The sequence below is a fragment of the Mustela erminea genome, chromosome 14 (assembly GCF_009829155.1).
Source record: "Mustela erminea isolate mMusErm1 chromosome 14, mMusErm1.Pri, whole genome shotgun sequence".
In the NCBI taxonomy this organism is placed as follows: Eukaryota; Metazoa; Chordata; class Mammalia; order Carnivora; family Mustelidae; genus Mustela; species Mustela erminea.
The window spans coordinates 53730485-54018842 of NC_045627.1; the positions used below are offsets into that span (position 1 = coordinate 53730485).

Here is a 288358-nt window from a genome sequence, read left to right on the forward strand (position 1 = left end):
TCACTTTGGTATGGGACTGAAATGTCCTCTCTTTTCTGGCCTTGATTTCCTTCTCTGTTAACAGGGTCTCAGACCTCTAATGTTTCCATGAGTTGTGGGATTGCAGGAGCCTGGGGAGCAGATGTCTGAACAAATGACCCAGGGCCACACAGGAGATACTCAGTTCAGACCTCTCCACCCCACACTCCCTACCTTTCATTATAGTGCCATGACGTTTAAGATCATGTGATAAGGGATAAAGAGGATTAAAAACAACAACTACAAACAACCATGAAGACTCATGAAGAATGGGCATTTGAGCTGAATGCGGGAGGTTACCTCCAGTCATGGCAGCCATGTAAAGCTAACGAGCTGACCATCCAGATAGGCTAACCCAGTGCAAAGCTCAACATGCTGGAAAGAAGCTTTGCTCTTGGCCCCCTGCTCTAAGCTGCCAGCAAACTTCTGGAGCCAGTGCACCTGTAGAGGAGGGTTGGGGGGCCACGCTGGGGAGACTCGAGCCCCAGCCCCAGCCCCAACATGCACCTGAGGAAGAATGGGGTCCTCCAAACCTTCTTCCATTGGACATAGGGATGAGTCCTTGGAGAGGTCTAGAGTGGGAGCTTGTGTTGGCCAAGGCCAGCTCTTGCCCTGCTTGCTTCCATGAACCCCCCTCCCCCACCCTTTGGTTACTGAGCACTTTCTTATGAGGATACAACTCCCTGGAAAGACACCATCTTTACTTAATTATTACTTGGAGGTGTTAGGGATGCTTGCTTCCTGGAGAACCAGGGGGACCCCCATTCCCTGGGGTTGGGATAGTTTCTGCTCCCTGTGAAGAAATCCTAATTTTCAGAGACCACACTGACCCTTGGTATTCTTGGTTTTGGGGTCCTGCTGAGCCATGTGGAGCCAGGGAGCCTGCTCGAGCCTATGAATTGGAAGCCCGAGCTGAGGAAGGCACTGGAGAAGTATGCACTACCTCATCCCAGTCCCTCTTCTGACAGGAGCCCTTCATATTTTTGTGTTGCCAAAGGGGAATCTCTCAGTAGGCCCTCCTGTCCCTGTGTCCACACTCTTCATGAGCTCCAGAAAGAGAAGGGGTGCCTGAGGCCCATGTGCCCTGTGTTCATGAACAGTCATGAGGAGCCATGGTTAGCTGAAGGGTCCCAGATACATCCCAGCCCCTGGCTCTTGGGGAGGTGCTGACACAGGGTGCAGGGCTGGGGTAATGGGGTGGGACATGTACTTAATAACCATATGTGGACACACAGAAGCAGAGAGTCTGCACTATAAGCTGTGGCCATCATGGCATGGATGGTAGGCAGGGCCAGGCCCAAAGAAATGCTCTCCCAGAGCTTCCCCTGCCATATCAGTCCCTGCCCCATGTGCCTGGTGCTCAAGGTAGGCCCCTGAGGGACACTGATGGACTTTCCCATGCTTGCTTTGCATGCGTACCAGGTTGGGCCCAGCTACATTCTCCCTGCTATCTATGGGCCCTTCTCCAGGCCTCAGGGATCCATCTCAGCCCATGGTGTGGGACGTCATGACAGCATGGGTCCTCTCTTCCTGCCCACTGAGGAAGCAGGGTCTTCCCTGATTTTTACAGAGTTTCTCATCATTGAGCCTTGTTTAGGACTGTTCTCTTGGCTGAGATTTCTACCCTCCTCTCATGTTTCAGCCCTGAGAGCGTACAGTTCCTTCAGGGGATGTGTCCCATGCTTCTTCCTACAGGAAGCCTTCTAGAAGCCTCCTAAGAATGGATGTCTTTCTTTGTTGGGCTCAGACAGTATTCCCCGGAGGCCTTAGTTTCTGGACTGATGCTGTTGAGACCTGCATTGCAGTGGACTGTAGGTGTGTCTTCCTTCATCAGGCTGGGATCCCCCTCTGGGTCTCTGAGCCTTTTCATGCCAGACCTGAAAAAGCCCCGAAGCTGCGAAAGGATGGGATGAAGCCCAGGGCAGAGTGGGAGAGCAGACCCAGAGTTTCAGCAACAAGAAAGGCTGAGGGAGAAGCAAGTGAAAGCTGGTGGGGTGGTGGGATGGACAGAGAGCGAGAGAGCGCGTGGGCTGGAGGGGTGGGAATGCGGTCTAGGAGTATCCTCAGGTGAGTAGTGCCGGATCGGTGGGGAATAGTGAGTCTAGCAAGGTTTCAGTGACACAATGAGAGGGTGATTGGGCTCCTTTGGGTCTTCAGCCACAGGACCCTGTGCTCCTCTCCACCTCTGCAAAGCTCAGGTCCTTCTGTGAACTCTGACCCCATATCTCTGCCTGGGCGGGTACCATGCTGTCCTTACACTGCCTGTGCCTTTAGGCCTTCCTTTTGGGAATCCTGCAAGGGCAGGGTTGCAGACTGTTAAAATAGGGCTCTGCCTATTGCTTGGCTGCTCTAGAGTACCCAGGGGTATCCTGGGTTCACAGTCATCATTCCCCATTTTTTACTGATGGACTGGCTGATTTCAGGACTGCCAGAAGCATATTAAAGTACATGCATCAAATATGTGCTGTGCACTGGTCTGGAGTCCTTCTCTGATTCTCAGGGGTCCCATGTCTTTGTTTTGTGATGCTGCTACCCCTTTGACCTCATCCTGTCCTTCAAAGCCAGTGAATTCCATCTGTATCCACCAAGGGACATGGTATTGTTTCCCACCCCTCACCCCCCGGTGATTAGCTATAAGATAGCTTCTTCTTTCTTTGTGGGGAGCCAGACATTGCCCTCATGCCTGGCCAGAGAGCACAGGCATGAGGTTTGCTGCTGTTTCTTCTCTATTCATTTCTGGCCCTGGGCTCCAACTGGACAAAACTCCTGCCCCTTGGCCCCCTCCACCTCCAAGGAGACCCTCTGGGCATCCAGGCAGCCACTCTGGGGCTGAGAATGGCTTTCCCTTCCCCATATCTGTGTGGGTTTGCCTCCCAGGGTTCAGAAATCTGAATTGCCATTGTCTCCCCAGCCTCTACTAGGCTCCCCGAGCTCTTTATACAAACAGGGCTAAGTGATATGCAAGGAGATCCATTCCTAGGAACCGGGGAGCTCAGTCCATTGTCTGGTATCCATACCCAAGATATAGATTGTTCGGGTAAGGCCACTTGGTGGGAATGGGATGCTTCCTCTTCTCCATCTCCCCATCCTCCTGTGAGGGCTCGGGCGGTCAACCCAGACTATGTATCCTCACATGAGGCAGAGGACATGGCGGTGGCTCAGGAGGCCAAAGGCCAGAGTCTGAGCAGCAGCTCTACCCTAATGGCCAAGCATTGCCTCACGGCGGCCTCAGCTTCCAAATACTACAAAAAGGAGAAGTCTGAATGGGAAGCTTTCTGATCTGCAGATCTGTTGATGTGTGATAAAGCACTTCAACATTTAGTAGCTTAAACCAACAACATCAAATTTGCTCATGAGTCTGCAGTTTGGGCCTGACTTAGTGAGTTCAGCTCATCTCTGCTCCACTTAGCATCATCTGGGGGGCGGTGCTCAAAAGCCTGGGGCAGCAGTTGTCAGAGGGTTCACTCCCTTGCACCCACATGTGGCTTTGCCATGTGGCTGCCTTGTGGTGGCTGGGTGTCAAGTGCCAGCATCTTGATGGCGAGTGAAAGAGGGAGAGGGAGGTAGAGAGAGAGAGACAGAGACAGAGAAGAAGAGGAAGAGAATGGAAGACTCATCGTGACATTTTACCATCTAGCCTTGTAAGGTGCTTCTGGTGTATTCTATTTGTTAGGAGCAAGTTACTAAGATTGGCTCATATTCCAGGAAGGGAGAGTAGATAAGAATTTTTTTTTTTTTAAGAGAGAGAGAGAGAGAGAGGTGGACCGAGTGGGGACTCAAGCAGACCTCACACCAGTGTAGATCCCCACACAGGGCTAGATCCCACTATCCTGAGATCATGACCTGAGCTGACACCAAGAGTTATACGCTCAACCAACTGAGACACCCAAGCCCCTGATTCTACTTTTTGACAGGAGGAGTGCCAAAGATTTTGTGTATTTCTGGACATACCACCCCACTTTCCACCTCTAAAGAGGCCATGGTTTGACACAGTGTGTGACAGCATTGTGAGGTCTGGGTTTCCCTGTACTGCCATACTCTGCCAGTCCTCCATCCAAATTTCACTCCTCCTCCCAACTGAATCTGCACAGTAGATGTAACAGGAGATCCAAGCTGTCTAGAGATGGCAGCATAGTCTAGTATCTCCTTTTTTGGGTAATTTTTGCATGAAACTAGTTCAGTGCATAAAGATCTGAACTAGGGAGTATCTGAAAGGTCCATTTCTGAAAATCTCCAGTTGGCTAAGTGCCGACTAGCCCACTTATTACTTTTCTTTGAAGACTCCCCAAAGTGGCTGTGGCCCAAATACAAGGTATTTCCCCCCAACTTGTACCCCAGCTGGTGTCTCCAGCTCAGCCAGCAGTCATCCTTGGCTGAGAACTCTTGCCTGGCCTGGGCCCTGAGACTAGACTCTCTATGTTGTTCATGTGTTTGTTTCTCTTCTCCTTTTTATCAGCTTCTCCATCAGGAAAGTTTCATTAGGAAACTAAGCCTCTCAAGTTCCCCCTTCTTAGGAAAAGTGCATTTCTAAAGATGGGTATTAGTCAACCATTGCACAGTTGTGATGGATGCCACCTGGGGAAGGGTTCTGGTGTCTGGGGGTTGGTGGCTGTCTGCCATGCCTGGACAGGGTCAGTTAAAGGGTCTAATAAGCCCATGCCGCTTGGGTGACAAGAACCACATTTTCTGTCCTTGGCATCTATCTTGGAAAGTCTCATTCCTATGCTTTTCCTGCCCCATGGCCTCCAGATGGCAGTAGCAGAGAACTAGAGGCTGGAGGGCAGGGAAGTAGAAACAAGAGGTGGTTGGTAGAACAAGAAGGTAAACAGCAGAGTCAACTTTGATTTCTGTCCCGGATGAGCTCATTTCTATTGTTAAGGAAGACACTCTCTTCTTCCCTTGACCCTGGGCTCTGTCATCCCCTGAGGTGGGAGAGCTCTAGTGCCATTTTCAGCCATTTCTTCACATCATCATAAACTCCCAATATGGCTGGCATGGACACCTCACAGAAGCCACTGTCTGCCCATAGCCAGTGTCTGTAGCCCTTTGTGTGATTTAGTGCCACTCAACTTTGAGGGGCATCTAGGGACCCAACCACATGGAACAACGTAAACAAGTTACATGGAAGAGCTTCTAAAGTGTGAATACAGGATTAGACATTAGGAGTCCTGGATGCAGATTTCACTCTACCCCATCAAGATGTGTGACAGATGACAGATCATTTCTCTTCTCTGGCCTTCAACTCCCCCATCTGCATGAGGATAATTTTGGACTAAGTCATTGCTAAACCACTTTCAGCTTGAGTGTTCTATCATCTTGGCTATGATGAAAGATGAAGAGTGCCCAATTAAAAACAAAGTGAATGAGACACTCTTTTGGTTGTGCTTCTGGAGTGTTGCTAAAGAGGAAACAGAGGGCCAGGTGGGTCCCACCAACCTGTGTAAGGTATCAGGGCTATTTACAAATAGAAATTAGAAAATAGTAGCAGGCAAAACCTAAGAAGACTGTGGGCCTGAACCTAGAGGAAAATTTTCTGTGGCCCTATAGCACTCCAACCCCCACTCCCATGGGGTTCACTTTTGAATCCATTTTATGCTCCCTTTTACCTGATACCCATCAACTTACTCTTCAAGACTCAGTTTACCCATCAGATCCTCCATGAAGATTTGACTGGAGTCCGTGTCTATGTCAGGTTCCCTTTTCTATATTTACTCTGGGCTTTGTGCTTATCACTGTGAGAATGCACATGTTTTGTTTTACGCACACACACATACACACACAGGTATGATGGTCACAGTGTTTAATTTTTTTTTAAGATTTTATTTATTTCTTTGGCAGAGACAGATCACAAGTAGGCAGAGGGGCAGGCAGAGAGAAGAGGAAGCAGGCTTCCTGCTGAGCAGAAAGCCTGATGCGGGGCTTGATCTCAGAACCCTGAGATCATGACCTGAGCCGAAGGCAGAGGCTTTAACCCACTGAGCCACCCAGGTGCCCCCACAGTGTTTAATTTTTATAGAATCGATTATAATCAGCTTTGGCCCACACTTGTGTTAGGGCTGGGGGAAAAATCCATTATCTCCACAACTGAGATTTGTTCCACCCACCCTGAAATTCTGTGAAGGCCTAGGGATCTTACTTCCAACAGGACATCTGAGAGAATTCTTATTCATCATCTGTACAGGCCATCTTTGATCCATTCATTCCTTGTCCCAAGTCCCTGTGAGCTCTCGCCTGACTCTCTGTGGGCAGAAGGTACTAGGTTTCAATCCCAGGGTTGGGTGTGCGGCTTTTTGTTGAGGCTGAAAATTATGGGGTTTGTGGCCAGTCTTCCCAAAGCTACCATACAGGCTCTGTCCTGTAAGAGTCTCCCTTCTCCCTAGAGTGCTCCGGGTGGGCTCATGCAGGTGTCTGTTCCTTATAAAATTCCACCTGATGTGCCCTTTCTAGTGTTGGGGAATCTCTTTCTCCCTTTTCTGTCCTTGCTACATCCCTTCTCTGTGCTCACCTTCCCTCCCTCTCCTCCTCCTCTGGGAGGAACCTTGCATTATTTTCAATGAACCACAAATTCATGGCTTATTAAATCACTTACCATATTAGATTGAAGAGCTGTGTTTGTATGTATGTTTTCCCAATTAACAACAAGCTTTGGGAGGGCAGGAGCTGTGTCCTATTAATCTTCACAATTCCAACAGCTGGAAAAGTGCCAGACGCTTCTGAGAACTCAAGACATTTTTATTGAATTAAATTGAATTGAATATCCCAGTGATGATACTTGGACTACCCAGGGTTGTCCAAGATGCATCTGAATCAGGATTATTCTTTCTTCTTGGGGTGGATCTGGTTATGTGAGTCAGAAAAATCAACAAGAATTTCTGTTTCATAGCATTCTGGAAACATGAGCTTGAATCTCTGAGAGCTGGCGAAACTCAAAGTCAGGTGAGTGATAACATCTTGAGTTGTCAGTAGCTGGGTGGTAAAGGAGTCAGGTTTCAGCCCTTGAAGAAAGGGAGGCCTGGATGGCCGGGAAAACTTGGGTCACAGCCAAATAGGAACTAGAATAAAAAATTAGAGACAGAGCAGAAACCCAGCCTTAGGGGTTGGACATATTCAGTAGTGACTGGGGACAAGGCAGTGGCTGGGTGTGGTAGGGGGGCAAGTATACAATGCTGAGACTTAGGGTAACATCTTATTCCCTGGTGGCGATGGTATTCTAGTACCTGCTATGCCTAGTTTTTTTCGACTCAGAACATAGTGGGCTCAGGCTGGGCTCAAGCTGGTCTCATTTTCAGTTATGGAAATTATGAAACTTAATGGTTCAGCTCCAAATGGAGAGCTGTCCGACCTCTGCCTGAAATCAGGCCAGCAGAAGGGCACAGGTGGATTCAAGATGGTTCTTGGGGAAAGAGCTTTGAATTTATTGATTTTTATTTTTATTTTTTTAAGATTTGATTTATTTATTTGACAGAGAGAGAGAGATCACAAGAGGCAGGCAGAGAGAAGGGGGGAAGCAGGTTCCCTGCTGAACAGAGAGCCTGATGAGGGGCTCAATCCCAGGACCCTGAGATCATGACCTGAGCCGAAGGCAGAGGCTTAATCCACTGAGCCACCCAGGTCCCCCAAGAACTTTGAATTTAACTCAAATGGCTAGAAAAACACTTGGTAGGGGATTAAGGCTTTAGATTCCACAAAGCACAGAAGGTATGATATCAACCCAGAATTTTAAACATTGGTTTCATCAGCTGGCCACCTTAGCCGTCCGTATTTCTAATTTTGTCTCTGCCTGAGATTGACAGGATATATGGATGACAAAATGTACCTTAATAGATGTAATGGAGTCCACTGATTCATTGAATACAGTGGTGTGGAATGCATGCCAAGAGCAACAGTGACCCTTCAACCAAGTTAATATTTTACTTTTCTTTCTAAGCATAATTAGCCCACAGGGTCATCTGTTTCTGAAGGTCACTCCTGGCTCACAGTAGTAAATCTTGTCATTAGCAGAAAGAGGTGGAAGGGGCTCGTTTTCCTGTTTGTTGGGCCACGTGGGCACACGTAGAGTTTGTTTAAGACCTGAATCAAGGTATTTAGACATAGTGAAAGCAAAGGGGCTATTATTAAATTTAGGTTTGAAAACCAAGGTATTGAGAGACCTTTCCTTCCCCGTTTCATTTTGGCAAATGTATTGCGGTAGAGGCTTTTAGCAAACATTTTCTGAATAATCAATCATCTTTCTTTTTTTTTTTTTTTTTTTAAGATTTTATTTATTTATTTGACAGAGAGAGAGAGCAATCACAAGTAGGTAGAGAGGCAAGTCGGGGGGGGGGGGGCAGGGGGGAAGCCTCCCTTCTGAGCAGAGAGCCTGATGTGGGGCTTGATCCCAGGACCCTGAGATCATGACTGGAGCTGAAGGCAGAGGCTTAACCCACTGAGTTACCCAGGCGCCCCAATCAATCATCTTTCTAATTGAGCTTTTTGGAGTTCAATTAGATTACTTCAGTGATCAATAATGAAATAATTATGTTTGAAGGCTCTTTCCTTCAGGCCTTAAGCAGGCAAAGAATTTTTTTAAGGAACAAATTATGTGAACCTTGGTAAAGAAGAGGGTAATTGGATGAAATGTGCAGTTTATTGAGATAGATGATGATAACCCAATATTGGTTCCATCTTTAGGATAAGGAGTAGATTCGTCCGAGTTAGCAATTTCTATTCAGGATAGACTCCGAGAAGTTTATGAAAGACAATTTGCAGTTGAAAGAATTGATGCAGTTTTCATGTATTCATTTATTCTTTTTTTTCTCTTTCCATTTGCCTATAAGATTATTTTTTTCCTTTTTTTAAAAATAAACTTTATTTTGAGATAATTATAGGTTCACATGAAGATGTAAGGAATAATATACTGTGTACACTTTGCTTAGTTTCCTCCAATAGCCAAACAAATTGTGGCACATCCATACCATGAAACTCCAGTATGGTATCACAATCAAGATATTGAGAGTGATACAGTTAGGGCACTGACCATTTCCATCCCCAACAGGATCCCTCATGTAATCCTTCAGTAGTCATGCCCACTCCCCTTTTGCACCCACCCCTCCATAATTTCCGGAAACCACTATTCTGTTCTCCATGTCTGAATTTTTTTTTTTTTCATTTTAAGAATATTATATAAATGGAATCATAAACTGTGTTGTCTTTGGCGACAGGCATTTTCACGCAGAATAATGCTCTGGAGCTCCATTCAGGATGTTGCCTGTATCAGTAGTTGCTTGTTATTGATGAGTAGTATTCCAAGGTATGGATCCACTTCCTTTATCCAGCCTGTTGAAGAACCTGGGTTGTTTCTAGTTTGTAATTGTTACAAATGAAGCTGCTGTAAATATTCATGAATAACTTTTTATGTGGCCATAAGGCTTCCTGGCTTCACATGTCAGTGCTTAATTAATTAATTCAACTCTGGGTTTCATGCCCATAGTTACTGGGTCCTATGGTGGTCTCATGTTTAGTTTTTTTAAGAAATTGCCAAATTGTTTTCCAGAATGGCTCTGTCGTTTTACATTTCCACCAGCAGATCATGCCGGTGAGGGATGATTTGAGGGAGCTACCATTTTTTGTTTTATCCATTCTGATGGGCATATAGTGATATCTCATTGTAGTTTTAGTTGGCATTTGCTTAAAGGCTAATGATGCTGAGTATCATTTTAGGCGCTTATTTGCCATAGTTATAACCTCTTTGTTAAAACTCCTCTTTGTGCCTTTTGGGCACTTCTTAATTCAGTCATTATTTTTGTTCTGACTATTGAGTTTTGAGTCTCCTTTATATATTCTAGGTATTAGCCCTGTGCTGTCCTATATAGTTTGCAAATATTTTCTCACATTTATGTAGCTTGTCTTATCACTCTATTTTTTTTTAAAGATTTTATTTATTTATTTGATAGACAGAGATGACAAGTAGGCAGAGAGGCAGGCAGAGAGACAGGCAGAGAGACAGGAGGAAGCAGGCTCTCCAAGGAGCAGAGAGCCTGATGCAGGGCTCGATCCCAGGACCCTGGGATCATGACCTGAGCCGAAGGCAGAGGCTTTAACCCACTGAGCCACCCAGGCGCCCCTATCTTATCACTCTATTAATAGAAGTTTTTAATTCTGATAAAATGATTCCTTCTCTTCTACTTTCTGGTAAAGATGTATAGAATTTGTGTTACTTTAAACATTTGGTAGAATTCGGCTGTGAAACGCTCTGAGCCTGAAGATTTCTATCTGGGGATTTTTAAATTATAAATTCAATTTTCTTAATAGGTATAGGCTATTCAAACTATATATTTATATTGGGTAAACTGTGGCTATTTGTCCTTTTCAAGGGATAGGTCCATTTAACTTGAGTTTTTGAAATTACATGTGTTGAGCTGTTTGTACTATTCCCTTATTTATCCTTTTAATGTGAAAGGTTTGTTGTTATATCTCCTCTCAGATTTCTGATTTTGGTAATTTTTGTCTTTTCTCTTTTTAATTTGTCCATCTTGCTAGAGGTTTGTCAGTTTCATCACCTTTCCAAAGCTCTTTGTCTCATTGATTTCCCCATTTATTTATTTTTTTCAGCTTCACCAATTTTTGCTCTTTATTGTTTCCAGGAACTTGCACTGGATTTATTTTTCTCTCCTTTTTCCAGATTCTTTTGTGGAGGGTGCTTAACTTATTGAGATTTTCCCTCTTCTAATGTGTGCATTTAATGCTCTAAGTTTCCCTCTCCACACTGTTTATCTTTGTGTCACACAAATTTTGATGTTATATTTTCATTTTAATTTAATTCAATGTAGTTTTGATTTCCACTGAGATGTCCTCTTTGACTCATGCATTATTTAGAAGTATGCTGTTTAGTTGCCAAATGTTTGGAGATTTTCCTGTTATCCATCTGTTATTGATTTCTAGTTTGATTTTATTGTGGTCAGAGAATACACTTTCTGTGATTTCAATTCTTTTAAATTTGTTGAGGCTAGTCTTGGAGCCCAAGATGTGGTCTACCTTGACATATATTTTGTGGGCACTTAAAAAGAGTGTGTATGATGTGGAGTGGAGTGCTCTATAAATGTTGGTAAGTTCTTGTTGACTGTAAGTTCTTGTTGACCGAAGGCATTCTTACCCATTTTCTGCTTAGTTATTTTATCAATCGTTAAGAGAGATTCTGACATTTCTAATGATAATTGCTGATTTGTTTACTTCTCATTTCAGTTCTATCACTTTTTGCTTTACATACTTTGCAGTGCTATAGTTCAATGCATACACATTTAGTATTACTGTGTCTTCACAGTAGACTGACCTTTGTTATTAATAATAGCTCCATCTCTATAATACTTTTTGCTCTGAAATTTACTTTGATATTAATGTAGTTTCCCCTACTTTCTTCAGTTAATGATTTCATGATATATCTTTCTTCTTTTACTTTCAATCTGCCTATCTTATTACACTTGAAATGAATTTCTTGGAGACAACATGTATTTGGGCCATGTTTTTACTTATTTTAATTTTTTTAAAGAATTTCTACACCCAATGTGGGGCTCAAACTCACAAGCGTGAGATTGAGAGTCACATGCTCTTTGGACTGAGCCAGCCAGATGCCCTAGGTCATATTTTTGAATGTTCCAGTCCTTGTCTTTTATTTGGTGTATTTAGTCCATTTAAAGAATTCAGTTAATTCTATTCTGAATTAAAGTGTTGAGAAAGTTCATCCAATTGGCAGAAACTAAATCACCCAAAATTTTAACTGCTATGGAGTTTAGGAAAGCTACTTTCAACATTCCAAACTCTGTTTTCCAGATAGACATATGAGAAATCAAAATAGAAGCTGAGGGATATATCTCCTTATTTCTCAGAGATGGTGCACCTTCTGCTGAGGGAACTCTGGATTGCATAGTTGTTGGAATGCTGTTCTCATTCTCTTGTGCTAATCACAACCTACCTCCTGAGAATCTGCCAGATGGGGGTGAATTCAAGATGAGCCTTTTTACTTAAAGATGGTTTTCCTTATTGGGGTCTCTTAATGGATTTGCTTCTGGCTGAACCATTGGCATTATTCCATTAAGTGTCCACAGACATGAATTGGTGGGCCTTCTTCAAGTTCTCAATTTGTTCAGGACATTTCTCCCTGAGACAAAGGAAAAGAAGCACAGGAAGCACCCATCAGGTCACATTTAATACAGCAAAGTTCTGAGAAAGTTTGTGCTAATGACAGGTTTAAAAGGAATTGATGTACATGGATGTGAAGGTCTGATCTCTGTTTCTGGAAGACAGCAGAGTTGACTATGAATATGTAGGGGCATCATTTGTCTTCACATGTGGGAAGACCTGGGCAAGATCCCTGAATCAGCGTGACATGGGACAGCCAGGAAAACCTTGGACAGGCTGGAGAGTTAGTTGGTAGAGTCCAAAGCCATGTCAAGTGGTCAGAATGAACTGGAAGGAACAGAGTTAGAATTTAGTTACCAAAGTGCAGTGACAACATCTGTTCCAGTCCAGGACATCGAAGTTCATAGGGACACCCCACACTCATCCAGGTAAAGCCAGTGGGACCTGAATTGAGAAATGAGACAGCCGTGGGTCTTTCTGCATTGGGCTGTTTGGTTCAAGGCTTTCATTCCAATCAAGAGGCCTGGAGTTCTGAGTCTTCAGCCTGGGGGAAGAAGGAGGGTGTGGAAAAGGGAGAAACTCAAGGGCTCTGGGCTTAAGGTACAGGGAACTGAAAAGAAAGAGAGAGGTAGTGTGTGCTGAAAGTACCCAAACTTTGGCCCATCCTGGAAATTGTTCCATCCCTGGGGTGAGGACACCTCTGTTTTGCTGCCCCAGCCTCAGTGACTTCCACACTAGGACCCATCCTAATCCCTTCATGCATCAATCTCCATGATCTCCTTTCTCATCTCCACTTTTTTATGTGCCATGTGTCAGAAACTGTCCCACTCTTCAAAGACCAATTTCAACACTCTCTTCTGTAAGATTTGTATGTTCCCCCATTGTCCTCAGAGAATATTGTTTGAACCTTTGCTAGCGTTCTTGTTTATTTCTTATTTAATGTAACATAATAAGAGAACATGTTATTATGAGGACAACAAAAGACTCAGGAATAGGGGAATGACCTGGAAACGAGAAAACCCTGAAAGGGAATGAAAAAAAAATTCAACAAAAACTCTTTTATATAAGTGAAACATTTGCATGTGCTGAAGGATACAGCAAGACCTGAATACACAGAGAAACAAATCATGTCTCTGAATGGGAAGGCTTAATACTGAAGACACCAATTTTCTTCATATCCGTACATGCTTCTTTGTCCCAATGGTAATCAATTCTTCTTTTGGTTTCTTCCTCCACACCATAATTTGTATTAAAATTTACTCAACTAATGGAGCTTTCATATGTTTATTAGCCATTGGAATCTTTTTCTATGAAAATCATATCTAGTTGCTTTCCCTTGCCTGACTTCAGCCTATTTATAAAGTGAGGGCCTTGAATTCACTCAGCTATTATTTCTCTTCCAGTTCATATATTCTTCCAACATGTGATTTAACAGATGGGCATGAGAACAAAGACCAGCTTTTAAAAACAAAATGAAATCTCATTGATTTATAATGTAAGAAAGTTTAATTGGTAGCTAGGTTACAATTGCCCTAACAAGATTTGAGAAGTCAAGGTATTTGCAGTTGGAGATGCTAAATCCCAGGGAGAGATCTTTGCTCTTTTTTTAAGGAAATTTTTAAAAAAATTATTTATTTATTTGAGAGAGAGAGGGAGAGAGTGCATGAGTGTGAGTGGAGGGAGGGTCAGAGTTAGAGGGAGTCTCAAGCAGACTCCCCGCTGACCGTGCAGCACAATGTGGGGCTCAATCCTATGACTCTGAGATCACGACCTGAGCTGAAACCAAGAGTCAGATGCTTAACTGACTGCACCACTTGGGCACCCTGCTTTTTGTGCTTCTTGAAGGCTCATGTACTAGAGAAATAGAATGATTGGAACAATTTTTTTTCTAAAATTCAGCTGAGCTAACTCAGCTAAAAATGGTACATAATTGCATGCTGTAAATGTCCATACCTAGTCTACCTCCCCTGAATTTCCCCTTGTTCAAGTCTCATATTGCATTAATGGACAATGTGGGAAGAGAAACTGGAGAGAATTTGATGGTCGTGCTAACAAAACATGAGATTTCCAGGGATGCAGCACTCCTTTTGCCTTCAATCCATGCCTTTCAAAAGTCAGCCATAATTCTTTGGCCAAACTATCTGAACAAGGATCCTAAGGGGTGTCAGACAAAATGAAGTAGATCAGAGAGTTATGGGGCCTCCATCCACTCAGGAGAAAGCTAAGGGGCCTCGTGGAAGACAGTGATGGATTCAAGCCATATGAAAAAGCATATATCAAATATCTCGACCTCGTCCCTATCTTTGGAGGATATATGTAATTTATAGAGTGTTTAAATTAGACAAATGGCCCAATCGATTTAGAATAAGGGACAGGAAACACATGTTTCTTTTGCTTTAAACTGGACTTCACCAGAGTAGAAATGCTTATGATCTCCTGAGTTATGGAGCTTGGGCTCTCCATCAAAGTGCCCCTAATTACAGGGATTGCGCTTTTCCACAAAGGTGATCCATTATAGAGCTTGTTGTCTCCATAAAGACCAAGAATACACTGAACAGCACAAGCTAAGTGGTAATTTATATCATTGTTTATAGGAAGAAAGAGCAAAGAGTGAGCAGGAGAGTGAGGGCAAGAGCCAGAGAACGAGAGATAGAGAAGGAAAGAAAGGATGTTTTAGTGAAGATGGAAAAGAACTGGAAAGGGATTGAAACAACCTATGGAAAATGATGTCAGCCTTCTGTTCTGAGAATTTGAGCTGGGAGGCGAGGAAAGAGAGGGACTGCTGAGAGTTGAGCAAGTTCAGTTTTCATTAAACTTTTTACTTATACTTGGGTAGGTGACCAGAGCGAATGTTCTGGAAGCCAAAAGTCTAGTAGACCTCTGCTGGGTCTTTTCCTGGGAGGCAGAACAATTCACTGAGAAGCAATTTGCCAGTGGCTAGTTCACTGGGAATCAAGTGACTGAATTCTAAATCACAGAATGACCTGACTATGTGAAGGGGTGACCTTCCCTTAAATGCGGGTTACTACCATATCGCCTTCGTGGATCTATATCCTGACCATGTATTTGAATTTCCTTGGCCTAGAATTCTGCCCCTGCTTTTGCTTCTGTCAGCAAAGCAGCTGCAAGAAGCTGCCAAGTTAAATGTATTCATCTGGTGGGCATTGTGAACTGGCTCTCGGCAGGTTGATTTTCTGTGATTTGACCTGTAGTCCTTCAGTAAGCTAGACTCTCTCCACATCTGGGCCATCAGTCTCTGCTATATTCCTCCATATTTTTCCCACCTGAGCCAGCTGGGAGACAGTGGGGAGGTGGAGGAATCATATCCAAAATGGCGTCAGCCTCACCAGTCACCCTCCCATGTATATCAATTACCAGTGGCTTTACATCTGGATTACACCCACAAATTACAAAGTAAATGCCAAAGCAACATGTCCTATTTCCCACACAAAGTCGGCATTTCCTTGTATACATTGGAGGTCCCGCATGCCTGGCATGAGTCTCCTTGTCCACCTTATTATTTTGGCTTCCTCAGACTTTGCCGTTCCCTGGAGCAAACTGTGCTCCTTGAAGTCATTGCCTGTGTCTGGAAGGCATCTGCCTTTCTTCACTGTTTGCCAAGCCTCTTTGTCTACCTAGACCAGTTTAGATGTCATCTTTCTGTGTGTCCTCCTCAAACCCTTCCAGGAAACTTCCAGTTTCCAGGAAACTTCCAAGTTTCCCCTTGCAGTCTCTGTCTTTCCATAGCTTCTCAGAGGTTCTTCTATTATACTGCATTCTTCTATTACGCCACCTTGCAGTGAACCTCCCAATGTGTGGTGAGGTCCATGAAGAAAGCAGCTGAATCTTATTTCCCTGGTGTGTCCATGAGCCAGCATGGGGTGTGGGCTAAGTCACTGTTCCATGTAGTACTTTAGAGATCAATGAACAGAACACCAAGCTGTGATGGGCTGGAGAGAAGAGGACCCCAGGCCAACAAAGAAAGATGTGTTGGCATACTGACTGTCAGTGTGCTGAGTGACAAGGAGCATGCCAGGGGAATCTCAAGAAAGGGTGGGAAGGAGGTGGAGGGACTCAGTGAGGAGTGCGTCTCTCCCAATGTAGTGTATCCAGAGTACAGAATGAATCTTCAGAGCCCAGAACCCTCAGCCTGTATCATTCAATCACTTATACTCTGTAACCTGCTAACAAGGTAGTAAAGCCCTTAGCGAACACAGGCAGGGATCTTCCAGTTTATCTGTCACTGGCAAATATTATGTGATTATTAGCACGTGCTCTAGACTAGCACTATCCAAACAAACATTCTGCAATGGCACAAATGCTCTCCATTCATTCTTTCCAATACGGTAGCCACTGGCCACACTGACCACTTGAAATACAACTAATGCAACTGAAAAACAAAACTTTTCATTAAAAAATTTTTAATTAAATTCAGCTACTGTGTTGGATAGTTGGATAGAAACGATATGGACTTCAAACCATTTGGCTCTGCCAAATGTATACTGGCTGTCTGCCGCTGTTCCATATTTATTATGTAAAGATAATAGTATACTTACTCCTTAATTTTTTTGCAGTTATTAGATCAGTTTTAATGTGTGCTGGTTATTTATGGCTGTAGAAAAAGTCACCGCAAATTTAAAGGCTGAAAAATGTCAACAATAGTTCACGATCTTTTTGGTCTCTGTTGGCCAGAAGCTTGGGCAAGACTTGGGTGTGCCATTCTTCCTGGTGTGTCTCATGAAGTTGTGATCATTACCCTGCAAATCATCCGAAGGTTTGACCCAGGGATCGTCTTTCACAGTGGCTTGTTTGCATGGTCAGCAAGTGGTTCAGGGGCCTCTCTGTGGGCTGCTTAAGTGTCCAGCAGAGCAGCTGCTTCCCAGAAGAGGGCAGCCCAAAAGAACGGGGGGAGGTTGTAATACCTTTTGTAATATGGCCTCAGAAACCACACACTGTCACACAGCCTGAGGGTTGGAAGGTGGGGGCAATGTGGGTGCAGCTGCTGTAATTTGTAAAGTACTCAGAAAGGTGCACGACCCATAGTAAATGTGGATATTAGTTCTTACCGATGCTTCCCAAGTGCAGCAAAACCTCACGGCTCTCAGCTTACATCCCCCAGGACTGGCAGCGTCTGCTCTAGGACAGACCAGGAGATCTGGGGCTGCACATACTCCCTCTGAAGACCTCACAGCCTGGCATTGATTTCTTTTGTTCTCTTCCTTCCCCTCCAGCCCCAGCAGACACCTTCCTGGGAACTCTTGCTGTGGGCCAAGTTAGTTCTTCTCAACTTAGGACATGACCTGACTGTGAATGTGGCAGGTGAAAGGGACTTAGAAGTAGAAGCTTGTGCTTAAGGTTAGGAAAAAAAAAACCTAGAGCCTCAGTGTATTTGTCCAAAAATAGGAATGCTATTTTGTCTTGTATGATGCTTACGTAGATCAGTCTGGTCAGCTGGTGTCCCGGGGACTGTGTCCTAGGCACTGTGCTGGTGAAGACCATGGGAAGCCTCTGTCTGGCAGAAAATGCTCAGTGGGAGCAACATCTGTAGACAACAGCTGCGTGCAAAGCGCAGACTGTGCTGAAGCTCGTGAGCACGGGCCTGGCCAGGTCTGACCACCCAGCCAAGGAGAGAGTGTGACTCACAAGAAAATCTGAACATTGGCCATATCAGCCGAAGCCCGATGAGCCGGGCCGGGAGCATCCCTGCAATGACACATGGGAGAGAGGTCTGTAAGCTTCTATTCTTTCTCTGGTCATACATAGCCTTACTGTTTTGCTGCCCTCCAGGCCCCCTTTTTACTTCGGCACCCTCTTCTTAATATTTTCAGGTGAGTAGTAACATCGGGTTCTGGGGGCAGTGAGACGGACTGAGGTTTTTGTTTTCTCTGCTTCCTCACAAAGCCTGGAGATGTCCTCCTTTTCCGAAGGTCTGTGGCTTAACACCATCATGTTGGGTCCCCCAGACAGGAGACATATCCCCCTTGCAGACCAGGGCAAGACTGTCTTACCATCTGTCCCCATAACAGAAATGTCTTAGGAGACAATGACATAGCATCTTGGCAAAGCTATTTGGCCATCTCTCTATTTCCAAAGATTACCTTGACCTTTCCTTCACAGCTCCTCTCCCTCAGCAGACATCCGGGAGCCGAAAGAGACCTGTGTTGCCTCCTCTGTGGAGCGATCGCTCTCCTCTGAGACAGGCCTGTCTGGCCCGGGGGCTCTGTGTGCCCATTAATAACAGAGCCAGGCTTTGGCCTCCTTGCAGCCCCTGCTGGGAGCCTCGTAGGGTCTCCACATGGGTCCCCTGCCTCCCCCTCCACTGTTCTCCAGGATCCACGAACAAAGCTTCTCGTCTGCCTAAGAGACTCCTCAGGCCTTCTGTGATTTTTGCACAGTGAGGAATGGTGATTTGGGATACGTTACAGAGCTGAGCATCCTTTGTCCCCCACGGCCCTCCTCCCCCAAGCTCTGAAACATGAGGCAGCCCTTCAGCTGCTCAGGGCAGCCATCCATTGGTTGGAGGCCTCTCTTGGCTGTGGAAGGTGGCAAGGGTCTCTGCCACAGGGACTTGTTTTATTTATCTAGCTGGACTCTATTTTTTAATATGCAGCTCACGGAGGAAGAGAATTCTGCAGCTGACGTGAGTCTGTCCCTCCTGTGGAGAGAGCGAGTGGAGAAAGAACAGATATTCACTGAGGTTCGAACTCCCCTTGGTGTTGTCTGCAAGGCTGTGCATAGTCAGAGACCACAGGCTCATAGCACAGAGGCCCCAGGGTCACGGCAGCCAGCCCTCTCTTCTTCCAGAGGGACTGTGGCCTTTGTTGGTCTGATTATGGAACCTGAGCTCTGATTTCCGTCCATCCTCTTTTTTTCACCCCAGAGACTGTCCTGACACTCAAATTCATAGGAGGGTGAATGATAATAGAACATAATCAAAACAAAATACAAACACAACTCAAGAACATTCAACCATCTATCGTAGCTGTTCTTTGTAAAGCACATAAAGCTATACATCTTTTTTAAAGATTTTATTTATTTATTTGACAGAGAGAGAGATCACAAGTAAGCAGAGAAGCAGGCAAAGGGGGAGGTGCGGGGGAAGCAGGCTCTCCGCTGGGAGAGCGCCCAATGTGGGTTTCAATCCCAGGACTCTGAGACCATGACCTGAGCGGAAGGCAGAGGCTTAAACCACTGAGCCACCCAGGCACCCCCAGAAACATCTTTATATCAATTATGTTTAACCATCGGTATACACTGTGAAACTATTGTTAAGATTCACACTAATATGCTAGTGTAAGCGACAGTGTACAAAAGTGTGAATAAGGCTGGTGGCCAAAAATTTATCACTGACTTACTGCTTTGGGAGACTCTACATTCAAATAGTGAAGGCCTCACCGTGGAAAACACTTTGATCACTTTTAAAGTCACATTGACTTCGTTCACCCTGAGGGTTCTCCCCTCCCTATGGCAACTGTTCTGAGTTCAGGGGGGGAACAGCATCAGGGAAGGGAGAAACCCATAGCCAGTTGGCCGTCCTAATGTGAACCTTGACACTTGAAAATGAAAACAGTTCCAGAGACAACTCGCATGTTGAAAACCCCCTTGACCCCGAAATATTTAAAACTGAAATGAAATCGAGTCCTCCCTCCCTCACTTAAAATGCATGCTGAAGAAGAATTTGCATACTCCAGCGAAGCTTTTCCAAAAATGATTCTGTGTAAAATCCCTCAAAAGTGTTTCCCATTCCTGCCCTAAAATCTACATGGGGCGGGGGGCACTTCTGCAACAAAGTTTACTTTGGATAAAGTTGTTTACTCTACTTTGATTATTTTGGATTCTTCTTTTTTTTTAAAGATTATATTTATTTATTTGACAGATAAAGATCCCAAGTAGGCAGAGAAGCAGAGAGAGAGAGAGAGAGAAGGAAGCAGGCTCCCTGCTGAGCAGAGAGCCCTATGTGGGGCTCGATCCCAGGACTCTGGGATCATGACGCAAGCCAAAGGCAGAGGCTTTAACCCACTAAGTCACCCAGGCACCCCTATTTTGGATTCTATTTAAACTGTGGTCAAAGCCCTAAACAATCAATCAGTGGTATTAAATGCATTAGCTATTTAATGTTCTGAATTACGAGGACAAAAATTAGTTGGTTCCGAACTGTATCAGCAACAGACTCCCTAGATTCCCTTCATGCAGTTTATTATCCAGGTGTGGTGTGGGGGTTTCTGCGGGGGAGCAGGGTCCCGAGCTGAAACATGGTTATAACAAAATCTCAATCACTTTACAGGGAGGAACCGTCCCATATTCCAGGGACTTGTGGATTGTTCTTTCTTTCTTTTTTTGTTGTTAAAAAGCATTAATTTGCATTTCAAAAGAAGAACAGTGATGGAAATGATCAGAAGTACCAAACATGTAGCTTTGAGAATTTAGACCTTAGCTAAAGATGAACTGTTTTCTGAACTCTCATATTTACAGAAAAAAAAAAAAAAGATTTATAGAAAGCCCTTAATTCCCTATTAATTTTGCAAATATAAATTTACTAATCTCTGTCTTTTCATGCTTTCTTGGAGATTTTTTGAAGCTTTGCCAACTTTTACCCGGACGTAAAATGATCCCAAAACACTATACTCTAAGCGAAATGAACACAAGACACGTTGAGAGAGTTTCCTTTATATTAGGTATTCTCAGTGTACTCTGGTCAACATTTATTTGGTAATAAAGCCTTAGAAACTTTGATCTCGTGACTAATAAGAGTGAAATACCACACTGAGTCACAACCATTCGAGTCTCAGAACTTGTAAACCTTTCTCCTGAAACTCTCAAATCGTGTCAACTAGAATTACACAGCTTTTAATGATGGAACTTGTGAAAATGCTGGGTTTTGAAGGTGGCTGATCAAATCATTTTGCAGAAGGCACGAAACACTATTATCACAGCTATTCCCCTATTCTAATGATTTTCAAGTAGTTTATGTGATGGAAAGCACTATGAAGAAGTGTGAACCAGCTGGAAGCTAAGGAAAAGAAACAACATTATAAACCACAGTAAATGTGTATATAAACACAGGCACACAAAACTAAAAATTACATCTATGCAGGCAATATCTGAATTCATACATCTTTGGCACTCAGAGATACTGGGTCAACCAAGCCAATGGTGAAAATATATTTTTTCATATCCTTTAGGAAATGTCTTGTCCCAATTTTAAAATGCTATGATCTCCAGGGGCTCCTGGGTGGCTCAGTGGCTTAAAGCCTCTGCCATCAGCTCAGGTCCTGGGATCAAGCCCCATATCAGGCTCTCTGCTCAGCAGGAAGCCTGCTTCCTCCTCTCTCTGCCTACTTGTGATCTCCGTCTGTCAAATAAAAAAATAAATAAGTCTAAAATAAATAAATAAATAAATAAAATGCTATGATCTCCATTCTAAAAATTCACGGAGATAGAGACAAACTGGAATCAGTTTAAAAAGTTACCCAAAAGCGTAATTAACAGAAGTATCTGTAAACAGGTGTGGAGTTAAGAATTTCATTAAAAATATAAAAATGGGTTGAGACCTTGTCGTTTAGAATTTTGGATTTCAAAACTTTTGAGCAGTGCATGATTTATATGGAATCCAACCTTAACTTGCATACAACTGTGTTAACAGCTACCTTTTCTCACAGTTTTCTACCACATCTCACAGTGGGAGGTACAAAATTAACCTATGACCCCAGTGCTACCATTTACCCCCAGAATACTCCACAGGTACACGTGCTTGCATAGACATATACAGAAAACACCTTTCTCCGTGGGCTTCTACTGTTGCTGGCCATTCTCCAAAGTTGCTTCTCTTGAAGGGGAGTAGTGACTCTGTGTGTGTTCTGGAAGATGGAGATGGTGAGTAAGCCCAATGGCTACGGGTCCCTGGGCCAGGGGTGGGCAAGTCAATTTCCATCCAACCTCTTCATCTGACTTCCCTCTCAGAGCCACTGTCAATAATTTAGAATGTTTTTGTAGACTTTTCAATGTTAACACTCACCCATTTTGCTGAGATGTTTTTTATATACATGTAAGATATACCACGATTGCAAAGGGACACAGTTTCATGCTTTATCATCAGTACATTCAGCAATACTTGCCATCAAATAAGAGGTCCACTTAGTAATAATCTCATTTGCTAAATGGGATGAGAAATGGAAGTTCAACAGATGAAGGGACTGCCCAGGTTGGTCAGTGATGGAACTGCAGATTCATTTGACCACACTTAGGTGGTTCTACTTGCTTCGTTGTAAAAGAATCATTTGGCAACAAAGAAGCTGGCACCAGGCCTGGGCAGCAGGGAGAGAGTATGAGCACTGGCAGGGGATGATACTGTGCTCCTTTGCTCTCCGTGCCTGGAGGATCCCCCAAGTTGGAACTGACACAGTCTCATCACGATGGTCTCCCTCTGGCTTTCTACTTGCCTTTCTTGTGCTGACTTTCCTGGTTGTGCTGATGGGCATTTACTGGACCCTGCTGCCTGCCAGCCAGAGACCCACATCCTGTAGGGCTGGTGGACATAAGGGAGAATGAGAGAGAAGCCAGACGCTGTTGCTTTTGCAAAGCACAGCCCCTGGAGAGGTCTTCCATGTGAATTCAGTGGGTTCTGCCCCTGCACATGGATGTGAGGACGTGAGTCTGGCTGGAAAGGAGAGTGTGCTGAGTCTGCCCAAGCAGCTTGAAATGGCTGTTTAGTGCCTGCTGTGGCATCATCATGGATCAGACCTTCTCTCCCACTCAGGCTTCAGGTATCAATAAAAGGGTACACGCAGTCACGAACCATTCTTTTTGCCTCTGGAAAATTGTGATTTATACAGTTTTAAATGAGCTATAAAGCAGTTAAAACAGTCTACATTTACATTTATGGTTTTGCTGCCTTTGGAAGGGGATAGATTCATTGAGCTTGTTCTTTTTCTTTTCTTTCTTGTTTCTTTTTAATTCACATAAAAGAAAAACTGGATATTCCAATAGAGGAGGGTTTTATTTGTTTGTTACCTGTCGGAGGCAGGCCCCTGGCCAGGGCGGCCTCCGCCATTAAAAGATGGCGCCTGGCTAGTTGCCAGGTTAGGATTGCTTCGTGAGACTCAGCGGAACGCCCAAAGAGGAAGTAAACAGCATTGGTTGCTAGCGAAGTTGTTTGTTTAGGTGCACAGCCTGATTTGCTCCCTCCTGTACCCTGCTCGCTGATTGGTCATGTAAGCCTATATAAGTGTGTAGACTTGCGGAAATAAAGAGAGAGAAGATGCATCCGAACCAGGGTTCTTGTCGTCCTTGCGGGGCGAGGGCGATAGTTACCCTTCCTCTTAATGATCCAAATCTGGACAATTTCCTCCTCTTTCCCCTGAGGACCTGGCCTCCTGGAGATGCAGGCTCTTGTCTTTGTCCATTCCTTAACATCTCTTTTCTCCTCATCTCAGTGGAGGGGACTGGATCTTCTCCCAGAACTTAGTGCTCTGCACAGGTGCTCCTTCCAGAAGGGGTTGGCAGGGGGCAGGATGTGTTAGAAGCTTACTCTGGGAATGGCTGTCACAGACTTGTGCCAGGGGAGGAGATCAGGCATGAAGAAATTCCTGGGGAAGTCTCAGAACCTGCCTCCTGCCCTCCAATCATCCTGCGGGGGGTGCAGGGTGAGACCCCCATGGCACGTCTTGCCGAGAAAAGAGAGAGAGAGAATGAAAGAGAGATTTCTGCCTCACCCTTACATCTCCTTGCCTCACGTGTCTAAGCATAACAGTTGTAGAGTTTGGCTCATTTATTTATTTTTAAATTTTCTTTTTCATTAACTTATAATGTAATATTTGCCCCAGGGGTACAGGTCTGTGAATCATCAGTCTTACACAAGTCACAGCACTCACCATAACACATACCCTCCCCACTGCCCATCACCCAGCCACCTATTCCTCCCTCCCACCTCCCAGCAACCCTCAGTTTGTTTCCTGAGATTGAAAGTCTCTTATGGTTTGTCTCCCTCCCCAGTCCCATCTTAGTGCATCTTCCCCTCCATTCCCCCAATAACCACCCCCCGAACTCTCAAATTCCTCATATCACAGAGATCATATAATTGTCTTTCTCTGATTGACTTATTTCAGTTAGTATAATACCCTCTAGTTCCATTCACATCGTTGCAAATGGCAAGATTTCAGTTTCTTTTTGATGGCTGCATGGTACTCTCTTGTATTGCTGGTATCCCAAAAAGTTTGAACAGTGTATTTTCATTTTCATTTGTTTCCATGAATTTAATTCTTCTTTAATTTCCCGGTTGACACATTCATTCTTTAGTAGGATGCTCTTTAGCCTCCATGTATTTGAGTTCTCTCCAACTTTCCTCTTGTGGTTGAGTTCTAGTTTCAAAACGTCATGGTTTGAAAATATGGAGGGAATGATCCCAATCTTTTGGTACCAGTTGAAACCTGATTTGTGATGTGATCTATTCTGGAGAATGTTCCATGTGCACTAGAGAAGAATGTGTATTCTGTTGCTTTGGGATGGAATGTTCTGGATAGATCTGTGATGTCCATCTGGTCCAGTGTGTTATTTAAAGCCTTTATTTCCTTGTTGATTTTTTGCTTGGATGATCTGTCCATTTCAGTAATCCCCTACTATTATTGTATTATTGTCAATGTGTTTCTTTGATTTTGTTATTAATTGGTTTATATAATTGGCTGCTCCTATTTTAAGGGCATAGATATTTAAAACTGTTAGATCTTCTTGTTGGATAGATGCTTTAAGTATGATATAGAGTCCTTCCTCATCTCTTATTATAGTCTTTGGCTTAAAATCTAATTTATCTGATATAAGGATTGCCACTCCAGCTTTCTTTTGATGTCCATTAGCATGGTAAATTTTTTCCATCCCCCTCACTCTATATCTGGAGGTGTCTTTGGATCTAAAATGAGTTTCTTGCGCACAGCATATTGATGGGTCTTGTTTTTTCATCCATTCTGATACCCTTTGTCTTTTGATTGGGCCTTTTAGCTCATTTGTATTCATGGTAACTATTGAAAGATATGAATTTAGTGCCATTGTTTTGTCTATAAAGTGACTGTTATTGTATATTGTCTCTGTTCCTTTCTGGTGTTACTTTTAGGATCTCTCTTTGCTTAGAGGACCCCTTTCAATATTTCCTGTAGGGTTGGTTTGGTGTTTGCAAATTCTTTTGGTTTTTGTTTGTCTTAGAAGCTTTTAATCTCTCCTATTTTCAATTACAGCCTAGCTGGATCTAATATTCTTGGCTGCATATTTTTCTTGTTTAGTGCTCTTAATATATCATGCCAGTTCTTTCTGACCAGCCAGGTCTCTGTGGATAAGTCTGTTGCCAATATAATATTTCTACCATTGAAGTTTACAGACCTCTTGTCCTGAGCTACTTTCAGGATTTTCTCTTTGTCACTGAGATTTGTAATTTTTACTATTAGTTGGTAGAGTGTTGACTTATTTTTATTGATTTTGAGGGGGATTCTCTCGGCCTCCTGGATTTTGATGCTTGTTCTCTTTGCCAAATTAGGGAAATTCTCTTCTATAATTTGCTCCAATATACCTTCTGATCCCAATTATTCTAATATTGTTTTGTCTTATGGTATCGCTTATCTCTTGAATTCTCTCCTTGTGGTCCACTAGTTGTTTATCTTGTTTTTCAGCTTCGTATTCTCCATCATTTCGTCTTTTGTATCATTAATTCTCTCTTTGCCTCATTTATCCTGGCAGTAAAAGCCTCCATTTTTTTGATTGAACCTCATTAATAGCTTTTTTTTATTTCAAGTTGGTTAGATTTTAGTTCTTTTATTTCTCCAGAAAGAGTTTTTATTTCTCCAGAGAAGAATTCTCTAGTATCTTCTACGCTTTTTTCAAGCCCAGCTAACATCTTGATAATTATCATTCTGAACTCTGGTTCTGACATCTTACTAATGTCCATATGGATTAGGTCCCTAGCTGTCAGTACTGCCCCTTGTTCCTTTTTTTTTTGGTGAGTCATTTTATCCAGATAAGAATAGGTGAATGAGAGAACTAAATACTAAGAGGGTAGCAATGACCCCAGAAATATATGCACTAACTCAGTCAGAAGAGACCCAAAACTGGGGGGAGAAGATAGAAGAAAGAAAAAAGAAAAAAAATATGATTTGAACAGAGCCACAGACTTGATTTTGGGTGTATTTTTGTTTGTTAGAAGAAACTGCTTCCCCAAATTTCAAAAAAAGAAAAAAATATATATATGGGTAAACATGATAAAGGGATGGAATATGACTGTAAAGATGAAAATTTAAAAAGATTCTAAAAAGGGAATTGGTAAGAAGTTGGTTGAAAAAAGAAAAAAGAGAGAATGTGATCAGTCAGGGGACTAGAAGAAAGCCATATGCTAGATTTAGGGTATATTTTGATCTGTACAAGAAACTGTATCCCAAATTTTTAAAGTAAGGAAAGCTTATATGTGTACCAAAAATAAGGTTAAATACAATGAAGGGATAGAATATGACTATATGAATATGAATATATTTAATATGAATATATGACTATATGAATATGAATATAATAATCTAAATTTTAAAAGATTCTTTAAAAAGGTATTAATAAGATAAGATAGTTTAAAAAGGTTAAAAAAGGAAAGAGGAAAAAATTTTAAAAATAGAATAAGAAAAAAATAAAATAAAATAAATTAATTTTGAAAGACTAAAGAATCATGGGGAGAAAGCCATGAATTTTATGTGCTGTTTTCCTGTAGTAAAGTTTTGAAGTTCTCAATGATTGGTGAACTTGGTCTTGGCTGGATGTTCTTGCTGATCTTCTTGAGGAGGGGTCTGTTGCAGTGATTCTCAAATGTCTTTGCCCCAGGTGGAATTGCACCACCCTTGCCAGGGGCCAAGCTAAGTAATCTGCTCGGGGTTCGCTCTGGGGAGCTTTTGTTCCCTGAACACTTTCCTTCGAGCTTTGGAGGACAGTAATGAAAATGGCGTCCTCCCAATCTCCTGCCTGGAGGAGCAGAGAGCTTGGGGTCCAATTCCTCAGTGCGACCTTGGAGAAAAGTGCTCAGTCACTCCCATCTCCCTGGTATCTGGCTGCTCTCCGAGCTCACCTGGCCTGTGTCCGAGTGTTTCTATCTCTGGAAACACAACCTTGAGATCATGAATGGAGCCTAAATCAAAAGTTGGATACTTAACTGATTGTGTCACCCAGGTGCCCCTGAGATTGTGGCATATGCCCCCCCTTTTCTAAAGATTTTTATTTGTATGTAATGTCTACATCAACATGGGACTTGAACATATAACTCAGAGATCAAGAGTTGCATGTTCTACGACTGAGCCAACCAGGCACCTATTCTTTCAATTTCTTAAATAAGTTTGTCCAAGTGCCACCCCATTTCTGACAATCAGAGCAAGGTAGATGCTTGTATATCTTCCCTGGGTTTTTAATCAACTGAGGGCAGAGCCGGATGCATGCCAGGAACAGTGATATCTTTGTTATGGAGAACTAGTCTCCTGTCTGAGGGTGGAGGGAATTCCCTTTTCCTTGAAATTCTTTGAACTGAGCAAACTTAATCTTATGCCTTGTTAACAGCTTTGTCTATCTTCTATTTAATTTTTATTGTGTGTGTATGTGTGTGTGTGTGTGTGTGTGTGTGTGAGAGAGAGAGAGAGAGAGGAAGATTTTGTAATAAGTAAATAGTTTATTTGATTTGACATAATTTGAGAGTTTTTGTCTTTCAAAAGGACGATTTAATAGGTTGTAAGCACACCTTGTGTTTTACAAATTTAAGGTCTGTGGCAGCCCTGCACCAAGCAAGTTCATTGGCACCATCTTCCCCACAGCATTTGCTCACTTTCTGTCTCTGTGTCACATCTTGGTAATGCTCACAATACTTCAAACTTTTTCATAATTATTATTATATTACAAATTAATTATTATATTTGTCATGGTGATCCATGATCAATGATCTTTGATGTTCCTACTGTAATTGTTTTGGGGTACCATGAACCACATCAACATAAGAAAGATGGTGGACACAACTGATACTGTTGGATAATGTTGTTTGTGTTCTGACTGTTCTCTCTCTCTCCTGAGGCCTCCCTCTTCTCTGAGACACAACAATACTGCAATTAGATCAATTAATAACTTTACAATGGCCGTAAGCATTCAAGTAAAAAGAAGAATGAATTGATGTGGCAAACTTTATTGTCTTATTTTAAGAAATTGTCACAGCCACCCAACTGTCAGCAAATACTACCTTGATCAGTAAGCAGCCATCAACATCAAGGCTAGACCCTCCATTAGCAAAAAGATTATGATTCCCTGAAAACTCAGATTATAGCATTTCTTATCAATAAAGTATTTTTTAATTAAAGTACATACATTATTTTTTTAGACATAATGCTATTGCACACTTAATAGAGTACAGTATGGTATAAACATAACTTTCATATGCACTGGGCTAGCAAAAAATTCATTTGACTGGCTTTATTGTGGCAGTCTGAAACCAAACCTGCATATCTCCAAGGTATATTTGTACATCGAGGGAGAAGTAGTTAAGAAATTAAGGGTATGGGCTCTGAGTTCAAATCCATTCTCTTAAAGTTACTGGAAGAGTAACCATGAGAAAACAACTTTCTCTTTTTGGATGTAGTTTGTCTTTACAAAAATTCGCAACTCACAGAACATAAACAGCATTTATCAGTTGTGTTCACCATCTTATGTTGATGTGGTACATGGTACCCCAAAACAATTACAGTAGGAACATCAAAGATCATTGATCACAGATCACCATGACAAATATAATAATTAATTTGTAATATAATAATAATTATGAAAAAGTTTGAAGTATTGTGAGCGTTACCCCGATGTGACAGAGAGACAGAAAGTGAACAAATGCTGTGGGGAAGATGGTGCCAATGAACTTCCTTGGTACAGGGCTGCCACAGAACTATAAAAAATTAATATTATAAAGTGTTTAAATAGTAACCGACACGGAGTAAATGCTCTATCAGCTACCATTGTTGTTTTACTCTGTGCTCAAATTGTGTAACAGTTCTTAAATTTTAGCTAGTTCTTTCTTTCAGAATGGTTTGGTTTGAAAGTTCTACTTTCCTTTTTTTTTTTTTAAGAGAGGGAGAGAGGGAGAGAGTGGGGATGGGGGGCAGAGGGCGAGGCAGAGAATCCCAAGAAGACTCCATGCCCAGCCTAGTGCGGGGCTCATTCCTGTGACACTAAGATCATGACCTGAGTCAAAACAGAGTTGGATGCTTAACTGACTGAACCACACCAAAGCCCCTGAAAGTTCTACTTTTTATTCAGGCTACCCATTTTTTAAATATTTATTTATTTACTTGAGAGAGAGAGAGAGAGAGCAAACACATGAATGTGGTAGGAGGGGTATTGGAGGGCAGGGGCAGAAGGAGAGAGAGAAACTCAAGCAGATTCCTTGCTGAGCACAGAGCCCACTCAATCTCATGACCTTGAGATCATGACCTGGCCTGAAACCAACAGTCAAACCCTTAATCTACTGAGCCACCCAGGTGCTCTATGCTTCCTTTTTAAATATAACTTTTTATATGAAGTATCCTGCAAATTTTCCTGTTAAAGAATAATTAGTCTCAAAACATTGAGATGTATGATATCAAGATGACTTGAATACTTCTGAAAGCAACAAAACCTAAGAGGGAAAGGGGAGAAAATGGGTAACTTACATGAAACAACAGATTGCCACAACTTCAAACCAGAAGTGATGGGGACCATCGACCAGAGACCCTGCCTCTGGGCCACCACGAGATGAGACTGTGCATGCCAAAAGGCTATGCACACCTCCAGAAACTACAGGCTGTACACAAAACCTCCCAATTGTTGTTACCACCCAGAAGTTGCCTTCCGTGGACCTTAGACTAGCCATGGTCTAACCTGTGGGTGGTTTAACTATGGCATCACTTGGCCACAGCTGGCCTGACTCATCTGCACAGGAACTTTGAAATATGCAGAATCCTGCGAGAGGTCAAGGTTACCTTGTGTGTGTTGCTGCTGGTGCCTTTGCTAGTAAAATCTAGTGCTCCATTTCACTGACTTCTTTTATGTGATGAAAGAAAATCCAACACATTGACTTTCTTTTTGATAGCTCACTGCCGCAGAACTCTCCCCGGCTGAGATGTGTTTGTAAGGGATCAATTTAATGCATTCTTTGCCTTTGTAGGAGAGGTTTTCTTGGTGCAGCTTTGCTAGGTGGAGTTTCTTCCTTCAGACTGTGGCTTGCTGTTCCAGAGCAGAGAAGATGTTATTATTTTCTGTGAAAGTGAATTGATGCTCCTCTGGGAGTCTGGATGCTATCAAGATGAAAAAGGTTCAGTGTTTCTTTCAGGATCAGTAAATCAGATCCTCTGTGATGTGTGCATTCAATCTCTCTTTCTTTCTTTGAGAAGTGGCCAAGCCCAAGTGAGTGATGCTTTTGTCTTAGCTACTTGGATGAAGGTGAGGAAGGGTGTCTGAGTCACCAAGACCCCTCCTCTGCACCCACAAGTCTGCAGGCTCCCATGTGGCTTCTAAGGGGCCACACAACAAGCACTGTCCGTCATTCACCTCCAGCATCTCTCACAGCCATTCACATGTCTCTGGAACACACTGGCTTCCTGTTGCCTCATCTCCACATTCCAATGCATCAAGCTCTTCTCTGTTCCACTTCACTCGGAGTAAGGGAGGCCTCATCTGCTGAGCTGGGCCATGCTGATGCTTTGCCTTCTTGTGTGTTCTCCCATCTCAGGCAACGTGCCTAGACCCACCCAGGCACTTTTCTTTAGGAGGGTCTTCCAAGGGCCTTGGGAGGCCCAGCAGCAGGAGTGAAATTGATGTTAACTGCTGAAATGAAATGAACAGTGACTAACATTTAATATTTTTCATCCAGAAGTTAGTGGTGTAAATATCAGTGAACATTTTGGAGTTTGGGGGGCTGGTAACTTCAGTGGGAGCCAGCATCACCATCCACTGCTAAGAAGGCCTTCTTGACCTACATTAATAATGGTCGAATGGAGGCAGTTCTGCTGTCCTCTGTGCTGGTTACTTTGTCTGGACTTCCTATTTTAACAAGCTTCTATAGAAAGGTTTCAAGAGACTTGAAAGTGAACATAGGAGATAGTGATTAACATCTTGGGGAACCCAGAAACTGTGCTGTATGGAGGTGAGTGGAAGAATTGTCTAATCCAAATGAGCTGCTTATGCGGGGGGAAGGAAGACTTGGGTGGAAAAAGATCACTGTCTCCAGATGTTTAAAGAAGTACAATGTAGTAGAGAAAACAAACGGATTCTGTGTAATCACCATAGGGTAGAACTTTGATCTGGAGGTGGAAGTTGCAGGGGACAGATTGCATTTCATTCTATTTTAACAACCTCAGGGCAGCTGCAGGGGCAAGTGGTCACCATGTCACCTGGCATGCCCACGCTAAGACTGGCACCCATTCTCTGGGGTCTGGGTGGATGGGCTCTGGGTCTCTTGCCTCTGAGCCCAAGTGCTTCTATGGCTGTTGGAGCAAGGGTAATAGCATCTTTCCTGTGGCTCATGAGGCACAGAGGAGAGCAGCAGGACCTTGTTCGGCTCACGGAGGGCGCCAGGCCTGACCGAAGGCTGCAGGGGATGTTTTCTCAGCTTTAAGTCTTGAGCTGATGAACCGGGCCTGGAGTTTCACCTGCCACTCCTTCTGTACTCCTACCATCTGAAAGGAAGGCTCCAACCCCGACTCAGACAATCCCATCTGCACGTAAAAGACAAGGCCGAGGGTGACCCAGGTTGGCCGGGGGATGAAAGGCAGAGACTGGAGCTCTGAGTCGAGGTTGGGCTGTAGACATGCTGTGTGGGGTGCTCTCTTTCCTGGTGTTCTTCCCTGTTTGTGAAATTCATTCTCATGAATGTTTCAGGTGCCGTCCTTCTCAGTAGGTTAAAAGTTAAGTTGACTCCATGGGAAGCAGCTCCAATGTGTAGCCAAGTCTGGGGAGCCATTTGCCCTGCCCCTGTCCAGTGGGATTGAGTTGGCACTTGCCCATTTTCACTGATGGGAAGTTCATCCATCAACTGGTAGACTATTTTGATGGCACTGAGCCATCAAAATGGAGCCATCAAAATGGAGGATGACATTCACACCACAACAGCTGAAGTACCCACAGCCTTTCCATGCAGACATGCAGAAATAAGAATCCTTCCCCATGCTTTAACCTGCAGATTCTACCTGCTATAGGATAGAGAAAAGCTGAAGGAAAGGAAAACACATGTTGAATTTACTAAGAAAATCAAGTTCCAAGGGCATCCTGAAGTTGATTCTCCTTCTTTCCAGTTAACCCACACCTTTATTTTGCTTACATTTTAAAACTTCTATTTTAATATAAGTTTATACTTAACAAAGAATGACAAAAAAAAACCTACCAGGAATTCTGTATACCTAAATTTCTCAGAAATATCTTATATAACCTGGGTACAATGATCACAATCAGGAGATTAATTTGATATGACACCGATCTAATCTACAGGTCGTACACAGATTTCATCAGTTGTCCTACGAATACCAGTTTTCTGCTGTGGGTTCCAAACCAGCTTTGTACATTGGATTCAGATGTCATGTCTTCTCAGTCTCCTTTAATCTGGAATGGTCTTACCTACCCTTATGGCAAATTTAATTCTAGAGGAGGAGAGTGTATCAGAGAAATACTGAGTGTCTTCTAGCTCTGTGCAAGGGATGAAGGGACACCACATGGAAAAGGAGAGATGAAATCTCTGCCATCTGAAGGCTCTCAGGCTAGCATTGAACATGGACAAGAACCAGCAGTTTCCATGCAGGACGCCAATTACTATAGGAAGGAATGAAGAAAGTATGCAGGTTGGGAGGGCAGACACCTAAACCAAATTGGGTAGATGTGGGAAAGGATTCCTGGAAGGGATGATGTTGGAGCTGAGGCCCATGGAATGAATAGGAGTTACTCAGGCTGGATGAAGGATGTCGTGGTGTGAGATCATACAGGCAGTGGTGATGGCACTGGTGAAATCCTGACGGCACAAGACATCTTCTCTGAGCACTGAATTGAAGTGCATTCTGGAGTCTGGACACAACATCTGAAGTGGGGAGAGGTGTGTGGCACTGGAGAGGTAGTGAGTGGCTGAGAAATTGTATCAAGGGCTTATTTTTGACCACAGAGCCAAGGTGAGACATTGCAAGATGTTATGTATAGGTGAGTAGTGATCATATTTGTTTTTTAAAAGACTGCCAGAGATGATGTTGGCCTGAACCAAGATGGAGCAGTGGGTGTACAGACAGATGAACAAACCCAAGATTTAGAGGAAGCAGGACTAATAAGGGGTAGCGATTTATTGGTTGGATGCAGAAGTTAAGGGAGAGAAAGTGGTCAAAGTGAAGCCCCGGTTTCCAGCTTTGACAATGAATAGAAGTTGGTGCCTTCTACCTTCTCTAAAGTGAAGACACAATGGGAGGAACAGTTTCAAGGGTGTTTTTATACTGGTGTTTGGGTAACTTGTGTGAAGCTAGAGTGTGAAGCTGAGGCTCTCCTGACCCCCAGTCCAGGACTGTTGACTTCATTGTGTGCCCCCTAAATATATTCAATCCAGCAAACCACTGGGTATGAAACATACATACAAGTGCTCCTGGCCTCTGTCCCTGGGGGGCCAACAACCAGCCCTGCCCCACCATTGAGAAGACAGTGCAGTAAAAGTGGTACAAGGAGACCCAAGACTGGGCAATGATTTCTACTGTGATCCTATTCAGCTGGGAGAGCAGGAGAGACTAGACATATTCAGTCCTACTGAGATGGGGTTAGGAGGGCACTGTAGATAAAGGCAGTTGTCCCAACACTGCAGGGTGGTTTGATGAAAACAGAGTAGCAGAAGACCAGGCCAGAACAGACAACTGGTTGGGATATCAGGACTCAGGAAGACGACAGGGAGAAGTGGAGGGGAATTCTTTCCTCCAGCCTGTTAGAGAAGGGCTGGGGTGACCAACAGAACCAGTCAGCATAGAGCTATTCCTACAGAGAAGCCACCATGGGAGTTTCTGTTCTGCCATTCACTGCTGAGGCAGGTAGAGCTCAGTGAGGTCAATGACCTGCCCAAGGTCACAGAGATAGTAAGTGTATAACCAAGCCTTTGACAAAACCCTAAGTATAACTCTTTCCTCTGCTCTATGCCTCCTGTTATCAAGTGGGAACTCAAGTCCAGTCTAAGTGATTGTCAAAACTGTCTAGGTGTGGGCAGGTGGGGGATGCCTGGACAGAAAGAACAAAAAGAATATTTACAGTTCTCATCCCAAAGTCATCATGGCACCATGCAAAACCCTGGACGTCATCAGGAAGGTCCTTCCTGAATAGGGGAAGGAGTGGAGAAAGACCAGTTCCTAGGAATGTGGTTGAGGGCACAGGAGAAAGGGTAGTCACACAGCATTTGGCCTCCAGCAAGAGAATCCATCAGAGGAAGTCATAAGTCAGGCTGGCTCAGTCTGGTGTAGACTCAGTGCTGATGCTTCCTCCTCATCCTTGATTTGGAATCTATTTTTGACTCACTGCAAGGCTAGTCTTGGGTAAAAGCTGATCTAGAAACAGCAATGCACCAGCTCTGGCCCCAGCTCCAGGAGGTTTTGTTGATGTTTATGGAAGCTGTCTTTTTCCTTTTGACCCGTATTCACCCTCGTTTTCAGACCTGCTCCATCCTGACAGGCAAGGCTGGAAGCACTTAAGAAGAAGAGGTCTCAGCTGGACTCTTCCTCTCTTTCCAGGGCTGGGAGAGAGGGAAGTCTGCTATCCCCAGCAGTCAGTTGGCCTCTTGGCGGCTCAGCTGGAGGGGGAAGTCTGGGGGTGGGGAGTATGAGAGGGCACAGTTTGGTTTAACTAAATCTTGTTGGGGGGGGTGTATACTACAAACAAGGCAGAAAATAGGACTGGACTATGAGAAATGGAAAGGGAATGACTTGCCTCTCCCAGTTTCTCAACTGCCCAGATTGTAATGGGAGAGTTGGATGCTATCAGGTGACATTAACTGACATCCAAGGTCCCTGCATCCCTTCTCCAAGCCTGGGAAAGCACCAAGTCTGTGCTCATCTGATTGCAGACCTGAGAGTCAGGGTTGTTGGCTAACCTGGAAAGTGACATTGTCCTGGCTGGGTGCAGGGTTTCTCCAGCTATCACAAAATCCTGGAACTCTACCTCCAAGGAGTTTTTAGCCCATGTAGAAAGAGCACACACAAACAGATACAACTTGAAATGTATTTATGGACCAACTTAGTCCACCATAAATGGCTGGGCAGCACCTCTAAAAATGAGTCAGGGGTCTCCCATGCAGAATCTGGGGGTGGAAGTGAGCAATGTGAATATTTTTTTGTGTGTGCTAAAATTTGCTTTATATCTTGGGAAAAAAACCTAAAGTTTCTTCGATCCCCTTCTATCATGCATCCTTGGCAGCTCTGGGAGATATTTTCCCTATTAAGCAAACCAACAGCTGCTGGTTTTGGCTACAGTTTGCTTTGCTCAGTTCTTGGGCGGAAAGAAGATGCTCAGCCGTCCTCAAGAGCTATCAGTGGAAATCAAAATAAAAAACACAAAACAGATGGGCCTAGAGAATAGAAACCCTGAAGGGTGCTGCAGGTTACCTTTCACAGTAGAAAGCTACAAATACCCAACAGTCTCAGGGTTCTCCTCCTGCCCAGGCTTGGCCTCATGCACTCAACTCCATACTGCAGGTATGCCTGGTGTTCCTCAGAACTCCTCCCATCTTACCTTTCAGGATAGAGAACATAGGGACGGGGGCAGATTTCTCTAAGGGGACAGTGAACAAGGCACTCAGAAATTTCCTAGATCAAAATATATCCATCACATCACCAATTTTACCATAAGTGTCAATTTCCTCCAGGTGTTAATTTCTCTACTCCTGCGTTCTGATATGAACCAACTCAAACAGCAGTTAACATTTGTATTATTATTTTCTATGATTCAGGCATTAGTGCCCACATTTGTAATTACATGAAAATTACATTGAAATTACAGATTACATGAAGAAGATGGAGGCAAAGTTTAGAGCATCAGGAAATTTAGAATAAGCATAATCAATGTTAACATATGAAATAATGTTGCAGAGATGGGTGAGAGTATTTATAAATTAAAACAAAAATTTTAGTGATCTGGAGAAAAAAAAGAAGAACAATGAAATTAAAAATGGACATTAAAGAGCAGAATCACATTAGCTAAAATCTGAATTTATAAGCTGGAGGATGGCCACAAAGCATTCTTCCAAAATGTAGCCCCCAAAGACAAAGAAACAGAATGTATTAACGTAGCATTAAGACATAATCGGTTTATCAAAGAGTTTCTAATCCTATCTAACTGAGGTTGCAAAGGGAAAGAAAAACAAAACAGAGGCCTGAAGGGAGGAAATAAATAACAGAAGACATTTTCAGAAAAGGAGACATGAGTCCTCAAATTGAAATAACCTACTGAGTGTTGGGTAGTATAAATGTAACAGGTATGATATAGCACTGTGGTGACATTTCAGAAAACCAACAATGACAAAAGTGTCCTAAAGGCCAACAAGCTAAATGAAAGAGAAAATAGTTTCTCTGTAAAGAAATGAACATCAGATGGGAATCTGATTTCTCAAAAGCAGGAGAGGATTTCTGAAAGCGATAGAAGTATTTTCAAAGCTGTTGGTATGTGATTTTTGAATTAGAATTCTACTCCAAGAAAAAAAATTAAATACAAATTTGAAAATAGTTTTTTCTAAAGCTCTTTAGGGACTAGAAAGTTTATCAAACAGAAGCTCTATCAAATTTCTGGAAACACGGCCACAGCAACTTCTTTCAAGATATGTCTCCAAAGGCAGAGGAAACAAAAGCGAAAATGAACTTCTGGGACTTCATCAAGATCAAAACCTTATGCACAGCAAAGGAAACAGTCAACAAAACAAAGAGGCAACCCACGGAATGGGAAAAGATATTCACAAATGACAGTACAGACAAAAGGCTGATATCCAAGATCTATAAAGAGCTCCTCAAACTCAATACACACAAAACAGATAATCACATCAAAAAATGGGCAGAAGACATGAACAGACAGTCTCCAAGGAAGACATACAAATGGCTAATAGATACATGGAAAAATGTTCATCATCACTAGCCATCAGGGAGAGTCAAATCAAAACCACATTGAGATACCACCTTACACCAGTTAGAATGGCCAAAATTAACAAGACAGTAAACAACAAGTGTTGGAGAAGATGTGGAGAAAGGGGAATCCTCTTGCACCGTTGGTGGGAATGCAAGTTGGTGTAGCCACTTTGGAGAACAGTGTGGGGATTCCTTAAGAAATTAAAAATAGAGTTTCCCTATGACCCTGCAATTGCACTACTGGGTATTTACCCCAAAGATATAGATGTCGTGAAAAGAAGGGCCATCTGTATCCCAATGTTCATAGCAGCAATGGCCACAGTTGCCAAACTGTGGAAAGAACCAAGATGCCCTTCAACGGATGAATGAATAAAGAAGATTTGGTCCATATATACTATGGAATATTATGCCCCCATCATAAAGGATGAATACCCAACTTTTGTATCAACATGGACAGGACTGGAAGAGATTATGCTGAGTGAAATAAGTCAAGCAGAGAGAGTCAATTATCATATGGTTTTGCTTATTTGTGGAGCATAAGGAATAGCACGGAGGACATGGGGAGATGGAGAGGAGAAGGGAGTTGGGGGAAATTGGAGGGGGAGATGAACCATGAGAGACTGCACTCTGAGAAACAAATTGAGGGTTTTGGAGGGGATAGGAGTGGGAGGTTGGATGAGCGTGCTGGTGGGTATTATGGAGGGCACGTATTGCATGGAACACTGGGTGTGGTAATAAACAATGAATTCTGGAACACAGAAAAGAAATAAAAAAATAAATAATTTCTGGAAAATATATTTCAGTAAAATAAATAAAAATATGGATAATTAGATTGAGGAAGACTTGGGATATGGAGAGTAATGCTTAGCCAAAGAAATACAGGAGTATTAAATATTAATATAACACTAGTCTTGATTTTTGACGTAATTAATGACAATAAAAATGCAAATCCATTCTCCCTATATGATCTCAGAATAGTTCACATCATGGAAGAAAAGAAAATTTTAATATGTTAGAACCTACAGCAGCAACAGTGTTTCCCCCAGCTTTTTGGAAGAGAGCACTCACTTTTTCATTTTTTCACTTGGAGCCACCTCTGTCACCCACACAGGAGACTGGAGATTTCTTTTGCTAAGAACCCAGAGCTGAAGGATGCCTGGGTGCCTCAGTTGGTTAAGCAGCTGCCTTTGGCTCAGGTCATGATCCCAGCGTCCTGGGATCGAGTCCCACATAGGGCTCCTTGCTCCGCAGGGAGCCTGCTTCTCCCTCTGACTCTGCCTGCCACTCTGTCTGCCTGTGCTCACTCTCGCTCCTCTCTCTCTCTCTCTCTCTCTGACAAATAAATAAAAATCTAAAAAAAAAAGAACCCAGAGCTGAAATCAAGGATTAGACACTTTACCAACTGAGGCACCCAGGCACTCCCAGAAATGAACTTTTGTATATCTTGTTTGTTTTGCACTGACTTCTTTTATCTAGTCTAATGCGTTACATTTTTTTTTTTTAACTTTAAAATGCCTTTACTCATTTGTATGGTAAATGACACTGAATAACAATGTTTGATTTTCAGTCTGTTGAGCTTAACTATGAAATTTACATCTCTTTTCTCTATTTCATGGACATTATTAACTAATTTCACATATATTCCAAAGCTTAGGATATGGGTGAGTTACCAATAAGCAGTAGACAACATGGGAAAGGGATGGGCAGATGAAATTCAGGCACTTGGTTTAAGACACAAGACACATTTCCACTGCTTTAGGCTAACAATCTTCTTTCTGTCAGTATTTACAGTAACCAATTTCGAATCTTCCTGTTCCTGGAGAAGAATGACATCTCTTTAAGTTTCTCCAACTTAGAGTTTTTCTAGCTGTGCTTCTCTTGCTGATTGTTCTTTCAAGGTTCAGTTGCTTTCAGGTCTTTGGTTCTTGAATTTTTCATCCTTCTCAGGTCTCCAGATGTGAATGGAGACACGCATTATTTTGGGGTGTGCTCTGTGGGTCAGGGAAGGTGCCAAATCTTGGTTCTTGTCATTTCTTGCTTCCTGCTTTGGAGTTTTCTTAGCTTCATATTGCCTTTGATTTTTAAGAGCTGCTTTTGACAATGGCTTATCATTTCCTGGTTGTGATCTCTAATTCAACAGTGGTGTCTCCTCCAAGAGCTTGAAAATGGTGATTGGTTTATTTTTTAAAGCCGAGAGTCCATCAATCGCTACAAATTTAGATTCTTTGTCGGGTACTTCACTTTTAACGGCTTAGTAAGCTATTGTTTTTGCTGGCAATAGCCTAGCCAAAAAAATGGCTGCCAGGATAGGGCTGGCCTAGTGCCAAAGCTTGTACCCATTATTAGCACCCGACCTGGGAGCGTGCGTAGCCGTTAAAATGTGCTTCCCATCTGGGCACCAAGCAAAATGTGTAGGATAAGAGGCTGCTGGCTTAGAAATAGGTTTGTATTTTTTAACATTCCATGATTGCATTTGTTCGCCAGGTTTTTCAACCCAGCTATCCTTTAATATATGGCCATGAGGACTAAATAAGTTAGACATTAGAGCACCAGCTCCGCGGTCAAACACAGGATCACATTTCAAGTTGAAAATCATTCCTTTGGCAGGCATAGAACCATAAATAGCATAAAACTCAGTAGAACTAGAATTCTAAATTTCACCATAAACGGGGTTATGTTTTGGTAATTGAGTCAATTCTAGCACTTTCTTCCTCTGAGGCAAGGTAATATAACAGTTGTTGTCTGTAGTAGGCAGTGCCTTGCTTGTAGAATCCATTCTAATTATTGCAACATAGCCTTACTTTTCCTTCCTCAGTATCCTAACCTTATCAGCCCCAGAGGAACTTACCCTGGGGCTTTGGAACATCTCCACCACCGGATCTGTACCCTCATCTGTCAAGAAGGACATAGTTGCTTCCATCTTCTCCTGGAAAAGTTATGTTCATTTTTCGATGCCCCTTCATGTCATAAATCATTCCACGGCTGCTGAGTCTAGTATCTGGCTAACATGGAAGAGATCAGTATGTGGTCCCTTCAGTGCTCTGAACACACCATGGCCTTTCCCCCTTTCTGCCTTTCCCTAGGCTGAAATGCTCATGCTGGCTCTTTATGCAACTTCTGCCTTGTGAACCTTCAAGTTTTAGTGGAATTACAATCCATTTCAGATTGGCCTCCCCCAGATAATGTCTACCTCCTGCCCCTTCATGGTCATTATTTCCTTCCTGGTCATTATCTTGCTTAGTTATGTGTTTGTTCACTCTCTGTCTTTCCCCAGCAAAATGCAGGCTCCGTAAGGGAAGGGAGCTTGCTGTTCTTACTCATCACTGATCTCCAGCCCCTGATACAGAGCCTGGCACATCGTAGGTGTTCCATATGTATTTGTGAAATGCATTCATTTTTGTCTCTACCCTAGCCCTTAGTGCCCAGCACACTCAGTAAATAGCTATTGAATGAAGAATAAATAAACAAATGAATGGAGAAATGCATATTTCTATTGTTCATCTTGCTATAAATGTCCTCTGAGTGTGTGTTGCACCCCCCGGGTAGGAGAACACCTTTTCCAGCTCTTTCTTCTTGATTCTGTTCATGTGGCAGCATTGTTTAGAAACAGATTTCCTTTGATCACTGCCAGGACAAGGATTAATCATTTGTAGGTAGTCAAGACATCATGACTATGGAATCCTGAAATATCTCTCAGTTTGATTTTTTTTTTTTAATGGAAAGAAAATGGGGGGCCCTGAATCTGGAGAGAAAGATCTAATTTTCCTTCTCTGTGGTTTAGAGCGAAACAAAAGAATGATCTGCTGAATTTCCAGAGCCCCTCCTATCCACCACTGGGCATCCCGCATTGCCCATGGAAGGAGCCATCTGGGCATACCAGGAAAGGTCAGGATTCATAATCCTGTGGCCAGGTGCTCTGTGCAATTAGTGAGACAAGTCTTCTCCATGGGAACCCTCTCTCCTCCAAGGGTCAGAGTCCTGGTTTGTGTCCTGAGGCTGATTCACACATTCATGCTTTTAGCTCCTTTGGTGTAACTCATTGCGGGTTAAAACTTGGCACATTCAATATCTCCATCTGAGTCACTCATTTGTTTTAAATTTGAAACCGTCTGAAAAATACAGTACGGCGTTAAAATGTGAATGTGTGTGTGTGTGTGTTTGTGCATATTTGAAAGAGCATATGGGAAAATCCCTTTTCCTTGGCTATTTATAACCCTTCCCAGGCACTAAAAGCACCATGGCCATAACTCTCACCCATCCGAAAAAGTGCCGAGTACAGCATTTTCTTATTTTATGCACCTCCCTGCTCTTAAGTGCTCACTGTTTGGATTTCTGATCTGATAACTTTATTTAAAAATTGGGTTTTACTGGAATTTTGTGCTTGTCAGAGCTTTTTTTTTCTGGCCAGGTGCTTCACCTCTGTGGCTATTCTTCCTGCTCCATAAGGGCAGACCAAGGTGGCTCCCGCTGTCCGTGGCACAACGAGCTCAGGTCAAGGACACTGACTGTCAAGGACACTGACAGAAGAAATGGGCCATGCAAAGTCTGGCACCTCCTGGCACCTGGCTGTTCCTCTCAACTCATCCCCTGTCACTGAGCAGAACCGTGGTACCCAGAAGGTGCTCTGCAAATATTATTGAATGAATGTTCCCACCTCTACCCCCTGCTCTTTCTGCTACCCCTGTCCTTAAGATTCTCTAGTTACATCAGAGTCTGGCATGGGTATGAGTTTTTTTCTTTTTTATATATTTTATGTATTTATTTTGAGAGAGAGAGAGAGAGAGACAGAGAGAATGAATCTCTATCAGACGCCACGCTGAGCCCTGACGTTATGACCTCAGTTGGTCACTTAACCCAGTGAGCCCCCCCAGGGGCAACCTGAGGGCATGAATCTTTGACTAAGCCCTTGGTCTTCCCATCTTGCTTTTTTTTTTTTTTTATTTGTCAGAGAGAGAGAGCGTGAACACAGGCAGACAGAATGGCAGGCAGAGGCAGAGGGAGAAGCAGGCTCCCTGCTGAGCAAGGAGCCTGATGTGGGACTTGATCCCAGGATGCTAGGATCATGACCTGAGCAGAAGGCAGCTGCTTAACCAATTGAGCCACCCAGGCGTCCCACCCCATCTTGCTTTAGAATGCATGTTTTCTAGTTTCACAAGGGTGAGCTAGGTCCATATGTTGACCTTTGCAGTGAAGAAATTGAGAAAAGTCTGCAAAGGGATTGAAGTATTGGAAATGGTGCCATAAATCATCCTGAAATACAAAGGCAGTTTTGGGTGATAGGAAGCCAATGGCATTGGAAAAAGTAATTTCCAATTTCCAGGATTCCACACTGGGAGGGAAGGTCCACCCAGTTTAGAGTGGTAGGGCTGGGAGTGTTGGGGGCCATGCAGAAAGCCAAGTTGGAATGGAGGACCTTGGGACCCCGCTAATAACCTGCTGAGCTTCCTTTGCCCAGGCCCAGGGGCAGAGGAGGAGGAAGATGTGCTCGCAGGCTCTGAGCCTGAGTGATCAGGACACGGGAACCTCTGCTGACTCTGGTCTATACCATAAACCAGGAAATACCAACCAATGACTCAGCCATGCAGTAAACTCGTAATATTCCTAGAGGTTGAGGCAGGATGAACTATGTCTGTATCTTTGCAATGTGAAGGATGGTTAAAATCTACTTGTAAGTGGAAAAAAATGAGTCAAAAATTATGTGTATATAGTGGGTATATGCACATGTGCATACACACACACACACACACTCTGTCTCTCTCTCTCTCTGAGGAATGATCACCCTCACTCTAATACAGGGTTTAGGCTTTTAAATGGGCATTTTCTTGCAGGTGTTATCTTATTCCTCATTCCATGTGACAGTCCAGTTCCTGGTTACTGAGGGGCTGGCTGATTCTAATTGCCTGGTGGTCCGTGTTCCAGAAAACCAAGCCCCAGTCTCCTGCCATGCGATCTGTTCCCCCATTTCCCTTCCAGAGAGGTTCCATTTCTGCTCCACAGCCCATCTGCTTGCTAGATTGACTATAGTTTCCTCAAACAAGCCGTATATTCTTTGTGAGATATTTGTCCTCCTTTGAACACGATTTGATATGAAAGCTTTTGATTGACAACTGACTTTTAAGTCCTGTATTGATTGTGTCAGTAGAGGCTGCTGGGGTTTTTTCACGTCTTAGGGACCGGCAGAAAGACAGGATTTTCTTTTCAGTTCAAAAGGGACCTGATCTTAGTTGTCAGGTGCCTGATCTCTTTCTCTTGCTCCTGAGCATAACCTCTGTACTGTACTGTTATAGGGACTGGGAAGGCAGTCCAACCTTTCTGGTTCTGGGCCATAAGGGATACCAGGGCCTGAGGACTCAGTCAGAGGTTCTAAGAATACCCTGGGGAAGCTGGCCTCCAGCCAGCTGGGACTGACTTGGCTACAGTCCCAGATTGCCTTCGAGGTATTTAGAAATTATAGTATGAATGTCTCTGACATGGCCTCCCATGTGGGAAAATAAAATGCCTCATTTCTCAGGGACAGTTCTGAGTGTCACTCAAGTGGCCTCAATATAAAGTATACTCGCCTGTCCCTAGAGCGTCTCCCACTCTTTAGTACCTTTAAGACAAATGACAGCTTCCTGGGAGCCTGAGGGGCATCAGGAAGTCTTGTCCAGAGGACACGGGGACAACCAGACAACTCTGGTTCTGTTTTCTTCTATAAAGAAAGTAAACACCACCAGAATTCACCCTACCTAAGATAATCATGATTAATATTCTAGAACCCACATTTGGTGCATATTTTTAAGCATATGTATATAGCTCTAGAGAAGAAAGAGAGACAGATGTAGGTCTGTCTATCATCCATCCATCTAGTTCTCCATACATGTATGTACAGATGTGTTCACATATATGTGTGTGTGCAAATATATACCCTATGATTTTATATAAATGGTTACAGTTCAACCTCAGAGCCACTCTGCAAAGTGTTCTTATCCTAATGGAAGCAAACAAAACAAATCAAATCTAAGAGAGCTTGAGTGACTTGTACCGGCCACAAAACTGCTAAGTGTCAGAGCTGGGCTTTGAAGCCAGGTAGAGCTTTCTAAATGCAACCACTCTTCCTTTAACACTGCACACAGCTCCCTTGTTTGTTTAGATGGATCATCAAGTTACTGGAGTCAAGAAAAACTGTGAGCATGGATGGAGACTAAGGACACACACTAGGCTCCATAGCTACGGCATTCAACACGACCGTGACTGATTTCACCTGTACTTATTATTCATAAGTTTTTGTTTAGTCTTTTATTTTTTTAAATTCCCAAATTATGCATGTCATGTGTTTATGAATTACTTTTTTCTTAATTTTATAAAACTATGGATTTGTCACATAAATAATGGGTGCAGCCAGGGTTGAACTTCAAACATTATAGATTAGCTAAAGTTGTTGTCAACTATTGGTTTCAACCTCAGCTGCCTCCACAGAGACAGTTGGGAGAGTTTTGTGGGTTCCCTTCCAGATTTTGTTTACATCAATACAGAATTTTATTCTCTGGTTGGTTCAGTTATTGTTAGTTTGCGTTTTAACACTATAAAAATATCCAAAACCAAGCAGTGTCTTTGAATATGATTTTAGGTGTAGAACACAGTTACTGATATGAAAGAGTTTCCTTTTCATCGCATTATAGGTAATCTAGCCTATATATAATTCCTCTTTAAGTTTTCAAATGGGTATTTTTATCATCCTTTGATAGTATTTGGTTTTACTGAATAATGATTTTTAAAACACTTGTATGCCCTCTGCTTCTGGAAATTCATTGAGTATTTATATTTTATTATATGTTTTGCTTTTATAAATATGAAAATATGGGATAAGAAAAAATAATTCCCTTAGGGCTGTAGCAAACACCTTTCTATATGTTCACAAAATCAAGCTCTCTGATTACGTTATTAAAATCTCCTGTATCTGGACTAAAAGAAATAAATTAAAAATCTTCTGCTCTAGGTGCGCCTGGGTGGCTCAGTGGGTTAAAGCCTCTGCCTTCGGCTCAGGTCATGATCCCAGGGTCCTGGGATCGAGCCCGGCATCGGGCTCTCTGCTCTGCAGGGAGCCTGCTTCCTCCCCTCTCTCTGCCTACTTGTGATCTCTGTCTGTCAAATAGATAAATAAAAATCTTTAAAAAAAAAAAATCTTCTGCTCTGATTGAGCTGCTTTTTAAAGGCTTTAAAAGTATTTCCATGAAGTTTTATTTTATTTCTTTATTTATTTTACTCCTGGGTTGTTTGGTATGAAAAGATTAATGATGGTTAGACATTAGGGAGCATATCTTTTTTTTTTTTTTTTTTAAGACTTTATTTATTTATTTGACAGAGAGAGACACAGTGAGAGAGGGAACACAAGCAGGGGGAGTGGGAGAGGGAAAGCAGGCTTCCTGCTGAGCAGAGAGCCCGATGTGGGCCTCGATCCCAGGATCCTGGGATCATGACCTGAGCTGAAGGTAGATGTCCAACAACTGAGTCACCCAGGTGCCTATGGAACATGTCTTTTATTATTGGTGATTTATCATTAACTGTCTCAACTTAAAGTTTTTGACCTTGAATTTCACTTTATCTAGTTTCAATATAGACCAACCTTACTTCTTTTGTGCTAAAGTTCACTTATTATTACCCATCCTTCATTTTCATCCCATCTCTATTGTGTTTTTTATTTTGTGTATTTTTTGACTTTTTATTTTGAAATTAATTATAAATTCACTGGAAGTTCCAAAGATAATACATTTAGGTTCTCTGAACCCTTCATCCAGTATCCCCTAATGGTCACATCTTACATAATCAAGATCAGGATATAGACCTTGGTACAACACGTGTGTGTGGTTCTATGCCATTTTGCCACATTGTAGATTCATGGAACCACCACATCATCATTAAAGAGACAGACCTAGTTCATCACGACAATATCATCTTCACACTAAACTTCTCTTGTCATCTACTCCCCCCTGCTGCACCATTTCTAACCTCTGGCAGCCACTGTTTTCCATTTCTATAATTTTGTTATTTCAATAATACTACGTAAATGGAATCATACAGCATTTGCATTTGGGGGGTTCATTTTGTTTCACAATGCTCTTGAGATCCATCTGCATTGTCTATGTATCATTAGTTCATTTTTTTTTTTCCTCTGGGTAGTGTTCCATGGAATGGGTGTTCCATAGTGTGTTTGACCCTGACTGGCTGAAAGACATTTGGGCTGTTTCCAGTTTTTAACTATTCCAAATAAAGCTGCTGTGAACCGTCATGTATAGTCTTTGTGTGGACATCAGTTTTCATTTCATTGGGATAAATGCCTGGGAGTAATAAAATGACTGTGTTATATGTTAAGAGTATGTTTAGTTTTTTAAATATGTTATCTGGAACTCTAAAAATTATTATTAATGTTGAGTTTTCAGAGTTCTTTATAAATTCTGGATATGAAACCTTTGCCAGATATGTGATTTGAAAATACTTTCTCCAGTCTGTTGCTTGTCTTTTCATCCTCTTTATAGGGTCTTTCTTTCACAGAGCAAAAATATTTGATTTTGATGAAGTCGAGTTTATTGTTTGTTTGTTTGTTTGTTTGTTTGTTTTTGTTTTTTGGATCATGCTTTCGATGTCAGGTCTGAGAAGTCTTCACTAAGATCTAGACAGTGATCTTTTTCCTAGGTTACCTTCTAAACATTTTATGGTTTTAGATTTCCATTTACATTTATGATGCATTTTGAGCTAAATTTTGTGTAAGGAGTGAGGTTATGTTGAGGTTCATATTTTTGCCTGTGGCTGTCCAATTACTCCAGAAGCATTTGTTGTAGACTTTCCTCCCTCCACTGAACTGTTTTTCAATTTTTGTCAAAAATCTGTTACCTGCGAGCCTGTCTTTTGGCTTTTTATCCTGTTCCACTGATCTTGTGAAAATACAACATAGTCTTGACAAGTAAAACTCTATCATATGTAAATTCTCCCTCTCTCTTCTTTGTTTTAAAAATTGTTTTAGTTATTTTAGCTCCTTTCCGTTTCCTGTACATTTTCAAATGTGTTTGTCTGTAGCTACAAAAAATTCTTGCTGGAGTTTTGATAGGAATTTCATTAACCTTGCTTGGCAATTTGGAGAGAATTGACATCTTTACTATGAGTCTCTCAATCCATGAACACAATGTGTCTCTCCGTTTATTTAGATCAGTTTTTATTTATTTCATTTGTGTCTAACAGTTTTCAGAATACAAGTCCTGCACATGTTTTGTTAGATTCATATCAAAGGGTCTCATTTTAAGGAGGGGCTATTGTAAAGTGAATTGTGTTTGGGATTTTGGTTTCTACATGTTCATTGCCAACATATAGAAATAGAGTTGATTTTCGTGTGTTAATTTTTTTTCTTTTAACCTTGCTGAACTCACTTATTCTAGGATTGATTGATTGATTGGTTGGTAGTGTATTTAGACCATTTGCATTTATAATCATTGTAAATATATGAGGGCTTAGGTCTGCCATTTTATTTTTTCTTTTCTGAAAGCTCTACGTTTTGTCTTTCTTTGTATTTACAAATCGCCTGAGTGTTATACACACATACCTTTTCAGTCTATGTGTTGAAATTTTAGTAGTTTGAGTGATGTTTAGAGACTTTTCTTCTCTTTATGGCCTTTACATACACTGAGAGCTGCATTGGATAGACATCATTACAAATTTTGCTTTGTCAATCATAATTTAATAAATTAAAAAGGAGAAGGAAAGTATATTTTGGTTATTAATATTTTTGCTTTTTCTGTTTTTTCTTTCTGATGTTCCCATATTCCTTCTTTTATCATTTCCTTTGTGTTTAGTGAAATTTATTGTCATTCTTTTATGAAAGGTCTGCTGGTGACATATACTCATGGTTTTCCTTTATCTGAGAATGTCTTGATTTCCCCTTCCTCCTGAAGGATATTTTCACATTTCACAGCTCAGAATTCACAGTTCTTTCCTTTCAGTCCTTGGAAAATGTGCCACTTCCTTCTGGCCTTGATGGTTTCTGATAAGAAACCCACTACTCATTTGCATTGCTTTTTCTTCTACCACTAACTGACCCTTTCTCTTTGGCTGCTCTTTTCCCTTGTTTTTGGTTTTCAGAAATTTCACTATGATATATATTGTTGTGGATTTCTTTGGTTTTATTCTGTTTGAGGTTTGCTCAGCTTCTTGAATATGTAACTTTATATGCTTTTCTCCAAATCTAGGAAATTTCCTGCCATTCTGGGGGGAATAATTTTTCAGCCCCACCCCTTTTCTCCTCTTTCTGGGACCCTAATGACAAAAATATTAGTTCTTTAGTTATAATTCCACATGTCCCTGAATCCCTTTCCACATTTTTAATGTATTTTCTTTCTGTTGTTCACAATGGATAATTTCTATTTTATTTTCATGTTCACTGATTTTTCTCCTCTATCTTTTACCTTTTGCTGTTTGTGACCATCTACTGCATTTTTATTTCTGTTTTTATATTTTCCAGTTGTAAAATTTCTACTTTGTTTTTTATATCTTTGGGTTTTTTTTTTTTCATTTGTTTCAAAGTTCTTTATGATTCCTATTTGAAGGATTTCTATGATGGCTTTTCTGAAATTCTTGTCAGACTATGCCAACTTCTGTGTCATTTTGATGTCAATGTTTATTGTCTTTTTTTGCTCAAGTTGAGGTCTTCTTAGATATGGATATATTGAATCCTGAGCACTTTAGCTACTATGTTATGAGACTCTAGATACTTGTTAAACTTGTGTTTTTGCGAGCCTCCTCTGATACTATCCCGGCCATGAGTGGGAAGGGTGCCTCAATACTGCTGGGTAGGGTTGAGGTTCAGGTTCCTGAGGGGTGTCCACTGACATTGGGAGTGGGGAGGGCTCATACTGCTCAGTAAAGATGAAATTCCAGGCTGTTCTACTTTGCCACCATCTTGGAGAGGCCTGGGGCGAATCTTCTTCTACCCCAGGGAGAGTGGAAGTGTAGGCTCTCTACTCAACCATTGCTGGTGGGGATGAGGAGGGTTTCTGTGGTGTTTGGCTGGAGTAGAATGGCTATTGTCACACTTTTCTGTCTTATTAGGCTGCCCCAATTCTGGTCCTCCGGCTACAGAAAACAGACTATTTTTGTCTGTACTTACTGACATTTCCAGGTTGCTACCTTCTCTAGCACCCAGACTGGGATATATGAGGCCAAAAGAAAACCCAAAGAGCTCACCACCATATCTTTGTTTGAGTTCTAGGGTCCCTAGACAGTCTTCCTTTTTCTCTTTACTTTTCAGTCTATGTTTGTTTAATGGTGTCTGGGTTTTCAGGCTGTACTCAGCAGGAAGAATAGGTATAAATGTATCTACTCCATCATTGTGGAAATAGCTTTTCGTCATTTTATTTATTTATTTGTGGGTTTTTTTTTTTGTCATTTTGTTTTTCATGTAATTCTCCTAGGCAGTTCACTACTCAATTTTCATCTCATCCCATGTCTTTACATTGAGATAAGGAAATTCAGCTCACTTACATTGATTTCAAATACTGATACAGAGCAATTAATTTCTTACATTTTGTTTACTATTTTGTATTCTGCAGTGATTTTTTTTCTTTAGTTTGTTGATTAAATTAGGTAAAATTTTGTTTCTCTTTCCTGCGCTGTAGTCCCTCTTACTTGACTATTCTATTATGCATCTCCGCTGAACTTAGAATGCCTTCTTATCTTAAGTGGTCCACAGCTAATAAGTGCAGAGTTCTACTGCTCTTCTGTGAATCTTCTGGGATCCTGGGGCAGTTTCATCTTGGGACACAGAAGTTGTGGCTTCTCAGTCAGGTTTTTGGAGGGGGTCCACATGCTATGCCTCTCTGAAGGAACATCAGAAAGCTAAGTTGTGGAGGGCAACAACGTGGGTGAATCATGTTAACTGTAAGGATGGCCAAAGGCAATGAGCTGTCTTCTCTGGGCATGATGTCAATCCCTGTAAGTTGGAACAATGACAGCACTCAAACCTCACACCATGGTCATCTAATTCTGTTCCCTATTAAATGAAAACTCTGGTCACAGCGCAGAGGGATCCGAGAGAGTCCCATTTGGGTAGGGAACTTAATTTCAAAGCAGACCCTTTGGCCTCAAGCTGGTTCTTCTTAAAAGGTGACACAAGGGCATGACCTAGAATCTCAAAGAATCTCAAGTGTCTGTCTTTTGAGGATAGGTTTCCCTTATCCATCATAATGGTTTGGTGGATGGAGATGGAGTGCCTGGCCCTGGAGCCACCAGGGCTGATAGGACATTGAGTTAATTATCTCCACCTGGTACTTATCTGTCATTCCTGATGTCTTCCAAAGGCCCCTTATATTTAGTTGGTGAAGAAAAACAAAGAATTGTGGCAATTTATTTATTTATTTATTCTTTATTATTATTTTTTAAATTTTTTAGTTGTGGCAATCTCTCTCTCTCTCTCTTTTCTGAAACAGCACCACATCTTGGAAGGCCATACCTCACAAATCCAAGAGTTCACTTGAGTTAGGCCCAGATGCAGGAGGTTGAATTAGCTGTGTGCATACTCCATCCGACTGAACATTTTCTGGATCTTTCTATGCTTCAGTGTCTCCCTGGAGGATTTGTTGTCAGTGATCCCTGATTAACTAAGAAATCACATGGAAATGTAGAAAATGTATCCCACCTTTGACAAGGGATCCATGAATCTGTCCTGTTGGTCTGACACAGTGATCTTTTTCCTGTTGGATGCTAACAGCAAAAGAGTACTACCAAAGTGTGTCTTGAATGCAGTGAATTTGCTTCATCTCCCTGGAGTCCTCCTTTCAAATAGAACTATCTTACTTATACATATAAAATCAAGTTCCTGAAGAATTTTAGACTTCTAATGTCTATGGTAGCGGAGTTCTAAGAAACTTGAGAGAGACCATCCTTCCTATTCCACAGTAGGAAAATCTCAGATCCCGTGTGGCCATGACTGGCCCAGGGTCTTCTGGCCCCCTTTCCAGAGCACTTTCCTCTAAACCCAGCAGGTAGCTGGCCTTTTGGTGCTAGCTGGATGCTCACAGAACTTTGATGGGAGATACTCACATTGGAGGGATGAGAACAAGGCAGATTCACACCAAGAAAAATGCCATTTTCCCTCTGCCTGGTCCTTCCCCTCTGAGCTCCGTCTCACACTGTGCTTTGTCCATGACCAGAACTTTATCCCTGGGACCATTGTATGGGTCCTCATTCAGTGACTTGTTGAATATATGCTCATTCTTCTCTCTTACTACCTTCCTTCCACATTTTTTTAAAGCTCCCATGGGCTAGAAATGCAACAATGAACAACATAGACCAAAATCCTTTCCTCATGAAGACTTGCTTTCTAATTTTGGAAGACATAGTATAAAGACATAAATGAGGAAAATATAATGTGTGTCAGGTGGTAGTGAGTTTTGGAGAGAAAAGCAATCAGGGAGAAGAGATAAAGAGAACTGGGGAACCGGGGAAGGTACTCACCGAGAATGTAGTGTTTGAGCAAAGAACAGAAGGTGAGACAGAAAGTCTGTTAGATAGTTGGGGGAAGAATATACAGGAGAAACAGCCAGCCCCAAGCCCTTGAGCTGGGAGCATTCTTGGGATGTCAGCAAGGAGACAATTGTGAGTGGGCCTAAGTAAGCAATGAGCAGAATGATAGGATAGAAGGGAGAGAGGTGATGAGATGGGGTTTGGGGACCAAGTGGCAAGGACCCGCTGGTCATGTAGACCTTACAAGAAATTGTAAGGATTTCAACTTTTTGTCCTGTGTCTAATGAAGAGCCATTGAATGAGGAGTGCCCTGTGGGGTTTTAACAAGTTTACTCTGGTTGCTGTGTGGGTGCCAGTTAGGAGGCTAGCAGAAATCCAGGAAAAGGTGGTGGTGTCTGGACCAGGGAGGAGGTGATGACAAGTGGTCAGGTGCTGGATGTATTTTGGAAATAGAAATGAGAGGCTGTGCTGATGGATTATGTGGAGGGGGAAACAGAGGAGTAAAAGATGATTCTGCGAGCTGTCTGAGCAAGCGGGAACTTCTGTTAGCAAGTAGTAAAATTCAGGGTACAACTGGCCACTGATACATCTTATTTTAAAAACTTGGACTTATGGCTTTTCTAGAACAACTTGAAGACTGACATCAATGGATCCAGATTCTTGCATGGCATAATTTGCTTAAGGTGATTGATGTTCTCTTGATGAAAGGGGCAAGTGCCTTCTAAATTGCCAGTGCCCCTCCTACCCCTTATTTTTATATCCACCTACTTCACTCATTAGATTTCTAAACTGCCTGCTTGATCCTTGTTGTTTAATTTTGTAGATCGTATGTCCCAGGTGCTGTATTAGACACTTCTACACGAACTTATACATATGCTTATTGTTGAGAACTCTGATTCTCACTTGTGTTTCTAGGGCTGCACCAGCAGGGGTGAAGTAAAGGTTCTGCCCCTCCCACTCTGCAGGAGCTCCAGTCCTGTCATCTCTTTCCCCATGATTCTGGGATACCCATGCATTTTCTGGATTACCGTGCAGTGTCTGCCTTTTCCTGTCTCTCTAGAACATAGTCCTCCAGAAGTGCCAAGGCTGAAATATGGAACAAGCACAGCACAGTCTGGAACTGAGATCCTGCTATAGGACCTTTTGTTCTGCAAATGGAACCAACGGAAATTAACAATGGAAAATAGCAAGTCCTTACAAGAGCTAATAGATTATAGTTAAACACTTTTAACCTCAGTATCTCAGTAAATGAACATTTTCCCACAGTGTTTATCGGGGGTCTAGTTCCATGATATTCCTGGAAAAGGTGCTCCTTCACCAAGTAATTATTACCTGCTACTTGGAGACCTAGGAAGCACTTCAGTATATGTGGAGTTCAGTGAGCCCTGCAGTAAAGATGTCAGTTATCCTGACTTCATCCAGCTTGTCCCTGAATTAGGGACTGCTTTCATCACTGCATACCTTAAGAACACATTTTGGAAACAAAGTTTTGTATATTCAGGACAACCCTGGAGAAAACACTTAGGCTTTGAGAGGTGAAGTTTTTTCTTTCCCAGGAGCCAGAATATGTGTGAAAGTGTGAAAAATATTCCCCATCTTCTAGCTCCAAACCTGGTTCTTTTGCCAGGATATCATATTATCAGTTCATTCTGAAAAGTTTCCGCTCCCTTAGCATATATATTCCCATCAATAACAACTCAATTCAGCAGTGGTTCTCAGGGGGCTGGAGGAATACTTTGAAAAGTCCCCTGATCCTCATCTAAGAATTGGCAAAACTATATTTACCGGTCTCAGTCACTTTACTATTATTACTTGTTATATGTGTTATATGTAGCATAAGTATTAATTACACTTGAGTCAATAACTTCTACTTGTTTTTTATTTTATTTTTCAGAATGATGTGTGCTTCATAAAAAGAAATTAGGAAAGAATTGAAAAAGAATGAAGAAAAAACTACTTCAACATAGAAATAACTGTGTTAATGTGGCAGTGGTAAGTGTGGACACGCATGTCCGTGTCCTTGTACGCATGCTATCGGGCTAATGCACTGTCTATATTTATTTCATGGCTTCCCTTTACTTTACCATGATGTTGTGTGGCTGTTCATCTCTCATTACACATTCTTTGAGAACATGCTTTTAACGGCTGCGTGATGCTCCCTCTTCTGAAGGTGCTGTGACTTGTGATTTGTGGCAGTCGTGCCATGGGTTCTCCGTGCCATTTCCTCCTCCTGGGCATGTGGGCAGTTTGTGTTTCCAGATCTCCTTTGCAGTATGATTGGACAAACAAGTTGAGTTCTGAACAATAGGATGTGGGCAGAAGTGAGAACACCACTTCTATGCCTGGCATAGCGCTCTAGTGGTGGCAGAGGGAAGTGGCAGATGGAAAGATCCTGGAACTGAGAGTCACTACTTGGGGGAAAACTGTCTGGAGATGTCCAGCCTACACTAGACTTTCAGAAGCAAGACTTCATTGTGTTTAGCCATTGAAATTTCAACATTTGCTTGTTATTGCCACGTAGTTTAACATACACAAATGCATCACCACATTTATGGCATAGTTGAGCTTATTTTCAATCTCTTATTTAAAAAAGGAATCTTCGGGCACCTGGGTGGCTCAGTGGGTTAAAGCCTCTGCCTTCGGCTCAGGTCATGATCCCAGTGTCCTGGGATCAAGCCCCATATTGGGGTCTCTGCTCAGCAGGGAGCCTGCTTCCTCCTCATTCTATGCCTGCCTCTGTGCCTACTTGTGCTCTCTGTCTGTCAAATAAATAAATAAAATCTTTATAAAAAAATGAATCTTCAATGATGATATTAAAGCATAATTTTTGTTTATATCTCTGACTACCATTGTTGAATATATTCTGATGTTTGGAAAATGTGTACCAATATACTCCCCCCAATACAAACAAACATGCAAAGTTGTGCATGAGAGTAACCATCAGAAATTGACCTTATCGGGGGAGGAGTCAAGATGGCGGAGAAGTAGCAGGCTGAGACTGCTTCAGCTAGCCGGAGATCAGCTAGATAGCTTATCTAAAGATTGCAAACACCTGAAAATCCATCGGCAGATCGAAGAGAAGAAGAACAGCAATTCTGGAAACAGAAAAACAACCACTTTCTGAAAGGTAGGACCGGCGGAGAAGTGAATCCAAAGCGACGGGAAGATAGACCCCGGGGGGAGGGGCCGGCTCCCGGCAAGCGGCGGAGCAACGGTGCACAAAATCAGGACTTTTAAAAGTCTGTTCCGCTGAGGGACATCGCTCCAGAGGCTAAACCGGGGCGAAGCCCACGCGGGTTCAGCGTGGCCTCAGGTCCCGCAGGGTCACAGAAGGATCTGGGGTGTCTGAGTGTCGCAGACCTTGCGGGTATTGGAACGGGAAAGCCGGCTACAGAGACAGAGCCGACAGTAAGCTCACAGCTCGGTGTTACCTTGAACTGGTCGCAGGCTCGGAGAGCTCGGAGCGCGGCCGGAGGTCAGGCAGACGGGAGAAACTGGGCGCTGTTCTCTGAGGGCGCACTGAGGAGTGCGGCCCTGGGCACTTGGCTCCTCCGGGCCGGAGACCAGGAGGCCGCCATTTGTATTCCCGTCCTCTGGAACTCTACGGAAAGCGCTCAGGGAACAAAAGCTCCTGAAAGCAAACCCGAGCGGATTACTCACCCCGGCCCCGGGTAAGGGCGGTGTAATTCCGCCTGGGGCAAAGACACTTGAGAATCACTACAACAGGCCCCTCCCCCAGAAGATCAACAAGAAATCCAGCCGAGACCAAGTTCACCTACCAAGGAGTGCGGTTTCAATACCAAGGAGAGCAGCAGAATTCCAGAGGAGGAGAAAGCCAAGCACGGAACTCATGGCTTTTTCCCTGTGATTTTTTTTTAGTCTTGCAGTTAAATTAATTTTTTTCTTTTTCATTTTTTTTTTTTTTTTTTCGCCTTCGGGTAAAATTTTTTTTTTTTAACTGTTACCTTTTTCTTTTTTAACGATTTTTTACTAGTTTATCTAATATATATATTTTTTCTTTTTTACATTTTTCTTAGGTGTTTTCCTTTTTTTTTTTTTTAATTCTTTTCTTTTCTTTTCTTTTTTTTTTTTCTTTTTTTTTCTTTCTTCCTTTTTGAACCTCTTTTTATCCCCTTTCTCCCCCCTCACGATTTTGGATCTCTTCTAATTTGGTTAAAGCATTTTTTCCTGGGGTTGTTGCCACCCTTTTAGTATTTTACTTGCCCCTTCATATACTCTTATCTGGACAAAATGACAAGACGGAAAAATTCAACACAAAAAAAAGAACAAGAGGCAGTACCGAAGGCTAGGCACCTAATCAATACAGACATTGGTAATATGTCAGATCTAGAGTTCAGAATGACAATTCTCAAGGTTCTAGCCGGGCTCGAAAAAGGCATGGAAGATATTAGAGAAACCCTCTCGAGAGATATAAAAGCCCTTTCTGGAGAAATAAAAGAACTAAAATCTAACCAAGTTGAAATCAAAAAAGCTATTAATGAAGTGCAATCAAAAATGGAGGCTCTCACTGCTAGGATCAATGAGGCAGAAGAAAGAATTAGTGATATAGAAGACCAAATGACAGAGAATAAAGAAGCTGAGCAAAAGAGGGACAAACAGCTACTGGACCACGAGGGGAGAATTTGAGAGATAAGTGACACCAAAAGACGAAACAACATTAGAATAATTGGGATTCCAGAAGAAGAAGAAAGAGAGAGGGGAGCAGAAGGTATACTGGAGAGAATTATTGGGGAGAATTTCCCCAATATGGCAAAGGGAACGAGCATCAAAATTCAGGAGGTTCAGAGAACGCCCCTCCAAATCAATAAGAATAGGCCCACACCCCGTCACCTAATAGTAAAATTTACAAGTCTCAGTGACAAAGAGAAAATCCTGAAAGCAGCCCGGGAAAAGAAGTCTGTAACATACAATGGTAAAGATATTCGATTGGCAGCTGACTTATCCACAGAGACCTGGCAGGCCAGAAAGAGCTGGCATGATATTTTCAGAGCACTAAACGAGAAAAACATGCAGCCAAGAATACTATATCCAGCTAGGCTATCATTGAAAATAGAAGGAGAGATTAAAAGCTTCCAGGACAAACAAAAACTGAAAGAATTTGCAAATACCAAACCAGCTCTACAGGAAATATTGAAAGGGGTCCTCTAAGCAAAGAGAGAGCCTACAAGTGGTAGATCAGAAAGGAACAGAGATCATATACAGTAACAGTCACCTTACAGGCAATACAATGGCACTAAATTCATATCTCTCAATAGTTACCCTGAATGTTAATGGGCTAAATGCCCCTGTCAAAAGACACAGGGTATCAGAATGGATAAAAAAACAAAACCCATCTATATGTTGCCTCCAAGAAACTCATTTTAAGCCCGAAGACACCTCCAGATTTAAAGTGAGGGGGTGGAAAAGAATTTACCATGCTAATGGACATCAGAAGAAAGCAGGAGTGGCAATCCTTATATCAGATCAATTCGATTTTAAGCCAAAGACTATAATAAGAGATGAGGAAGGACACTATATCATACTCAAAGGGTCTGTCCAACAAGAAGATTTAACAATTTTAAATATCTATGCCCCCAACGTGGGAGCAGCCAACTATATAAACCAATTAATAACAAAATCAAAGAAACACATCAACAATAATACAATAATAGTAGGGGACTTTAACACTCCCCTCACTGAAATGGACAGATCATCCAAGCAAAAGATCAGCAAGGAAATAAAGGCCTTAAACGACACACTGGACCAGATGGACATCACAGATATATTCAGAATATTTCATCCCAAAGCAACAGAATACACATTCTTCTCTAGTGCACATGGAACATTCTCCAGAATAGATCACATCCTCGGTCCTAAATCAGGACTCAACCGGTATCAAAAGATTGGGATCATTCCCTGCATATTTTCAGACCACAATGCTCTAAAGCTAGAACTCAACCACAAAAGGAAGTTTGCAAAGAACCCAAATACATGGAGACTAAACAGCATCCTTCTAAAGAATGAATGGGTCAACCGGGAAATTAAAGAAGAATTGAAAAAAATCATGGAAACAAATGATAATGAAAATACAACGGTTCAAAATCTGTGGGACACAACAAAGGCGGTCCTGAGAGGAAAATATATAGCGGTACAAGCCTTTCTCAAGAAACAAGAAAGGTCTCAGGTACACAACCTAACCCTACACCTAAAGGAGCTGGAGAAAGAACAAGAAAGAAACCCTAAGCCCAGCAGGAGAAGAGAAATCATAAAGATCAGAGCAGAAATCAATGAAATAGAAACCAAAAAAACAATAGAACAAATCAACGAAACTAGGAGCTGGTTCTTTGAAAGAATTAATAAAATTGATAAACCCCTGGCCCGACTTATCAAAAAGAAAAGGACCCAAATAAATAAATAAAATCATGAATGAAAGAGGAGAGATCACAACTAACACCAAAGAAATACAAACTATTATAAGAACATACTATGAGCAACTCTACGCCAATAAATTTGACAATCTGGAAGAAATGGATGCATTCCTAGAAACATATAAACTACCACAACTGAACCAGGAAGAAATAGAAAGCCTGAACAGACCCATAACCAGTAAGGAGATTGAAACAGTCATTAAAAATCTCCAAACAAACAAAAGCCCAGGGCCAGACGGCTTCCCGGGGGAATTCTACCAAACGTTTAAAGAAGAACTAATTCCTATTCTCCTGAAACTGTTCCAAAAAATAGAAATGGAAGGAAAACTTCCAAACTCATTTTATGAGGCCAGCATCACCTTGATCCTAAAACCAGACAAGGATCCCACCAAAAAAGAGAGCTATAGACCGATATCCTTGATGAACACAGATGCGAAAATACTCAACAAAATACTAGCCAATAGGATTCAACAGTACATTAAAAAGATTATTCACCACGACCAAGTGGGATTTATTCCAGGGCTGCAAGGTTGGTTCAACATCCGCAAATCAGTCAATGTGATACAACACATCAATAAAAGAAAGAACAAGAACCATATGATACTCTCAATAGATGCTGAAAAAGCATTTGACAAAGTACAGCATCCCTTCCTGATCAAAACTCTTCAAAGTGTAGGGATAGAGGGCACATACCTCAATATCATCAAAGCCATCTATGAAAAACCCACCGCAAATATCATTCTCAATGGAGAAAAACTGAAAGCTTTTCCGCTAAGGTCAAGAACACGGCAGGGATGTCCATTATCACCACTGCTATTCAACATAGTACTAGAGGTCCTAGCCTCAGCAATCAGACAACAAAAGGAAATTAAAGGCATCCAAATCGGCAAAGAAGAAGTCAAATTATCACTCTTCGCAGATGATATGATACTATATGTGGAAAACCCAAAAGACTCCACTCCAAAACTGCTAGAACTTATACAGGAATTCAGTAAAGTGTCAGGATATAAAATCAATGCACAGAAATCAGTTGCATTTCTCTACACCAACAGCAAGACAGAAGAAAGAGAAATTAAGGAGTCAATCCCATTTACAATTGCACCCAAAACCATAAGATACCTAGGAATAAACCTAACCAAAGAGACACAGAATCTATACTCAGAAAACTATAAAGTACTCATGAAAGAAATTGAGGAAGACACAAAGAAATGGAAAAATGTTCCATGCTCCTGGATTGGAAGAATAAATATTGTGAAAATGTCTATGCTACCTAAAGCAATCTACACATTTAATGCAATTCCTATCAAAGTACCATCCATCTTTTTCAAAGAAATGGAACAAATAATGCTAAAATTTATATGGAACCAGAAAAGACCTCGAATAGCCAAAGGGATATTGAAAAAGAAAGCCAATGTTGGTGGCATCACAATTCCGGACTTCAAGCTCTATTACAAAGCTGTCGTCATCAAGACAGCATGGTACTGGCACAAAAACAGACACATAGATCAATGGAACAGAATAGAGAGCCCAGAAATAGACCCTCAACTCTATGGTCAACTAATCTTCGACAAAGCAGGAAAGAATGTCCAATGGAAAAAAGACAGCCTCTTCAATAAATGGTGCTGGGAAAATTGGACAGCCACATGCAGAAAAATGAAATTGGACCATTTCCTTACACCACACACAAAAATAGACTCAAAATGGATGAAGGACCTCAATGTGCGAAAGGAATCCATCAAAATCCTTGAGGAGAACACAGGCAGCAACCTCTTCGACCTCTGCCGCGGCAACATCTTCCTAGGAACAACGCCAAAGGCAAGGGAAGCAAGGGCAAAAATGAACTATTGGGATTTCATCAAGATCAAAAGCTTTTGCACAGCAAAGGAAACAGTTAACAAAATCAAAAGACAACTGACAGAATGGGAGAAGATATTTGCAAATGACATATCAGATAAAGGACTAGTGTCCAGAATCTATAAAGAACTTAGCAAACTCAACACCCAAAGAACAAATAATCCAATCAAGAAATGGGCAGAGGACATGAACAGACATTTCTGCAAAGAAGACATCCAGATGGCCAACAGACACATGAAAAAGTGCTCCATATCACTCGGCATCAGGGAAATACAAATCAAAACCACAATGAGATATCACCTCACACCAGTCAGAATGGCTAAAATCAACAAGTCAGGAAATGACAGATGCTGGCGAGGATGCGGAGAAAGGGGAACCCTCCTACACTGTTGGTGGGAATGCAAGCTGGTGCAGCCACTCTGGAAAACAGCATGGAGGTTCCTCAAAATGTTGAAAATAGAACTGCCCTATGACCCAGCAATTGCACTATTGGGTATTTACCCTAAGGATACAAACGTAGTAATCCAAAGGGGCACATGCACCCGAATGTTTATAGCAGCAATGTCCACAATAGCCAAACTATGGAAAGAACCTAGATGTCCATCAACAGATGAATGGATCAAGAAGAGGTGGTATATATACACAATGGAATACTATGCAGCCATCAAAAGAAATGAAATCTTGCCATTTGTGACAACATGGATGGAACTAGAGCGTATCATGCTTAGCGAAATAAGTCAAGCAGAGAAAGACAACTATCATATGATCTCCCTGATATGAGGAAGTGGTGATGCAACATGGGGGCTTAAGTGGGTAGGAGAAGAATAAATGAAACAAGATGGGATTGGGAGGGAGACAAACCATAAGTGACTTTTAATCTCACAAAACAAACTGAGGGTTGCTGGGGGGAGGGGGTTTGGGAGAAGGGGGTGGGATTATGGACATTGGGGAGGGTATGTGCTTTGGTGAGTGCTGTGAAGTGTGTAAACCTGGTGATTCACAGACCTGTACCCCTGGGGATAGAGTATTATGCCTCCATCAGAAAGGATGAATACCCAACTTTTGTAGCAACATGGACGGGACTGGAAGAGATTATGCTGAGTGAAATAAGTCAAGCAGAGAGAGTCAATTATCATATGGTTTCACTTATTTGTGGAGCATAACAAATAGCATGGAGGACATGGGGACTTAGAGTGGAGAAGGGAGTTGGGGGAAATTGGAAGGGGAGGTGAACCATGAGAGACTATGGACTCTGAAAAACAATCTGAGGGTTTTGAAGGGACGGGGGGTGGGAGGTTGGGGTACCAGGTGGTGGGTATTATAGAGGGCACGGATTGCATGGAGCACGGGTGTGGTGCAAAAATAATGAATACTGTTATGCTGGAAATAAAAAAAAAAAAAACAAAACAAATTTGGGAGGGAGTTTGGAGACTCAGTTCTTCACCATGCTTTTTTAAATGAAGACATTGTTTACATACAGTGAAATGCAGCCATTTTAAGTGTGCAGTTTGCTGAATTTAGTAACTGCATACAGTCGTTTAGAAATCACAGTGATGTCTAGTGCTCTTGTGGGTGGTTTGCAACCAGATTCATGTCTCTTAAAGGGCTCAACGTTGGTTTCTGAAGTACAACTCTCTCTCACTGTACCCAGTAAGAAATTAAGGCACACAGCTTCATAAGGTTGAAAATAAAGCTTTCCTACAAAGAAAAAAAAAAAAAGAAATATTATAAGCAGAAGGAAAAAACTAATATTATTAACATTATTACCACACTTACAATAAAAAAAAAAAAACCTTCGTTAAAAGAGAAGCACAATGAAATGGAAGGATTTTGTAGCCAGAGAAGTCTAAATTCAAGTCTCAACTCTGGCATGTATCAAATGTATGATGTTAGAAAAACTACTTGATTTTTTAGAATTTTACTTGTAAGAAAATTGTAGTTAAAACAAGACATATCTTGGAATTATTGTGAAGATAACTGAGATAACTTAAACACTCTTGGTGCATAACAAATTCCCTAACTTCTCATGAGTTGTTTTTTGCTGTCTTATAGCTCTTTCATAGTTCATTGTTACTGTATTATTTTTCTTGTGTATTATTTTTATTCAGAGTAGGTAAACCTTTTATTCTACAACTTCATGCTTATTCCCCCTACTTTTTAAAAAAAGTTCCATTATCTCCTTTTCTTCTAAATAAATTTACCTCATGTATATAGTATCTTATAGATTTGGTAGCTAGAATTGATGTTTTCTTCCTCTGCAGCTAATACATTATAAAGATCTGCTCTATCTCAATTATGATGGAATATGTAACACTAAATATACAAGTTGGGTGGTGGTGGAGCTGGAGAATAAAATTAGTAGAAGACAAAAAAAAAAAAAAAAGAAATTGACCTTATCAAAATTGTTTATTACTTAAAAAAACTGTGGGTTTTATAGATCTAAAATTGCATCTCATTGTTTTAATGTTCACATTTATGGTTAGTTTGAAAGCATCCTTTCCTAAGACCTCTCTGGGAAGGAGGATGCGTTCTCCTGGATGGTTGAAGGCGTCAGGCATGAGCATCTCCTCGTTTCTCCAGTTTCCAGCATCTTCCATCTCCATGAATTGGGACTTCTTTGGTTGAACTCCACCTATGAATAAAGGTGCCTTTGAATCTGTCTTACAATTAATTGCCTTGTCAGTAGCCTGGATGAGACTTGCTGTGTCTAGATGGAAATAGAGATACTCATTCTTCCCATTTTACATCTTTTTGGGAGAAAGAGAAGCTCTCTTGGGTTTCTTGGTGATTCAGGAAAGGCATAACGGACCCCCACTGAAGACACAAGGATCTCTCGGTCTCTTGGGTGAGGTGGACAGATGCATATTTCACAACAGATCTTATGATGTGCCAGAAGAGAACCAACCAAAGGGGTGCAGGAGCACAGAGGAGGGAACCAGTTCTTCTCAGGGGGCTAGAACATTCAAACAGGATCTTAAAGGTGATGCTCAAGGTGACATCCGAGCTTGATCTCTGGTCTGCGTTCCAGGCTGGGCCTCCTCTTCCCCGACAATTCCCACAGCAGCCCTTCTAATGGAGTATACAAGCCAGGTTTTCCTGTGCTGAAAGGTGATCAAATCAGACAAATCATAAATCTACAGCTGTTGTTTTGTCAGCATGTATATTTTTATAGAAAGGAGCAAATCTCTGCTGAGCCAGCCAGATAATCATCTCTGCTTTTCCTTATGTGTTCAGAACTGTGAAAGAACGCCCTGGGCGGAGACCTGGTTTTAATCACCTTTGATTAACACAGAAGCTTTTGAAGGAGAAGGTGCTTTCTGTAAACTGTGGCAGGGTCCCAAGGCAGTAACATTTCAGACCTTTTCCCAGCATGTGAAATGTCTAGAGCAGGGCCAAAGTATCAAGTCTATGGAGACAATCCACTGCACGGGCAGTTACTTTAATGCCTCTGACTCATTCCTCCAAGAAGTTTTTTAGTCTTATTATTATTATTTTTTTCATTCTTGAAAAATTGCAGGCCATGCAAAGCTAGAGACTTCTGGGTCCAAGGAATGTTTCAGCTTGCTTTTATTTAGGACAAAAGGAAAGCTTTTAGGATAGATTTAGGGAAGCCAGAGAAAGTACTGGGAATGGTCCCAGAAATGATTAAGAGGCTGGAAAGATCAAGCCTAGAAAAAAACCAAGAGGGCTTGAGGGACTTCACTGTGGACAGTGGGGAAAGTCACTTACTACCCTCAAGAAAACTCAGAGTTAAAACACAAAGAGTGTTCCCCCTGTCCAGATATTTTGTTAGGAGTTGCCTGGTTGGTTGGGAGGTAGGAGCCTTGGGGCACGCAGGCAGGATATAAGGATGGTTCTTGCGGGGCTTTAAGCCAGGACTCAGAATCCATCCTTTGACCTGGCTTAAGTATTGACCATTTTAGAAAAAATGTAGGTAAACTGATACCTGACTTCTGGAGACAAGCCTTTGAGGAGTACAGGAGGGATGAGAAGGAACTGGCATATGCTTTGACACATTGCTTCCAGGAACTGTAACTTGGAGCATAAATCTCTGTTTGCAAAGACTTGAGTTAGCACTGAATGAAATAGGCTCTTGGAGCCTGGACTGGGTAAGAAAATCATGGTGAATATATGGTCTCCGTTCCTTCTTAAGGTCAGGCAACATTAGACGCATGTCCACTGAATGAGCTTTAAATGCTTCTCTCGTTTCAGAGGAAGGGGTTTCCCTCGGAAAATGCAGCCACAGCTAGAGCTTGTCTTTGGTATGGGCTTCCCAGAGCTCTCAAGCTTCTGATGCCTCTCCAACAGGGGGTCCTGATTAGGAATTTTGGCTCTCTGATTGGCCTTCCTCTCTCTAATTTTGCTGAGCTCAGGGGGTTCTGCAGCATCTAGCCCACTCAAGATTGTCCAGGAGAGCTCATTCACAACTTTCCCAACCCAACAGAGAGTTTCTCTTTAAAACAAAACATATCAGAGTCTTCCCGGCTGGTGAGAAGTAGGAGAAAATATTCAAAGACGGGAGTCCATGAACGTCACCAAGAACCTAAAACCATCTGTGTTCCATGTAGTGTATAGTCTTCTCAGGATCATTTGGTAACAAATGCCTCCCTTTCAGAAAGAGAGTTAAAAGGGGAAGCAGAACATCTGTTCTCTGCCGCTCCCATGGGCTGTCCCCCCCGGGTGTGGTTCTGAAGGCGGGAACAGCTCCTCTGGGTTTCTGTGACCTTCACACTGCTTCTTACTCAGTTGTATGTCTCTTCCCAAGATTCGGGAAGTCAAAGTCACCTGGATTGAGACAAGTAGCACCCACTTTCTAATATGTGATTCAGTGGCATTTGCAGGCCTGTTTCTGTGTTTGGTGGACGGCCCAGCAAGCAGATGTCTGGCCCGCAGCAATGTTGAGGGCAGGGCAAGTGTTCTGTGAGGTTACAGTTTGTGACGATAAGAACTTCGAGCCAATAGCAGGTGTCTCAAAGTTGGCCCATGGACACTTGGGGATTCTGGCCCACTGGGCATCCAGGTTCCTGATCTGCCTGTGGCCCCAGCAGCAACTGGCCGGGTATGTTTTCTCTCCTAGTTACTGCTGTTGGCCTCTGGCTCCTCGCATATGTCCAGACCCTGGGCCTGCGGGCTGCCTGTTTGTCCATTCAAGGTTGTGATCTCAATGGTAACATTTAAAAATCTATTTAATGTAACTTTTAAATTTTTTTAGAGGGAGGGGGCAATTTCAGAAAGAGAGAGAGAGAGAATTCTAAGCAGGTTGCATGCCCAGCGTGGAGCCCAACATGGGGCTCCATCTCCGGACCATGAGATCATGACCTGATCCGAAATCAAGAGTCGGATGCTTAAAGGACCGGGCCACCAAGGTGCCCTATTTTATGTACTTTTCTATGTAAAATAATGTGACCACATCATACAGTGTTTTGGAAAATAGAGGCAGGATTGATCTAATCACTCCAAATCTCAGTGCCACGTATAAACATCATCTTCACTTATTCTAGGAATTTTGCTTGTAATTGTCCTTACATGAAAGAATTATTTTTATGCCCTTGAGTTTATTTAATATTAGATTATGTTTTCTATGTTGCTCTATAGTTGTGTTGGCCACCACTTTTAATTATTTCATAATATTCCGTAGAACTCTATCATTATTTACTTAGCTTTTCTAGTGAATAATGAGAGATACGGCTATAATGAACAGCATATGTCTAGTTAATTTTTTTCCTATTAGGGTTATATATTAAGAGTGGTACAAATATTTGTATCCACTTTAGCAAATATTGGCAAATTGCTTTGCAACAAGATTGTACCAATTACAACACTATCAGGAAATATAAATATACAAAGCCCATAGCCAGCTCTGAGTTTGTTTATGAATTAATTTATTTACTAAGTGAGTTCAGGGAAGGAAAAATGGTGCATCCAGTGTCTGTAACATTTGAAAGCCCTTCCCAGCATGACATCTGGAAAGTATGAAGTGGAATCAGGCAGTAGACTTCATTAATATAGTCACTGTGCTAAGCCGCTTCTCTCATGGTGGGGGGAGTACCTGCCATTGACCAACCGCGCATTCCCCTCTGTGCCTATTCAGCTGTCCACCTACCATTCCCACCTACCTTCCTAGATCTGTCATACTTTGCAAAACAAATATATACAGCATAAGATATATATCTATCTATATTTATATATAGATATTATATATATATGTGTATATATATATATATATATAGCATAACAAAACAATGCACATTACACATAAGCGTGCTGATGAAATGGGAAAATAAAGATGGGAGGGTCAGGAGGAGTTAGCGCCTTCATGGTCTGCAGACCTCCAGAGATGAGTGCAGAGCTGGTGCCAAGTTCCTAGTGGCCAAAGAGAAGAGACAACCACAGCTGGATACAGCAGGTGCAGTGTCCATGACGCAAAGCGAAGCCTTCTGCTTAGGGAAAGTACAGTGATGCTCGGTACAAATCAGGAGAGGCTTTCTCTGTGGTGGCAGTGATGAGGCAGCCATGTTCCAAGCTAGGCCAGAACCATTGGCCCATGCAGAGCAGCTCCTGGAGATTGCTTCCTGTGAGGCCCTACTATATGCCCTAATGGCTCAACCCAATCTCAGTTCACTAACACAGTGCCTTTCAGGATCTTTTACAGAGGAGGACATAAAATGAGGACAGAACCAGGTGGGGGCTCTCAGCTGGTTTGGCTCAATCTAGGAATCTTTTTGAATATTGGAGAAATGGATAAATATGAGTCTCTAAATTCTCCATAAACTTTGCTTTTCCCAGCCACATTTTGATCGAGTTCAAGAGGTAGTGAGGTTATGACAGGGGGATTGTATAAGCCCATATTGGAGTAAGTCCCTATGATGGTCCTTGTAAGGAAGAAAGGTGCCTGTCTCTGTTCACAGGTGAATCAAGGGAGAAAGCATGGGTAGCATTAAGGTTCTCCTGAAAGGAAGTGAGAACAGATGGGGATAAGGACTTCGGTGAAAGCATTAGCTTGTCCAGGAGTGGTCCCCAGGCCAGCAGCATCAGGATCACTGGGAACTTGTTAGAAATGAAGATTCAGAGTCAGAAATCCTGCAAGTGAGCCCAACACTCTGTTTTACTAAGGCCTCCATGATTCTGGAGCCGGCTAAGTTTGCAAACCACCAGCCTTGGTACTGAGGAAGGACTGATTAACTTGGAATGTGGTGAGCTGGTGGAGGGAGCACATTGGAAATGACAGAACAGGGAACGTGGACACCTGCCCTCCATGTTCCATGCTCGCTCTGATGGGAATCCACGGTGTAACCTTGAGTGAGTTGATGCCACTGGCTCACGAAAATGGCGCCACCAACCGTTGCACTGTTACTGCATGTTGTGACGAGAAATGAGAAAAGCCTTTGAAGACTGTACAATATTATCTAGATATGATTTATGTTTAAAGTAAGTGTTTAAACCCATTTAGAATCAAGCTGACAGAAACACATTTCATTTCTTTTGGAAGGACTCTGTACTCAGAAACATTCAATAAATATTTACAAACAGAATGAGTGGATGAAGTGACTAAGTCAACAGAAGTGTGAGAAGCTGGATGCCACATCATGGCATGAGGTTCCCCCCGACGCTGCAGGTGGGTGACAGGTGTTGGTGACAGCTGAACCTGGAGAGGCAGCAAGGAAAGCATGTGGTGCGTGGAGGGCTGTGGCCTGCAGAAGCAGTGGGCCAGGCTGCCATTCCCTGAGAGACAGTGCTGGAAGATGAACAAAGCTGACGGGGAAGGGGATGTTGCCTTCAATCTTGGAAATGCTGGTTTGGGAGCTCCTAGGGGAAGCATCAGGACAGTGGTCAGATCTCCAAATCCAGAGCTGAGGGCAGGAGCCTGGATGGAGGTACACATCTGTGTGTCATATGACTGTGGGTGACACATGACACCATGTGGCTAGATGGCATCCCTCATGATAAGAAGAGGAAGCACAAGGAGCTGCCTTTGAGCAGGGCCACACTGACTCGGGGCAGAGGAGGCCGAGCAGGGACAACAGGAAGAAGACAGAGGATAGAGGGGAAGATGGAAGGCCAAGGCCATTTGGCAGTCTTTGAGGGCAACTGTGGTTTCAATATCATCCTTTCCAAGGTACCCGCCCTGATCACTCTGCTGACCATCACAAGCCACATGCTGCCGTCTGCGCTCCTGACCCCCTGACCCTGCTCTGCACCTTCTCTCTCTTGCTGCGCCTGCTACGCCCCCGGCTTGCTTTGGTACTACTCTGTTGTCGCTAGGATGCAAATTCCATGAGGTTGGAGGACTTTGTCTTTTTAAATCCATACATTCTAGAAGCGCTGGGGCACAGCAGGTGCCAGGTGAAGGAAAGAAGGTGAATGAGGCCACAGCCAAACTGGAATGGGTCTCGCAGTGGGTAGGGAATGAGGAGACAGAGACTGAGACAGGGAAAGGATAGATGCCCTGTGAGAGGTTCGACTGTGGGAACAGGAAAACTGAGAGAGGTAAATGGAGGGTTTGGGAGTGCTTGAAGGAGGGGTTCTGGTTGCAGTTTGTTTAGGGCTAGATGTGAGATTGTCCCAGAGTCAGTGAACTGGAAGGATCCAGTTGAGAGGAAGAAGTATGAGTTAGGAGAGAGAAAGAATAGTTGTCAAGGTATTGTTTCTGAGAAGATGTAGGGGAGGGGATTTGAAACTGGAGGGGAGGCCTGCGGAGGCAGAGGGTGAATCCACAGATGGGCACAGAGGCTGGAAAGCCCACGGTATAGACAAGGAAGGTAGTGTTTCCTTCCAGGGGCTTCTGTGTTCTTGCTGAGCAGGGGAAGATGGCTGCACTCCAGACCAAGGGTATTCAGAGGGCTGAGGCATCTGATCTGCACTGTCACTGAGAGGAAAGTAACCACCTGCTGGGTCAGGGCCCTGTGAGCTCAGGCTTTTCACAGAAGTGGCCTGTCCATAGGCACTGAAGACTCAGGATTTTGCAGAAGATAAAGAGGCAATAGTTTCGGGGCATGATCTTCACATGACAGAAAGATGTTCAGGGGACTGTAGTACACATGGGTCATGCATGATATACCATGATACCTCACAGCACACAGCCGTGTCGTCTCTCTCCCATACCGTGCTTCCTGGCTACCAGCCACATGCTTTCTGACCTAGCAGGGCCCTCCCTGGACATACCCCAAATCTGCCAAGCTTGGTGCCCATGGCTCCTTCCAATTTCCTTCCTCTTGCTCTCTGTGTCTGTGGCTTCGACCGACGGTGCTCCCCAAGGTCTTGCCCCTACCCCTCCCTCCTAGTCACGTGGAGTGTGAGCACCTGGACCGGTGACCAGACCCACCAGGCCTGCTTTGCCCCCAGTTGGTCTGGTAGGGAGTTACTTCGGTCCATGAAAGGTTAATTTTGAAAATTAAGAATTTTAATGAGCTATTTTGAAGAAACATAAGGGAGGTGGAAGCTGGGGAGGAAATAAGGATCTGGGATCTTGTGTGGGGTGATGAAGTGAGGCTCAGGAACAGTACAGGCCTTACCAGTGTGAAGGATGATATCTTAAGTAGGATTGTGTCTCCCCAAAAAGATGTGTTAGAGGCCTAACCCACCTCAGAATGTGACCTTATGTGGAAATAGAATTCTTACAGAAGTAATCTATTAAAATAAGGTCATGAGGGTGGGTCCTAATCCGAGAGGACTGGTATCTTTATAAGAAGAGGAGACCTGTAAGTAAGTAAGTAGGTAAGCTCAAGATCATGTGAAGACACAGAAAAAGACCACCCTCTACAAGAGACCTTTTCTTCACAGCCTCAGGAGAAACCCACCCTGCCCACATCTTGATTCTAGATGCTTAGCTTCCTGAAGTGTAAGAAAAAAAAAAAACCTTCTGTTGCTTAAGCCCCAGTCTGTGGTACTTCGTTACCATGATCCTAGCAAATATGGCTGCAGAGAGGGCCATCAGGGATGACCCCAGGACTATCAAAAATGCTGACTCCCCCTCTTTTCTCAGGGAATACCTTGACAGAGTTGAATCATATTAGCAGGATTCCAATATTGTGCTCTGTCCTGGACAACACTAATAGGACTCTCTTCTTTAGTTAGTTTGGAAATGAATCTTTCTGATCCCCAAATACAAGAGTTCAAACTGACAATGGTGGGCTGAGAGTGGACGGTAGGTTGGGGCTGAACTGACCACAATGATCAAGGTGCTGCGGTTTCTGGCCAGACAGGGCTAAGAGGGCCTGATGTGGCTCATGGCCCACGTGCCTGAGATGTGAGAAGGAAGTCTGCTCTGAAGTCAGAGAGCTGGTTCTTGGTTCTGCAGGATAGGACTCTGGAAGAGGAAACACCTCCAAGGATCTGGAAGGTTCAACATTATAAGGAATTACCTTGTCTGTGAGAAACCAGAGCAGTGCCAGTCCTGGTATTTAAAATGCCTTCTGTTGAGATCGAAGGTGAATAGATGGTCACGATGAACCTATGACAGCGAGAGCAGACAGCTCTGCTCAATACGGGCCAAAGGTCAGGTCCTGGCATATGTATCATCTCACTTAATACTTGTCAATGGCCCTCTGAGTTAAGGAAGTTGTCTTTGTATTAAAAGTTGGGCCAGAGGACCAGGGAATTGAGGTCTCACAGACACAACACAGTGCAGACATGTTTGGAACACAAGCTTCTCTGGCTCTAAACCTGCATTTGTAGGTCAGATGGACCCTGTCATTGGTGGAGGGAACCACACGTGGGAGAGCCACTGAGAGGAAGACACTGTGGCTAAGGTTTGCATCTGAGGCCAGGAGGCAAGAATGAGGGCTTCTCTGAGCAACAAGGGTCACTGTTATCATACACAAAGGATGGGTCCAGAGAAGAATGTGTGTGTGTGTGCCTGCATACTTGGGTGTGTGTGTGTGTGTGTGTGTGTGTGTGTGTGTGTGTGTGTTTGGGGGAGGTGTCAAGTAGGAAGGTAGAAGCAGGATCCTACACAAGAAAACTGGATGGCTGTAAGGCTGGATGCTAAGAGAAATATGAGAATGGCAGCTGGTTGAGAGGCATGGAGACGGTGCAATTGCAGAAGTCCAGATCCTTCCAGATCCTTGGAATGTTTCCTCTTCCAAAATCATGTCCTGCAGAACCAAGGACCAGCTCTCTGTCTTCAGAGCAGACTTCTGAGACTTCCTACGAGGAGAGGCTGTGAGGTGGGTGACCCTCTAGAATGGGGTGGGCAATATTGAACCTTTTGTAATCAGAGGCTCTAATCCATGTTAAGGATATCAAAACAACCTTTCCCTTTTTATTGTTCTTGACATGTTGCATAAGAATTTCAAGGAAAGTATAGGACTGTTGTTGGAGGTTAAGAGGGTGATTTCGCTGGATGAAGGACAGAAAGCAGAACTCCTCACCTTCTGTAATGCTCTTCCTTATTGTCAGGAGACATTAGACCAGAAAGAACTGGAGGGATTAAGCTGAAGTTCATGCTGGTGGATCTTTTGTTTGGGGGCCCAGTTCTGTCCTACTCGAAAGTTCATCACTGGGCCCAGGGGTCCTTGGAGTCCACTTGGAGTCCACGGTCACCCTGTTCCTGCTCTCCGGATGTGGAGGAAGGCAGTGTTCTCTGTCACCCTGTCCCAGACACCCCCAAGCTACATTACACGCTGGATCATGGGGCACTGGGGACATGGGGGCCTTTCACAAAGTACTGGATAACCAGTAATTACCACAAAGTACCGGCTTTTCTCTAAACAGCTCTTTTACTGTGAAAAGAACCAGGTGCCCAACGCTCTTTTGTACTGCACACAATTAGGCATTCCTAGAAGTCTCTTAATTTGACTAATTGATTTTTTCTGGAAGTATAGTGGACCTTTTCAGCCTTACCTGAATTCTCTCTTCAAACTTGTGGGCTTCTCATCAGCTCCTTGGGGAGACCAAGTCTTCCATTGGCTGACCTTACAGTAGACTGGTTGGATGCCCCCTCTCAGATACTCCTTACCTCACCCCACCCCCACCCCAGCTTCTGTAGTGCTAGAGGTTCACTCATTCATTCACTGATTCAATCACAAATGTTCATGGGGGAATTCACTGTGTTCTGGTGCTCCAGTATTTTGTGCTTGAAAACCCTACAGTAGAAGATGCAGTTCCTTTTTTAATCAAGGAAACTGAGTCTCTGTTTTGTGCTAACTAACTTCTTATGTAAGCCATCATTTATCTTCTCTAAATGATGGAATGGTGAGAAGCTTGTTCCAGGGTTATCATAAGAAAAATAAGTAAGAAGATGACTGGGTGGCTCAATCAGTTAAGCATCTGCCTTTGGCTCAGGTCTTGATCCCAGGATCCTGGGACTGAGTCCCGCATTGGGCTCCTTGCTCAGTGGAGAGCCTGCTTTTCCCTCTGCCTGCTGCTCCTCCTACTTGTGCTCTCTGTCTGTCTCTCTTCTGACAAATAAATAAATAAAATCTTTAAAAGAAAAAGAAGACAGACAAGAAAATTCATGGGGAATTTACAAAGATGAAATCAACTGTACAAATAGAGGTTTAAGCTACTAATGCAAATATATTTTTCAGGATAAAAAAATAATACTATGGAAGGAAACATGTCTGTTAAGAGCCCCAGAAAGTGGAGATGGGACAAGGATGAGCTCTTTTGCATGAACCAGGTTGAAGTTACGCATTGAGCCTGGACCAGATAGGGCAGGCTGCTGAAATCATGACGTGTCTTCACTTTCTACTGAACTTAAATCTGCTCCATGAGGTGAAATGATTGTTCTCTGATAATTTGAATGGAAAAAGAAAGATTATTTATTTGTAAAAATCAACTTGTGAAAGAAATATGAGGGGGAGCTCTTAAGATAAGCAGTTATTTACGTTGGCCTTCAGTTACTGGCTGGGGACTCCATAGCAACTCCCACCTAGGGAGTGAGACCCAGCATCAGAAATGTCACATTTACCAATTTCCCAATTTTCCTAAGGTCCTGGCTCCTGTGCGCACATTCTTTCTAATGCTCCCAGGCACCACATCAGGCTGGTTTCACAAGGACAGTTACAAATTTCACTCATCAAGGAGAGTTAGAGGCAGGCAAATTATTGTGCCCAATTCAAAGGTTGCGAAAGAATCTTTCAGATTTCGGTGACTTCCATCTCTTTTAAATAAGTTGAACATATCCTTTGGTTCTAAGGAAAGCAGCTTGTAAAATGTTTGGGAGCTCTGGGGACATCAAACAGCTCTTGGAGGAGTGCATTTTAATGGTTTACTTGTAAAAGAATCAGTAAAAGAAAAGCAAAACCACATGGTTTAAATTCCTCTCAATAATACGAGGTATTTTTGTAGGCGTCTTTTCTTTTTCCTGAGGGTTTCAACACATCTTTGAGTGCTTATCCCAAAAATCCTCAAAGTAACCCTCAGTGAGACTGACATAGCCAAAGAGATGGCTGAACTGTAACATTGTCTTTGTTTGGGCCTGGGGCTCGGGGCCCAGGACCTAGCAGACCCTGGGCTCATCAAGAAATGGGGTGGGGAGAAGGGACAGGAAAGTCTGTGGAGAAGTGAGCAATGAGGGTGCAGAGGCAGCTAATTTAGAGGTTCAAGGCTCACAAGCTTACAGATTCCAAGCAGGTGACATGAAGCCTTGAACTCAATCTTGAGACTTAAAAATGGAGGGTTGCATGGGGCGAGCAGCTTGAAGACTATAGAGCTCTTGTTCAACAGACATTCACGTTCAACCAAAACAACATGCTGGCAAGAGACAGCAGGTCTGTGGGCAGTTGCCGCCGCCAGCCGCCTACCTGCTTTGGACTCACTTCCTTGGCTGTGGATTAGAGCAAGACAGGGAGAGCGACTTCCCAAAAGGTAACAGGTGGAAAGTGCTTGTAACTCATACAACTCCTGGGTCCCTTGCCTCATGTTTCGTCTAAGTGCAGACTGGCAGGAGCCTGCAGAACACGGGTAAGGATAGACCTGGGTCAAGGTCACATGACATTGGACCAATGACATCACCTTATTTGTGTGAGATTTCTCAACTGTAATAAGGGGCATTAGGCACCACTTCAATGACTTATGAGGATGGACTATGAAGATGGCACAAATTGTGATTCTAACAATCGATTTTTGCTCTCAGACGTGACTTTCAGAAATGGTTATTGAGTGTCTACTGAGTGGCCTGCCCTGGGGATGTGGTGGTGAGTAAACGCAGACGCCGTTTCTTCCCTCCAAAACTTGGCACGAAGTCCAGTGGCAAGGACTGATGTTATTGGAGTGAATCCACAAGCAGGCATGGCCAGAGAGAGTGAGGCTGTGTGTGGAACATTCGGAGGCTTGGACTCATGGCGAATGCAGACAGGAAGGATGGGGGTGAGGTCACAGGGAAATAAGGATGTGATAGGAGTTGCACTAATTTCTGATCCCATGACTTTGACCCAGGGGCATCTGCAGGATGCTTGGAGCTGCCCTGCTTCTGTTCTTAGCTCCTTAATCTTGTTCTGCCCACCCACGCACTGCTCTGGTCACAGGGTCTCACCCCATTTCATAGCACTCCTGGAGACTCATGTCGGATCCCTCCCCTCTGGCTCTGCTGTGAGTCCTTGTCCACATTTCCCTCCCTGGCTGCACCTGCCACTGCGTAGTCCCAGCCTGTGCCTTGTCTGTCCCAGTCCTTGTGGCTAAGACCACATACCAGCATCTCCTGTGATTCTGTCCCCTCCCTTCTCCTCACCGGGAAATGATACCCAAAAGCGTTATACTAATTTAGGCAAGGACCTTGTTTGCATGCAACAGAAACTGACTTTGGCTGATCTTATCAAGGAAAGGGATTTGTTGGAAGGCTGTTGAGCAATTCAGAAGACCCCAGAAAGGCCATGGAACGGTATTTAGATAATGGTCAGGCACAAGAGAAGCTGAGCTATAGACAGGATGCCTGCCTAAATCATAGCCAGAGCTGGTCTAGGGTGACCCCTGGGGCCACCCCTGCCCTACCCAGAGGCCCCCCCCATGCCCTGCGGTTTCAGTAGCGCTGACCATGCTTCGAGCGGCCTAACTCTCTGCTGATGCCCCGCAGGCCTCAGGCTTTTGGCACCAGGTCAAGTCAGCATGGCTTGCTTGCCAAGCCCATGGGAAGGCATCAGAAGTTTCTACTTTCAGAATAGGAAGCAGATGCTGCAAGATTGACTGAATCATAACTCCAAAAGCATGGAGAAGAGACAACTCAGGCCAGATTCTGAGTTAATCTAGAGATTGACTAGGTGATGAAGAGTGAGCCTGAGGGGGAAGGAGAATGATGCCCAGCTTCCAGCTTGGATCATGGAGAGACGCTGGTAGCCCTTGCTGAGATGGACAGAAGGAGACCAGGATCAAGGTAGTTGTGGGCAAAATAGACATGAGATACTTGTGGGATAAGAAGATTGTGGAATTTACAGCACACTTGGCACATCATAGATGTTCAGTAAATACTTGCCAAATAAATATATTGACCCAGAGGCCATAGAGAAGATGGGGACTATAGCTAATGAATAGTCAGGGGCTTATTCAGGAGAGAGACAAAAGAGGTTTCCTCTCTGCCATTCCCACCTGCCTGCTCTCTCTCAGGCAACTTGTTCAACAGAGTTCATGCTAAGGTCTCCTACAATCCCCTTTGGAAGCCCTGGACTCCTCTCAAGAGCTCCCTGGGTCATGGCTTGGCTTTTAGCCCCAAGTGTTACAGTTCCTCTGTGGTTAACAAGGTCCTGGGGTCTCCATTCTTTCTCCTTCCCCTGTTGAAATTTTTGGTCACCACTTTCCTGCTACCCTGCCTGTTGCTGCTTGCCGAATTTTCCATGGGGTTCCACCAATGCCATAAAAGAGAAAGTTCATGTAGGCTTTTGGGAGAGAGCAGGTTGGGCACGCACTAAATTTCTTTGAAGTTTCAGCTCTATTTTAAAAAATCATGTGAATATGTTTTATATTCTACTCTGTAAAATATTTGTTTTAATATAAAAGGCCAAGATTTTAGTTTTTGTTTTTGTTTTTGTTTTTTAAACCACTGAAGAACATGGACATTCCTGAGTCATGTGTGTTCTGTGGCTTCAAACATGACGGTGTGGCTCCAGCCTTGGCTGCACCATGAGAGGAGGCAGCTTAACTTCCCTGTGCCCCACAGAGAGGACAGTTCCTAAGTCCCCTATATTCATCTTCTGTGATGCCTCTTGCCCAGGACGTGCTAAGTAGACCAATGTTTATGGGCCTGTTGCCTCTAGACCGGGCCGAAGAGGCAGAGCTATGTGGCCACAAACATCATGACTTGAAGGGATCTTAGTTGTTTCCTAACCTCAGGAATGGAAGACACATGCACCTTGGATCTCCTGTGCCTGAAGCAGATGAGCTCTGTCACTGTCACAGACCCACCTTCCAGCCTTCCATCTCTGAATGGGCACAGCATTCTGGGAAGTGAGGACCATGTGCACAGAATTGGCATGGAGATGAAAACCTACTTGTTAACCCCCAGATGGTCGAACCCTCACCATTTTACTAAAAGGTATACCGCGGCCAAGGGAAGCTGGGATTTCCACAGGCTTCTTGCAGCAGTGTCTGCACCAGAGCCTGGCCTCCTGATGTCCAATTTAGTCCAGTCTGAACTGTCCACATCAAGGGAGGGGCATGACTCGGAGCAGGGATCAGCCTTCCCTCCCTGTCACCCCTCTTAAATGACTCTAACATGGTCCTCTGTTTAGAATTCAAGGTGAAATTATTAAAGTTTCTTGCTGAAATGCCCAACACATGAAAGAAACAACCATAAATTGCCTAATGAACCAAAAGAAGAAAATTCTGTTCATTAAGGGAGATGAGATGGGACTTCATGCTACTTTATAATAACTGATAATGTTCATCGGGACCCTATCCTTCTTCATCACAAATGAAATCTAGAACAAGTTCCCATAGCTGAGACTCAGGGAGACAACAGGGAATAGTGGAAGGAACACTGGCTTTAGAGAAAGTCATATCCGGTTGCATCCCTGCTCCAGCACCGACAACTTGACCTTGGACAAGTTACGTAACCTCTCTAAACTCAGTATGTGATCATTAAATGAAATAGTATGTAAAATGCCTGGGATCATAAGGACATCTGACTAAGAAGAGCCTGTGGCTGTCTTATTTCTTTTTCAAGAGAATCAGTTTTTCTGGAACACTGAGGCTTGGGTCTAAACACACCTGTGCATTCTAGATCACTTAGAGGGCTCTCCTGGGCGCTCAGGAACTACAATAAAGAGTCTACACATGCTAGAGATGCTGGTATAAGACAAAATGAGCTGTTTATTGTTTAATTGAAATAAGTGAGTGAGAGGAAAATGATATGAAACAAATGAGCAAAGAATGTGGGAAGTGAAGAGGTCAGCTTGGAAAGAAAGGCAGAATGTAATGCCGCTGAGGGGACGGCTGGGCACTCACCATGGACTCCAGCAGTTGGCTCCCATCTCTGGGAAGCTCAGCAGCTGCTTCTTGCAGAGCCTACCCAGGGCTCCAGGCTCTGCTAAGGTGACTAGCCATCTCTCGATCTTTTGAATATCTACAGTGAGGGGCAACACGAAGGGGACAGGAAAGCAGCCTCAGGGACCAGATTATGCAGCCAAAGGTGAAATGATGGCTTGGACGGCACTTGGGGGCTACCTCCCCAGGCCAGAGAGCCACTTGCCAGGGTGTCAGAAATGAACAGGAGCATCTCTAGGGAAGCATGCTATTTTACACGGCCCATATTTTCTTTGCTCGGTTTAAAAAATTCACAGTGAAAATGCTAGTCCTGTCTGTGGAACGAAGCAAAAAGAGAAAGGCTCTGCTATCAAAAGCACAAAAAAGAAAAAAGAAAGCGGTGTCCCATTTTCAGTGGACAGAAGTGACGGGGTACAGGCAGGTTCCAAGGAGATGCAGGCAGGCAATTCCCGATAAGTGTCTTCAGCAAGACCTCTCTTTTTTCTGGAGCTCATCTTCCTTGACCGTTAGGGCCACGGAGTTCGGATTTTAAACAAGAGATGGTTCCCTTATAGTTTCTCTCCTGCATTTGCTCTGGCTATTTGTGTGTGTATATGCATTTAAATGTGCATGTGTTTCAGCTCATCATTTTTTTCTGTTGTTTTATCCAGAAGTATTCACCAGAGACTAGCCAAGGAGCCGTGGGCCAAGGTTTTGTCACTGTGATATCACGGTAGCAAAGTATCTGCAAACAAGTTACGCATTTAACATTAAGAAATTTTGCATGAATAATGGCCATCACATCGTTTTGATGAACTATTATGTATCAATTAAAAGAAGAAATTCAGGTACATATACCCATATGTGTATCTATATCCTCATCTCTACTTACATGTTCATTTATATTTATTTCCAATCCATCTAAATCTAAAAAAAAAAAACAGAAAATACACACCAGTGTTATCTCAATATTGGCACTATAGTGGTGATTTTTATTTTTGTATTTCTCAATTATTTTCCAAATTTTCAAAAATGAGTACATTCAAAATGAAAATAACTTATTTTTCTAACTCTACATGTAATAAATACTCTGAGGTCTCAAAGAGTTGAAACACTCAAAGTGAAATCACTTGCAATTTCAGGACATACGTTAGTAGGATTTTGTTCTCTTCCCGGTTTGCTTTCATCGTCCTTATATGTAGATGAATGAGATGTACTTATAAATGCAAACCCATGCAGATAACCTATATATGAGGAGTTCAGTATTTGCAGGATTTTTCAATTGCTTGTATCTCATTTGTTGAAGAATCACAGATATCATTCTTTTAATAAATGTTGATTGTACTCATTGTTGTAATGAGCTGGTTAGCATTGCTTCCTCTGCGATGCTTTCTTCACATGCATTTGCCCAAGCTTCTAGTTTCTTAGAAATAGAATAATATGTTAAAAGAAGTGGAGATTTTAAGGTCTTTTAATGGATTTTTCAGGTTACTTTCCAGAAAGATTATACTAACTTATACTCCCTCTATCAGGGTTTAGCGTTGTCTCAATATGCCTTCATTCTCATTTTTGTTAATTTAACCTTTGAAAATATTGTCTTTCTGGTCTTAATTGGCACTCACACGTAACTTTCAGTCCAAAGCCGGGCATGAAGGAACAGTGGAGGCTCTTCTGAAAAGGGAAAACGTTACTAATTCAAATGATAAGCATTTCAAGCTTTCATGTGTGTACACGATTCACTTCCAAATGTCAACCACAAAAAGTAGATTGCTGAAATACCTTAGCTTGAGAGTAGATAAGAAACAGATTTTCTGGTGTCATCCAATTCCAGTGGAGACTCATGCTTTATCTCCCATCTCCTTATTTATGGCAATTTTTTTTTCTTTTTGCCAGTTGGAAATGAACTACGAATATTCAATTAGAATAAATTTTGGCACTATTTTTGTCTTTTCCTTATGCATGCCCCAAGTATTTATTTCTGACTACAGACTTACTTTGTAAACATCTCTCTTATCTTTGTATCTACACATACCTGTTGATTTTGCAATTACAACTGGAAATAGTTTGGGTTTTTTTCCTTTTACAGAACTGCACAAAGAAAGTCAAACGTAATGGATGCCAAAGGGATAGATAGATAACTTGTGCCCCGGTGGTGTGTATGTGTCTGAGTGTATACTTGGGGTGGAGACGCAGGGAAGGGCAAGGACAAACAGGAAATCTGGGACATTTACCAAACCCTCTGAAATGGCTTCCCATTGTGGGCGCGTAGATTTGCAAGGTGCCTTTCGTAGCCCTGGGAGCTGACTGCTGCTTATAACATTCCTTGGGGGTTGGGAGAGTTATTCTTCTAAAGTTAGAGCTTGGGAGAGTCAGGGACCTGCACCCAAAGCCCTCAGTCAGAGGTGGGAGGGACCTGGATTGCCCCATCTTCTGACTTCCGGCCCCTTTTCTCGCCCTTCCAACCTGCTACCTTGCCCTTCACTGGTCCCAATTCCTCTTCCTCCCATGTTCCATACCTGAGACTAAGGAATTTGGAAGTACACACCAGGAAAGGTGGGTCTGGCCCTTTCCCATATCTCACTCTGGTGCCTCCCTATGATTTGTGCCTCTGGATCCGTGAAACTGTTGGACCATAGCCCTTCTGGTCATAATTCCCCTGCCTCTCTCACCTGCAAGGAGCCCACCAGAGCACAGAAGTTACTATGCATAGGTGTTCTGGGTAGGCAATATCTCTTCCCCGATGTTGAGCTTACCTGCCTATGTGCAGGATCTGGTTTTCTTTGTCTCCTTGCAGCAAGCCTCCCACCATGCTCCCCACTGTGGCAGATTAATGGGATCTTGTCATGGAAAGACTACTCAAAGGCCCAGGAACACCAGTCCCAGACAGGCTTGCAGACCCTACATATAATCTGCTCTTTGGAGACAGTTTTGGTGGAAGATGTCAGTCACGTAATCACCCTTTTTTGTGGTCCAGCTCAGTTGAGTAGTGTCTGTTCAAGGATTGTCCAGCTTTGCCTCTAGGCCAAAGAGCTCCTCGTTTTCATCTCAGCATCCCGGTTGGGCACCATAAGTAAGAAATCACTTGACTAAGCAGCAAAAGTTAGAATGTTCTCAGTGGCCTTGACTTCTACCCAGAAATCTTATCTCTGGTGAAATAGCTCCTCAGGTAAGCTCCAAATTCTTCTTTTGCTGGGGGAGTAATTAGTAGAGTGGCTTTTGTTTAACGGAAAACAGCACAGGCACACTTTGGTCTGTTTGCATTGGGCATGTCAAAGTATCCTCATCTCAGGAGACCTTAGAGAAGGTTGTTACTTCAGATCCTTCAGAGACTTGGACCCTGGAACAAACTTGTGCTGAAATCCAATCTTCCTGTTTTTCACCCTCGTTGCCTGTTTCTCTGCCTCAAACCTGTTCAAAGTTTCCTTTGCCTTGTGGGTCTTTTCAGTACACATCCTGTGCAGAACCTTATACCACATGGTCCCTTCTAAAGTTACCCAATATGCTCAAGATTCTCCTCAGGACACCCTATCTTCCTTCCTTCTTTTTGTGGCCCTCACTTTACCCACTGTCCACCAAGAGTGGCCTCTTTGGAGGTCCACCTAGGACCATCGAGGTCTAGGGCCATCTCTGTAAATAGATAGGTCTAGATAACATAAAGCTGTAGGGATATGAGTGAATCCCAACCATGCAAAAGCCATCTCTGTGTGTTCAGGTGTAACTAAAACAAAGGCACTGCAGTTGTTTATTTCAGAATGTAATTATCCCACTTTCCATTCTCATAAATTCCTTATGATACATCATTGGGTGATGTGGTAGACAGAATAATGCTCCCACAGATGCCCATGTCCTAATCCTTGGAAACTGAAACCATGTTAGCTTCATGGCAAAAAGGAACTTTGCAGATGTGATTAGGGATTGTGAGATGGGGAGATTATTTGGATTACCCAGGTGGGCCCAGTGTTATCAAAAGGGTTGTAAAATGGAGAATCTCCTGGCTGTGGTCACAGAAAGAGATGCGATGATGAGAGCAAGGTCAGGGGATCAGGGTCAAAGGTGAAATCTTACAGGCTTTGAAGATGGAGGAAGGAGCCATCAGCCAAAGACATCCTGTAGAAACTGGAAACTGGATCCAAGAAAGGAAGGAGATTTTTCCCTAGAGCCTCCAGAAGTAATGCAGCCCTATTGATACCTTGATTTTAGCCCAAGGAGACCCTTTTCAGGCTTCCAATCTGCAGAATAGAAGATAATAAATTTGTGGTGTTTGAAGCCACTGAGGCTGGTGATTGGTGACAGCGGCCAGGAAACCTCACATGGGTGAGATGAAACCAGGTATCATCCTGTAGGTTCAGGCTGGTGTCTCACGTGCTCTGTTTACTAAGGGTTTAGTACAAACTGTCTGTCTGCTTGCTGCAGAGTCAAGCTTCTTCTGATCTATTTCCTTTTTGGGTTTCAACATTCATGGCATGAAGTTATGTTTCAGTTTTCTTTCTCCCCGAGGCAGCTTGGTGGCTTTTTTGAAATGGGGCTTATCTCCAATGAAGAGGCACCCTTTCTTGCTTTTCTCAGCCAGTTAGGCAACAGCAAAATAATATGGGTTATATTAAAATTGCTTCTTAATAAAGTCTCTCCAGGATCTGAAAGCTCTTTTTATTTTGAAGAAACAGAACAAGAAAGGAATATAAATCCAGAATCATAAGCCAAGGAGCTAGTTAAGTTAGCATTGCACCAGAGATATATTAACAAATATTGAAAAAATTCACACTGCTATCAAACTTGTGCACCATTTTCTCTGGGACCTTAGTTTTTGCTGCCCTCAAGGCTGACTGGGCTTCTGGAAAAGCACCCAGAGTCCCTCAGAGTGAAAGTCAAATATACTACCTAACTTGTCATTGAGACACACTGTCTCACATATTGCCCCTCACAGGAGAAAATATGATTGTTTTCCTAAGGCATTATTTGTAATGGGTGGACAGAAAATTAGAAATTTTGTGTACACAGATTCCCTGCAGAGCCTCTCCAGAAGGGAAAGCTGCATTCCATGCATGGACGTAAATCAGCCTTCCAGAGGACATGGGTGTTAGGAAAATCTCTGGTTGCTAGATGTGATTTGTGCTATCTGACAGGGTTCTTATTTGAATATCCCCTATCCATTTTCAGTTCACAGGGACCTACTTTGTAGACAAAGTTGGTAGATTTCATTGCCGATGAAACCAATGACCAGCAAAGCATCCACGAACCCCTGTCACTGCGTAGGTATTTGTATTTGCTGACAGCAGGTGCCTGAGCACTCAAATCTCTGTCCCCATATACACCGAGCCGAGGGACCACACGGGCAGCAAGCTTAGAATTCCATGGCTCCATGAATGCAAAAGCCATCTGACTCATCCCCCGCACCATGTGTGAACTTGGAGCTAGCCTTTTCAGCTGTGTACTTGCCTACTGCTGGCCTGACACTGAGCACCCACCTGCATTGTAGTGCACGCCCTGAAGGAGGAGGGTGCAGCCCCAGGAGCATACACTGACATTGGGGTCCCACAGTGGCCGGCAAGCCTGGAGTTGGCTCTGGACCTTGTCACCTGCCCTGGCCAACACCACTGTGTGTATGTCTGTCATTGGCCCCTGTCACTACATGGGTACCTGCCGCCGGTCCCAACAGCCAAGTGTGTGCATGCCACTAGCCCCAGGCATCACCAGTGGCTGCCCTTGTCCCCAGCCACTGGGCCTGGAGGCACTGCTGAGAGTCACCCCGAGAGTCCTGCAGCCCCTGTGGAACCCTCTCCATGCTCACCAAGGTCCACATTTGTCAGTCAAAAGAAATCAAGGACACACGTTGATGACATCAATCCCTCTACCTTGGCAGGGGCAAAGCATAAGCATGACCATGACTGACATGTGTTCTGGGTGTTGGTTTGCCTCTTCTGCCTGCAGGGTCTGGGTCATCATCACTGTCTGAGGACTTAGTGTCTCATAGCCTCCCCAGCCTTACCTCAGACAAGCAAGCCGCTTCATGGCGCATGGAGCCCTTCACCTACCACACACCCCGGAAGCCCCCCGTATGAATGGCAGGGAAGGAACTGCTTACAAACATAGCTGAAACATCGTCTGGACACAACGCGTCATGAGGGGGGATGTGTTCCTCTAAAATGTAATATTGGCTGCAAATCAATGACCACGTTATGGTACCATGTCCCCAAGCGCAGAATATGACAGATGAGCACAGACATACTTCCTCTGAAAAAGGTATATAAGTAACTACTTTCCTTCTTGCCTATCATTATTTGTTGGCAAGACAAGGAATGTAAAACAATGTACAAGAATAAGACAAGTATATCAGAGAATAGGAAGTATGGGCATTTTCACATAAATGAGGGCAGTTAATACATGATAATGATATTTAAGATCAATGGAAAGAAATGGACTATCTAATATGACCGTGTGGGAACTTTAAGCTATAAACTTGGAAAAAACTAAAAGTTAGATCTCTACCTTACATGCCATTCATAAGAATAAGTTCCAGATGGGTTACAGAATCAAACAATTAAAAAAAAAAAAAGCTAAAAAAAATTAGAAGGGAGAATGTTTATGACTGAGAAGTAGGAAAGGCCTAAAATAAGAAATACATTCTAAACGTATAAAGATTGACAAATATGATGACATCAACATCCAAAACTATAAAATCAAAAACATTTTAAAAGGTTAAAAAAAGTAACAGATCTATTTTAAAAAGTTAAAAAATAGAAACAAGTTCGTATTGCTAACATACGTAATAGATGCAAGACCCAAATCCTGAATATATGAAGAGCTCCTTTGTTCAATAAAAGACAAACACTAACAGGAAAATGGTCAAAATAATGACAGAGGCTGCTCGCAGTCAAGAAAATACAAATTGACACTACTTTGTATTGATTGATAGTCCCTTTCTTATCTGGAAAAGTCCATTTAAAAATGGTAATGAAACTATTTTAAGCCATAGGCATGGTGAAATTTTCAGAGTTTGATGAAATTGGTGATAACAGGATGATAGGTTTGGTAAATTGATACAGCTGTTCTGAAGGGCAGTGCCACAGTAACTGTAATAACTAAAAATGGACATACGCTTTGATTTGGAAATTCCACTTCTTGGTAATCCTCCTAGAAAAGTAATTGCACAAGTTCATGAAGGGGCAGGTGTAGAGACATATGGGGATGTTAATTGGAACATTATTTTTAAGAGCAAATATAAAATAAAATCAAAATGAGGGGCACCTGGGTGGCTCAGTCAGTTGAGTGGCCAACTTGTGGTGTGGTGTCGACTCAGGTCATGACCTCAGGGTCATGGGATGGAGATCCGCATGGGGCACTATGCTCAGCCGGGAGTCTACTTCTCTGCCTCTCTCTCCCTCTGTCTTTCCCCCACTTGCATGGACTCTCTCTCCCAAGTAAATAAGTAAACATTTAAAAAAATAAAATAAAAATGAAAACAACCTAAACTCTACCAGTACAGAAATAGCAGGCACTCGAAGGACAGTGGAGATAAACACGCAGTAACATTAGATCTGTGAGACACATAATATAGTGACAAAAAGTTTACAACACAGTATGTGTAGTGTGGTAAACTGATATAAAACAAAAACAGGCACAAATATCAATCAATTGAGCACAGAGCCATGAATTTCTCTAGATTAGTGCTGCCCAGCAGGACTTTCTCTGATGAAAATGTCCTATAATCTTTGTTGCATAACATGGTTAGCCACATGTGGCTTTGAGTGTGCAAAATGTGGCAATTGTGACTAAGAAGCTGAATGTCAGATTTTATTTAATTTAAAACCCTCTAAGTTTAAAAAGCTGCACTTGGCCAGTGGCTCTTTAATGGACTACATAGCTGAAGATTCACAAATGCATGATAAATCATCCCCAGAGGACTGCATTCAGGTGTGGAGATGTTTTACATAAGTATATTCATGTATTACTTGTGTCACTGGACAAGTAACATTTAAAGAGGAAAATATAAGAAATTCTTCCTCAAAAATGTACAGAATCTGTCAAAAAAAAAAAAAAAGAGTAATTACTGGCCAAGTCATACTTTCTTGGTAATAGATGTCCCTAAAAACATGGGGGAGGGGCCAACTGGTCAACCCTTACCTAGAGAAAGGCATGGCCAAAGAAGGTTGGTGCTCTGCCGGCTGAGCTGGGGCCCTATCCTGGGTGGGTAGAGTGAAAGGGCAATGCCATCGAGAACTCAAGCCTGAACTGGAAAGACCTACATCAGCAGACAAACAGAAGAGTGTAGATAAGGTTGAAACAGAAGAGCAAGAAGAGTTAGATGGGCACAGGAGCGGAAAACAACTGGGCTTGCCTGTGTGAGCCACTGGGTAGCTGTATCAATAGCATCCTCTTGTCTCAGATGCCTAGGAATGTCTCCCTTTGTATTGGTGTATGCTGGTTGATGCATGCAGAGTCACGATGGACATTCCCACTATTGTACATATTTTAAAAAGTAGCATCCATTTGGCTCATCCTTTTCACCAACAGACCATGTCCCCTGTTAACGGCTTGTTGATGTGCTTGATGCGGATGGATTAAGCATAGAATTGGAGCAGAAGAGAAGTTCCCCTTCAGAGCCCCTCTTGTGGAGCCTGCAGACCTAGCCGGGGAATCAGGCAGTTTGATTTAATGATGGAGAAATGCCTCACTGCTTCCCAAGTACTGCAGAGTAAAAGAAGGATCGCCAATGGGCTGTTTTATAGAGACCAACCATCCAGCTCTAAGTAGGAACAGACTTGCCCTTGTTTATTCATTTCCAGCTTCTCAACATAATAAAGGGATCCAATTTAGTGGGGTAAACCTCATAGATAACAACATCCTGAATTCATCATTTTTCCCAAGAACAGGATCTGGCCTCAGGGAATAAGCTTAGAAGCTGAATATTCTTCATCAGAATATTCTGTACAGGGGCGCCTGGGTGGCTCAGTGGGTTAAGCCGCTGCCTTCGGCTCAGGTCATGATCTCAGGGTCCTGGGATCGAGTCCCGCATCGGGCTCTCTGCTCAGCAGGGAGCCTGCTTCCTTCTCTCTCTCTCTCTCTGCCTGCCTCTCAGTGTACTTGTAATTTCTCTCTGTCAAATAAATAAATAAAATCTTAAAAAAAAAAAGAATATTCTGTACCAGGTGCTAAGTAGTTATCACAGCACTGTGGCTCTATCAGTGAGTACAGAACAAAACATGGTAATGAGCAGAGAACTCTGATCAGAAACGACTGGGTGCTTCATGTGATAAGTGATAATGTCCACCAGTTCCTCAGCTCAGTTCAGCGACTTCTCCCCATGTCCCAAGCCCATACAACTCCCCGCACTGTGCTCGGAAGTATGGGAGAGATGAGGCCACAGTGGAAAATCGGGGACCATGAGCTGCAGAAGCCAAGGAGTTGCCCGAGGCAAGCTAGAGTCCAAGCGGGAATGTGCCCAAATCAGGCCGGGTCAGGCAGGCAGTGGGAGTGAGGCACAGGCCATCAGGAGCAAGACAGACGGCACAGAGCCTCAGGAGTGCAACACATGGAGGAGACTCAGACCAGCCAGATGGGGCTGGTGAGCGGCAGGGCCTGTCCAGGGAGCAAGCTGACCTGCATGAGATAGGCAAATGGGACCCAGCCAACGTGGTGGGCTCTAAGATCAAGGGCCTGGCATCCGGTAGTCATCCCAAATTGCTCACACTATCCATTAGTTTAGTAGGTCCTGCAAACTGAGTGGCTGAAACTACAGAAATGTATTGTCTCTCAGATCCAGAGGCCAGGACTCTAAAAATAAAACATCAGCGGGCTTGGCTTCTTCTGGAGGCTCTAAGCTAGAATTTTGTTTCAGGCTGCTATCCTTGGCTAAAGGATGGCCATTTTCATGTTCACGTGGTGTTTTCCCTAAGTGTCTCTGTTCAAATTTCCTTCCTCCCTTCCTTCCTCCCTCCCTCCCTTCCTTCCTTTCTTTCTCTCTCTCTCTTTCTTTCCTTCCTTCTTTCTTTCTTTCTCTTTATTTCAGATTTATTTATTTATCTAAGAGACAGAGAGAGAGAGCGCGAGCATGAGCAGGAGGGGCAGAGGGAGCCGGAGAGAGAAACTCAAGCAGACCCCACACCAAGCATGGAGCCTGACACAGAGCTCCCTCTCACAGCCCTGAGATCACAACCTGAGCCGAAAGCAAGAGTTGGATGCTCAGCTGACTGTGCCACCCAGGCGCTCCCCAAATTTTCTTTTTTAATAAAGATATTAGTTATAACTGATAGGGACCATCCTAAATGACCTCATTTTGATTGATTACTCTCAAAATATAAACACACAAAGTCTAGAAACTATCTGTGAAGTAGAAGGAGAGAGTAACTAAGAAAAGGAAAAACATTTATAAAGACAATATATTCAGAACTTTATTGTTATCCTAAAATGGAAAGGCTTGAGGTTCAACTGTACCATTTACCAGCCATCTGTTCTCAATAGGCGATAACCAGAAAGATTGCACCTGGCCACATGGGACAACTGTCCTCAATAGAGATGACACCAGCAACTGACGTCCACCCCTTGAGATCTTCAGATCCCACCTTTACAAGAGAATGGTTATAAAATCTGCCCTGAGCCACAAAGTCAACCTATAGGTTGGGACATACTGGGACAGGCCAGTGGAGCTAGGTCAGCTGCAACAAGGGTCTCCGGCTGTTGCCTTTGACCTGCTGCAATTCAATATGAAAGTGAGGAAATCACATGTGAACCAAACACTCTGGGAATTTTTAAATCCTGACGGCACGCAAACCCGTGAGAACACTTCACAACATTTTATATCAGTTCCCTGTGCTAAAGAGGTCCATATGGATTCAAATTGTCTTGACCTTTGTTCATCTACTCTTTCTCAAGCGGAGTTCTCGAAAAGCACGGTGCTGACCCTTCACATGAAATGTGCCCGGCAGCTCAGATTGCTCAACAAAAAACAAAGGCACTTAGGATTCAACCGTTCTCCAAACAACGGCTTTCCGAACTTCAATGTGTGCAGTTGCTGAGTCTGTTTCCAATTATCCTGGGAAGCTGTGACCATGGCCTCACCCTTTGTCCAGGACAGTGTTGGGCTACCATGAAGAGAAAGATGCAGAGAATGGTCACCAAGAAAGGGCCCTTCTGTTGGTGGGCCATCGGCACCTTCGTAAGTGGGCACATGTATGAGAAATGGGGCCGAAGGGAACCATATTCCTTCCACGTTTATTGAGCACTTAGATGTTTGGGGACCTATTCAAGGCATTGGAGAAAGAGAGATGCAACAAGACAAAGTTCTGACTTTGTGAAGCTTACATTCTAGTGGAGCAACCAAATGTCTCTATCTCTGCTTACACCTACACCTGTGTATCTCTGTCTATCGTTGTGTCTTCTACTGCACACGTGAGTGTAATCTAACTACACATAGCAATGTGTCTTCTGAGGTCAGATAAAGCAGGACTCATGGATGAGTGTACAGTTGAAGTGAGGCTATTTATTTTAAATAAGCGGTCCATGAATGGTCCTTCGAAGAAAGTGATGCATGCACAAGGATGCAAATGGAGTGAGCCAAGTACAGATTCAGAAAAACAAGTCTTCCAGAGGAAGGGACTGGCGAGGGTAAAATGAGTGTCAGTGAAGTGGTGTGAGCTAGGGGAGAGGAGTGTAGCAGAGGCTCAGTAGGGCCATTAGCCAAGGTTCTTGTGCAAACTGCAGGATAAGGTTGGATCACTCCACCCCCTCCCTTACCCCTAGCCTAACCTCTCCTTCCTTCCCTTGGAAAAGGTATTATTCCCTCAGGCACCCAGAAGACACACCTGGTCTCCTCTTACTGCTTTCTTCTTCCTCCCATCTTTCTCACTACCCCGTCACGGTAGCTAAATATTTAATTAATATATTCTTAAACATTTCATTGACGTATAATAAACATGTGGAAAAGAGCACAGAGCTATAGAGCTGGATGGATTTTCGTGGACTGCACATGGCTAGAAGGAGATACCCTCAAGACCGTGCCCCAGAAACCCTGAGGCCCTCTGCCCTGACGTCTCCCTAGGTAACGAATTAACATCATGAATTTGACCCAATTCTGTGTTTTAGATAAATGAACTCATAGAACATGGCATTTTCCTTTTTCACTTCCTTCTTGTACTTTAACGTGATACTTATCAGATTCACCTTTATCATTCCATGTAGCTGTACACCATTCATTCTCATTGCTTATGATGCTCCACTGTGGGAACATACTGCAATTTATAAATGTATTCTATTAGAAGTGGGCACCGAACAGTTTCCAGCATTGGGATATTATAAATAGCACTGCTATGAATGTTGTAGGATATGAAGTTTGGTGAACATATGTATGTATTTTTGTTGAACCTACGCCTAAGAGAGGAATTGCTCATACAATAGGTGCGTGTTGAGATGGCGTCAATCTTACTACAGGGTTTTTCAATATTGATTCATTTAAAAATAACATTTATTTTTAAGATAATAAAAGTAGCGCATATTATTGTTTGGAAAACAAAGTAAAATAAAACAAAATGAAACTACGTATTAGTTTTTATTTTTGCAGTTACAGAATTGGGATCATGCTATATACCCTTATGTTTTCATTTTACATTTGTAGCGTTTTCAATATAATTAAATGTTTTCCAAAAGCGAAAGTTTTCATGACAGCATCTGGATATGTCAAAATAAATTTAATTACTTAAATTTAAAAAGTATTTTATTATTGTAAACAGTGCTTCCATGAATATTACTACATGAATTTTATGCACATTTCTGATTATTGTCCCTGAATATATTTTGAGAAACAGTTTCTGAATCAAATGACTTACTGCAATTAAAGTTCTTGCTTTCTGCTGCTTAATTTTTCTCAGAGAATTGAAAACAGAACTCATTTACAGTTCCACCAGCGTTTGACTGATGAAGTCCATTGACAACATAAGTGTTTACTATTTTATCAATTAACATTACATGATAGCAATTAATATTAAAAGTTTATGTGTTAACTGGCCCTTTGCATCTTTGGTAACTACCCTGTCTTCTGCTCATTTTCTGTTCATTTTCAATCTTGTGCTCATTTTCTGGGGTAGTCAAGTTTTTCCATTGATTTGGTAGTACCTTCATATTTTCAAATTATGAACCGCATCTTTATTGCGTCTTCATCTTTTTACCTATATTTACAATTGCTCTTGCTCTGTGACAGAAGGCTCATGCCCCATAGACAGAGAAGGCCTGAGAGCTACAATTCACCTTCCTTGAAAGGAAAGTGCATATATGTTTTGGATTCACATCTGTACCACTTACTTCATCTCTATTTGTGGTGATCTGTTGATTGCAGATGATTTGTAACAGGAATGATAATTAGAAATGTGACCCTCTACATTGTTCTTAAGCCTGTATAAATCAAAGAACTAGAAGTGATCTAGGAGACTGCCTCATTCAGGGTTGTCATTATAAAGACAGGGAAACTGAGGCAAAGATCACATCAAAGATTTGCTAAAGGTCATAAACAGAGATCGGTGTCAGAGAATTAGAACTCAAGTTTCCTTTCATTGGTTGACTCTTTGGCTCTTGTAAAACAATCCTACCCTCTCTCTCTATGAATTTCTTTTGTGTGATGTGCACACAGACACACATATTGCATTTCTCCTTTTTCTTTGGGAATCACGTTCATTTGGTGTAGGACATGGGCAGCTAGAGGTCCCTGAACACCAGAACCTAAGAGGGCCCTGCTTAACATCTGGCTCTCTCTCCCTGGGCTCCAGGGCAGAGGTCTTGGCCTCAGTCTGACTTCCCAGATCACTGGGTAAACCACTATGGTGAACACACTCGTCCCTTTATACTTCCCCGAGGTCTCTTCTGTGACTGGTGCCTGAGGCTGGTTTCCTCCATGACTCCTTTCTGATGCTCAGATCCATATGCAGAGGTAGAGCCTAAATGAGCTCCTGGAGCCCTTCCAGGGCCTTGTGGGAAAGCTGGAGTATGACCAGTGCCAAATGGGCCTGTCTGCAAGTTGGACAGGATCCAAAGATGGAAAGATGTCTGAATTCCTCCGAGCGCATCCTTTCAGTGGACATTTCCCAAAGCAAGACTGGCCCCTAAGGATGACATTTCATTAGAGCCCAGTTTCTTGGCAGTGTTCTCTGTAAAGCTACAAGGACGTTTACTTCAAAACCAAAAATCTGGAATATATCTCAGATCGTAAAATCAGACTTGCAGAAAATTTCAAAGTGGCATGAGAAATGGAGGTCCAGGGCCCATACTGAGCCACACTTCATGGCTGGCTGTTCATTACAGTAAGATGGCTTCACCACTCTGGCCAGCTTGAAATCATCTGGCTTCAGGGTACAAATTAGGGACTGCAAGGTAATTCAAGAAGGAATCTTGCAGGAATGTCTGAATTGTAACACCTACATCACTCCAACCAAATTCACTTTAAACACTTCATACATTGACTGTTTTCGGATTGCAAAAGTAAACACGTGTAGCCCTCATTTTGCACAGGTTTACAAACATTCCAAGGTTGCAATGCACAATATATGACCAACATTCATTTTGCATGTCCTGCTTCAGGAAACTTAAAAGTGTAGATAAGCCAGAAAACCCTGGCTAATGTCTAGACTAAGACAATCTGTAAGTCACTAATTGTTTTTCCATTTATAATTCAGGTAAAACACAGGGTTTCTTTTTTTTTTTTTTTCACAGTAAGTTTCTTGGTTTTAGATTGTGTTATCTACTCATAGAATAATTTCAGAGCTACTTTAGGAATTATTCAGATCTCATGTCTTCTTACTTAATCAAAAGAACAAAGTTAAGCCAATATTTTCAAATGGAAAATAGCATTAATCAAAGGCAAAGTATGATTTAAACCAACTGCCACTGGAATTGAGCGATGAAAAAGAAAATGTTCTCATGTGTTCCCTGTTCCTCCTTAGGGTGAAAATAGCGCACGCTTTGTTTTCAGACTTTACCAAGGGAGATGCAGCAGAAAATAAATCACAGCCCGCGGATCTCTTCCTTCCAGCTGTCTGCATAGTCAGTATTGATCGCCGCTGAAATCTCTGTGGTTTATGCTGATTTATCCATGTAACACCCCATGAACAGGGGCAGCTCCCTGGATTCCCAGAGCTTTTCCGTGGGAACTTGGGAAAGGGGCTTACGCTGAACATACTGTGCTTTGTACCCTGCACAGTGCTTACTGACCAGAGACTGCTTACCATAGACGTCTGGATACCAGACTCATTAAAATGGGGGATGCTGAGGTCTCTGATTCTGTAAAAATATCTGAATGTGTTTGGAACAACGAGCGAGCAGCTAGAACAAGAATGAGGATTGTTTGGTGACTTCTCAGATGTTAGCAAACATGGAACTGTGCACGCTTTGGTGTTCACAGCTGATGGCGGGACCTTGTCCTTTCTGAAATTTGTGTGTTGTTTTTATTTTTTTTTCCACCAGCTTTATTGAGGTATGATTGGCAAAGAAAATTGTATATATTTAGGTTACACACTGGGATTTTTAAAGCAGGAGGAAGTAATCTTCATATACATTGTGAAGTAACTGTAACTATCAAGTTAACTCACATGTCTATCCGTTCACATAGTTACCTCTTTTGTAGTAAGAAGACTTGAGATGTACTCTCTTAACAAATGCTAAGTATACACTGCAATGTAGTCACCATGCCGTACATTAGATCTCCAGTACTTATTCATCTTTTTTTTTAAAGATTTTATTTATGTATTTGACAAACAGAGATCACAAGTAGGCAGAGGCAGGCAGAGAGAGAGGAGGAAGCAGGCTCCCCACTGAGCAGAGAGCCAGATGTGGGGCTCAATCCCAGGACTCTGGGTTAAAGGCAGAGGCTTTAACCCACTGAGCCACCCAGGTGCCCCACTTATTCATCTTATTACTGGAAATGTGTATCCTTTGAGTGAACCTCTCCTCATTCCCATCACCTCCCTGAATCCCTGGCCACCACTGTACTACTCTCTGGTTCTATGAGTTCGAGTGCTTTAGATCCCACATATAAATGAGATCCTATAGCAAGAGAGTGGACACTCTTGCCTTGTTCTTGATCTTAGAAGAAAAGCTTTCAACTTTTCATCATTCAGTATGATGTTAGCTGTGGACTTATCATATATGGCCTTTATTATATTGAGGGACATTCTTTTTATATCTAATTTGTTGAGATTTTTTTTTCTCTTGAAAAGATGTTGAATTTTATCAATTTTTTTTCTGCAACTGTTGAGATAATCATGTGATTTTCATCCTTTATTGCATTAATGTGGTGTATCCCATTTATTGATTTGTATTATGGTGAGTCATCCTGGCACCCCAGGGGTAGATTCCACTTGATCTTGGTGTATGATCCTTTTAACACACTGTTGATTTCGGTTTGCTAGTATCTGCTGAAAATTTTGGCATCCATGTACATCAGGGATATTGGTCTATTGGTCTATAATTTTCTTTCCTTGTAGTGTCCTTGCCTGGTTTTGGTATCAAATTGTAAATTGAGTTTGCGAGTGTTGTCTCGTTATTAAAGGAAGGATTTAGTGAGATTTCAGAGGACAGTTGACATTCACAGGCTGCAGAATGAGCATGGGATAAGCATGAGAACAGAATATCCCTTCTTTACTGGTCATTCGGGCAGTGGCATGTCACTGAAACCCTTTGAACCTCAGTAGCTATGTCAGTGAAACTGGAACCATGACACCTTACCTTGATATGAGAGACTAATGGAGATGATCAATGAGGACACACTCAGTGAAGTAGATCAATGGAACAGAATAGAGAAAGCAGAAATCGACCCACACCTATACACCCGACTGATTTCTGATTGAGGTGAAAAGGCATTTCAGTGGAGGAAAAATAGCATTTTCAATAAATGAATAAATGGTGCAAAGCAACTGAAAATCTATAGGCAAAAATATAAAATAAAAGTTACCTTGACTGAGGCCTCATATGTTTTGCAAAAATTAACTCAAAATGCATCACGGGTTTATATGTAAAGTGACTTAAGAAAGTTTTATTGATAGCCCTAAACTGAGAACAATCCAAATGTCCCTCATTGGTTGACTGGACAAAGGAATAGGTGAAGAATTCCTAGACTTGGTAACAAAAGCATGATCTATAAAAGGAAAATTTGATAACCTAGACCTCATCAAAACGGAAATTTTTTGCTCTTTGACTCTGTTAAGAGGATGAAAAACTGAGGCTCAAATTGGGAGAAAGTATTTGCAAACCACACATCCTATAGAGACTTAATCTAGAATTTATAAAGAACTCAAATCTTCGACAAAAGAAGAAAGAATGTCCAATGGAAAAAAGACAGTCTCTTCAACAAATGGTGTTGGAAAAACTGGACAGCAACATGCAAAAGAATGAAACTAGACCACTTTCTTACACCATACCCAAAAATAAATTCAAAATGGATGAGAGACCTAAATGTGAGACAGGAAACCATTAAAATCTTGGAGAAAAACTCAGGCAGTAAGTTTTTTACATCAGCCATAACATCATCTTACTAGATAGGTCTCCTGAGACAAGCGAAACAAAAGCAAAAATAAACTACTGGGACTTCATCGAAATAAAAACTTCAGCCCAGCGAAAGAAACAATTAACAGAACTAAAAGACAGCTTATGAAATGAGAGAACATATTTGCAAATAACGTATCTGATAATGGGCTAGTATCCAAAATATATAAGGATCTTATATAACTCAACACCCCAAAACCCAAATATCCACTTAAAAAATGGACAGAAGACATGAACAGATTATTTCTCCAGAGAAGATATACAAATGGTCAACAGACACATGGAAAGATAGATATATAGATATAGATATAGATATGCGCCATATAATAGAATATTATTTGGCCATAACAAAGAATGAAATCTTGCCATTTGCAGTGACATGGGCGGAGTTAGAGGGTATAATGCTAAGCAAAATATGTCTGTCTGAGAAAGACAAATACCATATGATTTCACTCATATGTGGAATTTAAGAAACAAAACAAATGAACATGGGGGAAGAAAAAGAGAGGCAGACCAAGAAAGAGACTCTTAACTGTAGAAAACAAACTGAAGGTTACTGGAGAGGAGGTCGATGGGGGAAGGGGTTAGATGAGTAACGGGGATTAAGAAATGCACGGTGGGGACACCCAGGTGGCTCAGTAGGTTAAGCTGCTGCCTTCAGCTCAGGTCATGATCCCAGGGTCCTGGGATCGAGTCCCACATCGGGTTCCTTGCTCAGCAGGGAGCCTGCTTCTCTCTCTGCCTCTGCCTGCCACAATGCCTGCTTCGCACGCTCTCTCTCTCTCTCTCTCTCTGACAAATGACAAAGAAATAAAATCTTAAAAAAAAAAAAAAAAGAAATGCACGGTGGTGACGAGCACCGGGTGTTGTACGTAAGTGATAGATCACTAAATTCTATACACGAAACTAATATTGTGCTGCATGTAAACTAGCTGGAACTTAAATAAAAACTTGGAAAGAAAAGAAAAACAAAACAAAACAAAAGAACACTAAAGCTCATGGTAACAATTAAAAACAGATCAAATTAGAAAATGGGCAAAAGACATAGACTGACATTTTACTGCAAAGAATATACAGATGGCAAATAAGCCCATGAAATGATGTTTTAGCATCATTAGCCACTAGGGAAATGTATATTGAAATCACAATCAGATATCACTACACACCTACCAGAATGGCTAAAATAGAAAGTGACAACGCCAAATGCTGGCAAGAATGTAGAGAAACCAGATCACTCATACGCTGCTGGTGGGAATATAAAATGATCTAGTCACCCTAGAGAAGAATATGGAAGTTTATAACAAAAGTAAAAAACGCTCTTACTGCATGACCTAGCAATTTCCTTTTAGGCATTTATCCCAAAATAATGGAAACATACAAAAACTTGTCCATGAGTATTCTGAGAAACTTTGCTAGTAATAGCCCAACCTGGAAATAATCCAAGTATCCTTCAATGGATGAATAGTTAAACTGTGGTACATCCATACTATGCAATAAAAAGTAAAAAAGAATGAACTACTGATACACATGACCTGGATGGGTATAAAGTGAAAACAGGCAATCACAGGTTATATACTAGGTGGTCTTATTTATATGGCATTTTTAAAATACTGCATTGTTTCTTGAAATACCATATTAAAAATTATAGTGATGGGGCACCTGGGTGGTTCATTTGGTTAAGTGTCTGCCTTTGGCTAGGGTCATGATCTTGGGGTCTAGGGATTGAACCCCACATCATGCTCCCTGCTCAATGGGGAGTCTGCTTGTCCTTTTCCCTCTGCCCTTCACCCCTGCTTGTGTTCTCTCTCTCTCTCTCTCACTCTGCTCTCTCTCTCTCAAATAAATAAATAAAATCTTTAAAAAATTATAGTGATAAAGAACAGATTAGTGGCTGTCAGGTGCTGAGTGGGAAGAGGAAAGAAGTTGTCTGTGTCTAAGGATAGTAATCACCAAAGATCTTTGTGACGGAGCTGTTCTTTATCTTTACTGTGGTTGTGGTCACATAATGAACATAGGCAGTAAAATTGCATGAAACTAGTACACATGCACACACACACACACACACACACACACACACACATACAAATACCTATCAAACTGGTGAAGTCTGTATAAGTTTGATAGATTCTATCAATGTCAATTTCCTGATTAGGATCTTGTACTATATATACAGTAAATTATGATTCGGAGAAACAAGGGAAAGTGGGCACAGAATCTCTTTGTACTGTTTCTGACGACTGCGTGTGAACCTACAACTATCTCAAAATAGAAAGTTTTTAAAAATGCAAAAAATTATAGAAGATAACTAAAATTCAAGACATATAGCAAAAGAGAGTAAAAGGTAACATGAGATAAGACGGATGAGTCTGAGAAACTGTCTGAGCCGTAGTCACATCGAGAGCCATAGAGAGGGCTGAGCCATAGTCACATAGAGAGCCATAGAGAGGGCTGAGCCATAGTCACATAGAGAGCCATAGAGAGGGCTGAGCCATAGTCACATAGAGAGCCATAGAGAGGGCTGAGCCATAGTCACATAGAGAGCCATAGAGAGGGCTGAGCCATAGTCACATAGAGAGCCATAGAGAGGGCTGAGCCATAGTCACATAGAGAGCCATAGAGAGGGCTGAGCCATAGTCACATAGAGAGCCATAGAGAGGGCTGAGCCATAGTCACATAGAGAGCCATAGAGAGGGCTGAGCCATAGTCACATAGAGAGCCATAGAGAGGGCTGAGCCATAGTCACATCGAGAGCCATAGAGAGGGCTGAGCCATAGTCACATAGAGAGCCATAGAGAGGGCTGAGCCATAGTCACATAGAGAGCCATAGAGAGGGCTGAGCCATAGTCACATAGAGAGCCATAGAGAGGGCTGAGCCATAGTCACATAGAGAGCCATAGAGAGGGCTGAGCCATAGTCACATAGAGAGCCATAGAGAGGGCTGAGCCATAGTCACATAGAGAGCCATAGAGAGGGCTGAGCCATAGTCACATAGAGAGCCATAGAGAGGGCTGAGCCATAGTCACATAGAGAGCCATAGAGAGGGCTGAGCCATAGTCACATAGAGAGCCATAGAGAGGGCTGAGCCATAGTCACATAGAGAGCCATAGAGAGGGCTGAGCCATAGTCACATCGAGAGCCATAGAGAGGGCTGAGCCATAGTCACATAGAGAGCCATAGAGAGGGCTGAGCCATAGTCACATAGAGAGCCATAGAGAGGGCTGAGCCATAGTCACATAGAGAGCCATAGAGAGGGCTGAGCCATAGTCACATAGAGAGCCATAGAGAGGGCTGAGCCATAGTCACATCGAGAGCCATAGAGAGGGCTGAGCCATAGTCACATCGAGAGCCATAGAGAGGGCTGAGCCATAGTCACATAGAGAGCCATAGAGAGGGCTGAGCCATAGTCACATCCAGAGAGGGCTGAGAAAATGCTTGGTGGCTGATGTTACTTGAGGACGTAATCCAGCAAAATAAATTGTTAGGTAAACAAACAATCACGAAGAAGAAACGGGATCCTGAAAACAGAGGCTGGAGGCCCAGAGGTGCAGTAAATGAAAAAGTGTCTTGGGATGAGACTCTGCAGCTTTCCAAGAGAACGACCCTAGGGATGAGAGCAGCAAACCAGAAAACTCCAGGAAAGGATTGCTCGGGGAGGAAAATAGAGTGTTTCAGGCTCTAGACATAGAATTGCGGACTTGGATGAACTTGAAGATATGGACAAGACACATCATTATTCTTAACAAAAGGAACAAGAAAGAAATGAGAAACTCCAAGGAAAACAGAAAACTCTGAAGCCTGGGGCCCAAATGTGAAAAAGTCAAATGTGCTGTATTTTAAGCAACTGATGCAGAGTAAGGAAACCGAATATATTTTATCTCAATGCTATGGAAATTCACAGCCTAGGGATCATACCATGAGACCACACAGAGTTATAATTCTTGCAGACCACTTCACCATGAAATGGACAATATTTTTAGTAATAACAATGTTAATACATTACTTAACTTTTAAACTTTTGAATTCAACCATAGACAAAGTATGGATGACAGAGTTATGGTTACAACATACTGAGACTGCTAAAAGTTTGACAATTTGAAAATAAAACTGGCATAAGGTAGAAAGTAGGCAAGAGAGAATGGGGGGGAGGGAGGGAAGTGAGAGACAGAGACAGAGACAGAGAGAGGGAGACTAATACTTTCATCTTTCATTAGCAAAACCCAGAACCAGTAATGGAAATACACATCTATCATTTAATTTAACAAACCAAAGAAAGGCCAATGAAAAGAGGCAATATGGGTGAGTCATTTTAAACCACATTCTGGTGCCAGCTACGGTTGGGTTCCAATCCCAACTCTGACTTGAGTTGTTCCATTACCTTGAACAAGTTAGTTCAACCCTTTGTACGTTTTCCCCCTCATCTGTAAAATATCCTTGGCAATAGGGTCTGCCTCAAGGTTGTTACAAATAGGGAATGAGTGAATATTTCTAAGGTACTCAGTGCCTGGCCTTAACAGGTTTACTATGTAAGTATTTGATAAATAAACCATGATGTTTTGGGAAAGGCTCACAAGGGTCAGGAGTTGTGTATGAAGTCATCACATTCATTGTGAAAGCTAGCCTAGCACTGAAAATAAAGAATGGACATATTTTCATGTTTTTAAATCTAGGAAGAGATGAACAAAAACCAGAAAAGCTGAAAGGAATAGCTTTAAGAACAAGGACTAGGCATAGAGAGGGATGAGGTGTGACCGGTCTCTTTTTTATTTAAAAAAATACACACATACACACACACACACACACACACACACACACACACACACACACAAGTCAAGCACAAGGCAAAGGCAAGGGCTAAGGCCTGACAGATTGAACTGGCAAAGGAACAATGAATCCTCTTTAGATAAAAACAGTTTATTGCTTATGTAAGCAGTAGAAGGAAGAGTGGCCAAAAGTGCCAGGTCCCTGTAGCTCTTACACAGGGAGACAGCCAAACCCAAATGGCCAGATGATTGCCATCTGGGGAACACCTTCTGCCTGGAGACCCAGTTCCAGCCTGTGGCTGAGGGTTTATCCAGCCTGCGGCTCTAACCCGGGTGCGGACACTGAAGCCTCCCTCCTGCATTAGAACCTGGCGGGAGAGGAGAAAGCCATCTGACAGACTCCCCAAGGGAGGCAGGGAGGCTAGAAGGGATGGCCTTGCAGCAGACTTAGGTCAGTGGCTCAAGACTTACTTTGTGCGTGGCCTATGTGGATACACACACGATTGCCACGACCAGGATGCACATGCCTACATACATGTATATATGTGTGTACATCTTGTTCAGTTCATGCTCATGGTCAAGTTTTCTTCCACATGTACATGTGAATGCATACAGTATACAGTGGTTTCATGTATAGAACACAGTATACGGCGTCCTAGTTCAGAGTGCATAGTGATGGAAGGATTCACCTCCAGGCCAGGTCTCCCGGGCATGCAGAACCAGGATGACATGACCCTCCGTGGGCAGGAAAAGGGTCCGGGGCTGACCAGTGTTCAAGAAGGAGGAACAGCTCCATCTTCACATCTTGCCCAACCAGGACATTGTCCTGGTAGCTGAAACTTACAGAGAAAGTTCAGGAAAAGTACAGGCGCTAGAATGGTTTGAGAATGAATAATGAAAATGGCTAAACTAATCTGAAAATGAAGAATGGAAATGAGTGAGCTAATGTGGTTCATTGAAAAACTTCACTTTCTTGTTCAAAAGGGTCATTGAAAATGGTAAGAGTGAGATTGGTGGGGCCAGACTCAGCGGGGGGCCATTAGCTGACTTAGTATTATTTCAAACCCTCAGGATAAAACTACTTCATGGAGAACAGAAGTTGGCAGTTGCCTCTGTTTCGCAGGAAGGGGTGAGGGAACATGAAAAAAAAAAACCCTCTGAGCCTGAGGTTTCCCATCTGTAGAACAAGGATTAAGATGTGTACCCTGCTTACGTCACAGGTGGAGAACAAATGAGCAAGCGAGAGGCTTCAATGTTGCCTTGTCCTGAGCACCTGCCGCATCCCGGACACAGGTCACCCCCTGGGTCCGAGTGGGAGAGGGGCTGAGGGTCCCGATCACCAGACAGGTCTTCTAAGAGCACTCGATGAATTACAGAGTACTGAGAAAATAGCCTGTGCTCTTCCAGGGATAGGGAGAACCATCAAAAGGAGTCTGACTCAAGGGTTTGGAAGCTTTGCTTCCCCTTGGATAATTCTTTTCAGTACAGAGATTATGGTCAGTGTTATCACTTCATAAAGAGCTGTGCTCAAAGGAAGCCAGGCTTTGACCCTCGTCAGCTGTGGACCTTACACTTGTGTTTTCCCTCCTTACATCTTAATTTCCTCAGATGTGAAACATGGCTGATGACACAGTCTTTGCCGAGTTGTGAGAATGAAATGAGATAACGTTTTTACATGCTTGGCAAGGTACTTAGTACTTGGCAAACAATAAAAGGAGCTGTGGCAAGTGCTTTTATTGTGAGAATTACTATTTTTATGTATATTGGCTCCGGTAAAAATGGAAACCGGGTAGCGGGAAATCACCATGGGCTGGATGGAGCAAACTGTTCTGATGCTACAAGTAATACCTGTGCACTAGTTTCTCTTTGCTGGAGGAAGTCCTCCCTCAGGATCTCCCATAGTCCCTCCTATCAGTGTGAGGCGGGTGTTACAGCTCCAATTTCCCTGATGCGGACAGCCTTGCAGGATCTCTATGATGTGCCCTTGGCCTGTGACCAGTAAAGAAACGGGAGATTCTGTGTCTCCGTCTTATGTCCGTCAGGCAACCCATGAATAAATACTGCCTTCTGATATTTCACTAAATCCCTCCCCCAAAACTTGCTTTCCTTAATTCTATGATGAAACAATTTGCTTCAAATTAATTTTTTTTTTTTTTTAATCCTAGAACATCAGGCCTGGGTAATAACTTGAAGACCAACCCTTCAAACCCCTAAACATATCAGGCTGGGAGCGGGTTTTCTCAAGAAGGGAAGACACTCCAAGTCCCAAAGCTAGTAAATATTGATAGCAGAATCCAGATGGTCTACGTCTTATGGAAATATCTTTTTAATGTGCCATGTGGTTTCTCAGACGGCCCCATTGATTTGTTTCCGTGTTTGTGTGTGAGAGTATGTTTTGCGCGCTGCAAGTATGAACCCGTCGCATGGCTCCACCTGTCTCCGCCTTCCGGGTGGATAAGGGCTTCCTTGCGAGACCGGTATTTGCCATGCAGGATAGCCCCCAATCACAGGCAAGCTCTTGTGATTAAATGTGCTCTCTAGCCAGAGTCGGTACAGCCGTTTCGACGTCATTCAAAAATGTGCAGCAAGAATTTCCTGCGGGATCCTGCTGCGTTGGACTGGAGGAGCTTGTCTAATGCAGACGCTCCAAAGCCTAGATGCTACTCCTCGGGGTAGCTGGAGAGTGTATTGGTAAAAGGAGAACTTGACTCCAATCATGTTAAGCAAATAGCGGCAACATCAGCCCATCCACAGAAGTCATCAGGCTTGCAAGACATGAAATATTGTCCAGTTCACCAACCTAAATAATCATGGCCACGGCTGGGCAGATTGTGTAAACAACAACTAAAACCTCCCTCCTCCATGAAATATAGTCACCTGTTGTCTGCTGCCAAAACCAATAAACTAGCTCCTTGGCTGAATCATCTAAACATTTTCTTGGACAGCAGCAGTTTTCAACTCGAACTGCAAAGCCAAGCCGCGTGACAAATATACCATCGGTCCTATCTTTGGATATGAATGATGTTTTCTATCAGCCCACTAAAAACATACCCTGCTGTTACGGATGGAGTGCCAATCGTTTTGGAAACACAGTGAAAAGAACAATGCATCATTTTTCCATGGCTCTGAGACCTGTGGATTTTGTTAAAAAGACTTAAATGGTTTTCGAAAGCCATGAAACACACCATTCTTCCTCCGCACACACAGTGCACGCCATCTCTTTCGCAAGCTGTGTGCTGGGGGTGGGCTTCAGCCCCACAGGACCTGTCCCACGGAGGACTTTGAGGCCTGCCTGATGCCCCTTTTATCCTGTAGCCCCTACACTACACTATAAGGTCTGTAATTTATAGACTGCAAGTTACCTGGAGTTCGTATGACATTTTCCAGATTGTATCAGCAACAGTTCCATATAAGTTTGACCGATTTTGTAATCTACCCTCTGTGGGTGTGGCACAGCCCCCTTTCAGCACAGTTACACTTCCTGTGTATCTGGATCGTGTGGAGTATAGAGGACAAACCCTCATAGCGTGTCTAGGGCTGGTTAATCGGGACACACTGGTAAAGCAGGAATTAGAAACTTTCCAGACATCAGTTGTAACTACTTGATTTCAATTTCAAAAAAGTGAATGGCGCCAAGTTGCATCTTACCGCCTTTCTTACAGAAGGCATAGCTATAGTTCTTTGCAGTTATTTAAAGTAGAACTTTTGCAAAGAAATGTGAGCGCAGAATTTTGCCAGATTTTTTCTAAAATGAAAAAATGCCAATACTTTACAATCGTTTCTTCCATTCCCAATTTGAGACCAGTATTTTAGTGTTTTATGGGGGTCTTCCAAAACACCCAGCTTAATTTTTTTATACTCAGCAGCTGTCTTTTCATACTGATACATGAGTTTCGTAATACTTGATTATAGTGTAATAGATATAAATGATATAAATTGTTTTAGAAAGTATAAATTTGTGTTTGGGCTTAAGAATAGCTTGCTAGTCTGAAGCTTTCTACACTGCCACGTATTTCTGTCAATGTGCTCAATTGATTAACTCAGCAAGTTAAGGAGGAATAAGGTAGCCTATGTTGTGATATTTCTCGTTACAAAAGATGATGGATGGGCTGGTCTTCCCTCTATCCACTTTGTATCAGTCTCGCTCCTTTAATCATGGACCCATTATTGGGAGACCCAACAGTACCTTTTATTATTTAAGCTTTTATTTTAAGATAATGGTAGATTTGCGTGCATTCGTTAGAAATAATACAAGGAGATCCCATGTACCTCTTTTTTTTTTTTTTTAAGGATTTTATTTATTTATTTGTCAGAGAGAGAGAGCACAGGCAGACAGAATGGCAGGCAGAGTCAGAGGGAGAAGCAGGCTCCCACGGAGCAAGGAGCCTGATGCGGGACTCGATCCCAGGACGCTGAGATCACGACCTGAGCCAAAAGCAGCTGCTTAACCAACTAAGCCACCCAGGCGTCCCTCCCATGTACCTTTTAAGGAATTTTCCCCAATGACAACCATCTGCAAAATTACAGTACAATGTAACGACCAGGTTATAGACGTTGATATAATACATTGACCTTATTCAATTTTCTTTAGCTTTCCTTGCACTCATTTGTGCATGTGTGTGTGGAAGTCCCCTCTTTGACCTTTACATCCACCCCCACCTGACTCCCCTTTCTCTCTACCCTCATCCACAGCACCTCGCAACCACTAATTTATTCTCCATTTCAGAATATTACATAAATGGAATCATATAGTATGTTAGATATTTTACAACAGCTTAATTGAAATATAATTTACAAATCACAAAATTTAACCTTCTATAATGTACAGTTCAGTGGTTTTTAGTACATTTACAGGTTGTGCAACCGTCACCACTAACTACAAATATTTAAATACCCCATATCCATTAGCAGTCATGTGTCACTCCCACTTTCCCTAGCCCTACTGAATGACTAATAAATGGTAACAATGTCGTAAGTAGGAGAGAGAAATTTGTAATGTTCTAAATCAACTGCACTACACTTTAGGCAGCATTGTGTGATTTGAAGGTAAACTTCGATTAGTTGAAACAATCTTAGAAACTCTATTACAATTATGAAAGTAAAGAATAGATGTATAATTTATATATCGAGTAAAGATAAAATGGAATCTAAAATGCTCAGTTAAAAACCAGAGAAGGTAGGACAAATGGGGAAAACCAAAAACAAATACAATCAATAGAAAACAATTATGCAATTTGTTGCTGTTAGTCCAAATATTTTAATAGTACCTTAAATATTAAAAAACAAAATTCATCCAATTAAACTTGAAGATGTAATTGACTTTATTAAATGACTTATGAGTTTGGCAATATCCCTTCTAGCAAGTCTCAGAGGTAAGCTCTGAGGACTTGTATAAAATGGAAGGATTTTATAGAAGGGTGGGGGTTAAGAAATTTATTAACAAAAGAAAAAGATTGTTCAGGCAAAGTGTTTCCCTTAAGGGGAAGAGCAGGGGTCTTATCATGCAGATTACCTCATCTTCCTTTGGGGGATGGGGAAGGCCTGGGTAGTAGATTACTTCAGTAAGGTCAGAGAATTCAGGGAGGTTGAAACTACAGTTAGATTAGGTATTAAGCCCTAGTTTGGGACCTCAGCCTAATTGAGGCCATTTTGGGCCAGTGGTTTTCTTTTTAACAACGTATAGAGTCCATAAGCACAAATTAAAAAACAAACAAACAAACAAAAAAAGAGTTTGTCAAAATAGATGAAAAAGAAGACCCAGATATATATTATCTACAAGAAATCCACTTTAAGTATGAAAAGACAGGTTAAGAACAAAGGGATGGAGAAAATTATACCGTGGTAACACTAAGCCAAGGGAATATGGAATATCTATATTAATTTCTGATAAAGCAGGCTTCAGAACAAGGCAAACGATAAAAAATAAAGAGAGGCATGACATAACAGCAGAGGGGCCGATTCTCTAGGGAGACCTAACAGTCCTTACTGTGTATGCCTCTATCAACACAATGTCAAAATATATGAGGCAAAACCCGACAGAATTGGAAAGAGAAAACAAACAAAAACCAAAGATCCATTTCTCTGTCTTCTTACAATGCTTGGCCCAGATTTATTCATGCCTTTTTCTGCAGCTCTAATCACCATGCCATATAGGCTGATAGAGGCAGAGAAAACCATAGTTGCCACCCAAGCGCTCCAGCTCTCCCACTATTTTCTTTGTCTATGCATGGCAGCCTGGATTTGCAGTGTACAGATTATAGAACTCAGCCTCCAGAAAGGACTCCTGGGGTTCAAAGCTGCATCTTCTCATCCTTCATTGTATATTTTAGGGCCAGTTTCTTAATTCCTTGCAGCATCAATATCCTCATATTTAAAATATGATTCTTAAAACTAACCTACTTCAGCTTTTTGTGGATTAAATGAGATGATCTACACAATGATTCTGACATAGAAAAGGGCTGAATAGATGGTTCTGGTCTTTACTCTTTTCATCAACCCAATGTACTTACCTCTAAATTAGGGAGAGTAATAAGACCTATGTCATCTACTGCTGTGTAACAAACACGCTCTAAACTTAGTAGCATAACATGAATACTACTTACTATGCTGTCAGGACATGTAGGTCTTGAATTCAGATAAAACACAGGAGCCAAGGTCTCAACTAGGAACTGGGAAAAGTCAGAAGGTTTCTTTGCTTATGAGACTGGCACCCACACTTGGATTACTGAAGGGTGGGCTCGGACACACCTATCTATTGAAGTGCTGGTTGTGGCCTCTCTATGTAGCTCTGGCTCCCCACTGAATGGGAGCTGGTTTCAAGAGCGGGTGGTCCTAAGGGAGTACTCAAAGAGAGCAAGACAGAAGTTGTAAATCTTCAGAGCCAGCCTCAGAAGACATATACTCTGCCGCAGTCGGTAGGTTACAATTAAGTCGCTAAGACCAGTTCATAGTGAAGACGAAGGTTAATTAGATCCCACTTCTTAATGGGATAGGGAAATACCACATGGCAAAAGTGCATGTAGGATGGGTGACAATATTGTGACTGTATTTGGAAAGAACAATATGCCACAGAAAATGCATATGATTCACTTAACACTGCAGGTACATGGTAAGAACTCAATAAAAGTAAGTTTTTATTATTGTTTTTATTATTATGCTGATCTTTATAAAACATACATTCCTACCCCTGAGGAGCTTATAACTTAGCGGACACAAATTACATAAAGCAACACATGCAATAGAGTGTTATAAGAGAATCCCATCATGCTTGCAAAGGAGTATCAGAGGAAGTGATTGTTAATTCTCTTTGTGAGTGTAAGGAGAGCCTCTGGAGTAGATGGCCCTTGAGTTGACTTTATCCAAAGTAGACAGAGGAAATTGCTTATGCAGTCTTGAGGGGCCAGAAATAAACTCAGAGCAATTCTTGTCCCAGTTGTTGAACCCCAGCAGCTCCTTCTCACTGTTTTAGAATTACCAAGGTAGGTCTTACTGTCTTGATCAAGGCTCACTAAATTGACTGATCCTCATGCAATCAGATTTATAAATAGAAAATTCTTGCTTCTCTGGCCAGATACCCAGAAATGAAGCAAGCGGATGAGAAGCTCTCCTGGTAGAGCCACACTTGGGAAGGAGTAGAGTCTGGTCTGTGGTCAAGGGCAGTGGTCAGCATGGGGCTGCTAGGTGCCAGGCTCAACATGGATCATGGCAAGAGGAAGAACAAAGAACGTAACAAACCTTTTCATGTTATATTCCATATACTTTTCTTATGGCCCTGAAATTGTTGGCCTTGGTGTTACAGTTAATTGGGTGTTTAACAGAACTACCTTCCTTCCATATCCTTCTATCCCCACCAAAATAACAAGCTCCTGAGAGGGCTGGCATGCACCTTTGTAATTTCAGTTTACCAGAAACATGGTAGAGCCTCAATACGTGTTTAACAAAGAAAGAAGGATCCTTTATTTTCTTGTCCAAGGACATGCCACAACTTCTTTCTTAGACTTTAATATTTAATAAGAACTACTCAGCCCAGTTTCCCAATCCCCACATCACATCACAGTTTTGGGAAAAACTAACCACTCTGCTTGTCATGTTTAATTTGTGTGTGCGTGCCTGTATGTGCACGTGTGTGTGCGTGTGTGGAGGTGTGTATTAAGGAAGAAGGTTGGTGGGTGATTACTAGCCATACAGCCTCATCTAGATTTTCTTAATGAAATAGATGTATGGCAGCAAATTTCATAAAGTTAATCTTTTTAGGAGTGAATCAGAGAGAAGGCACCCTTGTAGACACGATCCTTTTCTCCTTGGAGAGAATAATTATTCTTTTTCTCCACACAAGCAGCCTCAGTGGGAATCTCGGATGACTTGGGTGATGGAAAAATATTTACAAATGCTTTCCTTTTGCCCCTGAGGAGATAGTCTGGGCTACTTCCATATTTCTTCAAGTGAGTTTGGCTGGAGGAGGAGAGAAAAGGGTTTTCAGGCATAGAATTGGAGTTGTATGTCAAACAGCCTGCCGTTAAGTTGGAAAGGGCGTACCCAGTCTCATTCAAAGCAATCCTCAAGAGCTCTAAGGCATCTGCCATTAGTTTTGATGTCCCTGAATATCCACTTTCCAAAAATCTTGTATTAAATTTGCCAATGCACAGAACATTCTGGAGTTCACTAAAGGTATAAATTGCTTTCTAGATCATTTCATTTTCATACTACCTACAGGCACCAATGCCTAATTTGAAGTCAATTTGTCTTGAAAAATACCTTTTGCACTTTACATTTTCCTTGCTGTTAGTTGTCGCTGATGGATTTAGGAAGGACAAATGGCTTGTGATGCTAGGCAGATGTGTCCCTGAAACGTGAACCATTGTTGGAGTCAAGGCAGAGATGCAAAGTGCAGTTTAACTATATCCCATTTTCTGCTGAATCACCACATCATGGTTGGGAATATTTATGTTTTACGTCTACATTTTATGAGGCATTGGCAAAATCAGAGGTGGCCAGGAGAAAGAACAAATTTCACGTTCAGAGACTGCTATAAAGCGGTCATGGACAGCTATTACCTGATGTGCATAATTTTTTAGACTGTTCCTGTTAAAGAAAAAATTATTCATGACATTTGTTAAAGATGGCAAGGAAGGCTTTATTTAAGTCTACAAGGGGGTTTTGTAGTAGGGGAAGGAGATTGGGCTCAATTCCGAAAACAGTAAGGAAAAGTGGGAATTTATAGCCAAGTAGCAGGGTGGGAGGTCGGTGAATGGAAAATTACTAAGAGGTGGTGTAATTCTTATTTAACTGACCTACTGGGATTTTAGGCAAGCTAGGGTGATAGGATATCAAGGGTAGGGAATTTTTGCTTAACTGATTCAGCGGGATTCTTGCTAAAACTGGAATAAGCCGGCCAAGGACAGAGCCCTTGATCAAGGACTTAACACAAGGTCAAGGCCTACTGAGAAGAACTCATAAGAACCTCACTGAAGTTTAGGGGAAGAGAGTCTTTGTCATCCCCAAATCTGTTCTCCAAAATATTTCACTATATCCAACTAAATATCCTTTCAAATATTGATGACATTTAGTGGCTAATCAAAAGACAAATTATCCTGAAGTTGAAAATGTTATTTTGGTAAAATCTCTGTCCTTTCTTTAATGTAAGTTTGTTGATAGGTTATTTTCCTCACCTTTGTGATGGCATGAATTTTACTTTCTAAAGTTTTTATTTAAATAATCATATTTTTTATTATAGATGTTAATGAATTAATAATTTAAAAAATGAATTCTATTATGGACAAGTGTCTCTTTTTAAAGAACACACTTGGGGCACCTGGGTGGCTTAGTTGGTTAAGTGTCTGCCTTCAGCTCAGGTCATGATCCCGGGGTTCTGGGATCCAGTCCTGCATCAGACTTCCTGCTCAGCAGGGAGTCTGCTTCTCCCTCACCCTCTGTCCCTCCCCTTGCTCCAGCTCTCTCTCTCTCAAATAAGTAAATAAAATCTTAAATAGAAAGTGCGCTCAAATTAACTCAATGTGGATCATAGAACTACATGTAAGAACTAAACTATAAAAATCCTGGGAGAAAACATAGGAGTACATCTTCATGACCTTGGATTAGATACTATCTTCTCATATCAAAAGTTCATGAGACAAAAAAGAAAACAACAGATAAATCAGACTTCATCAAAACTAAAGACTTCTGTTCATTAACATGAATTCTGTTCATCTCTTTTAGTGATCATGTGAAAGGATAAGCTACTTCAAACTTACAGGCATAAACAGTGATTAACTAATTAGGCTCACAGCTTCTGTGAATGAGAGATGAAGGCAGGTCATAGTGGGAATGACTTGTGTCTCTGCACCACAATGCCTAGGGCTTCAAATGGAATGCATTCAAATGCATTCACAAAGCTAGAAGTGATTTTAGGGGCACCTGGGCAGCTCGAGTCTGTTAAGTGACTGACTTGGTTTCAGCTCAGGTCATGATCTCAGGGTCATGAGATTTAGTCCCAAGTTAACTCTGCACTCTGTGCAGAATTTTCTTGTCCCCCCCCTTTCCCTTTTCCCCCTCCCTCCACTTTTCTCTCTCTCAAATAAATTTTTAAAAATATTTTTAAAAATATTTTTTTAAAAAAGAGGTAACTTGAATAGCGGAACCCTGTAATATCTAGAAGCTTCTTCACTAACAAGTCTGTTTCCTGGGCCAGGATAAGTTGAAAGCTGGACTGCGCTGGGACTATTTATCAGAGTGCCTCAGGTGGCCTCTTCATGAGATGGGGGTCCCTCCCAGTGTAAGATTTAAGAGTAGTCACACTCCTTATGGGTCTGTTTAGGGCTACGAAGACCCAATGTTCCACTAATGCCCTAGCCGCAAAAGGTACTCAGTGTGGTTCTTCCAATTTCTGTTCCCTGAAGCAGTCACAAGCTCAAACAAATTAAATGATACAGGGCAAAGGTCATGACCTCTTGATGGGGGTCTTTTTAAAATAATTTGTAGCCATGTCTTAAAATGTCCGCAGTTGTCAAGGGAAACAGCCATTCAATAAAATGATTCATTCACGAGGCACATACCTGCTTATTTGATATGGAAACGATTGAGCCTCACTAAGACTACGGTGGAATATTCCTCAAAAGTCTTTCACATTTACATTTGCATTTTAGGTCCTCTATTAACATTCACCTCTACAAATTAGGAAACTTTTTTTGAGAAGTCAGTCTTACCTGAGCGTGGCTACAGTGAATTTGTTTCCTGAATCGGAAGCCTGAGTGCACTGGCGAACTCGTTCTAATTTACCAACTCGTGCTCAGGACTTGACTGGAGATTTCCCACACATCTGGTGGCATAGCATCTGTAGAATGGAAGAGTGACCACATTTAGAGTCGGACAGACCAGGTTTCTAGATCCAACCTCACCTTTTTATGGTTCACGGTAATTCTTCTTAATTCCCTGAGCTACCAGCTCTTCATTCGTAAAATAGAGGTAATAAAGCATACCTTGCTGAATCATTGGGAAGTTTGGAGATGTACGTATAAATTTATAGCACATCTTAAATTTTTACTAAATGGTAAATATTATTTATATGCCAATGAAACCTTAGAATGCAAGTTATTTTTAATAATAGAAAATTTTAGATAGCACCATCAATTCGTAGTTGTCTTCCTAACTATATAAAACAATGACATTCACATGAAGCCCTCAAATTTTCTCATAAATATTTACTAAGCACTCACCATGTGCCAGGCCTGGCCCAAGTTGGAAACACACCAGCAAACGAAATCAGCCAGGTTACAACTAATGGTGGGAAAACAGTTCACTGAGAACCATTGAGGTCCCAGGGGTGGCCATAGTGGAAGAAAACAGAGACACACAGGGTTGACACTCACTCTGCATCCTTTTAACTTCTCCTCATTTGATTGTCCATATTAAAATCAAGAATAGATTTTTATATTTGGCTGTTAGGAGAAAAAGTCCCTGAGATCTGGGCAGATAAATTCAAAAGCAAACTGGCCAACATAGCCTGGGGTGAGCCAGAGAATATTCCTATCCAGGATGAGATGCTGGCTTTCATTGGCTTGGTGCTTCAGGACTCCCTGTTCTTTCCCAGGCTTTCCACCAGGCAGTGGTAAGTGTGACTGTGACATCGTAGGGCCCAGACTGTTCCCTGATGATCAGCAGATTTTCTCTGCCCTGGATGGGTTGGCCAACAGAATCTCATCTGCTCTGGTTCTGTATATCCTTCCCCCAACACTAGTGGACTTCCTGTGAGTTGTTTCCTGGGACAGATCTCTTTTCTTCTTGAAGGAGGTGACTTCAGCTCCTCACTTACTCTGTTGAGAAACTTAGCCTTTACATGAGAAAGAGCTAATCTTCCATCTCACTCCTAACACAGCATCTCTCCTCAGACCCTGAACGTTATCATTGTCCCCAAATTACCACAGTTGAAGCCATCTGTAGGTGTGACTAAAAAAAAAAACAATTAAAATGAAAATGATTCTCTCTACCCAGCGCAATGTGGGGTTCTCAGATGTCCAGGATGAGAAGTCAGATCCACATACACAGTAATTAAGCGACCTCCAAGTCTGGGGGTCAGTGTGGCCATACACAGGATGGCTTAAACCAAACCTTTGCTATTTAAAAAAAAAAAAAAAAGTGTTATTATGATAGTTAAAGCTGAACTGTTCGACACCACACAAATAGCTCAGAAAAGTCTCATGAAACCGCTTGCATGTCCTTTCCTCAACCCATCCGCCACCCAAGGCTTTCACATGAGAACACTTCCAGCCCAAGAACTGAGTCTGGCAGCTATTGACTCAGCCCTTTGTTAAAGAGGACATGGGACTGTGATTTCTGGCCTGAAGAGTTGAGTCTGTAATAGATGAGGTGTCTGGGGAAAGCCTCAGGGAAAAGAGAAATGAGTAAACAGGCTCTGGACTTCACCTCCAGACACCCTTCACTTGACCTCCTGGGCCTGTGGAAGACATGGAGGTTTTTGCTCCAATGGCTTCAGCATTTTCCAATTGTCCTTGGATTTGGAACATTTTTTGATATATGTCAGCTACTTTCATATTGCAATACCCAAACTCATTTCTCCAGCACATCTCTCCTTTGAATTATGCTGTCCCAAGTGATAGAAAAACATTATTTAAATTGAGCTAAAAAAAAAAATTAAAAAAAGTCCAGTACTTGAGCTATAAGCCAAGGTCTTCACAAGCCAAAAAAAGCTCTCACTAAGATGTAAAATGAAATGGCAGGCAGACCCTGGGATGTGTTATTGTATGTTGTTTGAAGGAAAGACCAACATCATTTAAGCAGAGGGTTCAAGTGATTTTCAAGCACAAGCTAATGATTATTACCTGTTACAGGAGAAGAGAGGCCAGTGTAGTGCTGGAGTCAAGAGCATGTACCCTGGTGACTGCAGCAAGAGGCAGCCCAGAAAGGAAGCCAAAATAGGAGACCTCAAGATGAGAGGGAGGCCCAAGAAGGGAATCGGGAAGAATGAGTTGGAACTTTGACCAAGAAAGAGACTAATATCTTGGACATTTATCAGATAAGAGTGCAGGGTGATACAACCTTGAGAAATTTACCTACTTATTAGAAGATTTGAAGACTTTATGTGGATATTATTGTTTTATACAGTGAAAAAGACAGAACTGTGAATCGATAATGCTGTTTAGAGTTTACTATGATTAAAAACAATGTGTTTAGCGTGTTAGCTAAGGCTTCATCTGTCGTGTTAACAATAACTACCATTTGGTAAATAAGATGTTCCCTCATCTGTTAAAGGACAATTAGACCTTACTTCATGGGGATATCATGAGGATTGAATTAGTTATGTATATACATATAAACATACATGATGCTTGGCACTGTGCTTGACACATAATAAGAATCACAATAAAAATCACAGTAAATAGTAGTGATCAGCACCAATACTACCATTACATAGCTCATTCCTGAAAATAAAATTTATTACTTTAAGAGGGACATTGGGGGAGCCTGGGTGGCTTAGTGGGTTAAAGCCTCTGCCTTCGGCTCAGATCATGACCTGATCATGATCTTAAGGTCCTAGGATCCAGCCCTGCATCAGGCTCTCTGCTCAGCAGGAGCCTGCTTCCTCCTCTCTCTCTGCCTGCCTTTCCACCTACTTGTGATCTCTGTCTGTCAAATAAATAAATAAAATCTTAAAAAAAAAAGAGGGACATTGCAAATACAGGGAAGAATGAATAGGATATAAAATAAGCTGTGTTGTGCACACTCTTGCTTTTAGAACATCATCTGCATAATTTGGCTTTTATTAATAATGCTGCTATAAACATGAGGGGCATATGTATCCCCTTTGAAATAGTGTTTTTGCATTCTTGGGTATATACCTAATAATGCAATTGCTGGATCATAAGGTAGTTCTATTTTTAACTTTTTGAGGAACCTCCACACGGTTTTCCTGAGTGGCCGCACCAGCTTGCATTCCCACCAGTAGTGCAAGAGCATTCCCCTTTCTCCATATCCTCGCCAACACTTGTTGTTTCCTGTGTTTGGTGATTCTGAATGGTATGAGGCGGTATTTCTTTGTAGTTTTGATTTGCATCTCCCCGATGGTGCGTGATGTTGAACATCTTTTCATGTGTCTGTTGGCCATCTGGATGTCTTCTTTGAAAAACGTCTATTTAGGGCGCCTGGGTGGCTCAGTGGGTTAAGCCGCTGCCTTCGGCTCAGGTCATGATCTCGGGGTCCTGGGATCGAGTCCCACATCGGGCTCTCTGCTCAGCAGGGAGCCTGCTTCCCTCTCTCTCTCTCTCTCTCTGCCTGCCTCTCCATCTACTTGTGATTTCTCTCTGTCAAATAAATAAATAAAATCTTTAAAAAAAAAAAAAAAAAGAAAAACGTCTATTTATGTCCTCTGCCTACTTTTTAATTCAATTATTCATTTTGGGGGTGTGGAACTTAATATGTTCTTTATACATTTTGGATACTGACACCTTATCTGATATGTCACTTATCTTCTCCCCTTCAGTAGGTTATCTTTAGTTTTGTTGATTGTTTCCTTCACTGTGCAGAAGCTTTTTATTTAGCTGAAGTGTCCCTAGACTAATGAATGGTTAGAGAAGATGTGGCATATATATCCAGTGGAATATTGCTTATTTATAAAAAATAATGAAATCTTGCCATTTTCAATGACTTGGATGGAGCTACAGAGTATTATCCTAAGTGCAATAAGTTCATAAAAAGACAAACACCATATGATTTCATTCATATATGGAATTCATATATGGAATTTAAGAAACAAAACAAATGAGCAAAGGGAAAAAAGAGAGAGAGGCAAACAAAGAAACAGACTCTTTTTTTTTTTTTAAAGATTTTTTATTTATTGATTTGACACAGAGAGAGACATAGTGAGAGAGGGAACACGAGCAGGGGGAGTTGCAGAGAGGGAGGGAGAAGGAGGCTTCCCACAGAGCAGGGAGCCCAATGCAGGGCTCTATCCCAGGACCCTGGGATCATGACCTGAGCTGAAGGCAGATGCTTACTTAACAACTGAGCCACCCAGGCACCTCAAAGAAACAGACTCCTAAGTATAGAGAGCAAACTGATGATTTCCACAGCAGAAGTGGGCAGAGGGATGGGTAAAATGGGTGATGGGAATTAAGAAGAGCACTTGTGATGAACACCAGGTATTGTATGAAGTGCTGAATCACTAAATTGTACACCTGAAACCAATATTACACTGTATGTTAACTGGAATTTAAATAAAAACTTTGAAAAAGTTTTTTTTTGCTTTGCAACAAAAGGAATGACAAGTAATATCAGTAGAGGAAACTCTCCAAGAGGTATCCAGGGGAAGCAGAATAGTGTCCCTCCCAAGGATGTCCACACCTAACCCCTGGAAACTGGAGATGTTACCTTGCAAGGCAAACATGAAGATGTGATTAAGATTATGGACCATGAGGTGGGAAGAAAACTCTGTGTTATCTGGTCGAGCTCAGTCTAATTAGATGAGTCCTTAAAAGTGGAAGAGAAAGGTAGAAGTGTGGGTCAGAGAGATAGAACATCCACCAGCATTGTGGGCTTTGAAGATGGAGGAAAGGGGTCATAAACCAAGGATTCCAATGACATCTACAAGTTGGGGATGGCTCTTAGCTCATAGCCAGCAAGAAACAGGGACCTCAGTCCTGCAACTATAAAGAACTGAACTGGTTCAATGATCTAAATAAGCAGGAAAGGGATTCTCCCTCCAAAAAGAAACACAGCCTGCCAATACCTTGATGGTAGTTTGGTGAGACTATACAGATTTCTGATTCACAGAACCGTAAGATAAATTTACACCAACTACGCCACTAAATTTATGGTAATTTGTTATAGCAGCAGCAGGAGACTAATACCATATCCAGAAATAAAAGATGTTCTCTCAGAGGGCAGAGAGTTCTCTGTCACTGGACATTTTAGACATCTTCTATGATTCATACACTTTTTTTTTTTTTTTCCAGAGAGAGACAGATAGAGCAAGTCGGGGAGGGGCAGAGGCAGAGGGAGAGGGAGAATCCCAAGCAGGTTCCCTGCTGAACATGGAGCCTGAAGCAGACTTGAACTTACCACCCTGTGATCATGACTGAAGCGGAGATCAAGAGTCGAGGTTTAACCATCTGTGCCACTCACGGACCCCGATCCGTATACTATTATAGTTTCTCCTTTAAAACTCAGAACACCTCAGTGAACTATGCTCTGCCCACATTTTATGAGTGAATAAACAGGTTTGGAGAGGGAAATTAGTAAATTATACAATACTAGACTGGGCTCTTCTTGACTTCAAAATTCATGCTGAAATAGTTTATCACTCTTACTCCCCTCTGTTTGACATATTTAGGGGGGATTTAGTTGTGAAGATTAAAATAATAAGTGAGGGGTTGAACTCACATATTTATTATAGCTCTGAGACCTTTAAAAATTAGGGTGTAAGGCCTTTTCCCCTTTGACTTTCCACCGAGAACTTGCCCTTGTATAAATGAATATCTAAAGCATTACATTTCACCCCATGCCCAAAGTTAACTTTCTCTCACCCCACACCCACATGCTGATGCTGTTCTTACAGACTCACATCTGATTCTTCAAGATTCTCAAGTCACCTATAAGAATGCAAATGCACTGTCAACAACAGGAAAGCTTTGCTTAATAATTTAGCTCAGAACTTTCAGGCTTGCTAGACAAGAAATATCTCCAGTGGGGAGGGACAGGGAATTTCATAGTCTCAATCATATCTCTTCTCCTCATCTTACATAATTGGGATCCTTCCTCATCTTTTCAGTGCATGTGTTTCTTTTCCACCTGGCATAGTCTGCTTGCCTAAATCCAATGTGACACTATGAAGACCTGAGGAATACCCCCAAGGCTACCTTCTTTTGCCTTTTTTTGTAGAGGTTTGGAACCAGGTGGCCTACCTAGACTCACAGCTAGCTTGCCATGTGCTAAGTGTATAGCCTTGAGTAATCGATGGAACTACACTAACCTTGAACTTGCTCAACTCTAAAGAATATAATAACAGCATATGTCTCCCAAGGTTTAGTTGAGATGCGTTGCAATCTCTCATGTAAAGCTCTTAATAGAGTATCTACAGTAATATATATTCTAAAAAATGCTGTTGGTTTTGTTACTATTGTTGTCACTGATGGAATAAAAACTTTTCATTATAACTTCTTACAGATTTTCATCCTGGTGCCAGTGAAGTCTAGAGAGCTAGGGGTTTGTTGTGGAATTAGAGCTCAGAGAAGCTCAACCTGGAGCATATGGTAGCCAGCAGCCAAAGGTGACTACACAGTTCTTGAAATGTGACGAGTCTAAATTGAGATGAGTGTAAGCATAAAATACAGTACAGAAAAAGAATGTAAAATATGTCAATAGTTCTATGTTAATTACATGTTTAAATAATAATATTTTAAGTATTGGGCTGCTATTAAAATTAATTTCGTTTGTGTATTTTTCTTTTTTTAATATGGTGACTAGTAAATTTAGAATTCCATTTATGGTTCCCACTGTTTTTCACTGGAAAGCAACGACCTAGTGTTCTCTTCCCTATTAAACAACTCAAATACAGGGTCAACCTTGCTACATACTGGAGAGAAGACTTCCCAATCTGTTTAGCACTTAAGAGGTGGTTCTAGAAAACCACACTTTTTAAAAATATTTAATGAAACAACTTATATTCAGTGACACAGAAATAAGCATATAGAATTCAAAAACTATTAGCTAGTATTACTACTATCACTGTCTCCATACTAAGTGCAAGGTTGTAGATTCTCTGTGCTCCCAAAGGGGGAGTCATCTAACCTCCCGCAGAGCTGGGCTACACTCTGGGAGAAGGATTGGTGAACTGGCTGATCCTTGAGTCGCCGTGGCGGGCAACAGGGTCGTTGGGTATCTGCCTGGGTCCATGGAACCTGGTAGGGCCATTTGTGTGAGTGCCCCCAATCGCACCCCGTAACTACAGTGCAGGGATCAAATTGACAGGTGAGAGATTTGTAGATTGCTGACTTGAGTGGTGCAGAGAATGGAGTGTGAAATTGTGTGAAAATGCTTGGGGTGCCTGCGTTATCTCCATGTTCCTTGGGAACCAACTGGCTTCTCTACCCTGCATTTTACCCCTCACCAGGATCTCCAGGGACCGAAGTGTCTTCTTGTGAGGTGCAGACCACTGGTGATTTATCTGAGGCTCTCCTGCCAAGTGGTCTCAATGTTTCACAGGTTTCCACCAGAGCATCTCCTCTGCCTTCCCCCTACTCTCAGTTGCTTTACTTCCCAGTATTTGATGCTAAATAGATTCGGATGGACAATTTGGCTCTCTCTGCTCCTTCTTGGCCACTGCCTGTGTTAGCTCCCACAAATAAAACCTGAGCTGACAGCAGTGGGATTTATGAAGATCAGTAAGAAATGAGCTCTGCAGAACGGCATTGCACGCAGCTGAACCTAGAAGTACCGAGGTCTCTGTTTCCGGGCCAAACGGCCCAAAGGGTCTGGACCCTTGCAATTGAAAGAATAAGATAAGCCATTCTCATCCAAAGAAAACGGCTTTTTATTTTCTCCGGAATCCTCAGATTTGAAGTATGCCTTGGCACTCAACAGCCCTTCCATTCCACATGCCCCGAAGTTCCCAGTTACCTCTAGGGCTGCCTCATCCTGCAGTCTGGGGCAATTACTCAAATCCTACCCAGGGGACCTACTTTGAGTTCCAAACAGAATATGTCCTGAGATCTCCTTGCATCATTTTCTTTCTGATGTTTTAGTTATAGAAGAACAGAATCAATGTAAGCTTGGTAACACCATCCAAATCTCTGAAAAGCTTTTCCTGTTCCCAGCACACTGGGCAGTGTCTTTCCCCAGAATAGTGATGGAGGCATAGTCTCCAGAGATGTGAAAGAGCTCCAGGGAGTTTATATTTCACTGAGGGAAGGTGGTACCCTCAAGAGTCTAAAGGAACTGACCACATGGGGCCAATGTGCTTTCGCAATCAGACTTCCTTGCCCCAGGGTTCTCCAGGCATGGAATCCTTCTGCACACAAGACTGAATACATGCCCTTTCCAGCCTTGAAATATAAAAATAAATAATTAAGCCAAGTGAACATTTGATTTCTGTTAAATACATATTATATATACACGGACATGTATATATACACACATACATGTATTTATATATGTACATACCTGTATGGGTACCTGCATACCACACAAACACACAAACATACACACAGCCCTATTTAAGCACATATATACATATGCATGGATGTATACACATGTGCTCACACACACACATACATGCTTACACACCCCTCCCCTGTTTCAGAGTCTCTCCTGACACATTGGCAGTGGCTGGGTCCAACTGAAACCTGGATGAAAAGTTCACCAACTCCATCTCCTTGTGGTGTGGCTGCTTAGCCTTCAGAGCTGGGCCCAAGACATCAAACAACTTTAGAGCCAGTCTAGGATAGAGACTTCTGCCACGCTGAGTTAAGACCACGCTTGGAGAGGGGCTCCTGGGTGGCTCAGTTGGTTAAGCATCTGATTCTTGATTTCGGCTCAGGTAATGGTCTCAGGGTCATATCATGAGATGGAGCCCCGGCTGGAGCTCAGGGCCAGCTCTTGGCTCAGTGCACAATCAGCACCCCTTGCTCTCCCCCAATCTGCACTTACACGCCCTTGTGTGAGCTCTTTCCCTCTCCCCCCGCCAAGTAAATACAGTCTTAAACACACACACACACGCAAACAATTACTATGCCCGGAGAGTCATTCCTTTTGACCCGGCCTCAGTCCCAGAAGGTTCGAGCAGAGTGAGGCAAACAGCAACGTCCTTCAAATAAACTCAACCATGCTTCATTATTAAATGCATTTTTATTTTAGACATACACTGTATAGCTCTCCAAATGCTGTCCTTGAAGTAAACACATTTAAGGGATGGTTGTTGTGGCAGCGAGAGGCAGGAGTGCCAAGAAAATGCTTCCCATTTCCTTCCTGCCTCAGCTATCCACGTGACAAGTTTCAAAGCCAGAAACCTGGTGTTGGATACTAAAGATTAGTAATATTAAAGTAAGTTCAATGAAAGGGAAGAAAAAGAAAACCAGATATGCTCCAAACAAATGATACTTGGGAAAAACCAGAAATGACATTCATGCAGCTCACGAATGTCTGCTTTCTGGGGTGGAAAGCCTCCAGCAGCCCAGGCAAAGAGCACCTGAGTGGGGCGGGCAGACTGTCACCCTCTGAGCTCTGGCTGAGAGAAGCCTCATGTAAGTCAACTTCATTTCGCCTCTCTGCCTTTCCCTGTTTGCACAAACAATCATCCCAGGGAAATTAGGGAAAAGCAACTCTGATGACAATGAAAAAAAATTGCCTCAATGGTTGTCTGAGTTTGCTGTGACTACAGGCAGCTCTTTAAAGACACAGACATGTCTTTAAGTGAGCGCATTAAGGCTTCTGTGGGAATATTCACTCCAGCGACTGGGTTTAACGTGCAGCAGTTTTGATTCTGTTTCTCCCGCATCAACTGCACTTGGCAATGAAGCAGAGCAGGCAGCGGCTTGCAGTCTTGGAATGTGTATTTCAACCTCCCAGAAATAGTCAGTACCTGAAACCTGACTTTGTGTGGGGGCTAATCCTCCTTTTGGACACTGCTCCCTCTTTTAACTTTTTAAGAAGAATCAATGCAATAGTGTTAGCGTGTCATGTGGAATCAAGTATTGTTGATGCACGATTTAAACATTTTCAAGATGCATCATTCGTATGCCTTGGCTTAAAACTGTCTAGTCCAAAACGTATGGCAAGGATATCACCAAAAAATACATGTATAGGAATTGTTAGATTACTTTATTTCTTTTAATTCAAACTCAGTTTTGGGGATGCCTGGGTGGCTCAGTGGGTTAAGCATCTGCCTTTGGCTCAGGTCATGGTCTCAGGGTCCTGGGATCGAGGCCCCCATCGGGCTCCTTGCTTGGCTGGGAGCCTGCCTCTTCCTCTGCCTGTGCGCTCGCTCTCTCTCTTTCTCTCTCATGCTGTCTTTCTCTTTCTCAAATAAATAAATAAATTTATTTATTTAATTATTTGATTTAAAAAATTTAAATCAAACTATTTTACCTCTAGGTAGAAGGACTATTTATCTTCATGCTACTCCCAGAGTTGTACATGTAGTATTCATAGCAGTGATGTTTCCCTGATTCTTGAAGTTGGAGTGAGGCCATGTGACCAGGTCCAGCCAATGAACTAGGAGCAAGGGTGACCAGCACCATTTCTGGGCTGAGGTACGAAGTCTCAGCTCTGCCCTCCGGCTCTCTCTTCCCTTCTCCCCAGGCTTCAAGGTCATGATTTCTGGATGATGTTGCTCCTGCCTATGGAGCAGGCCACCAGGTCCACACCCAATTTTTCTGGAAGCAACAAAGGAATCTTCATTGTGTGAAGCCAGGGATATTTAGGAGTTACTGTGTTATCTTGGCATAGTCCAGTGTTACCAGACTAATTTTGTTCTGAGGACTCACACAGGCACGCAACAGACCTCATGGCGGGAAAACGAGAGACACTCCCTTCCAATGTCAGTCCCTTTTGGAGGTCCCAGATTTGCTCACCGTCCAAGCTCTAGTGACCCACGCAAAGCAGATGCCTTTGTTCATTCCATAGCACAATCACACGTAGAAGCTGCACTCTTGCCAAGGGGAGCAAGGGACAAAAGGAGGCTTGGATAAGCAGAGTGAGGCAAACAGCAATGTCCTTCAAATAAACTCAACCATGCTTCATTATTAAATGCATTTTTTATTTTAGACATACACTGTATGTATGTCTAAATAAGGCGGAGCCAAGGTGATACCAGTTCAGATGCGTCTCACCCCAGGCACCCTGCAGCTAGGCCAGGGAGGTGCTGTGGGGAAAGGGAGGCACTGGGGGGCAGGGAGATGGTGGGGGCCAGGGTGGTGCTGGAAGGTGCTGGGGGCCAGGGCAGTGCTGGGGGCAGGCTGCAAGCAAGCATTGCTGCCTTTAAGATTTAGGGTCACTGTGGCCTGTCCACTCCCAGTACAGAATGGAGTAGTAACAGCATCCTCAAGAGGGAGAACAGGGTTTCTTCCATGTGCCCACACTGCCCCAGCAGCAAGTGTCTTAAGGATGGGTGACAGGAACAGGAAAGAAATGCAGCAAGAATAAAATCCCCACCCTAAATTGAGATAAGTTTAATGTAATTCCTAACAAAATAACAACCATATTTTTGTAGATACAGAGAAAATTATCCTAAAATTTATATGGAAAGACACAGGCCCTGTAATAACTACAGTTCTCTTGCAAAGGAACTTTAGTGCAAGAATAACCTGGCAATCAGGAAAGTAGAGTATTGGCACAGTCATAGAGAGATTAATGGGACAGAATAGAGAATCCAGAATTGACCACACACTAATTAGCCCAGGTGATTTTTAATGAAGGTGTAAAAGCCACTCAGTGGAACAAAGACAGCCTTTTCCATAATTGGTACTGGTCTAATTGTACACCTGTCAGCAAAAAGAAAAAAAAAAGGAATCTCACCCTAAGCTTCATACCTTTTATATAAATTAACTCAAAGTGGATTGTGGATTAAAATATAAGAGATGAAACTATAAATATTTTAGGAAAAAAACTTAGGAGAAAATCTTCTAAGCTGAGGGCCAGGTGAAGAGCTTTTAGACTCAACAGTAAAAGCTTGACCCATAAAAGAAAAAATTAATAAACTGCATTTCATCAAAAATTTAAAATTTGCTCAGTGAAAGACGCTGTGAAACAGATGAAAAGGCAAGAAGCAGACTGGAAAAAAATATGCCAATAATAGATCTGACCAACGACTAGTTTCTAGAATACATAAAGACATCTCAGAATTCAATAGTAAAAACAAAATCTATTTAGAAAACAGGCAAAAGTGCTGGACAGACATTTCACCGAAGAGTATGTACGGATGCAAATAATCCATGAGATTATGCTCAATGTCATTAGCCGTTAAGGAAATGCCAAAGAAACCCATAACGCGATACCAATACACACCTGTCAGAATGACTGAAACAGACACGGCCAAGTGTGAGCAAGGATAAGAGGGGCTGGACTGTGCGTGCATTTCTGGTGGGATCCTAAAATGGTCGAGTCACTCTGGAAAACAGTTTGGCAGTTTCTTAAGAGTAACCAAGTAACTATCATAAGATCCAGCAATTACACTCTTTATTTATCCCAAAGAAATGAGGTCTGCAGTCACCCGAGAACCTGTACACAAGTGTTTATAGCAGCTTTATTTGCTATAACCCAAATGCAACAACCCAGATGTCCTTTGTGAGGGTGCCAGGTTAAGCAGACTGTGGTCTTTCCACACCATGGAATACTGCTCAGCAATAACAAGACATAAAGTATTGACATGCAATGACTTGGATGGTTTCAAGGAAGTGCTGCTGATTACCTCTGAGGCCAGAGGCCTGGGGCAAGAGCAACTTTTCAGGGAGCGCTTAGCCATGGGCAGGGTGTAACCAGAGTTGTTCAGCGTACTTGTGACACACGGACGTCGACACATCCCGGCCGGGTGAGAGCTTTATAGTTCACAAATGGCTTTGCCTAGTTTACTAATTAGGGTATCCATTAGCTGCAATACTGCGTGGTGCTCAGGGCCTCCTGTTCTGAAATTCTGTGGCTTCACTTCCAGTCCTGGCTTTGTTAGTTGCAAAAAAAAAAAAAGAAAGAAAGAAAGAAAGAAAGAAAGAAAGAAAGAAAGAAAGAAAGAAAGAAAGAAAGAAAGGAAGGAAGGAAAGAAAAAAGCAAAAAAGATGCTCTTGAACAAGCTACCGAATTTCTTAGTCTCCATTTTCGTGCCCATCCAACAAATGTTAACGCTAACCTACATTGTAATATTGTTATGAGGATTACATAAAGTCACAAAGAAAGGGCTTTATCAGAGTGCCCAAAACAGAGTAAGTAATAACTACTTACATTTATTACTGCAATTACCTACACTATTATTATTATTATTATTATTATATGACTTAATAATCCTTGAAATGTCTTGCTCGGTGTGTCTACAGCACCTCACTCTGCAGAGATGAGTTTTCCTAGGTCAGACCACTAGTCCTACCAATCCCCCCTGATAAATCAGGGGTGCGGAGAGCCAGTCTTCACTGCAGACACATTGCAGAGAACTTTCCAAGCTCTTTAGTGAAGAGTCGGGCAGCCAGATCTGTACGTTTGCAGTGTAAGCTATTCTTTCCTTCAGCCTTTTTATGGGCTTGGGTACAAGTCAAGTCCTTCATCCTCCCGTAGCCCCTTCCTCACTCTGTGGAAGTGAGACGCCATAAAGACGCAGCCCCCAGGGTTCCCTGAATCATGAAAGGCATTTCACAGTCCTGGAGAACATCCTTTGATTTTTTCCAGGACCCCATTTTTTTCTCCAGCTTGCTTTGTCTCCTGATTGAAGGATTACCAAAAACATCCCACAAAAGGCTCCATGTATCTTTTGAAAGGTAAAACTGAACCAGCTGAGCCTAATCAACTCCCAGAGGTGCTATAAATACCCACCAGGCTATAAAAACACAATCTCTCTGATAGGACAAAGAAGAAGTGAGAGCTACAAGGGGAGCATGGCCCCCCAACTTCAGGATAAACACTTCTCAAACTTGCTTTGGGCTCACAGTCTGTCAGAGTTTAGTGGCCATGCTGAAGAGTCGAAAGAGAATCTTAAGTGAGGGTTCCCAGAGCCCAAGCCTTGGCCCAGGGAGTCCCTGAGGACCAGAGCTGTGCAGGACTAGTGACGGGGACACATGGAGAGGCAAAGGCTCCCAGGCAGCCGGGTGCAGGGGTGCTGAGATGAGGATGTCGTGGAAGATTACCCCGTTCTCGATTTGGACAATAAAGCTCTTACTACACGTCTGGTCCCATCTTCACCGATTTCAGTCAGTTGGGAAGATTCGTAAGTCTCCGTTTGTGCCTTCAAGCTTTAGCAGACTTTCCCCTTCTTTGGAATGTCTTCTCCAGGGAAACCTGATTGCTGAGTGACATCAATAGATAACTAATGGAAAACACTGGACACATAATAACTCGCCAATGAAAGTCAGTGTCTTCCTTTTCCTTTCAGAGAGGACTTCAGCCCTTGTCTACCTGGCAGAAAGACCCATGACTTTCTTGGTTTTCCATCCACTTTGGTTTCCTCATCTGCTTTGTCTTCTTTAAAAGTGTGTCTCCTTCTACTTGGCCACTGTGTATCACTGATACAGGGCAGCTGGGGAGCATTGGAACAATGAGGAGATTGGGTAGAAGTTGATCTGGTGGCTTGGATTCCCTGAAAGGGGCAGACCAACCTGAGACAAACCGGTGGAGGTGGGGCCTGATTTCCCCAGGTGTAAAGAGAGTAAAAGGGTCTTTTTTTTTTTTTTTTAAAGATTTTATTTATTTATCAGAGAGAGAGAGGGAGAGTGAGCGAGCACAGGCAGACAGAATGGCAGGCAGAGGCAGAGGGAGAAGCAGGCTCCCCCTGAGCAAGGAGCCCGACGTGGGACCCGATCCCAGGACGTTGGGATCATGACCTGAACTGAAGGCAGCTGCTTAACCAACTGAGCCACCCAGGCGCCACAGGACAGTCCTTACCATGCACAAAGTCAGTTCTTACCAGAGAACAAAAAGGCATTCTCTTCTGGGCTCTAAGTGTCCCATTTTGGCTTAGATTGATTTTCCTCCTCCGTTGATGAGTTCTTCTCCTTGGATGGACCCACTCGCAACTTGTCACTCAGATTGCCCTGAGATCCAACCCAGCAAATGCTCTAGCTGACTTCAGTCCTGAGAGCAGGGGCTCCCCCAGATCCATGCCTCAGTCCTGGCAGTGTCACATGTCAGCTGTGTCACCTGGGGCTGGAAGCTAGCCTGTCAAAGCAGCTGTTGTCACAACTTTGGTTGGTACCTAAACAAAACAGGAACACAGTGACATACCAGGAGACAAAATAGAAAAGAGATAAATAATTTCCTTCATCCTGAGTAGTTTCCATTCTAGAATCAAGGTCATTGTCTCAGTTTCAGAGTCTGGTCTACTAAATCACAGGCTGGGACAACATATCTGGATGGGAGATGTGAGAGTGTATGCACACATGTGTGTGTGTGTGTCAGAGGGTCCTGAACTATCTCTTCATTCCTTTGCTGAAAATAACTCTGTACTCATTTTCATTGTAAGTGGTTTAGTATTCAGCAACAATAATAGACAGAAATAGCAAAAATAACAGAACTGGGGAAGAGACAAAAGATCCTGACCTCTTTCCCAGGGGACTCAGAGCTCCCCTCATACTTTTACTCTCTGTCGTCATTGCTAACATTCCCATTCACACAGATTTCTGTCCACTTTGTGGGTCATGCCCTTATACCTGGAAGATGAAACAACAGAAGGTACTGCTTGTCTTGAAGGCTCCCTTTCCTTAGGGGACCTTTGTTGCCAGGCACTGTTCATCTCTCTGAGCCCCAGTGACTCCTCAAAACTCCCTCCCAGGAGTCCTTCGTCATGCCTTCATGTCCTCCCACTCTGTCCCAGAAGCAAGGTTCCCTCTCTCACACAACTCCTCAGACCATCTGACTGGGAAGCAGGATTTAGAAGCAGGAGGGAGAAACTGACTGAGAGGCAGACGGGGTTTCCACCAAGTAGAGTTGGATCCAGAGTGACAGAGGGTGCTCCCAGCTTTATCATCTGAGGTGAGGGGACACCTCATCTGGGTCCAGGTTCCCTCAGGGTCAGGGCTGACAAAAATACAAGTCCTCACCACAGTCATGGCAAGAGTGGCCCCTCGAGTGGCATGGGGAAGCACCATCTATCGTTTCACATATCCCTTATCTTGCCGGTCAGTGCCTCATCTTCTTGATCTGTAAAATGAACAAAATGATCCATGTTCATATACTGGTCCCATCATCCATATCCCAGAATTGGGCTTGTGGCTAATTCCTTCAGCTCTGAAGATAGGGTTACTGAGCACAGCAGGGAAATGTGGGTGTCAAGGGGCACATAGGTGGCTCAGTGATTTAAGCATCTGACTCTTGATTTCAGCTCAGGTTGTAATTTCAGGGTCTGGGGACTGAGCCCCATGTCAGGCTCTGCACTCAGCTTAGAGTCTGCTTGAGATTCTCTCTCCCTCTCTCTCTGTCCCTTCCCTTGCTCATCTACTCACTTTCTCTCTTTCAAATAAAAATTAATTAATTAATTAATTAAATCTTATAAAAAGGGAGAAATCTGGGTGTCATAGGGGCCATGTCACACCATAATGGCATTGCCATAGTGATCATCTTGTACAGAATATTAGTAACAACATTTATAACAATAGGTAGCTAATATTTTCAAGAGCTTACTCTATGTCCATCATGGGTGCTTGGGCTCTATGGGCATTATCTTATTTAGTCTTTACAACAATTCAGTGAGGGGTAATATTATCCCTTTAATCATGTTATATGTGAGAAAACTGACTATTTCAATGACTGGGCATAATGAACAGAAGCTATTCATCATTGTCATCATCACCACCATTGTTTCTTCCTCAACCCACCTTCTCCTTCCCTTCCATCTTTCCCCTCTTCTTCATATTTCTTTTTTTATCAGTGTATTCTGGAAACATCCAAGCTGATGGCTGGATATGAAAGCTATTAAAGTCAAAAGAAGTTGTTGATATTCTATATCTATATCTTAACTATAGTTAAGTCAACAAGGGAGTGACAGTTGAAGCTGGTAGCTTTTAACAGCTAAAGAATCACAGGGGAGATTTGTCAAACTGGAAGACATAAAGAAAATGTGTGAGGTGCAGTCTCAGACAACAACCCATTCTTCCTGGGATGGCCCACTTTGGTTGCTTTGACCTAATGTAGTTCATGCATACTGTCATACATGTCATGCATTTCCTGTGGGCTCCACCTGGAGCTATTTGGGGTTGAGTCTCATCATGCTCTGAGAGGATTCTGTGTGCATTACTGGAAGAGATTCAAATCTTGGAGTTGAGCATCCCTGGGTCTGCCACCAACAGTGTGATTTGGGCATATCTTCTAAACGCCCTAATCTCCAGATGGGAACATAAGAAGTTTGTTTTAAATCAGCAGAACAGATAAGTAGGACAGGTGCTACTTTTACTCTCTTATGTCTGAGGCTGTTGTCACTAAACAGTCATATTTTCTTTTTCTTTCTGGGCAGTAGGGGTCCTCCTCAACGCAGTCATCCATCAGCAGTTGAGTGAAGTTGGCAAACGGGATGAAACGTCTCTGTTATGCAGGCCTTCTCTAACTGTTCTAATTTATTAGTCCCAGAGTCCCCAGTGCTGTGGCATCAGCCATGCTTCTACTGACTGATTTCCAAGGAAGAGTCTCTGGGGAGTCTGAGGGGGTTGTGGAGTCACAAACAGTGACTAAGTGCTGAATACCTGCCATGTCAGGAAGGTCCGGTGTGGCCACAGTCTCAGCATTATGATTTGTGCCATGGCCAAGAAGAATGAATCTGAAGCAATTAAGGAATCAGGACTCGTGTTTTTTATTTAGTCTTGGAAACAGGGGACAGAGTTTAACTTGTGTATGTGTGGGTGGGTGTGGTTCACAAACTCTTCTCTTTATGGCACAGTGGGGCTCCATCCTGCTTTAAGAAAACCGGTTTAACAACAGAATTTGTAAAGGACCCACTGACCTGGATCCCAGTGAGGTCCCGCAAACACTATCACATAATTCATCAACCAAGCCACAGATGTGGATTGCTTCTTCTTTACTGGCCTCCTGCTCCCACCACCATTGTTTCTGGGAGTGTCTGGAAGATGTTTCCAATAAGCTCATGACCAAGTTCCCTCTCTGTCTGGGTGTGGCTGTGCTTCTCCTGACTCCTCTGTTCTCAGCCACCACTCTTCCTGGTACCAAGCAGCTTCTGCCTGGGGGAGAGAGAGAACTATGACTCCTCTGTTATTTTCTGGGACACTCAAAAATCCCCCAGTCCTTGGGTTATCATAATTCTCCCCATCCTGCTCTGTCTGGTATACTTTCCTCTCAGGGGTGCTAAGACTATTCCAGGAATCATCAGGTTCTGGTTGTCTGTATGAAAAAGGTACATTTGTGTGAACGTGTAAAGGTATGGTGGATGTTGGGCTATGATATTCCAGTCATAGTTACCCTGTTTCATATTCTGGGATTCCCTCCTGCCTCAGCTTCAGAAGGAGCTACTGACCTGCTCCTGAGGCAAGCTGGAGACAAATTCGTTTCCAAGATTCTTTCACAGGAAAGGACTTCTGTTAAGACATCCTAATGTATGTAAGATGTATGTATGTATATAATCAACATGGATTCCATTATAGCTCAAGGATATTCCTTTGAGTCTCTGCAAACTGACTTTTATTGGCCTTCACTATAGTTTGCTGGGCACAGCAGATATGTCTAAGACTTAAAATCAAGGAGGAAGATCCCAAATCAATAACCTGATTTTCTACTTAAGAAATTAGAAAAATAAAAGCAAAGTAAGACCAAAGCAAGCAAAAAGATGGGACTTACAAAGATTAGCACAGAAAAAAATGGAATAGAAAATAGAAAAATAATAAAGAAAATCAATAAGATCACAAAAAGTTCTTTGGAAAAAATCAAGAGAATTGGCAGCTTTTTAGCTAAGCTGGCCAAGAAATAAAGACTCAGTTATTAAAATCAGACTAAAAAGATGCATTATTACTGAACTTATGAAAATGAAGATGATGAGAGACTACTATGAACAACTGTATGTCAATAAGTTAGATGACATGGATGAAATAGATTCCTAGAAAGACACACATTCTGAGTAACGTTCACATTGCTGGTCCTCAAAGCCCAAGGGCCTTCTCAATCAGCAAGGCAAGGTTTCATTTTGCACCATCACTTTCTTTGGAAATTGCTATTCTCTGCATTTTGCATGAGTTGTGACTGAGTAAGTAAAGAGGTTGACCCTAAGACAGCAGAGCATGGCAATTAACAGATAGGGTGAACAATTATCCTACTTTGGTGTAAGCTATCCTGGTGGGAGGACTGAGAGTCCCTCATCCCAGATGAACTAGGAAGGTCGCAGGCTATCCCTCACTCTTACCCAAAGTCATCCCCTGGGGAGACAGTCCTTGACAGGTTAATTCTGCTTCTCCATTTCCTAGCTGAGGGCTGTAAGACTGCATTATTATATCTCTGAGCCTTAGATTTAAAATCTTTACAATGGGACAAGAATAAGCACATCACGGTGTCTTTATGGAAAAATATGTACCTATCCTATTTTCCCATAGCAGTAGGTCCTTAATACATGTTACCCTCCCACATGCCTACTTAATTCTTAGGGTTCTTGGTCCTCTAATCCCACCTTTAAACCCAGAACACTTACAAATTCTGATGTGTAAATGCCAACATTACCATGTAAGTGAGACTTGGGTTTAATGTGGCTCCTGGAGTCCTGAGTCTGGATCTCCTCCTAGATTCATCTCATCAGGGAGATAAGATGTCATCTCTGCTCTGGGCCCCAAGATTTCTGACCATGTCTGACATATGTATCTGGGCTCAGTGCCCACCCACCCAGTGGGTGTTTGGTTAAAGGCCTTAGTGAAACCTCCCATCCCGCTACCCATGCCACGGCCCTTCCCACCCATCTGAATCACCATTCTCAGGGATGATCCTGCAACCTCTACAGTTCAAAGTAATACTGTTACTGTGTGGCCTGGCTTCACCTGCTGTTGCTTCCTGTGTCATGGGAGCAGGAAAATAGTCCCCTCTTTGCCAAGCAACCTGTATTTTAGAAACTATGAGAAGTCTGTAGGTCCTTTCCCCCTTCAGGCACTAGGTTATCTCTCCTTTCTATTACACAGAAGTGTATCTGTCTTGACTTTCCCACCCAAGCACATAGAAGACAGCACATGCCCTTCAATCCAGGGGTCCAGAGATCCAATTCAACGAATGAGCTGAAACTTGCTGAGCATTTCCCACTGATGCCTTCTTGGAGGTGGCATCCCAGCTTTGGGATGTCCTTGTCCAACAAAAGGAATCTTTTAAGGGCCCAATGGAGGGCTGGAAGTAGGCCACACTGCCAAAAACCAAATGTATCAGAAGAGGACAGATACGGGTCTCACTGGGGCAACTGCACATGTTACTGGCTTGTGCAGGGAGCTACCCCCAGAGAAGTAGTAGAAAGAGATGAGCAGGAACAAGGCCTCAAGGAGGGGTATGAGGACAACTCAGTTAGTCCCAAGGGTGTTGCAGCCTGGAGGTAGCCCAGTTCGTTTCCACACACCTCTGGCCTCTGCCCTGGCCTACAAAGGGCTCTGGCTCTTCCAGGACACCAGCCTGAGCTCAGACAGAGCTCCTCCTGTCATTAATTCCAGGCAGATACATCTCTTTGTTGGCTTTTCTCAAGTGAGGCCATATCCTTAGGTAGTACTGGGAAATAATGCACCTTTCCAATAGGCAGCCGATGCATACTAGCTCAGGAGGTGGAAGGGGAATGCCCCAGATGGCCTCCAGGATAAAGCATAGTTAGGACAGCCCCGCCATCCAGGACCTTCTTTCAGGCCAGGGTTTCTCAGTCTTGGCATGATTGACATTTGGGGCTTGCTAACCCTTGGCTGCAGGAATACTATCTTGTGTAGGGCTGTGGAGTGTAGAGCAGTATCCCTAGCCAGTACCCATTATTTTCCAGTAGCATCCAACCTCTCCATGTGTGACAACCAAAAATGTCTCTAGGCATTAACATGTTTCTCTGGGGGGATAAGGTTCTCCCAGTTGAGGACCACTGGGGAGTTTACAGTCAGACAAATGCAGATTCAAATCTCTCAGCATCCTTCACCAGTGGCATGGCCCTGAGCCCCAGTCTGCTCCTCTGTAGGGTAAGAATCATACTACTTCCCTCCCTGTGGTGTTTAGGGATGAAATGAGTGAATACACAGGGCACATCCCTTTTGAGAGGACATTCAGGGTGTGTCCCCACTCTCTGCTTCTCACCCCACCCTATGCCACTACTACCATTTCCCCTGACCCAGTCCCTCTAGAGCATTTTCTAGGAAACTGTAGACCTTGATGGTGAGACTCTCATAGCCATGGAATGTAGGAGCTGGAAGGAGTCAGGGTTCATCTGGTATAGCTCCTTCATTGTTCAGGGGAAGAAACAGAAATCTGAGGAGGGGGTGATTTGTCCAAACCTATGGGATAGTTGGGGACACAGAAAGGATTCGTCACAGCTTCCTTCCTTTGAACTAGAATCTCCCTGCTTCACCTTTCTCCCACTTTCTGCCCACTATCCCATTGGCTTCTCTAATACCTAGCCATAAGGAGGTAGAGAGGAGATGAATAGTTCCATTTTATGGGGGGGGGGGGTCTCTCCCCTGAGAGCTCAGGCAATCTTTTAAAATCACACGACTGGGTTAGCAACAGAACTCAGACAAACGTCAGCTGTTCTGGCCCCTAACTGTGCTCCTTCTGGGGTGTCTGCATTTTGAAAGAAGGAAATGGCATTGTGAAGCCTGAGGCAGAGCCTGTAGGAGAGATCTGTTGGGATCAGACAGGCCTTACTGTAAACAGCTCTGCAGGCATTGCACATTAGAATCACCAAGAGAGCTTCAAACAAACAAAATGTCTTGGACTTTTTCCACACCTGGGTCATCCACATGCTGGAAAGTTCCACTCTGGGGATCCACAGATCCAGGCAAGCTGGGGACCCCTGGTGAAGACACCTCCACTTGTACTTGGAGCTAACCCTCAATGTAGTGTAGTGAGGGTGACCCTCTGCAGGGCTCCCTGTGCCCAGGAAGGAAGCCGGTGTCCATGTGCTCACCTGCTCCTGTAGATCCATCTTTCCCAAACAGAGTGACTGGCAGTGACAGTGATGCTGATGGTCCTGGGAGCTTCCCTCTACACAATTACTGGATATATGATCTAGTAAAAGTTCAGAAAAAATACTTCTCTTTCTATTGAAAACATCCTTATAATAAGTAGAGAGAATCATTGTACAATCAATAAATTATATATTTTTTTAATTTGTTGGCTTGACTTTTTCTTTTTCTTTCTTTTTTTTTCTTTTTGGACGTGATAGTCTTAACTAGTGAAACAGTGAAAATTAATTTTCCCCTCTCCCCATCAGACATTCCCGTGGGGCTATATGTTTCAGGCCTTGGGCTCCTCTCCCAAGTCTGTGTTAGTAGCTTTTGCATTTGCAAGTTCGGAGCTTTTGCATTTGCACGTTCACTCAAGAACACTATCAACTGCCACTGAGAGTTGAATGCCTCCCCAAATAGCCACTTCTCCTTGGTTCAGTCTTAGCTCCGTCATCTACCAGCTGTGTACTTCTGAGCAAGCTTTTTAAAATTCTCAAAGCGTCCAATTCCCTCAGCTGTAAAATGATCTTCAATCTCGCAAATCTGTGGTAAAGATTATAAACAATAATTTCATAGCTGTGGGGACACAGTGGACACTCACTGAAAGTAGGTGTTTTGCAGCTTGAAGCAGGAGCAAGAATAATTTTCTGATTTCATTTGTCCCAGAAAGAGGTGGTGCTCTTTGGTGTCAAGTGGATGATTGCAGAGTTCAGTCATCAAGTGTAGTCAAAGAAGAGAAGCCCAGGGGAGCATGCAGGGCCCTGGGTCCCTGTCAGCCCACAAAAGGGGATTTTAAGTGAACCTGAGGCTGTTAACATTGACACACGTTGAAGAACATTCTCTGTGGTGAGCAAACCCATTAGAACGCTGAAGCCCAAAAAACTTTGCTTCACCCGCAGTGGTTCCTTATGAACAAAACATGACAACTTCATTTGAATGGGGGCTAATGGTGAACAGATGGGCTGGCAAGGCAAAGACCACAAAATAATATCTCCAAAAATGTAGTTATGTTCTGTAAACCCAGACTCCTGTTCTCACTTTTCAGTCCCTGGAATAGCTAGCTGAGACTGAGGAAGATGGCTGGCAAGAAACAGGGAATGGCCAGAAAGGTGTTCATTCATCTGCAACTCTGAGATGTGGCCACTGGCTGCCCCCAGCAGGATGACAATGAGGTGCAGGAAAAGGGAAAGGGGGCCAGGACATGGCCCTTGAAAGTTATCAAAGAGGCATCTACGTGGGGATGGATTCTTAAAATTAATTCTCAACAAAAAAGAGGAAAGTGACTATTTACCAAACTAGTATCTAGACATTCACCATAATAACATATAACATTCACCCAATAACATATACATACACTATTTTATAACAACCATCTTCCAAGGTGATTTTCATTTTATTTGTTGTTTGATTTTGCCTTTTATTGTTTGTTGCTTTGGCTTGGTTGGCACCAAAATACTGTTGAGTTTTTGGGTTGTTCCCAGTGGTAGGGAGTTTGGAGCAAACTTTAGAGTCCAGGGATTCAGTAGAAATTGCAGAAGACAATGAACTCTGAGAGCTTCCAGAATGTTTATGAAATTAATCATGACTCAATTGCATGGAAATTCATAGATAATTGCAATTTCATGTCTGAGTTGATGTGCGGACAAAACAGAGACAATATAATAGGAAGAGAACGCAGGAGATGCATACAAGTTTAAATTAAGGTATTAGCACACATTGTGGGGAGAAATCTGACTTCCAAGGGCATGGATTTGGGGGTTTAACTCAAAACCAAACTGACTGTAATTTACATTATTTTATCTCATTAAAACAGACAAAAATTCTAGGGTTGGGGTTATTGGCCTCATATTATTAGGAAATTGAACACCAAAAGAATAAAGAAAAAAAATAGTGAGTAGGAGAAATCAACATTTGAATCCAATTCTTTTTATTCAGAAAAATTCTGATTTATTAGGACCACAAATACCTATCCAGTTAGCCTGGAAATGCTTTCACTTTGCAAGAGACTTGACCACATGTGTATATTCTATCCCCTATCAAAGTCTGTGGTCCTCATTTAATCTACCTCCTATGCAGCTTCCTTCTTAACATATTTAAAAAATAATAACTTTTTTCTTGTAAAAATCAACCCTATTTGTTGTAAAAATAAGGTAAAAACAAACTTAAAAATACAGAAGTAAATTTTTAAAAATATGTCAGCCAAAACGCCATACAGGGACACTCTTGTTATTAAGGGTTTGTGATCATCATTACTGGCATCTTTCTATAGAGACTACCAGCTAGATAGAAAGAATTCTATGAAATTTACATCAAAATTTAAAACGACACATGTTATTATGAAAATATAAATTTTCCCAGGATAAATCTATAGAGAATGGAAGTTACATTAAAAAGTCCAACAAGATTTATTACAGCTTTGACAAATTGCTTCTGAAGTTATAAGTAAGAACACATAACTAAAAATAGCTGAGTAGAAGAGAAGAAGGCAGAGAATGTATTTTAGCAGTTATCAAGACTTCTGAAGATTTTAACAAAATAGAGACCATAATGACTTGGCCCAGAGATATGCAAATATATAATAACACCTCCATAAGGAGAAAATATGTAAAATTACTACCTATATAGTGCCATGCTATCCACGATAGTCAATTCCAAGAAAATTAAAACTTAAGTTAGAAAAGTGTGTAATTGTAGAAGAGATATGGGTGATTATACTTAACACCTAGGGGAGGGAGGGGAAAATTGTTTTTTAAGAAACCACAAAATTACAAATGATAAAGGAAAATTTAGTAGATTTACCTATATTATAATTGAAATGGTATCAGTAAAAATAAACAACTAAGTAGGAGAAAAAAAAGGAAAAACCGTAGTTCTGCTAGCTTTAGGTGTTAGTCCTCATTGCAATGAAGAAGACCCACCAAAGATTTAAGGAGAACACTTTGAAAATTGGACAGCCATTGAAAAGTTGAGTTCTATACACATCCTTGGAAGACAGGGAAACTACGCACACACATGGAAGACACACAAGGGAGTCCAGGGGAAGGAAACCCAGGACAGACCCGAGAGCTGTCTAAACCTTGAAGGCATCTCTCTGCCCACAGATGGATCTGTTACAGAAGGCAGGAACTTATATTTTGAGCATAGACTTACATTTGACCACACCCTCTTTTCCACTACTGGCTTATCACTAGGCTGTTCAGGCACTGAGGCAGTCCATGGGAAGCCATCAGTGACCAAACATTGTCAGGGAGGCAGAGTCTGCATGTAAGTCTAGGCAGATTAAAAGCAAGCAAACAAATAAAACTCTCTCAAGACAAAGAAACTTCAGAATTCAGAGTTATGACAATAAAGTATCTCAAAACTCCATTTTTTTAACACCAAAAATGATGACATGCAAAGAAATGGGAAAGTGTTACCGATACTCAGAGGGAGAAAAGAAGTCAATAGAAACTGATTCCAGGTGGTCCCAGATGTTGCCTCAGGCAGGCAAAGACTCCATTTTAGTAGGTGAGTTGCCAAAGCGAGCACAAAGACCTCCGTTTTAACACTGTTAAATGTTTAAAGACAAAAGGAAATGGTATCTAAAGAACTAAAGAAAGATATAATAACAGCAACTTCAACATTAAAATATCTCTATAAAGAAAAATAAATCATAAAAAAGAAGCAAATGGAAATATGAATGACAGACATGAAAAAAATCATTAAATAATTCCAAAATAATATTTGAATAGAATAACCAGTGAACTTGGTGGTTGATGTATAGAAACCATCTGATGTAAAAAATAAAGAGAAAAATAGGGAAGAAAAATGAGCAAAGCCTCTTGTGGAACAACATGCAACACTCAATCTGGGCATCTGTAAGACCCTCCCAACACTCAGGAAAAGGTGCCTCTCTGCCTTCTGATGTCAGTGATCATCTACCAGGCATGGCCAGTGATTCTCAGATGTCTTCTACTACAATTCCTTCATCTTCCTGTGTTTTGTGGGTGTGTGAGAAATTTTTTTAAAAATTTAATGTATTATTTTATATGCACCCCTATGTTTATTGCAGCATTATTTACAACAGCCAAGATATGAAAACAACATACATGTATATCAATAGATGAATGGGTAAAGATGTGCATACACACAGTGAAATATTACCTATCAAAAGGAATGAAATTTTGCCATTCATGACAAGATGGATGGACTAGAGCATATTATGTTAAGTGAAGTAAGTCAGACAAATAAAGATGAATACCATATGATTTCACTTATATGTGGAATCTAAAAAACAAACAAATGAACAAACAAATAACAGCAACAACAAAAGAGAAACAGACTCATAAATACAGAGAACAAAGTAGTGATTGCTGGAGGAGGCGGGGAACAAGAGGGATGGGTGAAACAGGTGAAGGGTATTAAGAGGTACAAAGTTCCAGTTATAAAATAAGCAAGTCATGGGGATGAAAATACAACATAGGCAATACAGTCAATACTGTTATAATAACATCATGTGATGACAGATGGAAACGACTTATTATGGTGAGAATTTTGCTAGGTATGTAGTTATTGAATCACTACTCTGTATACCTGAAACTAAAATTATATTATATATCAACTCTATGTTCAGTTAAGAATACAATTAAAAAGATGTTGGCCACTTGCCAGCAGCATTTCCACTTTGAAAAATAATGTATTGTTTTATTGGTGTATTATTTATTTATTTTTCCTTTTTACTAAATATTATGTGTAAGTCTCACGACATGTCATTTGACACATACTGTTCACCACTCAGCACAATCTACAATGCTTTTGCCTCACTTTGTTTTTTTGTTTTTGTTTTTAGGTGTTCTTTCTTTTAGAGCAGTTTTAGGTTCACAGCAAAATTGAGAGGAGCGTATACAGAATTCCCATACACCCCTGAGGCCATACATGCACAGCCTCCCTGATTATCAACACCTCCCCCAACAGAGTGATATATTTGTTACAGTCAGTGAACCTACATTGACCATTATGATCACTCAAAGTCCATAGTTTACATTATGGTTCTTTTCTGGTATTGAATGTTCTATGAGTTTGGACAAGTGGTTCATGGTACGTATTCATCATGATGGTGTAATGAAGAGTAGTATTTTAATTGTCCTAAAAATCCCCTGTGCTCTGTTTTTCCCCCATACAAACACCTGGCAACCACTATTTTGTTTTTGTTTTTTTGTTTTTTTTTCTTTATTTCATTTATTTCATTTTATTTTAATTTTTTTTAATTTTTTAAATTTATTTATTTTCAGAAAAACAGTATTCATTATTTTTTCACCACACCCAGTGCTCCATGCAATCCATGCCCTCTATAATACCCACCACCTGGTACCCCATCCTCCCACACCCCACCACTTCAAACCCCTCAGATTGTTTTTGTTTTTTTACTGTCACCCTAGTTTTGCCTTTTCCAGAATGTCATATATTTGGAATCGTACAGGATGTGGCCTTTTCAGACTGGCTTCTTTTACTTAGTGATGTGCATTTAAGTTTCTTCCATGTCTTTCCATGGCTCAATAGAGTGTTTCATTTTAAACATTGCATTTTCTGAATGCACTGCAGTTTGTTTAGCCAGTCACCCATCGAAGGAAAATGTGGTTGTTTCTGAGTTTTGGTAATTATGAATAAAGCTGCTATAGATATTCATGTGCAAGTTTTGGTTTGGACATAAGTTTTCAATTCTTTTCATTAAATCCTGAAAAGTGTGATTGGGGAATCATATAGTAAGAAAAAAAAAAACTCGAATAATCATAAATAATAAATAAAAGAAACTTTTGCCAATAATAAATGAGAGTTCCTGTTGCTCCACAACCTCATCAGCATTTGCTGTTGTTAGTATTTTGGATTTTAGCCATTTCAATACAAGTGCAATGGTATCTCATTGTTGTTTTAATTTGCAATTCCTTGATGACATATAATGTGGAACAGCTTTCATGTCCTTATTTGTCACCTGTGTATCTTCTTTGGTCACGTATCTATGAAGCTATTAGCCTATTTTAAATTAGATCATTTGTTTTCTTATTGCTGGGTTTTAAGAGTTATTTGAATATTTGGAATAAGTCTCTTCTCGGATATTTTCTCTCTGTGACATCTTCTCATCTCTTGCTATTGTCTTCCACAGAGTAGAAGTTTTAAGTTTTAATAAAACCCAGTTTATTAATTATTTCTTTTATGTATTATGTTTTTGGTGTCTAAAAAGTCATTATCATACCCAATATCATCTATGCTCTCTCTTATGTTATCTTCTACGAGTTTTAAATTTTTGTATTTTACATTTAGGTCTATGATATAATTTGAGTAAATTTTTGTGAAGGGTGAAAGGTGAGTGTCTAGATTTATTTTTTTTAGCATTGGATTTTGTCAAATGCTTTTTCTGAATCTATTGATATGATCATGTGATCTTTCTGTTTGAGCTTGTTCATGTGATGGATTACATTAATTGATTTTTTAAGAGATTTTATTTATTTATTTGACAGAGAGACATCACAAGCAGGCAGAGAGGCAGGCAGAGGGGGAGGGAAAAGCAGACTCCCTGCTGAGCAGAGAGCCTGATGCAGGGTTTGATCCCAGGACCCTGAGATCACCTGAGCCGAAGGCAGAGGCTTAACCCACTGAGCCACCCAGCTGCCCCATTAATTGATTTTTCAGTGTTGAACTAGCCTTAAATCTGGGATAGACCCCATTTAGTTGTGGTGTATACTTCTTTTTATACCTTGTTGGATTTCATTTACTAACATTTTGTTGAGGATTTTTAAATTCATGTTCATGAGAGATATTGGCCTGATGTTTTCTTTTCTTGTAATGTCTTTGTTTTGGTATTAGGATAACACTGACCTCATAGATTGAGTTAGGAAATATTATTTTTGCTTCTGTCCTCTGGAAGAGAGTATAAAGAATTAGTATAATTTCTTCCTTAAATGTTTGGTAGAATCAACCAACGAAATTTTGTAGATTTTTTGAGTGCTTTCTTGTGAAGCACAAACTGGAGAATGGAACTTCATACTAAAGAAACATTCTGTGGAAATCCTTTTAAAATGACTATCTGCCTGCTTTTATGTACTTTCCTTTGCTCTCGATTTTTCGAGATTGAGGCATAGTGAAGTATTAGTGTGGGGTATTTTTGGGGGTGAGGGTTGTCATTGCCTATCCTTCTCTGTTGTCTTAAGAAAGGAGAGTGGGCAGAAGGGGCTATCTAACTAAAAGGTCATCCAAAGGTAGATTTGAAATGGCTGTGGTTGGGCAAGAACTATATAAGGGGAGGGAAATGGCTTTTTAAAAAATAAAATTTTCTAATACTAATATAAATTTTCTGCTTTACTGTGGTTGTTGCCTTTCTAAGCTTTTAAATCACTTGGAGGGAAGAAAATACCCAGAGAATCAAAATATTTAAACCATATACAAGTACTATGACTGTGCGTGTGTGTGTGTGTGTGTGTGTGTGTGTAGAAGGTTTTGAATTAGTGTGCAAATAACATTACAACTGGGAACTTAAATTTATTTTTTAAAAATAGAGAAGATTTTTGCATCACATTATGTAAAGAAGCACTAAACTAATTTAATCAAAAAGTATGTTGTGGTTAAACTTGTGTTTAGCCTCAGAAGTTTCACTTCAATGTAAATAATAAACATTTTTTCTTAAAAAAAAATTTCATACCTGTAAGACTGACTAAAACATTTAAAGTCTGACAATGCCAAGTATGTTTGTGACATTTTAATATACAAATATTGAAATGGGAGCAATCATATCTTGCTGTAAGAATGTAGGAATATAAACTATTATAACCACTTGGAAAATGAGAAGATCCACTTAAAGCTCTCTATAACCCAGCACTTCCTCTCCTACTTGTGTAACTTGGAAAAACACCTGCATACAGGGGTGCCTGGGTGGCTCAGTGGGTTAAAGCCTCTGCTTTCAGCTCAGGTCATGATTTCAGGGTCCTGGGATCGAGCCCCGCATCAGGCTCTCTGCACAGCAGGAAGCCTTCTTCCTCCTCTCTCTGCCTGCCTCTCTGCCTACTTGTGATCTCTGTCTGCCAAATAAGTAAAAGAAAAAACAACAACAACGACAACAACAAAAAACACCTGCATACATACTCAATAAAAACATAAAGTGCCAGTACTAGCATGTCTGAGGGGGGGAAATTGGAGTCAACTGCCATGCCCATCATGAAAGGGATGATACTTAAATTTTGATGGGTTCTTTTTACTATACGTTTTCCAGCAATGAAAACAAATGAGTTAGATTTACAATGATCAACAATGACAGATCTCATAAGCATAATAGTAAAAAAAGCAGGTTTCAGAAATATTTGTATAGAATGATTCCATTTACAAAATGTTAAAAAAAAATGCCAAGCAAGATAATACCTTCTGGAAATATACGCACATATAGGGTAAATGTAAAAGAATAAAGGAAATGACGACAAATTCAGAAGAGTGGTTACCTCTGAGAGAAGGGAAGGAATGATAGCCAGGATGGGAACACAAAAGTCTTCAAACAATATTTTCAGTGTTTTATCTCTTCATCTGAATAGCTAATACATAAAGGTTTATTGTTCTCTACACCTTTTGTAGACCTGAAATATTTTATAAAATTTTGATAAAGAAGAAATTTTCTTATTTAGTCCAATCTCCATAGGCAAACTAGAGACAGAGTTACTTGGAAATATTAACAAAGTTTCAGTTCATGTACGTAATTGAAAGTGTTGAGAAACCCAAGGTTTTTATAAAGTCAAAAATTGAAGAATTTCTAAACTAGGGGGCGCCAAACACATGGCAAATTGTTTCTACTTCATTTATTATTATTATTTTTTTAATTTTTATTTTTAACAGCATTGTTTTAGCTAATAAACAGAAGTTCCCAACATTCTCTTTCAGGACATTACCTCCCAGAACTTCTGTAAGAAATTGTAGTGATATTGGTGTTTTTATTAAGCATTCAAAGTTGTTAGAAAATGACCTATTTTGTACATAGCAATATCATTTATGACTTCATTAACTGATGACTGCTATTGGAGTCCCCCAAACAATGCGCTAAAAATAAGTGACTTTGAAACAGACTCCAGATGTAATAAAGATTTGAAAAGAGGGCAAGAATTGCCATGATTGGGCGCCTGGGTGGCTCAGTGGGTTAAGCCGCTGCCTTCGGCTCAGGTCATGATCTCAGGGTCCTGGGATCGAGTTCCGTATTGGGCTCTCTGCTCGGCAGGGAGCCTGCTTCCCTTTCTCTCTCTGCCTGCCTCTCTGTCTACTTGTGATCTCTCTCTCTGTCAAATAAATAAATAAAATCTTTATTAAAAAAAAAGAATTGCCATGATTATATTAAGATAGTATGTTCCAAAACATTAGAGAAAATGAGAAAATAAAAAGTAGCATTTAATCTGTATGCCACCCACTTTACTAAAAATATCACATGGAAATAGAATAGCACAGTATCATTAACCTCTAAGTTAGGCAATGCATCATTAATTCGTGTAGCCATTCCTTGTTCCGATCTCGGTAATGATATTCGAGCCGTAGGTAGAGCTGGCATCCCTGGACCTTTATTCCAATGGGGCAATACATGGTTGGAGCAAGGCAGAGGCTGCACTGGAAAATGGGGTGTGCATTCTCCATTCCTCACACTCCTTACCAATCACTACTGCTTAAATCAGAGGTGCTCAAACTTTCGCTCTCGTCAGCATTACCTTAGACCTCGTTAAAGCATAGATTGCAGGATCCCAACCTATAATTCTGCTGTAACAAGCCAGGGCAGACCCTGAGAATCTGCATTTCTAATAAATTCTCAAGTGATGCTGATTCTGCTGGTCCTTATAACCATTGACCCATACCAGTCTGCTCCATTCTTCAACTTTTTCCACACAACCCCCCTTCCCATTTAAGTTTGTGGCTTCCCCAGTCTCAGTTATACAGTTTACAAATAATTTACCTTTTTCAGTATATTAGAACAGTTACCCCTTTATTTCTACTCTTAACGTCTCAATATGCTCTCCTGAGTGTAGGAGAAAAAGCCAAGCTATTCTCTATGTTTCTGAGTAACCACCTGGAATGGATCTCAATTATGATACATCACCTATGCGTGCATTGAGGAGGGGAAAGGATGAAGAACACTTGGACTTTCAATGTTAATCCTCCATAATCTCTAAGGGTTAGGGTTTATTTGGGAATATGCACAAGTAATTCTTATTCTTATTATGGGAAATTGGAGAATATATGTTCTCAAATATATCCCCAAAGAGATTAAAAGAGATCATGTGTGCCCCTACGGGGGAACTCAGTAGACATTAGTTCCCATTTCCCATCTCTCCTCTCCTCTAATTGAAGTGGAGGGGGTTTAGGGAAATATCAAAGAAGTTATAATAGTTGAATGTATTTTGCCTTAGAGGACAGGGAGGACTGGGATTTGCCAATGAACTCATTTCCAAAGTTGGCGCTATACGGTCCTCTGTCCTGTCCCTTCCCCCACTTTGCTTCCCATACCAGTAAGAAAATTTAGAGATGGATGGTGACTAAGTTGCATTGCTTCTAAGAGAGGGAGGAGACCACACTTCAGGGCTGCCTGTCAGAAATGCTTGTAATGATGGAGAGGTTCCCTGCCTGTGCTGTTAACATAGGCGCCATTAACTACATGTGGCTTTTGAGAACTTCAATATGTGGCTAGTGGGACCTGGGAGCTAACTTTTTTAGTTAAATTTAAATGTAAACAGCCACATGGGGTTAGTAGTTATGGTGCTGCAGAGTGTGGGTCTGGAATTTAAGGTTAATGGGATAGGTCCAAATTCAAATCCCGAGTCTTCTAGCTCTAGGATCTCTTGCAAATTACTCCTTGAGCATAACTCATCTCCCAGGTAATTATCAAGAGGAAGAAATGAGGTTATTAATGTAAAGTGTTGAGCACTGTGTCCAGCACACAGGAAGTACTTAATATTATCAACTGACATTCTAGTACTAATTGCTGGTTTGAACACTGATAAGCTTTCTTCTTCAGAGTTGTTCATGGAGGAAGAGTAAATTAATTTCATCAAAATATTACCCACTAAGTTCGTTAGACTATGAGCAGTGGATTATGGACTCTATTGCTAGAACTTTGTCATCGCTTGACATTTGACAGGTAACTGGGGTATCTTTAGGCCACTGGATCTTGCCCTTTTTGATGGTTTTGAAAAAAAACATCCCTTTTTATGTGGATTTACAGCACGAGCCAATGGATATGATAACAATAATTTTGTATGAACTAATTTGAAGACATACTCCTTCACTCATAACTGCTGAGCCAGGACCCTGCTAGGAAACTAAAAGATTGATTATATAGCAGGAACCCGTGTTCCCTAGCTTTTGATTATGTGATTATATTTGACATTGAAGTGGACAGAGCAATGGTGCTGAGAGCAGGAGAGCCAACTATAGGGGTTTTACCTCCAATCCCTTGAATCGTGCTGGGAGAGGTAATTGTTAGTGTGTATGTCTCGGTTTCCTTATCTATTTAACGGAGAGACAAAATATGCCATCATGCTGTCTGCTTTTGAGAAATATGGAGAACAGTCAATAAATCATGAGAATGAGGAATATGGAGCCTTAATGAAAATAGAGTGCATAATAGGAAAAGAAGGTGCAATATATTTTATTCCAGTCTCCCGTGTGGCCCCGTGGATGGATTCTTCCCAAGAGACGGCGTAATAGTAGAGCATTTTAGTTGCAGATGTGAAATGAATGTTGCTTCTAGCTGAATATTTTCCCTGGCTGGCTTTGTCCATATGAAGCACAGATGTTTTACAAATCATTTTTATATTAAGTCTGAGATAACCCAACTAGGCTTAAAAATGATCACATTTTTTGAATTAGGCTATTTCCTGAGCAGTGTACTCTGGGAAGAGAACTGGCTTCAGAATGTGATTCCTGACACAGTCCCTAGGTTCCCCAATCCAGTGGCCTCTGGGTACCCCAGTGTGGCACAGTCCATCCTCTGATACAGAAGAAGCAGGGGGGGTAGGTCCCACACCTTTACCAGAGTCTCCTAAGGGGCACTGCCTCCTTTCACACAGGAGAATGAGGAGACCTGGCCATGGACAGCTTTGGGAAGAGAACATGGTAAGATGAAACCCCGATGAGCAAGTTGTAGACCCTGCTCTCAGGAATTAGAAATCTGGCAAGGCCTGAGTCTCGAAAAGTTTGCATGGGACCAGAACCATGTGGGCCTCTTGGTTCTCTGCAGGTGTGCAGGAATTAGGAGAAGACAAGTTGCCCAATTGGTTTATCTGATGCCATCTTTATCTGCCACAAAAGTCCTCTGCTGTTGGTAGGAGGCAGAGCTGCAGACATTGAGGTCTAGGGTCCGTTCCTTAGTACCAGCAGACTCAGGGGGTGTGATGCCTTCTCGAGCATCTTCCTCATGGGTATTCAGTGTCTCAGTCTAAAGCCTCCTCCTTTAAAAAAAGCCACACCCTTTCCCTTGACAAGGGGGCCCAGACTGGCTAAAGTGACTGGCACTGGAAATATCTATTCTTTGGAAGAGAAACTTTTCCCCTTGATGACAGGGAGGTGATCTTGTATTCGCTACGCTAAAAGCCTAACAGTACCCCAACAGTATATTTGGAATTATTTGTTTTTGAATACCTTTACCTGGAGACCGATACTGATGCGGTCTGAAGCAGAGTAGAGCTGGCCGGCTGCATTGGTTTTCAGGCTGATCCCTGGCTGGAGTGAATGCGGGGCCCAGGCCTGCCTATCTGGGACCCACTGCGTGCATGTAAGCATGTCATCCCTCAAGCTCACATGTACAGACACGCATGTGTCTGCTTTCAAAGAAATAAGCCATCAAGTGGCACCATCAAGATCTATAGAAAATAGAACGTTTCCCCAAAAGTGAAAGGTCTTCAGAAATGCAGCCCTTGGCCTGCTCTGCCCCACAAGAGCCGGAACAGGAACCTACTTTCAACATTCTCATTCAGGCTAATGGTGAGCCTAGGTTTACCCCCAAACCAAGGGCTTTCCCAAATAAGAGAACAAACTCCCTCCTAGGCATTTTGGAAGCCAGAAACAACTTCAAATTTACTTAAAGGCATTCCCGGTTTCGAGGCATTAAAGTTTCAGAAGATCTTGTAGTTAGTTTCCCACACTCACATACCCTCATGCGCACAATTGAATTGATGTGCCAAATACACCCAAATTTTTGCTCAAGGTCATCTAGCCTCAGCCAGAAACAAGTGATTTTGACTCCAAATCCGGTGGGGTTTGCTCTCCACTTTGCAACATGCTTTATAGATTGTGTTTCTTCACTCCTGCAATTTCCTCCCTGCTGGCAATTTGTGATCTCATGAAGTCAGGGCTGGAAGGCCTGGACAGCAGCTCCTCCCAGCTGCCCCTTCATTTTATAGAGGGTCTAGAGTCCCAAGGGATCCTGTGGTTTGGGCAAGTTCACAGAGAAAACAAGCAACAGAAAAGGACCAGAACACAGGCCCAGGAATCCTGAGTCTGGTTCTCTTGACCTGTTTTAGGCGTCTCAAGTCATATTCATCTTAACATTTACTTTGTGGAAAAAATATAATGGGGGGTCAAAGCTGCCAAAAGTCTATGCCTTTAGGGGAACTTTTGTTTCTCAAAAGTGATAAGAATATCAGTTTGCAACAGGCATTTGACACTGGATTTGAAGATCCAGTGAGATTATTAAAGAGAACACTAAATTTTGTTTCTTTTAATAAAATTTTTTTATCTTCCCAACAGGAAATTAAATTTTGCTGACCAGTTCAGGGTTCCAAACCAGGCAGACTCTGTTAATAAGAGGAATGTGATTGAACAGTGGCTCCAATGGTAAAGCCCAGGGTCTCCCCGAATGTTAAGGTACAACAGGTATTATTTTGGGATGGGGTTGGCAATAGGTATTGTTAAAAATATATGTTAAAATCACACTGCCTTCCTTCTTCCATTTATTTAATCAGTGCCTTTTGCCTTCTTCTTCTGTAGGGAAAGTTGAAATTCCCTACAGGCTTAGGTGAGGAGAACAGGGCTAGAACGGAGGTCTAGACTCTCCTTGATCTGGCGGGACTTGTGGCAGTTCTGGAAGTAGCTGGCAAGCTACAAAGAAATACCCATATTCAGGTGTCACCACGTAGGTGATAGCCTGGCATGGTTGTCTTCAAAAGCTCGCGCCAGTGAAGTGTGGACAAGCTATAGACCAGAGATGCACAGAGGCTCTTTTGACGTCTTACATTTGCTAAGGACCCTCCCATGGGCTGGAACTTGTGGTGCTGCCCGAGGACAGAGAGGTCAACCCCACAAGGTTCCTACAGGTTGTCATGATCGAACAAATGACGTAGCTCACAGGACAGAAAGGGATGGTTGCAGCAACCTTTCAAATCCAAATTCAGGGTCTGATGAGTCATCGATTACGTTCAGTTCCTTCTAAGAACCAGTGCTGGGCAGTGTCTCTCCCTCCAGTCCCACTACCAGAAGGTGCCCTACCATCAGCCCTGGTCTGTGTCCAGCCTTAGTGTCTTCATCTGAAAATTATGGGTCCCCTGAAAATTATGGGTTTAGTCTTCTTGGGAGAATTAAGCCCTCAGCCCAGTGCTGGTGCATGGAAAAGCATTCTGTAAACATCAGCTCATTTTAATCAAGTGGCTTCTTGCACTGAAATGGTCTCATGCTCCTCTCTGCTCAGAATACTCCACAATAGACTGACCCATTCTCCCTTTCTGTATATTGGCCTTCTTTTCTTTAAGGGGTGTGGGATCCATTAGGGGTCCTCCTTCAGCTGTGTGGATGGGAGGACCATCCGCCATCTGAAAGCCCCACGAGTCTAGAGACCCTTTTGTTTGAGTCCAGAGGCTGGCATCCCTGTGGGTGGGATTATCACAGTTCTATTTTCTACTCTTTAATCCTAAATTCTGTCATCTGAAAGAGGCCCTCGTGGTCGTGTTTCAGTGACCCATCCACATAGGATTCCCTCCAACAAATGCTTGAACAGACTTTCCCTGAAAACTTCAAGTGACAGAGGAAACTCACTCTGTTGTTGGGCGACTCTAATCATTCTTGTTTTTGTACCATTCTTTGTATCCAGCAAAATCCATCTCCCCACAGAACCTCTCTGTGGATGCTCTTTCTTACTTCTGAAGCTAATATTGACATTGGAATGACAGATCTGCTCCATCTCAGCTTCTGAGGAGTAGGCAGTGACAAGACCACTATGAAGAAGGCAAAAACTATCTCATGGCCCCTTGGGGAAGAGAAGTGGGGCCCCTCAGCCAGGTGGGGCGACAGGGCAGGGGAACGCAGCAGTCTAACCTCTGACCCCTCAGCTGATGGTGGTGTAGCCCCCTCTTCTGTGTAGTCATCTTTCAACTATCCATGTTCATGTTTTCTAAGAACTTTATCTGCAAAATTAAACATCTAGATTTTCTTAATGCCTCTTTTCTGTGTATTTTTTTTCTTTTCTTTTTCTTTTCCTTTCTTTTTTTTTTTTTTTTTTTTTCTTTTTGGTGTTTCTACCAATGTCACTCTCAGCCTCGGTGTGACTAGCGCAGGTGAAAAGCAGCTGTTCTGTCCTCCTTTTCTATCTCAGGAGAGCCCTTACCTGTAATATCTGACACCCATCTTGGTTTCGAGGGAGTCTCTCCACCTTGTTGAATTTCATCATCTTAGATTCTATTTCTCTGTCCACGCCTCAGACACCATTTGCAACCAGTTCTGTCCTCTGCTGCCCCCCACCAACACTTTGATGTGTCTGCAAATGTGATTAAGCCTGGTGTCAACTGAGAAGCCGTGCGTTTGTCTTCCGGGCTCCCCACCAGCACCCTTTCTTCACACCGTGCATTTTACAAAATTCTTACGCTCTCAACTAGCTCGAACGGAAGATTCCAGCCAACGTCTTTGTGAATTATAACCCTTTCTGCGAAGTTTGCATTTTAATAAAGGGCTCCGGAGGCCCCCGCGTTGTTATTTCAGGCGGCAGTGCAAGAACTGAGAGGCACTGAGACCAGCGAGAAGACTGGTCAGGTGGATCCCACAGCCGGTCAGGAGCAGAGCCAGGAGAGCTTATGTGCAAAGTTCCAAGTCCCAACAGGGTTCTGAAATGTGTCTGGGAGCAGTGGTGCAATTTCCAGTTCACAAGATGAGTCGTGGTGGCCTAAATTGTCTCCATCTCTATCCAGCTGAATGCTCCCCACTACGGTGGTCCTGTCCAGTCTTCAACAGCTCCCAGTTCCTCTGTGTATGTGTCTGTATCAGAGCACCCCTCAGCTCCACCTGCTAGAGATCGGGGCTGGCTGGGCTTTTGTTCTTTGACATGATGAGGTCATTGTCATGGGCCCACCTGTACCCTATCTGTGACTGCAAGGTGATCGACCTTGACTCCATGTCCTCCTACCAGCCCCACCAAAGCTCAGGTCCCAGGTATTACAGGATTCCTACCCTTTCTTGAGCTGTTTCTTTGCTGGGGACTATCTGTCTTCCTCTTCATAAATCCAAAGCAATCCTCCCTGATAGTATATAAATATTTTCATTGTAGTTTCAGCCACAAGAGGAAAGAACCCCCTAGATGAGCAATCAGGGGAAACATTTTAAATAAGTTCTAACTCATAAAGCCCCAGCCTTTGGAAAGCCATATCCTCGAGATTCAAGTCTATAACCCATTTTATTGGAGATAGGAGTGTGGTATAAGCAGAAAACTGGGCTCTGGAAATTAGGAAGCCTGGGTTGAATCTCAGCACTGAAACTGAGCAGCAATCTAGAGTCCAGGTCCCAAGCCTGGACCTATGGAGAAGAGGGGTCCAAGCCACACTGAAACAGAAGCTTTCAGAGATTAGAGACTAAGGTGAATGCCAGCCCAAGAGGGAGGAAAGGAGCCGAGAAGAGGAACCCGGGATAGATAACGCACCAGGGAGACCACACCATGCTGGATAGGACACATCCATGGGAAAGTGGGAGCAAATAAACAACGGTAAAATTCAGGCCCAGCAACGATGGAAAAGTATGCACGCTGCTGCAGGGCTGGGTCTATGGTAACCTCGTGACTATGGTGGCCATTGGCTCCTGTCATCCATGACTTGCAAAGGCTCCTCCCCATGAATGGTGCAGACTCTTGAGGTCCCAGAGTCAGGCATGCCACTCGTGGTACGGCTCTGGGAAAGTCACTTAACCTCTCCAAGCCACAGTCAACTCATTTGGAAAATGAGAAGGAAAGGCCAGAAGTTGTATTCCCCCTGCATCCCTAAAATGACTCTAATTCTATGAAGAGACTGTTCAAGTATGCTAATGTATGCCAAAAACATATATTCAAGTAAAACAATTAAAATAGAATACTAACTGACCATGGAGTTTATTCTGGATGCACAACCCTGTTGCTTTTTGGATCACCTCATCTCAGCCGCGCATTAAAGTAATCCAGGCAATCCACATGGCAGAGTGCGGCTGAGAATTGATACCATGAAGCCGTTTGGTTCAACTTGTAATGAAATCATTGCTTTTGGGGGGATGATTCTCAGGGCCAGGATGAAAGAAACACATACTATTGCTGATGGCAAAGTAGGTGTGTTTAGGGGGTTTGGAGCATTTTTCCCAGAAATCAGAATAAGCCATCTTGGAACACTCCTCTGAGGGAAATTTGGGGTGATCAGAGTAGAAGCCTGTCTTGGCCAATGTGTACAGTCAGAATCCCTCTGCTGCCAAATGTGAAACTGTCATGGGATCTGGGCAGGAGCAGAGACTCCCTGTTCCCTGGCTGCTCATTCGTTCTCTTCTTTTAACCCCTCTGTGTCCTAATGACATGAAGAGATTCGTTTGGAACAGCAGACAGTGCCTGGCCTGATGCGGTAGCATTGGTTGTGATGGGCTCGTGCACGTAGAATTAAAGCTACCTCAGAGTTCAAAGAGTTCTTAGAGAACAGAACACCGGCCCCGCTTTGATTGGGGAAAGGGAGTAAAAACCCCAGGAAGGCCACAAAGCAACAGCAAATTTGAGCGGCCAGAGCCATTAGGGGAATGCCTCTCATGCCTAGGTGAGCTTCCTGGGGACATTTGGGGGGGACACTGTGGCTTGGACATAAGCGAGATCACTAAAATCCATAACTCAGCCAGATGAGAAGCGATATTTTCCCCAAAACTTTTATATCACCTTGAAGTTAGTTATCATTCTAAACTCTTCTTGATTATTTCGTGTTTCTTTTTTCTGATAACAAATAAATCTTCAGTCAAGGAAAATTTTAAAAATATATAACAAACATTAGAAATCAGCTATAATCCTAATATTCATAAAAAATTTCAAGATGCAGTATTAAGGATATTTTTTGAGGAAATTTGAAAATTCTGTACTATTTCACTTGCTTAGCTAGATTTCAGCGTGTTTCTCAATATATTCTGTTTTTCTTTTGTGTGACTCACTAATGTTTTAAAAATTTCAAATATAGATCCTAACTTACCTCTTTATGTTCATCCCAAGTAAATTCTCTCTTCTTTATTTATTCCTTTTTCTATTTTAGGGTGAATCTTCATTATAGAATTTTTTTTCTCATTGATCATTTCTAACGCATATTTTTAAAAAATCTTGGGAATTTTATATATTTGTTTTGTTTGTGGCCACCACACTGAAATTTATTATTAACTCAGATATATCAGTTAATTATTGTAGGTTTCAGCATATGTGAATGATTTGTCTCCTTTCTAATAATTATAATTTAAAAACTGCTTGCCATATGTAATGGCTAGAACTTTCTTTAGTCATTATTATCTTGTCTTCAATTGAAATATCTCTAAAATCATACTACTATGTTGTACAGTTGGTTTGAATGTGGCTTTCAAGTGAGTATTTGCTACCCATTTTTACCAGTTTTAAAAATGTACCTATTTTTTCAGCTTCTCCAAATTTTTAAAAATGGCTTTAAATCAGTAATGGATATTGAATATTATCAATTGTTTCTTCATGTCTGGTGAAATAATTATATTCTTGTCTTCTCATTTAATTTCCTATTGTGATGCACTATCTTCATTTTTCCCCCAGATATTAAGCCATCCAGAAATGGTGAGATTATACTTTTATTAGTGTAGATTACTTTCTGGAACAAAAATTCCAAATCCTCAGTGTCTTAATACAATAAAGTCTTGTTCCCTGCTCTTGCATTAGTACCGTGCTATTGGTGAGGGGTTCTGTTCTACTGTCACTCAGGAGCCCAGGATCCTCAGTTAGTGGTGTCAGAATCTTCTGGGGAGCCTAGAGTCTCTTCTAAGTCCCCTGACTGTGGCCAGTAGGCACAGAAAGAGAGCATAGAAGATAGGATACCCACTCTTGTGGTTGGTCACTCTCCTTACCACACTCACATTCTACTGGTGAAAACTAGCCATGTGGTTCCATCTAAGAAGGAAAGAAGATTGGGAAATGCAGCATAGCTGTACGCGCAGGTTAAGAAAACAAAAACAAAAACAAAACAAAACAAAAACGATGGGACCCCATGAACACGTGACATGGTCTCCTGTGCAACTTTCAAAGTATGTATTACTTTTTGAATTATCGGCCGGATTCCATTTCTAGTAGTCAGTTAGAACATTGCATACTGATTCAAAAACAGGATTAGCCAGTCATTTTTCTCTGTCTGTGATAATTTTGTAAGACTTTACTGCTAGCCATGATTTCCAAGGTTTCTCCCCTCCTCCCTCAATTTCTCTCTCTATGCTCTGAAACACTGTGAATTATCCAGCTGATTCATTTCAGAAACCTTCGGTTGTTTTTCTATGTTGAAACTTCCTATCCAGATTGTGACTATTTTTCATATGTTATTATTTTATGTAATTAGTATTTAATAAGTTTTCAAAAAAACAATTATTCAGACTGCGCTCTAGTTAAACAAGTGAGTTTCATTTCATCCTTTTCCACCAATGTTTATTTTGAAGTTGCTGTGCAAATTACGGGACATGGATTCATCTCCCAGCTGGCTGGTGTCTTCTGCTTTGATTATTTTCATGATTGGGAGGGGGGGGGTTCAAAAATGAAAGTGTAAGTTTTTTGCACAAGGAATTAACATTGCTAGACATCAATTCTTCTAATCCTTTTATCACAATTTTTCCCTTTCAAGCTAGATTCTTTTCAAATGACTTTTGTCAGAATTGCAGGAAGTTTGAGGCCAGCCTCTTTGTTCCATTAGAATTTTTTTCTTTCATGTTTCTTCTCTTCTCCTCCCTTTCTCCCCTCTTTTCCTTCCTCTTCTGCTTCTTCATTTTTCTTTCTTGGATGCTTCTACAATTCTTTATCCTTGAAATTAAAAAAATTCCTAGGTAAATGCTCAGGCATAGGATTATTTTGATAGTACTAAGCTTTTTGATAGACTAAGCTTTCTTTATTTTAGCTAAGTTGTCTTTGTTTCTCATAGTATCACATTAACCATATCTGTTCTGTTTTCTTTTTATCGGTTTCCTGCTAAATAAATATTCAGTCTTCTCAATCTTTCTTCCAGTTCTCTATTAATTGAATATGACAGAAAGTCCGACTTAAACTAGCTTAAACAGTAAATAAGATATCTTCGTTCTGTTTCTGAACATCCAGAGGGAGTTCATGCTTCAGGCAAAGAATGAGAGGAGTCCCTGGCAGGATTTCTGTCAATTTCATTGGCTCTAGAATCTTCCTTGTGTTGCCTTCATCTCCAGGCTGTCTTCTTGGATGGTATCAAGATGCTTCCAGCAGCATTCAGGGTTATAGTCTCCCCAACTCACGTCCAAGCATACTTCTTCCCACAAAAACTGAACTGAAATCCTGATTTCCATGGTCAAGAAACTTTGAATCACACATTCAGCCCAGATGTAATCACTGGGGAATGAGTGATGTGGTCAGTGATGGGTCTATACCATCCACACTACGGGCTGCCCCATGAAAGACGAACTCCCTCATCTTCAGTTTTATTTTCATGTATTTATTCCTCTCTAATTTCTGGATAAATTTATCAAGTTAATTCTCCTTTGGATCAGTAAGTTTTCTGTGATTGTGGAGGCTGGGGCAATAGGTTATACTTCTCATTCCCATTAACATTTAAAAGCTGTATCTTGGGTTTTACTCTGTTAGGAATCCTGGTATTTGATGTATAGATCCAATATTCTTTCAGATCTTAGTAAGATCTCATTCAGAAATTTATTTCTTTTTCCCTGATTAGAGAAGCAGTTTTTCTTACTCTTCAGGGAGAATAATTTTTCTTTTTTAATTTCAGGTGTCTTTCAGGTATGTCAGTGATTTTTCTCTTAAATTTAGCCAAACAACCCTACACAAATTTCAAAAAAACTTCATTTTATTTTCAATAAATTCTCTAATCTAATATTTCTCATAACTTCCTGCCACAGTGAGTATTAAGGATGTTGAAGAAAGTTACTTAAATCTACTAATTAACCACATCTAAATCTTTTCTTTTTCAGAATAGTTTATTTAGAGAAAAATACCCCCCCACCCCCATTTCATCCCCTTGTTACTACTTCTTACTATGGGATGTCTGAGTATTTATGAGAGGGTAGCTATGTGTCTTTGGGGCCCTGTTGGATCCCAGGGGAGGGGGCAGGGAATAGGGCTCTATACCTATACACTGGAGTCTGAAGAAGGTCTACACCAGTCTCTATACTGGCCAAATCCCGGGTCTTGCCATCAGTGCCACCTGGCCTTCAAGCCTGTGATAACATTCAATGTCACTGATCCCAGATCCTGACATGATCTCTGTTGGGTGGTAATTCCAGGACTTTGCTGGTCCATCTCTTCCACACCTCCCCTCCCCAGGAATTGCTGGAGCTTCTGGACCCCCGCCTATTGCACAACAGCAACAGGAAGCCAGACACATCCCTGCTGACTGTTTATCCAAGCGCCTCGCTCTGCTGGTACTGGGCCATCCCTTCCACCTAACTTTGGGCATGCGCACTATCAAAGGAAGGGTCTTCCTTAGTATCGCGCCGTTCGCTCCATCATGCTACAGTCAGGGTGGTGGCACAATGCTCTACTGTTCCCAGGTCTCCTCAAACTCACCTAAACTGTTATTGTTCCTTTCTGCTACTTTGGGGGATGCTACCTCGTGGTGCATGCTGGAAACGCATCTGCCTCCCACACCCTCCAGGAGAAGAAGTGGGGAGGGTTTCCACATCTTACTTGAGCACGGTGCATTCTTGAGATCTTTCCACTCTGTGCTTATAATTGCTGATTATTCTACCAGGTCTGACTTTTGGTAAAGAGTCACAAAATAACCATGAAATATATACTGGGTTCACATCCCCCAAACTGCTCATTGCAAAAGGGGAGGCTTTGCTTTCTGGCTTTCTACTTTGATATGCCATTTGGTCTGGAAGTAATCTTCACTTAGTAGATTTTCTGCCCCTCTTCATTCTAGCCAATACTTAATCGCTGCTCTCCCCATTCGTCCCCCGCCCCCACCAAACCCAAGATGGGGAGATTAAGAGTCCATCCTGATGTCTCCTTTAGAGGAGGAAAATTGTGAGCCAGTCCTCTGCCTTTTTCAATCCAGACCCAAATGCTTTATTTCCAGTACAAATCTCTGTGTAGATGGTACTCCATTTCATTGTCAGTGGAGACACCTCTCTGTTTTTATATTCTGCTAGTTCTCTCTACAAAACTGAAAATATTGGCTTTAATTTATTATACACACATCAACATATGTGTATAATAAATTACAAAGCCCTGGAAAAAATGTGACAAATTACCATTTTCTTTGTCAAATGACCATACCCTTTATCTATAAAGATGTCATTCGTCCACACTATCAAAAAAGTTGCTTTTCCAGCAATGTGTTTGTTGAGTACATTTTTGTTTGGTTTCTTTCATGACCAATGGTGTCATGTATTTAGTGAGTGGCAGAAAAAGGCACAGGTAAGGACTGTGGGTCAGACTGTGGTTTTAGTGCCTGATGCTTAGAACTCACACCCATAGCTCTGGGCCCCTCAGGGTGTGTCCAGGACCGCCATGTCTGCAGGGAGTGTGACTGAATAGTCAAGACTGTAGTATTTACAGTGACTAGCTTCCAAATATTAGCCCTCCCTCTTGCTAGCTGTATGACTCCTGTGAAGATGCTGCACCTCTCTATAAGTAGCAAATGATAAGAACACCTTCTGTCTCTGTGGTAAAAGCCAGAGGGCTTGGCACATGGTAGGCAACCGCAATGGCAAATGTTCTTATTACTATGGCTTTAGTGATAGTAACAGCACTAAGAATCAAACACCATGGAAACTCCTCTTGTCTTGCCAAATTTAAATTTACTGCTCAGGACACCAAATATAATTGCATTCCAAACTGCATTCCAAACTGCAAGGACTTGCTGAACATAGGCCCTCTTGAGAATTAGGAAGATGGAGTTTCCCAAAGAATGCTCTCACCATCATTGGCTCAGTGGGAAGTCGTTAGCTAGGGATTGGTGTGGTTCTTAGGGGGACAGTTGACCCTCAACGTGCACTGGAATAACAGGACCCATTTATGGCTGACAATTGGCTGTTACCCAAGTGGCCCATGAAGTGTATGGGCCAAGTGTTCATTTTACAGTCCTTTAAAAAGAGGGCTCCAAATGTTGCTGGATATCTTTAAGTCTAAATTGTTACATGTGGAGGGGACCACCCATGCGTGCTTAGGTTTTTCCTTATAGAGGCAGGAGAACATTCCAAAAGCTGCACTTGGTATGTCCTGCCAGCCCAGCTTTTCCAAGCTGTTAATATAAACTATTTCTTGGACACTGGACTTCACACTCATGTGCTTCAGCTGGATTTTTTTTTCATTTTCCTGTAAATGAAAGACCCTAAATCAAAAATCAGATATTGGATTGGTGATGTTCTGAACCAGACTCTGAGCCAGAGGAAAGGGCTTGAGCAGGATGGTTATTGTGGAGAGTGTCACTTGTCACTTGGGCACCTGGTGGCAGAACTTGATTGTACCATCAGTTCTAGCAGAAGGAAGAAATAGGGCTGATCATGATGATGACTCCAAAGTTATGATGATTAAAGACCCCCTGCTCTTGCTTGGTGGGCTCGTGAGTGAGTTTCCTGGGAGATACATCATATAAACCAATAGTCATTATAGGTATCAGTCCTATGCAAAGTGCTAAGGAATAGTGAGAAGGCTGCCTGGAAAATAACCTTGGGAGGATTTCCGAAAGATGGTGCTAGTGTGCCAGGCTTGGATGGATAAGTGAAACATCTCCAAGAATAACAAAACGTTATGAAGAGATAGCATCTTTCTAAGGAAACAAGTCCATGTTACAATAACAAAGCTAAGACGATGTTAGCAGAATAACACAATTGCCCACTGTAATTGCCCTAACTATGTTATTATTAATAATAGACATAGGAAGGGAGTAGTTGAATGTCTCCTATACGTATTCAAAAGGGCATTGCTCGCTAGAAATGAAAATGAAAGTCTCTCCAAAGTGCCTCACAGAGGGTGAGAACAGCAAGAAATAGGTGTTCCTCGTTGTCTTTCCAGGACATGTGGATGGCAATTCCCGGCCAAGGCGCTCAGTCACACTTTCCTCTAGAGCTCACCACAGACAAGGATGAGGAATATGTGGGGGTAGCCTGGTCTGATGGTTTCCTGCAATGCTCACAAAGTCCCTTGCCACATTGTGTCCCAGGGATGGCTTGCCTGCACACAGTAAGTTTAGGGCATGAGTTGGAGAACTGGGAGCAAGACCCAGGGACTCTGCTATGACCAGACTGACTATTGCCAAGATGGCGGACTTATCTGTCTAACCTTCACTGAACTCCCACTTGAACAAATATGAATACTGCTACTTTTAAATTGAGAGGCCAGTCCTTTGAGCTGTACATTCCATCTAGATTTTTAAGTGTCATTCCTTCTGTTCAGTATCAATCCTCTGAAACCCTATATGTATTGACCCCCCCCAGAAGTAAGAACTGAGGGTGTTTCTGAAATCAATGTCCACAGTGTTGCAAAAGGCAACATTTTACTTGCACTGTCATACTAGCCTTTATTTTATTTTATTTAAAGATTTTATTTATTTGTCAGAGAGAGAGAGAGCACAAGAAGGGGAAGCAGAAGGCAGAGAGAGAAGCAGACTCCCCTCTGAGCAGGGAAACTGATATAAGACTTGATCCCAGGACCCCAGGATCATGACCTGAGCCGAAGGCAGATGCTTCATTGACTGAGCCACCGAGTCACCCCACTAAGCTTCATTTTAAAAAGCCCATTGTGCTAACAGAAGCTGATACAGTCTTTCCTTCTTCAAGACCCACATCAAAGAGGAATCTCATTAACTCAAAGTTTCTCTGTACATACTTGGCAAAGGATTATTTCAGAGGCCCCTCCTTTGGGTTATTTTCTGTCCTTCCCCCTCCTTCTTTGGTAATGACTTCTCTCCCCTTAGCATAGTCTTTATGTTCCTGGGACTCAGTGCTGATGCCAGGCAGACAGTAGGCTGTCCTTGGACATCAGGAAAGGCATCACTCATAGACCAGGCCACCCCATAACTGGGCTGCTGCTGGGGGTCAAGAATCATAGGATTTGAGTGGGTCTTAAACCAACCTCTAGCTTTCTCCAGACTTGGAAAAGACAGTTGTGACCGCCCATCTCTTAACCAGAGCAAAGTCACATGAGTCGTGGATCATGTCCTGACAAGTACTACTTCCCCAGGAGAGGACTGAGAGAATGATGAAGCCACTGCTACATGCCAAGGCCTGTACCCACAGCGTCACGTGAGCGGTCTTATCTAATGCACATGGTATCACGAAGAAGTTTTATTCCAGCCAATTTGTGGATGAAGAGGTTGGTGCCGAAAGACAGAATGATCTGATCCAGCTAGTAATTGGCAGAGCCCGAGGTGGGGATTGTGCTACACCTCTGGGGGGTGGCCGGGCTCTTTGCAAAGTCAGTGCTGCAAATATCCAGATTCTGAAGGCCTCCCAGACTCCCCTGCATGTGTCATCCTGGGTAAATTCATCTCAGCCTCGCTTGTCAAAGGCTGAATTAACAATCGTCTCCTTGGCTTGTGTCCCCTCCTACCGGGTCCATCTTTCACCAAATGCCTGGGGAGCAGCTAAGGTCCAGCTTCTGGAGCTGACCACGTGGGTTTGAATCCTGGATCAAATGGTGGATCACCGCTCAGTGGGTGATCTTGGAGAAGTTACTTAATCTCTCTGTGAGTCAGTTTCCTCATTTGTAAAATGGTAATAAGCGTCCTACCTACTTATAGGCTTCGGGAGGCTTAAGTGACTACACAGGGGCGAAGAACCGGGCACAGAGGCTGTCAATGCTCTGTGCTTGGGCACCGTCGTCCCAAGGCAGCCTTGTAAGATATTGTTGAGTTCCCCTCTGTTCTTCCTTCTCCATCTTTCTGGGGCTGGACATCTTTACACCTACGTGGTTTGTAAAACCATCTTTTTCCTCCTTGCCTGTTGTTGTTACCTTCCCTGTGTCCACCCACGGGACTGCCTCCCCTCTGTGACCAGGATCTTGCCTTCCTTCCTATTCATCACCTGCCATCCTGTCTTTTGACAAGCAAGTCTGGATGTGACATCTGCTTAAAAACCCGAGTCTGTCTCCCCATTGCCCAGAGGATCAGTTCCTAGCACCTTAGTCTGGAGTTTTCATTGCTTCCTAATTTGGCTTGTTCAGTGGTGTGTTTGTCTCTCTTCTTGCCTGTCCTGTCATCTGTCTGCCTCCACCACTTCCCCTCTTTCTGAAGTCACATACCATTTCCCACATCTCTCCTTGTCAGCCTTATTCCCTCTCTCAGATGTCATTCTATTTCTTTACATGACAAACCACTACTTCTTTGCTTTTTTCCTTGGAGAGCCATTATGAGCTCTTTTGGGAGCCTTGTCACGTATACTCTGGTCCTGCTTACCCCGAAGTATTTGCAGTGAGAGACTCTGAACTTTCCCCTTCAAGCTTCCAGCTCCATTCCCCTCCATTCTTAGAGTTTCTTATGTATTTCTGTATCCCTAGCATCTCCCAGGGAGCCTCACCCGGGGAAAAGTGCTTGGTAAGTCTATGTTGATTGAAAGCTTCTATAACATTTGGGGCTGGGAAGGAGAACAAGCTCCCTAATCTTTTTGAAAAACACAAGTAAAGAATGCATCAGGATCAGTGTATTTGTGGCTTTGGATCCCACAAAGGTTTCAACAATAGGTCTTAAAAGTTTTTCTAAGACGAGTTCTAACTACACTTTCCTTTTTACCCTATTTGCTTTCAAGTTTAAGTCCAGGTGTGCATGCCTATAGGGAATCTGACTCGGTGAGCTTTGAGTTTTGTTTTGTTTTGTTTTAATAAATGTGTCCTATCTTTGTGGGAGCCCATTAAAAATCCAGGATGCCTGGATTAAACCTCCCAAAGAACAGGACGTCTCTATTAAAAAAAAAAAAAAAAAAAAAAGACAAATAAATACAAACAAATGAGCATAAGTTCCAAGGATTTTAACATGACTGAAAATCTAGGCCCAAGAGACTCTGTGGTTTCCCACATGGGAGAGCGAGCCCTTTCCCACCTGTCTCTGCTAACACAGACTACTGGAACGTAAGGGAATTTGGTTTGGATTTGTATTCCGGTTCATTAAAAAAAAAAAAAAAAAAAAAAGAGGAATCTTAAAATAAGTGGATAAGTGGGTCGTAATAAGAATGATCACAGCTTCGCATTTGGATAAGGAATTGTTTGCATTAAAATTTGAGAATTTCAAATTGCAGCTCTGTTCTTTTGGAGATGATAAACCTGGAGTTAGGGGAATCCCACATGTTGCCTGAAGGCCCCCTTCCCACAATCCTCCTTTCCTCCCCCTCTCTGTGTCCACCCACCCGTCAGGTCCCCAGGTCCCCCAACCCCCTGGTGCCTGAGCTGGGACTAGACTCGGGCTCTTTGCTCTTCAGCCAGGGCTGTCTCCAGAGCTTGAGAGAAAAATTTCCTCTGTTTTCTCTGGAGCCAAAACCCCTTGCCTTCCTGTCCTGGCAGCTCCATCTGTGGTCACATATCGTGTCACTCCATGTGAGACCTTGTCATATGCTCTTTAAGAGGAGGGGTTGTGGGAAGGAGCCTGGTAACCTCAGAGGGGCCTCAAGCAAGGCATGGGCCCAGAACTGTAGGCTCTGCAACCATGGAAGCTTGGGGCGGGCCGTCAGAAAGAACGTACGGCTAGATGCAGGGGGACAGGCTTGGGAGCTGATTTGTTCCAGCACTATCTCTATGTGAAGGGAGCAGCTGCTCCTGAAACACTTCCCAGGCCACAGGGTTGAGTAAGAATGATCCCATTCAGCAAATATTCATCGATGACCACTGCGAGCTGGGTCCCACATCAATGCTGGGAAAAAGACTTGGTGTGATTCCTGCACTTGGCGAGCTCTGAGTGTGGTTGGGGAGACAGATGAGCAAACAACACACCACTCCTTAACATGTTGGGTCTTAGCCTTGCATGATGAACACGCTGCAGCAGGAATGAAAGCAAGGAAGGGACGACTTACAGAGATGAGGTCTGAGAAGACTGGAGGCCCAGGTAGGACTGAGGACAGAGGTGTAAGAAGGCAGCTGACAGGGGGGCAGGAGCAGAGGTAAGGAGCACAGGTCAGCATGGAGAATGGGAAGTGGTGGGTGCCCTTGGCTGGGACATGACATCTATGGAGGTGGAGGGCTGGGGAGATCATATAAAAAGGGACCCAGAGAGAGAAGGGCCTTGAACATTCAGGAATCTGGAACGTTTCATCTAAGTTAAACCACACCGTACCAAAAAGAAAGCAATGTCCCAGTTGCCTGACACCTCGGTCCTAAATTTTTAAGATAAGAGCATGCAATGGTTGATTCCTGGAATCAATTAACAAAGAGCAGTAGCTACTTTGCTTTTGTTGCAGGCTAATGATACCTGGTTGCAGTGTTGTTTGTTTTAACTTGTACTGTGGTGTTTTAACCAGGGGATTGATGGTGAAGACCCTGGAAACTGAAAGACAAGGCCAGCCCTGGATGTGCTCTCATAGGCCCCCGGGGGAGTGTCTCTTGACCCCTTCCCTTGTTTGACTCCTTCAGCCTGGCTCCAGTCTGTCCCTCAGCTTAGTAAGTTTTACCCGGGGGTCTTCCTTCATTTCCCACTGCCCAAGAGGGCAAATACGTGGCAGATTTCTGTCAACACCTGATTCATCCTGTATTTCTAGAAAAAAGAAGGTGCCACAAGGGGCTTCAGGAATGTAGACACAGAGGAGACTTTTAGACATAGGGCAAGGGGCTATGATGGCAGGTTTGTACTGAGACAGTAACGATCCCCTTCTCTGAAAGCTCCTGTGGGCATGGCACTGCCTTGTAGACAGCAGAAGGAGCTCCTTGCAGAAGCTGCTGGGACTGAGAATGGCCCTCAAGCTCCCTTGGTCTGAACCTTCCATGAGATACGTAGGAAAACTGAGGTCTGAAGAGGTACAGAGTCAAATGTGTTTAGTTAATCTAAATGTTTGGGGGAAAGGTGTGGTGAAGTTGGTGAGACAAAGAGGCTTGGAGAAGAATCCCATCTCCCAGAACAGACTCTTTAACAAGGTCACACAAGACTAATGGGGAGACCAGGAAAATGAGAAATTGAGATGCTAGCATCCTCTGATTGTGTATACTAATCTGTGCAGGCATGAGACATGGAAGAAAGTCATCTGGGCTTTGAAAGTGCTATACAATTTGGGCAGAATGCTATCTGCTACTCACCTGCTTCCCTCTGGTTCATTCCAACATACCTGTTTGAGCTCAGTTCAAGTGATGTTCTACAGGAAATCTTCTAGAATGCTCCTACCTAGGTCAACTTACTCGATTATCCATCTCAACAGCACCAAAGCCCTCTCCTTCAGAGCACTTAAAATAATTGCAATATTCACCTAAACATTTAATTAAAATTCATCTCCTCTATTAAGCAATAAGCCCCGTAAGGGTTGGAATCATGTCCACTTTACCTCACCATTGGGCCCTCAATGCCAAACATAGTTCCTGGTACCTGATATGTTGAATTAATAAATAATATAATGGATAAATAAGATGGCTTGAGAATGAGAGATTGGTAAGAGATTGAATTGAAAGCTGAAAGTTTGAAATAATTACCAAAAGAAACAAGAGAAGAAATATATCAAAAACAAATAAAAATTAAGTTACAGACGTGAGTACATATGTGAGGCATTGGCTAGAATGGAGATCGAGCCTTTGTGGTGGTTTTCGTCCACAGTGGTGAACTTGCCTCAATCATTCAACAGATATTTCTTAAGCATCCATCCAGCTTCATGCCTGTTACTGAGGATAACTGGTTAGATATGTCTATCATGGAATTTCCAGACTAACCATGATCTATGGCCCTAGTGTCAGAGAAGCAGTGGGATTGATCCAGGATAGAAATCATACTGGGTGCGTTCACTGATGGAAGAGCAATGTGAGAATTTGGGGAATACTGGTGATTGAAAAAAAAAAAGAAAGAAAAAACAGCAGGTGATTGATCCTGAGAGTTCAGGCTGAAAAAAGGAAAAACTAAATGCATTAAAAAAAAAAAAAAAAAAAAGTGAGTGAGAGCAAGAGTTGAAGGAAGGAAGGAAGGAAGTTAGTTAATTGGTGGTAGAGGTGGATCCAAGCAATTTTTAGGAAAAGAGAAGGAAAGAAATAACAAACATAAGAGCAAATATCAATAAAATTAAAAATAAGCACACTGTAGAAAAAAAAATCTAGAAAACTTAAACTTATTTAAATTTTTTTAAAAACCCAAATGGATTAAACTTTGCAAAGCTAACAGAGCTAAAAAGAGAAATGCAAACTAACAATGTGAAGAATAAAAAGGGAGCATTATTACGGATGTCATAGAGATAATCTGAGTATTTTGATATACATAAAATTAAATCCAAATTTTCACAAAGAATATCTTAGCTTCATTAACGAATTCTTTCAGACATTGAAAAAGAAACATCCCAATCTTGCACAAAACTCTTCCACAAGATAGAGAAGGAAAGGAAAAGATGGGAATACATCCTAACACTTTTTATGAGGTCAACATAATATAATACTGATTCTGAAACCAGACAAGGACATTTTTAAGATAAGAAAACCTCAGACCGATCACTTTCACAAGCATAGATTGCAAATGTCCTTTGTTAAAATTAGTGAGCTAAATATATAACAATTATATATATATATATATATGACAATTATAATACAATTATAATACCCTACAACTGAATGAACTATTTTGAGTGTGTAAACTTGGCTTCTTCTTATAAATACAATCATTGTAATCTTCACTTTAACAGGAAAAGTAGAAAATTCTGTGATCGCCTTGACAATTGCAGAAAAGACATTTGTCCAAATTCAATGTCAGTTAATGATTTTAAAAAAACCCAAATAAATAAAAATAAAATCTTAAAAAAAAAAGTTGGAGGGCGCCTGGGTGGCTCAGTGGGTTAAACCCTCTGCCTTCGGCTCAGGTCATGATCCCAGGGTCCGGGGATCTAGCCTCGCATCAGGCTCTCTGCCTAGCAGGGAGCCTGCTTCCCTTCCTCTCTCTCTGCCTGCCTCTTTGCCTACTTGTGATCTCTGTCTGCCAAATAAATAAATAAAAATAAAATCTTAAAAAAATGATTTAAAAAAACCTTAAGCAAGTTAGAGATCTACGAAAATCTACTTAACCTGATAATGCACCTAAAAACTCCCAGTTGATATACTCAGCAAAATATTAGAATTATTTGAAAATATTAGAAAACTTAGTGTCACATTAGGAACAAGACAGAGATACCTTTTACACCATTCTTATTCTACATTTTCCTGGAGTCAGTGAAATGAAACAAGAAAAAGAAATAAAAATTCTACGCATAGGAAAGAAAGAAACAAAGCTTTTATTATTTGCAGAAAATATGATCCTATTTACCTAGAAAATTCAAGAGAATTTAGAGGAAAACTATTAGCATTTATAAGTGAATTTATTAACAACTTTGGAGATAAGGTTAGTTTACAGAAGTGAACAGTCTCTTTGTACTTCAATCACAAAAAATTACCAAGTTAAATTTAGAAAATTTATACTAACATCAAAAATATTAAATAAATAACGAATCTAAAGAGACTGTGTAGGATCTACGCTAAAACTGAAAATGTACTAGAGCATCTGGGTGGCTGGGTCAGTTAAATGTCTGCCTTGGGCTCAGGTCACGATCCCAGGGTCCTGGGATCGAGCCCTATATTGAGCTCTCTGCACAGCAGGGGGCCTGCTTCTGCCTCTCTCATTCCTCCTTCTTGTGTCCCCTCTCTTGGTGTCTGTCTCTCTGTGTCAAATAAATAAATAAAATCTAAAACAAACAAACAAACAAACCTAAAAATGTGCTAAAGAAACCAGAGAAGAGTTAAATGAATTATATATATCCTGTACTGTTAAATCAATATTGTCAATTATCATATGGTTTCACTTATTTGTGGAGCATAACAAATAGCATGGAGGACATGGGGACTTAGAGTGGAGAAGGGAGTTGGGGGAAATTGGAAGGGGAGGTGAACCATGAGAGACTGTGGACTCTGAAAAACAATCTGAGGGTTTTGAAGGGACGGGGGGTGGGAGGTTGGGGTACCAGGTGGTGGGTATTATAGAGGACACGGATTGCATGGAGCATGGGGTGTGGTGCAAAAATAATGAATACTGTTATGCTGGAAATAAAAAAAAAAAATCAATATTGTCAATATATCAGGTTTTTGCCCAATTCATATGTATATTCAATGAGATCCCAACTAAAATCACAAGCAGGTCTTTTTAAAGGAGGGGGAGACACTGTAAACTGACAAGTGTCCACAAAATGTAAATTCACACAAAAATGTAAAATTCTGGAACACTCACAACAATCATGAAGAGTAACGTGGGGGAACTTTACTAGCAGATATCACATGAGATATGACAAGTTTATTGCTGGTTCAAAGGAAGACAAACTAAACAGTAGAATGGAACGGAGAGTCCAAAATCAAGCTCAGGTATATTTATAACAAGGTCATAGTGCAGTTCATTGGAGGAAACAATGGCCTTTCCAGGAAAAGGTGCTGGGTCAATAGGATGTCTACAGGTAAAAAATAATGGCACTAGGCCACTTCTTTTACCAAACACAAAATAAATTCCAGATGGATTTTGGATCTAAATGAATATAAAATAATGAAGTTACTTGAGGAAAAGATAATATGTATTTGAGAACTTAGGGTAAAGAATTTTTTTTTCCTAAAAAGGACAAAAATACCATACCACAAAAGAAAGCAACTGATCCATCAGTATTAGAGTTCAAGAAATTGTGTGCATTAAAGGCAACTTTAGGGGATATTTGCAACACTTTTGCTTTGCCAGCAAAGGATATGTATCCAAAATGTTTTTAAAAACCTTACAAATTGGGGTGCCTGGGTGGCTCAGTGGGTTAAGCCGCTGCCTTCGGCTCAGGTCATGATCTCAGGGTCCTGAGATTGAGCCCCACATTGGGCTCTCTGCTCAGTGGGGAGCCTGCTTCCCCTTCTCTCTCTGCCTGCCTCTGCCTACTTGTGATCTCTCTCTTTCTGTCAAATAAATAAATAAAATCTTTTAAAAAAAACTTACAAATTAATAGCAATGTACATATCTACTATAATTTTCAAAAAATTAATACTCAGAAGTCCACTTAGCTTATTAACGGATTCTTTTAATTGGACCCCAGTTGCACAGGATTGGATAATTTCTGGTTCATAACACGCTGTCATAATTGATTAATACATGACTTTCCTTTATTCAGTCAGTTCCTTAATTATCTTGCAATGTAATACAGCTATGAACTAACCACGCTTTAGGAAGAAAAAGTACTTTGAGTTTAACCTACCTCTCACCAGATTTCCGCCCTCTCTCCCTGTCTCCCCACTTCCTCCAATGCACGTTAACCATCACCCTGGATATCATGTCCATCTTGCATTGTTTGATGTTTATTTGGTTTTGTAAATTTTTGTTTTAATTATTTTTAATTTTATAATAATTCTGTAAACAATTTTGGAAGTCACTCTTTCATTTAATATTATATTCTTAAGATTCATCCAGACTTTTGTTGTCACTGTTTCTTACTTTGACTGCTACGTAATATTCCATTCTGTGAATATGACACATTCTGTTCTTCCTATTTTCTACATATGGACATTGGGTTGGTTCCAGTTGCTGCTATAAATATTCTATTCTCTTAATTTAAAAAAATTATTTTTTATTATGTTATCCTATAAATATTCTTGTATGTGCTTCCTACTGTATCTATATAAGAATTCCTTTTCCATACACGCCTAGAGGTTCAGTTACTGGATCCCAGTGCATGCAAATAGTCAACTGTATATTCGTTTTGCATCCCACAATTGTGTCTTCTTCATAGAGTTTTTCCTTTTATTTACTTATTGTATTTTATCAATTCTAACGTGCACTTTTCCCTCATATTGTAATTTTTTTAAAAAAATAGGAATATTCTTACAATCAATGATGTACTGTGGTTTGTCAGTATTTTGTTCTCTCTAAATGAGACATAAGAATAGTGACTTGCTTTCAAATCAGTAGTGTTTTAGATGTGATAAATATGATCATTTTCACAAATGTACTTTATCTCACACATGTACTTTATCACCCGCATACTTCAGCCGTTTACAAAATGTTAAATCCTATAATTAAAATCACAAGTGCCACTGGCACATACAGGCGTGGGGGAAAAGGCAGCTGACTCTCAGAAAGCTCACGCAGAGCTGGTGGCAGGAGCAGAGCCAGGCAGGGAGGAGGGGCCGGGCAGCACTAGCGCCCCTGGGTACCAGTCAGGTGCACCATGAGGAGAAAGCAGAGAATGTCCATTGTGAGTCAGTGAACAGAGATTCCTGGAGAGAGTTTGTAAGGGAACCCTTAGGCATGGCTTTCCCCAGAGCAGAGCCATGAACCATTCCTTTGAGCAAGTCTGCCTGCAATATTCCCCGACCAGCTGGTGTGGCAGGAAGCTCAGCATGCGGGAGCTATCCCTGCCCAGGGAAGGCTGGCCCTGGATTTCAGTGCTGGTTTCACTAATAAATCCCTTGTCAGCAAAACACTTTCACTTCCTAGTCCATTCCTTCAGAAACCAGGTCGAGTAATAAGATAACATTAAAGAGAGAGATACTGCCGATCTTCAGCAAAACTTTATTTTTTTTCTTTGAAAACAAGACCTTCAGAGGGGTTTTCATTACTTGTGGTAGCTTCCTGTTCTCAAATATCGTGATCCCCAAAGACCCGGGGCAACTGGAGGAAGCAAGAAGGATGCATGGGCTTCCCCCAGGCTTCCAATTCCAGGTCTCTGTGGTTCTGCCATGAGCACGTCAAACTTCCACAGTGAAGACTGAAACCTGATTTGTAGCTCCCAAATCGGGAAAGCAACATCATGCTTTGGAAGGTATGCCCAGGAAGGAGGGAAGTAATGTTCATTTCCTGGCTTACTCCCACTTACGCACTAGGACTGGGTATCCTCACTTTGTGCCAACCCTAGAGAATTGTTGAAGGATTAACCACGTTCGTTTTGGGTTTGCGTGGTGGCCACAGGCATTAAGTACCTGATAAATGTCACCATCATTATTTTTATTTATTATCCAAAGACAGCAGTGAGGTGGTGGGGCGGGGAGGCATTAGGCTGTCATGCTCCAAAAGAGAAATTTGCCTGTCGCTGTGATTAGGAGCAAAACAAGAAAGCCTGGCATGTTGCCAACACTTTCCCTGCAGTTTGCAATGTCTCCTTTCTAGGAATAGAAGCAGAAAGAATAGGGAAAATGTCATTTGGCAGATAACCTTCCCTCCTGGGGTTTTGTTTTATTATTATTTTCTTTGAGGCATCACATAAAAAAAATGGGGACAATTATTTTATCAAACTTCTTAGTGCAAAAAATTATAAGCACATTTTTCCTTCTGTAGCCTTTAACTTCTGGGAGCAGATGGTTCTGGCAGAGCTCCCCGCCTGCACACCAGGATCAGGGTGCCCTCCTCCTTCCATTGATCATTGTGACACAGGCAGTGCCAAGGGCCCAGGTGAGGCAGGGCAGCGGGCGCTGGTGTGTACGCGCTGATTCACTCAAGCTGGAATAAAATATTATGGTCACAACGGCCCTTCTCAACCACATGTTTTGCAAATTGCTTTAAATTAAGGGGATTCAAGAACAGGCATTTGAATGAATTATAAGAATCAATTAAGGTGAAATCATTGAGTAGTTTAAAATATACTTGCACATATAGTGTATGATTCAGCCCTAACAGTGACAATATAAGAGCCATTAGTATAATGTCTCTTTAACAGATGAAGGAACTGAGGCTTAGAAAAGCTGAGTGATTTGTCCGAAACTACCGATCAATCAATGTGCAGCGCGGAAGCTTGAAAGAACTGTTTCCCCGTGTCTCGTCCCCCAAGAGCCTGAGACTCATGCTAGAAGGGATCTTAGTACTATTACTCACTTCCAGCTCCCAGGACTACTTTCTCAAGACTGTGAAAAAAAAAAATAGTTGTTCTGTATAGAAACTGCAAGGAAAGAAGGAAGGGGAAGGGGAAAGGGAAGAGGAAGGGAAGGGGGTGGGAAAAGAGTGGGGGGAGGGGGAAAGGGAGGGGGAAAGAAAGGGGAGGTGGAGGGAGGGAAGGCGAGGGAGGGAAGAGAAGGGGAGGGGAGGGGAGGGGAAGGGAAGGAAGGGGAGGGGAGGGGAGGGGAGAAGAAAAAGAGTAGTGTCTCCTCTAAGGGAACATTTGTGTATTCCCCCAGATCTTGAGAGAGAATCCAGCTCATTTTCTAGGAGAGATAGCACAGGCCGTAGACAGCTCCAATCACAGAAAACTGTCCCTAAAATCCTTTCTAGATAGCTCTTTTTCTCCCTGAAGATTTAAATTTGACAACTGCTGGGGCGCCTGGGTGGTTCAGTGGGTTAAAGCCTCTGCCTTCGGCTCTGGGATCAAGCCCTGCATCAGGCTCTCTGCTCAGCAGGGAGCCTGCTTCCTCCTCTCTGTCTACTTGTGTCTACTTGTGCCTCTCTGCCTACTTGTGATCTCTCTCTGTCAAATAAATAATAAATAAAATCTTTAAAAATAAATAAATAAATAAAATAAATTTGACAACTGCTAAACAAATCCCCTCCATCTTTCTGTGGAGACCTGTGACTGCCCCTTTGCCCCCCGCCTTCTGTCACGCAGCAGGCTCATACACCCTGGCCTCCTCAGAAGCCTAGGCTCCCCACCTATGATTATCCAGCCAGGAATTGGAGGGAACAGAATCCTTTATCATCTTACATAGGAGGCCCACCGCTCCCTTATGAAGGGAGAGTAAGAGGCACTTCCTGAAAGAAGAGGTATAATTAGGGGAGAAAAAGGGAATTGCAAGTAGAAACTAGGAAAGGAGATATGGCACTGGAAGAGCTCGGGGCTTCCAGGAGGATTTTAAATCCTTAGTTGTGGTAAGTGAGGTAAGACATGGGCAAGGCCAGGCTGCGATGTGGAACACAGAGGGGCTGACCATGGCCGTGACCAGAAGGAGATGAAAACACCTTGCACCTAGGGAGATGCATAGGAGAAGAAGAGAAAGGGAGGTTCCCGACACCACCACCTTCTAGATGGGTCATATCTGATAAACGCATTTGAATTTTGAAGGACAAGGTATTGCATAATATGGCTGCTCAGCATCTCAGAGTGGCCCTTTTCTTTGGGGAGCAGGGGAGATCACAGGAGTTTGAAGGGTGCAGTGGGGGGGGTCATGGTAGTTAGGAAGCTCGGTAACACCCCATGTTCTGATGCCAAGTCAAGGGCCCACCCCACTGTAGCACAGCTGTCTCTCGCATTAGCTGGGTAATTCTAACATCTCAGTCATTGATGACATGAAAAACTCTAGGAGGTAAACCACATACTTGTGGGTTATTAACATTTTGATAGTTTGGCTATTGTACAGACTTTTATTAAACCCAGTCTCTCTCTCACACACACACACATACACACGCGCCACGCACGCACAAATAGCTCTGAGAAGAGTACTTCTGAGCATCGGAAGACATTTTGACTTGGAACCCCCCGCCCCTTAGTAACCTGCTTGAGGGAGAAGGAGGAGAGGGAATGGACTCTCCCTGGACTCTCACTGAAGGTAGAAACTCAGTGTTACAGAACTTGAGTGCCCAGCGGTGGTATCTCTGCTCCAAATCACTCTGATCACATGATTTCGAAGAGTCTAGTATCAGGAGACTTCCTGGTGCCTTCAGTGGCTGCCACGAGTATTCGATAGGTTTACCACGTCTTAGTGTGAGGAGTTCGGGGTGGTGAGGGGGTATTATGGCAGGACCTTGCCATTCGCCAAATTCAGAACACAGCCGGTGGTAAGATCAATAAATGTCCTAGGGAATGGCTGTGGAGTGAATCCTGGTGAAGGAGTGAATGGATGACCGCAGGGGGACCCGGGTTCCATTACGGTTTCTGCAGTGCGGTGTTGGTTGTGGCTGGAGCCTCACCGTTCTGCAAGAAGCACCTGCAACAGGGGCTCAGCCTGTGGTCCTTGCTGGAGGCTAGAGAGGAGCCTCCAGCCCACAGTCATGGTTCTTCTGCTCTGACTCATACTACAGCCATCCTTCTTGGGCAGGTTGTGGCCCGGGAAGCAGCAGGAAGGACCCACCTGGGGGAAGTGGATGGGGACCTTGTGCCGGGATGAACAGCTTGCTAGGCAGGGCTACATGTAGAAACATGTCTTCTAGCAAATGGAGGGGTTCGATCTTAACTCTACGACCTTGCTGTGCATTCAAGGTCTAGTAACAAATACTTCAGACCAGCTACAGCTCTTCGCCATCTCTGAGTTTTTGAGTCAGTTTGTGACCAAGCTGCTGAATCGGTCACTTGGACGTGTTAAGAAATAACATAGGTTGTAAACCTTTTAAATAATTCGTAATGGATCTTAGGTCAGAATATCCTCCTCCAGGGGAGCGTGGGGAATTCAGTCGGTTAAGAGTCTCACTCTTGGTTTAGGGGCAAGTCATGATCTCTGGGTCGTGAGCTCTTGATTTTTTTTTTCTCTTTAATAATATACTTTGTAACTAGAACTACAGCAATTCAGTAATGTGGCAGGATACAAAGTCAATGTACAGAAATCAGTTGCTTTCTTATACACTAACAATGAAAACACAAAAAGGGAAATTAGAATATGGATTCCATTTACTATAGCACCAAGAACCATAAGATACCTGGGAATAAACCTAACCAAAGAGGTAAAGGATCTGTACTCGAAGAACTACAGAACACTCATGAAAGAAATCGAAGAAGACACAAAAAGATGGAAGACCATTCCATGCTCTTGGATTGGAAAAATAAACATTGTTAAAATGTCTATACTGCCTAGAGCAATCTATAATTTTAGTGCCATTCCAATAAAAATTCCACCAGTATTTTTGAAAGAGCTGGAGCAAATAATCCTAAAATTTGTATGGAATCAGAAGAGACCCCAAATTTCTAAGGAAAGGTTAAAAAAGAAAAACAAATCTGGTGGCATCATGTTGTCTGATTTCAAGCTTTCCAACAAAGCTGTGATCAACAGGACAGCATGGTACTGGCATAAAAACAGACACATAGACAAATGGAACAGAGTAGAGAGCCCATATATGGACCCTCAACTCTATGGTCAAATAATCTTTGACAAAACAGGAAAAAAATATACAGTGGATAAAAGACAGTCTCTTCAATAAATAGTGCTGGGAAAATTGGACAGCTATATCTAGAAGAATGAAACTTGACCATTCTCTTATACCATACACAAAGATAAACTCAAAATGGATAAGAGAGGGCGCCTGGGTGGCTCCGTGGGTTAAGCCATTGCCTTCAGCTCAGGTCATGATCTCAGGGTCCTGGGATCGAGTCCCGCATCAGGCTCTCTGCTCAGCAGGGAGCCTGCTTCCCTCTCTCTCTCTCTCTCTCTCTGCCTGCCTCTCTGCCTACTTGTGATCTCTCTCTGTCAAATAAATAAATAAAATCTTTAAAAAAAAATGGATAAGAGACCTCAATGTGAGACAGGAATCCATCAGAATCCTAGAGGAGAACATAGGCAGTAACCTCTTTGATATCAGCCACAGCAACTTCTTTCAAGATATGTCTCCAAAGGCAAAGGAAACAAAAGCAAAAATGAACTTTTGGGACTTCATCTAGATCAAAAGCTTCTGCACAGCAAAGGAAACAGTCAACAAAACAAAAAGGCAACCCACGGAATGGGAGAAGATATTTGCAAATGACAGTACAGACAAAAGGCTGATATCCAGGATCTATAAAGAACTTCTCAAACTCAACACACACAAAACAGATAATCAGGTCAAAAAAATGGTCAGAAGACATGAACAGACACTTCTCCAAAGAAGACATACAAATGGCTATCAGACACATGAAAAAATGTTCATCGTCACTAGCCATCAGGGAGATTCAAATTAAAACCACATTGAGATACCACCTTATACCAATTATAATGGCCAAAATTAACAAGACAGGAAACAACATGTGTTGGAGGAGATGTGGAGAAAGGCAAATCCTCTTACACTGTTGGTGGGAATGCAAGTTGGTGCAGCCACTTTGGAGAACAGTGTGGAGATTCTTTAATAAATTAAAAATAAAGCTTCCCTATGACCCTATAATTGCACTACTGGGTATTTACCCCAAAGATACAGATGTAGTGAAAAGAAAGGCCATCTGTACCCCAATGTTCATAGCAGCAATGGCCACAGTTGCCAAACTGTGGAAAGAACCAAGATGCCCTTCAACAGACGAATGGATAAGGAAGATGTGGAAGATAAGGAATACACTATGGAGTATTATGCCTCCATCATAAAGGATGAATACCCAACTTTTGTATCAACATGGATGGGACTGGAAGAGATTCTGCTGAGTGAAATAATTCAAGCCGAGAGAGTCAATTATCATATGGCTTCACTTATTTGTGGAGCATAAGATATAACATGGAGGACATGGGGAGATGGAGAGGAGAAGGGAGTTGAGGGAAATTGGAGGGGGAGATGAACCATGAGGGACTATGGACTCTGAAAAACAGTCTGATGGTTTTTAAAAGTTAGGGGGTTGGAGGTTGAGGGATCCAGGTGGTGAGTATTATGGAGGGCACATATTGCAGGGAGCACTGGGTGTGGTGCATAAACAGTGAATTTTGTTACACTAAAAAGAAATTAAATTAAAAAATAAAATAATATGTTTTGTGGCAGTACCATGCTGTTTTAGTTATTATGAGATCAATATTGGGCTGGATGCTTCTTCCCTCTGCTCTCTTTCAAAGTATTCTGGTTATTCTTGGAAGTTTTATTCTTCCCCACAAATTTACCATCAGTTTACCAAGTTTTAAGAAAAAACCTGTTGGGGCCCCTGGGTGGCTCAGTGGGTTAAAGCCTCTGCCTTCTGCTCAAGTCTTGATCCCGGGGTCCTGGGATCCAGTCCCGTGTCGGGCTTTCTGCTCACCGGAGAGCCTGCTTCCTTCCCTTCCTCTCTCTCTGCCTGCCTCTCTGCCTACCTGTGATCTCTGTCTGTCAAATAAATAAGTAAAATCTTAGAAAAAAGGAAAAAGAAAAACCCTGTTGGAGTTTGGATTGGAGTTACATTGAATCTATAGATGAACTTTAACACCATTGACTTCTTAAAGATTCGTTTCATTTCTATGATTACAATATGTTTCTCCATTTACTCAGGCAGTCTTTACCATCTCTTACTACCATTCAGGATCTTCCCGTAGAAGCTTACATACTTCATTGGAATTATTAGGTTCTGATACTCTCATATATTACTCTAAACCACAGTCTTTTCAATTACACTTTCTATCATTTTTGGTGGTTAATCAGTATTTAAAATTTAAATATAAAATGAAAAATAAAATAAATGAATTTTGTGTATCATTTCTAATAATCTATTGTTCTTTTGATTTTTCCATGTAAAAGATCCCTTGACTGGTTTATTTCCTCCTTCCTATCGCTTCTCGGCCTTTTGGCTAAGATCAAGTGTATTTCCTCCTTCCTAATCCTTCTGCACTTAATTGATTATTCTTCTGTCCTCACTGCACTATTGTGGAAACCCAATACAATGTCTAGCAGAGCTAGGAATAATGGGAAGACTTCTCATGTTTCTTCATTTAGTATGGCATGTGCTGTATTATTTTTATAGATACCCTTTATTAGATTATAAAAGTGACCTTATACTCCTAGTTTACTGAAAGTTTATCATCATGAATGTATATTGAATGTTATCTTAAGGTTTTCCTCAACCTATTGAAATGGTGATATAATTTTTAAACCATTAGTATAGAAAAATAGGTGTTTTATAACCAAGTGGTATTAAGCCAGATTTATCTTGAAGTTGTCTTTTTATAAGGTTTGATTCAATTTGCCAGTATTTTATTTAAAGTTCTTTAATCCATTTTAATGAGTAAAGGAATGTCCTATCTTGACTTTTTCAACATGTCAGTATAGTTTTGGGTGTCTGGGCTATGACAGTCTTATAAAATGAGGGAGAAGGGCCCCTTCTCTGTTGGCATGGTGATAAAAGAGTGAAATGATGTATACCTGAAACATCTGGTAGAATTTATCGGTAAAATTACTTAAGTCCATTGTTTTTTTCCTTCTTCAGAAGATTTAGAACCACTGCTTCAATATTTTTACCACTTATTTCTTCCGTCAGTTTTGGTGAGTTGTTTTTTTTCTACCTTTCCCCCCACTTTTCTCTGTTTTTAAAGTTGTTGGCGTCTGTCACGTTATATATTAATTCTCTACTTAAAATGATTAATGTCTTCTTTTACATTCAAAATATTCTTTTAGGTTTTTTCCTTCTTATCCTCCCCAGAGATATTTATATTCTAGTTTTTGTTAGTTTTGTTTTTACCATGAAACAACTCTGGGCCATACGCATCTTCTCTGTAGTACTTTGGGTTCCTTCTATCGTTCTTTCTCAAACCTTGTAATTTTCAGCCTTTAATTTTTAGCCACTTTCCTTTTCTTTGGTAAGTGCTGAAGAGTATAAATTTTCCTTTTTCACTCTTGTTACATCTATAAATGCTAAGAGGTGTATGTTTATTATTGTATAATTCTAAGAATTTTAAATTTCCATTATAATTTATTATTTAAATCATAATTTATGAGTTTCTTTTTCAATTTCCAATTTCTAAACATACAAGGTTTTAAATTTAGATATTTGTTTTGAGCTTCAACTTATTATTATTATTCAAATAATTGTTATTCAAATCAGCAAACACAACATCTGTAATACATATGCCATGAATTTTATTGAGACTTGCTCTGTGACTCAGTGCTGATCAAATTTTGTAATGTTCATTGTGTGCTTAAGAGTAATCTATATTCTCTATGTGTTGGATATAAATGTAATTGATTTGTTTGCATCTTTAATATACTTGCTAATTTTTTAAGATTTTTTTTTTCAATTTGACAGAGAGAGAGGGAGAGATCACAAGAAGGCAGAGAGGCAGGCAGAGGGAGAGGGAGAAGCAGGCTCCCTGCTGAGCAGAGAGCCCAATATGGGGCTTGATCCCAGGACCCTGAGATCATGACCTGAGCTGAAGGCAGAGGCTTAACCCAGTGAGCCACCCAGGTGCCCTATACTTGCTAATTTTTATCTTCCTGATGTGTCTATAATTAAGTGAAGTATTTTGAAGTTCCGAATCCACTGATGATTTTCAAATCTCCCTGGAATCTACCAAATTGATTTTGCGTATTCTGAGACTATTTCACTAAGCCTAAGCCTACACATGTTTAAAATTCTTGAATCACCTTGACTCTCGACTATGTCATCACTCCATAGTGACTCCCTTCACGCCTAATAATTTTTTATTACCTAAAGCCCATTTTTCTGCACCAGCTTCCTTTTGGTTAGAATTTTCCTGACATATCTTTTTCATCCATTGAGTGGGGTGCAGAAAATGGATGTATAATCCAAAGAGTAAAATATTCTTAAGCACTTCTGAGGATAGAATTTTAAAACAGAAAATTGGCTACAAATATGGTGAAGGAAATAGAGTAGCAAAAGGAGAAAATCACAGTAAACCCAGATAGTAGAAATGGGCAGGAGGCCATTTCCAATCACAGCGCAGGAGAAGCAAATGGAAAATGGTCTTTCCCAGAGCCCCCAGAGGCTGCTGGCCCCACTGCTGTGGGAACCCGGCAGGGCAGGAAGCTGGCGTCTGCACTCCCTGGCTCCTACTGCTGCTGCCACTGATGCCTCATTGTTTCTGCTACTTCCCTTTTATAGAGTTTTATTGCATCCCTATGTGTTCCTTAATGTTACATTTTGTATATAGGGTTTTTTTTTAACTTTATAAAAATGGTATGATGCAGTATATAATCTCCTGGGTTTATTTTCACATTTAATTGTCTATAGCTCGGGTTTATTCATTTTGTGGCACGCCTCTTGAGTTAGTTTACATTTCATTGTGTAAACACCCCAGAGTTTATTCATGTACTCTCCTGTTGATAAGCATTTGGATTGTTTTCAGAATTTTTGTGAATAGTGCTGCGATGACCTCCTTGTGTGAAAGTTTTGCTTAAGGATATATAAACAAGTGAAATTGTGGGTCAGAAGGTAGATGAGTATTTAAATTTATTAGTTAATGAGGAACTGTTTTCGAAAGTGGTTTCATCAATTGGCTTGACATCAAAATTCCATAGATGGATGAAGACGTGGGTAGGTAGGATAGGTTAGGACAAATAATATTGGCAAGTGCTCTATATATTATTAACAAAGTAAAAGCCAAAAGTTCTAAAAGCACAGAGTAGGGAACATATGGACTTGCCTAGAATCACAATCACACTTGCCACATGGGAAATTTTGCCCTTCATTCTCCGAAGAGAGGGTGGAAAGTCTAAAGCTGGAACATTAGTTTTTATGTGGTAGGACCTTCCGGTCAACTGCACAATGACTTTTGAACAAGTCAGGTTTATTGAGGTATAATCACTCTTTTTTGGTGTACAGTTCTATGAGTTTTGGCAAATATTTGCCATCATGTAACCACTACCACAATCAAAGCAGAACAGTCCATCATTCCAAAAAGTGGCCTCATGGCTCTTTGTGATGGATCCACACCCACCCATCACCTCTGGCAACCGTCATTCTAATTTCAATCCTTATTCTTTTGACTTTTTCAGAAAGTCACGCAAATGAAATCATGTAGGTTGTAGCCTCTTCATCTGGCTTCTTCCAGCTAGTATAATAACTGGATTTCTGAGATTCATCTGTGCTATTATATGTGTCAGTAGTTCATTCCCTTTTATTGCTGAGAAGTATTCTGTGCAGGGATGTACCTCAAGTTCATTTCTCCATTCACCAACAGAAGGACGTTAGTGTTGTTCATAGTTTTTGGTGATTGTGAGTTAAGTTACTATGAATGTTTGCCCACAGGTCTTTGAGTGGGGTTTGTTTTCATTAATCCTGGGTAAATATCAAAGATCAGAATGGCTGGATTGCATGGTAAGCACATATGTAACTTTATAAGAAACTTCACACTGTTTCCTACTGTAACTTTATAGTTTTGTACTCTACCAATAAGACTTGAAAGTTCTAGTTGTTCGATATCTTTATTAGCACTTAATATTGTCAGTCTTTTTAATTTTACCTGTTCAAGTAAGTATGTAAGGGTGTCTCATTATGGTTTTATATTGCATTTCCCTAATGTCTAATATTGTGAAGGAGCATTTCCTCAGATGCTTATTTGCCATCTATATCTCTTCTTTGGGGAAATGTCTATATAAATCTTTCCCCATTTTTTAAGTTGAACTGCTTCTCTTCTTACTGAGTTTTATGAGTTCTTTGTATAATCTACTTACAAGTCCTTTATCATATGTGTGCTTTGCCAATATTTTCTTCCAGTCTGTGACTTGTCTTTTCATTTTCTTAATAGTGCCTTTTTAAAAGAGTTAGGTTGGAAGACACATATCTTAATTTAAGACTTACTGTAAAGCTGTAGTAATCTAGGCAATGTGGACTTGGTGCAAGATGAACAATGAGATCAATGGAACAAAATAAAAAGTCAATTAACGTTCCCCCCAAAATGCAAGGTAATTAATTGAGAAGTATTTTCAACAATGATAGAATGGATGGCCAAACTTACAAAGCAAACAAAACAAAGCAAAACTTTCATTTTTCCCATGAGCCACATGCAGAAATCAATTTGAAATGAATCATAGGCCTAAAGATAAAATCTAACACTGCAAAATTCTATGAATAAAACACAACAGAACATCTTTTTGATTGCAAATGAGGCAAAGATTCCTCAGATAGAACACAAAAATACAAACCATAAAAGAAAAATATGATAAATCAGACCTCATTAAAATTCAAATTTTCCACTTGAGGACTTTTAAACTTCAAAGCACAATATGAAATAGATAGGATAGGTAAGTATTATATTCATTTTACAGATAAAGAAATTGAAACACAGAGACGTTTAGATCACAAAGCTGGAAGTGTTAAAGCAAGTAATCAGAGGTTGGTGATGCCTTCCAAGTGTAGGCTTTAGGCCCTCCATAAACACAGAAGTTGATCTAATATAATCCAAGTGCAAACACAAATAACTTTTATTAGCTGTGCCACAACTCTGCCAAAAATAATTGAGAATTGGATGCATGCTTATACATACAGCAACCTTATCTCTTATGTACATGTGAGCAGATATCTGTGCAACTCTTTAGTCCCACAGGCATTTGGCATGACCGCTATGAGGTCAACTCAATATGGACTCTTCCCAACTAATCTCCAAATTGACCTGATAAGAAACAGCAGCTGTCAACTAATCTGTGGCTTTCAAGAGTATAAAACCTGACATTAACAAGGGCTTGGTATTGCTGGCTTTGGCGACCACACTAAAAAGAACATAGACCGTAAATTCACCCACGTCATGCACTCTCAGATATCAATATGTAAGATTACCTAGGTTAAATGGCCCTGCATTCCTCATGAGTTCCTCTCTTCCTTACTGCCTGGTGTTCTGCTTGAGTCTGACAGCAGCAACTGACAAAATTCTACCAACAATGATCACCTGGTTGTGTGGACTAGAAACCATTCCCAACTTCTGGTGCAACTTTATATCAAATTGTATCAGATTGTCCACTGAAAACCAAGTGGGGTGGGGGTGGTGCAGCTGAAACTAGTGGAGAGGCTCTCAGGGAGTTGAGAACAAGGGTAGAAATCCACCCTAGAAATCATCCATCATTTGTAAAAAGATTGGATCTCTTCCATGCATTCTTTTCCTCTTTCTAACAATTTTTTTTGAAGTGCAATGCTCAGTGTAGCTTTTGAGTCAAATAGTGGATGTCTGATGAAAAAATAAATTTACCTGTCTCCAGTGCAAATACACATCAAATAATAACCCCTTCTATCCATTTCAGGCCACAATTTCTGTTTGAGGTCTGTGATCAAAAAAAGAAAATATCATACTACAGTCTACCAATGGATAGATTCCTGAAATTAGTCGTCATATTGAAGTAACATTGATAAAAACAGCACTTTTAATTTCAAAAGCTATTTTGTATTGGCTCCAGCACCAAAAGCATCTCTTCTTTTACAAAACCAAACCAAATCCACCAAACAAGAGTACTTCCTCTCAACCTGATTTGACTTGAACCAAGCATCTTCCCCATGGGTCAGTTGGGTAGAAAAGGAGACAGGATCTCACTCAATGGCCAAGGTCCCACTGTGTTATGATGCCATCCACACAAGGAAAATTCAGTTCCTTCTAAGGAGTCACTTTGTTAGTTATCTACTTCATCCCACTGTCCACCCTCCACCTGCCCCTTCTATCCTCCAAGTCTTTCAGATTCTGTGTGGTAAATGGGCTAAAAACCAGACTCCTTGGAGGACTCTATGAGGCTTCTCCTGAAGTCTGGCAACCACTCAGCTTACAACCTTGTGGTTCACTTCTTTGCACTCACTCCTAGCCAGAACCTTAAGCTTCTATCCCACTAAACTTCCCATCCATCCTGATCATGCCTCATTCCTTTACATCATCAGTCTTTTGAATATACTTTTACCCTGAGTGAGTCTGCCTAGGAAATGCCCATTCATCTTTATAGAGCTACCTTAACCATCATCTTCTTCTCTGCAAAGGCTTCCCTAATTCTCTCTATCATACCCTCATCTAGGATGGAATCAAGCTCCTTTGTATTGGACACCTCAAGGTGCATTGGCTTACTTTTCTTATATCACATAATGTTGTGTAGGGATACTTGGGACTGTGCTCCATTCATCTATGCCCTTCCAACATCTTGGAGAGTTCAGTAAGCAAAAGCAAATGTTTTTTGAAGGAATGAGTAATCTATTCAACCAACAAATCAATTAATTAATTCTGCCGTGGTGCCAAGATTAACCTGTTTCTTGTTGATTATGACCTAATTTTAGTACCCTAAGTGGTAATTTGTTTTGTTTTTCTTTCTAGTTGATACTCAGAAACTTTGTAATAAAATGTACTTACACGTTGAAAGTACTTAATGAAGGATAAAAAATGAAATCAGAAATCTTTCCAAAGATAGATATCATTTTAATACCCCAAACTTTTATAGAGCATTCTATATCCCGGCACTGTCCTAAATACATTACTTATATTAAATCAGCAAATCCTTCTAAGAACCCGATGATGTGGGTACTATTATTATCTGAACTTTACATATGAAGAATCTGAGCTACAGAGTAAGTAACTTGGTAAGAATTGGTGCAGTCAAGACTAGTTGCACATAATATTGTCCCTGGGGCTGTGCATGTAATCAGAAGGACTGCCTGCCTCTCTCAGAGATATCAGGAGCTTTAGGTAATATCGTTTATATATGTAAGCATTGCATTTAGCTCACATTTCATAGAACTCCCCATGGAACAAAGTCAAACCTATCAAGGAAGGATCAGCACTGGATTTGTGGGCAAGCAACCCCGTGCACTTATATAAAACACTGAGCTCAGGAATTGTAATTCTCTGCTGCTGCCATCTCGAGACTCTTAATAATTTTTGAACAAGGAGACTCACATTTTAATTTTTCACTAGACCCTGCAAATTATGTAAGTGTTCTTGGAAAAGATACAAAATACCCAAGGAGGCATTTGTGAAGTATATGGATATTTATTTTACCGATTGTGAGCAATGATGGCTATGCTTTTTTTCCCCAGAGAGTTAAAAAAAAAAAAAAAATGAGGTCTTGCATTTATTTAACCAGATCCAAACTGTAATACTGGAGAAGGTAATCAGGATGACTCCTTTTCAAATGCAAGCGTCCATGGGGGACCCTTTCTTTTTCTTTCTTTCTTTCTTTCCTTCTTCTTCCTTCCTTCCCTCCCTCCCTCCCTCCTTTCTTTCTTTCCTTTTTTCCTTCCTTCTTTATTTCTTTAAGAAGGAGAGAGAGTGCACACAGGGTAGGGGCAGAGGGAGAAAAAGAGAGAAAATCTCAAGCAGACTCTGCTGAGCACAGAACCTGATGCCAGGCCTGATCTCACAACCCTTGTGATCATGATCTGTGTTGAAATTAAGAGTCAGATGCCCAACTGACTGAGCCACCCACACGCCCCAGGACTAGTTTCTTTAAAAAGATTTTTTTTTTTCTCAAAGGATGCCTAAAGGAGTAATCGGTATTTCCTTCTCTGGCCATGCTAGTGGAGGAGAGAGAGGGCAGATACACAGTTAAAGGAATGCAAGATGATCATCTTGGGGAGGATGTGGGAAAGCAGGAAAGATCAACTTGAAAAGGAAAACCAGACAAGGCAGTGAGGGGAACTTGGAAGTTGCGTAAAGATTTTAGATACATGTCTTGTACACACTTGGGAGTGGTAGCCTTGAGGCTTTCTGTTGAGAGGAAGAACATGGCCACAGCAACCTGAAAATGTGGCGGTACCTTGGAAAAGAATGGGGTCATTCTCTTCTGGTCAGCTTCCCATGTCTTTCCTCATTTGTCAAATTGTAAGTCCCTGAAAGGGGGGTTCTATTTGGTCTCTGCAGCTCCCATTGCCCAGCACAGTGCACCAAACAGACTGTGACTGTCCTGTCCCCTGTCCTAGCTCACAAAGTGTGATGATGGCCTTGTTCATTGGTCAGTTTGTGACCGTGATCAGTGGCATACAGAAGGCCTGAGAAACACAATATGGATAGGATCATGTCGACCATATGGATGAATCAAAGCTGGGTTGGAGACTCTTCTAACTTGTGGAGATCCTGTCAATTTTATTGAACCATGGTCATTTACTACTGAAGGATAAATACTCCACATGTGTATTGGCTGACAGATACTTGAGAAGGCAAGATACAGGGAAAAAAAACTAAATTCCTCAAAAGAATTTTCTAATCACTCCTCCTTCATTTTCTCTCTGGTGCTGTTTTTACAAATCCACTGTGCCCATAGCCTCAGATCTGTCATGCATTGATGCTCACTGTAGCAGTATTCTGGAACCTCAGGTGTTCAAAAATAAGTAAATGATACCCGTCAGTTTATAGCACGAATGTCCACCTGCTCTTCTATTCTCTGCTTTGAGTTCTTGGGGCTGGAATGCTAGAACTCCCTTTCTCTTTGGCCAGCCACTCTGCCAATCTCTATCAACAGCTGGAGCTAGAGGAAGACTCTAAGGCTAAAAGAGAAGGGACCTTCTTTTTCTTGTTTGCTTCCTTTCCTATGGGGTCATCCCAGCCTCACTGCAACAATACATTCCAAATTAAGTTTTTAATGGGCACATATGGAACACAGTACCCAATGATAATTGGATAAACATTCTTCTTAGGAACACATGGTATAATTTTTTAATTGACCCAGTATCAAGCTTTAAAGGAACTCTCAACAAATTCCAAAGAATCTGTAACATGCAGAAAAAAAGATTTCCTTTGCCATGATGCAAAGTAACTAAAAACAGTCTCATACATTCTGGAATAATAATAACAATGAAGAAATCATTCCAAAACAAAAACAAAAATAAAATAAAATAAAATAGAACAGAACAAAAACACCCTTCTAGCCACTTCATGGATTAAAGATGACATGGAACTTTTTTAAATACTTAAAATTTAGTAAAAATTTGCATGAATTTATATGAAAGTACAACTTATCTGAACTCACAATATTTAGCTGAAGTGGTACATCAAAGGAGATTTAAATATTTTTATTTATGTTAGAGAGGAAAAAAAGCTTTATGTTACCGAGCTAAGTTAAAAGAAAAAGAAGTTAATACAAAGTCAACAGAATAAACCCAAAGCTGGCAGAAGAAAGGGTGTAATAAAGTAAGAGCAGACATTAATGACAGAGAAAGCAAATATACAATAGAGATCATCAGTAAGGTCAAAGTCATTTTTCTGAAAGAAACTGATGAAATAAGCAAACCTCTGGTGAGACTGATTAATAAGACATAAGTACGAGAGAATGAAAAGGCACAAATGAAAACTATTTAGAACAAAAATTGGGGCATTAGAGATTGAAAAGATAATATATATTACTTCATGCCTTTTTTAAAATTAAAAATCTCAACTTGGCATTGATGAAGTTTCCCAATCACTCAATCTACTTTACTTAATATATAATTTTTGAACACCTACGCTGTCCAGGGCACTGTTCTATACTCTGGGGATTCAGTGAGAAATAAGCCAGTAAGGTCCCTGTTCTTAGGGACTGTATATGTCAAGAGTGAGGGAGACAGAGAAACAGGATTCTTTTGCAAAGTGGTAGGACTGTGAAGAATAGAAAACTGGGTGATGTCATTGTGGGTGGGGGTGGGTCTACTGGACTGAGGAAAGCTTCACACTGGAGATGTGTGTGCGAGCATATGATCGGTAAAAGGAAGCCAGATGTGAAAATATCTGGGGAAAGAATATTCTATACCAGTGCTGTCCAGTAGAACTTTCTGTGATGATAAAATATTCTCTATCTATGCTGTCCAATAGGATAATCACTAACCACGTGTAGCTTTTGAGTATTTGAAATGTGGCTAGTGTGACTGAGGAGCTGAATATTTAATTTCATTTTGATTTTAATGAACTTTAATTAAAATAATTACAGACAGGTGCCGATAAATACAAAACTCTTCATTAAAGAGTAAACTTCATAGAGAAACATGTTTACGAAGCTAGTCATGAATTAAAGATAAACGTTTAAATCTTTAGCAAAAAACCTTTCCATGAAGAAAACAAAAAAAGAAAATTTCAATTCAAATCATGTATAAAATGCTCAAGAAAAGTAGATAAAGAGGAAATACTTCTCGGATTCCTTTGATAGCAAAGGCAGACAAGACTCAAGTAAGAAGAAGAGATCTTATAGGCCAATTTCCCTCACGAACACAAAAATGAAAATTCTTTTTTTAAAATCACAATAATGCATTTCTTTTTTTTTAAAGATTTTATTTATTTATGTGACAGATCACAAGTAGGCAGAAAGGCAGGCAGAGAGAGAAGGGGAAGCAGGCTACCTGCTGAGCAGAGAGCCCGATGTGGGGCTCGATTTCAGGACTCTGAGATCATGACCTGAGCCAAAGGCAGAGGCTTAACCCACTGAGCCACCCAGCTGCCCCAGAAACAAAAATTCTTAAATAAAATATTAGCAAACCTAATCCACCAATAACTTCAATGAGATTATTGAGGGAGGTGCATTAATCCCTGGAAAGCAAGTTCAACAGATTTTTACTGAACAGGGCTATGAGCTAAGCACTCTTCTGGGTACCAAGAAATATAGCAGCAGTGAACAAAAGAAATAAAACAGATACAGTAGTCCTTTCATGGAGCTAAGAGACTTTGAACCAGCAAATGCTATCCATAGTAAGGTTCACTGGGATAAAAGCCACGCAGAAAAATAAAGCAGAGAATTGAAGGGGAGGATGGGCAAGGGAAATGCTGAGCTAAGAAGGCCTCACTAAGGAAGTGACTTTTTAGCAAATGTCTTAAGGGTGTGAGGGAGAGAGCTGAACAGTTAGCTGAGGAAAGTGTCTTCCAGGCAGAGAAGCTGGGCATATATGGCACGTTGGACCCACAGCAGAAGACCCATGTGACTGTTGCTGGGTAGGAGGACTTGTGGAGGAAGACGCCTGCGAGCTGGCAGGAGACCAGACCAGAAGAGGTCTTGCCTGCCACAGCAAAGAGTGTGCACATTCCATGGGAAACCACTCAACAGTTGAAAAGAAAATGGGGTATGATACAAGAACAACAAGAAAATTGGCCTCTGCTGCTGTGTTGACAATGATCTGAAGGGAAGCAGAGAGAAAAATGAAAGATGAGTCCAAGGGAGAGATGAGGGAGGTGAGGGAAGAGGGACGCAGTGGTTCATGGGTGTGCGGTGGGTGTGCGCGCCAGAGGACTGGCAGGCGGTGCCCGGGGATATGTGTGAATGTGAGGAGAATGGGCCAAGGAATGCTCCAAGGTTAATGGTTTGAACAACTAGAAAGATGGAGCCACCATTTCCAGAATGAGGAGACTCCAGAGGAACAAGTATGAGGAGAAGGTCAGGCACTCCGTTTTAGACTTGCTGAGCTTGAAATGCTGGTCACACACCTGGAGGAAGAAGGGGCGGGAGGGGGAGGTTTTTGAAAAGACAGCAGGACAGATGGGTCTGGAATGGAGAACAGGAAGTGTGGGCTGGAGGTAAATATGCAGACAGGTCAGTTTATAGATGGCATCTAAAACTAGAACATAAGGATATCTATCCCCAAACCTGAATGGGACTGAAGAGAAATAGAAAACCATAGACCAATCTCACTTAGGAATGGTGAGGCAGAAATTGTAAATGAGTGAAAGCAAATAAGAGCACATTTCACAAATCATTAGAGCAAAAAGGGACATAGTCTAGAAATTTGTGTTGTTCACTATTGGAAAAATCATTTACATAACTCCTTCATACTAATAAAACTGGGACGAAAAAAAGCCAAACCTATAAATATCTGCAAGATGCAGAAAAGACATTTAACAAAATGTGGCATCCGTTCCTTATAAAAATTAAATAAATGTTAACATTCTAGCAAAAAAAAAAAAGCTCAAATTTGCATGCATAATGGTCTTCATTGCAGCATTATTTGTGCAAAAATAAAACAAAACAAAAATAGAAAACAAGTATCTACCAGCACTATTCAGTCACTGACTGAATAAACAATGGTACATATAAACTCTGCAGTTGGAAAAAGCATCAGCATATCCCTATACACAGCCAGAGCAACTGCAGATAGTTGAGGAAAAAGAGAGTAGAGAAAGAAGTGTGGTGTGCTGCTATTTATAAAGAAATTGGGGTATATGAATGTGTGCACATATTGGCCTATTATAATTAGAAGAAAAAAATTAAAACTGTAGGGAAAGGAGAAGGCAAAGTATAGTGGAGAGAATTAAAATCTACCGTCCTCCAAATATATCCACTTTGATTAATTTGACTTGGACGCCATCAGGCAAGTAGTTGGCATAAATATAATACAAAATTATATTTAACAAAATGTAATTCTTAAAAATTGAGAGTAAAATAAAGCAAAAGTTAGGTACTTAGCTGTGGACTGAATTGGTGGGCTACACATACATAGAAAAATTATTTGAAATAATTTTAAAACAGTAATTAGTATTTTTTTTAATTTTTTATTTTTTATAAACATATATTTTTAGTCCCCAGGGGTACAGGTCTGTGAATCACCAGGTTTACACACTTCACAGCACTCACCAAAGCACATACCCTCCCCAATGTCCATAATCCCACCCCCTTCTCCCAAACGCCCTCCCCCCAGCAACCCTCAGTTTGTTTTGTGAGATTAAGAGTCACTTATGGTTTGTCTCCCTCCCATTCCCATCTTGTTTCATTTATTCTTCTCCTACCCACTTAAGCCCCCATGTTGCATCACCACTTCCTCATATCAGGGAGATCATATGATAGTTGTCTTTCTCTGCTTGACTTATTTCGCTAAGCATGATACGCTCTAGTTCCATCCATGTTGTCGCAAATGGCAAGATTTCATTTCTTTTGATGGCTGCATAGTATTCCATTGTGTATATATACCACATCTTCTTGATCCATTCATCTGTTGATGGACATCTAGGTTCTTTCCATAGTTTGGCTATTGTGGACATTGCTGCTATAAACATTCGGGTGCACGTGCCCCTTTGGATCACTACGTTTGTATCTTTAGGGTAAATACCCAATAGTGCAATTGCTGGGTCATAGGGCAGTTCTATTTTCAACATTTTGAGGAACCTCCATGCTGTTTTCCAGAGTGGTTGAACCAGCTTGCATTCCCACCAACAGTGTAGGAGGGTTCCCCTTTCTCCACATCCTCGCCAGCATCTGTCATTTCGTGACTTGTTGATTTTAGCCATTCTGACTGGTGTGAGGTGATATCTCATTGTGGTTTTGATTTGTATTTCCCTGATGCCGAGTGATATGGAGCACTTTTTCATGTGTCTGTTGGCCATCTGGATGTCTTCTTTGCAGAAATGTCTGTTCATGTCCTCTGCCCATTTCTTGATTGGATTATTTGTTCTTTGGGTGTTGAGTTTGCTAAGTTCTTTATAGATTCTGGACACTAGTCCTTTATCTGATATGTCGTTTGCAAATATCTTCTCCCAGTCTGTCAGTTGTCTTTTGATTTTGTTAACTGTTTCCTTTGCTGTGCAAAAGTTTTGATCTTGATGAAATCCCAATAGTTCATTTTTGCCCTTGCTTCTCTTGCCTTTGGCGTTGTTCCTAGGAAGATGTTGCTGCAGCTGAGGTCGAAGAGGTTGCTGCCTGTGTTCTCCTCAAGAATTTTGATGGATTCCTTTCGCACATTGAGGTCCTTCATCCATTTTGAGTCTACTTTTGTGTGTGGTGTAAGGAAATGGTCCAATTTCATCTTTCTGCATGTGGCTGTCCAGTTTTCCCAGCACCATTTATTGAAGAGGCTGTCTTTTTTCCATTGGACATTCTTTCCTGCTTTGTCGAAGATTAGTTGACCATAGAGTTGAGGGTCTATTTCTGGGCTCTCTATTCTGTTCCATTGATCTATGTGTCTGTTTTTGTGCCAGTACCATGCTGTCTTGATGACGACAGCTTTGTAATAGAGCTTGAAGTCCGGAATTGTGATGCCACCAACGTTGGCTTTCTTTTTCAATATCCCTTTGGCTATTCGAGGTCTTTTCTGGTTCCATATAAATTTTAGAATTATTTGTTCCATTTCTTTGAAAAAGATGGATGGTACTTTGATAGGAATTGCATTAAATGTGTAGATTGCTTTAGGTAGCATAGACAGATTTTTAATGACTGTTTCAATCTCCTTACTGGTTATGGGTCTGTTCAGGCTTTCTATTTCTTCCTGGTTCAGTTGTGGTAGTTTATATGTTTCTAGGAATGCATCCATTTCTTCCAGATTGTCAAATTTATTGGCGTAGAGTTGCTCATAGTATGTTCTTATAATAGTTTGTATTTCTTTGGTGTTAGTTGTGATCTCTCCTCTTTCATTCATGATTTTATTTATTTGGGTCCTTTCTCTTTTCTTTTTGATAAGTTGGGCCAGGGGTTTATCAACTTTATTAATTCCTTCAAAGAACCAGCTCCTAGTTTCGTTGATTTGTTCTATTGTTTTTTTGGTTTCTATTTCATTGATTTCTGCTCTGATCTTTATGATTTCTCTTCTCCTGCTGGGCTTAGGGTTTCTTTCTTGTTCTTTCTCCAGCTCCTTTAGGTGTAGGGTTAGGTTGTGTACCTGAGACCTTTCTTGTTTCTTGAGAAAGGCTTGTACCACTATATATTTTCCTCTCAGGACTGCCTTTGTTGTGTCCCACAGATTTTGAACCGTTGTATTTTCATTATCATTTGTTTCCATGATTTTTTTCAATTCTTCTTTAATTTCCCGGTTGACCCATTCATTCTTTAGAAGGATGCTGTTTAGTCTCCATGTATTTGGGTTCTTTGCAAACTTCCTTTTGTGGTTGAGTTCTAGCTTTAGAGCATTGTGGTCTGAAAATATGCAGGGAATGATCCCAATCTTTTGATACCGGTTGAGTCCTGATTTAGGACCAAGGATGTGATCTATTTTGGAGAATGTTCCATGTGCACTAGAGAAGAATGTGTATTCTGTTGCTTTGGGATGAAATATTCTGAATATATCTGTGATGTCCATCTCGTCCAGTGTGTCATTTAAGGCCTTTATTTCCTTACTGATCTTTTGCTTGGATGATCTGTCCATTTCAGTGAGGGGAGTGTTAAAGTCCCCTACTATTATTGTATTATTGTTGATGTGTTTCTTTGATTTTGTTATTAATTGGTTTATATAGTTGGCTGCTCCCACGTTGGGGGCATAGATATTTAAAATTGTTAAATCTTCTTGTTGGACAGACCCTTTGAGTGTGATATAGTGTCCTTCCTCATCTCTTATTATAGACTTTGGCTTAAAATCTAATTGATCTGATATAAGGATTGCCACTCCTGCTTTCTTCTGATGTCCATTAGCATGGTAAATTCTTTTCCACCCCCTCACTTTAAATCTGGAGGTGTCTTCGGGCTTAAAATGAGTTTCTTGGAGGCAACATATAGATGGGTTTTGTTTTTTTATCCATTCTGATACCCTGTGTCTTTTGACAGGGGCATTTAGCCCATTAACATTCAGGGTAACTCTTGAGAGATATGAATTTAGTGCCATTGTATTGCCTGTAAGGTGATTGTTACTGTATATGGTCTCTGTTCCTTTCTGATCTACCACTTGTAGGCTCTCTCTTTGCTTAGAGGACCCCTTTCAATATTTCCTGTAGAGCTGGTTTGGTGTTTGCAAATTCTTTCAGTTTTTGTTTGTCCTGGAAGCTTTTAATCTCTCCTTCTATTTTCAATGATAGCCTAGCTGGATATAGTATTCTTGGCTGCATGTTTTTCTCGTTTAGTGCTTTGAAAATATCATGCCAGCTCTTTCTGGCCTGCCAGGTCTCTGTGGATAAGTCAGCTGCCAATCGAATATCTTTACCATTGTATGTTACAGACTTCTTTTCCCGGGCTGCTTTCAGGATTTTCTCTTTGTCACTGAGACTTGTAAATTTTACTATTAGGTGACGGGATGTGGGCCTATGCTTATTGATTTTGAGGGGCGTTCTCTGAACCTCCTGAATTTTGATGCTCGTTCCCTTTGCCATATTGGGGAAATTCTCCCCAATAATTCTCTCCAGTATACCTTCTGCTCCCCTCTCTCTTTCTTCTTCTTCTGGAATCCCAATTATTCTAATGTTGTTTCGTCTTATGGTGTCACTTATGTCTCGAATTCTCCCCTCGTGGTCCAGTAGCTGTTTGTCCCTCTTTTGCTCAGCTTCTTTATTCTCTGTCATTTGATCTTCTATATCACTAATTCTTTCTTCTGCCTCCTTTATCCTAGCAGTGAGAGCCTCAATTTTTGATTGCACCTCATTAATAGCTTTTTTGATTTCAACTTGGTTAGATTTTAGTTCTTTTATTTCTCCAGAAAGGGCTTTTATATCTCTTGAGAGCGTTTCTCTAATATCTTCCATGCCTTTTTCGAGCCCGGCTAGAACCTTGAGAATTGTCATTCTGAACTCTAGATCTGACATATTACCAATGTCTGTATTGATTAGGTCCCTAGCCTTCAGTACTGCCTCTTGTTCTTTTTTTTTGTGTTGAATTTTTCTGTCTTGTCATTTTGTCCAGATAAGAGTATATGAAGGAGCAAGTAAAATACTAAAAGGGTAGCAACAAGCCCAGGAAAATATGCTTTAACCAAATTAGAAGAGATCCCAAATCGTGATGGGGGAGAAAGGGGATAAAAAGAGGTTCAAAAAGGAAGAAAGAAAAAAAAAAGAAAAAAGAAAAAGAAAGAAAAGAAAAGAATTTTAAAAAAAGAAAACAAATAAAGAAAAATATAAAAAAGAAAAAATATATATATTAAACTAGTTAAAAAACGTTAAAAAAGAAAAAGGTAAAAGTTAAAAAAAAATTTTACCAGAAGGCGAGAAAAAAAACAAAAAATGAAAAAGAAAAAAATTAAATTAACTGCAAGACTGAAAAACATCACAGGGAAAAAGCCATGAGTTCCGTGCTTTGCTTTCTCCTCCTCTGGAATTCTGCTGCTCTCCTTGGTATTGAAACCGCACTCCTTGGTAGGTGAACTTGGTCTCGGCTGGATTTCTTGTTGATCTTCTGGGGGAGGGGCCTGTTGTAGTGATTGTCAAGTGTCTTTGCCCCAGGCGGAATTGCACCGCCCTTACCTGGGGCGGGGTGAGTAATCCGTTCGGGTTTGCTTTCAGGAGCTTTTGTTCCCTGAGCGCTTTCCGTAGAGTTCCGGAGGACGGGAATACAAATGGCGGCCTCCTGGTCTCCAGCCAGGAGGAGCCGAGAGCCCAGGGCCGCACTCCTCAGTGCGCCCTCAGAAAACAGCGCCCAGTTACTCCCGTCTGCCTGACCTCCGGCCGCGCTCCGAGCTCACCGAGCCTGCGACCAGTTCAAGGTAACACCGAGCTGTGAGCTTACTGTCGGCTCTGTCTCTGTAGCTGGCTTTCCCGTTCCAATACCCGCAAGCTCTGCGACACTCAGACACCCCCGATCCTTCTGTGACCCTGCGGGACCTGAGGCCACGCTGACCCCGCGTGGATTTCGCCCCGGTTTAGCCTCTGGAGTGATGTCCCTCAGCGGAACAGACTTTTAAAAGTCCTGATTTTGTGCGTCATTGCTCCGCCGCTTGCCGGGAGCCGGCCCCTCCCCCTGGGGTCTATCTTCCCGTCGCTTTAGATTCACTTCTACGCCGGTCCTACCTTTCAGAAAGTGGTTGTTTTTCTGTTTCCAGAATTGCTGTTCTTCTTCTCTTCGATCTGCCGATGGATTTTCAGGTGTTTGCAATCTTTATATAAGCTATCTAGCTGATCTCTGGCTAGCTGAAGTAGTCTCAGCCTGCTACTTCTCCGCCATCTTGACTCCTCCCTAATTTGTATTTTTTAAGGATTTTATTGATTTACTTGACATAGAGAGAAACAGAGAGAAAGAGAGAGAAAGCACAAGCAGGGGGAGAAGCAGGCAGAGGGATAGGAAAAAGAAGGTTCCTCACTGAACGGGGAGCCTGACGTGGGCCTCAAACCCAGGACCCTGGGATCATGACCTGAGCCAAAGGCAGATGCTTAATGACTGAGTCACCCACATGCCCAATTTGTGCATTTTTAGTGGGATAAACTCTAAGGACAAAGAAACCCAAACAAATTTATTTATTTATTTATTTATTTATTTTTATTTATAGAGAGGGAGAAATTGGGGGAGGGGTAGAGAGAATCTCAAGCAGGCTCCATACCCAGCATGGAACCTGTCATAGGGCTTGATCTCAAGACCCTGATATCACGACCTGAGTCAAAATCAAGAGTCGGATTCAACCAACTGAGACATCCAGGGACACCCACCTGAACAATAATCTTAAACAGCTTTTAGGAAACATATTGCTTGTGGCTGGGATATTGCTATTTTAAGATTAGTGTCCATATAATGGTGAGATAAAACAAATGAGTAATCATGTCAACTCATTGACAACAAAGACTTCTCTCCTGAGAGGAAGGATATGTTGGTGTAAGATTGATAAAGTTCAATGTAGTCCTATAGTCTGCAATTTAAGTGGAAATTTTCAGTTTCATGATAAAGTTCCATGTAGTCCTATAGTCTGCATTTTAAGTGGAAATTTTCATTTTATCTTAAAAGAAAAGAAAACTTATTTCCTAATTATTTGCCCTGAAAAAGTCTAGGCATGATCACTGAGTTGAAAAGGGCATCATTATCATTTAGAGTATAAGTCTCTAAATATCATTTTCAATTAAATGGAACTAGGACTTCCTGGAGAAATTGTGTTTCTAAATCTAGAAAAAGATGGGCACCATGTGAATCTGGAGGATTGTGAAATACCAGAAAGCAAAGAAGCCATCAAGGGTTAATGAGGTTAAGTCCAAAGTCTCAGAGATCATCTTGAAGAGACTCCCACTGGCTGGAAATGCAATAATTTAAGCATCAGTGAGAATTATATTTGTGATATGTTGAAAGGTATAAATTTTCTTTTTTTAAGATTCATTCATTCACTTTAGAGAGAGAGAGAACAAGTAGAGGGAAGGGCAGAGGGAAAGAGAGAAAGAATTCTCAAGCAGACTCCCTGCTAAGCACAGAGCACAAAGTGGGGCTCAATCCCAGGACCCTGAGATCATGACATGAGCCAAAACCAAGAGCCAGCTGCCCAACTAACTGAGCCATCTAGATACCCTGAAAATCATAAATCTTATTTAAATCCCAAAGTTCAGAAAAATTTTAGGAAAAACATCTCCAATTCATCACTTTTTGAGAGTACAATGGAATTAATTCATTATTTTAAAAAACTGATAAAGGGAAAGAATCAAGCATATTGAGCTTTTTTTTATATGAATTTCACCCCTGGATAATAAAGTTGTTCATGGGGGAAAGTTTTTCATTATGGAAGACTTCCAGATAATAAACAGAGAAGGAATGATAGAATTAGATTGCCAAAAAAAAAAAAAAGGCTAGATTGCCTAGTAAGTCTTTAAGAAATAGTCATTCTCAAAGAATGGAAACTGGAAGTGGTGTGTCTAACAGAAGTCTGATGGAAGCACACAGCATGACCTGTGATGTGTTCTTGTGAAAAAAACATACCTGATCATCAATACCTGATGATGATCAATCCTTTAAGCTTAATTACCAAGGAAATACAGGAAACCCATACATTTTAAAGGCACCACTGGAATTAAATTAGCAACATCTAGGTTATTCTAGAATGTAGAAATATCTGTGAGAAGATGACTCAGTTTCTTCAACTAATGAATTACAAGGAGAGAGAAAATAGACTGTAAGACATTAACCAATGTCAGGGTATGGACTTTACTTGAGTCTTGAAGAAACAGAGTGCTAAGATAAAATAAAAGTACTGATAATTTCATATGTGATAACAGTATTGCAGTTATATTTCAAAAGAGCCCTTATCTTTTATAGACATACTAAAACGTGTTTTGGATTACAGGATATGGGGTTTGAAATTGATTTAAAATAACCTGGAAGCCAGGCAGAGTGGAAAAGAGTTAAGATGAAACAAGATTGGCCACAAGCTGATAATTGTTGATATGGATGTTCACAGTTCTGTCTGTTTTGTATATTTTTGAAAATCCCCACACTCAAATGTTAAATAATCAAAAAAACTTATTTCAGCTGGGGAAGCCAAAGAAATGAGTCACAAACTTGGAGACTATATTTGCAACATGTTGTAAGTTAGAAAGATCTTGCATATATGCCCTAAGTATGTACAAGAATGTTCAAGTGTCATTTGCACTAATAAAATATTGAAATTTAGAAAACAGGCTAATTTCCATCAAGAGAGGATTAATAAAGGATGATATTTTTATATAATGGAATACTCCATTTTATACAATGGAATACTATGGAATACATAGCCATGTTAAAGAGCAATATACAGAAGATATAAAAATCTAAAAACCAGGAGGGATGGGTTGGCTGGATGATGGACATGGGGAACGGTATGTGCTATGGTGAGAAAAAAGATAATAAATTAAAAACTAATAATAAAAAATACAAAGAAGAAGTCAAACTATCACTCTTTGCAGATGATATGATACTTTATACTCCAAATCTGCTAGCACTTGTACAGGAATTCAGTAAAGTGTCAGGATATAAAATCAATGCACAGAAATCAGTTGCATTTCTTTACACCAACAACAGGACAGAAGAAAGAGAAATTAAGAAGTCAGTCCCATTTATAATTGCACCCAAAACCATAAGATACCTAGGAATAAACCTAACAAAAGAGGCAAAGAATCTATACTCAGAAAACTATAAAGTACTCATGAAAGAAATTGAGGAAGACGCAAAGAAATGTAAAAAATGTTCCATGCTCATGGATTGAAAGAACAAATACTGTGAAAATGTCTATGCTAAAGTAATCTACACATTTAATGCAATCCCTATCAAAATCCCATCCATTTTTTTCAAAGAAATGGAACAAATAATCCTAAAATTTATATGGAACCAGAAAAGACCATGAATAGCCAGAGAAATATTGAAAAAGAAAGCCAAAGTTGGTGGCATCACAATTCCAGACTTAAAGCTCTATTACAAAGTTGTCATCATCAAGACAGTACGGTGCTGGCACAAAAACAGACACATAGATCAATGGAACAGAATAGAGAGCCCAGAAATAGACTCTCAACTCTATGGTCAACTAATCTTCAACAAGGCAGGAAAGAATGTCCAATGGAAAAAAGACAGACTCTTCAACAAATGGTGTTGGGAAAATTGGACAGCCACATGCAGAAAAATGAAACTGGACCATTTCCTTACACCACACACAAAAATAGACTCAAAATGGATGAAGGACCTCAATGTGAGAAAGGAATCCATCAAAATCCTTGAGGAGAACACAGGCAGCAACCTCTTTGACCTCAGCCACAGCAACTTCTTCTTAGGAACATTACCAAAGACAAGGGAAGCAAGGGAAAAAATGAACTATTGGGACTTCATCAAGATCAAAAGCCTTTACACAGCAAAGGAAACAGTTAAAAAAACCAGAAGACAATTGGCAGAATGGGAGAAGATATTTGCAAATGACATATCAGATAAAGGGCTAGTATCCAAAATCTATAAAGAACTTATCAAACTCAACACCCAAAGAACAAAGAATCCAATTTAGAAAGAGGCAGAGGACATGAACAGACATTTCTACAAAGAAGACATCCAGATGGCCAACAGACACATGAAAAAGTGTTCCACATCACTTTTGCACCAGGGAAATACAAATCAAAACCACAGTGAGATACCACCTCACACCAGTCAGAATGGCTAAAATTACCAAGTCAGGAAATGACAGATGCTGGCAAGTATGTGGGGAAAAGGGAACCCTCCTACACTGTTGGTGGGAATGCAAGCTGGTGCAACCACTCTGAAAAACAGCATGGAGGTTCCTCAAAAAGTTGAAAATAGAGCTACCCTATGACCCAGCAATTGTACTACTGGGTATTTACCAGAAGATACAAAGGTGGTGATCCAAAGGGGCACATGCCCAAATGTTTTTAGCAGCAATGTCCACAATAGCCAAACTATGGAAAGAACCTAGATGTCCATCAACAGATGAATGGATAAAGAAAAGGTGGTATATATACACAGTGGAATATTATGCAGCCATCAAAAGAAATGAAATCTTGCCATTTGTGATGATGTGGGTGGAACTAGAGGGTATTATTCTTAGTGAAATAAGTCAATCAGACAAAGACAATTACCATATGATCTCCCTGATATGAAAAAGTTGAGAGGCAATATGGGGGGTTTGGGGGTTAGGAAAAGAATGAATGTAACAAGATGGCATCAGGAGGGAGACAAACCATAAGAGACTCTTAATCTCACAAAACAAACTGAGGGTTGCTGGGGGGTTGGGGGGCAGGGGGAGGGTGGTTGGGTTATAGACATTGTGGAGCACCATATGCGCTGTGGTGAATGCTGTGAAGTGTGTTAACCTGGCGATTCACAGACCTGTACCCCTGGGGCTAATAATACATTATATGTTATAATATATACATATATATGTATATATAACATATAATGTAATAATACATTATATATTAATAAAAAATAAAAATAAATAATTAAAAAATAAATAAAGAATAAAAATCCAAAAACCTAATAGAAAAAGACAAAATTCCCAGTGCAAATATGGATAAAACTCAGATCTTTTACAATAGAATACAAATAATAAAGAAGAAATATATATTCAATCCCAGTATATAAATATATACTACTCAACATATAATATTCTCTTCTCTATACTCCATATTGTCACAAATTAAAATATTTCCTAATACCAAACATTGGTGTGGATGTAAAACAGTAGGAGTTCAGTGAAGCTTAAGAGACACCTAACCTACAGCTCACCAATTCCTTTCCAATGTTTGAGAAACTTGCAAATATTTCCTAAGCATGTACAAGATTGTTTATAGCAGTGCTGTTTGAAATAAAATACTACTAGGGGGAAAAATTAATGTTCATCAAGAAGAAATGAATGAAAGCAGATACATATCTCACAAGGCAGACAACATGTCTGACTCTCCTAAATGAAATATTGAGTGAAAAAAAAAACACATATTTTTTGTTTTAGAAAAACATGCAAGAAAACACTTCATTTCCATAAAGTGAAAAGTACATAAAATTTAAGTGTGCCACTTAGAGTTACATTATATAGTGATGAAGAAACACAGAGGAGTGATAGTTTTCAGAATTTTGGTTACCTCTGGTGGGAGGAGTAGAGCATGTTAGAAGAAGGGAGCTGCATAAAGGGATGTCCATTGTATTATTATTCTTTAAACTGCTCTGTGTCCAGAATCTTTTATCTTTGTGAGGGTGTTCCTAGGAACAATTACATCAAATGAGATAACAGAAGTAGTTTATTACAAGACTCTAGTTAATAATAGGAGAGCAAAGAAGTTTGAGTGTAGTGAATCTGATGAAGCCTTAGTGGGGGGAGGACGGTGAGGACCCCAGGCTAGGTAGCATGACACTCCTGCTCCCAGGCACCTGATCTGGAGACAGCCGGTGTTACGGGATCTGCCCTAGGGCCTGGGGTAGGGAAACTAGGCATTAGTCTGAGGACTAACAGAAGTTTTAAGAGGGCCTGAGTTTCTTCCACAGTAAATCTTTAGTGAATGAATTCAACTGAAAGAAGCCAAAAGGCTCATGTGGGAAATCTTTCTACTCCTTTCTCTCTGCTGGGCACAGATGGGTTAGCTGGCCTTCATTTCTGTCTACTCCTTTTCCCAAATGTCATCGAATACAAGCAATTGTGTTGTCAATTCAGCAAAGATGTGTTGATTTCCTGTCATATGGCTGTGCAGGGAGATGGGCAGGGAGTCACAAAGATGAATGAGGCCTGGGTCCATCTGCAGAGTAACCCAGTGGGGACAGGGGGTGTGAGGAAAAGCCAGGAGGAAAAAAGCAGTGCTAAGCTAGGTAATCATTCATCGATTCATGCATTCATTTAGCAGACTTTGACCTGTCAATCTTCGTGTTGGACCCTGGGCATAAAATGATTTAAATATGACATTGCCAAAGCCTTCCAAGACTCACAATCTAGTTAAGGAGACAGACACTTAAACAAAAACTTACAACACAACTGATAAATCCAGGGATAAGACTCTTCAAAAATGTTATGGAAATAGAGAACAGTAGCTGATGGGCTAAGGGAATAGACTTCAGAGGACCATTTGGAGTGAAACGTTAGACAATACTAATTAAACAAGTGAAGTATATGGGAACTGGATCCAGACAGCAGGGATGGTATGAAAAAGACACTGAGGCAAAAAAACAAAATAGCACCACTGTGACTTTGCATGTTGGAAATTGGTAGGGGGTAGGTCACCCCAGAGCTTGGCTTTCTGGAAGGAAGTTGGATTTTTATTTCTCATTTTTTAACTTTTTTAAGTTGAAATATAATTAACATATAGTGTTACATTAGTTTCAGGTGCAGGATATTTATTATAACGGGGAAACCATTGAAAGAGTTGGTGATGAAGAATGACATAATGTGATCTGAATTTTACAATTACTACTCTGGAGACTAGTGTGGAGAATAGTTTTGAAGAGACCAGAGTGAAATCAAAGGAGTTACTGGAAGGCAGATAAGAACTATAGTTAGGGGTAAGATGGAGTTCCATTCTGGATACTTTGTGTTGGAGGGACTTGAGAGAAAAAAAAAAAAAAAAAAAAAAACAGGAAAAGTCAGATGGACGAGAAGTACTGAGTCAGGTCTGATGATGGATATAGTCACAGAGATTCTAAACTGGTAGACAAAGGGAAACACTGTCTCCCTGTTGTGGGCTACGTGGGACCCCTTCCAGAATGCTGGACTGAAGGACCAAGAGTACAGAAGTAATAGTGGTTGGGGAAGCACATGGTCCGTGGGGATCCTGCATGCCTTCCTCAAGCTGGCAAATCTGGTGGAGGCACTTCTAATGGGTCCCCATTCTTACTTTCTTGCTCCCCCCACAGAGCATGGTTAGGAAAGAATGCCACATTTCTGACCTGGATGTAAATCAGAGGGAAGGTGGTTCACAGGAGATTTCAGTCCAAATAATAGGTCAGATCTTTTCAGGCTCCATAAAAAAAAAAGTCATAAAGATCAGTATCTACAAAAACCTGAATTCCATTTTCTACTAAAGGAAATGTGAAATCACCTGGGGCCCTTGTCAACCCCATTTTATTGGTGGACAGATGGGGAGAGAAGTGGATCATATCTCATTCCTTCAGTAGGGTATATAGAGCACAAGAATCAAAAAATCTTATGGCTACAGGGTATTTTGAGGTCAATTTACCTGACCTCCATAAGAAACTTGTCATAAATCTTCTCCAGGAGCACTTCAAGAAAGAATTCCTTCGGTGGCCCCGGTAGGGATCAGGACAAGCTAATGTTCTGCAGCCACTTTGGAAATGTGGAGGAGATGGGGTGGGTCCTTGGAGTAGCAACCAAATATAATGCATTGCATGATGTCAGTGACAAAAAATTTTATCTTGGCAATAAGTCCCTTCCAGTGTAAGCTGGGTTGCATGTGGGCTCAGCAAGAAGAAAAGGAAGAAAGATTGCAAATTAGGAAGAAGTTTAAAACAGGAAAACAGGAAATAAAGGGTGGTTATAGTAATATTCCACCTTTCCTACCTGCAAATGTGAGGATCATCTGCACAGACAATATATCGTTTATATTAATGAACGTCTGTGAAATATTTACACATTTAATCCTCTACAAATCATCATTGGATGGCTGGGTGGCTCAGTCAGTTAAGTGTCTGACGCTTGGTTTGGGTTTAGGTCATGATCTCAGGGTCATGAGATCAAGCATGTGGCTCCATGCTCAGCACAGAGTCTGCTTGAAATTCTCTCTCCCTCTTCTTCCCCCTCTGCTCCATTCCCTGCTCATGCTCTCTCTCTTAAATGAATAAATAAGTGAAAAATCTTTTTGAAAAATCCTCTACAAATCATCATTCAACCCACATCATATCTGTTAAAACTAAGATCCAGAAAAGGTAACTGACTTGCCCAAGTTCACCCAGTTAGTAAGCAGGAGGGTATAGAAGTAAAAGATGGTTTTCCTTATGGTATAATTTCTTCCAGAAAATGGGCCCAACTTATTATTGAGAATGTATCTCCTTAATTATTTACTTTTGTGTTAAAATATATGTAACCTAAAATTTGCCATTTCATCCATTTTTTTAAAAGATTTTATTTATTTATTTATTTATTCATTTATTTGACAGAGAGAAATCACAAGTAGGCAGAGAGGTAAGCAGAGAGAGCGGGAGAAGCAGACTCCCTGCTGAACAGAAAGCCCAATGCAGGGCTCGATCCCAGGACCCTGGGATCATGACCTGAGCTGAAGGCAGAGGCTTATCCCACTGAGCCACCCACGTGCCCCTCATCTATTTTTAAGTATATCATTTGATGGTATGAATTCTATTCATAATGTTTTACAGTTAGCAGCACTATATCCTTCCAAAATGTTCATCTCCCCAGAACAACAATTCTATATCCATTGAACAATAGCCTCCACTCTGCTTTCTCTCCTGATTTCGTCTATTCTAGATATTTCAGAGAAATGGAATCAGATGATATTTGTGGATTTGTCTGGCTTATTTCAACTAGCATGGTGTTTCAAAATTCATCCATTTTCAGCATGTTTCAGAACATCATTCAGTTTTAATGGGTGAATAATATTCCACTGAGCACATATATCACTCTTGGTGAACAGCGGGAGGACTTCCACTATCTGGATATTGTATGTAATACAGCAGTGAACACTGGTAGACAAGTATCTGTTGGAACTCCAGTTTTCATTCTTTTGGTTCTGCTTCTCAGAATGGATTTGCTGGGTCTTATAGCCTATGTTTAGCTTCCTCAGGAACCACTGAATGGTTTCCCAGGCTGGCTGTGCCATTTTGTAGTCTCAGCAACAATATAGGGGTTCAAGTTTCTCTACATCTACTCATTTTGGGTGTTTGTTTGTTTGTTGCCCTCCTGGTAGGTGCAGTGTGGTTCCTCATTGTGGTTTTGATTTGCATTTCCCTAATGACCAAGGGCATTGATTATCTTTACATGTGCTTATTGGCCATCATATGTCTTCTTTAGAGAACTGTCTATTCAAGTCCTTTGCCCATTTTCAAACTGGATTGTTTATTTGTTGTTGAATTATGGGAGTTCTTTTAGATATTCTAAATATTAACTCTTTGTTAGATACGATTGCAAACAGTTTCTCCCATTCCATGGGTTGCCTTTTCACTTTGTCAGCAGTGTCCTTTGATGCACAAAAGTTTTTAATTTTGATGAAGTCCTATTTATTTACTTATTTTTGCTGCCTATGCTTTTGGTGCCATGTCCAAGAAATCATTGCTAAACCCAATGTCCTGAAGCTTTTCTCCTGTTTTTGGTTTGTTTGTTTGTTTGTTTGTTTGTTTTCCCTAAGAGTATTACAGTTATAGCTCTTATATTTAGGTTTTGGATCCATCTTGAGCTAATTGCTTACATATCATAAGGTAAGGATTTTTAGCTTTCTCTGGTGCTAGGAAAACTAGACATTTTCAAATATGTTCTCTCTCTTCCAGAATGGTGGCACAAAGAGCATTACAAACATATTCTCTAGTGATATAGTAGCAGCTATTAACAAAATAATGTTAAAAACACCATTTAAAATCTCTGGAAATGCTTGTCAGAGCATACAGCAAATGAAGAAACATTTATCCAAGCAAAACTATTTAATCACGGAACAGTGAGAGTCTATGATAGTTAAGCCACAACCCACTCCCCAGCTCAGTTCTCTGTAGGCTGCTGTGGCCAAGAAGATGGGACTCCTTCTCCCTCTGTTTCCCAGTCTAAAGCTACAGTATTTCCCTGGTAGATGGTAGAGCAGGTCACCTGCATTTCTCAGCACCACCACTACCACCCAAGGTTAGTGCTGCAGAGAATAAATTCCAGTGAGGGTGGCTGAGGAGTTGGAGGCTCCCTTCCTCCACCAAGATGCCAATTATCACCTATACAATGGGGCATAGAGGTAGAAAAGTCTAATCATACGAGCTGATCTTTCTTCCATCCCTAATAAATTAATTACTTACTTGATAGAAACTTCCTTCCAACTCTCAACTCTACTACCGCCTGCTAGTTTCTTTCCAAAGAAAGCTTTAAATTCTCAAGTTCAAATACATAAGGACCAGGAAGTCCTAAATTTTTTGCCAATTTCTGAGGTAGAAGATCAGATATATCGTAATTATAATCTGTCATTCTTACCCCATTTCTAATGACCAACCCTTCCTCCCAGGACAGTATCTGAGAAATCTTTCTTTAACACACTTTTGTGGAGGAAGTAGGTGTTTTTCCACAGCCAGCTAAGGACAAAATTCAGCCAGGCAATGAAGTATGTGACTCAGTCCGATGGAGGCAAGGCTGAAAATACAGGACCGCTTCACTGTCACCCAGTCACAGATGGCCAGACTGAAGGAAAGGAGCAGCTGTGTTATGAGGTGAGCAGAGACGAGTAAGCATCCCAACACATCCATCCCACGGTGCATGTGCACATCTGGTACTGATTCCCCACTTCCCTTTCAGGGAAGCATGAGTGCGTGTGTGCACATAAATGTGTGCACACACGCATGCGTGTGTGAGTGTGGGAATAAGAGCAATCTAAGCAGGTGAGAAGTTCCAGCAAGCAGGCCATGGAGGAGACATGTAGACAACTGGGACAAGATGCAGTGGTACCAGTGAAGAGAGGCTGCTAGTAAGAGAGCTCTCCCAAGGCCATGGCTGAAGGAAGAGGGCGCATCACACATTTCCTCTTCACCTTTCACAAGCCATAAATGTTTACTTTTTTAAAGAGTTTTGAGGCCTGAACTTCTGACCCAAATTTGTGCAGTTAGGTGAATCTGCCTCTAATTAGAGCTCAACTGCCTCCTCCAGATGGTGGAATTTTGGCTCTTCCTCGAAGTCCTCTTTGGGAGCTGATTCTCTCTAATACTTCACCTCTGATTTGTTCTAGAGTAAGCCTCATTCCCCTCTCCCCCATTGAGCTTCTTGCCATCTATACACCCTCTACTTTCCTCACTCCTGTTTTCTTCTCCTTCACCCTTCATCCCTTTTCTCCCCCAGCTCTGCTGGTTGCACGTCCTTGAGCTCCATGTCTCTGACAGACCTCCCCTCCCTCTCTTCTTCCCCACTCACCATCCTCATGGACGTCTCAGGGTTTTGTGTTCTATGGTCAGCTGAAGGCACAATTTGGGCTTAAAGAGAAGGATGCTGAGCTCCTGGTTCTAGTTCCATTCTCCAGACAATCCTGCTAGCTTGCACACCACTAACTGTCAGAGGCCTGAGGATGCATTGCCCTCTAGAATTTCACAGACAAGCATCATTATGCTTTGGGACACAGTATGAGCATTTCTTGGTTTCAGTTCTAAGACCATCTAAACTCATCAAAGTATCACTGACTCCTAATGGGAATAACATCTGTTTGTGTAAGGTCACCCTTTATGGAGTTTGAAAGGAAGAAGCAAGGAAAGACTGGCACCAAGCAACAGTCCTGCTCCCCCAGGCCACCCTGTGCTTCTACTTCATCTTTCAACACCCACCATGGCTTCTATGCCACTGCCTTTGAAGTTTCATCTGCCTAGGATTGTGGCCCTGACTAGAATATGAGCATAACATGCATTATGGTTCTGTGAATAATCAGCATTATTCCTAATGCCAGAAGACACAGGACTGAGTGGTGACCTGGACAAGCAGTACCCATGTCAACCACGGACATGCCATTTCCAGTCTGTCGGCCTCATTTTCTATACCTGCAAAAATGTGACTATTACAAGAATCTTAGAAGTTCGTGAATGTTCCTTAAGTACCTAGCTTTCTATGAATCAAAGTTTAGGATGTAATCATAAGCATCTTTTTTTTTTTCTTTTGAACATCTTCCCAGAGTTTTATGGTGCTGACACAGGATATGTCTGCTCTTTTATTAAAGAAATGACAATCTTTAAGCAAGTAACACATTCATAAATCTGCATGGAAGAGGCAATAGGAAAAGAAAAAAGAAAAAAAAAAAACTAACAGTCCTGGGAAGAAGTAGCCAATTGTTCTCGGAGTTTCCAGGCCCATAGGACAAGTACACAACCAACGGGCCCAGAGGCTCTCTCTTTGCCCCATCGACAAAGCCTGGAGATGCTGTATGTAGATGCCACCAAGGGACATCCAGACCCTTCTCTGGCTTTAAGTCCTAGGAAAGTCAGAAAAGAAGAAGATCTATGTGAGGTGTAGGCAACGAGGATGTACCTTCATAAATTTTTATGAAAATGTTCCAGTATATTTTTTATATAACTAGATATATATGAATAACATAAAAGAAGATCAAAGGCATCTCAGGTCCTCCCCCTCTGTCTCCCTCCCTCTCTCCTGCCACCTTTCTCTGTCTTTCCAAGGTAGCACTTCCATAGGCACTTGTTTTAGTAAGATCTAATTAGGTTTTTCTACTGGGATGGGGTAAAGAGATGCTAAGATTGGGACACGCAGTCCTCAGCCCTGAGGAGGTACAGCAGGACCCCTGGCTCTCTGCTGTCACCTGTCACCTTCTGATGGAGCCCCTGCAAGTTCTGACCCAACCTCCAACCAGTCTTCTCTGTGAAGTGTCCCTGAAATGAGTCTCCCAGTTCCCTTCTCCCTTACCCCCAGGACCATGCTTCCGGTCCAAACTGAATCTGCCTTCTCCTTCCTCATTTCTGATGTGTGTAAGATCTGGTTCTATCATCTTCCCTTAGAAGCATCTCTGATGTTTTCCAGGGCCACATAATGGGGGAAAGAGCTCAAGGCCATTTGGCCTCATCCCGTCACCATACCCCTCAGGTGATCCAGCAGCCCCAATAGTGGGGAAGGTATGCTCTCCACTGTTGAAAGCTCAAGGTGCATGTGTTAGCTGGGGTCACCACCTGCCTTCATGGTTTTCACACCATCAGCCTCCTGGCCCCATTGAACAAGTCACATCTCCCTCCACAGGACAGCCCTAAAGAAATTTTAAGCACAGTCTGTCGTCTCTCAGAGGTCTGTCCATTCCCAGCACCTTTCAAGTCTGCATATCACATTTTTACTCCTTCTTTCCCAGGTCAACCCCCTCCACACACACTTTCAATGTAAAGATGGTGATTTGGGGGTTGCCTGTGGGCACAAGGCCTTGGGAGGTGGTGCCCTCCCTGCACGTTCCAGCGCCTCCTTCCCAGAGGCCTGAGGGCTACAGCTACAAAGCTGGTGTCCTCTGTAAAGCAGGTACATGTACAAAAAATGCTCTCAATGGCATTCAGCAGCAACTTAGATGACTACCAAATAGGCCCAGTAATTTTTTTCTCATTTTTATAGTTTTAAATCTTTCTGTGGAGTCTAGTAATTATCTGAGATTTACCTGAGAATTCTGTAATATAGCTGGGGTTTCTTTCTTGAGTGAGAAAAATATTACTATATGATCCCATACCACCTGTAATGGTTAATGTTATGAGCTAACTTGGCTAGGCCACAGTATCCTGATATTTGGCCAAGTGCCAGGCTGGATGTTGCTGTGAAGGCACTCTTTATATGAGATTGACACGTAAATCAGCAGACTTTGAGGAAAGCAGATTGCCCTCCACAACATGAGTGGGCCCCATCCAATCAGTTGAAGGCCTTAAGATTAAAAACTGGACTTTTTCAAGGAAGAGTGAATTCTGCCTCAAAACAGAGCTTCAACATCACCTCTTCCCTGGGTCTTCAGTCTGCTAGCCTGCCCTGCAGATTCTGAACTTGCCAGGCTCCACGACTGCATGACCTGAGTCCTCAAAATAAATCTGTTTCTCTCTCTCTCTCTCTCTCGGTCTTTTTTCATACCTAGATATCCAAACGATTGCTTCTGTTTCCCTGGAGAATCCTAATATACTACCCTTTGGAAAGCACTTGAATTACACTTAGAAAGTATGTACCTATCTTTTTCTTTTAACTGGATGCATTATAAAGTTACCTTCTCTTTTGGTTAATTGTATATTAACTATATTGGTTAATTGTATATTAACTAACTTCTCTCCTAGCACTCTCTCCCCCTCATTCTTCTTATTCCCTTGAACCCTGTAAAAGAGCGGAAGCTCCAGTAGGACCACTGCCAGGGACTTATTACACAAGCCTAGTGGCTCCATTGTCTTCTACCTTTATACCTGGCTTTGGAAGCCTAGCTCCCTCTCTTCATTCAACTCTCAGCTTAAAGTTTACCTCCTTAGGACTTGCTTGACCATTGTCTTTAAAGCAGCCATCACATCACCTCCCATAGTCCTAGTTCTCTACTCCGCCTGCTCATCATCTGAAGCTTGTGTGATTGGTGGATCGACTGTAGTGGTTTCCATGCCCACCTTGTTTCTGCTTCTATATGCAGAACTTTCCTGGGGCCCATGTGTGGGAGGAAAGTATGGATGTATTTATCAAACAGACATTTATGGAGCACCAAGTGTGTTTCTGGTATCACTTTAGAGTGTTCAGACACCGTAGTGCCCAGATAAGTAAGTTCTCTGTTCACATACCCAAAGCTCTAGGAGAACATAGATGCAGGAAAGGTGTTTAATAAAGTTCCACACCCATTCATGATGCACACAGTCAGCGATCTCAGGAGAAAGGGAAGAGCCTCGTTCTGATAGAGTACCCACAGAACTCTACAGAAAACATCATCCTTTAGGTCAATCATCAGAAAACTTTTTTTCTGAGGTTGGGAATAAGACAAGGCTTCTGTCTGTCATCACTTCAGTTGAACCTTATGATAGATGCTGGCATGATGGGGATGAGAAGTCAGCATGGTGGGCACTTGGAGGGGAGAGAGATATGCCTGGAAGGACATATTCTTACAGAGTTCTATAAAGGCTGTTTCTTGATCTGATTTGATTAAAACCATGATCCCTTTGTGGAAATTCTTTGAAAATACGCTTAGGATTTGTGCCCATTTTCATATGAACATTGTAACTCAAAGGATTGACTTGAAAATAATGGAAACAGTTTGAATATCCATCAACAGGCAAATGGACAAGTGAAGATAAATACATATCACAATAATTTATTCCACAGTTTAAAAAGAAAGGAGATCTGTAAGTACTGACTCGAAAAAAAAAATCCTCCGAGACCTATTAGCAAAGAAGAAGGTGAACCAAAGAACAATATGTACCACATGATTGCCTTTCATGATAGGTGCAAATACTAAGTAAGAGAAAAGATTTAGAAAGGAAGTAGGCTGTGGTGGGACAAAGGAAAATTTTACTTTTTACCCTATTCTTATATTATTCAGTGTGTTTATAACAAAACTACATTCATGTTTTACTTACATAAAATAAGTGTCATTATTTTCGAAATGGTTGTAGAGGAGAGCCTAGGCCCATTTCACAGAACCGCATGGGGCGGGGTGCCTGGGGAGCTGAGGGAGGGGAGGGAAACAGGGGCGTCAGGGCTCCAGCTCCAGCATGACCTTCCGGTAGCCAGGGGACTTGGGCAGGTGGCTTAAACACTGATTTGGTGGTCTCGTCAGAAAGGAGGAAGTAGAAGACAATGATCTGAATGACCCGCTTTTGCAGTGCAGCTGGCATTCTCCACCTTTCCATTGCCTCCTGCCCCCGGGGCTCCCATCTGTGTGGGACCCTGTGCAGGTGTGTGTGGGAGAATTAGACTGCTGAGTTCAACTTTGACTTTCAGTCCCTGTTTATGCTATCCTAAAGCCAAGACAAGGCTCTGATCTTCTGGAGCCTGGCTTTAAGAGGTGTTGCCTGCGAACTCTGGGTGGGAATGGGAGTTGGTCCCTGCACACCGTTCTGGGGCAGGGTACCCCCAGATCTTCATTTTGCTGACAATGTTTCCAGATACAGTTACTGTTTGTCCTTCCGAGCCTGAATGGAGAGACAAAGTCTGACACCTTAACTCTTAACAGAGTGGAACTGCAACTAAACAGCAAGGAACAGATTCAAGTTTAAAAATAAACAGTCTACACAGCCCACCCTTCAGGGCTACCTCTTGGTGAGTTAGCTGGGTGACAGCTCCGCCAGCCTCCTGCAGAACACCTACCTGCCAGGCTCCCTAACTGCTCAGAGAGAGAACGCATCTCCCTCCAGAATGGATCTGCTCAGCCGATGTTGCAGCTTCATTTGTAATCTAGCTAGTGTTTATCTAATCTTTTTCCTCTCAGCTCCCCTTGGCAGACAGTTCCAAGCCCACCCTCCCCTCCAGCACCCCAGACGGCGTGAGCCTCCCTTCCCACGGCTGCTGGGGGCTGCGTGCGCAACCTTAGCTACAGCTGAGATAGATAAATGTCATCTCGGGGAGCAGAAGCCCCTGCAGAAGTCAGCAGGGGCCATAAAGGAGCAGACGCCTCCCCCAAAAGCCACACACCGCTCTCCTCAGGCCAAGCCTCGGTAAATTGTCAAAAGGGATCACTACCTCTCCTTCAGACAGGTCCTCGCTAATCCTTTATTGGGGATTTAATTGGCACCACCTTGGGAGCGCCTTGTGTTTATAAAATGATATACAACTCCAGACATTCATTAGCACTGTCCGTGTCTTTGGAATGATAAATAGCGGGAAGGCTGGGTCAAAATGCTTCTGGAGCTAATCCCAAATTAACTTTTCTGTACCCTGCCAAAAAGAAATATGAGAGCAATGAAGGTTTTATGATAGCCCCTAATCTCACGATTAAACAATCGGCTGAAAAAAAAAAAAATGGGACCATGCTTTATGTTTTAATTGCGACTTAGGACCAAAATAAACACCAGAGTCTCCGAGATCTTTCGGTGACTGGGCCGGACGCACCCACACTTGACCGCTCTGCCGGGCGCCACACACCATGGGCTGTGTGCTGCATCCGTCACCGGGGCACGCTCTGCTCTGCGCCGGGAGGGCATCTGTGCGTTTATTTTTGGATCAGTCTAAATGGGCTGTCTCCCAGGCTGTGTTCACAGGTCCTTGTCACTCCAACAGTACCCCAAATGAAACCATTGGAATTCTACGGGTAATTGACTTAAGGTTGAGCCTTGCCTCCAAGACAGTAACTCCGTTCTGCTAGGAGGACACCCCCCAGGCTGGAGAAAACGTGAAAAGAATCGGGAGGCCCCTCCGGACGGCCACGGAGGAGGGGGAGGAAAGGTAGGAAGGGCTCTTGTTTGCACTCTGGAGAGTTGTGTAAACTAGAGCTTAACTTCTCCTTCAGACCACCCACTTTTATCTCTTTAGAAAAACATTAGCACGGTTGAAATGCCCGGAGTAGCTGAGGAGACCACTCTGGAGTAAATGCGGGGGGGCGGGGCTCCCATCTTCCGCTTCCATTAACAGAAGGAGGCACAAGGGGACTTGCGATGCCCCGAAGCGATTGCCCAAACAGTTCACATAAATATTTAAATATTGAATCCTTAGGGCAAATCACTCTTTTCCTTTTACTTCTTCTTAAATTAAATTCAAGTGACCCATGTTGACAGCCCGAGTTCGTAAGAACTTTGGAATCCATTTCACCCGCCTGTGAAATATCTCTTGCCTTTTGCTGTCTTTATCAATATTTGGGTTTTTAAGGATTTTTTTCTTTGAAAAAGAAGTCTACATGGTGGGGGTGCTTTTGACCATCGGGGCGGTGATGTGGGAAGGCCACAGTTGCCCCTGTCCATGGCACAGGTACTGCCGTGGGTCCCCCCAGGTGACGTCACCATTCTGTGAACACCAGCTCTTGTGTCTATCTGGATGGGGGGGTCGGCCGCATCGGCAGCTCTGTTTCCCGGGACACCTGCAGACTGTCCATCTGGAAAGATCTAAGCCTGCCCTGCCCCTATGCCTCTATGCCTTCTTGTGTTTGTGGTCTGAGGTTCTGGAGGCTTTTCCCTCCCAGATAATCGCTTCACCAGAGGAACCCGCACAGCGGCCCTACCTCCTCCAGTCCTTGGGCAGCTGTCAATGTGCTATACACTGAACACTGATCATCCTGACCCACTTCCAGGGGCCACTTCATATATTCAAACCCAGACCTCTGCCACAGCACTTCGTGTGTTTTTCTAAGATGATAAACTCTATCCCCCTCTCCCCTGGAAATGACTCAGCCCTCCATTCCCCTCCCTGACCCTGGCTACCCAAAGTGCTGATGATGTCCAGGCTGGAGGCATGGCAGAGAGAGAGAGAGAGTCAGAGAAGTAGAATTTAAATTCACCCAGAATTCACCCATCAAAATATCTATCTAAATTAGTTCAAGATTAGCATCTATGAGAATGATCTCGGAGAAATAAAAGTTCCTTAGCAATTCCACAGTGGGATGGGGAAAGAGAATAAGGTCTTTGCCATCATAAGTCAGCCTAATCTGAGCAGGGAGTATTGTGGGGGGCAAAGCTAGGCTGCGGGAACTAGGTTGGAGCAAGGGACCCAGCTGCCGTCAAGTGTCCCTGTGAGAATTGGGGTCTGTTGGCAGGAATGTGGATCTAGTCTCCACTTCCACCCTGGCTGCGACATCTTGGGTAGCTGCTTAACTTCCAGGGATACCAACTGGAGATAACGACACCTTCGCAGAAATTTGTGTTGACAACTAAGAAGATGTATGTGAACATTGTTTGGTGAGCCCTGAACAGTAGCACTCAGAAGGAGGTGAGGAGAAGGTTGGGAAGGGCACCCGGTGGCAGGACTGATCGTAATGTCTACAGGGCTGCGGGGCATGGCTTCCATCAGTGCTGGTGAGAGTCACAGAGCCCCCCTCAACAGTGCTGCTCGAACGTTAGCATGCATTTAAATCTCCCAGAGGCTGGGGAGAGGGCTTGTTAAAGGGTTCACAACCAGAACCCATCCCCGGGATTCTCATTCAATAGGTCTGGATGAACATCTGGCAAGGTATATTTCCAACAAGCTTTCTGGAGATGCTGATGCTGCTGGCGGAGGACCACACTTTGAGAACCACAATTATCTGCCTGCCTGCCTGCCTCCCTGCCTGATAGGGCATGTGCCCTATGCCCTTCCCCCGCATTTCCTAATCAAACACTGCTTATTTGTGGAAAGGCTATCACTGTAAACAATGTTTAATAAAAATGATATTCTCTAGGATGTCTTGTTCTTGAGCTGAGCTCCATGCCGACTTCAAATGATAAGCATTCGAGGGCTCTCCTCTAAGATGATCTTTTTATTTATAATTCATATCTTATTTGATTGACTTTCAAGAAAATGTAAAATCATAGTGGTGATAGTAACTCTCCTATTCTCTTTCCTTATTTTAGTTTTAAGAACTGTATAATAAGTTACTTGTAAAAATATGTTTACTAGAGTGAATAGCCAAAAAATCACTTCCTTCTTACCTTTCTAGTCCCCCCCCCCAGGACTTTTTTTTCTTTTTTTTAGAATGAAACAATGTTTGTTGGTTTTCATCATATTATCTCAGCATCTTTTTGTTTATTTACATTCTGTTTTTTACATCTTGATATTAACCTTTTGTTCTTGAGAAACACCATGCTTGGTCCTGGTGAATGACAAAGGACAAATGCCATGTATTATAGGATTCAGGTTATTTTTTGTTGTTAAGATTTTCTTGCATCTCTAGTAGACACTTGAAAATCACGAACTATGTCTGAGACTATCATAGATCCCCATACTGTCTTGCAAAGTACAGCAAAGAGACACTTATGGATTTTATCATTTATTCATCAGCAATGTCAGTATGACTTCTTGGCTTATAAATCATACATGAATTTTACAGTGTTTGTTCATTAGGGATACATTCTCATAATACAGACATGGCCGTTGTCCTTGTCTTAGTTGCTGAAAGCAGACCCTGAGGTGAGGATTTGGCTATAGGTGAGGTGTCAGATAGGGTGCCTGGGTGGCTCAGTCGCGATGATCTTGATTTTGGCTCAGGTCATGATCTCATGGGTTGTGAGATTCCCCCAAAGCAGGTTCTGCACTCAGTGGGGAGTCTGCTTGAAAAAATCTTCTTTCTCTCCCCTCCCTCTAGGCACCCCCAATCTCTCAAATAAATAAATTGTAAAATAAATAAATAAATAAATAAATAAATAAATAAATTATCTGAGACATGATCCCAGGTAGCAGCGGCAAGACTCAGAGAAAGCAAAAATGCTGGGGAAGGGGGTACTAAGGCTTAAGGTATTGGTGTGCACAACCAGGACAGTTAATCCGGCCAGAAGCCCTTTCAGAAACATATAGAACATTTCAGGGAAGGGTCCTGCAGAGAGGTGGAGAAGCAAGTTGGGTGCTCACTGCTTGAGGCTGCCCTGGCGGCATGAAATCCAGCTTCTCTGTTCTGTCTGTGCTACAGACAGGCAGATGGAGAGCCCAGGACCTTGGCACCAGAGGCTGTCCAGGGAAAGCCGCACCATGATGTGGCAGCTGCTGCCAGAGATGAGCCCAGGAGATGCATAGCAACATCAAATCAAATTGTCTGCTACCACCAGCATTCCCAAGCTGGCTTTTTCAAGGTTTAATTCCCCATTTTACGAGAGAGCTTTGCATCAGTGAAAGCACTCGTTAAGCATTCCCCAACCAGCTTCTGCCAAATTGTCTACAGACTCTGTGGTGAAATGGTTCAGGTCAATGATGCAAAAGAAGAGAAAATTTAATGGAGAAAGTAGCCAGTTCTTGCCATGCCTTCATTCCTAACATCCTGATGTTCTGCCCCTGCCCACAGGTCTCTTTAAAATAGCTCCCATTTCCCCCAGAGTCAGCCCTCCCCATGTGTGCTGCTCCTAACACAGCCTGTCCCAGACCCTCAACCAGCGCAGAGCCCCACTGTGCTTGGAGAAGCAACTTCCCTCCGGCCACTGCTGACCCTGCCGGGTCCCTGAGCTTCACCACCCAGGTAGGGTGAGGAAAGAAAATGCAGCTTCAGTAACATACATTACTTCATAATGAACCTGGCTACAGATTTAACAGCTGAGACTTTGGAATCCTGCGAGTATGTCCCCAAAGCGCCAGGGACACATTCTCCCTGTCCCCAGAAGCCCTTTGTAGCTCTGGAAACTTAGAAGATGCTACCCAAACATTAACTCTGGGTACTAATCAGCCTTCCTGGGGGTGCCCGGTGCATGTCTTTGTGTGTGAGGCATGGGCTCCAGATTATTTTTCTCTTGGTCCCATTTTTGTAGAGTAATGCCCAACACAGAGAGCATCATGAAAACAGTCCCTGCAATACCCACCAGTTAGCCTGCATATTTACATGGCTTGTCCCCTCACCACTGGAGGGCTCAGTATCAACCTCTCAAAAAGGCTTCGCTGTCCACCTTCCTTACAAATAGCAAACCGTACTCTAGACACTCCCTTTCTCCTATCTCTGCTGTATTTCTTCAATAGCATTCATCACTGTAGCAGACTATGAGTTTTGCTCCCCCGTGGCCTGTCTGTCCTCTCTGATATATGAACTCTACCTAGATGGATATTTTCTGCTAGTTAGGGTCATTGTTGAAGTGACAATGCATAAGGCAAGGTTTGGAACCTACGAACACTGCCTAGTTTTTGTAGAATAAAGAAAAGCGTAAATAAACGAATGATTAAAAACTTACTGTCATCTGTGCACTAGACTATGATCACATTTTCCCAGCTGAGGCTAAGAGACATAGATATAGAAAATGCCAGAAAACCCTTGCGAGGTTAAAGCAGCAAGTTGTATATAAGTTAGAATGAGGTTTGAGACCAATTAAATAATCACGGAGTGTTAAACTCTTCTTGTGATCCGAGACAAAGGCTAGAAAAGATAAAACAATCAACTCTCCCCAAAGAAATGTGTCCCTGGGGGATAGCATCTAGAAACCTGGACCTCTGGTGCTCTGCTCAGTGTTCATTACAGGAAACCCCACCTTGAGAAGTCATAGGGGCTCCTTCCTTCCCCAGAACACAGCGAGGGGTTCAAACTGACATGGTCCAGCTGAACCACGAGATTTAGCCCGGGGAGATTCTGGCAGGCCTTCCAGGGTCTATGGAACTTTGGGCAAAGATTTTTTGCCAAGTGCTTGTCTACGTAACCAAAGGTTCAGAGAGAGGTCTCAGTTTGCCCCACCTTTCCCACAACTCCTTTGCTGAGAATGCCCCGCCCGCCCCGAATCTGCTTGAGAACCCCACACTTCCAGCAGCTGCTCTGTTTATGTGAATACTGGGGGGCTCCTGCACAGTCCACAGCTCCCCAGCTTCTCCCAAGCTGGGTCACATATGTTCAGAATCTCTGCACAGCAGCGGGTTCCTCCAGTCAGCCCAGAGAGCCAAAGCCTGGGAACTGAAATTAGATTAGCAAATTGATAATCACTGTCTGAATGAAATCTTAAAAAAGTGACATTTGCAAAACAGGGTAAGTATCGGCGCAATCCATATTCATGCTCAGAACCAACAAGGCGCCCGCAGATCTCCGGCAGCGCTCATAAGTCAGGAGGCAGACATGCTCTCTTCATTTTTTTTCCCCATTATTTCTTCACTTAAACAAAAATTGTGTTTCCATCTGTATCAGAGTGAAATTTTAGAAAGAGAGTTCCAGAATGCAGGGTTGAGGCCAAACCTCACCATTTCATAGCAGCATTGCCATTTCTTCCTATAAATGACTAATATTTGCAGAGCTCTGCCTAAGTGCAGGAAAGATCCTGCTGCACATTGATTTTCTTCTCTCACAGTCCGGGAAGGAGCTAGGGCAGGAATTCACATTATTAGGTGGAGGAATCCCTCTTACAAGGAGAAGAAACCGGAATCTCTGAGTGATAAGTGACTGGCCCAGAGCCACCCAGCACAACCCCTCATTCAGTAGCTCTGAGTGACCCCATGGATAACATGCATCCCCGCCCCAGCACCTGGGTGTGCGGCACCTGGCCCTTCTCGGACTGTCCCCAGACCTCTTGTTGGTTCTCTGTCTCCTTGCAACCACATCATCTTGCATTTTGGCCTCTGCTCATAGGTCTATAACTGATTCTGAGTCTAAGCCAGGGCACACCTGCAGACCCAGAAAAGTGGGGGGACCATGCAGCTATGGAGAGCACCGCCCCGTGCAGCCACCAAGTGAGGGTGTTGGCTCCAGATGCTGCTGGCTTCAGGGCTCCAGAGAAATCAGCAATGCTTCAACTCCATCTTTTTTTTTCCCTCTGAAAAACAAAAGGTATTAACAATACATGTGAATCTCTGAAGTTCTCCAAATCACGGAAGGGAACGTCAAGATCGCCCGACCGGCTTCTAATAGCGCAGACATAGGATAGTCTACAGTGTCACCACCCCCAAGGAGAAGTTAACAGAACCCTTCTGGTCCTTTCCAAGTTGAGGTGGACATCCTTCTATATCCAGAAAGCGAGCCAGTAGCTCAGTGTTTCTAGAAGTTTCCACCTACAGTTACCACGGTTGGTGGGACCAGGTGGAGGAAGGCGTAGAACTGGACTTGATCCTGCAAGCAGCCTGGGGCCAGGGGGCATGTGGGGAGGTTCAAGGTGCTGGGCCTGAGAGAATGTCAGAGCATGCATGTCCCTGTGATGATGCTGAGGGCCATCTCTGGATGGTGAGCCCCGCAGGACTGGTTCTCTGCCTAGAAATCTGCAGGCAGCCCTCAGAGCCTGCCTAAGCAATGCTGAAGCTCCCCTGGAAGGCCTGCTTGAACATGCTTGGCCTGTGTGTCGGGGCAGTGTATGTCCCACCCCAGATTGCTCTGGATTCTCTCCTCACGGGCCCATCACCCAATGCCCATGCACCGTGTTCCTCATCGAGCATCCCTACTCTTGATGCCCTGATCCCCTAGGCTCTCAGCTTTGCTCATGATGATCCCAGCCCCAGTCCTCTTCCCTGCAGGGGAGCTGAGCGGGAGAACAACCAGTCAACAGGCCTGGGAGGTGCTGGGGTCCAGCAAAAGGGGTTCTGGTCCTCTCGCTGGTTCTGATCTTGCTTCATTCTACTCCTCAGGTTCTGGGAAGACATTAGCAAGAAGCTCGGCAGTGCACACAGCTCTGTAGGCAGTGCTGACCCTTGGTCCTCAGAGCTGGCATGGACACGAGCCTTCAGGCAGGGAGACAGGCTACTTCACATGAGGGCAGGCCCCAGGATACTTCAAGGGTCTTGTTACCAGCACACAGGATTTCTAGAGCCCACACTAGAAGCTGAGCCCGTGCTTGACATAGTGGGGGCTGCTAAAACTGAACAAATTGGGGCATCTGAGTTAAGCAGTTAAGTATCCAACTTCTGACCTTGACTCAGGTCTCAATCAAGCCCTGTGCTGGGCTCCCTGCTGGGCATAGAGTTTACTTAAAGCAAACAAACAACAACAACAACCAAAAAAACAAAACAAAACAAAACAAAACAAAAACAAAAGCAAAAACAAAATAAAAAAAGAAACAAACCAAAAAAAACCCAGCAAACAAAAAAACGGAACAAATCTCCATAGTTCCCGGCCACCTTCCCTGGCACAGGACTCCAGGACAGCTACTGGTAGCATTCACTGTGCCCCGCCAGCCTGCCCGTGTCAGATACAGTGGTGCAGGGACAGTTGCGAAGTGTCCGGCTCTGATGTCAGACGGGCAGTGCTCGCTCCTCTCTTACCTCGCTCCCTCTCTGGCAATGGAATCTGGAGCAAGTCACCAAAACCCCATCTGAGTGTCAGTTCCCCAGCCCATGTGAACCTCATCAGGCAGCTGTGGAAATTAAAGGAGCTGTGTGTATAAATAGTGTGCCCACCCAAGGCCTGGCACAGCACATGCAGACCCCAGAAGACAACGTTTTACTGCTCTTGTCCTCGTTGTGATTGCCAGCTGGCCAGATTCTCTGACAGGAGACCTAGATTTTCAGATGCCAAGGACCAGGCCTCTTTTCCCTCCTTCCTTGGCTAGGGTGCCCAAGCAGAAGGGTTTCGATGGGCACCACAGTGCCCTGCTGGGACACTTCTTCAAGAGTGGGGTGCCTGCTCCTCAGCCGCCTGGCTGCTGCTGGCCAGAGCTCATACCTCCACGTGCCGGAAAACAACTGTCTGTCTCAAGGTCTTGCACTTGCCTTCACTGCCTGGTTACCAGGTCAGAGGTATGGAGACCCAGCCTCTGTGCTCAAGGTGGTGCAACTTTCAAAGACTATACTGGTTCCAGTGTTTCCTGTGGGCTCAGCAAGTCCCCTGCTGCATCACAATTTATACCTCTGCCCAGTCTAGCTTCTCTCGCTCCCAAGCTATCCCCCAAAGCCTCCTTCCCTAGTCTGTGTCTAGACCCTGACATCATGTTGCATGTTAGATTCCCAAATCTTAGCATCTTAAAACTGAAAGCTTGTACCCTTTGATCAGTAATTCCTCATTTCCTGATCTAGGACAAACATGTTCTCATTAGTTTTTCTAGAACCATGAGAAAGAACAGAGTTCCTGATCTAGAGGAAAGAGAACTAGGGACGGGATGAGAAAGAACTCTTGTCTTCTCTCCATTCTCAAAATATTGAATGTCATGCCCACAAGCTGGCTGATTCTCTCCCAGCCCTGGCCTTGGAGCAGACATCAGTCTCCCTCGGGGCCAGTCTCTCAAATTGGACAGGTCTAGGTGCAGCCTCAGCATGGTGGTCCTCCCATTCCCTCCACCGATCTCTAGCATGACACCCCAAGATGGGTGAAGGAGAACCTGATGCTGTGTGCTGTCCCCATCCCAGGTACCCGAAAGATCCTAGATGCTGCTGGCAGTCATCCTTTTGGAATCAGGATGATAAACTGGACTTGACTTTTCTGCAGAAAGATGTACCTCTGTGAACTCAGGAGCTGCCTTGGAGGGTTCTGTCTTTTACCACCCAACGGAAACCCAGGGATGGCTTCTGTAGTGGTAGAGCTCTTTGAGGCCTCTAGGCCCCTTTCCCTGATGTCCATGGCAAGATAGCTGCCAAAACTGGTAACCAGGGAGGGTCAGATAGCACAGCAGGAAAGCAGGAACATCAGAAAAGCATGAGGGCAGGGGTTCTAGGTCCTCTGAAATGGAGCAACATGTCCCACGTTGGGAGCGGAGGCACCTGGAGGCCAGGTGGTGAAGGTGATGCTAAGTGTGTGAACTCTACTCTGTTCACCAAGCCCGGAGACTCTTGAAAAGAGAAGCTGCCTGGTCACCTCTCCTATTTGGAAAGACCATGTGGAGCACAGGTCTATAGCAGTGATGGGAGCTGGGGGTGGGGGAAAAAGGAGACCAAAAGCACAGATCTGTTTATGAGTCTGGTGCAACCATTCAGGGGACGCACCCTAGAGACCACAATACTTCCTGCTTAGTTAGACAGAGCCACACACTGTGTCCACCCTTCGACAGGGCGCTGCCTTGAGAATGTGGGCTCTTCCTGTCCTTTCCACTTTGGAGGTTGCTCGGTGGAGATGTGGGTTGTGAAAATTCTATATTTTCTGAATGTCTCAGAAGACAATAAGATGTGTCTCTTGGTGGAATGACCAGAGTCCACACAGAAATCAGACCTGGAGGATATTCTTTTTCCAGGGAGTACATGGTTTCTTGGAGTCCAGAATGCAATGCTATTTGAGAGACCACACTTCTGCCAACATTTCCAGCTCAGGGACTTGCCACTGTGATGTTTCTCCTCTTCCTGGAATTGGAGCTGGTGCCCTTAGTCAGGATTCTTTCACTTACAAGTGTCAGAATCTTAAATCAAATAACCAAATAACAAAAGGAATGTAATGTCTCTTAGAACATGAAAAATTAGGCTTTAGGCATAGCTAGATCCAGGCACTGGCATCATCATGAATCTCCCTCTCAATTCTGCTTTCAATCTCTATGGTTCCAGAATCAAGGACTTCAGACTTATATCTAACTGATTTAGCAACAACAACCAACAAGAACTTCTCTTCTGACTCTTAATCTCACAAAACAAACTGAGAGTTGCTGGGGGAAGGGAGTGGAAGGAGATGGTGGTTAGTTTATGGACACTGGGGAGGGTATGTGCTATAGTGAGGGCTGTGAAATGTTTAAGCTTGACAATTCACAGACCTGTACCCCTGGGGCAAATAATACATTGTATGTTAATAAAAATTATTCATAAAGAAAAGAACTTCTCTTCTAAGAATTCTCACAAAAGTGCCATGTTGAATTTCATTCCAACAATATAACCATGCCTCCATTCTTAAATAAGTCCCTGTGATCAGAGAGATGAACTATACTGATTAGTTACTCCTGGAGCTGGGGGACAGGTAGGCGGGGAGGGGAGGAAGGCAAGAAGCCCATGTGGTTAGAGATTAGGAAACAAAGTCCTGCCTCAAAGGAAAACTAATATGCTATGAACAAAAGGGAAGATAATGAGCTCTAGGCAAATGAAACAAATGGCCACCATATTCATCCTGGAAATTCCCATCCCTTCACAGACTGAGGGAGCTTTGAAACCTTGATTCTTTCAACCCCCTGTTCTCTCCACTGAGCCTAAACTCTCTTTCTTCCTTATCTCTTTGGTTCAACTTCCTAATGGCATTTTTAAACTTTGGGCTTATTTTAAGCAAATATAATCCATGGGACCATTAACAACTTTGGAGCTAGAATCACATTTGCCGCTTATTTGCTGCTCTGTTCCCATTTCCCAGGATACTGTAACCTTTCACACAGACATGCTACATTAAAGGTGTTCAGTTTATAATGTTTTTCTCGTACCAATATGCCTTGTTTTGATAAATAGAAGGGGAAAAAAGAGCATCCTGTCCTGTATCCACACCCATTCTCCTGCCTAAATCCATTTAGGCGCAGAAGCAGGGAAGGCATGCTAGTCAGCTAAACCCTCAAGAGACAGTCCGATCTTAATAGCCACTCCCATTTGGGATGGCGGACATATATGTAGAGACTTCTGACATGACCCCAAAAGTCACATCCCCGATGGTCCCTGTGGTTTCTACTGTCTCTGCAAAGCTTTATGTCTCACCAGGGAGACCTACCTCCTCTTCCCTCTGATGGCGACTCAAAGTCCAAAGAGGAGCTGGTACGTTGATGAACCCCCATCCAGGCCATTTACTATTTACATTTCTTGCTCCCATGGAGCAGCATCTCCACACACAAGACTTGAAATGATAAAACTACTATGTACCCTGGAATGTTGGCATCCCTTGGGAATAGCAGAACAGATGCTAAATTCACTCATGCCAGGGTCTACAGAACCAACAGCCCAGAGGGGCTGCCTGTGGACCCTTCTAGTCATAACTCAGAGCTGTTTGGAGGAAGCCTTAGAAGCAAGGACAGACATCCTTAACCAGAATATATCCTCTTCACTGAGAACCTGAGGAGCCCTGTGTGTGCGCGTGTGTGCGTGTGTGTGTGTGAGCTTCTTCCAGCAGGAACATCAGACACAGATGACCTGAGCCACAGAGTTGGAACAAAATTCCCAAATCTCACATGTGAGAGGGTTCTAAGGCTGACCTGACTGAAAGGAACTAGAACCAACCAGCCTTTCTTCCAGAAACATTTACAAGGCTGCCAGGGGCATTTTCAAGCACCAAGGGCACACAAAGCATCCACACAGTCTTTGCCCCTCCAACCGATAGTCACCAGTGGAGAAACCGTTTGTGCTGTGCTCAGAGCAGAGCACTGTGGGAGCACAAAAGAGGGACTTAATCCCACGGTGGTGGGCGGCGGGGATGTGGTCAGTGAGGGGTTCCTGAAGCACACGGAGTGCTGGTGGGAGTCTGTGGAGTTGGAGTCCCCACCCTGGGGGTGGGCGCAGGCTCAGGGGTGGGGTACATGACTGAGTCAGGAGATAACGCTATCTTCTGCACTCCTCTCCTCTCCTCAGGTCCCTCTCCCCTTGGCCTTCTCAGTGTAGATACAAGATAAGCTGGGGTCCGTGGTACACTTTAGGGCAGGCTCACGCTCAGCGGTGGTACAGCCCTTTGGCTCTCTGGCCCTGTGTGTGTCACACTGAGGCCACTACTTTGCGAAAAGAACCCTGGTGATGGAGTCAGGAAGGCAACCCCGGCTCTGGCCTGTGCTTGTGATCTTGGACAAGCCATTTCCCTTCTCTAGCCTCACTGCGCCTCCTCTGCAGGGAAGGGGCTGAGCATCCTTCCCTCCTTATTCTGTGGTTTCACAATCAGTCTTCCAGTACCAGGGGCCAGGCTTTGTGCCAAATTAGATGTTTCTAATTACCCGCTGCTGCAGAACTGGGAAGCAGCCGCATCAAGGAGACAGGCTACTCGTCTGCCTCAAGCACGGATAAGAACGTCTTACTCTGAGGTCATTTGCAATCAGAACACTTGCTCCGAGCAAAAGAATTTTCCTTCCCTTGCTCAAACCAGCCGTAACTATTCTAACCACATAGCAAACCTCAGCCCCTCTGGTTTCCTGGAAGAGCTCTTATCTTTACAGAATATGCCAAATGATCTTTTGGTGTCTCTGGTTTCCAAGGATAGCTTGGCCAGTGGTCTCTGGGAATTAAAAGACATTTCTGGAGCTCAGACCAAACGTTTTTCCCTAGAGAGCAGAGGTGCTTTGTACATTTATAACCTCCTGGCCATCTCATGTGTTCAAGGAAGAAGCTAGCAGAGAAGCAAGGAAATGAACATTTATTACTGTACTAGACATGGTGTCCTCAATTATGCATGTGGTCCCCACACGGAGGAGGGAATTGAGGAACGCTAAGTGATTTGTCCCAAGACAGACAGTTAGAATTTGATAGAATAAGGATTTGAACTTGGATCTATGCCAATATCCATATTCTTCCTATTCCCCCAAAGGTCTATGCCTCCCACACCACCTACATGCTCTGGAAAAGAAAACGTCATTTCTTCCAAATCTCTGGGCACTCCCTGCTTTGGTAAAGCTACTTTGGTGCAGGATCCGTGCCTGCTCTAGGTCTTTTCCTTTTCTCTTTACCAACCTGGAGCTCACGTCTCTCCAGCGAAGATCAACCAAAGTAGATATTCCTTCAACTGTCCAAATTCTGAATGCATTCATTTACCCACGTACACATGCACATGTGCATGCACACAGCCTCACATGTGGAAGGAAGGAAAGAGCCAATACACACACAAAGTACATAGCACCTTTCAGCTTACAAAGCAATTCCACAACTGTTACCACATCTACTCCTCACATCAATGATGAAGGGAATGCCATTGCTTTTTTTTAATACTTTTTTTAAACTTTTATTATGAAATAACTGTAGAGTCACAGGAAGTTTCAAGGATAGTACAGAGAGGTCCCCTGTACCCTTCACCCTGTTTCCCCCACTGGTTACATCTTATGTAACTATGGGACAGTATCAAAACTGACAAACTGACATTAGCAAAAAGTGTGCCTGGACCTGTGGCAATTTGTCATGTGTGTAGAATCATGTAACCACCATGGCAGAAAGGCCAGTATTATACAATCATATACTACACGATTTCATTGACATAGTATTCCCTATTTAAAGATGAAGGGAGTTGAGGGAAATTGGAAGGGGAGGTGAACCATGAGAGACTATGGACTCTGAAAAACAATCTGAGGGTTTTGAAGGGGCGGGGGTGGGAGGTTGGGGGAACCAGATGGTAGGTATTAGAGAGGGCATGGATTGCATGGAGCACTGGGTGTGGTGCAAAAACAATGAATACTGTTACACTGAAAATAAATCTAAAAATAAATAAATAAATAAATAAATAAATAAATAAATAAATAAGAAAGGTTAATGTTCAGGAAGATGATGGGACTTGGTTATGGTCATGCAGCTGATGTGTGGCAGTTGAAGCTGGGCCACAGCTCCAGTTAAATGTACTAGATTACTCTAAGGGGAACTTTAGGGACAGGAAGTGACTCAGAAGAGAGATCTCAGAAGTGCAATGAAAATTCTCAAAGCCAAGTTGATTTCTCTGAAAGCTACAGAATTGCCATTGCGAGACCATCCCCATCCTGTCCTGCCTCCAGTCCACATCTGGGAAGGGTCCGCCCCTCGCCTGGCAGCTCCCAGGGGCGACTCCACCCAACGAGAGAGGGGAGCAAGGGCTGACTTTGAATAGCGAGTTCTCCTGTGCAGTCTGGGATGACCATGGCTACTTCTGTGGTTGTAGTTTCAAGAAAGCCTCACCGAGGTCTCAGTTCTGGATTCCAGCTCAGCCACCCCCACAAGCTCCTAGAGAGGCTTGTCATAAAATAGTAAGCAATCAGGCATTTCCTGAGCATTTCTCCCAAGTGCTGAGCTTTTTTACAAGGGAGGAATGTGTGCTCAGAGCTCTCGATTGCCTAAGAATCCTGCAAATGTGATTTGACCAAGCCGGTATTCTTGGCATATGACCTTTAAGGGAGGAAATTTCCTGCCATCATTGGCCCGATTCAGGCATTCATCATTTCTGCTTGGATGATTAGAAATTTTCCTAGTAGTTTTTCTGTTCTAAATCTTATCCTGCTCCAATCTTTCTTGCCCTCTTATTTCTGGAATCGTGATTGTATTGACAATAACCGATGTGTCAGGCACTGCAGTAAGCACTTCAGATCACTGATATCATTTACCCCCTACAAAGATCCTATAAGGTAGATCGTCCTGTTCTCCCTATTGTGTAGATAAGAAACACTCTTAAAGAGGTTTCCACGACAGCCTGGGGGACATTGAGTGAGCAGAAAGGCTATAAGAATGCTGACCCAACTGACTCCCAACCACCACCTCTCACTTCCAAAACTCAAATCTAACCTTGTTATTGCCCTGTTTAAAGGTTAGGGTAGACTCCCCTCTCTCTGCTTTTCTCCGCCAAACACAACTATAAGCCCTATGAATTGACACAAAATGAAAAGATGTTCAACTTCGGTGGCCATTAGAAAAATTCAAATAAAAACAGAAATGAGATGTGACTACATACCTATCATAATGGGAAAATAAAAGGTAATGATATTACCTAACACTGGTAAGAGTGTAAAGAAACTGGGGTTCACTCTTTCCTTGTTGGCAGGAATGTAAAACATGCAGCCACTCAGGAAAGGAGTATGAAAGTTTCTTATAAAACTAAACATGTAACTACCATACAACCCAGCAATTGAACTCTTGAGCATTTATCCCAGAAAAATGAAAAGCTAAGTGTGTGTGAAAATCTATATATGAATGTTCACAGTAGATTTTTTTCATAATAGCCAAAAGCTGGAAAAAACCCAGATGACCCCCTCCAATGGGTGAATGGTCAAACAAACCATGATACACCCATACCACGTATATTAGGCAGGGGTCTCCAGAGAAATAATAGTATATATATATATATATATACTATTATTTATATTATATATATACACTATATATATTATTGTATTGTATTATATTATTGTGTGTATATGTAATATAATAATATATATAACATATAGTTATAGTATGTAATAATATATGATATATAATAATATGTGTTATGTAATATATACATGAAAAGAAAGAGAGAGTAATTATTCTAAGGAATAGGCCCATGTGATTTGGGAGGCTAGCAAGCCCCAAGATCTGTAGGGACTTTCAGCAAGCTGGAAACCCAAGAGAGCTGATGGTTGGGTTCCAAGCCTGCAGGCTTCAAACTCAGTGTATCTGATGTTGTAGTCCCAGTTAAAAAATCAGCTGGCTATAGACCCAGGAAGAGCTGATGTGTCTCAGTTTAAGTCCAAAAGCAGAAAAAAAGTCATCGTCCCCATTTGAAGGCCATCAGGCAGAAGGATTTCCCTCTTACTTGGGGAAGGGTCAGGCTTTTCATTCTATTCAGGTCTTCAACTGATTAAATGGGGCCCACCCACATTACAGACAACAGTCTGCTTTACTCAGTCTACCAATTTTAATGTTAATCTTATCTACCCTGAATAATGTTCGACCAGATATTTGGGCACCTCATGGCCCAATCAAATTTTACACAGAAAGGTAACCATCACACAATGAAAAACTCAGCAAGGAAAAGGAAAGAACTCTTCATACATAACAGCTTGGGTGAAGCTCCAGGGAATTATGCTGAGTGAAATGAAACATGGTCTCAAAATATTACATACTGTATGATTCCATTCATTCGACATTCTTGAAGTGACAAAACTCTACAGATGTAGAACAGATGAGGGGTTGCTGAGGGTTAAGATCGATTCATGCTGGGGACAAGAGTTAATAGGTGTAGTTATAAGCGAGTAATTCAAAAGATGTCTGTCTCCGATCGGACTATTTTGGATCTTGACTGTCATAGTGGAAACAAGAACTTACATCTGTGATAAAATTGCATTGAACTAAATACTCCTTCCCCAGACACACATGAGTACATGGAAAATAGCAATCTGAGTAGAACTGGTGCATTGCGTTAATGTTAAAATTATAATTTAGATATCACACTATGATTTTGCAGGATATAAATCCTTGGAGGAAATTGGGTGAAGAGTATATAACATCTTTCTGTACTATTTCTTACAACTGCATGTGGGACTATAATTATCTCAAAATAAAGGGTTAATTAAAAATGAATCAGTAGCAAAAAGAATAAATCTGTAATAATTGGCCAAGTATTCAGGATTTGGTCCTGAGCTGAGATTCCATCTCCTTCCATGAGAACGTGGTCACACCAAACGAAGACTCCAAAATCAAGGAAGAAGGGAGGATGGATACTGGGTGCACAAACAGAAGTATCTGCTACAACTTAGTTCTACTCCTTCTCCCCAGACTTATCCCTTCTTTCCTCAGACTAGACAATCCAGTTGTCAATTGGATATTCCCATCTGAAAAGACAACCATTTCAAGTTTAAGACATCATTAAAGGGACTCCTCTTCATTCCCAAATTTTCCTTTCCCACTGTTTTTCTCTAAATTAAGTAGAGGTGTCACCTTGCCCTTGTTACTACTCTAGGAAATGTTTCCTTCCATATGCCTCCTTCTGTGCTCTAATCAACCATCTCCCTGTGCCTCACATTTAACCAGACACCTCTAAACCCATCTCACTCCCTAACCATGTATTTTGTCTCTGTAACTCCTACTTCTCTCTTGGCTGTCCGCCTAGCTGCATGCTTGAGTCCCACATGTCACCATGTACATCCTGGCAAAGGTGCTAGCCCATTTCATTTCACTCATCTGTTTCTTCTCTAGACTGTAGGTCTTAAAGCCAAGAGTCTCAGCCTTGGCTACACATAGAAATCACCTGGAGAGCTTTAAAATATAGTAATGTCTTGGCCTGCCACCAGATTTTTTTCTGGTTTAAGTGGTCCCATGAGTAGCCTGGGCATTGGAATATTTAAAAGCTCTCCCTGGTGATTCCTATGTGTAGCCAGTTTTGAGAAGCACTGTTCTAAAGCTTCCAAGTCTATCTCTCTACCATCGTATCCCCATATCCAAAACAGAGCCTCACAAGTATTAAGTATACAGATCGTAGAAAACTCACTCATTGACTGAATGAGACCAGTGAAACTGATCATTGTCTTCCTGGAAATCCTTAGGTCACGGTGTCTGTGAACCTCCCGAGATAGAGGACGACTCATGTCCGAGAGGAGTGGAGCTCACCACCATTGTGGGTGCAGCCAGGCCACTCTGGGAGCTGGACCACCCTGCCCTGCTCCCTGCACCTTGGCGTGAGTCACCTGTATGTGTGGGCAGAGGCACCAGAGGACTGGGCTAGCTGACACCCCTTTCTTTTATGCCCTGAAGCACTGCCGACCAAGCCACCAGAACTTGAGCTTGGCAAATTAAACTTTTTCCTTCAGGGCATGAGCCAGGATGTCTGATTCAAGTGACTTGCAAATGGAATCTACATTCTACAGATGCCAGTGCACGTACATACAGTGTGTTTCTACCAGCTGTGCAGACCCAGCAGCAAAATGAAAGCCTTGATGCTGAACACCATCAAGTCACCAATAACTGGAAACGTGTGCACGGCTTCTTTTTGCCCAAGCCTTGCTTACTCCAGGCAGATGTTCTTATTGTCTCAAGTCATTCAGAAAAACCATTTAAAGAGGCAGACAGGAAGGTCAGGTTATTTCCTCCCACAGAAATTCGTTGAAATGTGCTTTCTGGATGGACAGAGTTGAGATCATTTGACAGGGAGCCCAGAATAGCAGATTTTTAGAGCTCTAAAACATGACTGAGCCAAGGGACCTCATTCTACATCTGAAGATCCTTAGGCAGGAATGGAAAGGAGTTACATGTTCAAGGTTGAGGGTTAAATGCCTATTTCCTGGCAGAAGCAGGAATAGAAGCCATCATAATGGGAATAGCACTAAAGAAGTGGTTGCAAGCTCTTAGCACTTTTCAACAAATAAATAACCACCATTCATGTATCCATGCATTCAAAAGCTTTCAATGCACACCTACTATCGACTTAATATAACACGAGGCACCAGGGATTCAGAGATGCAAAGTGGAATCCTGCCTTTAGGGAGGAGGAGGAAAAAAAAACTGGAAATAAAACAGAGTAGTAATGGTATGATAGTGGCAAGTGTACGGTGACACTGGGGCATGGTGGAGAGACCCCTCAGGCAGGCATGGAGGTTGGACAGGAGGATCCAGAAAACCTGAATAACTGGACATGAGGAGTGCATGGGAATTGAGGAAAAGGAAAGAGTGCAAATGGCTAAGGCTTGGGGGACGCCTGGGTGGCTCAGTGGGTTAAGCCACTGCCTTCGGCTTGGGTGGTGATATCAGGTTCCTGGGATTGAGCCCCACATCAGGCTCTCTGCTCAGCGGGGAGCCTGCTTCCCCCTGCCTCTCTGCCTACTTGTGATCTTTCTCTCTCTCTGTCAAATTAAAAAAAAAAAAAATGGCTAAGTCTTGGGAGAGGCAAAGCCAAGAAACAAGTACTAATAAAAAAAAAAAAGGCATATGTAAATCCCTTTTTCACTTTAAAGTTGAGAAAACATTTCTAAATACGTACGATTCAAAATCCAGAATCAACACCAGAAAAGACTGGTAAGTCCAATTATGTTAATCTACCAAAATAAGAGATATCATAAGCAAGGTGAAAAGACAAGATAAACTCGGGCGAATATGCCTGGGGTTGCATATACTGGGTAAGATATACTGGGCCTGGTAAAAAGCTTGAATTTATTCTCTAAACAATGAGAAGCCACTGAAGGTCAGTAAGCCCTGAAGCACCCACAACCAAAGCCAGATTTTCTGACTCTTCCACATTTTACAGGTATCTCCCCTGAAGAGCACCAGCGACACGACAGAGTCACTTAACAGAATCATGGGTAAATATTTCTTGTGCCTGGGCCCTATTTCCAGAAACTCTGGCCTCATTGGTCTGGAGTGGGCCCCAAGCTACCTGTTTTTGGTTGTCATTTTAGTTGTTGCTGGCTAAGTGATTTTAACATGTCCCCACCATGAAAACCTCTGGCCAACTGAGCTTCCAGTAGCCTGAGAAGTGCTCTTTGTCTTCGAGGATTTCTCAGATCACTTGATTGTCTTTTTTAACTTTCTTTATAACATTCTGGCAAAGAGGGGATCTGCGCTCCCAGGTACCTGTCTACCCGGAGAGCTATTGTAACACGAAGTCCCTGCTTTCTTAGCATCCAGTATTCTCCAGTAGGACCACTTGGTCTAGAGGCTCAGAAGTGTGGTGTTGGCAGATAACAGAGAGGGGTTAACATGTCAACAGCAGAAATAATGAGGTCAGGAGACTCCCCACATGCACTGGGAGAGAGAAGAGTTACCTTCTTTTTGTCTTAAGAATCCTGTATTTCATCTCGATGGATAGGATTTTCTTAAATGATGCTTTTAAAACTTTCTCTTTGAAGATAAAGTATCTGCGGGTTTTAGGGAGGGAGAAATCAGAATGTTATGTAATGTATCTTCCAATCTCTGTGTCCAGAAAAGTTCAAGGACCAGGAAGTGACAGGAGAAGGAGCACCCAGGCCCTGGCCCTCCCTTCCCGCCCTGGGCCACTCCTGTGGGCCACCTGCTGACTCCACACCCTGCCCCCCAGGTCTGTGGCATGCCCCACCTTCTCTGAGCTCCTGACCGTGAACATGCCTTGAGGGTGCACGCAGGACTCCTGTGCCCAGCAGTCCTGCCTTCTCCATGCGGATCTGGTCCTTCCCTTTCAGGGATGGTCCCAATGGCCAGCCTCACTACACAGAGCTGTCAGCTGTCCTGCAACAGTTGAATGTATCCAGGTGGTTCTTGGCAAGTGGTCCACATTCAACAAGAGTTAGGTTTCCTTCCTTGCCCCTCCATCACTGCCCACACTCAGTCATGACCAAAATCCTATATGATCTAGCCCCCAAGAGGCCCCCCAAACCATCCCACTCTCTCCACCGGCACTCCTACCCTCGAGCCCGGTGGTGGAAGTAGCCGGCCTGGTGCAGGCTATTAGACAGTCTGATGAATTTAAAAACAAGAATAAAACAAGCTTAAAGTCACCAGCAGTTCTCGATGTCAGTGATAAAACACTCCTCTCCCCACAAAACCTTTCATTAGTTTATGTTCTAAAAAATTGAGGCAGTCACTTTTGATTTTAACAATGTATCTGCAGGCTTCAAAATAGCAATTTTATTACATATGTTTTTATAGCCATCGTATTTTCTATGGAACTTCGTTTGGAAACTTCCAGTTATGGGGTTGGTCTTTGACCAGCTAGATGTGGTTGGCCACATGGGTCCATTTCAAGAGAAGGCTTGTAACAATTTAAAACCATCTGAGCTGGCTGTCTGTTTGTTTCTCAAACGTTGTTTCAATCCGTACTCCTGAGTTTCAATGATAGGTTCAAAGCACATGATGATAGCCCAGTGATGTTAGGCCAGAGGAAACAGAACTTGAGCTATTTCATTTCTGTCATTTGTGTCCTTAATGTGGTCCCTGGGAATGTTTATCTGTTCGTAAAATTTTTAAAAAATGAAACAAGAGTATAAAGTATGAGATTTAACATTTTTGCTTGATAAGGGCAAACTTTAGCTCATAAAATATTTTATTGCATTTAAAAAATGTATTTAAAATGGACAGATGTTATTTTTAAATTGTTAATCGCTTGAAAACTCATGACAAGATCAAGAAAAGAATGAGTATCGCTAATTATGACACGATTATTGCTAAAAACTGCTTTTTCATACAGAGGAAGTAGGATGTTCAAACCTGCCCCATGCTGGACATCAAACACTGGAGTCCACCTCAGAACTGACCCTCCCCGTGTTTCCTCTCAGCTAACAGCAGTGACCTCCTCGCCGACCCTCGTGCTTCCCCTCACTCGCCTTGAATGCTTCCTTCATGTCACTCCTAGCGTAATACTACTCCTGAAAGTCTAATTTTGTTTCCTCTATGCAAGTTCTGTCCTCTTTCTTTTGAGGTCCCTCAAAATGTGGCCTGACATCCCTGAAAAAAGAGTAGAAACAATAAATCTGCCACAGGGTTGAGGGAGGTGGTTGGGGTACCAATGTGGAGAGGGGCGTGGGAGCTCGCTCATGGCTAGTGCGGGCACTGACAGGGCAGGAAGGCCCTGAGAGGGGCCCTGTGCCTGGCCAGTCTTGCATTTAAGGGGAAAAAAGGTAGGGGTTCAGGTGTGACACAGCCTGAGGTGACATCTCAGCTCCAGATTCACCAACCAGTAGGAATCTGGAAACTTCACCCCTTCTGCCTATTTCATACCTGCTCTTAGGGGTATGATAGACCATAATAGACACCAAACATGTGTGGTGCTGGAACACACGCTCCTTAACAATAGTTGTTAAGGAGTCACTGCTCCCTGGGCAAGGATGGGATGTAAAGTTCCTAAGACCCCCGTCCTTCCTTGAGGAGCCTGAGTGTGGACGGGCCAGGTCTTGGTAGCATGGGGAACTGAAAGGGTGAGAAAGCCCAGCGGGTGGGCAGCGGAGCTGGGTTGGATTTCTGCCGGTGCCACGTACTGATCCATTGGCAGGCAAGGGACTTGTCCTCTCCGGGCATCGGATGTCTCTTCTCTGTGGGAAAACAACTGGTCCAAATGTAACATCCACTTCTGACAGACCAGGTGTAACGTCCAGGAGCCCCAGTCACACGCCCTGTGTTCCAGCTGCACAGCGGTGTTCACCGTTCTCCGTCACACCACACACTCAGTCCTCCTGACCTTGCCATAGCAAAGCCCTTCTGTCCTTGTACTCTGTTATTTTTACCATTATTTGGGTACGTGTCACTCAGCCCCTGGGCTGAGTGAGCCCCCCAGGAAGGGATGTTCCTTATTTACTGGTGTACCAGCTGGTGTAGCCCAGAACCCGTTGGGTGGTGGGTGCATTCGGTAAATGGTGGACTCAGTGGTGCATCAGAATAGAATATTTCAGAGTATTATGAGGACAGCTTCACATGAAAATCACTTCAGTCAATATTTAAGCTTGTTGTGTTTACCTCCTAAAGTAACTGTCTTTGAGACTTCAAAGGACTCTTCCCACTGTGCTGTGCCACCCTGAGAGTAAACTCCCAGGGTAAGCTAAACATTAACTCCACTTCCTAATGCTTACAGCTCTTCTAGCAGTTCTTTCTTTTGACATCCATTTCCATGCTTGCCTCCGTGCTTGCCTCCCTGGGCCTGAATTTTACCTTCTTGTCCAGGGTCAGTCTCCCCTGGCCACTGTCCTTCCCAGCACTATAGGTAGAATTGGTCCTCACACAGGGGCTAGCCCCCCCGCCCAGGTGAGCAACACAACACTGTGGCTAACCTGACTCAGCATGAGTCCCTCCTATGGGCCACTGCCTGTACATTGGGCCATAAGCTTGGCTGCCTTAGATATTTGAAATAAATGGAAAGCCCAAAGTCCTGTAAGGAGAATCTGGAGGCATATTTGCTTGGCTATTCTGTCATTGTCTAGGACCAGAAAGGGCCTGGGTGCTGGGCCCCTAATAAATGATAATTAGTGCAGGAGGCAGTTAGGACAAAGAAAGGCTCCATCAGCAACAGTCCTGGTGAACAGGACATGAGACATTCAAGAGTAAGCTTTGAGTGCACTGGCAGAGCCTCGCTGAGGAGTACCTGGTCCGCCCCGGCGCACTGAGCCCATACTGTGCGCTGCACAATGACCTGGAGGGAGGCACTGAAATAAGACCACAGGTGCCTTTGGGCACGTCGTTGATAAGACAGGCTCTGCTCAGAGATGCCTGGGTGGCTCAGTTGGTTAAGTGTCTGCCTTCAGCTCAAGTCATGATCCCCGGGTCCTGGGATCGAGTCCCACATTGACACCTTGCTGAATAGGAAATCAGCTTCTCCCTCTGCTTGCTGCTCCTCCTGTTTGTGCTCTCTCTGACAAATAAATAAAATCTAAAAAAAAAAAAAAAAAAAAAAAAGACATGCTCTGCTCAGCAGTCCAGCCTGAGCCCCGTACACAACACTCGACGGGGGGCAAGTTACCGGAAGGCCAGGCCCCCAGAGCTGGTCCAGACACCTGGCGCCCAGCTGTGTCATGTCACAAGTGAGGAAACTGAGCAAAGGGGTCCTGCAAACACAGCAGAAGCCGGTTCAGACAGAGGCCTGTGCGGCCTGACACCAGCACACACCCCGGCAATACCCGGATGGCAGCGCTGAGAGCAGCTGAGCTTACAGACCATGGACAAATATCAGAAGGGCTTCTACACGCCTCTGCCAAGCGATGTAGGCATCTGGAAAGAATTGCGGTCTGGGCTGGAAACCGTGTTGAGAACGACATTTTCCTGTAATATCCGGCTTTCTAAATAGGCACATCATGGCGATTCTGAGTCTGATTTCAAAGTCCAAAATTTGTTTAAATTCACACTGACTTGCGAAGAAGGGGGAAAAAAATACATCATGGGAGGGGGCAAACAGTTCAGGTCTGTCCAGCCTGTCCCCAGGCGGGGTCAGACATTAGGCAGAGCGGATGCCCCAGGCCTCCGGGGAAAGGGACAGGACTTTGGTGGCGCTCCTGATGGGGGTGCTTTCACCAGCCCAGCCCCCAACCAAATCACCCGGCATTTATAGGCAAACACAGGGCTGAGTCTTCCCTCCCTCCTTCGCTGAAGGGCTTGCTCTGGTTTCCTTTCCCTTTCCAAGAAGAAGCAGAGGGAGAGCAACTCTATAACCAAAGAAGCTTCCATCCCTAAAGGATGGATGAAAGAAAGAAAGAAAGAAAGAAAGAAAGAAAGAAAGAAAGAAAGCCCGCCCTACTGAGGAAAGACCACTCATTCATGGGAGGTTCAGAAGACAATGCTGAGTGAGAGTTCTCACTTTGCCCAATAAAATACCTCTCATTCTGGATAGTCCCCCAGGGTGGGCAACTGGGAATCACTTCTCCCTGGTCCCTCTCTTTGTTTATGTCCAGGTCCCCTCCCTTAATAAGAGAGAACATTCTCAGAGCTGCCCCTCTCCCTGCAGATCAGGGCCAGCTAGTGTCCTTTCCCACCGAGTGGTAGGCGAGGATGAATTCAGAAGGACTCCTCCACAGAAAGGAAAGCAAGGCTTGTGCATTCACTGCCAGCTCTCCCTTTGTACCCTGTGCACATGGTCTCAGTCTCTCATCTCCGTATTACCAAAGAGCAGCCGCAGAGTGGGGAGAAGCACACTCCACCACAGCATCCCCCGGGGAAGCGCTGTTTCCTCACCCCCAGCCTAGGCGAGAAGGGGTGGCTTCCCCCAAGGCCCACCATACGGAGGCCTTTCCTCCACTCTGATCTGGAGCAGGCTGTCTCGATCGCTCTGATTTTCTTGTCCGGATGTGGAGATTGTCACCCCCTGATCCACACCTGAACGCACATTGATGGTAGGTATCACTGCTCCCTTCCCAATTCTGCAGTCTTGTGTTCATTTTGAATATATGTCTGGGTCCCAGACTTGGGCTGCTAAGATCTGCTGAAGAAAATATAACACTCCGTGCCATTTGCGGTAGCGAACACCACCTCGGGCTCCATGTCGGTACGTCCCTATTTCAGGAGGCCTTTGTCTTCTCCCTGAACATTCTGCATCTCCTGAGAGGGGAGTGCAAACACCTCTTTGGCCTCAGTTAAGGCATTTCTAGATTATCCAGGCATCTTTATGGATGTTGGCCCTCGGGGGAGCCGGGTGCAGGGGAGGCTCGTTCACCCTCTTTGCCAGTTCTCCAATGGCTGAGTTCCTCGCGTATGTTGTCCTCACAGCTCTGACTGTGGCCTCCAGCTACCCCCAACACACTGTTGAGGAATCCATTGGGGCTCCAATGGGGAAAACGTGGTGCCTTTTCCCATGGATTGTGTCCAAGTGGTACTTCTTAAATTGTGTAATAATCCCCATGTCAGGCCCCAGCATGTGCCATTGTAGCCCAACGACTAGGTGGTAGACTTGAATTAGAGAAGTCATTGAAGTCACCCCATACCCTACACTACATATTTTTTTTCTTTCTAATTGTCCATAGCAGTGATAGTCTTTTCTACCAAATTAGCTGAAATAAAATATGGAAACCAGGTGTCCTTGGGGCCTTCCAGCCAACCGACATTTGCTATGGAGATTGCCTGAAAGCATTTCCCACCAGCAATGGGGCATTCTTGTCTCTCTTTCTCACCCATGCCTCCATTCTCTCCCCACTGGTTTAGGTAAAGAGGTCCTTAATCACCTCACAAAACTGGGAATCTTTATTCTTATCCTCTCTCAGGCACAAGGTTAAAAAATACCAGGTGGTGGGTATTATAGAGGGCACGGATTGCATGGAGCACTGGGTGTGGTGAAAAAATAATGGATACTGTTATGCTAAAAATTTAAAAAAAAATTAAAAAAAAAAAAACTAAGCACATGTTTTCTTAACAAGTGTACCCTGACCAAGACTAAAAGAAAAGTCAGCAGTCAGACGTGCCCTCCACGCCCCTATGTCTTCCCATCCTGCCTGCAGCTCTGCCCAGGTCCTTCAACCCTGTGGGTTTCTCCAACACTTGGCTACATCCTGTCTCCCCTGGCATGTGCTCTCAGATTTCCCCACCCAGAGACCAGCACTTGTTCCAGTACCTTTCATGGACTTCCAGGCTGAGGTCTTCATGGTCTTCCCATTCCCTCTGCCATATTTCTTTTGGATCATCCTTCCTTCTACAGTGCCAACTCAACGTTGTCTTTCCAAAGTCTTTATTAGAACACACCGTTGTTTAGGGTCCCACACTCAATCACCTTTGAGGAGTCTGTCATGTGAATTCCCAGAGTCAAGTATAATAACCCTACCTTTATGTCCAAACCAGGCACTCTCAGTGTAACTCCATTCCAGGAAAGAGGTCATAGCCTTCTTTACCAAGTTCCCTCCAACTAAAAGTCATTGCTCTTGCTGGAGAAATTTGGTAATGCTAGAAAATTGCTCAGCTCCATTAGTCTCTAAGCAATACTGAGAAATGGCCATTCAACAGCCCAGATAACACGACCAAAATTATCTCTCTTAATGCCTTGAAGATCACGGGCAGCAGAGAGAAAACATCACTATTGGACAGTGACAAATACACAGAGACCCCAGATGATGAATTATCTTTTTCCCATCAGACCACAGCTTTGTAGGCAGACATGAGATATGTTTTGTCTGTGGTTTCCATTCCTATTTCCCCCATCACAAACCCCAGAGTATGTGTACTTGTCTGCCTCCCCCTAGAGTTGGGCAATCTACTTCTTCCAATTTTTTCCTTGGTAAAACTAGATGCAGAGAGTTTGGTCTTCCAGATCCTCTATAGAAAATACTCTCTATAGTGAGGGATCCTTTCCCTTGACCACGAAAGCTTCTTCAATCTACTTTGGAACTTTCTTTGCTATTTCTGTGTTGTTGTTGTTGTTGTTGTTGTTGTTGTTGTTATTTTTTACTCCTCTGTTTTTCTCTCTGTGAAGGGCTGATGGAGGGAGGAAAACCTCACCCTACAGATTTAAATCTGAGCTCTGACACTTACTAGGTCAATGACTTTGGGAAAACCAATCAACTTCTCTGATTGTCAGTTTAGAATATGTAGTTAATACTCACCTCACAGGGGGTTCTGAGAATTAAACAAAACAGGTGACAGAAACAGTCTGCTTTTGCTACCCCTCAGTGCAAATTAGGTCACATTGCCATTGATGCCACAAATTTTGAGACCTCTGTGGTGCCTCCAGTTCTTACAGGAACTCAGTTCCCCTAAGGTTCTCCCCCTTGAGTGCCTTTGAAGTGAGCCCAGGGCAGCTCATCTCTGCTCAGCAGACCTTGCCTCCAGCCTCTTTGAAGTTATGTGTTCTCACCTCCCCCAGGAGTCCTGGGGTCAGACCCTGCCCTCCCTCTACTTCTTCATTCCTAGTATTCTCTACAGCAACTTGGCAAAGGTTTTTGGTGAGTTTGACAAAATTGGGCTCAAAGTTCATGAGTAGAAGGAAGTTAATAGGCAAGGAGTGACTCAATAAGTGCCCTTCTTAGTACCCACCTCTCCCGGCTCACTGTCCATAGGTCCTGCCCAACATTCACTGTCCACCCATCCAGCTTGCCTCCCTTACCAGGGATCATATTCATCATGAAGTCTTAGATTATCCCAAGTGCTACCTACAAAGGCACTCTTAAAGTTCATATTTGCCTTCCTAGGCCATTCCTTGTTTACAGGGTTCCTTCTGCATGACGTGAACTTCAGGCCACCATGCCCTTCCTACTGTCTCTTGAACTGGGTGTCCACACCTTGTCCACATCTAGCAAAATATGAAAAATACTTCCAGGTTTAAAGTGGCGTTTTCCCCCAAATCCTGTCTGTTCCATACTCATTAAAGGAAAACAAAATGAACAATAAGAATCAAAGAAAGACAAACAAAAAGAAAGTCGTTGGCAACTCAGTCAAGGCATCCTGCTTCATATATATGGAAGTAAACAATGTTAGGAAAATACAATCAATCCTTAATTGTACAGGTGATGATTGCCTATTTAAAAATAGTAATAGACTATGTATTTATAGAAAAATGCAAATTTCCATCCATCTGAGGAATCTTCTGGAACTCTACAAAAGGCACCATCTTGCATGTCTTCTGCTCCATCAGCATGTCATGGGAATAAGGCAGGAACAGGGAAAAGGAGAAATGTTAAACATTTACCAATAAAACTTGATGTTTCATCTCTGTGAGGTAGAACTGCTGATTCCTGAACCCAGCCCAGACTAAGACAGTCACCTATCCAGTGAGCAAGGTCCAGGAAGTATGGAAGGCAAAACAGAAAGGCTGCAGTTAGAAAAAATAAAACCATCAATTTACTTATCTTACAATCTTTTCAACAAAGACAACAAAATTAAGTTTTTTGGCAGAAAAGGAGTGAATGAGGAGGCAGGAAGTCATGAGGCAAGGGTATGACAAGCCATTCCCTTACTCACCGGACCATCTGCAGGCCTGTTGTAGGGTGAGGAGGACAGGCCACGGAGTGCCAAACAAACTGCTGTGGAGATTTCATTTTTCACATTTTTTTCAGGTTTTTTTTTTTTTTTTTATTAACAAATATAATTTATTCTCATGTATCTAATAAGATTTGATATGTATTAAAGGTTCTTCCTTTCTTTTTTTTTTTTATTTTTATTTCCAGCATAACAGTATTCATTATTTTTGCACCACACCCCGTGCTCCATGCAATCCGTGCCCTCTATAATACCCACCACCTGGTACCCCAACCTCCCAGCCCCCGTCCCTTCAAAACCCTCAGATTGTTTTTCAGAGTCCATAGTCTCTCATGGTTCACCTCCCCTTCCAATTTCCCCCAACTCCCTTCTCCACTCTAAGTCCCCATGTCCTCCATGCTATTTGTTGTGCTCCACAAATAAGTGAAACCATATGATAGTTGACTCTCTCTGCTTGACTTATTTCACTCAGCATAATCTCTTCCAGTCCCGTCCATGTTGCTACAAAAGTTGGGTATTCATCCTTTCTGATGGAGGCATAATACTCTATCCCCAGGGGTACAGGTCTGTGAATCACCAGGTTTACACACTTCACAGCACTCACCAAAGCACATACCCTCCCCAATGTCCATAATCCCACCCCCTTCTCCCAAACCCCCTCCCCCCAGCAACCCTCAGTTTGTTTTGTGAGATTAAAAGTCACTTATGGTTTGTCTCCCTCCCAATCCCATCTTGTTTCATTGATTCTTCTCCTACCCACTTAAGCCCCCATGTTGCATCACCACTTCCTCATATCAGGGAGATCATATGATAGTTGTCTTTCTCTGCTTGACTTATTTCGCTAAGCATGATACGCAGGTTTTTTTATTATAATTTTTTTATTATGTTATGTTAGTCACCATACAGTATGTCATTAGTTTTCGATGTACTGTTCTATGATTCATTGTTTGCATGTAACACCCAGAACTCTGTGCAATATGACCTCCTTAATACCCATCACTGGGCCAACTCATCCCCCTCAACTCCTTCCCTCTAAAACCCTGTTTGTTTCTTGGAGTCCACAGTCTTTCAGGGTTCATCTCCCCCTCTGATTCCCCCCCTTCACTTTTCCTTTCTTTTTCTTAATGTCCTCCATGCTATTCCTTATGTTCCACAAGTAAGTGAAACCATATGATAATTGACTTTCTTTGCTTGACTTATTTTACTCAGCATAATCTCCTCCAGTCCCAACCATGTTGATGCAAAAGTTGGGTATTCATAATTTCTGATGGCTGAGTAATATTCCATTGTGTATATGGACAACAGCTTCTTTATCCATTCATCTGTTGAAGGGCATCTTGGCTCTTTCCACAGTTTGGCTGTTGTGGACATTGCTGCTATGAACATTGGGGTACATGTGTCCCTTCTTTTCAGTACATCTGTATCTCTGGGGTAAACTTAAACACTAACAATGAAACTGGAGAAAGGGAAATTAAAGAATCTATTCCATTTACAATAGCACCCAAAACCATAAGACACCTTGGAATAAACCTAACCAAAGAGGTAAAGGATCTATATTCACGGAACTACAGAACACTCATGAAAGAAATTGAAGAAGACACAGAAAGATGGAAAAACTTTCCATGCTCACAGACCAGAAGAATAAACATTGTTAAAATGTCTTTGCTGCCCAGAGCAGTCTATACTTTCAACGCCATCCCGATCAAAATACCGTCGGCGTTTTTCAAAGTGCTGGAACAAACAATCCTAAAATTTGTATGGAATCATTTTTCACATTTTAAAATAAAAGTCTTAGCTGAACAACAGAAAACAATAGCAGATTGTTTTAATTGAGTATAACCTTTTGCCATTTTTTCATCCTCAACTTGTAACATTTTTTTCTGCTTAAATTTTTGTGCTTTTTGTTTTCCTTACACTTGAAAATAGCATCTGGAACACAATCATTATATTCTAAATAATTAATGCAGACTTAATATCAAATTAGATTTTAATCATTCTTTGACAGGACTTACTTTATCTCCAATACCAGTAATCTTTTCCCCTTATTGTCTGATTGAGATTGGATCCAAACAGGTACTTGATGTACTCTTGCTAAAGAATGAGAAAAGACCACAAAATACCCCAAGAACTCGGGAGCTCCTCCCAATCCTAATTCACATCAGTGTGGTAGTCAGCACTGTCACCTTCATCCATATTCTCTCCCTTTCCCTTAAGCACCCTTGAATTTCACCCACATTGCTCTGGTTCCCTGAAAATGTGTGTGTCGGCAGGGGAATGATCTCAGGCACATGCAAGTCAGACTGATGTGAGACGACCTCTAAGGAGATAGTGCTTCACAGGGAACTTCTATCAGGACACAGGGTTTATGGAGTGAATGGGGAAAATGTCCTCAGAAGAATGAAACGTGTTGAGAGGACCACCTCTAAAAAGGAAGTGAGGCATGAAGTCTGTGTGAAATAATTGACTTTAACCACCCACACAAGAGATTGTCCTAAAAGAAAGTTCTAAATGCCGTGATGAAAATAGACATCGGTTTCCATGCAATCTCCCCAAGGAAAGAAACATGACAGTAAAAATGGATGTGTACTTTACAAGTCATGCTTTAAAAATGCTTTATAGCTATTATCTCATTGGATCCTTGCAACACCCTGAAACAAAGGCAGACATCTTTACTTTTTTAGACAGAAGGCAGGAGTAAAAGGAAAATCTTGAGTTTCTCCAACATCCTTCCAAGCCACTGATTATAAAATGAAAGTTTTGATAATGACTTCACTAGGCTGTTGTGAAGGAAGTAAAGCAATTCTTAAAATGTCCAAAACTTAATGGGACATGCACACACAACATACAAAGAGTAGCTATTATTACAATATATTTGAGAAAACTGGAGTCTAGAGGGAAAATTACCATGGTCTAGAATATACTGAAAATAAGTTCCTGATGCAAGTAATGTCTTTATTAAGGCTGAAGTCCAAAACCTCCAAGGATGTCAGTTTCAACTATCAAAAAAATATTATGAAGAGGTAGCAAACTTACATATGCTTTAGTACTCCATCCCAAAGATGGTAAAAATATGATAAGGTATAGATGTAGGTACAAAGTTTTTCATTATGAAACTATTTGTTGCAATAGTATAAAAAAGATTAGAACAAACCCATATGGTGTCCGTAAGGAACTGGTAAAATCAACTTTGGTTCAGTTACACAAAAGATTAATCTGAAGCAATAAAAAGAAATAAGGAAGGCTCTACATATTCCTTTGTATAAATACAGTCTGAAGTGAACAGAGCAAGATGGGCAAGAAAGTATGTATATTGTGCTACCATTTACTTATGAACAAAAAGAATACACATATATGTAGATACATTCCATATTAAACAAATATAAGAGACTTCAACTTTTGAAAAGATGGAGTAGATGTACTTTTTTCTTATTCTTCTCACAAAGTACAACTAAAATGCTCAACAGTACATATACAGCAAACATCAGATGGACTATAAAACAGAAAGAAGACCACTGAAGAAACTTGGGAACCAAGGGCCACATTGTGGTTAGTTCTATGGGTTTTCTTTTTCCTTATATTTTCCAAACATGGAGCTGAAGAAGCCAGCTACCTAGAAGTACCAATGATCACAGACAAAACAAAACACTGACCAAAACAGAGCCACTCTCCTAAGCCAGATGACTATGAAAGAAGCAGCCTAGCAACACAAAGTACTTACTCTACTCCAATCAAATACTCCAGATAAAAAAAACTGATCCCACCTACTCCCATACCAGCAAAAGCTGACTGAGGATCCTAGGCCTCACCACTCTTGCAGAAGGCACCCCAACACTCTTGCTGATATTATGTTAGAGAAGACTAAGTGGGGAACCAGGACTTTCATCTCAACCAAATTAGAGAGCCTCTCTCTTTACACAGTGTCATGGAGACCATATGTGGAGCCTGGACTTCATTTCTACCATGAAGTAATGAAGCACCATCCTTTCCCCACTGGGGTGGTGACAGAGGAGGTGACAGAAGAAAGTCTGGACTCTCACCACCACTCAGTAGTAATGAGGTCACACCATCTGTGATATCAGTGGATCCATGTGGAGAGAAGTAACAAGGTATATCTATCACCTCCAGACAGACAGTACCAGTGGAGGCTTGGTGGGGAGATAGAACTCCCGTCTCTGCCCAGTAGTAATGAGAAGCTCCTCCCATCTTGGGTACCAGTAGACGCCAAGCGGGAAAACTGGATTCCTAAATCCATCTGGCCATTATGACATAACAAATCTCCCTTTCCTTGCTGGAACACTATCAGAAAAAGCCAGCTGAAACAGATGGTTTAGATAAGATGCAAAATCTCAAAACATAATATGCAAACTGACAAGAATTCAATAAAAAAATCACTCATCATACTGAAAACCAGAAAGATCTTAAACTGAATGTAAAAATAATCAATAGATGCCAAAACTGAGATGACAGAAATGCAGAGTTATCTAAAAAAGATTTTTAAATCAGTCATCACAGAAATACTTCAAGCAATTATGAATATGCTTAAAACAAATGAAAAAAGAGAAAGTTTAGCAAAGAAACAGAAGACATAAAGAAAAACCAAACAGAATGGATATGTTTTTAACTAAAAAATACAATAACCAAAATTAATAACAAGCAGACAAACTCGGTGGTGTGGGCTCAACAGCAGAATGGAGAATCTGAGGCAAGAATCAGTGAATGGGCAAATAGAAATTATCCAATCTTTACAACAGAAATAACACAGACTGCAAAAGATTAATAGAGCCTCAGGGCCTATAACAAAAAAAAAATCTAACATTTGTGTCACTGGAGTCCTGGAAGGAGAGGAGGAAAAGGGTAGGGCTACAAAAGTACGAGAATCAGAGCAAACCCCAAACAAGATAAGCCCTCAGAATACACACTGACAAACATCATAGGTAAACTTTTATAAAATAAAGACAAAGAAAATATCATGAAAAAAGCAGATGTATACTTACTTATAGGGAAAAGCAATTCAGGCAACAATGTATTTCTTATCAAAAACCATGAAGGTCAGGAGCACCTGGGTGGCTCAGAGGGTTAAAGCCTCTGCCTTCAGCTCAGGTCATGATCCCAGGGTCCTGGGATCAAGCCCTGCATCGGGCTCTCTCCTTGGTGGGGAGCCTTCTTCCTCCTCTCTCTCTCTGCCTGCCTCTCTGCCTACTTGTGATCTCTCTCTGTTGAATAAATAAATAAAGTCTTTAAAAAAAAAAAAAAACCATGGAGGTCAGAAGGAAGTGGAACATTTTTTAAATGCTGTGAAAAGAACTGGCAACCCAGAATCCTACACCCAGTGAACATACCCTTCAGGAATAAAGCGAGAGAAAATCATTCTCCAACAGAGAAAAACTAAGGTGTTATCACCAACAGACCTAACTTAAAAGAATGGCTAAAGAAAGGTCTCAGAAGAGAAAGGCTGAAGAAACCTCAGAACATCAGGAAGGAAAAAATGAATGCATAAAAGAAATTATTGGTAAATTAAACAGTAGTACTCTGTGGTACCATAGTACCATACTATTCTATAAACTCTTGGGTTTCCAAAATTATGATTGATGGTTGAAAAAATTTTAACACTATCTGGTAATGGTTTTAAGTGTATCAATGGAGGAGAGTAGAGGAACATAAAGTAATTACATTTCATTATTGGTAAAATATGACACCAGTAGACTGTGATTTATACATTATGTAAATCAACCATTAAAACAGTTATATAAAGTTATGTACTCACAAACACTATAGACAGATCAAACTGAAATTCTAAAAAAAATAACTCAAAGAACCCACAAGAAGGTAGGAAAAAAAGACACACAAAGAAAATAAACAAAATAAAAAACAAAATTGCAGGTTTAACCTCTAATACATCAATAACTATACTGAGTGGTCTAAATGCAGCATTCAAAAGATGGAGATCAGCAAAGAAAATTGATATAGATGGAAAGAGACAAATAATGATTAAAGGGTCAATCCAATATTAGGAATTAGTCAAGGAATATGACTTGACACGACATACAAAAAAAGTAACGTGAAAATGTTAGGAATAACTATATACGTATGAATTTGAAAATATAGGTGAACTACACCAACTCCTTAGAAAGAACAAACTACTACAACCCATTAAATGTGAAATCAATCATTTTGGTAGCTTTAAAACTATTAAGGAAGTTAAATTCATAATTAATACTCCACCAAGAAGAAATCTCCAGACTCAGAAGGTTTCTCTGGAGGATTCCATCAAATTTCTAAAGAATTAACACCCATTCTATAAATTTGTTCCCTAAATGTTGGATGAAGGACATTTCCCAATTTATATTATGAAGCTGACATTATCTGGATACTACAAGTATGGATACTATAAGTCCCTATAGGTGCGGAGATGAGCCAAGGATGTTGCATCTCACTGCTCCTATTCAATATAATACTAGAAGTTCTGGCTGGTGGAATAAGGCAAGAAAAGAGAATAAAAGGAATGCAGATTTTAACAGAATAAGCAAAATTTGCAGATAGCATGATTACCTAAATAAAATTGTTTTTAAAAAGAAAATTCCTAGAATTAATAAATGAGTTCATCAAGTTCATAGGATATGAGATAAACATACAAAAATCAATTGTGTTTCTATATTCTACCAGTTAACATATAAAAACTGAAATTAAAAAATAAAATACCACTTACAATTGCTCAAAAAATACATAGGAATAAATTCAATGAAATATGTATTCAGCTTATATGCTCAAAACCACAAAACTCTGGTGAAAGAAATTAAAGTTCTAAGTAAATGGAAAGCCATATAATGTTCCTGGATTGAAAGATTTGCATGGTAAAAATGTCAGTCTCCCTCAAATTGATATATAGTTTTAAAACCATTCTTATCAAAACCACACGAATTTTACATATAAGAAAGCTTATGATAGAATTTTTTTGAAAAGGCAAGGAAACTAGAAGAGCTGAAATCATTTTGGAAAAGAATAAAGTGTGGAGAGTCTGCCTACCCAGCTACTCTTAAGACTTACATAACTGACAGTGATCAAGACTCTGGTATTATCAGAGAAACAGATACATACATCAATAGACCAGAAGAGGTAAGTCAGAAATATGTCCTTGCAAATATGCCCAATCGAATGTCCCGTTTCTGTAGTGTAGTGGTTATCACGTTCGCCTCACAAATATGACCAACTGATTTTTGACAAAGGTACAAAAGCAATTCTATGGAGAAAAGACAGCCTTTTTAACAAACAGTTCGTTTTTACCTAAAATATCAAGGTAAAAAATAAACCTTCATGTAAACCTCATGCATTATACAAAAATTAACTCAACGGGGACCATAGATTTCAATTTAAAATGTACAACTATAAAATTTTCCCCCCAAAATTGAGAAGATTCAAAATCTAGCCCTCAGCAAAGATTTGACACCAAAAGCACAATTCCTGAGAGGAATAATTAACAAATTGGACCTTATAAAAATTTTAAAATGTTTGCTCTGTGAAAGACCCTATTTAGAATATCAAAAGACAAGCTATCAAATGGAATAACATATTTGAAAATCACATATCTGAAAAAGGACTGATATCTGGACTCTCAAAACTCAATATCAAAAAAACAATCTAATTAGAAGATGAGCAAAAATCATGAACATTTCACTAAAGAGAATAAAACAGATGGAAAATAAGCACATGAAAATATATTCAACATCGTTAGCCATTAAAATATGCAAATTAAAATCGTAATGAGCTATCACCACAATCCTATCAGATTAGCTGAAATAAAAAATAATGACAACACCATATGTCAGTGAGAATGCAGAGAAATTGGACTACTCATACATTGCTTATGGAATAAAAAATTATACAGTTCTGGAAAACAGGTTGTTAGTTTCTTATTAAACTAAACACGTAATGTTATACAACATGGAAGTCATGCTCTTGGGCATTTACCTCAGAGAAATAGAAAGCTATGTGCATTCAAACTTGTATATAGATTTTCATTGCAATGTAACAGCCAAAAAAACCTGGAAACACCCAGATGCCCTTCAGTAAGTGAATGACTGAACAAATAGTGGTACATCCATACCTGGAGTACTACTCAGCAATGAAAAAGAAAAAACCCACACAGAAAACTGTCATCGATACATAAAACGATTTGGGTGAATCTCAAAGTTGTTAAATGCTGAACTATAGAAGTAAATCCCAAAATGTTATATGCAGTTGAATTCCATTTATATAATACTCTTGAAATGACAAAATTATAGGGATGGAAAGAAGATTAGGAGATTCCTATATTAGGAATATACACAAAATTAGATCCTTTTATTACGAATATAGGCAAAATATAGACAAAATTACAGAGATGGAAAGGAGATAGGTGATTCCTGTATTAGGACTAGAGGAGGCCTGGGGCCAAGAGAATATATTGACCCAGTCGATGTCAGTATCTAGTTTGTGATACTGTAGAATGTTCTATGCATTTTACCTGCTATATTATATTTTACATTATAGTACATGTTGGACTGTATTGGATCCTGGCTTTACTTTATGAGATGTTACCTTTGGAAAGACCTGAAGAGAGAGGGGCTGGGATTTCTTATAACCACATGGGAATCTACAACTATCTGAAATGGAAAGTTTAATATTCACAGCAGCAGAAGAATGAAACAATGCAAATATCCAATGGTGGATGAATGGATAAACATAACGGGCCACACTCATACAATGAAATATTATTTGGTGTGAAAAAGGACTGAAATCCTCATGCCTGCATTCAAATGCCTGGAACTTGAAGAAAATACACAAAGCAAAACAACTCTCACACAAAAAGACAAATAGTGCAAGATCCCACTTCCATAAGAGCATCAGGTAGTCAAATTCATAGAGATCAGAAGGAGAACAGTGGTTACCAGATATTGGGGAGGGTGCAATGTGGAATTTAGGCTTAATGGGTATAGTTTCAGAGCAGGATGGTGAAGTAGTGTTGGAGATGGATCGTGGTGACGGTTGCAAAACAGTGTCAATGAATTGTGCATCTAAAAACGGTGAAAATGATCAATCTTCTGCTGTATTTATTTTACCAATAAAAGGGAAGAACCTCAAACAGAGAAAAACAGCAGCAACGATAAAGTTACATTTCAGGGAAGAAAAGAACACAACAGAAGAAACAAGGATAAACCTGGACTGCTCACAGTATGCTTTCTTTTGTGGTTTCAAACTTGTAAATAATTATATCATTATAATACAATTAAATTTAAAATATGAAACTCTTAGAAAACAAAAGCTGGTTGAAAGAAATAATACACCTAACTATGTTGACTTGTGGCATAAATACACGCATAAAAATTGGGAAAATAGAAATATTTTCAATGATTATATTGTTGGAGATAGTTTTGCTATTGTTATTGAGGCTTTTTTTTATGTCTTTAATTGTAACGTAAAGCACGTAAGTAGTTTTGTTGGAGTTGCGAGGAACTGAGAATTTTAGCATGACAAAAAGAAGATACAAATGTTAAGATTAATGAAGTTAAGGGGCACCTGGGTGGCTCAGTGGGTTAAGCATCTGACCCTTGAATTCTGCTCAGATCATTATCCCAGGGTCCTAGGATCTTGCTGTCTCAGGCGCCCCCTTCAGGAGGGAATATGCTTGAGACTCTCTCCCTTTCCCTCTCCCTCTGCCCCTCCCTCTGCACACACTCTCTCTCTCAAATAAATAAATAAATCTTAAAATATTAATGAAGTTAAGTAAAAGGTGCATTGATACCACCTCCATGCAGTCCATAGCAGCAGCACAGGAGTACCTGGGGTAGAGAATCCCCTCCCTGCTTACCCAGCAGCAGTAGGTTGCTCTCTCTGCTGGAAATGGTGTCCTTGGGTGAAGGCTGAGGGTGAAGGGTGGGGACTATCATCTCCTACTAAACTCCCCCACCAAGAGCATTAGCAGAAACAGAGGCATGAGCCCTGTCTTCTGTCTCCTATTCAGTGTAGCACCTAGCTGCACCAGCAAACCTAACATCTCCTATCCAGCAGAAGAATGTGACCCAGATTCACCCACAGCAGTCCTGGCATCTCTTGGTCCTTTACCCAAAGAATGACCTAGGCTCAGGGTCTTCCACCTCCCCATTGCAATAGCAGAAAGCAGAACAAATTCTTTCCTCCCCTGGTTGTACCAGCAGAGATCCAGCAGAAGCCATCTGCAACAGGATAACCAGATAGCTGGCCCGAGGAAGCTGTGTCTATCCTACAGGCTTGGCCCTGCCAGCTCCCACCTAGAAGCACCAGGAGGCCCAGGACGTACCTCCTATTCCTGTCAGCAACACTATTAGGGACTGAGTGGAATTCCCACCAGCCCTGAGCAGCCAGGCACAAAATGTCACATGTGTGATTCTGCTGATCTGACATAACCAGAGCAGGTAAATCCAGAGACAGAGCACAGATAGGTGGTTACCAGGGGTTGGGAGGTGGGAAGAAAATGGGGAGCAAGTACTTAATGGAGAAAAGTTTTGCTTTTGGTTCATGAACCTTATTTGGGACTAGACAGAATTGTGAATCTACTAAATACTACTGAGTTCTTTTTCTATGATGTGAATTGCATCTTGATAAAATACTTAACATTAATAAATACACAGGCACAAACAAAAGAACCTCAAACAATCTAAGTTAAAAGGGGGAAAATCATGGACAAACATTTTAACAAAGAGGATATATAGATGACAAATAAACACATGAAGAGACGCTCAACATTATTAGCCATAAGGGAGATGCGAATTACAACCAAAGCGATACATCACTGTACACCCATCAGAATGGCTAAAATGGAAACAGTGATGATACACACTGCTGATGACAACGAGCCTCATGCATGGCTGTGGGAACCTGAAAGGTTACAGCCACTCTGGAAGAGAGTCCAGCAGTTTCTTATAAAACTACAAACGCACTTACCATACAGCCCAGTAATGGCACTCCTGGGCATCTGTTCCAGAGAGATGAAAACTTGTCCACACAAAAACCTACCTGCAATGGTTTATAGCAGCTTTATTTATGGTAGCCCTTTGCAGAGGAGCTGCCTAGGATTTGCCTGGGCCAAATCAGTCTGCAAAGATAAATATTTATTTGTACTTCAAGAGTGGGCCTTCCCAATGGAAGCATCGATAGCCCCTCATTTGCTCATGTCTTGCTTTCTGTCTGGTTTGCTTTTTCTTGACAGAGAAGACTCCAACTGTCCCACGCCTGCCTGTCCAACCTCTGTTTGTCTTGTAATAGGGTCCTCCTTATACTTATCTCTATTTTCATATTTTTCCTAGTATTCAGATACCTTACAATTTATTTCTAATGCCTACATGACAGATATTTATGATGGAAATACCCATGGTGGGAGGGAAAATAAAAACAGAAGAAAAGGAAAATACTGTCTTTCAAATGTCAGCTCATAGCCTTCTCCTTGTGCTGGATTGTTACTTCACTAACGGTAGAGAGCCAGCAGGCAAAGTCCCTCCGCACTGTCACATGACTGGGACTGCAGCTGCTCCGACAAGTAGGAAGTAGTAGAAGTAACGTGGGAAGTTCTGGAGATGGGGCTTATTTTGTCTCCCTCTTTTTGGAACATTGTTTTTTTGTTTTTTGTTTGTTTGTTTGTTTTTGTTTTTGTTTTTTTTTAAAGATTTTATTTATTCATTTGACAGAGAGAGAGATCACGGGGGGGGGGGGGGAAGCAGGCTCCCTGCTGAGCAGAGAGCCCGATGCGGGGCTTGACCCTGAGATCATGACCTGAGCCGAAGGCAGCGGCTCAACCCACTGAGCCACCCAGGCGCCCCCATGGAACATTGTTCTTGGAATCCAGCCACCGTACCATGAGGCAGCCCAAGGAGCCACTTGGGGAACTGAGAAACCGAGGAATTGAGCTGATGACCCCAGGCAAGCTCCTGGTCAAGCTGTCCCATTGCCCCAGCCAATGCTAGCCAGAAGAGGAGAACCACCAGGTCAACCCGTTCAGTAGTAAGAGATCATCAGATGGTCTTTTAAGCCACTGAGCTGATTTGCTACTCCATCATAGAAAACTGAAACACTCTCCCACAAAGCCTTCCTTGATCTTTACAACTGGCAGCAGGAATCCTGTCCTCCTGTGAGTCGCCATTGTGCATTACTGTAATCACTGATGCATTTCCCATGTACTGCTGTGTTTCAGTTATCTGTTTATATGCCCTATTTCAGTCATAAAACAGGAGCTGTTCAGAGCGGGACCTGTGTCAGATTAGATCCCTATAGGATCTAATCTCCTGTACACTACAGGACAGTGAGAAAGAGTACAGGCATTGGGACAAGCTGGGTCAGACTTAGATTCTACCATCTCCCAGCTATGGAACTTGGGCAAATTTTTTCACTTCTCTGTACAGAAGTTTCTTCATCTGTGAAATAGTTACAGCAAGAATGAAAATGAATCGATACATATAAAGCACTTAGATCAGTTCCTGGCATATAATAAACACTTGGCATATATTAGTGTTATCATAATTTTCCCTATCACCCCATTCAGCATCTGATATATTGTAAGGACTCAATAAATCCTGAATGAATAAATAAATAGTCTGTGGGAAGGTGGGTGCAGCAGGTTCAGGATGCCCGCAAGTTCTCTGACATCCTCCTTTGGAAAGGGAGATCTCTGTGCTTTCCCCTTGAATTCAGGCTAGACTATGACTACTTTGACCAATGGACTTTGGTGTAAGTGACACATCCCAGCTCCGGAACCCCTAATCCACCATGTGAGAAATCCTTCTCCACTGTTGGCAAGGGAGAGGGTCCCAGCTAGACTCACACTTCCCTCTGTCCTCTCCAAGGCACCACGAATGTGAGTAAAGACATCTGGGACACCTCAGGCAATCTAGCAACCTGCTGATGACCACCAAGTAAATCCTGTCCACCACATGAGGTAAAATTGTCAGGTACGCTCTGACCAAGTTCTAACTTGCAACATCATGAGATATTATAAAGTGGTGGTTATCTTAAGCCCAAGTTTTGAGGAAGCTTGTTCTAGAACAGTGGGTCTTCTTGGGCTTATTGCTTCCTTCTTGAGCACTCTTGAGGAGCCTGGGCTGAGGAAGCCCCATCAGGGCAAAAAGCAAAGAGAATGCGGGTGCACTCATGTCTTTCTCCAGGGGTCACCACCAAGGTTTGATGAGGACCTCCTCTTTCTGCAGCTCAGGGACTACTGATAAAAAACTAGTCCTCCAGTGAGTGTAGGGCCTGTGGTCAGTCCATCCACGTGACACAATAGAAACCCCTTGCCCCAGGGTCCAGGCCACCTTCCCTCCAGGCAAGCCTGTGGGGCACCCCCATCACAGCCATCATGACCTGTAGGACATGAGGCCAACAGTCCTCAGGTCTGGTCATGTCTGTAGCCCCTGATCAGCTCTCTCCACCTTCACTGGAGCTGGTCACCCCACAAATCATGCTACCTGTGCCATGGACTCTGAGGGACCCTCTGCCCAGAGGTCATCTGTGTTCTCACTCTGTCACTATGCTGCCTGAAGGACTGGACTTGGGGAGGCGGGGGCAGAAGGGATGAGAACACTGGCTGAGAGAGATTTGCCCAGCGCCCTTAAATCAATCACAGTTCCCTCCAAAGGCTGATTCTCTTGCTTCACTCAGACAGGCTTTCGGATCTTATTTTATAGAATTCTGTGGTCTGAAATACTCAATAAATCTCCACGAGCCTTTCAGAGTCCTGCTCTGTGTTTCATTCACACATCCTGACAGTTCCTGTTCAAGTGAGGAGCGCTGTGCAAAGGCTGGCCGCAGCCTGGCCAGTCCCCCCTGCCCTCCCCCTTCCAAGCTCTGGGGGATAAATCTGTCAGTAGCCTGGCAGAGTAGTGCCCCTTCCCCGGGCTTTGCAATGTGTGCACAGGGCTAAGGGGCTGAGAGTTTCGAAAGTCTGGGAATGTTTAATGACACAAGTGCTCTCAAAAAGCCTGAGAAGAGGAGAATGTTCCAGGCTCTTCCCTTACGTCTTGAAGATAAACACTGGTTGCAGGGATGATGGTAAAACCCATCTCCATTTTCTTGGCTCTTGTGCAAAGTCTGGTCTTAATACGAGCTGGCCCAAGACAAGACCTATCTTGAGACCTCATTAGACTGGCCCTGGGAGCTGGCAGCAAACTGAGGCCCAGGATGCAAGTGTGGGGGGAGTGAGGGAGAGGCCACCACTGATGGAACTCCTGCTGTGGGCTGCCCTCAGCCAAGACACACCAGCTCACCAGCTCAGACACAAGGCAGGTTTTTCCTGCCTTGCCAGGGGCATCCTGAAGAATTCCCTGAGCCATGGCCTGTATCTGTTTTCTCCCGTGGACACAGGGTCAGAAGACCAGCAGATGCCATACCCCTGCACCAGTCTGTGTAGGACTTGGGAGAACGGGCCCAGTGGAAGAGAGCTAGAGGCAAACAGATAGGCAAAGGTGGGAAGCACTCCCTGCTGGGCTCCCTAGTACTTTAGAGCATCTGGAAATTGTCCTGAGACAAGCAGAGCATTACCTCCTGACTGCCTCTCCCTATGAGCAATATAAGTCAAACGGAACCCCTGGTGAGCTTTAAATAAAGCACGCTCTGACTCTCTCTTTGTGTTTCCTTCCAACCCCTGGCCTCAGCTAGGAATCATAAGCACAGTCCCATGAAGGCCTAAGCTGTGTCATCATCAAAATGACCAAGACTCTCTCTTAGATGATCTCAAATAATGTAAAATGATATTCAGAGATTCAGTCAATTTTTATCATATAAATTTATCCCTACAGGCAGAACACCAGACACTGAGTCAGGCCATGTGGATATGTGCTGAAACCAAATCATTTGATCAGGCAGCTTTCTGTTCGAAGTATGACCTGGCCCTGTCCTCCCTGCCTCACCCAAGCTCACACATATTCTTTATGTCCTCATGTTCCTGGGAGCCAGATTCCTCCAGCTAAGCTCCGTCATGGATTCTCCTATGAAGGTATCCACCTTACATCTGCTCTTGACTTTGTCCTTCCAGTGCCTTCTCTCTCTTCTCAGTTACAACACAATGCCCGAGCAGTCAGCCTGGGTTCTGGTTCCCAGCTGTGGGACCTGAGGCATCCTGGGTAACTTCTCTTTCCTCAGGCTCCCCATTTGTAAAATGAGTCTGCTAATGGCTTGCCCCTTAAGGTTTCTTGCGAAGGTAAAATGAGACCATGTTGGTAAAGCCTATTAAATAATACTTGTGACTTAGGGAAACACTCAACTGATGTTGGCCATTGCTGACCTGAGTTCCAATGTATGTGTTGGATTATCTTGAAGACATGTTTTCATCTGGAGTCACGATTATGGACTTAGAAAGTCCCAGATGGTCATCCAATGGAGGTTCCATCTTCTGGAGCAGCGTGCCCCCAACTGCATCCTGGGGAACATCCCTGAAGTTTGACACATCCGTCCTCTGTCATGTTGTACAACAAGAGGGCACGCATGCCCCCAAGTCCATGTGAGAGACAGTGCATTCTATCTTCTTCCTGAGACAGTCTGTCATGAAGACACCTGCTTCACTTGGTTTAAGCTAGTATTTCTAACCTTTCATTTTCTACAGGACATTCTCTGAGAAGCAAGTAGTACTATCCTATAGAACATCAGTTTTGTGAAAGGCAGAGACTGAGTGATATGATGTGAGGACCTTTCTTTCATGTGACTACCCAACGTTCACTTGAATACTTTCAGGGCCATGGGACTCCCACTGAACAAGACTGATGACACTACCCACAGAAGACAGTTCTTCATGGTGAGCGGCCTCTCTGCTCCTCTCTGCCTCTCTGCTTTAAGATCACCAAGAGGAGGAGTCCTCTTGGTGATCTTAAATCTTTACAAATATTCTCCACAGAAGATGCTCCCTCTCCCTTCTAGCTTGATGTGGCTTTCCAGAGCCCTCACATCCTGACCAAAACCGGATTATAAATAGACTTTCATCATCTTGTCCATGGATGTCCAGCTGAGGAGTGGGGGTGTTACCTGGTTGGCCCAATTTGTTGGTTTGTCACTCAGAACTCATTGGACATGACTTTTAGTCTCCTTTACCATTCTGGTTACTCTCCTCAAAATGCATCCCAATTTATCTGTGTGCTCCTCAAGTCTCTTTCTCTGTCCTGAACACCATAATTGTAATCCAATGTTAAGGACATAGTTGGATTTATAAGAGCAGTGTCTATATCACATACTATGGCCAAACCAAGCTCTCCACAGCTTCGTAAAACCCCAAGTCACAGGGAAAGCTGCGAGCTGGTTCTTCTCCCATTCTGCATTTTCTGTGGATAGACACATCCCAAGATTTGGGTTAAGTTCCACTTTCTTCTCCAATGTATAGTATAACTGGCTGACCAAATCAGAAAAACAAATACAAAGAAAAATTGCATAAATGTGTTCCCATTTACAGAAAAATAGAGATGTAAATGTAATGAAAATATACACATATGTGCATATGCATTTACATCTCTGTACTTGTGGATACATAAAACTTTCTGGAATACACAAGAAACTATTAATAATTGCTGCCTCAGGCAAGCATAATTAGAGGATCTGGAATGAGATACTAAATACCTTTAATATTGTTTGAATATTACCACATACATCTATTTCTTCTTCAGTTAAAAAAAAAAAAAGTACTAACTAGGTAGAAATAATCCCTTTTGTTGGAGTCAACCCATTAATCTTGCCTATAAACTGCTTCCTTCCCATAAACAAACTTGAGGAGCTTGGCTTCTCAACTTTCATCGAACCTCCTTTTCCTATTTAAAATTAAGGACAAAAGAGAGAGCCACAGGCCCCCTCCGTCAGGCCCTCCCTCAACAGCAATGTCCTGCAGGACTCGCATTAGACATCCTACTAGTTACCCTTCCCCTGAAAGCTCTTTCAGACAGACTATATTTCTCTGTCTTTCTCTTGATAAAGACTCTTCCCCTCTTCAAGAAGAAGAGTTGCCAGGGTGCCTAGGTGGTTCAGTCAGTTAAGGGTCTGCCTTTGGCTCAGGTCATGATCCCGGGGTCCTGGGATTGAGTCCCTTATTCAGCAGGAAGTCTGCTTCTCCCTCTCCCTCTGCCTGCCGCTCCTTCTGCTCAAGCTCTCCTTCTCTCTCAAATAAATGAATAAAATCTTTAAAAAAAATAGTTTAAGGAACAAAAGTTGCAACAAGAATTCAGGATGGAAGTGAGAGTGTGAATGTGTGCGTGCAGATGCTGGGGGAGGTCTCAGGCTTGCACTGTGGAGACACATGCTCTCCCCATATGTTCTGTGCTGACTGCTCACATAACCTCATGGAGACTGTGACCCACTGAGCAGACTACTTTATTTTCTGACTTGCATTTCACTCAGGATCTGTTCAGTCCAGGAAACCTTAGAGAATGACTCCAACCAGAGGCCCGTTGGGTTGGAAAATATCCTCTTTTACTTATCCAAACAGAGCAGACAGACGCTGGGGTCACAAGGGAAGGAGCATTCAAGAAGAGGTCCTCGCAATGTTTCCCACAGACCCTGCTGTGGGGGTGCTTGGGTGTAACTGTCGGGAGTCTGCGATGGCCGAGCAAGGCCAGACCCGAGTGGCGCTTACAATTCCAAGCTTTCCTCTTCAGACTTGTCACATGCCTTGGATCTCTCACTCTGTCCCCAGTTCTGTAATATATTCATCTTCCTACTCTCAGCGAGTGGAATTGAGCCCCATGGCCACATGTCCATGAGCCCTGAAGGCTTCAGCGTGTGTTCTCTTCCGTGGGTCACTCTATATTCTCCCTGCCTTGGAGACGATCCACAACTGGCTCCCAAATCCAGCCCCATTAGGCTCATCCATTCCACAGCTTCGATGTAATAATCTCCGAGGGAACTCCCCAGAGGTAGGCTTGCTATGCATTCACTCCTAATTACCCTCAGCATCACAGGACATATTATCCAGAGTAACATGAAATCCTGCACTGGAAGCACTCATCACTTGGACAAAATTTATACAAAATACTGCTCTGACTGTGGTGTTATTTGAAAGTGGAGGGCGACTTGCTGGAATTTAGTGAGAGGCAAGCTATATATAACTCGTTTGGATGGAGTTAACCTCTGTGTGGACTTCCTTGGGGACCTGCTGCGTTTATCACACACCGAAACCATTAATGCCATGGCAGATCGCTGTAATATAACACACACGTCCTGTCATCATCTCGCAATAACGCAAAACCAAGACGTTCACTCGGGCCCTTCATTTTGACAGTTCCAGCTCAGTGCCCACTGAACTTGCCGTGCAAATCCACATATTATTTCCTGACTTTGATTCACATTTGCAGCTACATGAGGCCAAATATCCATGAGAAAACTGAAAAGCTCCATTAAAAATCTTGCTTTTTAAATATCCAGATGCACAACCTTGCCTAGCAAAAACATCTAGAATTTTTCTTGTTCTGTTTCTCTGTGTTTAACCTGTGTTTGGAAGTCTGTAGACCTTTTTAAGACATCTGGCCACTCAAAACTCAGGCCTGAGGCTTAAACTTGAAAATGACCGATAAACAACTCCAAGGCATTCGGAACTGCTCCTTTCTTTCCCAGACCTATCAGAGCAGTCGTCGTGAGCCCAGAGAGGAATGGGACACAGCTGTGTGGACAGTGGGCGGTAAGCGGTCCCGGGGCATGGGGGTCAGGCTCACGGTGAGATCTCAGCAACATGTGTCTGATGCATTTGAATGTCACGTGGGAACGTCTTGCTCTCCAGTGACTTTTTTTTAATGTTAATCTCATGTCTTACAAAGAGAAGGACATGCTGGACAATTGCAGGAGGCCAGAGCTAGAGAGCTAGCCAAGCTAACGCCAACAATAAAAAGAGGAAGTGCTGCTTTCAGATTCTGTTTCTAGGACATGAACTCCCTACCCAGGGTCCTCAAGGAATCCGTTTTCCAAGAGATGTTCCATCTCATCCTCCAAACCCACTGTCTTTCCAAACCCACATCACCATTCTGTGATCTCCTCACCACCACCCACTTGATGCTCTCATCTATTGGGTGTCTATGCCATCCCTAGAGTCCTTTCTCTACTCTGAGCCTAAGTTTCCCCATCTGTAAAATGGGGAGACATTTTCCTAGGATGTTTTAGGGATTCGGTATGACCATTTATGTAAGGGGCTCAGCCCTGCACGTAGTAGGCTCTCGGTAATTACACCATCAGCATCCTTTATGGGCCCACCCAGAACCAAGGTTTGAAAGTCAGATGGGTGTCTACCTTGAGCAAGTTAGGAGCTCACCATGTAGGATGGTTAGAGTGAATGAGTTATTCGTGCAAAGCACCTTGAATAACATTTGGCATCCAGAAAATCATTGATAAATGTTAGCCATTTGGATTATTGTCCTCTCTGAGGAAGACCTGTTCTCTCTCCTTTGTCATGGCCCCTCAGGAGAGATATTAGTCTCACATACTGAGTACTTAGGGGATGACATCATTTCGCTGTTCCTTGTTTCTTGGGTGTGTTTTTTCACTTAGGAAAAACTCACCCTTTTCTTTCCAGTAGGTGCCCAAATATACGGGAAGGACTGTTTGAATGGCAATGGACCGTTGCCTGCTGCAACGTAGCTTTCAGACCTCCACTTGCCTTCAGGACTGAAGGGGACTCCCACCTTTGAGTGACCAGCCCTGGTGACTGGGATTTCTTGTGGCTACTGGGGGAAGGCAGGGGCCTTAGGGCAGCTGCTGGAGGGCAAAGGGAAAGGCTGTGCTAAGGGCATGCTCTGGGTCTGGTGCCGAGTGGAGACCCGAGTCTACTCTACTCACCGGCTGATGTCCCACTACTGTTGCTGTCTGTGGAGGAACCATTCTGGGGGTCTGTTCTCACTGCCCTGAAGAGTTGATGAGTAAGAAGATGCCCTCAAAGCTACCTCTAAACTGTGGACCCACTTGATCTGTCCCCAGCTCTTCTTATTCTCATCCTTCCCTTTTGGGGGTCATAAGTGATTTTCTGGTTAAGTTAGAAACCATTTCCTAAGCGACCAGGGAAAACAGTCTAGTTTATGTGCACTAACTGAGACGTAATTACATATTCACGTGGTATCAGGTCCAGCCTTGCAGGGCTCAGTGGCCGATCAGGACCAGGAAACTGAGGCTCATGAAGCACAGACCGCTTGCCACTCAGAGGAGGCCGTGTGCCCACAGGAGTGGAAGGTACTGGGAACTCACTGAGGCTAATAAGCCCTGCTTTCTTGACAAATTCCTCCACCTCTGCACCGAGATGGGGAAGGGAAGCCCATGCCTCCAGCTCTCCTCTGTGGGGACCTCTTCTCACCTTGTCTGAGAGAGGCCCGGCTGGCTCCACCCCCATGTGCCAGGGGCAGCATTTCTCTCTCACTTCTGGCACCTACTGCCCAGACTGGACCTCACCACCTCCTCTCTGTCTGTGACAACAGCCTCTTGTTGTCTGGGTGACAAGAGCCTCTTGAACACATATCTGGGTGTTCAAGAAGGGTCTTCCTTAATTAAGGCCAAGAGACAGAGGTGACAGAGCCCCAGATTCCTGCTGGGGGGAGGGTGCCCCACACGCAACCTCAGCACCTGCTCAGCTGACTCCTTCACTCGTGCTGTCTCCATTCCCACAGCACCGTCCACAGTATCCCCTCCAACCCCCAGGGCTGCCCACATGCCACCTCCTCTATACAGCCTACCCTACCTCTCTCTCCCCGGCCCCCAAGTGTATGCCCTCCTTCTGTCAGCCTGTCAGGTTCACTCTGCAGCTCACGGATCCTGTTCTTGTCAGTGCCGTGAGGAGCTGGGACATCTGTCTCCTCTGTCACACAGCACCCTTTCTGAGGCAGCTGACAGGGGCTGTTCCAGATTGGCACCTGCGGGGATGTGACATGTCAGTTCCCCCATGGGATCTGCAGTACTGGAGAGCAATCATGGTAGGAGAAAACCATAGCTGGTGACCCTTCCAAGTTTCTGGCCCCAGGCAGGCACTTGGCCATGGCTGGGATTTCTGTACTGACATCTCAGGGGACACACATGTGTACACAGTCACCAACTCGAGAAGGTAACCCAGTCCCTGGAGGAGACCCACGCCCCCAGGGGGAGCCAGGGAGACAGATCAACAAGCTACTGGCAGGCTTTGGCCAGTAGACTCTTCTGCTGTCTGCCAGTGATCCCACACCGGCCTCAACTGGCCCTGTGCTCAGCTCTACGGGGCTCTGAGGGCCACAAGGCCTGAGCCCGGACTGCTATCTTGCCATGGTCTATTAGTCTATCATGTGCCTTTACTGGGAAGCCAAGGCTTATTTATTATAAAGCTGTGGGAGCTGTTGGGAGTTGTATGGGGGAAAGAAAAAACAAGAAAACCAAAAAGACATATTTCTGTAGAATGCCACTTCCCATCAAGTAGCTTATCTCAAAAGTCCTGCCCAAATCCTCGCTAATGGGATGCCTCTAGCTCATTGGGGTCACGGAGGCCCTGAGCTCCTCTTGGTCCCAGACAGCAGCAGGGGATTATAAGCATCCCGTCCAGCCGTGGTTTCCCCTACACCTGGGCCAAGCATGTCACAAATTCTGGCTAAATGAGCCTAGAGCTGGTGACGGTTACCAAGCATCTTGTAACAGGTAACTCTGATAACAGCAAATCCTTCGCCCAGGTTTCTGTGGTTTTTTATGCTGGCCCTGTCTTTCCTACTGACAGATGATATCCTCTGTTCCTCTCTTGCTTACATCTACATCAGACAGATAAATCTCCAGCCGTGATTCTCTGGTCCTGGTCTAGTCAGCACTGACCTCACAGGTAGTTCATGTGGAAGGCTCTGACCCTCCCAGAGGAGAGGAAGCAAAGAGTGCCAGAGAAGGAAGCCAGAGGGCAGGCCTGATGGATGAGCCTAGGAAGAGAGGCTGAGGGAGGTTCTGGAACACTGCATGGGCTGGGGAGAGGGACGGAGCCCTACAGATCTCCAGAAAATTACTAGAAAACGGAGTCTATGGCATCCCAGCAGCTTCCTCTTCTTTACTCCCTTCTTGCTTTTTCTGGAAAGTGCATTTAGCTGTCAGTTTCCACTGGTTCTTCTCACTGCCTCCCTGACTTCTTCTTTAACAGTCAGCCCCAGTCTCACCTCCTCCAGGCAGCCTTCCCTGAGTTTGCCTTGTCTGTATTAGGGCTTCTCCTGCCCATGGACCGTCAGTGATTCTGTTCAGTCATTATCAGCTCCCAGTTCCCTTGCTTGGGGGACTGGGAGCTTCCTGATGCCATTCACCTCTGTGTCCTCAGTGCCTAGTGCTCTGTCTGGCTCAAGTGAGCCTCTGCAGAAGACTGACCCTCATACCTTCTGTCTCCAGCTTCAGCTCCCTCTCGCCCCTCCACTGGTGGTGTCCTAGCTCACATTCACATCATCTCCTGTCCACACAGCTACCAGGCCCTCCACTCTCCCAACGCTTCTCCCTGCCTCGACCTAGCCAGTGCGTGATTATGTCACCAAAGGGGCATCTCAAAGAGAGCAGAAAGACCTAGATTCAAATCCCAGCCCTACCACTCTCTAGCTGTGTGACCTTGATTAAGCATTTTAATATTTCCAGAACTCACATTCCCCATGTCTATAATGGATACTAAGACATCTTCGATGACAAAAATAGGATCATGGGTTAGAAGACACCAAGGACCGAGTCCTCCTCTCCAAATCATGGAAAGTTAAGGAAGATAGTAAGATCCTCTCTCCTATATCAGAAGGAAGTAGAGCAGAGCAATCCAGAGCCTCAAGCCTCTCCTCTGCTAGATGGCAAGCATTTCAGGGACAGAAACACTACAACTTTTCTTTCCCAGAGTCCAGCACAGGCCACGGCTGATCAAAGTCACTGGGGTGGCATTTGTAGATCAACCACGGGACGTTTCCTTTGTGTTTTGGATTCAGCCTGGATCATGCCTCTGCTTTACGTGGCTTTCCCCTCTAATTATCTTCTTCACATGCCCTCCTGGTGCACCCCTCCAGCCCTGACTCCTGGCCCAGAACCAATACCTCACGGGGATTAGAGATCAGGGAGAGGTGCCCCAGCACCCAGCCCTCTGCCGGCACACCCTGGGAGCTCACACACCGCAACGGCTTGTGCAAACGCTTTCACACGCACCCTTAGGTGAACACCTGCTGTGATGAGGGAAGTTCTCTTAGAGGGAACCCATGACCACGTGGGCGCAGGGGTGGAGGATAGAAGGAGAAGTACAAAGAAGCAGCATGCTGGGTGAGGGTGGGGAAGAAATAGAGCAGACGACAGCTCTGGGGGAAGGTGAAAGAAAGACAGGTCAGAAGATTCCAGGGGATACAGATGGCCTCCTAGCTGAGTCCCAGAAGCTGGAGGGGAACCGAAAGAGATGGGAGCAAGTCGGCCATGTTGAAAATAAGGCTTTGCCCAAGAAACCACACTTACTCGTGGATTTGAATGCCACAACAAGTGATTTCGGAAAATGTGCTTGTGGGTCTGTGCATCGTGGGCCCAGCATCCTGTGTTCACCCGAGGTCAGTCGGGCTGGAGTTTGCCTTTCCACTGAACTAAACCTAGGGTCTAGGTGCCTCTCCTTGATCTTGTCCTCCTTCACTGAGCACCCCCTGTCACAGAATGACTCCCACTCAGGTCTCTCAGATCACCACCAGAACATGCCCAGTGTGCCACCCAGCGTAGACAGTGTGCTAGCAACCAGGCCAAGGCTCACCGTGAAGCAAGACCTCCTGTTCTGCTGGGCTTCATCCTCAGCTTCTCTCCCAGGTCCCAGGGAAAGACTCCTCTATCGCTTCCCCAACTCAAAGCTAGCTGTGGACTCAGAGGCCAGAAACTGTTAATTATCCACCCCTAAGCTAACCCAGGCCTCTGATACATGACAGACACTGTCCCTCCATCTCACAAGTAAGTACACTGTAAGTCAGAGTCCAGGATCCATCTGAGCTGGGCAGATTCCAGAACCGTGAGCTTATCTCTGCTCTATGCTGCCTACTTCAAGCCTAGAATCCTCCCCCATGTCCTGGTTCCCATTCTACCCCCTTACCTGTTGATCTGTCTGGAACTAGTTAACAGAACTAACTCAACCCCACTACTAAAGTCATTCCCAAAAGGAACGGAAAATCAGAACGTGTCTAAGCCCCACACCCCTGCCTCTATCATGGACTATATGGCTGCCTAAGTTTTGGATTTTGGACACTGGGATCCCAACTAGAGCAGGTGGGTAATCATGTTCTCTCCCAAGTTCTTTGGAGAGAAAGGAGGTTCTGGAACACTATGCCGCTTCATTGAAAATCTTGGCCTGATTCCTAATACCCAGACGAAGATCAACCTTGGTGGTCACACACCTAAACCTGGGCATCCTAAGAAAGCAAGATGGAAGGTAACAATGGAAATCAGTTACTGAATTTTGAAAAGTACAGGAAATGAATTGTCCCCAGGCTTGGCCCCATTTCTAGGTAGCAAATTTCTCCCCCGACTTTGCAGGGGGCCCCTGGGCTCTGGAAACTCCAATTCAAATGACGCTAGGTGTAGGGGTGCCTCTCTAGGCAGTATGGGACCCATGGGTGCCCCATGCAGAAGCTTGTGGGACTGAGCTCAGAGTAAACAGAAGTAGGAAGTATGACCTACAACCTTCCATTTTTTCCTGGAATAATGTACTTGGTATATATTTTTTGTCCTTTTCATCGAAACCTCTTGACTTCCTCATTTTTCAGTTACTACTCTGTGCATTTTCCTCTACAGTTTTCACCTTTCCTTCATCTTTTTTGTTGTTGTTTGCTTGCTTGCTTGTTCTTGTCAGTTTTCTACCTGTATTTGACAATCAGTGATTGCTTCTCATCCACATCAACTGCAGATTTTTGAAAGTGGTGGCAGGTACATACATAGCCAATGTATAGAGCTTGTTTGGTGAAACTTTATCTTCATTATGTTTTGTGGACAACCACACATGGATACAGTATGGAGCATTCCTGATTCCTGTGGCCCAGACAGCTTCTTTGAGCCTGGTGTCAACACACACATCTGGACTTCCCATCTCCTTCATGGCAAGTTTCCTGATCTCTCTGAGGGCCCGAGGGGCACACTTCTTGAAACCCACCGCATTGATGTGCCTGTGAATGTGGATGATGTATTCTCTGGTCACTACCTTGTCGATGACGGAACGGCCCTTCTTCATCCCGCCACCTTGTTTATGGGAACCATTCTGCCAGGCCAGGCCCCGGTTAGAAAGAAACGTGTTGTTGTTTTTAATATAAACTCTTATTCAAGTAACTATACATTCACATGCAGTTGTAAGAAATAATACAGAGATCTCATGGACTGTTTATACCATTTCCCCCAATGGTGGCATTTTGCAAAGCAAAGGTACAATGTCATAAACATGATGTTGACATTGCTACTACTAGCCCAAATATTATTCAGTTTCCCTAGTTTTTATTTTTACTCCTTTGTATGTGTATTTAGTTTCATACCATTTTATCACAGGTATAGGTTTGTTTATTCATGACCAAGGTCAAAATACAGAACAGTTCCATCTTTATGACCACATTCACCTCCCTTCTCTATCCCCTGTCTCTAACTCCAGGTGCCCACCCATCTTTCTCCATTCCTATAGTTTTATCATTGTGAGCATGTTATGTAAACGGAATCCTACAGTATGAAATTTTTGGAGATTGCCTTTTTTCATTCAGAATAATCCTCTTGAGATCCCTCCAAGCTGTTGCACGTGTCAATAGTTGTTTCCTTCTTATTGCTGAGTAATATATTCATGGTACCGATAAACCACAGTTTGTTTAATCATTCATCCATTGAAGGGTATCTGGGCTCTTTCCAGTTTTTGACTATTATGAATAAAGCTGCTTTGTACATTTCGATACGGGTTTTTACATGCACATAAGTTTCCACTTCTCTAAATAAATACCCAAGAATGCAATTTCTGGGTTGTACATTAGTTGTATGGTTAACTTTATATGAAACTGCCAAACTGTTTTTCAGAGTGCCTAATACATTTTACATTTCTATTAAGTAATGTAAGAGTGATGTAGTCTCTCCACAACCTCACCAGCGTATGGTGTTATTACCGTCACTGTTTTTAATTTTTACCATTCTGATAAATACATAGTGATCATCTCATTATGGGTTTGAATTTGTATTTCCCTAATAGCTAATGATGTTGAACGTATTTTCATGTGATTATTTGTCATCTGTATATGGATACTAAATGTCTGCTCACACCCTTTGCCTATTTTCTAATTAGATTGTGGGTTTTTTACTGGTAGGTTTTGAGATCTTTCTGTGTTCTAGATACTAGTTCTCTATAAGATATGTGGTTTGCGAACACTTTTTCCCCACTATGTAGCTTATCTTCTCATCCACACAGAGCAAAAGATTGTGTTTTGGATGTGGTTCAGTGTGTATGTATCTCCTTTTATGAGTCACATATTTGGTGTCAAACCTAAGAACTATTTCTCTGTTCTTAGATCCTGAAGATTTTCCCCTCTCCTTTATTTCAAAAAGTTTTATAGTTTTACATTTTACATTTAACTCTGAGATTCATTTTGAGTTAATTTTTGAATAAAATGTGAGGCCTTAACTAAAAAATCTTAAAAAAAAAAAAAAATGGGGAGGGCCTGGGTGGCTCAGTGAGTTAAGGTCTCTGCCTTCAGCTCAGGTCATGGTCTCAGGGTCCTGGGATCGAGCCCCGCATCAGGCTCTCTGCTCAGCAGGGAGCCCGCTTCCTCCTCTCTTTCTTTCTGCCTGCCTCTCTGCCTACTTGTGATCTCTGTCTGTCAAATTAATAAATAAAAAATATTTAAAAAATAAAAATAAATAAAAATAAAATGTGAGGCCTAGCTCAAGATTCATCTTGTAATTTTATTCATTTAGATTTCTCTATTTCTCTTTTCAGTTTTATCAATTTGCTTTATGTATTTTGAGGCTTTGTTGTTTGGTTATGTACAAATTTTGTTTCATTATAGCTTTTTAGTCGATTGTTATTGTTATTACCGTGTAACATTCATCTTATCTCTAGTACTTTTCCTTGTGTTAAATAAAGCCTATCAGAAATTAATGCAGTCACTCTTTTTTTATTAATATTTGCATGACATATTTTTCTATCATTTAACTTTCAATCTGTCCATGACATTGCAACTTAAGTCCATTTCTCAGAAACAGCATTTACTTGAATTATTATTATCTTATTCACTCTGCTAATCTCTCTTTTTTGATTGGTGGGTTTATACTATTTATATTCAAGGTTAAGTATTGATAAATCAACACTTAAATCCTCTATCATCTTATTATTTATTTTCTCTTTGTTTCTAATGGTCTTGATGTTTCTGTTAGGTATTTTAGGATGAGATTATTTAAATTGGTGGACTTTGAATAAGTCGACTGCCTTCTATAATGTGCCCTCATCCAGTTAGTTGACAGCCTTAATGGAACAAAAAGCTGACCTCCTAAAACCAAAAGGGAATTCTGCAGCAGGCCTTCTGACTTGAACTGCAACATTGGCTCTTCCTGTGTCTCTAGTCTGCCGGCCAATCCTGCAAATTTTGAACTTGAGTAGATACACTATCTGTTCATCATTCATCACTTAATAGTTGCTTAAGCTGTTCAAACTTGTGTTTCCAAATTTTTCATGTGATTCCTTTTTGACCTATGGATTGTTTAGGAATATGTTGGCTCATGAAAAAGAAGTTGGGAATTTCCCAGATTTTCTTCTGTTGTCCATTTCTAATTTCATTCCTTTGAAGTAGAGAAGATAAATATATGGTTGCAAGCTTTTTAAATTTATGAAGATGCATTTTGTGGACTGACATATGGACAATAAATCATATGCATTTATATGGTTTATAATTGTTTTCAAGATGCATTTATTTGGTTTATAGAGTTACTTAAAGGTTCTCTTTTGTTTTTGTTCTATTCTTCACTGATATTGGGGTATTGAAGTCTCCAAATATTATTGTTGAATTGTCTATTTCTCTCTTCAGTTCTGTCAGTTTTTGCACCGCGTATTTTGAGTCTCTGTTGTTACATGCGTAAATGTTTACCATCTTCATAACTTCTGGATGGATTAATCCTGATACTATTATACAGTCTTTCTTTGTATCTAGTGATGATTTTTGTCTTAAAGTTCTCTTTTGTGTGCTCTTTGTGTAACATATCTTTTTCTATTCTAACTTGTGTCTTTGAATATAAAATGTGTCTCTTTTAGACAACATATAGTTGGATAATTTTTAATACATTCTTCCAATCTTTGTCTTTTGATTGGGGTATTTAATCCATTTGTAAGTAATGTAATTACTTAGAAGGTGAGATTCATGTTTGATATTTTGACATTTGTTTTACATATGTCCTATATCTTGTGTTATTGTTTTTCTGTTGCTTGATTTCTCATTCTTCATGGTTTTAAATAGACAGTTCCTAGTGTTGCATTTTAATTCCTTTGTTATTTCTTTTGGCAGACTTTTCCAAATTATTTTCTCAGTCATTGCCCTGGGTATTGAAAGTAGCATTTTAACAGTGTATAAAGCTTTGCTCCACTATTACTTCAATCCCTCCTTCATCCTTGGTGCTATTATATTCATAAAATTGTATTTTATATGTTTATATAAGTTTATATTTATGTTTTACATGTTTAAATATAAAATTATATTTTTGTATTATGATATAGTTTATGCTTATTTTAATGCAAAATTTTAAGACAGACAAGAAAAGACTGACAAACAAAAGCATGTTTATATTGTTTTTCATAATGCATGATTATCTTTACTTCTGCTTTTTTCCTTTGTGTGGAGTCAAATTACTGCCTAATGTCCTTCCATTTCAGCCTAAAGAATTCTGGTTAGTTTTTTTGTTTTGTTTTTGTGTTTTGTCTTCAGGTCTGCTAGCAACTAATCCTTAGTTTTTATTTATCTGGAAATGCTTTAATTTCCCTTTCAATCTTGAAGGGGAGTTTAGCTAGATAAAAAAATTTTTGCTTAATAGGCTTTTTCTTTCAATATTTGAAGATGTCATCCCACTGTTTTCTGAACTTCGGTTTTTGACAAGAAACCAGTTGTTGATATTATTAATTAGTCCTTGTACTTAATAAACTGCTTCTCTTTTACTGTTTTACTATTTTCTCCTTGTCTTTGAATTTCATTAATTTGACTATGATATGTCTATGGTGGATCTTTTGGACTTTGTTCTATTTGGATGTGTAGATTGATGTTTTTCATCAAATTTGAGAAGTTTTCAGATTTTTTATTAACTTATTTCTATTTCATTTATTTTTTATTGTATTTATTATTTTCTATCTCTTTCTTTTCACATCTCTGTCTGGGACTTCTATTATGCATATGTTGGTATGTTGGCTGATGTCCCACAGACCTCTGAGGTTCTATTCATTTTCTTCATTATTTGTTCTTTCTGCTTCTCAGACTAGATAATCTCTATTGACCAATATTTAAGCATATTGATTCTTTCTTTTTCCAGCTCAGATATGTTCTTGAGTTCCTCTAGTGACTTGTTCACTTCAGTTTCAAATATGTGTATATAAAAATATATTTATATATGCATATATGCATATATGTATGTGTATATATATATATATATATATATATATATATATACATACACACACACAATTTTTCTCTTTATTGACACTCTCTATTTGGTGAGGCATCACTGTCATACTTTTTCTTTTTAATTTCTTTTCAGCTAACAGTATTCATTGCTTTTTGCACCACACCCAGTGCTCCATGCAATATGTGCCCTCCCTAATACCCACCACCTTGTTCCCCCAACCTCCCACCCCCCCTCCCCTTCAAGACCCTCAGGTTGTTTTCCAGAGTCCATAGTCTCTCATGGTTCACCTCCCCTTCCAATTTCCCTCAACTCCCTTCTCCTCTCCATCTCCCCATGTCCTCCATGTTATTTGTTATGCTCCACAAATAAGTGAAACCATATGATAATTGACTCTCTCTGTTTGACTTATTTCACTCAACATAATCTCTTCCAGTCCCGTCCATGTTGCTACAAAAGTTGGGTACTCATCTTTTCTAATAGAGGCATAATACTCCATAGTGTATATGGACCACATCTTCTTTACCCATTCGTCCATTGAAGGGTATCTTGGTTCTTTCCACAGTTTGTCGCCTGTGGCCATTGCTGCTATAAACATTGGGGTACAGATCAACCATTCTCTTACACCGTACACAAAGATAAACTTGTAATGGATAAAAGACCTCAATGTGAGACAGGAATCCATCAGAATCCTAGAGGAGAACATAGGTAGTAACCTCTTCGATATCAGCCACAGCAACTTCTTTCAAGATATGTCTCCAAAGGCAAAGGAAACAAAAGCAAAAATGAACTTTTGGGACTTCATCAAGATCAAAAGCTTCTGCACAGTAAAGGAAACAGTCAACAAAACAAAGAGGCAACCCACAGAATGGGAGAAGATATTTGCAAATGACAGTACAGACAAAAGGCTGATATCCAGGATCTATAAAGAACTCCTCAAACTCAACACACACAAAACAGATAATCATATCAAAAAATGGGCAGAAGATATGAACAGACACTTCTCCAATGAAGACATACAAATGGCTATCAGACACATGAAAAAATGTTCATCATTACTAGCCATCAGGGAGATTCAAATTAAAACCACATTGAGATATCCCATTACACCAGTTAGAATGGCCAAAATTAGCAAGACAGGAAGCAACATGTGTTGGAGAGGATGTGGAGAAAGGGGAACCCTCTTACACTGTTGGTGGGAATGCAAGTTGGTGCAGCCACTTTGGAGAACAGTGTGGAGATTCCTCAAGAAATTAAAAATAGAGCTTCCCTATGACCCTGCAATTGCACTACTGTGTGTTTACCCCAAAGATACAGATGTAGTGAAAAAGAAGGGGCATCACTGTCATACTTTTAATTCTTTGTACATGTTTTCTTTTAGTTTTTTGAACATATTTATAATAACTGATTTAAATTCCTTGCATGGTAAGTGCAAAATCTGTGCCCCCTCAAGGACATTTTCTGTTGCCAGCTCTTTTTCTTTACTTTTTCTGTGTATGTGGCATATTATCTTGCTTCTTTGCATATCTTATAATTTAATGCTGTAAACTGGATTGGTGACTTCTTACCTCAGCCTTTCCTGTGCATGTGTGCTGGCTTTTGGATCTCCAGGAATATGTCAGAATTTTTCAAAACTCCCTGTGGTAGTCTAGTTTGCCAGAATTTCTTTTTAAATCCCCAATCAGGGTCTAGTTTTCCTTAAATGAAATCACAGCCTTAGGTAGCTGAGACATTGCCAGTGGTTTGGTATTGGTTCAATATCATCCTGGGAGTAGGTTTCCTTTTTGTCCTCGCCATTTTTCGCCCCCAGCTAAGCTTAGACAAGCTCTGAATCAAATCAAATAGCCACCACATTCTGTAAATAGAGATTTACCAGGGAGCTAAAAGTTCTGACACAATATTAACTGTTCTCTGGCAGACTACTCTTTCTCTGCCTCCCTTGAGGATGTTTCCTCCCCAACCCATGTACTAGCAGTAGGCGTGCCTTTGGTCCTGTCCTAAAATAACTTTTCATCTTGCTGGACCTAGTCTCTCTAAATGCACTCATCTATTCATGGATCATATATACTCCGAAGACTTTGAAATACAACTCTCCCTTGAGGGTTTAAGCTCTCAATTGGAAAGTTTCTCTTAAACATTCCTCTGGCAACAACAACAACAACAACAACAAAACAACAACAACAAAAATACACACACACACACACACAATATTTTAATAACTGAACTTACTCTCATCCATGCCCTGATTCCTGAAATGGCTCATCTTCCTATTTTTATATTAAAGACAGGAATCTCTTGGGGCGCCTGGGTGGCTCAGTGGGTTAAAGCCTCTGCCTTCGGCTTGGGTCATGGTCCCAGGGTCCTGGGATCGAGCCCTGCATCGGGCTCTTTGCTCCGCAGGGAGACTGCTTTCTCCTCTCTCTCTGCTTACTGCTCTGCCTACTTGTGATCTGTCAAATAAATAAATAAAATCTTAAAAAAAAAAAAAAAAGACAGGAATCTCTCTACAAGGCAGTCCAAACAGAACTCCCTGTGTTTTTTCTTCCCACATCTCTGCCACTACACATCCCCATAGTTGAGGTTCCAAGCAGTTCTGCTCCCTACACTCTCAGGCTTCCTTTCTCCTCTATCTATACTCTCCTCATCCCAGCCGAAGTCTCTGGTCTCAATTTCCCAGGTAGGAGTAAAGATATCTTTGGCACATACTTCCATGGTGCTCTGTAATTAATCCATTCAGAGCTCTCACCCCTCTGAATTCTGGCTGTCCTTCGCTAATCTGTCTTTCACTCCAGAACATAATCTTCAGAGGAAGATCAAGTCTCATTTATCCTCATTCCCTTGGCTATGGAGCTTGGTAGGCACTCCGAGATATATGCTGTGTAAGTGAATATTTGCAGCAGTGACCGAAACTAATGACACTCAGTCAGATTGTAAGTTTCAGTTATCCCGGTTACAGTGGGGGATGGGTGATAGTTAATAAAGACTATGAGTGACAGTGAAAATGTTTCTGGTATGAATCAGATGTGTATTCCTGAGGTGTTTCACCAAACACTTATGGAAGAAAAGCTATGAGAACACCATGAAAATCTTGGCAGTCGTTCTCCACTCCACAGAGTAACTTTGTGGTTCAGATGTAATTTAAAGAAAGATATGACTAGACAGCTCAGGACCACCATCTTTTTTGATTCCAAATCCTTGTTACTGGACTAGAAAACCCACAGGGATTTGACTTCAGTTTTCTTGAGAGTAAAAATGTTTTTCTTCCAGTTAATGGCAGGTTAAAGTATTTCTTTGCAAGATTTGAGCAAACTCTGCCTTCATAGTACCCAGAAAAACAGATAACCTCGACCACTGGGACTTTAAATTTGAATGTGAAATGAAGTCATTGGAAAATAAAACATTCAAAATGCAAGCACCTTTAAAAGGCATCTATCTGCACAATCTGGAATTTGCAGACAGACGGACTCTCCCACAGCTTGCATCCAAGGCTGGCTTTCTAGTAAGGCCTGCGAGTAATGTATTTATTTATCTCACTGTACTGAGTTGGATAGTGTCCTATTAAAATTCACATCTAACTTAAGAAATAGAACATCATGCTTACTTATGAAGATCTCAAGTGTCCCTCCTCTACAAGCAGAAGCACAATTTTAAAGGAAGAAATCTCAACAGAAATGCTAGCTGTGGGCAAGGTCTCTCTGCCCTCCCACCCCCTAAGGAATCCAAAAGACCAGCTATAACTGCCTGCCTTCGATCACCTAGAGTACAGGTAGATGGCCTGGATTTGGCCAATCTACTGCTTCCTTTAGTACCATGAATCTTGAGAGAGTGACACAAACACTCAGGGACACTTGAGAAAATATTCAGACAGCCAAAAGCCCAGGGATGTCATCTGAAAAAAGATGGCTCCCATGGTTGATATGTTTCCTGTGATTTGGCTTCCCTTGGTTCCAGTCATTTCTCCAAATCTGTTCACCAGGCTTCCCATGAGTCGTGAGAGTGTCTCTGTATACATCCAACAAATTCCTTTGCTGCTTATGCTAGCCAGAACCAGTATCTGTTGCTTGTAACTGAACCTCAGCTCCTGTGCTCTCTTGTAGTGGAAACTCCACCGCAAGACAGCAGCTCCTGTCTGACACATCTCTGAGCTCCAGCCCCCAGTCCAGCCCAGGACCAACCCCACCATCAGCACCCAGAAATAGCTGTTGGCTAAATGAAGCCTTCGGGATAAAAGAAAGAAAGAAAAAAGAATCTTGGGACATAGACTGAAGGGCTTTGGGAGAAAACTTCCCAGCTCCAAGAACCTTGCCTGTCATAAGAGACGCCATTGTGTCTATTGATTTGGATTCTCTGGCTTGGAACAAGGAGCACGAGTCACTCGTCTTTCTCCTTGGTAATACCAAACAGCTGCTCTGAAGTGAACACCAGATGAAGTTCTTATAACCCCCTTCTCTAAATAAATGCAATAAAGATGACTTTCCCTTTCATAAACCATGGTTAGGAAACATGCCAAAATATCGTTGTCTCCTCTCTGCTCTGGCAACTCTCTGGTATCCGAGACAGCAGAGCAGGGCACATGTTCCCTGGGTAGTACCAGCCCCACTCCAGGTGGCTGAGCTGCCGTTTCTCTACCTCTAGGGCTGCAAGATCAGGTGCAGGTTTGAAGCCCTCTGCCCCTCTACTGAGGCAACCCCGTCCCATCCTGCCAATTAATCCTTCCCAGGAGCATTTACTGAGGGCTGAGGTCAGGCTGGAGATCTGCAGTCTGATGGATAGAGCAGACCTAAGAACACATTTGCCCAACAGATGGCTAAGGTTTTTGTTTGACGCTTGCTTACACCAAGCGCCGGGAGTAAAGGGGAGTACAGTGGAAGTGCCGGGAAAGGTCAGAGAAACCCACGGAGGAGGTGTTCCTGGAAGTGGGTCTTGATGTCAGGTTAGGGTTTCCCAATGGGAAATGCAGGGTGGATGTTTTCAGACTGAAACACAACTTGAACAAAGACACAACGGCCTGAAGGTACAAGCAAGCAGGAGTCGGGAGGGGAGGACAGAATTGCAGATTGTATGCAATTGCAACGAGGCTTCTCTGGGTGAGCCAGGAGGGTGCCCTCCTTTCTGGGAGACAGTGGAGACCAAGGCTGAGTCACTCTCCACTTGAGACACTGGAGTGGGAGTTCCCATTGCCCAAGAGAACCTTCCACATGGGAGCCATGACTCCAGCTGGTACGCGATGATTTCCCACAAGCCTGGAAACAGGTCATCTCTTCTTTACAGGGCAGGGCTCAGACAAGGGAAATGCCCAATGAAGAGACTCATCAGGCACTGTGGCTCTCAGGCTGGCCACAGAGTTCTATCAATTCATTCTCCAGCATTTACTGAGCACCTATGTTATGCTGTACTAAGAGTAGACGTCCAAAAGTTACTGATAACACATTCACTAAATGCATGTAACCATTGGAAATGATACAGAAGGAACACTTAGTGATTTGGAGAAGGAATATATTCTACAGCAAAAGGCAAGTTACAAGGTTATACATAGAATAATGGTATTTTTAAGAGTTTTTTTAATTTACTTATTTGAGAGAGAGAGAGAGAGAGAGAGGGAGCTTGTTGCACTTTAATAGCAGGAGGGGCAGAAGGAGAGGGAGAATCTCAAGCAAACTCCACACTGAGTTCAGAGCCAGATGTGGGGCTCAATCTCACGATCATGACTTGAGCCAAAATGGAGTCGGAGGCTTAACTGACTGAGTCACCCAGGCCCCCTGAATAATGGTATTTTCTATAAGAGAGAAACTTCCTTTCCACATATAAAGACACAGAGATTGGAAAGATGTATGGGTAATATCAATACACACACATACACACTACTTGCATTTTCTCTGAGTGGTAGGACTACAGGTGATTTACTATTTCTTCTGTATTGCTCTTTTCCAGATTTTCTATGATGTCCATATATAATTTTGAATCCGGAAAAAAAAAAAAAAAGAAAAAAGAAGAAAAGTCTTATGTACCACCAGAAGCACAGCACCTGTGTTCCCAGAGATGCCCAGGGGCAGCGTGGGACTCAGGCATGCCCACACAGAAGTGGGTTAATGGTGGATGTTTGGAGACTCTGGGTTCTATGTCAGCCTAGTATTTTAGCTGGCAGTCCTCCTGCTTACATTTACCCATAGCTACTGGCCTATTTTGTGGGCTGTGGTTCCAATGACAGTTTAATTGTCAGGGCTCTTGCTGTCTCTATGGTCTGCTTGTTTATCTGGTGCTTCTGGGGCTCCCACAGGGCCCTGTCGGTACTACCTGAGGAGACAGGTGTGGCTTCAGAGGGGGCAGCATGGGGGACGGTGCAGGGCGGGGAGTTCACCTCCAAGGGGACAAGAGGTTTCTCTGGCCAAATGCTTACTGTGACAAGAGGTAGATGCTTATTGTGATGGTGACCTCCCTTTGCCCCCCCATCGCCTAGGGTCTCTAGTGGAAGAACAGGATCTTAGCTGTAGGGGGACAAAGAAGCTAGCTGTGGGGGAGGGGGTCCCCCTTGCCTAAGTCCCCAGGTCCAGTAAGCCTCTCAGTGGAGGAGCTAAGTCTCAGGCCTGGGGTAGGGAGCTCTGCCCCTGGCTGTTTTGGGGGAATGGGGTTCCCAATTTATCCCCATAGCGTGTAGTGTTACAGGAACTCTCATTCTACACAGGGAGGGAAGAGCCTACCGGGTATTTCCTGTGGCAGGTGGGGGTGGGAAACACCGGGTCTGGGTCTCCTTCTGCTGGGGCTCGGCGGGGACCTAAGACACTGCGCCACTGTATTCTTCCCCCATCCTGGGGCCTCAAACCAATTCTCCTTCTCCCCGCCTGTGAGAGTTCCAGGGGACTCTTGCTGTGCCAGTTCTGGGGCCCAAAGCCAGGCAGAGCAGACAGAAGCCCAGAGAGCCGGAGCTTGGCTATCTCTTCCACGAGAGAAGCCCCTCTCCAGTCTCCTTCTCTTCCTCTCTCTCCTCCACCCAGTCCTTCACGCTCTCTGTGGAGCTATAATTCACGTACTGTGAACGTCGCCCATTCAACATGTACAGTCAGGAATTTTTCACACAGTGCCCAGCCTGTGCCGCCACCGTGCAGTTCCAGAGCAGCCCAGAAGGGAACTCTGTATCCAGGAGCAGCCACTAGCCCTCACCCCTAACTGCTCCCCCCAGCCCCAGGCAACCGCGGGTCTACCTTCTGTCTGTAGGCATTTGTCCTTTCTGGACCCTTCACAGAAATGGAATTGCACAGTCCATGGTGCTCTATGACCGGCTTCTTATGCTTTGCATGTCTTCAAGTTCCACCCATGCTGGACGCCCTACTTCCTTCTTTTTGTTTGAAAGTAATAGTCCATTAAACAGATTCCTTCTGTGTAGCCTTTCAACACTTGAATACTCAAGTCATTTCCACTTCGGGGCTCCGACGAAGAATGCTGCTGTGGACATTGAGGCACGGGGGCTTGTGTGGAGGCATGTTCTCACTGTTCTTGGTTTTATGCCTAGGACTGGGATCGCTGGCACATTTGGCTGCCGTACTGACATATGCTACGACATGGGTCAACCACAGCAGCCTCACACTAATTGCAAGAAGCCAGCCGCAAAGGACCACATACGACACGATTCATTCATATAAATGTCCACAACGGGAAAATCCACTGAGACAGAAAGTTAGATTCGCGGTTGCCTAATGATGGTGTCCTGGCTGTGGGGAGTGGGGAGGTGACTTCTAATGTGTGGGGGGTTTTGAGGGAAGTGAGGAGAATATTCTAGAGTCGACTAGAACAATGGTCATGCCTGTTTGTGAACACACTAGAAATCAAGGCAAGGTACACTTTCAATAGGTGACTGGTACAGAATGTGAATTCTGTCTCAGTAAGGTTATTTTTTAAAAGAACAGAAGGAAGAGAGGCAGGGAGGGTGGAAGAGAGGCTGTGTGGGGATACCCGGCGGGGGCCCCCTCCCTCTGTGTCCCCCAGGGCCAGCTGTCCAGTGTTTCCTTGAGCCACAGAGCTCTGGCCTCTGTGCCTTCTCTAAATCGAGGCCGCTGTAAATCACTGGGCAGCAAGGACCGGCGCTGTAAACATGCGCCAGCAGCCTCAGCCCGGTGGTGATTACCGCTTTATTGATCCTCCGATACCTTCTGGGGATTGAGTTGTTTGGAACCTCTCTACTTGCCTTCTGAGTCCCCCTGGGCAAGCTGGGGCCCCTGTGTCTCAGCCCAGGATTCCCGGCGACCCCAATCTTCCTGCTGTAAATGTCAGAGATGATGAAGTGGGGCCATATCTCCTGTAGGAAATGGTGGGAACCTTACCTCCAACACGGAGGAAACAGGGCTGGCAGCGTTCTGGGGAATTCCTCCGAGCCGCTCTCCCGTGGGGGCCCGGGGGCTGGTGACAGAAGGATGGACAAACAGAGAGTACACTTGGGAGGTTTGGCTTTTCTAAAACCCTTCCATCCTGATGGCTTGTGCCCACCACATGGTAAGTGGTATTAAATTTAAGGTTCAGGAGATGTACAAAATAAATAAGGGACATCAGGTGAGGGTCAGGGTGGGTCTCAGGGCCACGCCCCCTGGAGGTCACACAGCCTGCAGGTTTGGGAGGCTACCCTTGCCACAGGAACTCCTTCCGGTACAGGATATTAGCAATGCACTCTTTTTGTTCATTAGCTTAAACAAAACAATTAAATATATAGATATATCTATAGTGATGGTTCTCAGTGGAAAGAGAAATGGTTTCGAACCACCTGGTCTTTGGACTTTGGGAAACTGGTCCTGCTTGCCAATTTTTTGAGGTTGGGAAGGTACAAGTAGGAGAAAATGTTCTGGGAAACGCTCTGGAAACTGAAAAGCACTAGATGAACACCAGCATCTTACCTTTTCCTTCAGGGCTTTCTTACTCAGGGACCCATCAGAAGACATAGCAGCAGAGGTCCAAGAACCCCCCTTTGGCTTTCGCTCTCCAGGAAGCAGCAGACCAACCACACCGGCCGCTCCCCACTTCTGCCGCCCTGACTTCCCACAAGCCCACAGTCACAGCCCGCTTGGCCAGGAATTGCCCCTGTTAGGGAGAATTTAGCAGTTTTCGAAATCCCCATGTGCCCACTCTCTCATCTGGTGACACAACAGATGCGTGGGACTGGAAGGACAGGGAGGAGCATCTCTAGGGACAAAGGGAGAAACTGGGGCTCAGAAAGATTAGGACCCCAAGTGCTTCATTCTGGAGATCTGGTGTCTCGGGGAGGGTTAACAGGAGGTGTCTTGTGGGAGAGGCCCAGCATCTTCCAGCCCAAGGGCTGAGGTCTACCCACCCACCCCTATGGTTGTCAGCCTCTTTGCTCTCCTCACTGTGTAAATCTGCCTGTTCTTGAACCAGCCCCCAGTGGGCCAGAAGTTCCCCAAGCCAGGCCCCTAACTGCTCACTGAGGCAGCCTTGGCCTCTCCGCACACAGGCACTGGAGCAGACTAACCGTGGCACGCATACGCTCAGCGCTGCAGGGGCCCGACAGTGCCCTGAATGGGGGGTGGGGGGGATGGGGGGGATGGGGATTGGGGACTGTGGGGGGGATCAGCAGGGCAGAAGGAACCCCTGTAGCCAGAATGTGCACCAAGACATGGAGGGGGGTATGTCTTTCCACAAAGAAGACACCCCAAAATATTTTCTGAACCTTGTGCCTCTTTTAATTTCCCACTTTTGATAGAAACCTGGATAAAGAGAAATATTTATCAATTATAAGGGGGGAAAAAAACAAGGCAAGTATGATGATCGGCAAGCAAGGACCCTCTGCTCTTTAACCGGGAACATGAAGGGAGCCATGGGGCAAAGGGAACTGAAGTGGGGGCTTCTTCTTACCTCCATGTCTTTGTCCCCAGACTGGACAGCATGTCCAGTTTCACAAGATGTGCTGAGTTTCAGGGGAACTTAGACATGTGCACTTCTATATGCCCCCTCCCCATTCTCATACAGGGCACTAATCTTATCTTCCTCTAACAGTCCATGAAGACCAGCCATGCAAAATGCTTTGGAGGTCAATTTTTTTAAAAATATGAAACAGTATGAATTTACATGTTACCTTTATGCAGGAGCCATGCTAATCTTCCCCGTATGGTTTCAATTTTAGTATATGTGCTGCCGAAACAAACACCTTGGTATCCAAATCTGACTTGCAAGTTTCAATGTCTTGCTGGGGTTTTATATTTTACCCGGACTGTCAATGTCTGTGCTTCAGAAGAGCACACCTGCTTCTCAGATGGGAAGTGACTCGCCTACTGCAAGCACATCCCAAAGACCGGAGAGGGAGCACTGAGGGGTTCCCAAGTGCCCTCTTCGCAGAGAGCCCTCAGGGGACACCCCACTCTCTCCTATTCTGAGGATCAGCCACACAAGCATAGCATAATAAAACCTGACTGGTTTTATTCCTAGAAAATAAAAATGGATTAATGGACCACACTGTTCTTTATTTCTGCTTTGGTGGTAAGAAGGAAAATCAGCTCCTCATTCGAAAAGAATGAAGAATGATTTAGTAGATTTTGTTCAAAAGCCTTGCCCTGTTGAGTTGAGGATATGGCTTTCTTGACAAACATCAATACTAGCTAGCGAAGTGTAGACATGGCCCCTGAGAATCCCAAATTCAAGGGCTTACATCTTAATATAAACAAGCTGTGAACTTTTGACTAAAACAGGTACAGTAATGACAAACAAACCAGGATGAAATGAAAACCAATCAGAGGAAAATAATTGGCTGAATTTTTCTGCTAATCCTGGAGGATATGATCTCACCTTCCAATAATGCAGGCGCTGTCCTCTCGGGGCAGCTGTGGATGCACTGATATCCTGGGTTGTATGAGCACCTTTGCTTCCAGCCCTGGCCTTGTGATGGGAGAGTTTGGCCAGCATCTTCTTCCCTCACACCAGCCTTCTCCTTTTCTCTCCTGACCAGTGAGCCCCAAGCTTCGACTCTCCTCGGTATGCTCGTGCACACTTCTGCTTTCCTCCTTGTTCATGTCATCACAGAATTTAAAAAAAAAAAAATTAAAGAAAAAGAAGAAGAAGAAAAGGCTTTTGAGGAAATTAGAACAACTGACAAAAATGAAGTTGGACAAGTCCACTGTCTCTTTCCTTCTGTATAGTCCCCACACAACAGCCAGTGATCCAGTTAAAATTCAAAGATTCTACTACACCTCTGCTCAGGGCCTGCAGCAGCTCCTTATTTCTCTGATGAAAGCTATCGTCCTTCGAATGACTTCCAAGTGTCTCTGTGATTTGTTCCCTACCTTCCCGTGACTCACATCTGTGGTCTCACCTCCCCCTGCTCTCTCCCTCCCCCATGCATCCAGTCAGCTACACTGACTCCTCAAGCACATCAGGCCCATCCCACCACAGGACCTTTGCACTTGTTGCTCCTTCCACCCAGAATCTCTTCCTCAGATAGTCACATGCCTCAGCTATGTGTCTTGCTCCCTAACTTTCTTCAGATCTTTACTCAAAGGTCACCTCATTGTGGTTTTGATTTGCATTTCCCTGATGATTAGTCATGTTGAGCACCTTTCCAGGTACTTCCAGGACATTTGTATGTCTTCTTCAGAAAAATGTCCATTCGGGTCCTTTGCCCATTTTTAATAGGATTATTTGTGGGTTTTTTGCTGTTGAGTTTTCATAGAAACAGAGAAGAGAATGGTGTTTGTCAGAGACTAGGGGCAGGAGTGAATAGAGAGGTGCAGATCAAAGAATACAACTTGTAGTTATAAAAGGAATAAATTCTGAAGATCTAATGTTCAACATGGTGACTATAGTTTATAATGTGTTTTGTAAACTTGAAAGCTGCTTGAAGTAGATCTTAAGTGTTCTCATCAGAAGAAGAAGGAGGAAGAGGGGAGGAGGGCGGAAAGAAGGAGGAGGAGAAGAAAAAGGAGAAGGAGAAGGAGCTGACTGGGTAAGACGCTGGGTGTGCTAATCATCTGGATCTCAGCGATCATTCCACAATGTATATGTCTATTATATCATCACATTGTACACTTCCAATATATACAAGTGTATCTGTCAGTTATTCCTCAAAAATTGAAGGAAACAATGTCACCTCCTGGAGGCTGTCCCTGGCCACAGTTTCTAACGCTCGGATGCAGTGTCTCCCACTCCAGCTCCCCTCCCTGTGCTCCCCTCTCACTCTGTTCACCCTCATCACCCATCACTCACTGTCGGAGGTGCAGCCGACTCAACCCATGACCTAGTCTGTAAACCGCTTCCCTCCCAGACTCTCACCCCCCTCACAGCAAGGATTTTGTTCTCTTAGCTTGATGCATGGTTGACTCCCAAGAAATGTTGAAAATCTATTTCTTTTTTCAAAAAGAAAAAAAAAAAAACACCCACAGATGTGAGTTGCAGTTGTAGGAAACCGATCATAGACACTTGGAAGTCAGGCAGATAGCTGAGGCTGACCATCCAAAGAGCTGCCGCTCATCCCCAGCCTGAATTATATCTGTTCTCAAGTCAAGGTGGGGCTTTTCTCAAGATCCTTGAACCTAATTCATTCACTTATTCATTCAACAAACATCTATCCAAGGATCACTTCTATACCATGCACTGTTGTGGGTGTTGGTGACTGAACAGCAAACAACACAAAGTCCCCCATCCAGAGGGAAGCAGCGAGCAATCTACGGAAATACACAGTGTGTCAAGGGTGATACATGCTGCTAAGAGATGTATTTCTGGGAAGGTTGACCAGGACTACTGGGGGAGGAGGGAACTATCTTAAATGCAATGATCAGGAAAGCCCTCTTTGATAAGGTGGTATTTGAAAAAATTTGAATGGAAATCTATAATTTATGGGGGGTGACTCAAGAGACTATCTGCTGGAAGAAACTTTCAGACAAAGAGAACAGCAAGTGCAAATGTCCTGAGGCAAGATCGTGCTTGCTGGGTTTTCAAAACAACATGAAGTCTGGGATGGCCAGTTAGAGAAGGCTTTAGAAACACCCAGATGGATATGGGAGCACCCAGAGCATTAAACAACTAGCTCCCCATTGCAATAGGCTCCCAGCTGGGTCTCTGTGACCTGACTACTCTGACTCAAGAGCCAGCCTTGCAGATGGTGGGCTGTGGAGGCTCAGGTCTGGTTTCCTCATTCTTCCTCTGTCTTGTTCCTTCCTACCAACAACTTCTGGTCCAGGAGAGGTGGGTCCCTTTTCAGTCACATTGGAGACCTCCCTCCCCATATATCCGGAGTTTTCCCTTTTCACTATGACTTAAAATAAAACTCTATGATCAGAGTCATGGCAAGTCTCACTCCTTCTGTCTAAAATGGGAAGCTTGGGATTTTAGAAATTCCCACTTCCTTTTTCCAAAAAGTCTGGCTTTGTCTCTGTAGGTCCACTGGGGGCCTGTGTGAGAATTAGAAAATGTAGTCAGCTCTCAGAGGATGCAGCCAAGCACCACAATATGCAACTTGCCAAGCCAAGCCCAGGCTGCATTTTTGTCCATTCTTCATACCCCTCAGTTAGCAAGCCTCAAGCCCACAGCCGGGAGTCAAGCCTCTTCATCCCTAAAGACTTGCTGAAGTCATCTTTGAGACTGAACATTGATCAAGGATGTATATGTCCTAGAAATACTAATTCTAAATTTCCCTGGGAGGGGCGCTTGGATGGCTCAGTCAGTTAAGCATCCGACTCTTGATTTCGGCTCAGGGGATGATCTCAGAGTCATGAGATCCAGCCCCACATAGGGCTCCGTGCTCAGAAGGGAGTCTGCTTGAGATCCTCCCCCCTACCCCTCCTCCCACTCTCACACGCTCTTGCGTGCTCTCGCTCTCTCTCTCAAAATAAATAAAATCTTTAAAATAAATAAATAAATTTTTCTCAGATACCATGCTTTGGTGGTGCAGACTTGGAGGCAGAAGACTAGAGAATGAGATTTATGGGGGGGAAATGAAAGCATTTGTCCTATTACTAACATTTTCAAAAGAGCTTTCAGGGTCTGTTTGATCCTGAGAATAACTTTTTTTCTTCCCTTCCCTCTCCCTTCATGACCCGGCCTAATGTGCACATTTTATAGGCTGGTTCCAGAAGTGAGCATTCAATGGGATAACGGGTGTGGATGGGGAACAAGGTGTGCAGGGAGATGAAACGAAGCCAGGCTTGGTCAAAGAGGGGGGTTTCCTGAGGGGATGAATAAGACTTTATGGGTTGATATCCAATGAAGGCAGTGGACATCGAGAACCCAGGTTTGAGATTTCCTCTACTTACAAAGTACCACGTTAGCCTGTCACAGTTTCAAGGATGATGGCGAAAGACATGTCGCTCCTGAGTCAGAAACAAAGGACCTTATCACCCACAGCACAGCAAGCAGGATGGGCATCGGCATAGCTCCGTCAAATCCCTTTGCCCCCCAAATCCCACAATAACGATGCCAAGGGGTCCACAGGGATACTGGCACGTGGAAGTGAGTCTCCATCTCAGCTGAGAAACCGTGTACTCAGGAGATCAGAATCATTCATAATATGCAGTTAGCACCCTTATCTGGCATCTGCCTCAGTAGGAGACATTATCTTTGCTACCCAGGACAGTTAAGCAAGCCCGCCCTTTGCTTTGGAGGGGAGGCTACCTCTGTCATCCAAGACTGTTGTCTACACAAACATTCTTGGAGAGATTCTGGGACAAAGGCTGCCAGTGTGTCTGCTCCCAAGAAATGGGGAAGACACAAGGACAGTTGTCTCCCGGCATGGCAGGTCATAGCTCAGTCTGTGGTGCTGGTAGAGGGTCAAGAATTGGCTGCTGTGGCCCCAGAGCCTCTGTTCTTGGTGAGAAAGAATGAAAAATAGAAAGCTGAAGGCCATGCTCATGTCACGCGAAGATAAGCTCGGCCTTTTTGTCTCTGGTACTGCCTCAAAAATAAACACAGATGGACCCAAACACAAAACACAGGCAAGACTGAGGAGTTTGGCAACTTGAGCATTCCTTCCCCCCAGGCACGTTTTCTGTCGGAAGTCACTGGCCCCCGGCTGGCTGGGCCAGCAGAGCCCTCAATCCATCACTGACAGGCCACTCGGCCAGCGGTCAGTGTGTCCAGCCTCTGGAGCCACATCTCCAGGCAGAGACCAGCAATTAAGTGTTTAGATTCAAATCAACGCATACAGCAGCCTTGGGGACATTTTCAGTACTCCAGAGACCAAGTCCGCGCCTATCAGTACAATCAGATGACGTGAAATTGCACAGAGCCAAGCTTTATAAAATCTTCTGCCTATGGACTTATTTTGACAAGAAATCCAGTTTGTTTTTCTTACGGCTTCTCTGCTTGTGTAGGAGTATTAATTACTCACTAATCCACTTACTTTGATGAAATGCCTGGATTTTTTTTGAAGAAAAATGTTGAACATTTACTAGGAGTTGGTCCTGACTGTGAGGATATACAGATAATCATGTACATGGCCGTCTATTTCCTCAAGAAGCCCAGAGTCCTCTCAGTGACATGGTCCTCAGAGATAGAAAGTGCCAGAGGCATGGGCAAAAGCCGGTGCCTGACTCAGAGACCCGGGGCACTGACCTCTCTTCATCCTATCAGATCAGTGTGGGAACAATCCCCTTGGTCCCCACTCCTCACCCCTTACTGTCTCTGCTTTCTCAGTTTGTTATTTGCTGCGTCCTGCAAATGCCCACAGGGGCTGCAGAAAAACGTTCAGGGCAACCTGGTCAAAAAGTGAAAATCTGGGGGTGCCTGGATGGTGGCTCAGTGGGTTAAGCCTCTGCCTTCGGCTCAGGTCATGATCTCAGGGTCCTGGGATCGAGTCCCGCATCAGGCTCTCTGCTCAGCAGAGTCTGCTTTGCCCTTCTCTCTGCCTGCCTCTCCACCTACTTGTGATCTCTCTCTGTCAAATAAATAAATAAAATCTTTTAAAAAGAAAAAATGACACAGCTGCTCTTGAAGATGGTGTATATATTTATGTAGGTATATACGAATACACACACATCCATACAATGGAATAGTACTCAGCCTCCAAAAAGAAGGAACTTGTGATCCATGCTACAACATGGGTGAAACTTCAGGACACTACAGTAAGTGAAATAAGCCAGACACGAAAAGACAAATACTGTAGGATCACACTTATATGAGGGAACTAAAGCAGCCAAACTGATAGAAACAGAAAACAACAGAGTGGCTGCCTGGGTCTTGAGAGAGGGACGAATGGGGACTTATTAATAGTCTATTGGGTACAGAGTTGCAGCTTAAACAAGTTCTGAAGCTGGGTGGTGGCTGACGGTTGCACAACGTGAATGGACATCATGCCGCTGAAATGTACACTTAAACTTGGTTAAATGACAAATTGCATGTTATGTGTATTTTACCACAATAAAAAAGGTGGGGGGAGAGGTAGAATATTCAGGGAGTTATCAGTGGAGAAACTGATGGCAGTTTTCACTTTTTAGCCAGATGTTTTGGCGTCACATAGACACAGCCAAAACGAAATGATGAAGGATTTGGGAATTGAAGCCAGGACTCTGGAGTCTCAAGTGACTGTGATAATTACTGCATTTCATTTCCTGCATAGAAGGCGGATTGAGTGCAAGACCAAAAGCAATATTCCAATGGGCTGTGATTAATTGCCCCTCCTGTGTTTAAATGGACCTCCTCATGACTTCTGCTATTGTTCTGCACAAATAATTAGGGCAGTTTCCACTGCCGAGTTCATGCTTATGCGTGTTCTCGCAGAGAAATACAAGAAAAAAAGAGGCAATTTCTGTTCAGTGTTTAATGAGATTTCAGACTTGGCCTATGTTAATCCACACTTCGGTTGTGGACACAGAGGTCTGGCTGGGAAAGGGAAGCACCAGCCTGTGAGTCCCTTATCCCATCTCGCTTAATTGTTCTGGTCTGCTATGATGTATAGATGACCTCTTCTTTATAAACAAATTTCAGGGAGGTTCAGCAACTTTCCCCGAGTCACACAGATAGTTAGGGGAAGAGTAGAAAGTTGTACTTTGCTCGGATACCAATCCTTTCATGCTTTTCTGAACTCTGCATATTCACAGGCAAGAGAAACCTTGACTTTCTCTGAATAATTCTTCTCTTATTCTTTTGGTTATCCATTCACTCAGCCAACAAATAATCATTCTTCACTTCCTATGTTCCAGTGATAGGCTCCGAGGATAGAAACATAAGATACTCTGTTGTATCTCCAGGGAAGTTTGCTGTTAGTGACAAGGAGACTCTGTCCTATCACAGAGGGACACCCTGGGAGGACACAGCACAGGGGAGTTAGCACAGCCCAGGCCACTCTGCAGCTGAGCTAAGGATAAGGAGTCAACAGACAGAAAAAATGAGAAGCTGGCATTTCATTCACAGAGGAAGAACCCCAAACTTCCTGCGGTTCCCTTGGAGCACATATTAGAAACGAGGGTGCAGGGTAAGCAGTTTGGATTTTATACCGAGGTTGACAGTGAACAGGGGGCCACTGACATTCTTCAGTGGGAAAATGACAAAAGCAATAAACCTACAATTCAGAAAGATCACTCCGATACCTACATGGGAGATGGAGAGACAGTGGCAAACCAACACAGAGGCAAGGAGACAATACTAATGTCCTAAGACTATTGTAACAAATCACAGCAAAGCGGGGGGGTGGGGGGCTTAAAACAACAGAAATCTATTCTCTCATGGTTATGGAGCCTAGAAGTCCAACATCAAGGTGCTGGCAGGGTCTGACTCCCCATGACAGGTCTAGGGCATCGTCTGCACCCTGCCTTTCCCTCAGCTTCTGGTGCTGCTGACAGTGACAAACACTGGTGTTCCCTGGCTTGTGGGCACATCAACCCCAGTGATCTCCCATGTGCTGTGTCTCCTCTTCCTGCACGGAAACAGCCAGATGGCTTCAGGGTCTGTCCTGCTCCCGCATGACTGCACCTGACATTATCTGCAAAGACTATTTCCAAATGAAGTCACATTCACAGGTATCAGGTGCTAGGACTTGAGCACACACACACACACACACACATTTCAACCCGAGGGACACAATTCAACCCACATTAGAGACCAGTCAGAGGACACTTGCAATTTCTCATTTGAGAGGTGATGAGGTACTGAGCAGCAGCACAGACCCAGAGAAAAGAGCTGATCAGGAAGGAGAGCTAGTCAAGTCTGAGGGCGGTGTTGGCTTAGGGCCGCTGGGAAGTAAAGTAAGAAGATTCCCAGGAAGGGAAGAGAAGAAGGGGGAGGAGTAGTGGGACAATGTCTTGGCATGCCCATCTTTCAAATGTGAAGAAAGAGCATTGGCAGTGAAGCTGTTGGTTATCCACTTTTTAAAAACAACAGAACTCTCTATTGTCTGTGAGATAAGATGCCAACATTTGATGTGGGCAACACCTGAATGATCCAAGTCTGGCTCACACCTCTCTCTCCATCACTTACACCCCTGCTTTTCTCCCAGTGTATATACGCACACGTGCACAAACACACACATGCACACACACTCATACCAGGTGGGCATTCTCTCCTTTTGTTCACCTTGTTCCTAAAGCACATGCCAGGGACTGTGCTCCTTAAAGATAGGCAGTGTCTTGTGCAGGTTGTGTCTGCCCGTTATGCAAGGAGGGAAAGCATGGTGTCATCTCTGCCCTGGGTGCACCCTTCCCTGTTGAACTCCATTCCTCTGCCCATCTATCATCCTTGGGGACAGAATTCATCCTGCCCGTCCCTCAACTTCCATAGTACGTTGAGTCTAACCTGCACCTATGGGTGTCATGCTCCTTCATGGTCAGTGTGTGTGTCTGATCCACTCCCCAGAGTAAGCACAGACGGTATCAGCAATGTTTTACTCATCTTTGTATCTCCAAGACCTCACAGGACCCACCCAGAGTAGGAGCTCAAGAAATATTCACTATAAAGAGCTCTTCAAGGAAAGCTGCTGGAGTGTTACAGAGATCAGGGGCACAGGCACAGAGATCACAAGTAGGCAGAGAGGCAGGCAGAGAGAGAGAGGAGGAAGCAGGCTCCCAGCCAAGCAGAGAGCCCAATGCGGGGCTTGATCCCAGGACCCTGGGATCACGACCCAAGCCAAAGGCAGAGACTTTAACCCACTGAGCCACCCAGGCACCCCGACTTAGGAGCATTTTTAAAAATTCCTTGCTTGGAATGGGGTTCCTGACATTGGGACTGCCATAAAAAGTCAGTGAGATCACACGTGTAAAGCATCTAGAACACTACCTGACACCCAGGCTCAGGCTCACAATAAGGCTGGTTGTCATGGTTGGTGTTCTGAGGCCATTTGGCCTTTCCAAAAGCCTGCCACAATAGACTGATGTGATTTGTGTGTCCTTGCAGCTCTAGCCCCTTCCACCATTCTCTTGCCCCAAGGGACCCATAAATTTATGATATAATTGAGAGGCACAGGCATGGTTCTTCCTTAGTCCTTATGGTTCGGGTGTTGAGCAATCACAAGACTTTGGAATGTCATCAAGAATATTTGTTTAAAGAGGAAAGTTCCAAGAAGAGCATAGAACCAGAAATGTGCCAAGAGAGCATCTGTGGGAGTTGAACGATGTTCTTTAAAATTTGCCTAGAGGGTGGGAGCTCAATGCAGTGGAAAGAGCCCAAACTGGCATCTCCCCATCCAGTCCTGGCTCCATCTCTTATAGGCTCTCCGACCTTCATTGTCTCAGCCTTTTCATGGAATGTTGTGAAAATTGGAAATAATGTATACAAACTGACCAATCCAGTGAGTAACAACTATTCAATAAAAGTTACCTCCCTTTTCTGTCATTAAGATGATTTTGGGGGTGGAAAGAGGAATCAGAGGCCCTCAGTAGGGAGTACTCGTGGCAAATCAACCCCACAGGGAAACTCAACATCCCTCTCCCTGATGCCAGGGGTGAGCTCTATAGTATAAGAGAATGTGGTGGACTCTTTGGAAAGCAGGGTTCCTTGAGAGACCAAAGATGACTGTCCGAGATCCCAACAGAACTCCACTCCTTATTCTTTCCTGATTTGTGAGGCAGGTATCCAGTCTCCATCTAAGTAATGGGAGGCTCCACAGAGGCCGTCGTCTTGGAAGTGAAGGACAGAGAGCGAGGCTGGAGCCAAGCTCACAAAGGACCCAGGAGGCCACCCAGTGGGTGAGATGGGGGACCATGAGGGTTTGCGGCAAAGGAGAGCTTGGAGAAGGAAGAGAGAGAAAGTAGCCCCAAGCAACTGTGTACTGACTCTGAACCCCTTTGGGCATCTTTGGAAATATCCACAGGAGGCTGACAAAGCATGAGAAACTGCCGAGTGTCTTCAAGAATTGAAAGGTCCTTATTTTAATTCCAATGGGAATGGTTATCAACCTAGGAAGGTCTTTAAGTCTCGATGTGAACCAGAGGCTGAGGGACTTGCCTCTAGTCCTGTCCTGGCATTCTGTAGTTGAGTGATCTCGGTCAGACCCTCCATCTTGGTGAGCCCAGCTCCCTTCTCTGTGAAGAGCTGGTTGGAGAATTTGATCTCTTAGCTTCCTTTGTGAAGTTTTGTAAAGTATAGTTTTAGATTCCCAGCCTCCTTTTCTAATTCTTTTCAGTTGGAAACTATAACTTACCTTCAGTCTCTATATCATTTTCTAAACACCAGGATCCCCAACACAAAATTGCTCAAGAAGGCTATTTAAAATACCCTCCACCAGGAGGGAACCCAGAAACATCTGTCCATTTAACCAGCTGTCTAGGTGATTTTTTATAATCACACTTTAGCCTATACAATGTCTGAAAATACAACCTCATAAAGCAGCTGCTGAAAATTAAACATGATTCAATCCTTAAAGGCACATCATTAAGCGATAAGAGATGCCAAGGTCTGGCAAAGTGAAGTCAAAA

At 42.6% G+C, this 288358-nt stretch overlaps 1 non-coding gene and 1 pseudogene across 1 annotated transcript; both read right to left on the reverse strand.

The window, feature by feature from the left end:
• Nucleotides 1-39159: 39159 nt before the first annotated feature.
• Nucleotides 39160-40167, reverse strand: LOC116572827 (annotated as a pseudogene).
• Nucleotides 40168-277572: 237405 nt separating this feature from the next.
• On the reverse strand, nucleotides 277573-277677 carry LOC116573785. Its single transcript, XR_004278997.1, has one exon. It is a non-coding gene; the product is annotated as a U6 spliceosomal RNA (small nuclear RNA).
• Between the last annotated feature and the right edge of the window lie 10681 nt (nucleotides 277678-288358).